This window comes from Mugil cephalus, chromosome 14 (assembly GCF_022458985.1).
Source record: "Mugil cephalus isolate CIBA_MC_2020 chromosome 14, CIBA_Mcephalus_1.1, whole genome shotgun sequence".
Lineage (NCBI taxonomy): Eukaryota > Metazoa > Chordata > Actinopteri > Mugiliformes > Mugilidae > Mugil > Mugil cephalus.
This window is the reverse complement of record NC_061783.1, coordinates 21887814-22175374: the sequence shown is the minus strand read 5'-3', so window position 1 is coordinate 22175374 and position 287561 is coordinate 21887814. Positions and strand designations below refer to the sequence as shown.

The following is a 287561-nucleotide window of genomic DNA, read 5'->3' as shown; positions in this document are numbered from 1 at the left end:
TTGTTTTTCTGTCCGTCTCTTGTCTCTCGAACACTGGAGAAGCACATGGACCCGGCACGCGCCGACTGTTGCCTAGCGGCGACTCTGCCGCGCCGTGATTGGCTGAATCTAGGTCACCCGCCACCGCTCTCGGACTCCGATTCGCTAAATCGAGGTCAGAGTCTCCGCCCACATGTTTCCCTCATTGGCTAAAAATAGGTCAGAGTCTCCGCCCACAGGCTTCCCCATGCCACAGCCGCGTGACAGGCCGGTTGTGGAGGGAGCCGTTAAAGATCATGTTTACCTCACAGTAAATTAAATAAATTAAATTAATATTAAAAGCTAAGAAAATATATTTAAATCTTCCATATTTCTTAATGGTGTTATATTAAAATCTGAAAAAAAAATAAAAGTAAATATTTTGTATAGTTTTAAAACGCCAAAATATTTAGTTGTTTTTGTGATTTGTTTTTTTAATTAATAAATAAAAAAAGAAGTAATCCAAACAAAATAACGTTTGAACCCCTTATTAATATTTTTGTTTAATTTTATTATATTTTAATATAATAAAATGTTAGTATTAAAGTAATAAACTAATATTATAATTAATAATATTATATTTATTTTATTATATTATATTTATTTTATTTTTGATACATATGTGTTTTTTATTTTTAAATTTTTTTATTTTATTTTATTTTTTTTTTACCTTTTTTTTTTACCTACCTGTACAATTACACTTAACATAGCACATATTTTAGTTACTAGCTTAGTTTCTCTGCACTGTATGTGTGCAGACTCGTGTTAATGTTGTATTTTGTCCCTTAAAAATACTCTAAAATGGTCTAAAATGTTGAGTTTCACGTTTTTAACGCAGGCCCACTTCACTAAGAGCCTAAAACTGAACTGTAACGCATGTGTTGACTCCAGATTCAGCTGCAGCAGCTGCAGCCGCGGTTCCTAGAAGGAACCTATCTGGTGACATTGTGCTGTCACACATACACGACAGGAATGTGCGAGTAGTACGAGGCCCCCGTGATCTGCAGCCGAGTGCAAACCCTGGGGCGTGCATGGGGAGAAAAAGTGTGCAGCAACAGCTTGAACTCTGCCAGTGTGTGTGATTTGCGTTTTTTAATCTATTTTCCCTCTGATGCTTTTCGCCTCGAGTGACTGTTAAAGGACGTTTTAGGCGTCCGGATCTGAGCCAGAGGAGACAGATGGTTTGAGAGAGTTGTAAAGGAAGCCGTGCATGTCAGATTGGAAAAAAAAAACCTTCTCTAAACAGAGGACTGAGATATAATCTGCCATCGGTTTATGATACAGTCTTATCTCCACGAAGTTTCAACTTCATTCACACCTTGAGACTGGAGCCTATGACTTTGTTAAAGCATTAATTAGGGGCATCAAACTTCACTTACAACACTTACAATTAAAGAAGTTACTCGGATGAAACGTCTTCTAAAAAAATCTTTTTGGATAAACATAAACACTGAGAACCTTCACCGATGTTTAAATGGCTCCATCTAGTGGCTGTTTGTTGGTAGCGCATCATCAAATAATTATTTTTATTTATTTGGGCTGCAGATAATTTCCCCATGAACCCCCAACTTTTTTTTTAAATTCCCGAGCACGTGAGGCGTGAACAGCTCACCTGGCTTTCAGGTAAATAACAGGAGCTCAGAGAGCGATGCATTTGCTGAAAGCAGGAGAGGATTCGACTGGAAAAATGTGTGGGGGTGGAGGAGAGAGGCCACTTGAGGCTGCATGTAGGATGAAAGTGTGGATAAAAATATCTGCAGTGGATGAAGTGTCTGAATCAAGTGTTTTTAAGGGACTGAGCTGCAGGTTTTTTTTTTTTTTTTTTTGCATCAGTCAGATTAAATGTGATTAAAATCAGTGTTTTGTTGCAGGATGTTCAACTGGTCCTGAACACAAACATCTATTTATTTATCACATGTGAGCAGCTCAGTGTGTTTGATTGTATTTAACCTTCCTATTACCTGAAAAACACCTTTTATCATTGGTGTAAACTAGACTTGAGCAATTTATTATATTTTTATATAATAAAATTGAAGTATTTATTTATTATTATTTTAATATATATAATCTTTACTATTTTTTTGTATATATATATTTTTTTTAAAAAAATGATTTAATTTATTAAATTATTAAATATTATTAAATTTTTAATATGATGAAATGTATAAATGCTTTTTTATTTATTTATTTATTTATTTATTTATTTATTTTAAATAATGTCTAATAATTGTTTCTCTGCACCCGTTGACCTTAAACTAGAAAGACATATGTTTAAGTGTCTTTATATTAATATTCTAAGTTCATATTCTTGGTATCTAAGACAAACTATTATCAAGAATAATAACATATATTATTCTGGGGCCAGTGTCCTGATTAAATTAGGAAAAGTCATTAAATATGGACAAAATATATAGATTTAGAGATGTTAAACATAAACAATAGGAGGGTTAAAGGACTTTAATGTGGGACCTCATCTACTGGGATTGATAAGTGTCTGTGGAGGTTCAGTTGTTTCTTTATTTCTGCTGCAGAATGAGTTGTTGTGTTGTGTTGAAGCCACAATTTACCTGAGTGTAGCTGCCGACGCGTCCGTCCTCTTTACGTCCTCTTTACGTCCTCTTTACGTCCTCTTTACATCCTCCACATCTCAGTCCGGTCTCGTCTGTGGGACGACTCGGATCCTCACTGTGGACGTCACGTCAACACAAACCAAAGTCTCTAAGAAGAAGAGTTAAAGCAGCTCTGAGGACATGAAGGCGTTAGCTTAGCTTAGCGTTCCTAATAAACTGGCCAGTCACTGCTCAGTGGAAACGTCTCATGTTAAAACTAAAACATAACAGATATATTATTAAATAAGAAACATTTAATGTCCTTTTTTTTATTTTTGTTTTTAAAGGAAACTAATATTATGTTAATGAGATTAAATTGAGGACAGTGTTTAATTTATTTTGTCACAATTAAAATATCACTTTACTCGAGGAGGAACTTTTAACATGAAACTCGACCTCGGGGGTCATTTATATTTCAGATGAGAAGCTCAGAGTCACCACACAGGACGCGACGCCTGCAGGTTTCCACCAACTCTGATGGGAAATAAAGAGAATTAAAGACATAAAACTGAACTCCTCTTTACTAACTCGATGCATTTAGTGGATATTTATAAATTTATTTAAAACAAACAGTTAAATAGTTAAAATAGTTGCACAAAAATACTTTTGTGTGTATATTTACCAGCTAATAGGCACTGAAAAAATATATAAAATATATAATAGTAATTCATTAATTAAGGAATATTTCCTAATTTAACAGGATGCTGTACAACAGTTAGTATAAATATAATAAAAATGTAAAACAGAATCATTTTTATAATATTTTCGGCACTTCTGTAGATTTATTTCAGCTAATAAACCGTTCAGATGGATAAAATAAAATAAAATGTTAACTATGGAATATTTACTGTTTAATCAAGAGGTTTTTATTCATGTAAATCAAATGTTTGTGCAGCACTGATCATACATACGTCAATTAGATGCCTAAAAATAAAAGTTTTTGATTAACTTTTCAACTAATTAACTCTGTGGATAGATAAATTAGTATATAATCAATTAAGTAATTAATTCATCAAAATTTTGCCCAGTAATTAATAGAAAAAAAAATGTACAACTCTTCAAGGACTTTTAAAATTTAATTTTACATTAAAATAAAAGTTCAAGCCAAACTTTGATACATTTAGTTTAATTAGATTTGAGTTTATTGCTATAACTATTACTATAACCTTTAATTATTTATAAAATTATTATTTTTGCAGGATTTTTCTAAATAAATATTCACCCTGCAAACAAGAATTAATATAAAATAGTGATTAATGAATATTATACTGATATTTTTGTATATATTCCTTTACAAAAATTAAAAATGTTGGTAGAAAATCACTTTAAAAGTTTTTAAGTGAACACATTTTTCCTGTTTTTACGCTTCACTTTGAATAAAAACCGACGCCAACAGTGTCAACGTAACATTTCAATTTTGTTTTTTTATTTGAGGGTTTTCAACAACTCACTTTTAGGCAAAGAGAAAGGATAGTAATTTAGTAATAATATTACATGTTTTAGTTACAGGAACAAAAAAAAAAAAAAAAACGTCTGGACAGGACCTAAGTAATGAACTATGTGTACACAAAAATAAAATAAAATAAAATAAAATAATAGGGGCGTAATTTCTGTGGCGATGAAGGTGGGAAAGGTTAAAGGAGGAGAAATGAAATCACATCGATACATATACTCAACCCACCGTTTTACAAAGATAATCCCCCGACTCGTTCCCTCCCTCCCGTACAAGACCAACAGTGATAAATGATTTTATTTTTTTTAAAAAAGAAAACAGCGAATAATCAATATATAATAAAATATAATACTAATTGTACAGTACACTTATGTCAGTCGTTCCTTTTTCGAATCCTGAACATGTTTAACAGCTCGAGTCATGATTTTCTTTCTTTCTCTCTGTCGCTTTTTTAAAAAAAACAAAAAATAAAAAAAAAAGTAGTGTACATTTAAAAAAACAAGCCACTTCCTTTTTCCTTTTTTTTTAAAAAATCCTTTTCGAGTTTTAAGAGACAAAGTTATATTGAGGGCAAATTCATGTTGAGTTGAGGTGAATAAACACAGTTAAGAGACGAGGACGATAGTGTTTTTCTGGATGAGCTGCGAAATAAAAACGAGGAGATGATGGTGCGGCTAAAAAAAATTTAAAAAACTTAAAAAAAAATAAAAAATTTGGGGAAAGACGAGAGATTTTTGGGCCTTTTTGAAATTAATTTATCGACCACCTCTTTCGTTCTGGTTTGTTCAGGGAGAACAAACCTCTCTCCCCCAACTCTCTTCTTCTTCTTCTTCTTTTATTTATTTTTTTTGTCTTTTTTTTAAAATTTTTTTATTTTTTTTTTGTTAAAAACTCGCCGGCTCACTTGCACATTTTCTCGGATTATTTTAAAAAAAATAAACATCAAAAAAGAATCTAATCATCTAGAAAAAACTGTTTGTGTGTTTTTGTTTCTTTTGTGTTTTTTCACTGACTGTACTCAGTCAGAACCGTTGATCTCTCGGGCTGAACCAGCGCCGGCACCTCCAGCATCCGGACCGGGGAGTGGTGGTGGTCGCTGTCCGACTGAGACGACGACGACGACGGCGGCGGCGGCGTATGCGACGGTCTCGTCTTGGTCGGACCCCAGCTCCCGGCCCTGATGCCGCCGCCGCCGGCGCCGGAGGAGGCGGAGGAGGAGGTCGCCCCCCGACAGGAGAACTTGTGCCGGGCCAGGAGTCGCTGGTTCCAGAAACTGTGTCGACACCGGTGGCACTGGAATGCAGCTTGTCTGAGATGCCGGCCGCGGTGCTTCAGCGCCTTGTGCAGCGAGCCGGTTCGCCGCCCGCACACCTGGCAGCGGAGGCGGGCGCGGCGGCCGGCGTTCCCGGGCGGGTGCCGGACGGCGTGGTGCACCAGCAGCGAGCCGTGCTTGGCGTAGGTGGCGCTCGGGCAGATGGGGCACGGGAAGCGCTTGAGGGGGACGTCCATGGACGTGAGGCCCGTGACCCTGACGGCGCCGCCGCACCACGACTTCACCCTCGTGTCTCCGCCGCCGCCGCAGCCGCCGCCGCCGCCCTTGATCCTCAGCTGCGCCAGGAGCTTCTTCCTGTTGAGCTGCGCCTGCATCCGGCCCCTCTTCTTGCGCAGGACCATCAGCTTCCGGCGAGTGTCCTTACTCAGCGGGACGCCCACCAGCTTCCCGTCCCTCATGATGCTGTGAATCACCACGCGCCTTTTTTTCTTTCGGTGCTTTCTTGTCTGCCCATGACGCTTTTGGAAGTTTTTTGCGCGGTAGTGAAAAGGGTGCTGGAGCTGCTGTGGTTGCTGTTGGGCGGCGGCGGCGGCGGCGGTGGCGGCGGCGGTTGCGGTTGCTGCTGTTGTTGTTGTTGTTGTTGCTGCTGCTGCTGCCCACCTGTAGCCCCGCCCTGCTGCTGCTGCTGCTGCTGCATGTGGGACGACCCGGCGTAGTTGGTACCCGAAGCGGAATCGTAGAAGACCGGCGAGTAAACCGAGGGCTGAGTCTGGTCGGCGCGCTGGCCGCCGCCGCGGTCGATGCCGTGCTGAGACAGCTTGTGCCGGACCAAACTGTTGGAGTAGGCGAAGGCCTTGCTGCACACCTCGCAGCGGAAGGACTTCTCCAGCCCGACGCCGCCGCCGTGGATCGTCTGCTGATGCGCCGTCAGGTGGAAGTAGTGGCGGAAGGACTTCCAGCACACGGTGCAGGTGTACAGCCTCTGCGACGGCGTGCCGGACGTCGGAGACTTTTCCCCCTGGGAGCAGGAGGAGAAGTAGTCGGCGTTTCCGGAGGTGGCGACTTGGCTGATGGCGGCGGCGGCGGCGGCGGCGGCGGCGGCGGCTCCTTTGATCCTCCGCCCCTGGTTGTCGATCTCGCCCTTCCTGTGCAGCTTCCCGTGCCTCACCAGACTCTGGGCGTAGGCGAACATCTTCCCGCACAGGTTGCACTTGTAGTTCTTCTGGCCCGAGTGCACGGTCAGGTGCTTGGTGAGGTGGAACGGCTCGCGGAACATTTTGCCGCAGACGTCGCAGGCGTGCGGCTTCTCCCCCGTGTGGACGCGGTTGTGGCGCCGCAGCGTCTCCGCCCGCCTGAAGCGCTTGCCGCAGATGTGGCACCCGTACGGCCGCTCGGAGCCGTCGCCGGGCGGCGCCGGGCTCCTCCGCCGCCTCACGATGGTGTTCGGGTCCCTCTTCTCCCGGGGCTTCCTCGGCCGCCGGGGTTTGGCGTGGGGCTGGTGGCTGGGGTGGGTCAGGGGGATGGTGGAGCCGTTGAGGGCGGACGTGGACGAGGGGCCGCCCAGGTTACCAAACCCCAACCCCCCGAGGAGGCCGCCGATGATGTCCCGCCGCTCCCCTTCACGGTTCTCGGTGTTTATGTCGCAGGAAGCGGCGGCGGCGGCGGCGATGGCCGACATGGCGCTGCTCGTGACCTCGTCCTCCGAATCATCCAACAGGGAGGAGAGAGGAAGATGAGGTTGCTGTTGTTGTTGGTGGTGGTGGTGGTGCTGACTCTGTGGGTGGGGGTGGAGAGTTGGGGCTAACGGGGCTTTACGCAGAGTTTGGCTGGACATTTCGCCGGCTAACGCGCTCTCCGAGGAGTACAACGACGAAGGCTGCGGCCGCCTGTAGTCGTCGACGCCGCTGCTGTACGGCGACTGGCTCTGGTAGCGGCTCCTGGAATAATCCGTCGCGTACTTTTCCGTGGCTATTGGCGCCGCGTTATTTGAAATCCCTACGCCGTCTCTGCCGCTTCCCATTTTGCCGCCGCTCGGGTTTGACGACGACGTCGAGGACGACGCGCTCCCTCCTCCGCCTCCTCCGCCGCCGCCGCCTCGGTTTTTCGAGCTTCGCGGAGGTTTCCCGCAAGCGCCCGAAGCGGCGTGGTTGAGCAGGGAGGTGCTCTCGCGGAAACAGCGGCCGCACGCCGGGCACCGGAACGGCTTCTCGTCGTGGATCTTCTCGTGCCTCGTGAGCGACTCGCGGCGGTTGAAGGACTTTTGGCAGATGCTGCAGACGAACGGCCGGTTCTCCGAGTGCGTGACGCTGTGCTGGATGAGGTGGCCCCTCTTTTTAAACCTCTTCCCGCACTCGCCGCAGCAGAATATCCTCTCCGGGCTGGGAGAGTTGCAGTCCGACTTCCTGCTCTGGCTCTCCGGCGTCAGCCCGTGGCTGCGGAGGTGCCGCCGGAGGCTGGAGAGGTGGGTGAAGGTTTTGCCGCATTCGCCGCAGTGGTAGAGCGACTCCGGTTCCGGCTGCCCCGAACCCGAGCTGCTGCCGTTGTTGCTGTGACTCTCTTGGGACTTGGACAGCTGCTGGTTGCCGTTGGCTACGAGCACGGAGGTGGAGTTTGAGGAAGGAGGCGCAGACGAGGAGGAGGAGGAGGAGACGGCGGAGGACGACTGCTGCTGCTGCTGCGAGGACGACGAGAGGAGGGAGGAATGCTGTGGCTCGCCGCCGATGCCACTCAGCCCGACGGCGCCGGACCCGCCTCCTCCTCCCACCAGGCCCGACGAGGAGCTCGGACCGTGTCCGCTCGAGCTGCTGTTGTGGCAGTTGCTAACGCCGCCGCCGCCGCCGTGGCTGCTACTTTCGGCTTTCCTCTGAGGCAGGTAGCCCGCCATCGCCTTCTTCCTCCTGCTGCCGCCGCCGCTCGACACCGACGACGAGCTGTCGCCCGACTTGGCCGCGTCGTCTTTGGAGAGCGACAGGTGCAAGGGCAAAGGGAGGGGGAGCCCCGCCTCCTGCTGCATCAGCGACGCGATCTGGTTGGAGGAAAGGACCGGGATGCCCTGGAAGTCGAACCCGCCGAGCGGGGCCGGCTGGGGCGCCGGGTGCAGCGGGTGAGGGTGGTGGGCGTGGCTGTGCGGGTGGGATAAGGCGTGAGGGGTGAGTTGCTGCTGCTGCTGCTGAGGCTGCGGGGCTGTGTGGCTGTGGCCGTGGGAGGAGTGGAGGGCGGGGGGCGGGGCCAGGGCCGAGTTCGAGTCCGCGGCGCCCTGGCCGAGGCCCAGGCCCAAGTGGTTGTGAGTGCCCTGCTGGACGAGGAACTGCTCCAGGCTGCTGTTGGTGGGGACGCCGGACAGGAAGTACTGGTTGGCGGCGAGCATGCAGCTGAACTGCTGGTGGAGGCTGCGCGGGTCCGACTGGCCGACGAGGGGGACCGTAGTGCTGCTGGAGGGGTTGTTGGAGGCCGACGTTGACGTGGAGGGGGAGGGCGAGGAGGAGGAGGGCCCGGGGGAAGGTTGGGGGACGGAGAGACCGGGGTGCAGGGGAGGAGGCGGCGCGGGCGTGACCACCCCGCCGCCGCTCCCGCCGAAGTCAAACCGGCCCATCCCCGAGTGGAGCTGCTCCTGAGCCAGCGCCGCCTCCGCCGGGTGGAACGGCCGCAGGAACTGGGGGTACCCCGACGACGACGACGACGAGCTCCCGCCGCCGCCGCCACCGCCGCCGCCGCCGCTGATCTTACTCGACTTCCTGGAGCTGTGGGACGAGGAGGACGACGAGGACTGGCTCTGGTGGGAGATGGACGGCGGCGGCGGCGGCGGCGGGGCGCCCATCTTGGCGAACAGCGACGAGGAGTCGGCGAACGCGTTGGTCCGGGAGCTCTGCAGGGAGCCGAGGCCGAGGCCGGACAGGAGGCCGCCCGAGCTCTCGGCCGACGGCTGGTGCTGCTGCTGGAGCTGCTGCTGATGCTGCAGCTGCACCTGCTGCTGGTGGCTCAGCTGCCTCTCCAGGCCCAGGCCTTTGAACTGGTGGGCCTGGTGTCCGCTCAGCATCTCCAGGATGTCCATCGGGTACTTGCTGAACTGAAACATCTCCCGGTTTCAGCTGTGGCTCAAGCGTTAAAAGGGGGGTCACAACTACCCCCTCCCCGTGTGTGTGTGTGTCGGATGCTGGAAGCAGCGTCGAGCTCTTTATCGAGCTGTTAAGGTCCTGGTTTTGTTTTTGTTTTTTTTTCGGAGACGGGGTCCGACGAAGCCGCCGTAATCCACCGAGAGTCGAGGCGGGATTTACCTCACATCGACGTTTCGCTAATACTCTCCATTCAAGAGAGACGCCTTCAAGTGCTTCAGGGGGGCGGGCGTTAGAAAAACGGGGTCATAAATAGGCAAAATACTAAATTATATTAAAAAAAAAATAATAATAATAAAAGAAAAGTCTGTAGTGTTTCCTTAAAGTGTCCCATTACATGAGGTGGAGTGTGTCCGTTATTTTAGTGGGGTGTCGACCATCGCTTCTGTCCCGTCATGGAGTTCGTCTTCGAGCCTGAGGACAAAGAAAAGACACAATAATAAATAAATTAGTAATTCTGTGACTCGACAATGAGCAAATAAACCTAATAAGTTATAGATAAATTGATTTTTTTTTTTTTTAAATGATCAGATCGGATCTGGCTCCAGTCAAGGCAGATTTATTTTTTCTTTTCGTTATTCATTTTAGGTCTAAAAACAAAGCAGTTAGTACAGGAATTAAAAGATATTATTATATACGTATGATCATCCAGTTTAATTACGACGAAGAGACGAGATTAATTGAAACAAGACGACTTGAGGGGAGATGAGATAAAAATATTTAAACTGAGACAAGATGAGAGAAGACGACAAATTGAGACGAGACAAAACAAGACGAGGTCTGAGAGACGACATGAGACGACTTCAGAAATGAGACAATTTGAAACGACTCAAGATGCAATGAAACAAGACGAGATAAGATGAAGAAACTTGAGATTAGAAAGAGACAAAACTACTTGAACTGAGACAAGATGATGAGATAAGACAATTTCATAAGAGACGAGATTAAATCGAAACGAGACGAACTGAGATGAGTCAACAGGAACTGAGAGGAGACAAAACAAGTTGACATTAAGAGAGATAACGTGATTTTAGATTATAAGAGATGAGACAAAACGGTTTAAACTGAGACAAGATGAGAGATGAGATGATTTGAGATGAAATGAGATTCAATGAAACAAGATGAGACGAGATAAAACAACGTGACATCAGAAGAGACGAGAAAAAAACGAGAGACAAGGTGAAACAACTTGAGATGAGATGAGAAAAACTGAGATGAGACAAGGTGACATGAGATGAGGCCGAGATGAGAATTGAAATGAGACGAGACAATTTCGCATGAACATTCACAGAAACAAGACAACTTGAGACAAGACGAACTGAGACGAGACGAGATGAGACAACAGGAATCGCGATTGAGACGAGACAAAACAACTTGACATTAGGAGCGATGACGTGATTTGAGATTGGAAGAGACAAAATGAGACAATTTGAGTTTATACGAGATGAAACAAAACAACTTAAATTGAGAAAAGACGAGACAATCTAAGATTAATTGAAACGAGACGAGACGGTTTAAGAGAGACGATTTGAACTGAGACAAGACGAGATGAGACAGAACAACTTGAGATGAGATGAACTGAGATGAGAAGATAATGTCACATCATGAAAATGTTATAATTTAATATGGAGGAGGATTTAAATCTAACCCCATAACATGAGAAATGTATTGTAATATTTAGTTTAACAGCTTTATCTCTAGCTTTGCCTCATAAAGTGAGTGTATTTTCATGATTTTAAAACGTTTTTAGGCTCCAGGTCCTAGTTCCAGTTTTAAGAATTTATTTATTTTTAAGCTTAAAAGCTTTTAAATGTTCTTGTTGCAAGTGACACACTGACACTAATTCAACTCAAAAAAAAAGAAGAAATATTTAGCATCTCACCGGCTGATCCACAGTCTGGATCCCCGGCTCTGGATGGAGGATGGAGGGAGGAGGAGGAGGAGGACGGTCCGCTTTCTACGCCGAGAACCGGCGCCTTCAGGCGGGCAACCTGCAGCACAAGACCCCGGTGAGATAACGGATCAGACGGATGGAAACATCAGGCACTAACACCCCGTTTATAACACCTCAAACCTGCCAAAACTCACATTTTACGAGTGCATTTAAACATCTAAACGCATTAAAATCGGCTCAAATATGTGTAATAATTATAATATTAATATTATTAATAATAATAATAACTAATCCAACACGGTCCTAAATGATGTCTACGCTAACGTTAGCATTGCTAGCTGAGCGACTAGCTTAGCAATGCTAGCTAATTAGCAAAACACTCCCCTTTTGTTTTTGTGTTTTGGTTTTTTTGTTTGTTTTTTGTTTAGTTTTTTGAGTTTCTTACCCGACGTCTGGGCTCGGAGGGAGGGAGCGGCTCAGGATGGCGGCGGTGACCGGGTGGAGGCACCGTGGAGAGCGGGGACCCTACGGCCTGGCACCGGGGCCTTTTTCTTCATCCACGGAAAAACACTGTGGAAGGCCTGGCTCTCCATCGGCTTTTTTCTACTCCCTAACAAAAAAAAAAAAACTATTTCCGCTATTCCCCGGCCCCGTTTAGTCTCCGTTCAGCCTCCGTTTGGTCTCCGGTGTCTGCGGCTCAGCGCCCGGCTTCTTCTTCTTCGGCCGCGCCGCTGCGCCTTTGTTTTGTTTCCGTCGTGTTTTCCCGTGTTTTCTCGTGGGCTCGCTGCTGCCTTCCGCTCCGCGTCCCCCTCCGCAGACCACGGCTCCTCCGATGCTGCTGCTAGCGGTGAAATGGTAGGTTCCTGTCTGCATAATGGTTCCGGGTAGAGCCCCCAGGAGCAGGTCGAGTCCCACCTCCACCGCCACCGCCTCCCCACGGTTTACGACGCCGCGGTGCCCGTGGACAAATAAACCCGAGTGTGTTTGCATCGTGACACTGTTTGTCATTATAGTGTGTGTGAACGTGTGCGCGTCCACACTCAGCGGTGTGACAAGTTAATTAGTCAATTAAAGAGTTTATGGAGCATCCTCGAAGAGATGAGATGCTTTTTTTTATTAATATATATAAAGATGTGAGACAGATGTTTATATGTAAAATATGCAAGGATATAAAAATATAAGACAAGATGAGAAAAAGATGAATTCAGACAAGAGAAGAGACAAGATCATATGAGACAATTTGAGAGTCTAAGAGATGAGATAAGATGCACTGAAACAAGATGAGATGATTTATTCTCATTTTGTCTCATCTTTGAATTCAGACGAGAGGAGACGAATTGAGATGAGACAAGAAAATGTCAGGAGACAAGACAAGACCCGAGATGAGACAATTTAAGATTATAAAAGATGAGATGAAACGAGATGATTTAATCTCATCTTGTCTCATCTTTGAATTCAGACGAGACGAGATGAGGCTTGAGATACCCTGTCCCATATATATATGAATTAAGGCGCGAGGACCTGATGAGAAGAGATGAGACAAGACGATTTGAATTGTGATAAGACGAGATGAGACAATGAGAACTGAAACGAGATGAAATGCAATGAGACAAGGCGACTTGAGATGAGAAAGAAATCTGTGAATTGAGACAAAAGATGTTTTGAGAAGAGAAGAGGTGAGATGATATGATATTCAGACGAGATGAGACACTTTGAGATTATAAGAGATGAGATGAGATGAGGTTAGAAGAGATGAGACGAGATGCACTGAAACAAGAGGAGATGATTTAATCTCATCTTGTCTCATCTTTGAATTCAGACGAGAGGACAAGAGGCTTGAGATACCCTGTCCCATATATATGAATTAAGACGCAAGGACCTGAGACAAGATGAGAAGAGATGAGACAAGACGAACACGTGTAGACAAAAGATGTTTTGAGAAGAGAAGAAGATAACTTGAGAAGGGATGAGACAATTTGAGATGAGAAGAAGCGAGATGATATGAATTCAGACGAGAGGAGACGAATTGAGATGACACAAGAACACATCAGGAGACAAGATAAGACCTGAGATGAGACAATTTAAGATTATAAGAGATGAGATGAGACGAGATGATTTAATCTCATTTTGTCTCATCTTTGAATTCAGACGAGACGAGAAGAGGCTTGAGATACCCTGTCCCATATATAGGAATTAAGGCGCGAGGACCTGAGACAAGATGAGAAGAGATGAGACAAGACGATTTGAATTGTGATAAGACGAGATGAGACAATGAGAACTGAAACGAGATGAGATGCGATGAGACAAGGCGACTTGAGATGAGAAAGAAATCTGTGAATTGAGACAAAAGATGTTTTGAGAAGAGAAGAAGTTAACTTGAGAAGGGATGAGACAATTTGAGATGAGAAGAGGCGAGATGAGATGATATTCAGACGAGATGAGACGAATTGAGATGAGACAAGAAAATGTCAGGAGACAAGACAAGACCCGAGATGAGACAATTTAAGATTATAAGAGATGAGATGAGATGAGATGAGATGAGATGAGATGAGATGAGATGAGATGAGATGAGATGAGGTAAATTCAGGAGAGAAGAGATGGGATGACAATACAACCTGAGACAAGATGAGACAATTTGAGATTCTAAGAGATGAGACAAGATGCACTGAAACAAGACGAGATGATTTAACCTCATCTTGTCTCATCTTTGAATTCAGACGAGACGAGACGAGATGAGGCTTGAGATACCCTGTCCCATATATATATGAATTAAGGCGCGAGGACCTGAGACAAGATGAGAAGAGATGAGACAAGACGATTTGAATTGTGATAAGATGAGATGAGACAATGAGAACTGAAACGAGATGAGATGCGATGAGACACAGCGACTTGAGATGAGAAAGAAATCTGTGAATTGAGACAAAAGATGTTTTGAGAAGAGAAGAAGTTAGTGAGATGATATGAATTCAAATGAGATGAGACGAATTGAGATGAGACAAGAACACATCAGGAGACAAGACAACCCGAGATGAGACAATTTAAGATTATAACAGATGAGATGAGATGAGGTAAATTCAGGAGAGAAGAGATGGGATGACAATACAACCTGAGACAAGATGGGACAATTTGAGATTAGAAGAGATGAGATGATATGAACTGAGACAAGATGAGACTTGGGCGACTTGAGACAAAATGACTTGGGATAAGACAATCTGAGATGAACTGAGAAGAGATGAGATTGATAGAAACGAGGCGACTTGAGACGACAACAAAACAAGACGAGATGAGAAGAACTGAGATGATACAAGACGACTTAAGATGAGAAGAGACTATTTGAACCGAGACGAAACAAGGCGACTTGAGACGAGATGATGATGTAGAATCACAACATTTTATAATAAAGACGTGTTAGTCTGTGGTTATTCTCATTCATTCTAATTTAATCTCATAAATGACACATATTTGTCCTAATAAAGATCTAAAGGGAGACATCGATTCGTTCCACTCACCACAGCAAACGCTGACGTATTGATTATTTGATGGGTTGTGTTCGTATTCGTCTGGTCTCGCGTGTCCCACTGGATCAGCCCGGATTTAATTGGTGCCATTTCTCTTCTGTTCCCCCATTAATCACCAGTCACTCAATCATTTACAATCAATAAAACAATATAAAATAATCTATAACGTGTCTGTCTGTGAAAACATGGAATGACTTAAGACTCAGATTACTTGCTATAGATGTGTAGAAATACATGGAGGCGGATTTGAGAAACACTTTAGTTAACAATTAAAGCAAGATACCAAACACCATTAATATACAGGTGATATATCGGGTCCTGTCCTAAAAAAATAGCTAATTTAATCTGCATTTTTATACAAAAAAATGCAATGAATCACTGTTATTTTCTGTTTTAATCTAATTTCACATTTTAAAGTTTGGCCTCTTAGACAAGATGCTCCACCTCTTTGACCATTTTTGTATTAGTTAGGCGGAGTCAAGGATTTCCAAGATGGCGTACGCCGGAGACACCACGCTGAGCTTCAAAACCACGTAGGAGTCATCAAGGAGGGTTTCGTTTTTAGTTTTTTGTTTTTTTTTGTGTGTATTTTTTAGGACCCAAACAATATGAATTCCAAAAACTATATAAATAACTTCAACCAGAAACCCTTTTTTTCCTCTTCAAGGCCATAAATTAACATAGCAAGGTAATATTTAAGCTAGTTATCCTATCATCAACGTAACTTTAGCCATTACTGGCTCAGTTCAAGTGATTAGCAAGGTCATTTCTAAGCTAGTTATCCTAGCATTAACGTAACTTTAGCGATTACTGACTCGGTTTAAGTGATTAGCAGGATAATTTTTAAGCTAGTTATCCTAGCATTAACGTAACTTTAGCCATTACTGACTCAGTTTAAGTGATTAGCAGGATAATGTTTAAGCTAGTTATCCTAGCATTAACCTAGCTTTAGCCGTTAATGACTCAGTTAAAGTGATTAGCAGGATAATGTTTAAGCTAGTTATCCTAGCATTAACCTAGCTTTAGCTGTTAATGACTCAGTTAAAGTGATTAGTAAGGTAATTTTTAAGCTAGTTATCTTAGCGTTAACCTAACTTTGGCCATTACTGACTCGATAAAAATGGTCAGCAAGGTAATTTTTAAGATTTATGCTACCTTTAGCTTGCTAACATATCAGTCAAGCGTGACACATGCAACGTCATGGGAAACTTGTTGAGTTATTTATTTCACAGACTCGTTATAAACTGACTAATGAGGCAAATCATGTTATGTGTGATAAAGTTGGACTGTCGGCTCTTCAGTAGAACGGAATTAAATTATTATTTCGAAGAGGAAGAAGCAGCAAATCTTCACATTCAGCTTCAAACACGAGCACACAGACAAGGTGTAGTGGGATTTTTTTATTTATTTTATTTATTGTTATTATCAATTAAACAGTATGATTTCTACAAACGCAAGAATTGATCACCAATAACAAAAGGGTTGCACATCTGTGAGACCTCCGTTGGGATATTCTTGGAAATAGACAAGTAAGGGGATGTTATAAATAAATGTATCATACAATTTGAGGTATGCAGAGTAGCCTTGAATACAAATATATGCCCATGCCCCCCCTCCCTCCCTCCCTTTGAAGTGGTTAACGCACAAACAGTCGCACACACACAGGCACACAGTTTTTAAATCGGGGGAGCGGTTAAACTAAACATGGTTTACAACATCTGTGTCGGAGAAATGAGCGAGACGGTAAAAATACAACCCAACAAAGTTTTTTTTTTCTTCACATTTCATTTTTACATTTCACCCCCATATCTTTTTTTTTTTTTTTTTTTTTTGCCTCGTTCTGTTTTAAAAGTGAATGAGATGTAAAAAACCACAAAGCCTTTCCATGTCACTATACATTCTCCTCCAACGTGAGAAACACTTTGAATCGTCGCGTGCCCTTTAAAACGCCGTCGAGTGGAGCACAAACAAGAACGTCGCTTTAATAAAAAAAAAATAAATAAATAAAAATCACGTTTTGCAGATACACATTAACGGCTGCGACACAATCTCACCAACGGCGTGATAACTTTATCGTGCTAACTTCAGCTTAGGAAAAAAAAAAAACCCAAAAACACGAAGTGTCTCCGCTATTTTACATCTTCAAAAAGTTCTTGCTTTGGTGAATGTAGCTGGGCGAGAAAACCTGCGACTGATCAATGTCCCTTTTTTTTAAAATTTAAAAATAAATTAAAAAAGCTCGTTACAGGCTGATATGAACGCGTAACGACCGCTTTTTTTCAAAAATCGCCCCCGAAGACACGACCGAAAGTTTGGTCAAAGGTGAGGTTTGGCATTCCCAAGAAGAAGAAGAAGAAGAAGAAGACGACACAGGAAGAGTTACACGCACGGCCACACAAATTAAAACATGTACATTAACACGTGTACACGCCGTGACATCATCAGTCAGCATTATGACATCACCGACGCTGGCTTCTGACATCATCATGCGTTTTTCGGCTTTTTCTCTTTGATTGCATCGGCTCCTTTTGAGAATACAAAGTTGTTTGTTGTTTTTTTTTTTATTATTATTATTATTCCACTAGAAAGTTTTTAATATCAGACAAATAAATAAATGAGAAAAGAAATAAAAATCCAGGATTATATGTTAAAATTGCACAGAGACTTAAAAAAATAAATACATGTTTAAGTAAACGAAAAAAAAAAAGTGATAAGAGCTGTTGTAGTCTCATCAAAGTGGGGGGATTTGAAACATTTGGAATAAAAAATAAAATTAAAAAATAAATGGCTGGCAGGAAGTTTCACTCAATAACCCGATCATGATCATTTCTGTCTTTATAATACAGCGCACAAAACCTTCAACCCCAAGAAGCGTGAATCCAGCTCGAAGGTCCATCTCACGGCCAGAGAAACAAACCAAAATTAAAATAATATAATACAAAAATATGACATCGTTATGGTCACCTCTCCTCCCGAGAAGTTCCTTTTGCTTTGCAGTTTTTCAAGGAAGAAAAAAAATCAAACGGTGAAAATATGATGCACGAGCATGCTTCCCGATACACAGAAGAAAATGAGGGTGAGAAGCAGACACTGTACAAAGCACAGACGCACACAACAAAGATATTTTGTTTTCTTTTAGCCCTTGGTGTGAAGTTGTCCATTGTCCCCCCCTTTTCCCCTTTCTTCGAAACGAGGTGAGCAGCTGAACTTGCAGGTAGCGTGAGGCGTCGTCGACGTACGCGGGTTCGTTTTAATGCAAAATCGGTGGCAGAAAGAAACTCGACTCTCTCTCGATGAAAAGGTAGAAAACAGTTGTTCGCTTGGGTGTTTGGTCGGTCGTTCATGTTTAAAGTGTCCGTGCACCCTTTTGGACCAAGATTTCTTCATGAGGGGGGTCTGATTTCAAAAGTTTCTTTGCTAATTATTAAGCAAAAAAGGGTCACAGCACAATGTTTCATAGATGATAAAACACCCACTAGAGTTCACTGTACAAAGGCTTCAAGTTAGCTAGATTCATGCTGCAAAGAGGGTTTGAATTAATGATTAAAAGGCCCGGTCACGCCAGAAAAACACGACAAAATGCTTCCACATTTAGCCTTAGCCATAAGCTAGCACACTGGCTAGCCGGGACACGGTAGCCAAACTAGCTTCAAGCTTAATTCTTAATATTTCTCTGCATGTTATACAATTTCATTTGATATTGAGTCACTTGAAGAGAGTGGAAAAAGTTGTCTTGGAGTCATGTTAGCATGCTAGTCGCTAATGGGGCATCAACGTCACAAACATTTCTATCGTTAACTTGTTTCTCTTGTTGGCTCCAATCCTCCAAAACCTTTTCACGGTTAATAAACTATGACAATTTTCTCAATGTCACATAAGAAAAAAACAGGAACAAACTTCCACATTTAGCCTTAGCTAACTGCTAACACATCAGGTTAGCCTGGACATTGTAGTCACATCAGCTCCAAACTTATTTGAATTCCATCATTCTCTAAAGCTGATGAACTTCCAAGTTTATAACATTTCGTTTGATACAAAGTTAGCGAGGAGAGTGGAGAAAGTTGTCTCGGTGTCATGTTAGCATGCTAGTCGCTAATGGGGCATCAACGTCATAAACATTTCTATTGTTAACTTTTTTCTCTTGTTGTCCCCAATCCATATTTAGAGATAATTATACTTTGTTCACAGCTAGTTTAGGATTCTCAATATGCAGAAACAACAAAAATAGGAAAAAACGTCCACACTTCGCTTTAGCTAACTGCTAACACACCAGTTAGCTAGTCAAATAGTTCCAAACTCATTTCAGTTCCATCTTTCTCTGTTTTGTCACTAGTTTGGTAGCTTATACTTAACATTTACATTGTTTTATAGTTAGCGAACAGAGTGGAAAAGGTTGTTTTGGTGTTAGGTTAGCATGCTAGTCACTAAAAATCACAAACATTTATATTTTAGGTCCTATCTCATAGCTCACAGATAAACTATGAGAGCTTCCTCAAGGTCACACAAGAAAAACACAACAAAAAAACTTCTCTATAGCCAACTTCTAGCACACCAGCTAGCCAGGATATGCTAATCACAATAGCTTCAAACACATTTCCTTCAAGTCTTTCTATGTTTTCTTACTAATTTAGCAGTTTAACGTTGTGTAATGTGATTTAGAGTTAGCAAAGAGACTGAGAAGGTTGTCTTGGTGTCAAGCTAGCATGCTAATAGAGCAATTACATTGCTAAGTTTGTTAAATATTTCTATTTTAAAATTCCGTCTCGTAGCTTCCTCAGCAAACAACAACATGCTCTGGCTAACTGCTAACACACCAGTTTTTCTCTTCAACCATTTACCCACTTATTGGGCAGTTTGTAGTAGTTAACATGTCGATCATTTCATTTAACACAGAGTTAGCAAAGAGAGTGGGAATAGTTTGTCTTGGCGTCATGTTAGCATGTTAGTTGCTAATGGGGCAACAACACCACAAAGTTTCTTAAACATTTCTTCTCCTTTCTTGTAGCTGTAGACTGGATTATTTCATTTCATGGTGAAAGGGGGGAAGAAAAAAAATCTAATGGGGCACGAAGGCCCCATCATTAGCCGTCTGCTAACAATTTTCTCTTTAGCTACAATGGCTTCCTCCAAATTTGCCAAGTTCATGAAAGTCCAGCGATAACAGCAACCAGATTATTTGATTTCGTGGTGAAACGCTGGTGTGACCAGGCCTTTTACAGCAGCAGTTTTTGAGTTGATTTTATTTTTGCATTCTTACTGGCTTCATTTTCACCCGGAGTGAATCAAGCCACAAAGCAAACAAATGACCGAACAAGGCTGGATTATTGATTATCTAATCACAGCTAGAGAAAGAAATGATCGCCAGCCTCTCAGGTAAAAAACCAGGCCGGCTAAAAGGTTAAATATCATTTGTTTTCGACTTAGTATACACAAAATCCTACAGGGCTCAGTATTGTTATTGTTATAATTATAATAATCATCATGTTAATTTCATATAAAAGCGACTTGTTAGGTTTTTAAATACTTTTATATAAATACAAAGACAAGCGAAGCCGTCTGCCTCTGCGCTCGGCGCTCGGATTCAAAGATGGATGAACGTCGAGGACAGTGCAATAAAACTCAAGGACAATTCAACAAAATTTTGACTCGGTGGACGGACATCCTTCGATAAAAGTCACAGCGAATAACCCGGCAGCCTTTAAACTGCTCCTTTACTTATTTATTTACTTTTTTGCTCTTTTTAAATGGTCTTCCCTTTTCAAAGAATGGCTGAATATTCTCTTACACAAAGTGACGCGGGAGAGAATCGATTGGCTTTAGCTTCGCGATGAGATTTGATGCTGTCGTGCAGCGCTGTGACCAAAGGGGGCGCTGTTTTCCGCCGCCTCCTTCTCAGGGCAGAGTGCGAGGCAGCCAGCCGAGATCAAAATCTCTCCACTTTTATCTCGTCCGCCCTCCTCCCTTCAGCTACTTTACATCTTCCATCGTGTGGTTTATCTTCCCCTCACACTGTCACCTCGTTCTTACTCGCAGTCCGGAGTCCCTGCCCTCCTCCGCCCCCACCTCCTCCACCTCCTCCACCTCCGGGGATGAAGTGCAGCTGCTCGATGGTGTTCTGCCTCTTGTTGGCGAAGGCCATCCTCCGGGCGTTGGGGTGTCCGTGCAGCCCCATGCCGGTCATGGCGGCGGCGGCGGCGGAGGCGGCGCCGCGTGGCGGGTCGTGGTCGTGGCCGGGCGTCGGGTGGGAGTTCATCTTGATCATGTGGTGTCGGTCCATGGACGGCGTGGCGCAGATGTTCTGCTGCGACTGGGCCTTCTGGTGGTGGCTGAGCCGGCCCATGGTGGGAACCATGCCGCCGCCCACTCCTCTTTCGGCTCCTCCCACCACCATGCCCAGGGTCATCAGCCGGTCCTCCAGTCGGTCGGGGGAAACCAGGAGACGCTCGTGCGACCTGCAACCACAAAACCAAAAAATAAAAATCGTATACAACTTCTTATCTTCACTAGCATCGCTGTGGTATCCAAGCTTCACAAATTCTGTTTTTAAAATTCATCATCAACATATTTGTTTTATTTTTCTCGTAACGCTTTTAGAATTTAGACCCTTTATGAGGCAAGGGACCATATTTGGTAACTTCACAAATTCTGTTTTTGAATTCATCATCAACATATTTTGTTTTATTTTTCTCGTAAAGCTTTTCAGATTTTAGACCCTTTATGGGGCAAGGGACCATATTTGGTAACTTCACAAATTCTGTTTTAAAATTCATCATCAACATATTTGTTTTATTTTTCTCGTAACGCTTTTAGAATTTAGACCCTTTATGAGGCAAGGGACCATATTTGGTAACTTCACAAATTCTGTTTTTGAATTCATCATCAACATATTTGTTTTATTTTTCTCGTAACGCTTTTAGAATTTAGACCCTTTATGAGGCAAGGGACCATATTTGGTAACTTCACAAATTCTGTTTTTGAATTCATCATCAACATATTTTGTTTTATTTTTCTCGTAACGCTTTTAGAATTTAGACCCTTTATGAGGCAAGGGACCATATTTGGTAACTTCACAAATTCTGTTTTTGAATTCATCATCAACATATTTTGTTTTATTTTTCTCGTAACGCTTTTCAGATTTTAGACCCTTTATGGGGCAAGGGACCATATTTGGTAACTTCACAAATTCTGTTTTTGAATTCATCATCAACATATTTTGTTTTATTTTTCTCGTAAAGCTTTTCAGATTTTAGACCCTTTATGGGGCAAGGGACCATATTTGGTAACTTCATCACTTTTTAAATTGCATCCCTGTTCCTCTCAGTGAGGTTTAGACGCGTTGACTGTCTATAAACTGTGGACAAACCCACTGTGACGTCACCCGTTGGACTCTGAAAAAAAATTAAGCTCGAAGTGGGCGGAGCCTGCGGTCGCCGTGTCCAAATATGGACATTTGGGTTGTGTTAGGGCGGAGTTAAAGCAGCCGCCCACCCAACTTATGCAGAATTTTGAACCAATTAGGTAGAAAGAATTTCAACCCTGAACCAAGAGACTTAACAAAATTAAACAGTTTTAGTAAAAACGTGATTTCTACTCGTGTCTTGTCTTTATCTGCGGTATCTCTCTTACCGGCGGAGGGTCTGTGACGTGGAGCTCCTGCTGGTGCTCATCATGGCTTTGTAGTACTGGTGTTGCTGGTTCTTGGACAGGCGGGACAGCGTGTTGCCCTCCCCGAGTGCGAGCAGCTGGTCCTGGGACCGGACGCGGCGCGGCGGCCTGTCGAAGCTGGAGCTGGTGTAGTGGGTCTGGGCGGGCAGCGGGTACGGGTTCGGGGTGGAGGCCGGGATGTGGAGGTGGGGCCGGGAGCCGTGGAGGGGCAGCGTGCCCCTGGATCCCAGCGTGTACTCGCCCCCCCAGGGCAGGTGGTGCTGGGAGGAGTGGAAGGAGGGCGGAGCGTTGTTGGAGCGGCGCTTGGAGGTGTAGTAGCTGGAGTACTCGTCCAGTTCTTTCTCTGATTCAGCAAAATAAAATAAAGAGTGGCAGAAATTAACGTCAATGGATGAATCAGATGCATCGACTTTTCAGCACAGTAGGTCAGAACTGGTTTTGGTTTCTTCCTAGTAGAGCTCCCCCTGGTGTCTGGCTGCAGTATAGACCCCTTCACATTTTGTAAACAGTGTGATGTTTTTTGAGGGGCGGGGCTTAACTGGAGGCAAAACATCTTAAATACTATAGCATGCAAACACGGTTAGCATATTTCAATCGATGTTTTGGAGAGAATGGACGAGGAAAACTTATATTTTAGAGAATATACTAACACACTCGCTCCCTGAGACCGTGAGAGTTATTTTAAATGGACGATTTGACCTAAAGAGGACACAGAGGAGACAAAGTCTGGTCTGTCTTTATCAAGTCAAGCCTCTAAAACAAAGATATTACAAGAAGTAAGTGGAAACACGTAGTAAATACAACTTCTGCTTGGACACCCCTGAAGCACACAACTAATGTTGCGTTAGCTTGCAGTTAGCATTAGCATGTAACAAGAATCCCCCTGGTATGTGATAAAACTTAAAGTTAGTGTTTTTGCTTTAACCCCCAATGATACAACACGATGACAATGTCCTTGCTAGCAGTTAGCATTAGCATGTAACAAGAATCCCTTAAAACACTAAAATACATGTCAAATACATATATACATCTAAATATATATATATATATATATGCATTGTCCATGTTTATATACAGTCTATGGTTTCTTCCATCAGCTACTAGAGGTTTAATGAAAACTCACTTTTTGTTTCTTCTACAGCTTCAGTATCATTTCATTTATTTTCAGACGTCTGTGCACATTTTACTTTTCTGTTTTCTATACACTGCCCTCGTTCAGAGGATTGAATATAAAAGTAGAAAAGTTAACAAAGGGATCGAAAATAAAAGGTAAAGTGGAGGTGACAATAATGAAAGAATGGGTTATACAGAGAGGAAGAGAAATGCTGCACGTTTCCTGAGGAGGAATAAAGGGATGAAGAGGAAAAAACACACATTTAGCGTGTTTCATTAATAGTGAGCTTTCTGCTCCGCGGCCTGAAAACACTTTAATCTTCAAAGCTTTTCCACGGAGGCAGCTCCACATGAGCCAATTTAAACCTGACCTTTAACCATCCACCTCTCCTTCGCTCTGCTTCTGTTTCTACCTTTTGTCTCTTTGTTTTCAATTTCCAGCTTCCGCCTGGTCTTTAGGTCAATCTCTCTCTTTCTCCTCCTCCTCTGTTTGTCTCATGTCCTCAGCCTCTCCTCCTTCCTCCGTTGTCTTTCTCTTGTATTTACTCCCGTCCTGTAAGGCCAAATTATCTGGAGGTTTCCTCTAGACAAAGAGGCCTTTATCAGCGACCCCCTTTTTTTTTTTTTTTTCTTCTGCAGGGAACTACACATCAAAAGCTCCAGGTTCGGTCTAATGGCTGGCGAGAAGCCACATTCTCTCTTTGTGTCAAAATCACTACATTTTATTCTCCTTTTGAAGCGAGACTTCCACCAAAACTGACGTTCAGTGGGGTTTTCTTGGGAAAAAAATAGCAGAAAGTAAAAGTATGACTCAGATTCGGGCTCTAGTTAAGTCTTTCTTTAAAAAGGCAGTTGAAATTTTTAGACAGGAAACCTCTTCACTTTCATTATTGTAATGTCCGAAAAGAGTATAATATTCTTGGTTTGGGCAGCTACCAACTCTTTATGGACGCCTGCCTCATTTTCAAAGATTTAAATGGGAAAAGTTGGGTTTGTTTTGACATTGTCTATCTGTGTCTGGTTCTGTAATTGTCTGTTGTGTGATTGTTGTTTTAAAGTCTGTGTTGTGTACCTGTGTTGGGACTACAGTTAAAAATTAGCATTTGGCGCATTCACGCTGATGATTAACGCATCAATGTTGATTAATGTGCATTGTCCCAATTCAATAAACTAATAATAATAATAATAACAATAAAGGAGGCTTTTATATGTTAGGTAGGAAAGGAAAAACTCAAATTGCGTAAATTTACTGTTGGAAGTGACTGTAACCGTAAATTATCAAGTTGATTCTGGTTGTCTGATTTGTTTTATGATGTATTATTTAATACATTCTTTAAAAGACATGAAAATGTCAGTGCTCTTATCTGTTATCTTGCACTAATATCCTGATTGCACATTAATTAAGTTGTGCACCGACACTTGAGTCAATTGAGGAGATAAATAATAAATGAACATGTGCTTCCAGCGACAGATTTTACAGCTGCATCACCACATGATGGCGCTTCTTATTTGCATCCAAAGAAACTGAGATCAGATCTTAAGCGTTGGCCGGGGACGCATGTGGAGACTGGTTTAAGACAGATATATGTGAATAAAAAACTTAAGAGGTGGTATAAATATGGAGATACTCCTCTAAAGTGAAGCCAAAGCAAGTAGAGCTCCCCCTGTTGGCTGGAGGCTGCCATATACGCTCCGCCTCCTCCATGTTAGTGGGCGGGACTTGAGCCAAACTAAAACACTAAAATGATGAAAATGATGCACGTTCACGTGTCGATTCTTTGGATAAGTCTAGTTTTAGTTGACACTATGGTGAATAATTCAACATTTCCTTGTAACTAGTGGAAGGAAGAGCAGAGCGTCGTAGTAATTAAATGAAAATGAGAGTGAGTCTGGAGGAAGTGTGGGCGGAGCATCGATATCACGTCAGTTTTAACAGTGAGAGTAAGTGGAGACACGTTATATACATATTTATATACAGTCTGTGTTTTATTTCCAGTGCAGATTCTTAACCATGAAGGAAGAGATAACGTGTGATTGTGCTAAAGAAACATGGTGGTCTATAAATTTATTTGTCATTTTAAGAAGTGAAACTGAAATCTGCTCCTAATCTGGGACATAAAACACATAAAAAATGTCGTTAACGCAACCGAGAGGAACGAGAGGACGAGGGGAAGCGGAGGTGAAGGTCACTGATGTTTAATGAGCCTCTAACTGAAACGATAATAATAATAATAATAAAGAGTCTCATCTGGATGCTGCTTACACCTTATTATTGCCTCCACCTATAGCCTAACATGCACAGACGACCCCCCCCCCCTCCTCCACCCTCCATCCACCACATGTATGAAGCATCCATCACTGCAGAGCCGCCTCCCCTCCCCCTGCAGCCTTATCACAGAGAGAGAGACGTAAAGACAGAGAGACAGAGACAGAGACAGAGACAGAGAGACAGAGACAGACTGCCTCTCAAACATCGAAGGAAGCCAGACCCCTGCGGACCAGCCAGCCAACGCCCCTTCCCCCCATCTCCACAGCCCCCCCCCTTTCACTGCATCCCCTCCATCCATCCTTCTTTCCTCTTTCTGCTCAGTCGATCTCTATCTTTTTTTTATTTTCCTTCACGCTCATTTGCTCAGTCAGCTCTTTCTCCCTTTCCTTTCCTTCCTTCCTTTCCTTCCTTCCTTCCTTCCCCCCGTCGCCCGGTCAACACATGTCTTTTCCCTTCTCCTCTCTCATCTTAAACCTGTTAAACTGCTTTTTGTTTTGCATCAGTTTCTTTGAGATGATGATTATTATTTTTCTATTCTGGGTTCACCGGGGACCGAAGCCATGTCCACGCACACAAAAGCCTCGGCGTCCATCTCTGCTGGTCTCTAGTGGACGTTCCAGGCTCCGGTTGCCTAGGTAACCGTCTCGTATATTTTCCGAACCCAAGTGTTTTTTTGAGTCTATTTGAAAAGGGAAAAACCAGCCCTGCTCCATCTGGGTTCACCCGACACAACGAGTGGTTTTAACCTTCCAATGTGGCTCCCGACTGGTCCTCAAGCTTTTCTCTTTTTGTGCCTTTTGTAGATAAATATGGACGAAACGTCTCCACTTCCTCCCATCGGTCCCACTGACGGTGGTATGAGTGGTTGTCAAGGGCAACTGTCTATCAGCATGATGTCACATCCTGTTTCTATAGAGTCAAATGACTAAAACTTGAACAAAATATCAGTATTATATTAACCACCTAAAATGACACACAAAAAAATCATCCTTTAGTGTTGACTGTTTAAATACTATGGACAAAGACAGTGGATTCTGAAGCTTGAAAATAAAGTGGGCAGAGCCTGTGGCCGCCATGTTGGATGAGCTTTACTCCGCCCACACTTTGATCCTCCAAATATGGACAAGGTCCATGAAAGCTTAATTATTATTAACAAGAGAACTGGACAATAGATGGGGATGCAGTGGGATGAGTTCTTTGTGGTAGGTGGACATATATATGACGATACACCCATATTTATTTATTTTTATTGATATATTTATTTATTTATTTTTATTGATATATTGGTTACTTTTGATTATTGTTGGTTTGGTCGATTTGGTTGTGTTTTTCTTTTCAGTATCGAATATATTGCTTTTTTCTGATTTATATACATATAAAAGGTTAATTTGAATAATAAATAAGACAATGTAATGTAAATGTAAACATGTTTTGTGATGAAATAACCCTTTTAGATGTAAAAGGGGATGAGTAAAATAATAATAAGTTACAAAAATGGACATGGGAGTTGTGTTGGGGTGGAGCTAAACCAGCCTGGACTGGGCGGGGCTTCTATGACCTGTACTGCAGCCAGCAGCCACCAGGGGGAGCTACACATTTTGAAGAGCTGCTCATTGCATCCTACACTCTCGCAAGGAGGCGGGGCTTATATGGCTCAAAAGGGTGAGGTAGCAATGCATTGTGGGCTTAGAGGGCAATTGGAAAGCCTGTTTTGACTGTGCAACGCTGCACTTGTGTTTTGTTGTTGTCCTCTTAGCGTGTTAGCCTTAATATTAGCGAACAAACAGCTGCGTTCAACCATATTTCACTTTTTAAAAGTTTTAGACTCCAACCGACACAGATAACGCTCTCACATTAAATTTTTAATCCTTAAAGTGACGGATTTGTGAACGGAGTACGAATGTAAACACACAATCTTTGACCCTTAAAAATGGTGTTTGTAACCCACAATGCATTGCATGATCACATGGCCTTTTTGAGCCTTATATCGCTGTAAAGCTGGGCTTTTTTAACATGGGGGTCTTGGTGGATTTGCTGCCTCTAGTGGCCACTCGATGTACTGCAGCTTTTTGCACTTGTGCATGGGCTTCATCGCTCAGACCCAGAGGTTGGTCCCATCCATTAACATGTAGGGGGCGGGGCTTGTACGACCTAAACTGCAGCCAGAAGCCACCAGACTTTGAGGAGCTGTCATGGGGTCCACTTTTCCTACACTCCCGAGACTCACCCAGCCTCTTCAGGGAGCTGTAGCGGTTGATCTCGGGCTTCACGGCCGACTCGTAGGACGGCGGCAGCTGGGCCAGGTTGTGGAAGGAGTGGGAGAAGGACGTGTGGCTGCTGTTGTGCCTCATGCCTCCTCCTACGATGATGCCGCCGCCGCCGCCGCCACCGATGCCGACTCCCCCGGGACCTTTCCCGCCGCCGGACATCAGGGCAGCGCCGGAGGAGAGCTGGGGGGTGTTGTTCATTCGGGGTCCACGCTCTAGAGAGAAGCAGGATGAAGTAGATGAGGAGTAAATATTGGACAAAAAAAGGAAAACAAAGATACAAGCTGGTAAACCATCAGTGAATGCAGGAAGTGTCTCTGAGCTCCATGGCGACCATCTATAAATACAACCGTGTTCATCTGAGGCTCCGGCACAAACATATCAGCCACATGTAAATACACAGAAAGACACCGATAGCTTCAGGAGGAATCCATACAAATACACGCACATTCACATTTACGCAGAAAAGCAGCACAATCGATCATCGATACACACAAAAAATGATTTATCTTACGCAACATTGGCTGCATATGGGGGAGTAGCAGAGGGGTGAGGGGTGAGGAGGGGGGAGGAGGAGGAGGAAGAGGCTGTTTTGCAACATGTATATCAGTTATATCATTAGATATACGAGCACATTCATATGTCACAAACAGCAAACACGTAGGTGCACTCAGCAGTGACCTAGCGTCTGACAAAACTCATGCTGCAGGATGGAGCAGAAACTTCACTTTCAGCAGGAAATATTAAAAAAGTAAATAAAAATAAAGCAGCGTTCAAATGGTGGCCGACGTTTTGCTTCCCGTCTTAGAGCCAGGAGTAATAATCAATCAGGTGCCGAGTCGATTCAGGGTGCTAATGGCTGCCATCTTGCCCAGATAGCTGCTGTACATATATGTCCAACACCGACCACTGACAGTAATGGGCAATAACGGCCTTAATTATGTCTCTGTTAAGTGCCACTCAGGGAACACACACACATCAGGTTGGTGGAAAAAGCAATGCTAGCCTTGGAGTTAGAAAGCACAGCATAATTTTAATACCTACGATGGCCCAACGCGAAGAGATACCGATATTTTCTGGAGCCCTGTAAAGGGTTAAAATGATCGAATCTGTACTGAACTGCAGCCTTTTGTCGTAGCTGTTTATTTTAGGACGGCAATAAACCAAAAGCACGTTCATGTGGCATCAAAGCTGCCATAAAAAAAAGGCTGAAGAAGAAGAAGTGTGTGGAAGTGGAACGTCTGGTAAGTTGGTGGTAGGAGACCATCACTCAATACTTCCACCTTGATTCAACAGCTCCAATAAACAAAGCACAGAAATAACAACAACAACAAACAGTGAACGCTGGGTTTAAAAGAAGAGAAAAGTTTTGTGGAGACAGCATCAATGAGAAAAATATTCCAGAGAGGGTTAGTGATATTAGTGATATTTATACGTGGACTGTTTACATTTAGCTACCACTACTCAAATAAATTAGAGCTACTGTTGCCTGGGAGGCTAGAAAGCTAAGAAGAGCCGCTGTTAGTAGCTGTGAGGCTAGGAAAGCTAAGAAGAGCTAGCATTAGCTTGGGATATAAAAGTGCAACTATTAGCTGTGAGGTTAGGGAGCTACGAACAGCCACTATTAGCTGTGAGGCTAAGAAGCTAAGAAGATCCACTGTTACTTATGTGACTAGGGAGCAAAAAGGAGCTACTATTAGCTGTGAGGTTAGGGAGCTAAGAACGGCTACTATTAGCTGAAAGGCTAGGAAGCTAAGCAGAGCTAGTATTTGCTGTGAGGCTAGAAAGCTATGAAGAGCTAGCATTAGCTTGGGAAATAAAACTGCAACTCTTAGCTGTGTGGTTAGGGAGCTACGAACAGGTACTATTAGCCGTGAGGCTAGGAAGTTAAGAAGAGCTACTATTAGCTGGAAGGATAGAAAGCTAAGAGGAGCAACTATTAGCTGTGAGCTTAGGGAGCTACGATGTGCTACTATTCATAGCTGGGAAGCTAGGGAGCTAAGAAGAGTTAGTATTAGCCTGGGAGATAAAAGTGATTCTATTAGCTGTGCGGTTTGGAGGCTAAGAAGAGCTGCGATTAGCTGTGAGGCTAGGTAGTTCAGAGGAGCAACTACTAATTCGGAAGCTAATAATAGCTACCATTAGCTTGGGAGCTAAGAAGAGCTCTAAGTTCAACTGGTTTAACAGTAAGAAAAACAAGCTGCACTTATCCTGTATTTGTCAGATAACTGTAATAGTTATATATGCAATAAAAAATTAATTTGTACATTTAAGTTTTAGCTTCTCCAACATCTTTTCTTCTGTTTCTGTGTCTTCTTGTGTAATTCTCTCCACGAGGGACAACATGTAGGTGTGCAACGGCTCGGAATAACTGGCACAACTGAAACAGAGCTCAAAGTTCACTGGAAATCATGCTGCTCTCCTTCATCATCATCATCATCATCATCACGTTTCCACGGCAACCGCATCCAGCATCCCTTCATGTCAGAGGCATTTTCATTTATCTAAAGGGAATACGAAGCTTGCTAGCATTGCTTTTTTTTTTTTTTTAATTTTTTTTTAAATTATGATTGTTGTTTCTTTTCTGTATCACGTTGTGGGAAAACAGGACCAAAGTCAGAGCAGTGACCTCGAGGCTCAAAGCCAAGACCTGAAAGCACATCATGGCACATCACTGCTACACAGGAGGAGGAGGAGGAGGAGGAGGAGGAGGAGGAGGAGGTGGAGGAGGAGGAAGAGGAGGCAGGCTTGTGGCAGTGGTGGTGGTGGTGGTGGGTGAAGAAGAGGGGGGGGGCGCACAGGTTTGCGTTGCATTAAGCAGCGAGGAGAACAGGCCAGACAACTTTCAGCTCACGCTCTTATGAAAGATGTGTCAATCTCAACACAATCTCACAAGAAACAGTAATAATAAATAAATAAAAAGACGTTGCTGTTGTTGTTGTTGCTGTTGTTGTGTTGACAGAGGCACAGCTTGTGCTAAGAGCTCGGTAGGACAGGCCGCCAAGGACAATGATGCGTAATTTATACTACTGCGCTAAAGTGACGCGAGTGCACGCGCACGGACCTCGTTGTGTAGTTGAATCCAGGTCTCAGGGTGAGAAAGACAAATAAGTTTTTTTTTTGTCCGTTCACCCCTCGACCCTGTAGCCCGACGTCTCATAACAACAACATCATCAGTGGGGGACGACAGGCTTGTGACTGGGGACGGGTACCATGATGGCATTAGCTTAGCCCCCTTAGCTCTATTCTGAGCCGACGCTACGTCAGCTTTTCACCTGCATGGATGGAAGTGAACCTTCAAAATGTCTAACACCAAATGTTTGTCAAAAGTTTGTCTGGACTTCACCTCTAAAGATGCAGACTGGTCAACCTGCAACAAGAGAGCTAACACCTGGAATTAGATTTAACATGTGACCAATGTAGCGTCTTTGATGGCCCGACAAACCCCAAGCCACTCGTTTATTATTCAATGCATATTGGGTCATTTAGTCTTATTTATGTTATGGAAATTATTTAATCAAGAATGACAGAGTCACTAGAGCCTCGTTTCAAAGTTGTACTTGCAGCAAAGAGCCGATACATGAACTACAGCAAGAGCTGAATGGACCGACAATAGTGAGGTTGGTTTGACTTTTATACATTAGATCCTGTCCTAGAATAGAGACAACCTTGTTAAAGAGACAGGCTGTCAGACATATTGGAATTTAACTAGTCATAACAAAGGAGCTGTAGGATCTGTGGGACCTTCCTCCTACTGTTGAGTGGTGTATTTTTCCAACAATTTATATTATTTAAATTAATATTCTGATCAACTTGCACGTCACAAAATGCATTAAAAATAAAACCTGAAACATAAGTGGTGGCACTTTACGTACGAGATTACAAAGCTGTACTATTATCCATCTTGTTGTTGTTGGAAACTGCAACCTGCAACAAGGAAGGTAACACCTGGAATGTGATTCAACGTCTGACCACACTAGGAAAGAACTACTATTGGCTGGGAAGCTAGGAGGAGCTACTGTTAGCTGGGAGGCTAGAAAGAGCTACTGTTAGCTGAGAGGCTAGGAAGAGCTACTCTTAGCTGGGAGGCTAGGACAAGCTACTTTTAGCTGGGAGACTAGGAAGAGCTAATCATGGCTGAGAGGCTAGGAGGAGCTACTGTTAGCTGGGAGGCTAGGATAAGCTACTGTTAGCTGGGAGGCTAGGAAGAGCTACTATTAGCTGGAGGCTAGGAAGCGAGGGAAGACCTACTATTAACTGGGAGATTAGGGAGAGCAACTGTTAGCTGGGAGGCTAGGACAAGCTACTGTTAGCTGGGAGGCTAGGAAGAGCTATTTTTAGCTGGGAGGCTAGGACAAGCTACTGTTAGCTGGGAGATTAGGAAGAGCTAATCATAGCTGAGAGGCTAGGAAGAGCTACTGTTAGCTGGGAGGCTAGGATAAGCTACTGTTAGCTGGGAGACTAGGAAGAGCTAATCATAGCTGGGAGGCTAGGAAGAGCTACTATAAGCTGGGAGGCTAGGAAGAGCTACTATAAGCTGGGAGGCTAGGAAGGGCAACTATTACCTGGGCGACTAGGAAGCTAAAAAGAGCAACTATAAGCTGGGAGACTAGGAAGAGCTGTTATTAACAGGGAGGTTAGAATGCTAGGGAAGTGCTACTATTAGCTGGGACGCTCGGAGGAGCTACTATTAGATGTAAGGTTAGGAAGTGCTACTATTAGCAGGGAGGCTAGGAAGCGCTACTATTAGCAGGGAGGCTAGGAAGAGCTACTATTAGATGTAAGGTTAGGAAGTGCTACTATTAGCAGGGAGGCTAGGAAGCGCTACTATTAGCAGGGAGGCTAGGAAGCGCTACTATTAGCAGGGAGGCTAGGAAGAGCTACTATTAGATGTAAGGTTAGGAAGTGCTACTATTAGCTGGGAGGGTAGGAAGAGCTGCTATTGGCTGGGGGGCTAGGAAGAGCTGTTTAATAACAGGGAGGCTAGAATGCTAGGGAAGTGCTACTATTAGCAGGAAGGCTAGGAAGAGCTACTATTAGATGTAAGGTTAGGAAGTGCTACTATTAGCTGGAAGGCTAGGAAGAGCTACAAACCATAATATCGACCAGGCCTCTCCTGATTCAAATTGCAACAACTAGACCAACAGATCAGGATGGCGACGCATAGTAATTTGCATGTCATAAAATTGCTTAAAAATAAAAAGGCGGGCAAAAAAGACACAGCGCCGCCTAGTGTTTGGGTGGAGTTGTTACAGAACGACGAGGTACGAGTAGAAATGGTTCACAGCGCTTTAAAGTCTATGTGCAGTAGTGTAAATTACGCATAACACCAAGACAGACAGACAGTGAGGCCGTGAGGCCGTGAGTCCGACGCCGCCGCCATCGCCACCGCCATCAGTGGGCGGGGCCGCGCTGACCACGAGTCTTACCGATGGTAGCAGAGTGTTTGGGGCTGGGAGCTGAGCCCTGCTGGTTAAAATGGTGGTGCAAGTTCCCAGCTGCAAAGAGAGCAGAGCCGACAAACTGATGGACAACCACTCGAGACACACGAGAGGTGTCGAGTCAGCAAAGTGTCAGTGTGAGGACAGAGAGAGAGGACAGGGAGGAGGAGAAGAAAAGGGACAGTCCCTCCAGGAGTTTGGTTATTTTTGTCCGTCCAACAGTCACAAGTTTTCCAGAAATGCTAATCAGCACTTCCTGTTGGAACTTTCTGTACCAACGTTTATGCTAATGTCATTTTGTTTTATGGTATTTACAAATTAGTTGCATTTTATTCTCTTGTTGTCGTGTCAGATTAATCAAACCTGTGACAGGATGATAGTTGTGCATGGTATGTTACAAATTATTACGTTTGATTCAATGCATGAATACTGAAAAAACATGAATAACTACAGCTCGGATGAAAATCATCCATCGTTAGAGTTCTAAAGTTAAGGAAACAACAAATTACTTAAAGAAATCTTCAGATTTATTACAGTAAAATGAATTTTAAGTGCATCTTGACATGTTTACAAATGTAAATAATCCAGTTTTATAGTCACTTTCAGTTTAAGAGACATTTTTTGAGCCCTGTTCAAAAACTAAACCTGATAAATAACAATATAAAGTGCTTAAAATACAAAGAAAATCCAGCACCAATTTTGTCCTTGACCAGAATTTGACTTTAGATTTAAAACCGCTATCATTGGCAGAGTTGAAGAGCAACTCAAATCCTGGAGGGACTGAAAGAAATAAAGAAAGAAAGAAAGAAGACAGCGACAGAGAGAGACAGAGCAGAAAACAAGAGATGTGTGTGTTGTATTTGTGTGTGAGAACAAAAACAAACATTGACCTCCACAAATCAGAATAAAAATTACGTTTTAATCCGACAGAAACAACACAAAAGCTGCTGCGTGTGTGAGGGAAGGACTTTAAGGAAATAAATGTCGGATTTTTTTAAGTTAGTTACAGCAAATGAGAACTGTGTATTACTGTGGTATTAAATAAAACTAAATGTAAAAGTCTGGACCAGAAGCAGTGACCGTTGTGGGACACCGGACTTACTGCGGTTGTCTTTGCTCTGCAGGATGGGGGTGTAGAGGTTTTTGGACATGCGTCCGTCTGAGGTGGTGGTCAAGACCGCGTTGTTCCTCTCGCCCGGCTGCACGGGACTCGACTGGTGGCGCAGGATGTCCACCAGTGATCTGAGGGAGGATGGAGGGACGAGAAAAGGAGGAAAAATAAAAACAAAACATCAGAAAAATAAGAGACGGGAAAAGACGAGAGGTGAGCTCAGGCTAGGAAGAGCTACTATTAGCTGGGAGGCTACAAAGCTGGGACGAGCTACTCTTAGCCTTGAGGCTGGAACATTAGGGAAGTGCTACTATTAGCTGGGAGGCTAGGAAGAGCTAATGTTAGCTGGGAGGCTACAAAGCTGCGAGGAGCTTCTCTTAGCTTTGAGGCTAGAACATTAGTGAAGTGCTACTATTAGCTGGGAGGTTAGGATGAGGTACTGTTAGCTGGGAGGCTAGGAAGGGCTAACGTTAGCTGGGATGCTGAGAAGAGCTACTATTAGCTGAGAGGCTACAAAGCTCGGAGGAGCTACTCTTAGCTTTGAGGCTAGAACATTAGGGAAGTGCTACTATTAGCTGGGAGGCCAGGAAGAGGCTAGGAAGCGCTATTAGTAGCTCTGACACTGGGAAGAGCATCTATTAGCTGGGAGGCTAGGAAGAGCTAACCTTATCTAGGAGGCTAAGGAGAGCTACTATAAGCTGGAAGGCTGGGTAGAGTTACAGTTAGTTGAGAGGCTAGGGAGTGCCACTTTTAGCTGAGAGACTGGGCAGAGCTACAATTAGCTGGGAGGAGCTACTCTTAGCTTTGAGGCTAGAACATTAGGGAAGTGCTACTATTAGCTGGGAGGCCAGGAAGAGGCTATGAAGCGCTATTAGTAGCTCTGAGACTATGAAGAGCATCTATTAGCTGGGTGGCTAGGAGGAGCTAACCTTAGCTAGGAGGCTAAGAAGAGCTACTATAAGCTGGAAGGCTAGGACGAGTTACAGTTAGCTGAGAGGCTAGGGAGTGCCACTATTAGCCTGGAGACTGGGCAGAGCTACTATTAGCTGGGAGGAGCTACTCTTAGCTTTGAGGCTAGAACATTAAGGAAGTGCTACTATTAGCTGGGAGGCCAGGAAGAGGCTAGGAAGCGCTATTAGTAGCTCTGAGACTACGAAGAGCATGTAGTAGCTGGGAGGCTAGGAAGAGCTAACCTTAGCTAGGAGGCTAAGAAGAGCTACTATAAGCTGGAAGACTAGGAAGAGTTACAGTTAGCTGAGAGGCTAGGGAGTGCCACTATTAGCTGCGAGACTGGGCAGAGCTACTAATAGCTGGGAGGAGCTACTCTTAGCTTTGAGGCTAGAACATTAGGGAAGTGCTACTATTAGCTGGGAGGCCAGGAAGAGGCTAGGAAGCGCAATTAGTAGCTCTGAGACTGGGAAGAGTATCTATTAGCTGGGAGGCTAGGAAGAGCTAACCTTAGCTAGGAGGCTAAGAAGAACTACTATTATTTGTAAGGCTAGGAAGAGTGACTATAAGCTGGGAAGCTATGAAGAGCTACTATTAGCTCAGAGGCTAAGAGGTTAGGAGGAGCATCTATTAGCTGGGAGGCTAGGAAGAGGCTAGGAAGCACTATTAGTAGCTCTGAGACTGGGAAGAGTATCTATTAGCTGGGAGGCTAGGAAGAGCTAACCTTAGCTAGAAGGCTAAGAAGAGCTACTATAAACTGGGAGGCTATGAAGCTGGGAGAAGCTGCTATTAGCTAGGGAGCTAGAAGGTAAGAAGAACTACTATTATTTGTAAGGCTAGGAAGAGTGAGGCTAAGAGGTTAGGAAGAGCATCTATTAGCTGGGAGGCTAGGAAGTGCTACAAACCACCCTAACGACCTGGCCTCTCCTGAACCATCCCGATCAGCTGTTCTAGTCTTTATTCGCATTAGTCGACCCTCACATTCGGTTTGTTGCCGTCTCACCTGGGCATGTTGATGTCTCTGTTGCGGGGTCGACGGGCCACCTTGCTGAAAGCGATCCTCACGCCCACGGCCACCACCAGCGTGAACGAGATCACGCCTCCGATCACGTAGGCCGTGCTGGTTTCAGAAGAAGAAGAAGAAGAGCTTCAGAACACATTCTAATAATAATAATAATAATAATAATAATAATAATAATAATAAAAGGCAGACGGGTCCCGGTCCAGACCCTGACCTGCTGTTCTGCTGCTGCAGCGTCTCAAAGTCCGGGTCGGGCTTGTTGCCGGCGGGAACGGTGACGGCGCCCTGGGTCTCGGCCCAGACGGGGGTGTTGTAGTTGTTGCAGGAGTCCTGGTCCAGGCGGTTCCGCTGGTGCTCGCAGCAGAAGCGGTAGTGGCAGGTGCCGCAGCAGTAGATGTAGCTGCCCTGGGAGCAGTTGAAGGTGCTGTCAAAGTGCCCCATCACGTCAAAGTAGCCCCTGGTTGGACAAAGACAGTCAGGACAGAAGAGACTGAGCCTCCGGATCGGTTTCCAGGAGGGACAGAAACATGGACCAAGACGGAATAAATGTGGACAGTAACGATGGAGACGTGGAGACATCTTGGCTCGTCTTCTTCTACTCCATCAATTCAGGACTGGAGATAAAAGTTCAAACTGTTTTTCCTCCTTCTTATTCTACTCATCTTTTTACATTATTTCTATGTCTCCTTCCTTTCCTCACATGTCTCCTCCTCCTCTTATCTCTTCTATCTTAGATGAATGAAGCCTAAAAAACATGGCCTCCATCTTGGTTCGTCTTCTTCTACTCTATCAATTCAGGACCAGACTATTTTTCCTCCTCTTCCTTCTTCTACTCATCTCGTTCCTCTCCTCCTTCTCATTTTAATATTTCTCCTTTTCCTCCTCATCTTCTCAATTTCCCACCTCCTCCTTATTCTACATCTCTTTCCTTCTTCTAATTCTTTCCCTTCTTTTTCTCTTCTAGATAAAAACGTAGCCTCCATCTTGGTTTGTCTTCTTCTACTCTATCAATTCAGGACCAGATAGAAAGTTCAAACTATTTTTCCTCCTCCTCCTTGTCTCTCTTCTCTATTTTTTTTTACATTATTTCTCATTCCACCTTCCTTTCTCTACATCTCTTTCTCTCCTCTCTCTTTCCTTCTTTCTATTTAGATAAAAACGTAGCCTCCATCTTGGTTCATCTTCTTCTACTCTATCAATTCAGGCCCTACCTTCCTTATTCCTCCTCCTCCTCCTTCTCTTTATGTTTTCTTCTCTTTATTATACTTCTCCTCTTTCTTGTTCTCCATTCTTCTACTTTTTCCTCCTCCTCCTCTTATCTCTCCTGTCTTAGACGAACGAATCCTAAAATGTTTCTTCTTCTTCTTCTGTTCTATTTCCATCAGACTTGATGTTTTGATGCAAACATTTTATTCAGCGTCCATGGAAACGTGGTCATTGTTCTGGTTTCTGCCAACATGTGGGTTTTTTATTTTATTTTTTGTTTTTAAATTAATTTATTTAACTCCGGGACCAGGAGAGGATTCGTTTTAAACACAGCTGTTGCCGGTGTGGGAGTAGACGAGGCCCACGGTATAAAATAACCATGTCATCCCCGCTAATGCTTCAGAAACAGAAATGAAATAGTTTACATTTCAGAAAGTGCGTCTCTTGTTATTCCGGCGTCGCTGCTGTTTGTGTTTGTGTTGGCGAAGCGCGACACCAACACGCAGCTCGTGTAGAGCTGATTACACGTTGCCTGGCAACAGCGAGACGCCTCTCAGTGCAAAATAAATAAAACAAATGAATAAATAAATAAATAACGGGAGCTTCGTGGAGATGGAAGCCAGAGCTGCAGAGAGCCGAGAATCACGATGCCTCACAGCCACAAGGGCCTGGGTTCAAGTCCCCCAGGAGACAACCCCCCAACCCCAGGGACCAGCTCAGAGACAGGTATCAGGGACACCCTCATCATACCTGTCCAGGTGAGACGGGGCCTCGTTTACCTCGTTTAAGCTGCTCACAGTCTTCGTTCCTACTGAAGAGTGTTAGGATCAGCCGTCAGAAAGAAACATGAGGAGGAACATGGTTCCTTTTCATCATGCTCTTCAGAAAAAAGTCGAAATATAATAAATTCAAACTAAAATGTCAAGAAAAAAGTTGAAATGTAATAAATTCAAACCAAAAAAAAAGTCAAAATGTCAAGAATGAAGTCAAAATATAAATTTGAGAATAAAGAGCAAATGTTAAGAAAAAAGTCGAAATGTTGAGAAAAAAGTCGAAATATAATAAATTCAAACTAAAATGTCAAGAAAAAAGTTGAAATGTAATAAATTCAAACCAAAAAAAAGTCAAAATGTCAAGAATGAAGTCGAAATATAACAAAGTCAAAATAAAAAAAATGAGAATAAAGTGCAAATGCTAAGAAAAAAGTCGAAATGTGGAGGAAAAAATGTAATAAAATGATGTGGATAATAAAAGTGGAACCTTTTCAGACTATAACAACTGTTTCTGAAGTGGTGAAACCAGACTTGAGACTCTTAATAAATCTTTTCTGGTTTAACTCACAAACACAATGTAGTTCTCAGCATCAGGACTTTGAAGAGACAAACTTGGAAGAAGTGGCCTCATTTATGTAGCTGAACTACATTCAAATGTGCTGGTTGTTAAAGTCTCAAAAGGTCGACTTTATTCTCAAAGTGCATGATGAAAAAATAAGAAATCTACCTCATTTATTTTCTCATGTGTGGCCCTAAACCTCTCCTTTAGTCCCTGGACCAGACTCTAAACATCTTCATCTATTTCTGCTGTAAAGTGATTTATTAGAGTCTGTTCTGTCGTACAGATAAATAACTTCCCGTTCAAAGATGATGCTTAGTTTTTATAGTTATTAGATCCAACTAACACCTTGTATAAATAAATAAAAAAAAAAAATGCATCTAGGTCTGAGGAGGTTCAGGTATAATCTGGTCCCGTGCATCAAACAGTAACATCCCCTTTTTAAATAAAGTTTACCTGCACACGTCCACGTCTACGAGCTGCCTGGGAGGCGGAGCCACCTGGGCGGCGCCGAGCGGCGGCTTCAGGGCGTCGGCCGTCATGTTCCTTGGCAACATGGTCTGTGGGAGGGGCTTAGGGGGGAGCTCCGCCACGTCCTCCACCTCGGCTGTTTTCAACGCCGCTTTGGCTCCTCCCCCTCCTCCTCCCCCTCCTCCTCCTCCTCGGGGGGACGGCGGCGGTTTGAAGCCGGTCAGGAGGAGCAAGGTGTTGCTGGGCTTGCCACCACCTCCACCTCCACCTTTACCTCCACCTCCACCTCCATCACCGGTCAGAGTCCTGGCGTCGCCGTCGGCAGCCCGGCGCTCCATGGCGACGGTTGCCGAGGAAACAGCGAGGCAGGAGAAAAGCAGGACGGCGAGGGATGAGCAAACCTTTAGAGATCCCATCGTTTCAAGTTCTCAAGCCACTAAGTAAAAAAATGTTAGTGTCCTTCTTCTTCTTCTTCTTCTTCTTGTTGAAAAAAAAAAACCTTCAGGAGGAAGAACTAATAATTCCCTTCTTGTTTCACACAGGTGCAAAACGTGTCCCACGGACGTGAATTTGGCATTTCCACGGGTTCACCTGTAAACATGGCCCTCTCCTGTGAGCAGCTTCTGTAAACATGGAGGTCTTTCAGAGTTTTTTAGGCCTCGTATGAACTCGCCTGCACCGACGGCCGCAGATCTCAACGCAAATCATAAAACACTATTAAGTTTGGTCTGTCGGTGATTTCAAACAGGCAGTAGGTTATATATATATATTTATATTTATATATATATGTGTTCTTCTGTAAACAAAACGAGCGAGCCGACTGTAAACTCTAAATGTAATAAAAGAAAAAGAAGTCTTATATCTGCGGGAAAGACTGAACGGACGCGGAGGCTGTAAACATTTAGCGCCGTATGTAAACCCGCGACTCGCGATGAGCTTTAACAGACGCTGGATGTGTCCGTCCTCTCCGAGTTTGGCACTTCTGTTGTCCTGCGTGGATGAATGATGTGTGAAATCATGCGTGGAGAAAAACAAACAAACAAACAAACAGAAAAATAAATAAAAGTAGAAATGTGTGTGAGTGTGTGTCTGTAAACAACAGCGCTGGCAGCTTTAGAGAGGAAGTCTGTCAATTTGGCACAAGCTGTGACGTCTTTTACATCTTGTTTTGCAATTTTTTCTCCCCCCCAAAAAAAAAAAAATAAACCAAATGAAAGGAAGAGAGTCAGTAAAGGTTAAAAATGCTGGAGTTGTTTTTTTTTTTTTAAAAGGGGAGTGATGGGTAGAGGCTTATGTGCGCTCGATGCCCTCGATGCCCGAGTGTCTCTGCTCCGAGTTGAGCTTGGCCCAGCAGAAGAGGACAAATGAGGGCTTGGGCCCGGTTCTAGCAGGGCAGCGCGGTTCTGCCCACAGAACAGACATGAAAATATCCGGATTCATCCGTCAACGCGGCAAAGGAGACGATCCGGAAAGACGCAGAAAGACGAGGGACGAGGAGGAGGAGGAGGAGCGGGAGGCGTCTTCTTCATGAAGGTTTATGGCTTCAGGTTATGTTGAGACCTCCGTCCGCGGATAAACGGGAACAGTGAGAGGGTTTAAATTGCATGTTTGTTCGGTGGAATAAAAGGAGATAATAGAGGTGGAAGAAACAGAGGAGCGACTGGAAGAAGGAGATCGGTAAAGTGTCGGCAGTGTTTCCCAGACTGAGACGTATCTCCGAGAAGCAGCAGATTTTAATAGTCGCCGTTAAAGAGCAGCGGCGGCGCCTGTCAATCAAACCGCCCCGGAGACGACGCGAAGCGTTTTTTTTTTTTTTTATCGCCGCTCGCCAAACACGAATCGATCGGCCCCGGACGATCTGATTATAAAGCACTTTGAAGCGTTAATGCACTGAGCTTCTTCGTCCCGGTGAGAAAGAAAAGACACAGTTTGAGCGTAAAGAGCAGCAAACACCGAGCGAAGACGACGGATATAAACTCTTTAAAGGAGACGTACGACGCCGTGATGGAATCTAATAGAGGCGAAGGGAAGTAAATAAAGCTGCTTTAAAGCCACTAAATGAAATGTTATGTAAGATGATTATTATTATTTTTATTTGTTTTTTTGCTTCTTCTCTTGACACAGTCAGTTTTGGCACCTGGTTTTGGTCTCGCTTGGAACAAAAAGCAAAAAAAAGTACGTTGGTTGATCCCAAAAACAGGAGTGGGAACAGTTCAGTGTTTGAGCCTGATGAAGCAGCAGAGAAGTTTCCTCTTCTGTTTCCTCCAGAGTCACATCCGCTGTTCAGGTTTCACACTAGAACAGAAGAACACAACATGTGGAGATATTTTAGGGACGTGTACAGAAACAGCTCTAAAAAACTCTGAGACCAACGTCGTGAAGACATGAAAACACAAAATGAAACATTAACATGAAGTCGTCTGGAGAATAAGTTTCACTATTTACATTCAGAGGAAATATTACAAGGCGCAGATTCACTTCTTGACTTTTAAGGCATCGTTTGTTAGTTCAAACGCTGGAAAATTTATTTTAAAAACAAAAACTAAATTTGACTCGTGTCCAGATACTACACTGATGTCAAAGAACTACTGGCAAGCTAAGAACAGCTACTATTAGCTGGGAGGCTAGGAAGAACAATAGCTCTTCTCTAGCTAATAGAAATGTTTCCGTGCCTTCCAACTAAAAGTCCCTCCTCCTAGTCTCCCAGCTAACAGTAGCTCTTCCTAGCCTCCCAGCTAATAGTAGCTCTTCCTAGCCTCCCAGCTAACGGTAGCTCTTCCTAGCCTCCCAGCTAACAGTTGCTCTTCCTAGTCTCCCAGCTAACGGTAGCTCTTCCTAGCCTCCCAGCTAACAGTAGCTCCTCCTAGCCTCCCAGCTAACAGTAGCTCTTCCTAGTCTCCCAGCTAACAGTAGCTCTTTCTAGCCTCCCAGCTAACAGTAGCTCTTTCTAGCCTCCCAGCTAACAGTAGCTCTTCCTAGCCTCCCAGCTAACAGTAGCTCTTCCTAGTCTCCCAGCTAACAGTAGCTCTTCCTAGTCTCCCAGCTAATAGTAGCTCTTCCTAGTCTCCCAGCTAATAGTAGCTCTTCCTAGCCTCCCAGCTAATAGTAGCTCTTCCTAGCCTCCCAGCTAACGGTAGCTCTTCCTAGCCTCCCAGCTAACAGTTGCTCTTCCTAGTCTCCCAGCTAACGGTAGCTCTTCCTAGCCTCCCAGCTAACAGTAGCTCTTCCTAGCCTCCCAGCTAACAGTAGCTCTTCCTAGTCTCCCAGCTAACGGTAGCTCTTCCTAGCCTCCCAGCTAACAGTAGCTCCTCCTAGCCTCCCAGCTAACAGTAGCTCTCCCTAGCCTCCCAGCTAACAGTAGCTCTTCCTAGTCTCCCAGCTAACAGTAGCTCCTCCTAGTCTCCCAGCTAACAGTAGCTCTTCCTAGCCTCCCAGCTAACAGTAGCTCTTCCTGGCCTCCCAGCTAACAGTAGTTCTTCCTAGCCTCCCAGCTAATAGTAGCTCTTTCTAGCCTCCCAACTAATAATAGCTCCTCCTAGCCTCCCAGCTAATAGTTGCTCTTCCTAGCCTCCCAGCTAACAGTAGCTCTTCCTGGCCTCCCAGCTAACAGTAGTTCTTCCTAGCCTCCCAGCTAACAGTAGCTCTTCCTAGTCTCCCAGCTAACAGTAGCTCCTCCTAGTCTCCCAGCTAACAGTAGCTCTTCCTAGCCTCCCAGCTAACAGTAGCTCTTCTTGGCCTCCCAGCTAACAGTAGTTCTTCCTAGCCTCCCAGCTAATAGTAGCTCTTTCTAGCCTCCCAACTAATAATAGCTCCTCCTAGCCTCCCAGCTAATAGTAGCTCTTCCTAGCCTCCCAGCTAACAGTAGCTCTTCCTGGCCTCCCAGCTAACAGTAGCTCTTCCTAGTCTCCCAGCTAACAGTAGCTCCTCCTAGTCTCCCAGCTAACAGTAGCTCTTCCTGGCCTCCCAGCTAACAGTAGTTCTTCCTAGCCTCCCAGCTAATAGTAGCTCTTTCTAGCCTCCCAACTAATAATAGCTCCTCCTAGCCTCCCAGCTAACAGTAGCTCTTCCTGGCCTCCCAGCTAACAGTAGTTCTTCCTAGCCTCCCAGCTAACAGTAGCTCTTCCTAGTCTCCCAGCTAACAGTAGCTCCTCCTAGTCTCCCAGCTAACAGTAGCTCTTCCTAGCCTCCCAGCTAACAGTAGCTCTTCCTGGCCTCCCAGCTAACAGTAGTTCTTCCTAGCCTCCCAGCTAATAGTAGCTCTTTCTAGCCTCCCAACTAATAATAGCTCCTCCTAGCCTCCCAGCTAATAGTAGCTCTTCCTAGCCTCCCAGCTAACAGTAGCTCTTCCTGGCCTCCCAGCTAACAGTAGTTCTTCCTAGCCTCCCAGCTAATAGTAGCTCTTTCTAGCCTCCCAACTAATAATAGCTCCTCCTAGCCTCCCAGTTAACAGTAGCTCCTCCTAGCCTCCCAGCTAATAGTAGCTCTTCCTGGCCTCCCAGCTAATAGCAGTTCTTCCTAGCCTCCCAGCTAATAGTAGCTCCTCCTAGCCTCCCAGCTAATAGCAGTTCTTCCTAGCCTCCCAGCTAATAGTAGCTCCTCCTAGCCTCCCAGCTAATAGTAGCTCCTCGTAGCCTCCCAGCTAGCTCCCAAAATGTTTTCCTCTGTTCGCATGTATTGTCTCTGAATCTCCTCCTCACTACTTCTTCTTCTCCTCCTGTTCTCCTTTCATTCCTGTCTTCCCGTTGTTTTCATGTTCTCCTCCCGTCTTCTTCCTCTTATCCCATCTTTCTTTCCTCCATTGTGTGTTTTTCTGTTCGTGCTGCTCACACATGTGTGGATTAGTCTCTGTGTCTCGCTGTGAATATTCTGTCTGAATATTAGTCGAACATGGACTGAAGCAGACGTCATGTTTAATTCATATAAACTATTCCATCTTTGTTTGTGTACAGACGATACAATCTTATCCTTTAACCAACATCTGGATAAATTTAGCCTCTGTTCACATCTGGAGCTTCATTTAAACATCACATTAAATTTATTATGTCTCATGTCTTATGCTGTTCCCCAGCATGAGCCACGTTCTGAAAGCTTGGGTTTCCTGTGTAGTTCGCGTCTGTCTGGGATGTTTTAGAAGACTCTATAAATAATATGTTTTATCATCATTAGTAATTTATACAAACTGCAGTCATCCCAAAGACAACCAACTTTTAAACCTCAGTTATTTTAAGCGCCGCATGTTACAAAACCGAAATGTGTGAGTAATGTTAGCGTGAGCGATTCAAACACTCGGCACCACATCTCTGAGCTTCACGTGGAAGGAACCCAACGACAACATGGTGCAATTAACCCAGTTAGAAGAAGAAGTTAACTCATCGGCCCTCAACAAACTAGTCCAGCTGCTTTTTACTTCAAAGTCTTTATGGACTTTCATTCTGTCATGGAGGTACAAAAACAGAATGAAAAACTTCCACTGCACTATTATCAATTTATGCAATTTTTTTTTACCAAATTTACAGAAATCCCCTCCATGTTTTTCTGAGATATCGTCCACAAGAATTGGCCAACTTGAGGAAAACAAAACAAAAACATGATGCTATGATGGAAGCATAAAGACAGAATGAATAACAGTAGTAACTTCTACCATTATATTATCAATTCATCCACAGTTGTGCCGCTTTCTGCCTAATTTAAAGAAATTCCCTCCATTATTTCGTGAGATAGTAAAACCTCAAGAACTTGACGAACAAAGCGAAAACATAAGTGACCAGAGAGGCAGGTAGAAACAACCCCAAAACATTATGCCACTGTGAAGGAATAAAAACAGAAACCTTTACTGTTGTAATACCAATTTATCCACAGTTGTGCTACTTTTTGACAAATTTAAAAAAGTTCCCTCCATGCTTTCTTGAGATATTCCTGAAATATAACCATGGCAAGAATTCACTACTTTGATGAACAACCTAAAACATGATGCTATCATTGAGGGATTAAAAACTTCTATAACATTATAATTTTTCCCATGTTACACCAATTTCAGCCAAATTTGAAGAAATTCTCACCATGATTCCCTAAAATATCACCTGTCACCTGGAAGGACGACTTAAACAAATTGAAGGTTTGACCAGATTATTAATTTTTCTATAGTTTGAACAATTTCTAACAAATTTAAAGAAATTCCCGCCATAATTTCCTGAGATATAAGTGTCACCAGAATTCACTACGTTGACGAACAACCCAAAAACACAATGCTACCACCAAGCTATAAAAACAGAAAGAAAAACTGCAGTAACTTCTACTATGATATTACCAATCCATCCCAAGTTATGCCAATTTCTACTAAATTTAAAGAAATTTCCTTCATAATTTCCTCATATATAACAAGCGCAAAAATCCACTACGTTGATGCACAACCAAAAAAACACGATGCTGCCTCCAAGGCATAAAAACAGATGGCGATTTCTGCCAAATTGCCATGGTTTCCTAAGATATCAAGTTCATACGAATGGGCCAGCTGGACAGACAACTCAAAACAAGGAGAAAGTTTTACCATATTATCAACTTATCCACAGTTGTGCCACTTTTTGCCAAATTTGAATAAATTTTAACCATAATTTCCTGAGATATTTCCTTCACAATAACCATGACAGTATGGAAGTATAACAACCCAAAAACATGACGCCCTCACAGAAACATAAACAGAAATAAAAACTTCTACTAATATTTTACCAATTTATCTCAAGTTATGTCAGTTTTTTCCAAAGAACATCCTGAACTAAATCCTCCTTTGTGAATATGTTGCTGATACAACTGGACGATCATTTTGTTGGATGCAGTTTGTGTTGCTGTTAAACTGTATTTAATTAAACAATAACTTAGCCGAGCCCAATTACTAATGTGCCACAACGACAGGTACAACCCGATATAATTCAACAGCCTCCGAAATGAAAACACAGCAGGACTAACATCTCTCTCAGTCCATAACCTTCATGCTAATAAGACTTAATGACGGATTAACGAACATATGTTCCTCGAAACGACTGAAATTAGATTCCAACTTAGATGTTTATTAAGGCTTTAAAATGAACTCGTAAAATAAAATTATTCAGCTTTGATCGCATTGGTCAGGATATTACTTTTTTCTTTTTTTTTTTTTGGGACCAAACTCATCACCTCGTGTGGAATAAATCGTTACAGCATTATGCAGTGTGGGAGTGATGAGAGTTAATGGAAGCGCCGGGCCTCCTGTAAAACTCCTCGCTCCGTGTTATCAGCTGAAAACTAGGCTGCATTAATGGATTTTTATTTTTAAAACCAGTTTTCATCCCTGTCAGGACCAAGGGCAGTGCACTGACCTTTATGGACAGAGTTCAGCCCCCGAGTCCACATTACAATACTCTAACATACTGTCACCACTGATGCTGCTGCTGCTGCTGCCCTTATGGCGCTGGCACATTTCCCAGCATGCTTCAGACAAGGCAGGAAAATGGGGGTGAATAGTGATGAGGTGAAAGACATAAAGACCATATGTGTTGACAAAACAAAAGATGCAAATAATACTAATATCTGATTTATTGTTTTTAGCTTTTAGCTTTTAGCCCCCACCCATCCCAGTTTAATCCTGAGGGACGCTTCATCCCACGCACTGGGAGGGAGGGAGTCAATGGATGGATGGAGGGATGTATTGTGGGGGGTTGGGGTGGGTCTTTGAAGCCCATGTGTTCCTGCAAGAGAAAGGCAGACAACATGGAGGCCCAAAGATAATATGGTCTACATGGAATGACACATGCATATTTATATAATAATATATCATAGTAATGTTCAAGTTCTTCCTACTTTTACACTTATAGTGCAGCCTATTTTTTTCTATTTTAAGGAAGAAAAATAATGATTTTTGATCCTGAAACATGGGAAACGCATAAATAATGATGATACTGGATTAAAAATCAACATAATAAAGAAAAGGAGTAAAGTACCACATCCATTAAGCTATATTTAAATTGCCTTTTTCCATACTTAATGTAAACACTGTCTTTATACTTTTATATTATGATGATTATTGTTTGACTGAACTGAGCGTCTGTGCTTAATTTCATTCTGCATCATGTACAAGTGTTTGTTGTTGGAATAACAATAAAGTTTTTTTTGAATCCTCTGAATATCCTCTTCAGTTCTAACGTGAATATTCAGGGATTTTTTTTTAATTAAATGATCAGCTTCAGACGTCTTCTTCTTCTTCTGTTTTAGTTGCGGACGGCTGACGTTAAAGCTGCCAAAAATTAGCAAAGAAATGGCAAAATCACGTCTGCTGTGTGGATGTTTTGTGAGGTGGTGGTGCTGGTAGATTATCATTCAATATTACCAAAAACAAAAACAACTCAGGCTCAAGGCTGCAGCCAGACAACAACAAACACTGAAACGCTGCGTTTAAAAGAAAAAGGAGAACAACAAGTTGTTGAAACAAGTTTTGGTAAAGAAGAATGAAGCCGTTGGAGACATGGAGACGTCTTGGTTCGTCTTCTTCTTCTCTATCAAAACATTGGTGGATACAGCTGATGGTTTACAGAACAAAACCAGTTCCAAACCGTCCAAAATATTCCATCGATATTTAGTTTAGTAGTTCAGTCGCCCAGATTCTAGTGTCATCTGGCATCATCCAACATCAAACTGCAGCTGTTAGCTGACGTCATGTAGTCCACACATGGACAAACTGAGCTTCTCTACACACAAAGAGGCAAAAGCTGAGTGAACTCAAACAAAGCGTCTTAAAAAGAGTAAATACACAGTGGTTTTCTTTCAAACAAGCTTTAAAAAAAAAGGCCCCAAACCAACCAACTCCATTTTTACCTGCAAAATAAAATTCAGAAAACGCCTGATCTGACAACACCAGCGACAAACTGCCTCCTTCTTTCTTCTTCTTCTATGATATTCTATGATAATTAATCCAGTATGGAGGTAGAGACCAAAACCCAAAAACTAAAGGACTGGAGAAAATAATAATGTTTAGTTTAACAAAGATGTACGAGGGAGGAATATAAATGTGCTGCAGCATGAGGCAGCGTAATCCAAAAAAAAAACAACACCAACGAAGAAGATTACAAAATAAAACCAGGATACGCAAATAAAACCTCAACAGAGTCACATAAAATATTCGAAACTCAATCTCATGAGCAGAGAAAAGTCCTAAAGTTAATACCATGACAAACATATCGTCTGTGTTTCTCTCTAATAAAACACAGCACAGTTTTAAAGCGTGCACATACACAACTACAGATATGACACATCATATAGATTAAAAAAGTGTGTTTTTAAATGGAAAAGGTTTGAGAACCACTTAGAAATGTGAGCCTAGATTATTAGCAGCATTATTATTAAGTGGAAACATCTTGATCTTCTTCTCCTGTTCTGTTTCCTGCAGATTTAACCCAAATCCAGATATAAACACGTCTCTGAGCAGATTATTCGTCCTGTATAGAAACTGTTAAAGCCAGAATCTCTGAAGAAGCACAATGCTCTGATTTCTCTGTTCCCTGTTAAAAACCCATGCATGAACTTTAAAGGTCTGAAGCTCCACTTGTTTGTCTCATGTCTAGCGACAGTTTGTTGAATTTAATTCATTTCCGAGTTTCTGCACAAGGACACAGCAGCGTCGGACTCGCTCCCCGCTCCACCTGGCCTACTTTCACATCGTAACATCCTGCCCTACTTCCCGGGGAGTCGCACTAAACACTGAAAGGCCATTTTCCCGACATCAAGGGACCAGACGAAACTTTTATTTTAGGCTGGTGTGAGCGGCAGAATGAGGAGACTGACTTCTCTGGCCCATTAAAACATGAAACCCTGCAAAAGATGTTGGGTTTTTATTCATCGTCATTTTCTGAGATAACTTTTTTTTCTGGTCCCTGATCTGATAGAATCTTTTAATATTCAGTATCCGAGTCTCAACACAATCTAAATTAAATTCCTTAGTCCGATAAATCTTTCTCTCAGTCAGAGTTAATGTAGTGTGGAGATGGGAGCTCATACCTTGTGTTCTCTACTCCAGAAATGTTCTGGTTCTTCAACGCTGCCATAAACTCCCTTGACGCTAGTCAACGAATTAGACGACAATGTTTTGACTCTGCAGGGACGTGGTTTTTGGTTTATGACGACAAAAGGTTGCACTAGCCTGAAGCCTGAATCTGAGCCAATCATTTAAAAAATAAAAATAAAAAATAAAAAGATGCTGATAAAGACATCCCCAGTCTCCACATTGTTCAATAAATCTCTGCAGCAATCCGCAAAACCCCGCCCCCAAACGACCATTGTCCAATCATACATCCTAGCAACCGTTGCTATGTAAACAAGGTCCTAAAGCTACAAGCTAAATGGCGACATCGTGACATTGACATCGAGCTAGCAAGACGCTCATATATACAAAACTGTTTATTAAAGTTATCGTTACTTTCGGGGAATATTAGTAATATTAGTGCCGAAATAAACTAACGCTGATAAACTTAATGTTAGCTAGCTAGTTAGCCAGGTCACATTAGCCAGCTAACTTTAGCTGTTGCATTGGGTCTCAGTGCTGGGAGCTCTCTCTAATGTTACGTTTCATCAGTTTACATCAAACTTGACCATAGCGTCCCAACAAGTAATTTAAATTTATTTTATTTTCGTTTTTCATGCAGCATTTTGTGAATGGACAAACTACTCCTGAGGCTGCTTGTTGTATTTGAGGTAGAAGTCACGGGTTTTCTAATATTTTGCCATTTACCGGTATCCTTTCACCTCTATAATCGTATTGACTCCTTCCTTGCATAATTTAATGTTTTCAATCTGAAAGATATCGCGCAGGATTTGCTTAAAAAGAAGAATCACCGACACTCACCGCTATACTTCTCCCCGCCATGACACCGTGTTGAAGAAACGTGACAGGCCAGCAACGGTAACTAAGGGGGGCGGGGCTAGCAACGGTAACTAAGGGGGGCGGGGCTAGCAACAGTAACTAAGGGGGCTTGTGTGAAAAGTCAATTTTCCAGTCAATTTATTTGCAAATGAAGCGAGAGTGAAGAATAAGTTGATGTAACAGGGGAAAGAAAAGTGGAAAACGTGGACGTTAAAGCAAATTAAAAAGCAGCAACATGAGCAACAACTGATTAATCAACACGGAGAGGTTACTATGTGACATGTAAATGTTATCATTGACTGCATCTGTCAGTCTATAACAGTGTGACGGCCCCCGTGATTTATTTGCTCCGTTAGTCGCGCTGCAGCCGACCCGCGAAAAACCACTTTGAATATTTCTTTTCAGAACATTATCAACTGCATAATTAGTCAAAGCGATAATTATTATTCCCTATGCGGTGGGAAGAAAAAAAAAACAAAAAAAACAAGAGGTGCAAATTTTCTCTGGGGAAGCCGCGGATGAAACATAATGTTTTGCCGACATGTATGTGCAGAGACGGGACGTTTGCCACCGAGGCCCATCTGCTGGAGGTGGTGGAGCTGCACCTCCCTCGCAGCCAAGAGGAAGGTGTCGGTCCAGCGAAGGGGCACTTTTCAGCTCGAGTCGTACACAACTCGAGGCCGGAGTGTGCGATGACTAACCTCCTGGTAAATCACTGCAGTTTCAACAGTGGCACTTTGCTCAGACGCTGGCAGGCGACAAGAAAAAAAAAGTCAACAAACAATTCGACAACAACAACTGCTGACAAGAGCGTCTCCAAGACAAGACACTAAAGTCTAACCTCCTTTCTGTCCTTTAAAGAGGACATGAAACAACAGAGCAGACCGACGTAGTACATATGTAAAACATAATACTGATTTAATCAGATGTGTTAGTTGGTTTGGTCACTATTGAAGAAGACGCAGTTTAGGCGAAAATATGTATAAGGACGAGGCAGAAATGGAGATTCTTCTATCAACTAACCCAATGGACTATGAGTTACAGCCATTGACAAAGAGGAGGAGGATGAAGGAAGGAAAACCACCTCAAAACAGAAATTAAAGTGTCAAAAAAGGACTTGTAGCTCCACTATTCTTTAACCTTCTGTTTTCTGCTCTAAATGTTTGGTCTCTTGCTCCAGTTTCTTCTTTTTTCTTTACATTTTGAAGTTCTACTTAGAACCTTCTTAACCCTCTGCGTCCAAATCACATGACCTATTTAAGGCAACATAGCGGCAAGACGCAGCGTCACTGAATCTCTGTTTTAACTTTTGTAAAAAAAGTGTTAACTTCAACCTATAAACCAGTTTTTAAATTGTGTTGAAAGGCCAAGAAAAACTAGACTTATTATAAATGATTGACGCCACTTTCCTGAATACTGATGTTATGGTCTGATGCACGGGAGAAACAGTGAAAAGCAAAACGCTAAATTTGTCCACAGGCTTTTGGAATTTAGATTTGCCTTCTAAATCACAAAAATGGTTTGTTGAACACGTTTGTGGTTTTCACAGTGAAAAATGGAACTTTTTTCCTATTCGGGTTTTATGGTTTTAGTCTGGTTTTAGGTCCAATGCGTTAATACAGTTGGTCAAAATGAAGAAAATTTAAAATGACGTTGTGGTGAAAAGAATGAAACCAAACAAGGCAACAATATAAGCCATTTTTTAAGATTAAATATCATCTCATATTAAGTCAAAAACGGCCAATTACAGTCTGGACTCCAGAGGGCAAAGATCCAACAGTGCAAAATGCAAATTCCAATTCCAGATGCTTCATTTTAAATGCATCCAGCCAACGTCAGAGGTATCAGTGGCAAATTAACAGGTTTCTCCTCACACTCGTTTACATTTGTCTTAATCCGACTTTAACTGGACAACTTAAGTCTATGTAAACACTTTACTCCAACTAATATCCGAGTTCTCCTGATCTGACTAAGATAATGCATCTGGAAACAGTTGTTTATTATATGATGTAATAGCTCAACCTGTATTAAAAGACACATATCGCCACCTAGTGTGGAGGAGGACGACATGTTCCCGTCAGTTGTTTGATTTTCTCTGTTGCATGTAAACTGGGACAAGAATTCAGAAAGTTGAGTCTTTAACTTCATAAAACTCATGTTAACATCCAGGAGCAATGCAGAACACACCAACTTTAATTAATTAATTAATCTGCTCCTCTGTCCCTGTCATTTTCTATGTATAAGTAGTTGCGCCTTCAGCGTTAAAACTACATTTAGTGTTTAATAGATTAATGTACCGGCTGTTAAACGACACACAATTCACCAGGAAAAGTTTTTTGTTTTTTTTATGTATAAGTAACAACTAGGATCATAAATAAATTCAGCAACAAAGGCAAAAACAAGAGCAGCTTCATGTCATCACGAAACATCGCGGAGGCTGTTTATCGTGCAGAAAAATATAGGACGAGCCAATTACTGTCAAAGAGAAACAGAAAATCTGGAGGACATCATAATAAATGATTTATTATTGTGACCAGTTGGAAAAAAAAGTTGAGCGTATGAGCTGCGGGCAAAACGCTGGTTGGATTAGCATCGGTTTTCAGTTTAATTACATGAATTTATTTGACCTATATTTCTGTTCACACAGAAACGAAATTCAGGATGGAGAAACTAAATAAATATAATATTATAATATATGGTTTTGGTTGTAATTAGTGTAAAAAAGCAGAGTTTTTAAAGCATTGGGTCATGGAAAGGTTTAGTGAACTCGAGGTCAGAGAAAAGGAGTTTGGGACCTAAAGCGTCTGATTGAAGTGGCTAAATCCAGCCCAACAAACTCTGTGTATGTGTAGATACATATAAAACTAATTTACATTTCATTGGGTTACTCTCATTAATTATTGTATGACCTGTTACTCAATAGATTAATTAGCTTTTAACACTGCCTGGAACCTTTTTGCACAATTTTATGCCGTTGTATGTTTTAATTAACTTTTCCATTTAGTACCATTTCATTTACGTTTATTGTTAAATCAGCTGCAAATCTCTGAGTGAGTAATCATGAATAAGATCCAGATTCACTTTATTGATCCCGGGGGAAATTACTTTTCGTTTCAGCAGCAGCTACTCAAAATGCACCAGTGTTTAGAAGAAAGAGCAATGCAGGCAATAAGAATAAGTAAGAGTAAGTTTACAATTATAGTAAAAACACGTGCATTAATGTAAAATATATATATATAGGAAATATATGTGGTATTGCACAGCGGGAAATTATTCCACAGAAATGATTGCACATAGTGAGTTCAGAGTCCAATAATATATAAGGAAATAAAGTGAACATGAGTTATTGAATAGTAGCAATAATAATGTTATGTAGGTCAGCGAACGCTCTGAAGCTAAACCTCGACCTTTTACCCTTCTGCTTCTCATATTTCTTTAATTCTGAAGCACTTGAAGGTGCAATGTTGTATGAAATGTGTCATACAAATAAAGTTTATTATTATTGTTATGTTGAACTGCATTGTTGTGGAGAAATATTCTCCACAGAAAAACATGCAGTTCCTCAAATGGCCACTAGAGGCTGGATACAAAATCGGGTCCATCACCATTGACCTCCACGTTAAAATGTTTATTTCTTAATTCATGCCTATTGTTGTCCACTTATTATAAGCAACTTTGGGCTTGTTTTTCTGTAATGTTGCGTGTATATTGGTGTTTTTTTTTTTTTTAAAGGAAGATGAGTGCGTAAAAGCGATGATATAGAATTTGTGAATTCAGGATATTAATTTGTGTGTGCAAATTTTAATGATCAGAAGTTTACTGTGTCTATTTATTTATTTTTCTTTACCCGGAACCTATTTCATCTGTTTAATATATTAAATAATGAGGTGAAGTTAGACAAGATGGCGTCCACCGGAGGCGCCGCACTGAGCTTCAAAACCCATTTTTCAGGAAACAAAGGGCTGGATTTAAAAGTACACAAACAGAAAAATCCAGATTTAAACTCCTGAACTTTAAATGAAATCATATCTGATATCAAAGAATACGACAATATTTCTAAAATCTCTAAAATAAACTGGGAACCTGGGAACTGGGTGAGGTCACAGAGGGTTCATCCATTTTTACACAAAGTCAATGGAGCTACATTTGATCAAAAAAAAAAAAAATGCTTATTTTGTTTTTGTTATTGTTCATTCATTATTAAGTAAATAAAATACCTCTATTACTGCATAATTGTACATGATGTTGCATATATTTTATATTTTATTTAGTTCTTGTTTGAATAACTACACATTCAATAAGTTTATTCATTTAACTGTATCATATTAATATAAATACATGAATATTTTCCACTATAGCACCACATCCTGTGGCCTAATGTTCACTGGTTTCAATCCCCAGACGATGAAATGAATAAGTAGTGAATCTGAGCAAGAAATCTGAGCGAGAAATGTGAAATATCTGGACAGAAAAGCTGTTTCTCTGTTTACTATTTTTAAAAATAGTTCCTCTTATTCATAAAAACTTGAGCCACGAGCTCAAGGACACTGTGCCAGACGCTCTGAAAGCGGTTTTCATTCAGAAATCCTGTCGTTTAACAACGTGAAAATGCCACCAAGAGAACCATAAGCTTCTAGTATCCACGTCGACTGATGTGGGAAAGGCCGGCCCACCGAGGGCAGCCTCATGTCGCCCATTCAAACTCTTAATAAAAAGGCAGCAAGTGGGTCGTGTCTAAAATTAAACATTTAATTTAATAATTAGGGAAATAAGTGACGCTGCTGCTGCTGCTCCCATGTTGAGCTGTGGGAAGGAAACGCGTTGGTTTCTGTTCCCTGTTAACGAGGAGACTGAGATTATTGAAATGGAAAGACCCAAAAAAACAAAAAGATCAGATAGGAAACCAGGAGTCTACTAGAAAATGTTGTAATGTTTGTCATCCTTTCTTAATGTTTGTTGAATATATGGAGGCAGATAGTATAGCACTGTAAACCCCCTCAGTCATTTCTTCCTGTTATTTATAAGTTAACACACACACGTTTACATGCACGTGAAAAAAAACAAATTATTGTCTTAATCCGACTTTAACTGGACAACTTAAGGAGACACGTTACTCCAACTAAAATCTGATTAGCTTAGCCACCAGACGCTAAGTCAGCTTTCACCTGCATGGATGGAAGTGAACCTTCAAAACATCTACGGCCAAAGTTTGTCTGGACTTTTACCTCTAAAGACGCAGACTGGTCAACCTGCAACAAGGGAGGTAACACCTGGAATTAGATTCAACATCTGACCACGCATAGCATTTTATTAAAAGACCAGAAATGTAGCGTCTTTGATAGCCAGACAGACCCCACACCATTGTTTTTATATTTTATTTTATATTGGTTCATTTAGTTGTATTTATATAATTTAAATTAATATTCTGTTCGACTGGCACGTCTCAAAATGCATCAGAAACAAAAAAGGCACCATTTCAAAAGTACCCGATAATCAGATAAAACCTTAAAGATACTCATCGCTAACCATAAGCAGCGCGCACGTTACGTACGAGATTAAAAAGCTGATCTATTATCCATCCTGTTGCTGTTTAAATGCCACATTAGATGGTTGTTTATTATATGACGTAATAGGGTTAGAATGAAACATATCGCCACCTAGTGTGGAGGAGGAGCCCATGCTCCTGTCAGTTATTCCATTTTCTCCGTTGCATGTAAACTAAGACAAGAACCGCATTCAGAAAGTTTGTTTTTGCTTTGCTGGACCTATGTTAAATAGTAAAAACAAAAGAAAAAGAACTTGCTGCAGAGCGATAACAGCTTCCAGCGTGAGTGCAGTGAATCTGTTGACCATTGTCTTTTTAGAAACACACCTACAGCATCAGGATCAGGTGGAGGAGTCTGTGAACGGTGCAGTGGTTTGTTCCTGAAGGTTTTTTTTGTGTTTTTTGTTTTTTTTTTTTGCTTTGGCTACCCACATCTCTGCCGATGAACACCTGAGACTCTCAAGCTGCCGCCGGTAAACGATCCCACGAACATCCGGCGGTGCAGCCAAGGCCGCATCCATCCCCGTTCTCCTGGTGACCACCACCACCACCACCGATCAGATTAATCACCGCTGACTCATAAAAACAGCCGTGACGGATGGCGAGGCTGCAGACGATACACCTCCTCTGCACACACACACACAGCGAGCCTCCACCGAGACATCCATAATCAAGATGAAGTCACCCATCATGCCACAAAAGAGGACTGCAATTAAAATCATTGACTGACGAGGGCCTTTTGAAACCAAAGCAAACCCAGAATGCACCGGGTTCCACTTTCCCCGCGAAACAAAGTGCCGCCTTTAATTCTCTCCGGTCCATTTTAAACCTTTGTATCGTTTTAAATGTGCTACAGAAATAAAGTTACTTGTGTTACGTCATCTCCACTATGATGCTTTGGTCATTTCCATACCATTCAACTTCAGCGTTTCCCAGAATGCCTTTCAACAGCCAGCCCCCAGAGAGTGGGCGGGAACTTTGTTGACTTCACTCAAATGTACAGTAGGCGTTTACAGGGAATAAATAAAAAATAAATAAATAAAAACAGCTTGAAAGTGTGATCGTTCAGCTTGAGATTTTCCTCAAACACACAACTGCAGGCTGCTGTGGGTGTTTTAACTCCAGTTAAATGTGTAAAATGTTCTCAAAACAAGTCTTTGATCTTACGTTTAGAGCTGAAGATGAAGTTTGTGGCTTTTCTTTAATTTCTCTCACTGAAAATGTGAGTTTTGGCCTGTTAGTAATGTTATAACACTTATTGTGACTATATGATGTCATTTTTAAAAATGTTGGTCAACCAAAACAAGCATCCTAGAAGATGCTTTTTGCCATTTCCTACCAAAATATCCTCTTTCTATCTTCTTGAATGTAAAGATGTCACAGTTCACAGTTCAAGAAACTTTTAATGGCCATATTTCAGATTTTATTTCAACTTATAACCAGAACTCTTCCAAAATCTACCTGCAGCTTAAATCATGGTAAAATGTTGGCCAACCAAAACAAGCATCCTTGGGGCATTTTTTGTTTTGTTTTGTTTTTTTTTTTTTTTTTACCATTTTCTGACCAAAAGAATGCTTCTTTGTGGATGTTGGACGTTGTGTAAAGGTGTAATTTCGTCCACTGGGCAAAAATGCAACAAATATTCTGGTTCCAGCCGATAAAATATGAAGAATTATCGTCAGCTTTTATTTCACAATTTACAGCTGTAGAAACTTTAAATTGTCATATTTAAGATGTTGTAGCAACTTAGAAGCAGAATAATCAAGGTTCTAAAAGAACAGTGAAATAAGATTCACCTGCAGCTTTAATCATTTTAAAATGTTGGCAAGCGTCTTTACTGTTTTCTGACATTTCTCGACTGATTTTTAGATGATGATTAAATTATTGGTTGCAGTTCTGTTGTTACAAAAACAAAACACTGACATCCGTCTGCAAATATCTGGATGTCGTGCAAAGTCTGCAGAATAAATTCAGATTCCAGCTTCTTAAACGTTTTTGGAAACTGAGTTTTCAAACAAATGATGCAATGAAACTGGAAATATCTGCAGATGTTCATTAATAATAATAATAGTAACGCTGTGATCACGGCTTACAAAGGCAAATGTTAAATTTTAACTTTCAATTAGTCACTTTGCTGCAGGTGTTAAGCGTCACGCCGCCGTTCTTCGTGTGGCCGGATGCAAGTGTGTGTGCACATTATGGAGGACAACGAGGGGGAAGCGCTCGCTCCTCTAACGCTTCAGTTGCCCAGTGAGGCAGGTGTAGGTGCAGCTGTGGCTAAAAACACATCCTCATTACACGGCAAATGGCCCCACAGCCACAGCAAAGTGATATCATCCACAAACATGCACCTACACACACCTACGGGCAACACATGCACACCCACAAATTCACAAGTTAGGTAAGGCTAGCCTGCAGCAGCAGCAGCAGCAGCAGCAGCTGTGCAGCCAGTTTGCAGTGTCCCTGCATTAGCATTCATGAGACAATTATGCTGGAGCTAGTCAGTGCACTCGTGTCTCTTTTTCCCCCCATCTTCATGGACACACAACCATCCCTCTTTTTTTTTTTTTTTTCCTGCAAAAGCAGCTGGGTGACTTCATGCTGCTGCTGCATTCACAGCGAGACACAAGATGGGAGGGTTTTTTTTTTGTTGCATTATGCCGAGGCGTTACAGTATTGTATGCATGATAATAATAAAAATGACTAAATAAATAAATAAATAAAAACCTGTTCACCCCATGCCTACCACACTGCAGCACAATGCAAAATGAAGGCTGCAGAAAAAAAACAAACAAAAAAATGTTTTTCCTTTTTTACGCTCCACAGAAGGGATTCTGGCTACATGGCTGCATTATTTACCCCTGAGATAAATATGTAAAAATGCGTAACAGTAAATAAATCAGGCTCGGCAATAAAGCGCAAACGTTGCAGTGCCACACATGCGCCCTAGCAGGAGGAGATGATACAAAAAAAAAAGGAAATATGCCATCTCTGACGCCTTTAAGTTCATTTTAAACCACAATTCAATTAAATAAAAAGCCTTAAATGAAAGAGACAGAGGATGATATGCGTGCAAACCGCTCGTTAACTAATCTGCACCAGATTTGAAGTTACGCATGATGTGCCACCTCAGTTCATAACCTTAATGAAGCGGATTTATTTATTTTATTATTATCATCATTACCTGATTCCTTGTATTCGCAGCGGCTCCTACTGTGGTTCCCGGGTGATGAGAGAAAACGTGTCACCTACATTTTTCATTGTAATTCCCCACGTCTGGAAAAACAAAAAAACAAAAATAATAATAATAATAAAAAAGGAAATTGATCAGCCGCAGTGGAGCCTCGTTGACTCGTTGTTCCTCCTCCGGTACAAAATAATAATAATAATAATAATATTAATTAAAGAATAACGAGAGAGGAAAAAAGACGTATAAAATCACCGCGCAGCTTTATAAAATGTTTTTTTGTTTGTCTCTTTTTTTTTGGACGTGTTTTCCGTGGCTCCGCTCTCCCTCCCTCTGCCTCCGCTCCGTGGGTAAAGAACTCATCGATTGGACTCAATATGGCACTTCCCCACGTTCACGTCCTTTAAAGAGCTGGAAGCCACCGACCAATCAGAGCGCAGCACGGTCCGCCATAGTCGCCCCTGATTGGCCGACAGGCGTTCGAAAACGTTGGCGAGCTCCCGGTACACGCGCACCTGTGACTGCTTAGCTGACAGTAAAAAAATAATGCGTGTTTACTGTTAGCTTAGCGGCTACCTAGCTTAGCAGAAATATGAAATAGTGTATTTTTTTTGCATTTAAAACGTCTGGTTTCCCGAGTAAAACTGAAATAGGTTCATAAATAAATAAATATTAATGAGTTGACCATTAATGAAGCAACATATGACCAGAAAGGATCAGTCATCCACATTGAGGGGCTGTATAGCTTAGCAAAAACATGAAATCATATATTTTTGCATTTAAAACTATATCTTAAACTGTTAATATATATCAGAAATCATCATGAAATTCCTGTTAGCTTAGCGTGTATAGCTTAGCAGAAATATGAAATGAAGTGTGTTTGTGTTTACAATGTCTGGTTTACAAGCAAAACTGGATTAAGTGCGATGACTGTTAATGAAACCACATATGACCAGAAGCGCAGTTAGCTTAGCGTATATAGCTTAGCAGAAACATGAAATCACATATTTTCGCATCGAAAATGTCTGGTTTAAAAGCAAAACTCAATTAAGATATTTTCCGTATAAAGTTGCGTTCAAAACGTCTTTTTCCAGGCATGTGCAATTTCTTAAATGAAATATTAATGTGCTGACCATTAACGCTAATATACATGTAACAGGAAATTATCATGAGATTCCTGTTAGCTTAGCATATATAGCTAAGCAGAAATATGAATTCAAATGTGTTTAAAATGTCTGGAATTAAGTATAGAAATAAATAAGTAAATATCAATGTGGTGACCCTTAATGAAGCATGACCAGAAAGGATCAGTCACCATGTTAGCTTAAGGGCTATAGCTTAGCAGAAATATGAAATCCTGTATACTATATATATTTGCATTTAAAAAGTCTGGTTAGTATAAACAGTCAGTGGTTTCCCAGCACATGCGATTTCTTAAGTTAAACATTAATGCGTGGACCATAAATGTACCGGTAATAATCAACTGTTAGCTTAAGGGCTGTATAGCTTAGCAGAAAAGTAAATCCTATTTTGTATGAAGTCATGTTCAAAATCTCTGGTAAAATAATAATACATTATCTTAAATTGAAAATATTTACGCGCTGAGAAAAACTCATCCATTATTCCTGTTAGCTTTGTGCTGTACTTAGCAGAAATACGAAGTTAGACATTTTTGCGAATAAAGTCATATTCAAAATGTTTACTTTAGGTAAACGTTTGGGACCAGTAACTGCAAAATTGGTCAGTGAAGCTGAAATGTAACTATTAATAATTAACTAGCCAGCTAAAACAGAAGTCCATCATAGACAATGTCCCTAGTTAGCATTTACAAAGTCCAAATCCATAACAATGCTAGCATAAAAAAACAACAATTTCATTCCAGAGTCAAGCGTAGAATTAACCGAACGCAGATACGACTGAGTCTAGCAAGTAGCTATGGGACACCACTGCACAGCTTTCAAGATGGCGGCGCTTTTATATTGTCTGCAATCAAGCTGCCTTGTCATCCATTTTTTATACAGTCTATGCTCAAAGCTGATATTAGTTAAACTTGGTTCCCACCCACTAAGGTTACAACACTGTGTGCTAACAACCAGGTAACTTAATGTCGTAAATGCAAAAGCATAATGAAAAAACAAGGCTGTTGGGAATATTAATGAAATATGAAGGAAGAGTCAAAAATATTAGAAACAGGAGCAAAAAATAAACACATTTTTGGGGTTTGGATGAAGTGTGGAAAATAAAAGACACATTTTATTCAGTAATTCCTGCTTTACCTGGAAACCACACGTCCCACGGTTACACATAATCATCTATTATAAATAATTGGTTTCACAAGATTAATACCAGACTAAAAATAATAATAATAAAAAAAAATAAAAAAAAGATGCACAGCCTGGCTTCTGTGAATAAATAGGAGCTTAATAGGAGTTTAGGTGGGGTTGCCCTCCTCCTCCCTCCCTCCTCGAGGAAGCTCAATGGCTGCATGATGAATGGGAGGAAGGAGGAGGGGAGGACGGAGGCTGCAGAAGCTCCAAGTGATAATGCGGTGTCATCAGTTACCTTGACAACTGCAGCCTCTACAGTCAACGTGTTAATTATGAGTTTTATTATTTATTTAATTTTTGCAGGAGGTTTTTTGGTGGGGGGGTGGGGGGGGATTAGCAGCAGAGGCTTGTTCCCTGTTTCTTGGCCCCCGGCTTCTGCAGCTCCTCCATCACTCACCAAAAAACAAGCGAGGAAAATATAATATGCAAATCTCTACAGCAGTGTTGCCCCCGAGCCCTGGCTCATATTAATCAGCATAAGGTAGTCGACGAACCCAAAGACAGGAAGGAGAACTGTGACTTTTTTTATTCTTAAAAACAACCCAAATATGAGACATGTTTGATTGGACCTGAAACAATCTACAACATAAATAATATAAAGTACATTTTCCGCTAATTTAACAAACCCCTTTGACAGGATGCGTCAGTCACCATTAACCCTCCGTCCTCACTCGGCATGACTAAGGTTGCTCTCTCTCGGGCTAACACTTTGAGAATATTTATTTATTCATGTTTGTGCAAATGAATGCTTTATTTAAGGCCTTAATGTGCCTCGGAGTTTCACTTACGCTTGAATAACTGCAGTCAGGGTTACGTGAGTAATTCAGCACAAAAAAATAAATAAGTAAAAGACGGTTTCTGTTAGACGTTAGACCGGGAGTCGTCAACGTTTTTCAGGCCAAGGACCCCCCAAAATAATGAAATTAAACTAACTTCACCTATAAATTACATATATATCTACAAATATATATTATTATTATCACTTTGCATTCAATATTAAGCTATTCGAATGATACACAGGTACAAATATCCAAATATTCAGACAAAATTGTGCAGAAATTTAAAAAACAAAAGTCTAATCACTCTAAAGATTTTTGCAGGTTGTATTTTAATGACATTTAAAGTCGTATTTGGGTGTAATATACAAAAGACATGTACCTATTAATTAGCCAATATTCACCTTCAGGATGTTTTGCACAGGCTAAATGTTGTTACATATTAATTTCTAACGGTTCAAATACTGGAAAAATCTCCTCTTGTGAAAAATGAGTTTGAGGGAATTAGTTTCCCTCATGCGCCCGAACCAAAACGTTGCACTTGAACGCACCACAAAGACAAACTAGCCTGACTTAATTCTTATTAATTCTTAAACAGGAAAAGCTGCTGTTACCTGGGAGGCTACGGAGCTGAACTATGCTAATCTAATAAAGTTTGAAATACTTTAACGTATTAAACATCGTCACTACAGCTGCTGCTGTTCGATGTTCACGATTCAGAAAACCACACAAAGTTGATTTTTTGTAAAGTCTAGTTGACATCATCTGATCTAAATCTCTCCAGATGAATTTTCATACTTTTCATGCAGATGAATATTTTATTTCCAAGTCTGTAGGTTCCAGCGTGGAACCGCAGATGTGGAAGCTACACGTTGCAGGAATAGCCAGAGGAGATGGGCCACATGGAGGCAGCTGTTCCTCCACCGGAGACGATAATCTTCTAATTTATAGCTACATATATATACATCAACTCACGGCGTCATACACATGTGCACTAGATAAAGATGTTATTAGTGTCACTGCTTCCCCCGTGTGAGGGTGACAGTGATTCAGCTTCAGCTCGGCTGCAGTGGATCCTCACGACAAGAGGCTCAAAGTGTCAATAGATCAATACGTTCACTCAACTCTCAGTCGATGCTCTGCAGCTCCCTGAATTAAATTCTTTTGTGTGCTCGGCCCACGTCTCGGCCATCAAACGCTCCCGAGGAGGTTTCGACTTCAAATTTTAGGCGTTGTTAATCTTTAATAGCGATCGTGAATAATTAACGGTTTTCCCATCGCTCTCAGTCTGGACAGAAAAAAAAAAATCTATGTTCACTGGTTGATCGTGTCGAAACGTTAAAACGATTTATTTTTTGGTCCAGAGGGAACCAAACAACTAATGTGTTGCAGGGATATTAATAATTAAAAGAAGATCAATCATTTATCTATTTGTTCAGATGAGCCTCAGATCAGTCAGAAGTTGGAGATTTGAATTCAGCGTTTGACTCGTGTTGATCTGATCATTTTTTTTAATTTTATCTTGCAAATTAAAGTCACTTTTTATTCCTTAAATATTGATACTTGATTTAGTGGATAAATTGATAAAAAATAAAGTATTAAAAATGCTAAATCAAGTAGAGCTCCCCCTGGTGACTGGCTGCAGTATAGGTCATAAGCTCCGCCCCCTCTATATTAGTGGGTGGGACTTGGGCCAAACTAAAACACTAAAATATGACTCAAATAATTGTTATTCAGGGATCGCTTCTGTCATTTTAGTTAAAAAATAAATAGTCTAGTAAAATAAAAACACTATAGACGTAGAAAATTAATAGAATAATCCTTCCTATATATATATATATATTCACTTCTGCCTCTAGTTCTTGTACATTTGCTCATATGCTAATTTTATAATTATTTTATTTTACTACATTATTTTACTGTTTTATTTTTACTTGTGGTTCTCGAAAGTGATGTTTTTTTTGTGCAACTGAGCTACTGTGACCAAGCAATTTCCCTTGTGGATGAATAAAGTCATCGTACAAAAATACACAAAGACTTTCTGCAATAATGGAGCCTGGCCTGTCGACAAAAAGCCACAATTCCCAACAAAAAAAGGAGGAGAGACAATAAAAGCACACAGGACTTTACGGAGAGTTTGCAGGCTTGTAGATTTTCTTCTGAAAGTTCCCCTATGTAAGGTCTTAAAAACATAAAACATAAAACAGTGCATCTCAACACTGTGTATTTACGTGAACGCAGGAAATTATGCGTATGAAAAGAGACAAGTTTAACCTTCCCTCAGCTCCAAAAACAAAAGTGCACATACGTACACACACAGTTGTAGATGCAAATATGGAGATTTACTTACAACAAGTAGGATCAAGATCAGAAGAAGCCTGAAGAAACAAATCACAGCAGGAAGACGGAGACAGAATCCAAAGTAGAAGGCGAAGTGCAAACAGCGAGAAAAGAGACAGATCCAAAACAGATTGAAGGAGAATTAAGATATAAAGAGATAAACTGGCAAATAAGTAGCAGTTAAAAAAAGAAAAAGATTAAATTAAAGAAAAAGCATCTTCTGTTTGTCCCAGAGCTGGTGCAACATATGACAGCAGCCAGATTTTAGGTTTTCATCAGCAAACATACAGAAAATAAAAAAGATAAAATGTTTGTCTGAGCTCAGGAAGCTGGAAAATAGAGAGATTTTTTTTTTTTTTTTGCTTTCAAGAGCAAAATTAGAGCATGTGGAGGAGGACGATGTGGCCGAGCAGATATGATTCAGAGGGGCCAGCGTGATGTGATGTGAGGTGCTTCTGGAAGAAATGAACCTTTAATGATCCCCCTGGGGACGAGGACGAGGACGAGGACGGGGACGAGGACGAGGACGGACTCGTCTGCTCCGATTAACGAGGTCAAACGTTCGTGTCTCACGCCGCCGACACCTGATTTGTTTTTCTCTCTGGCCTTTCTCCTCCTCCACCACCTCCTCTTCCTCCTCCTCCCCCCCTGGCCTCGCCTCTCTCCCCTGGACAGGAAATCAGCAGCACCCCCCCTCCCTCCCTCCTCCCCCGTTACCTCACCCCCCTCCCCCCCGAGGGCTCCTGCATTCAACATGGCCGCCGCTGCTGAAGAGTGTGGGAGATAGTCTGTCATCTGTCAGACGCAGGGACGTGATGGAGGCGTCTCTGACACAAAACTACATCAGTGTTAAAGGAATTATGCATCAGGCTTTTAAAATTTAACAGTTTGACATATTTACTTTCTTGTTAAGAATGAGACGAGTGACACCAGCCCTAAATAAAATATATATATATAAAGGCAGGCAGCTCTGTGTTTAGCTTAGCTTAGTGTAAAAATAAAATGTGAGGCGTGGATTAGTTGATCTTAGCTTATTTTAGCATAAAGACTGGATGTAAATGGAAATACAATAATGAGAGTTTTGAAAAATTAACATTTTTAAGAGTGAAAAGTCAGGCACGTCTTTGTTCGGCTTAGTTAGCATAGCTTGGCTTAGCTTAGCATAAAGACTAGAGGTAAATGGAAACAAAATAATAAGAGTTTGACATTTTTGCTAAATAAACACATTTTTAAGTTTCGAGACTGAGAATATTCATACCACTTAAATAAAAATCAAAGCAGCCATTGGTTTAGCTTAGCTTAGCATTAAGACTGGAAGTAAATGGAAACATGATAATAAGAGTTTGACACATTCAGAACACTAACACTTTTAAGAGTGGAGAACGATAAGATATCGGCCTTAAATAAAGATCTAAAGTGAGGTACAGATTTGTTTTAGCTTAGCTTAGCATAAAGACTGGAAGCAAATGGAAACACAATAATAAGAGTTTGACATTTTACAAACAAATTTTAGCTTGTTAGCTAGTCTAGCATGAGAAGACTTGATGTATAACACCAATAAAGATTGAAGCATTTTGGATGATCTTTTTTAGAGTAGACTAGAATAAACATTAATAAAATGCAAACATGTTAGCTTGCTTGCTTGAAGATGGAAAAATTGGAAAACTATAAGGTCTGACAGTTATAAACAACTTCCTTTTAATCTTTGCTATCCCATAAAATCTTAGCGGGTGATTATTGCATAGCTTGCAAACATTGGAAGTAAGGAACACTATTACCTGCTTGGTAGCAAATTACAGAAATACTTGCTAACTTGAGGTTATTCTGAAAGATCTCAATAATTTGTGATTCATTCCACCCCAATTATGAACGAGTATAAATTTCCCAAATTTTGATATTCAGATCTCACATCGTTTCAATCTAGCGACTTGCAATCGCAAACAAACTGCGGATGGGAAGTCAGAAAAGAAAAGAAGCTGCTCATCTCCGCAGGCTTTAGGCAACAGTAGTTGCTCTTAACATAGCAACTGTGTGGGACGTCGCAGGAGTGACTCCATTTCATTCCTTTTATTATAAACTCATTTTATTCCCGTCTTCCAGTAAACTTTGACTTGACAAGTCGATGAAGACAATTACCAGGATTAATTATTTGTTGGGATAAATGTTTGAAACTACACGTTGCTGGAGTTTAGAGTCGTGTGTTCATAACCCAGTCGGCAGTAACTGGATGTTTCCTCAGTGTGGAAAACAATAAATCCATTATCGCTTTAAACGTAACAACACAAACAAAACAGCGTTGTCAGGCGAAGGTCAGCAGATGAATCATGATTTACCGAAGGTTTTCCGTGACGTTGTTTACCTCGGAGCTTGTTTTTTATGACAGGAACTAACTGGATGTAGAGTTTACCTCAAACTAAGCCAAACGCATTTAAAGTTGCTTTTACATTTCCTGACATTTAATCATATAAGTTCGTTAAAGTGGACAAACCAGCGGCCGCTCTGTGAGCGTGAAACCTAATCTCACCTGGATCCACGTATTATTTGTCATCAAATCAACACGAAAATCCAGTCAGTTTCTGTCAATTTCCCACAATCCTTAGCGGTTGTACTGTATGCTGCAGTGGGAGGAGCCTATAACTTCCCTAGAGTTGGGAACTTGTTGTGAAGAATTTCTCTCATCTCGCTGAGGATGTAACAAGCTTAAATATTAGCTCAGTCTTCTGTCGGGTTAAGATCATTATATCCAAAGACAAACTAAATAAATAAATAAATAATAAAATGGCAACTGGAGTTTTGTTTTCCTTTTGGAGATGTTTTGCCAAATATCGTACTACTTTTACTAGCTTTATTTAGCTTAGCTTTATGTGGTTTGATGCTCTCTTTATCTGTATTTTGTCAATAAAACATGACAGTAAAAGTTGAATCTAATCCAAGTGGCTTCTTTCTCTTCTAAACACTTTTTGGAGAATCTTCACAAGATTGGTTTGCGTCTTGTCTGTTGGACCGTGATGGCCACATCTCAACTTTGTTGCCCTTCAGACAAATGTAAAAAATATTCTCAAAGGTCTTTTTATGAAGACCGGTCTTTAACTTCCTGGTTGATGTAGCTTCAGTACATCTGTTCTCTGGGGTGAACCAGTCCATCCTGCTGCAAACAGTTATTCTGATAATCGACTATTCACAGACTATTTTTGCGTTTGAGTCGACCAATGGGACCAAACGAAGCTGCATAGTTGATGGTACATTCAACTTTTAATGGACTGTGCAGCTTGGACCAACATTTCTGACATATTTAAATATGAGAGTGTAAATTAAAATTAAGCCACAGCTCTGGCCTTTAACCCTTTTAACTGTAAATGTCAAGTTTGAAAAATAAAATTCCCAAACATTCTCATATTCAAGCATGACATCACCGTTACATCACGTTAATAACCAGGCGAGCGAAGACTAATGAAACTGTCATTGTTAGCCTTAAGCTAATGTTGACGTTAATGTTAGCAGCTAACTAGCCAAATACCCAATCACCAGTATTGAGCATGTGCATCTAGGACAGAAAGGCAGCACAAGGTACAAACAGATCGATTGATAGTCGACGTAATCGTGACTAGTCGACTGATCTCGGCAGCTCTAAAAACAACCACACGACATGATGCTGCCACCACCGTGCTTCACAGCTGGGATGCTGATCTTCTCCACCCTCTTTCTCTGGACATTATTTCCAGAAATAAGAGTCTTGTTTGCTTCCACCTGAGAACCAGAACTAGAATTAGAAAACCTTTGTCCCATTATGGGGAAATTGCCATGTGCAGTAGCACACAAAGAGGAGGACGAATCACCAGAGGAAAGACGTGTTGGACGTGGGACAACTTGTTGCTTGTCTCCGATGTGACGCTCTGGGACTGAGTCACGCTTTAGTTTTCTCCCTGCAGGTTTGTTTTCACCGTCACCGTCCAATCACAGGCTGATCTCACACTCGTCTCTCATCTCTAAAGAAGATCCACTCGCCGTGAAATCTTTCCCGGGGATTTCTGATTTCTTTTTATTTTTTATTCTTTTTTATTTTTTTTTTGCAGAGAGCAGCTGTTTGGGAGCCGGCGGCGGTCCAGAGTTCGATAGCTGAGCCGGGGAAACTTTCTTTCTCGGGGCATTTTTCCAAGCGTCTGCTCCAGCCAGCACTCCTCCCACCTCCGCCGCTCATCTCTATAGTAACATGTATGAATGGATAAGCATCAAGACTGTTGAATCTAGGTCAAAGCAAAACTGGCGTCCGCCTCAATGCTGCAAGGTATGAACGCTCAGGAGGAGAAGGAGCTTTCTGAACTTTTCTTTCTTCTTTCCTTTTTTTTTTCTTTTTTTTAATCCACAGATATTTTTAGATTTCTGCTTTTAAATCAGTTGCATCCAGAGTTTTCTCGTCACGGATGGAGAGCGTTGATAATTCCCCGATGCTTTTAACCCTTTTTTATTGCCATGAATAACAATGACAGTGAAACTGCAGCACAGACTTACCTAATACTTTTCTTTTCTTTTTTTTTAAAGAACAGACAGATACTAGAACTAGATAAAGGAAGCATTAACTACGGAAGCCCTAAGCGGTCAAGCATTCACTCATATTATTTTCAAGTTAATTTCCTCCATTTTCTCGGGATCTCGATATATTTAATTCACGAGAGTTATGCTGACTGATGGATGCCCTTAACACTAATGTAAGTAATAACGTAGTAATAACAATAATAGTAATAATAACACTTTGACGTAACAGGTCTATTGAAAGGTGAGACGTTTGTTTTGTGGTTTAATGTTTGCTTGATAACAATTAAGCTTCTGGAGATCTCGAGATAAATAAAGCTTGTTTTCCCAAGATGATGAGATAAATAACTCGAGATCTTAAGAAAACAGAGGAAATGAACTCGTCACGAAAATGGAGGTTTTCACAGGGTGAGAGGGAGGATGAAGCACTTCGACGACCACCAGGTGTTGGTGCATGTATTTAAATTGATTTAGTAATTTGTGAATTGAAATCAAGTGATGATTGTTAATTACTGAGAAATGACAAGAGGAAGGATTAACCTGCTGGGACCTGAGCTTTAGTTTGGTTTGCATTTTTAATTTCTCCAAGGGATTAGTAAGAAGTACAGGAACAGGAAGTAGTTTTTGGAGAACAATTATGTCCTCAAACGTGGACACGGGGATTATTTCACTGTATATTATAATAAGGTCACCAAAATGTGACACAATATAAAACTGAAAATAATAAGTTACAGCTACTATTGATAGAATTTGTTACGTTGGCGTCTCATATTAAACTAGAAAAGTTAATGAACATGAATAAACAAGTTTCAACTTGAATGTCCTCATATGAGGACGTGTGGTCTCAGGAGATTAAATATGCTTCTTTCTAACATAGGTTTTGTCGTTTTGACTATTCTGATTTGTTGTTTTTATTTTTATGTTATCATATTCAAAGTAAAGCTTTCATTCATTCATTCATTCATTCCAGCATAGGTATTAGACAACCCTACTATATGTGTGCTATATTAAACTCAGCCTAGTGTTATTTATAAATACACATTATTTTAAAATATTTCAAATATTTGGGTTTTTTTGTGGGGAAAAATTAAAAGAAATTCGCTATAGTGGATATTATACTGAAATAACTGGACCAATGATTGTGCAGACGAGGACAAAAGCAAAACATATGACTGTGAATCTGAACAACATTTGTCGCGTAACCTCCATGAAGATGTGCGAAAAGTGAACCCTGTGTGTGTCCTCGTGTTTTTCCAGCGTGTCGTCGTCCTCCTCCAGGGTCAGTGTGTGTTTCTCAGTGGTGGACCTGCCAGACCTCAGTACAGTCAACAGACAGGGATGAGTCAAAGTGTCCTCTGGCCACAAAAGAGTGCGTCACTCATGCACATGAGCAAACACACAAACAGATACTAACACAAACCAACACGCAAAGGTAGCAGCGCCGGCCCAAAATGTCAGCCCGTCACGGACCAACGAGGAGCTTTTTTTCCCGTCGAGTCCGACCTGAAGGTTTCTCCAGAGATGATCCGGGCTAACGTGTGCACGCTAACGGCTTTTAGCATCTGCAAGACTTTTTAAAAATGCTCTTTAGAGAAGCTGTGACGCTAATTTCTGTGGACAAACAGCAAACAAAATAAAGAGGTTGAGCCTGACCTTTGACCTGAAGGTCTTGGCCAGTGAATGAGACGTGCTGCGCATTAGTTAGCCCTTTGACGTTAGCTGTCAAACATTTAGATTCACAAACAAATAACTGTACGACACTATGAGGATCTATAATAAAATAAAAATGTAGAAGAACTGATCAGAATGAGTCTTCCCTAGCTACCTAGCCTCTTAGCTAACCAATAGTAGTTCTTCCCTAGCTTCCTAGCAAATAGTAGCTCTTCGTAGCTCAATAAGCCTATTAGCTAATAGTAGCTCTTTCTGGCCACCCAGCTAACAACAGCTCTTCCCTCCATCCTAGCCACTTAGCTAATATCAGGCCTTCCTAGCTCCTTAGGCTCCCAGATAACAGCTGTCTTCCCGCTAATAGTAGCTCTTCGTAGCTCCCTGGCCTCCCCGCTAATAGCAGCTTTTTCTAGCACCCTAGCCTATTAGCAAATAGCAGTTCTTCTTAGTTCACAATAATAGCTTTTTCTAGCCTCCCAGTAGCTATTCATGGCTCCATAGCAGTTAATACTAGCCCTGCCTAGTCCCTAGCCTCCCAGCTAATTGTAGCTCTTCTTAGCTCCACAGCAAATAGCAGCTATTCGTAGCTTCCTAGCCTTTTGGCTAATAGTAGTTCTTCCTAACCCCCAGCTGATAGTAGCTCTTCTTAACTCCCGGGCTAACAGTAGCTCCTCCTTGCTTCATAGCGTCCTAGCTAACAGTAGCTTTTTCCTAGCATCCTAGGGTCTCAGTTAAAGGTAGCTCTTTCCTTGCTTCATAGCCTCCCAGCTAATGTTTCCCCATTTGGAGGACCAACACAGAATGCTGCCACCTGCTGGTGTGGAGAATTAATCTTTATGTTTATGATGTTGGCTTCGTATGTAATCTGAATACCTCGTAAAATTACAGAAATCACTAAAGATACAGTCAAGCATTTAATTAAATTAGTGTTCCATATAGGATAAGCTATAGGATAAGTTATAGGATCCCTCCCTCCCTTTACTAACGCCTCATAAAAACATCCAAACTCATAATGAGGGCGTCTGCAGGCGGTGACCTGGGTTCAGTCACGTTAAGTCAGACTGAGTCTCTGCAGCCGTCACGCTAGAAACAAACTGCAAAACACGACCATATGGCGACACGTCTCCATATGTTGCGCCGCGGTTTACACGAGGAGAAACCGTGTGAGGAGTAAACAAACATCACTCCGGCACACGCACATGAAAGCAGCGAGAGGGTAAATAACCCAGAGGTGGTAGGACTGAGGGGGGGTAGGACTGAGGGGGGGCAGGACTGAGGGGGGGTAGTAGTCTACCGTAGAAAAGCTTGATGTTCCAGTGAAGTACAGATGCGTGATACCACTATTTTTCCTTTTGAGCCGATACCAAATAATACCAAGGCTAATATCCCGATACTGATATTGATACTTTTAGATGTAAATGAACATTTGTGAATGTAAATGAAAAATTAGTTTTATACCTCATGTAAGAATTAAACACGCTGATGAATACCAGATACTCTTCCGAGTTCCTAGCCTCCCAGCTAATAGTAGCTCTTCCCTAGCCTCCAAGCTAATCGTAGCACTTTCCTAGATCCTTAGAATCCCAGCTAATAGTAACTCTTCCTGGCATCCAAACTAACTGTAGCGCTTTCGAAGATCCTTAGCCTCCCAGCTAATGATAGCCCTTCATAGCTTCCCAACTATGTGTAGTACTTCCCTAGCCTCCAAGCTAATTGTAGTACTTTACTAGATCCTTAGCTTCCCATCTAATGACAGCCCTCCCTAGCCTCCAAGCTAATTGTAGCATATCCCTAGCCTCCAAGCTAATTGTAGCACTTTACTAGATCCTTAGCCTCCCAGTTAATAGGAGCCCTCCCTAGCCTCCAAGCTAATTGTAGCACTTCCCTAGCCTCCAAGCTAACTGTAGCACTTTCCTTGATCCTTAGCCTCCCAGCTAATAGGAGCCCTCCCTAGCCTCCAAGCTAATTGTAGAACTTCCCTAGCCTCCAAGCTAACTGTAGCACTTTCCTTGATCCTTAGCCTCCCAGCTAATAGGAGCCCTCCCTAGCCTCCAAGCTAATTGTAGAACTTTACTAGATCCTTAGCCTCCCAGTCTAGCTCCCTGTAGCATCCTTGTCTCCTAGCAACTACTGTCCCTTCCTAGTTCCTTAGCGCCTCTCGAGCTAACAGTAGCTGTTTCTAGAATCCTAGCCCCTCAGCTAATACTAGCCCTTCCTACTTTGTTAGGCTCTGAGCTAATTGTAGCTAAGAACTGTAATGTGTTATATATATTTACATTTTTCCCAACTTAATTTGTAGAACATTTTGAACAACAACATAAGGTATAAAAATATAGAATTAATGTTGATTGTCCCACCACAAGACCAATCACTCAAAACCAAGAGAGAAGTCAACTAAAAATAAATAAATACAGCAATTAAAGAACAAAACAAATATAATTAACACTAAACTAATAAAAAATAGAAAGTCAGTAAACAATTACACACATCAATCCAGCATATTTACATTTTAAACTGACTCACATAATCATTAATGTGCAAACAAGTCTTTTAAAGAGCTGCATTATTGATGCAGGACACAGCGTTAATTATACTCCTTCATGTGGTGTAAATATAGATACAGAGAACAGAATTCATCCTCCACAGACGTAGAAACGTGAACGTCAGTAAAAATTTGACCCGAGTCATTTCCTGTTCGACCCAGGTGACGAGTCAATGAGCAACGAGGACGGAGGCCGTATAAATAAAAGAAATTCAGCCTTGAACTAAGCCGCCGCTAATGGCTTCGCCTCCTCCCACCTCCTCCTCCCAGAGAATGAGCGCTAATCGAAGCGGTCGCCTCTCCCACTAAAGCTTCATGAAAGCTTTATTGTTCCATACGTCCCCACATGCGCTTCGTCCTGTAACGTTGCTGCTGTTCGCCGGTGAAACCTGACAGGTGCTAATGGGCCGGGAGTGTTTCCCAGAAGTGCAGCGCTGCCGGTTTGTTCTGGATTTATTTTCACCGTTTGAACTTCTGTGCTTGTCTTTACATTCCTTTCTTACTAGTTTTACATCTGTAATCTCTTGGTTTGCAGCTATTTTGCATCTTTTTTTCCTGCAGCTTCCCTGTGTTGTTTCCCTATCATTGGTTCATATATATATAATCAAACAGGTAGGAGGCTCTTTTAGTGCACGGGTGATTATTTTATTTTATTTAAGCCCAACTGATGCAATGAGTAGCATCTCATTTCTTCAACAACCATTGGCTGCATGAAGCAGAGAAAACATCTGAGGAGACTGAAGCAGAATCTACTAAAACTGGGTTAAGAACTTTATTAAAAACTGATCGATCAAACTTAAACGTTTGGTGAAATCAAATGGAAGAAAAACAGCAGTAGAACTCAGGGCTGTGTTTAATAGTAATAGTTCACATATTTAATGTGAAGGGAACTCAAGGGCTGAGTAGCTTTAAGAAAACCACTAATCAGTGAGGCTAACCAGGAAAAATGGCTTCAGTCTGCTCAGGAGCATTTAAACATTGGATAGACTGACAGATTGACTCAGGTGTAGGAGTTTTTACCAAACAGTAGTGAGATGTGGATCGATACTGAAATATCGATACCTCTGTTACCAGATCTTTATTGTCTAAAATCGATTCTCAAATTAGAATATTGATACTTTTGAAACCTGAGTCATTTGAGCTAATTTATATCATTTATAGGAACACGGTGAAAAGTAACTGAACTATTGATTTGCGGCAACACAGCAAACCTCGTGAAACACCTCAGGTTAAACCACAACACAGAATACGAGGCATTTATGATGAGGAGGACAGAAGAGAAGATCTATCTATCTATGGTCTATAATCAGGGGTCAGCAACCCTCAACACTCAAAGAGCCATTTGGATCCGTTTCCCACAGAAAAGAAAACACTAGGAGCCACAAAACCCCTTTGACATCTAAAATGAAGATAACACTGCATATATCGTTTTTACCTCTATGCTATGCCTATAGTGTGTTGCATTTATGAAATGAAACAACTGCTACAGAGAAAACGAAACTGCATTATGCAAACATAACGGGGATTTATCCGTGGTTGTCTTACCTGGGGTCGAAGAATTCAATAAATAGCTGGACCTGTCGGCGTGTGTCGCACGTCGGCAGTTGTGACGTATATTTTGAGCGACAAAAAAATAAATACGTTTTATTTTAATGCTACAAGATCATCATCAATTCAAATTTAGAATTATATTTAAAAAAACAAACAAAAAAAAAACTAACACTAAAATAAAAATACATTTGAATTAAATACTCGACAGCAACTAGTAAATGTGCTGCAATGCACTGTGGGAGTTACGTGTTTTTTGGTTGATGTTACAACCGTGAGTGTGGTGTGGCATTCAGTGTCATTCAGTTGTTGTGTAACTCTCGCTCGTTCACTGATGAGTGACTAGTTGCCGCTATTCTGAGGCAGTTAGTCCGGAGCCGCGGGTTGCCAACCCCTGGTATCGATGATATATATCTACGGTATCCATGGTATCGATGATATCTATCTACGGTATCTATGATATCTATCTACGGTATCCATGGTATCGATGATATCTATCGATGGTATCTATCTATAGTATCGATGATATCTGTCTATGGTATCTATCTACGCTATCCATGGTATCTGTGGTATCTATCTACGGTATCTATGAATGGTATCCATGGTATCTATCTATGGTATCTGTGGTATCTATCTACGGTATCGATGATATCTATCTATCTACGGTATCTATAGTATCGATGATATATATCGATGGCATCTATCTATGGTATCGATGATATCTGTCTATGGTATCTATCTACGCTATCCATGGTATCTGTGGTATCTATGAATGGTATCTGTGATATCTATAGAATCTATCTATGGTATCAATCTATCTTGATGTGAAAGCCAGGACACGGCGACACGTCTTTCTGAAAAGTAATTCTTTTATTAATATTTTACAATCCTTTATTCACGGTTATGTCATTATTTACTTTTTCAGCGTCACTTTGCAAGTGTCATTATTTCATGCTGTCTGACGACAACAACAAACAAAAAGACATGAGAAGAATAACAACAACGACAACAAAAGAAGGAGAGGTTTGGAGGACGAGAGTCTGTACAACGAGACCGAGACGGAGGGTGTGGTGGTGGTGGTGGGGGGGACACTGGAGGGGGACACGGGGGTCGACCTCTCGTCTCTCTTTCCACTCGTCCAAAAAGTAAACAAAAAGATTAAAAAGCAGGACTGTCAGTCTGGTGATCGCGTGTCGAGTTGTGTTTGGTTATAAAAAAAACACTCCTGCTGAGAAGTTACTGAACTCCAAATAAAGAAGAGGACGGGGACGAGGACGAGGACAAGGGGGAGTGGGGGAGTCCTCTGGTTCTCCTCTGGCTTTTCTAATGGTTTCAACAGATCTAGAGACGGCCTCTCTTCACTGGTTTTTTAAAAAAAGAAGGAGAAAAATGACTGGGTTCATTGAGACGAAGAAGCTGCTGGTGGATAAATTTCCTCTTAAAATGATCTATCAAATACTTCCTGAGAAATAAAGGAAATATCTACCTGGCATGAGGGGGAGGGGGGGGAGTGAATGAAGTCGGTCGAAGCATTTCAGTGTAAACGTGGAGAAGGAAGAAGAGGAGGGAGGAAGAGGGAGGAAAGGAAGGAGGAAGGGAGGAAAAGAAGGAGGAAGGGGAAGAAGGAGGAGGTAGGAAAAGGAGATGGGAGGCTAATGGGAAACTAACAAACTGTCCGTCGCTCTCACACGGTTCGACATTTTGGAAACAATTTGAGGCTAGTGCTAGCAGCTGGTTAGCTTAGCTTAGCTTAGCACCAAGACCAGAAACTTTTGTTTTGTTCAATTTGTACAAAAACTAAAGTGTAAAAAAAAAAGAAAAAAAAAAGAAAAATGTTCATGTGGTTTTATGGGGCGTTAGTTACTGTCACAGATGTGCTGGTAATCAGGCTAGCTGGTTCCACTCTTTATGCTAAGCTAAGTAGCTCCGTCTACATATGAAGAGTTATCGATCCAATCGTCTCTTGCTCAGTCTCGTCGGTTATAGTTGGAGCTGCTCACTCTCACATAGTTTAAGATTTAGGAAACAACCTGATGCTAATGCTAGCAGCTAGTTAGCTTAGCATCAAGATGGTAAGCAAAGAAACTTTTTTTGTTCAATTAGTACAAAAACTGTGTTAGTTATTGTCATAGGTGTGCCAGTAATCAGGCTAGCTGTTACATTTTTGAAAACTGTCTGGGGGACAATGCTAGCAGCTGGTTAGCTTAGCATAGCATCAAGACTAAACAGGAAAACATTTGTTTTGTTTAATACAAAATAAAGTTTAAAAAACTTGTTTGGTTTAATTTGGCATAGCTTTTGTCACACAGTGCTAGAAATAAGTCTAGCTGCTTTCACGCTTTATGCTAAGCTAAGCTAAGCAGCTCTAGCTATTCTAGCCTATGACAATAAACACACTAGTGGGAGACTTAGGAGCTGCTCAGGTCGTTGACTTTTGCCTTGGGCAATTTAGGAGACAATCTGAGTGTAATGCTAGCAGCTGGTTAGCTTAGCTTAGCACCAAGATGGGAAACACACATTTTTTAAATTGATATAAAAGAAGGAATAATCCAACACACACACACACACACACAAAAACACAACTCAACAATCAAACAAGCTAAAGAGATGCTGGTAATTCAGTCTAGCTGTTTCCACTCTTAATGCTAAGCTAAGCTAAGCTAACTAGCTCCAGCTAGCATGTCCCTTATTGGAAAGAGAGTAAAAACACCTTCCAAACTTATTAGAATTAAGTGTGAGCTCCAGGTGTTTCCTGCATTAAATATTCTGCCTGAACAGATGTGAGCAGCTTCTAGTTTTTATTATTTATTTATTTTTGTGTGAATTTGTTTCCTTTTTGGAGCCGCGCCGCCTGTTCCACCTTGGGAAGATGGGAGCGGACAGGATATTTTTAGATGCAAAACATCAGAAACATGTCAAAGCTTCGCCAAAAACGACCTCGTAAAAATAAAGTTAAGTGCGTGAGAAAGCGAAAGACCTGTAACGTTTAGCCACGTAGCTGCTGGTTGATGTCGGACGCTAAAATTGAATCAGGACGAAGAACAAGAAGCAGATCTCCTCCTTCGTCCTGATTCCATTTAATTATTTAACGACGTCTCACCTGTTTTTTTTTTTTTTTTTTAAAAAAGTGAAACCAGCTGATTCCTGCACATCTGGTTCGGCTAACCCATCGTCTTTGGTCCTTAACGGGCTGATATAGAAGTCTTTAAAGCCAACGTAACACACAAAAAATATTAATAATAATAATAAAAAAAAAAACTCATGATCGTCTCATTGTGTGTGTGTGTGTGTGTCCAGGTTTGTCCAGGTTGGGAATAATAATAATTATAATAATAATAATAATAATAATTAAAAAAAAGCCTAAAGATGGAGGGAGAAGAGAGGAGTTGTTTTCCCCGTCCCTTCGGTTTTCATGTCTCCATTTTCTGACGTGACTTGAGGACAAATCCAGGAATGTCAGCAGTTGGATCACCCCCTTCTTCTTCTTCTTCTTCTTCATTGGTTTAATTCGCTCTCCGTCCGTCCGTCCATCCGTCCGTCCGTCTCTCTGCCTCGTTCTCAGCTGTTCAGGTCACTGGAGGTCTCGGTCTTCGAGGTACCGGTACTCGAACGTGAATCCCTCCTTCTTCCGCTGGCCCCATTTCTCATAGTCAAAGTAAATATATGTTCCCTGAAATAAAATAAATAAAACATTAAAAGTGACTTTTCAGATCCTGGATGATCGTCCGGCTGGTTGGTCCCTTCTCTTTAAATTAACGTTCTGACAGAGCAGCGCTGTAATTTCTCCTACTTTTAAAATCAACAGGATAAATTTTCAAACAAATATTTAAAGAAAAGACCTGGTTTTTAAACTTGTAGCAGAATTCATGCAACAAAGAAGAAGTTTTAATCTAATTTTTATCAGATTTTAAAACAAAAAAGGTTGATGTTAAATTTACATTTCTGCATAAGTTTTAAGCATAAGTTTTTCTTTTTTGGATGTAGTTTTGGTTTAGACAGACATTTGTTTCATTAACAACTAAAGAGGATAAAAATCTGACTTTAAACAATAGCAGCTCCTCCAAGCTTCCTAGCCTCCCAGCTAACACTAGCTTCCTAGCCTCCCAGGTAACGGTAGTTCCTCCTAGGTTCCTAGCCTCCTAGCTAAAAGTAGCTCCCCCTAGCTTCCTAGCCTCCCAGCTAATAGTAGCTCCTTCTAGCTTCCTAGCCTCCTAGCTAAAAGTAGCTCCCCCTAGCTTCCTAGCCTCCCAGCTAATAGTAGGTCCTTCTAGCTTCCTAGCCTCCCAGCGAACACTAGCGCCCTGGCCTTGCAGGCAATAGTAGTTCCTCCTAGCTTACGAGCCTCCCAGCTAATAGTAGCTCCTTCTAGATTCATACCCTCCCGGCTAACACTAGCTTCCTAGCCTCCGAGTTAACAGCATTTTCCTAGCCTTCCAGCTCACAGCAGTTTCCTAGCTTCCCAGCTAATAGTAGCTCCCCCTAGCTTCCTAGTATTCAAGCTAAGAGTAGCTCCTCTCAGCTTCTTAGTCTCCCAGGTAAAAGTAGTTCCCTAGCCTCCCAACTAATAGTAGCTCGTCCAAGCTTCCTAGCCTCTCAGCTAACAGTAGTATCCTAGTCTTCCAGCTAACAGTAGCTTGATTTGAAGCCTAGTTTGAAAAAAAAAACACAAATTGTTTGGTGCAGTATTAGCGAAACGGAAAGGAAACCGTGTCCGAAGTTTGTCTGTATTAAATAATTCTGCTCTCCCGGGGACAGTAACATGTCCCGTAGCATCAAATCTGTACAAAACCAGTAATAAAATCCTCCCAGGTCTTTTTATATAAAAGTGTGATAAATGTTAACTGTGATGTATTATTTAAATCTGTTGACGATGCTAATTCTAAACCCGTTAGCTCTGAGGCCGCAGACTCGGTGAAACTGACCTGCTCAAACTCATCAGTGATGGTCTTGGGCTCTTCGTGCCTCTGAAACCACATCATGTATTTTGTGTGGAACCTCCACGACTGCTTCTTCAGGGCTTTGGCTGCCAGATACTGGGCCTTAGTGCCCTGCAGAGCGAAGAGAGAGAGAAGACAACGATGAAACTCTGCATCTAAACGGATATTATAACAGCAAGCTGGTCCGCATTTAACAGGACGTACCTCCAGGTAGTAGAAGATGAAGAAGAGGGTTTCTGTGGAAAGCCTCTGGTAGAACTCCACGGTGTCGGAGTGAGGCGGTGGCACCTGGTGGTGGAAAGGCAGGGTGGGGCAGGGGTTCCTCATCAGGTACTGCCTGTAATGAAGAGTTAAGAGTTAGGGATTCAAAGGAGATTCAAGAACTTTATGCACAAACAACTCCAGGAGTCAGTCTAAAAAACACACAACAATAGATTTAAAAATATGTCTAGATTTTGTTTCAATATGTATGTAGATGTCATTGAAGTGTGTTCTTCCTTCACGATTAGAAATCTGTTATGGAAATTAAATAAAGCTTGAGGAGATACGGACGACGCCATCTTGTGAGTTTGGAGCTAGTCCAAGGGGCGGGGCCTCAATATCGACGCCCCGCCCACACTTCCTTCAGGCTCACTTGTCAGTTTATACTTCTGCGTTAACTTGACAGTTTTAAAAATCGATTGTTTTGGATTAATAAAGACTGTGGAAGGTAAACTGAGAAGAATCGGAGAAACAAACGTTACAGTCGCCATCGTTGAAAGTGAAACAGGAAGTGGAAACAAAAATTAATTGGTAGAAAAAGACACGTGTTTGAACATTCGTCAACATTATATTAACTACCTAAAATAACACAAACCATCCTTGAAGGTTGTTATTTGTCATATATTTTAGTGTTTCAGTTTGGTCCAAGCCCCGCCCACTAACATGGAGGGGGTGGAGCTTATGACCTATACTGCAGCCAGCCACCAGGGGGAGCTCTACTTGCTTACATTACTTTTAAAGGAGCAATTCTGTCGTCTGTATTTATACAGTAGTCTGAAGCAAATGGGTTTTCAGATATTTTCATCTCTAGTTTCTCATCTTTCATGTGTCTTTGCTTTTGTCCAACTCTTGTTCGTCTAATTTCAAGACTTGTGTGAGAAGTTTTGAGTCGTGTGATGATCCCTTTTGTGGAAAAAAAAAACAAAAACAACAACTCCAAGGTGGATTTATAGGAGCGTGACACACTCTTTCTCTCTCTCGCTCTTTTATTTTTTTGAGTATTTTTAGCTCGGTGACAAACCCGCCGTGTCCTTTCTGTTTTCCATTAGTCGGCACCGAAAAATACCAACACAAAGCGTCTGACTAATGTGAGACAAATCAAACATGGCAGAAATTCGCTGAATTTGTTTGTGAATCGCGGGAAAGAGAAATCACGGAGCGAGTGACGGAGGTTGAATTATAGTGATTAAGAAACGGGAGGAAGGAACACGTGTCATGTTTATGACACGATCTTGATTTATTTATTTATTTATTTAAAGCTGGAAAACACACAACAGGTGATAATGTGGAACGAGAGGGTTTAAGTGTTTGGATTTTAAATGTCAATGGCGTCTGTGTGGGCTGCAGCGTAGAAGCAGGAGATGTTACATTACTGAACACAGAACATCTCCTCCACTCGCTGGGCTTTTTATGACAGATTTCATTACGAGCTTCAGAGAAAACTCAACGTTTGTCATGTTTTCACCAAAGAACCGAAACTTGTTACTTACACTTATATTAACAACTTTTTGAATTAAAACTTGGCAGGAAATTAGACTTTTAATTAAAAAGATATTTTATGAATAAAACTTTTAAACTGAGCTCAGACTACGGGGTCAGTTTAACATTTTGGAACCAGGCTTCATTGCACGTTCAAGGAGAATCTTAACAGATCCTATAATTTTGTAGTTGAGTAATTATTTATTCTAGATAAGACAGAATTATTACAGTTCACATGATCTCTGAGTAAATAAAAATTTTAAAAAAAGGACAAAAGAGACAAAGATGCTACGGCTCCAGGCCAGCAGGGGGCGATAATGCAATCAAAACAATAATAAATCAAAATAACTAATAAATATAACAGGCAGTGAACGCACCGACTGACTAAAAACAGACAGACAACATTAAATATAATAATATGTACCTGATCCTCTCGGAGTCGGACGGGTGCGGCATGTGCGTCCACGCCGCCTCCTCCATGGCCTGTTGGTAGAGCTGGTCTTTGGACAGAGGGACCGGTCCCAGCGGACACACCCCCAACGACGGGGGGATGCTGACCTCTGACAACGAAGGCTGGGGTGCAGAGGGGGGGCCCGATGGAGTAGTAGTGCTGGTGGGGAAGATGTCTGAGAAGAGACAATGACTCTGTTAGAACAGGACTCGTTTCACCTGGTAATTAAAGTAAAAATGACCTGAACTCTAGAATAGATTAGACTCTAGACCAGGTTAGATTAGATAAGTACATGTAGCATAAATGGTGTGATATGGAGCATTGGATAATAAAAATAAAACAGCTCCACCTTTACCGAATGTTTTGGTCACTGGATTTTCTGTTCATTTAATAAAAACAAAAAATTAGCAGTTATTTGATTTTAAAATTCAAAAATTTAAAATCAAGTCATTTTTCTTCATCGTTTCGGAAAATGGGATGAACAAAGCTTTAAAAACTGGACAATTTCGATATAAAAAACAAAAAAAAGTGCCCTTTTTTTTCCCCACACTCAACTGGAAGTTGGCGTTTTCAAAATAAGAGCACGTATGAGGACGGGGCTTTACAACAGAAGTTGATGGACATGGATCAGTACATTGTTTTAGAAACAATAAAAGGAGTTTCAGGGAAGACGACAAGACTGGAGAAAAAATAAGCCGCATATTTAAAAAATACACAGAGTATCGTTCTCATACGTGCTCTTACTTTGAAAGTGGCAATTTAAGGTTGCAAAATATTTTTTTTTAAAAAAATCTAACATTTTTTAAATTTTTGATTTAAAAAAATACCTTGAATTTAAATAAAAAAATTTCATTATGAAAATCAAATACCTGCTAATTTTTTTAATTTTCTTATTTATTTATTTTTTAATATCCTGTTCACACACACAAACCCCAGATGAACACATTAATGGTTGAGTTCATGATTTTATGATTTCATTCCTGGTCTAAATGGGTGAATGTGTCAGAGACGTCTCAGCGTTGCTCCCTAACATCTGTCCAGACTTTGATTTATTAAACATCCGTCGTGATTCTTTAGAGACAAGAGGCAGAAAAAAGAGGCTGAAATTTAAACAAAAGTCCTGTAAAAATTAAAACTCAAACCCTAAATCACGGATATATTTAAATCCCTCTGGATTAGTTTTATCTGTGTGTTACCAGAATTAATTTACTTTATAAATCACAGACAAGGATTCAAAGATCAATGGAATTGCTCCTCTGTTTCCTGCTAAGTGTCCATGTGTCCATGCGTCCAGGTGTCTCACCTTGGCTGAGGTGCAGGGAGGACATGTCCCCCTCTATCCCTGAGCTGAGGGCCGCTCTCTCGGCCATGGACTTGAGGCTGCTCAGAGGCTCTTGGGGCTGAAGGGGACGAAGAAGGAGACTCATGGGTCAAACTGATTCGACTCCAGAGGAAATAAGAATGAAAATGAAAATAAAGGCCGCGTCCTCACCTTGATGCTGTCGGAGGACTGAGAGTAGGACATCGGTCCGTTGAGGAGGCCGCCGCCGCCGCCGCCGCCGCTCACCGCCTTGGCCTCGCTGTAGGAGGCCGGAGACGGGGAACTGGACGACAAACTCAGAGAGCCGAGTAAACTGGAACCAGTGTCTTTACTGGGAGGACAGAGAGAGGACGGAGTCAATTAAATATATATAAAAACCCCTTAACGGGAATATTTAGGACAAACTCAAAGTAAACTGAAGGCTTTTCATGAACATGTTGGACATTCAGGGTCTCAGTCTATTTTTAAAGACAAGACTGTGAAGTGGTTTTGATTGTTGGATCGATATGAGGCTTTTCTGCTGAGTTTCTATTGTTTTGATCAAAATGTGTCGGTTGAATCCTGTAACGGTTCATATTAATGAAACCAGGAGAACAGGAGCTTTCCAACGACGTGCTGCTCGTGCACAGAGCTCGTATTCGCTCATACTCACGGCTGATTGGCTGTGGAGGTCAAAGACGAGGGTTGGCTGCTTTGTGATTGGCTGGCACTGTTGAGGGCGGAGTCTGTCGTGCTGTCTGCTACTACAGCGCTGTAACCTGGAGACGGGAAACAGGAAGTCAGACCACGAGTTACATATTAATCAGATGGGCTTTTATTCACTGTAATAAACTTTTATTTACTATAATAAACTTTTATTTACTTCCTCATGAGTTTTTTTTAGAGAATTTGTTCTAATTTGCAGCTTTTTCCCCATTAGAGTCATAATTGTGTGTTAATTCTGGATTTAACTCACTAGTGCTACCGTTCTGCTTCTGTCTGCTCGGCGGTCGGACCGACAGCGCCGAGTTCCCGCCCACCACTCCGCTCCCCGCTGATCCTGAGCTGCCTCCGTTGCTCCCGATGACTCCCACGCCGCCGCCGCCGCCGCCCGGCGCTAAACTCCCCACGGGGCTCGACGAGACCAGAGAGGATCCCTGCAGCCCGGACTGACCGGAGCCCAGGCCGAGGATCCCGGAGCCGATGCTGCCCACGCCGCCGCCGCCGCCCGGCGCCGTCCCGAGCAGCCCCCCCGTGGAGGACGTCGGGCCGCCGACCGCGATGCTCCCGCCGCCGATGGAGCCCACGAAGCTGCTGCTGCTGGTGGAGGAGGAGGAGGTGCTGACGCCCCCCAGGGAGCCCGGCAACCCCGAGCCCACGGCGCCGGAGGCGGCCGCCTGCGCGTACGGCGCTGGGGTGGAGCCCGACAGGAGGCTCGCCATGGCGCCCAGGGACGCCGGCATCCCCGACAGGCCCAGGCTCCCGGATATGGGGCTGGTGGCGATGGAGCCGGACACGCCCCCTTTCCCCCCCAGGGACAGACCCAGGCTGAGGCCCAGGCTGTTGGAGGAGGACGCGGGACCCGACGGCGGCGGCGGCGTCGGCGGCGGCGGCTGGGAGCTGGACGTGAACAGCCCCTGCGCGCTGACGTTGGGCGGCGAGGAGGCCGAGGACGAGGAGAAGGGGTGGCTGTTGGTGGAGGAGCTGGGGATGGAGATGGGGGCGGAGGAGGCGGAGGAGGAGGAGGAGGAGGAGGAGGAAGAGGAGGAGCTCGCTGAGTTTTTGGCCTGCTGCTGCTGCTGCTGCTGCTGGGGGTGGAGCTGCTGCTGGGTGGCGTTGCTGTAGCTGCCGGCGGAAGTGTTGGAGAGGAGGAGGTTCCCAGAGTTGCCGTGATGCCCGTTGCCCCCGGAGCCGCCGCCGGCCCCGCTCCCACCGCCGCCGCCGCCGCTTCCTCCTCCCCCCACAGAGATGGTCGCCATAGAGACCAGTGAGGATGAGGTCAGTCCCGAGACGGAGGAAGAAGAGGAGGAGGACGATGAGGAGGAGGAGGACGAGGAGGAGGAGGAAGAGGAGGATAACGAGGAGGAGGGGTTTCCATTCTTAACAGGTGACTGGAAGGAAAACCACAAGGTTTCAGTTTAATTTACAACAAGATGAGAGTTTCTTCTTTGTGTCTTTAGCTGTTTTTTGAATTTTTCCCTCATAAAATTATCAAACAACATTAAAAAAATAGAACAAAACACCTTGAATCAGTGTAAATGCTGATGCTACGTGGTGCAACAACTCATCAAACTCGACTATTTGGTCATTTCTCAACCAAATAGATTCAATTAATGCGTAATAACACAAAAGCCGTCGTTATTCATCAAACGTGACAAAACAAAATTACAAATTAATTAGACTGAATTAATGAATTAATCCCAGATGATCTCTGAGTCGTTTCTATATTACCTGGCTAACTTCACTATCTGTTGAACGTCCCCTCTTCTTGTCGTCCTCTGAGTTCTCCTGAAAACAAACAAACAAACAGAGGAGACATTAAGACACAGAAACACATCAGCTTCCTGTTTGTAAAACCTAAAACAAGTTAAAGGCTGATTCTTTAACCAGGAGAGATCAGAAGTCACACTCTGAGAATTAGCATCTGGGAGCTAACAGGGTGGTCACTAGCATTTCTGCTTTTCCACATTAACGCCCATATCTAAGTTTCTCTAAGAGGGAAGTTACAGCTGAAATTATCAAGAAAAGTCAAAGAAAAGTCAAAGAAAAGCCGGATGAAGGAGAAGAGAGGAAGTCAGACTCGTCTGAGTTCATCCAGACGTAAATGAACCGTCTTTGTTGAAAGGAGACGAAGGTGGAGACGATCAGCAACGGATCATCATTCATGTTTTAATGGACTTATTAAAAAGTTTAATCTGATATTTAGATATTATTTATGTTGATATTGTTATATAATATGTTTTGAAGGATTTGAGTAGATTTGGTTTTGGTTCTTTGTGTTTTCCAGTAAAATTATACATGATTTTACAATGTAAAACCAAAAAAAAACTAAGTTTTTCTGCTGCTCTACTATAGTAAAGCCAGAAATGTCCTCTTCAGTATCACTTACACAAACCAAACTTTCCACATTTATTCCTAACGACATTCTGCAGATATTTACTGAGGGGATTAATCATATAACATTCAGAGCCTGATTTATAGAACATTTTACTCCTAAAAACATGGCGGAAATTGATTTTTTTAAGGACCTTTCACAGTATTTTGTGATTTATACAGTGATAAAAAGAGAAATCCACAATTCACACTGTAAATACCTGGAAATCTAATGTGAAACAAGAATTTTGAACATTTCTTTAGCCATTATTCAGATTTCTGTTCTGGAAACAAATTAGCGCATATTTAAGTCTCATTTGCATATTTAAATATAAACTTCACAGAAAACTTGTATTTAAATAAGTAGTTAACTGGAGAAGTTTGGTGGTGATATGTATTAGTTTTATTTTTTGACCCTATTCACCTGTAATGTTTCGCCTTTAGACTCTGTAGAAACCCCGTAACCTAGCAACCGTAGCACAGGAAGTCAGATCCCTTTGATTTCAGCGAAACCGATGGAGCAATTAGCTAAAAGTTAATGTGCAGAACTTCCCCGTGCACATCTCCACCCTTTTATCACACGAACAATACCTGTAATGATTAACGCCTCCACATGACGCTGAGAGTGGGCGGAGACGTGAGGGTGGAACAATGAGAGCGCGAAGGAAAATTATCTGAAGACACTGACCCGGTGAAACTCTATTACATCACGTCAGGGATAAATTCAAAGGTCAATGAGGAGATAATAAGCTCCCTGGAAAGTAAAAGGAAAGAAAAGAGGAGGTGTCTCACTGTAGTGCAAGTGGCGGGTGACGGGGGAATGGGTGAGGACGAGGTGGTGGAGGTGGGGGTGCTGCTGGACGGCTGGAAGATCTCGTCCTCCAGGTGCGAGTGTCCCGGTGGAGACGGGGCCACGAGCGACTGAGCTGCAGAAGGAAAGAGTTCAAGTGTTCAGAGTTAATTTAAACATACGGCCTCAATTTATCCACTGGTTTGTTCAGGAACGAGCACAAGTTACATTTATTTTACTTAAGAAAGTACATTTTATATATCACGTTTTTATTTTAGCTATTGTCATTCAACACTGTATATTTTTTTTTTATTTATAAAGCAATATTCATTAAAAATCTCTACAGAGTTCAATACACGATAAAAACACTAGGAAATAAAAACAGCTTCTAAAAAAATAAAAATAAACCACATTATATTTCTATTTTCCTCCATATATTTTTGTTTTAAATGTTATTTTTTGTATATTTTTGTTACTGTTTGTATTTCTTGTCTAATTTCACACTAAGTTGTTTTGGGGAAATTTAAATAGAATAAATAATTATAGAATTATATATATATTATATATATAACTGAAGAAAAATGGGAAATTCTGGCAGAAAAATGCACTAATGTGGGTTGAAGAAGTAAAAAGCCGTTAAATTAATGATTTTTCCATTTCCCTCCAGTTTCCAGTTGGCAGCCATTTTTATTCTTTGAAGGATATTTTATTAAATGAATCTACTTCTCCTTCTTTGCACTAAAACAAATGAGTGCGGTTATTCTAACTAAGATGAGTTTGACCCCCTGGTTTAAAGTTTGACGTGATTTATTTGAGACGAGATGAACTCACGAATGTCTTCCAGGTCCAGGTCGTCGTAGAGGAACTCGTTCTCCTCAAAGTCCGGATCCTGAGACGAGTCCAGGTAATACTCCACGTCGTCCTGGGTCAAAGACAAGATCAGAGCAGCGTTTAAATTCTTCTTCTTCACATTTAAAAGAGGACGTGGGGACGTAAAAAGAAAAAAGAGGAGGAGGAGCAGACCTTGATCTTCCTGACCGAGTCCACCTGCACCGAGTCGTTGTCCAGCATCCGGAGGATGGTCTCCAGCATCCGGATGTGGTACCGATGCTTCTCGATGAACTTCTTCAGCTCCTCAATCCGGTCCTGCTTCTTTTTAATGTGAAGGACACGGGGGAGGAGGAGGAGGGGGAGACGGGGGACGAGTGTGGTCAGTAACCAAATAACGGCCGGTTCATTTTAATAGAAATAATGAATAAATATATATATATATGTATAGTCTGATAGTAGTCTGTTAGGAGGAGGAGGAGGAGGAGGAGTGAGTGGGTGAGTAGGTGAGTGGGTGAGTAGGTGAGTGAGGGACCAGGACACACTGACCTCCTTGTCTCCTTTCTTTTTCCTGGTCTGAACCGACAGAGACTCCACTTCACTCTCAAACTGGTCGACCTGCATGTTCAACGTGTCGATCGTGTTCTGGAAGAAGAACAGACAAGAAAAAACATATTATATTATATTATATTATATTATATTATATTAACACAGGTAACAACCGACAAAGGTAAAACTTTCTTTATGTCAGATGAGATTTAAACTCATAAAATGTGATAACGTCAAACTATAGTTTACAAAAACATAACATAATGCAACACAAGATTAAACTCAATTAAAACTGTTTGATATTTACTCTATAAAATGTCAGAAAACAGTGTAAACATCACAAAATTTGAATTAAAAATAACTTAGTTTTCGCGTAATTGCCACCAAATCTGTTCATTAAAAAAAGAAAAGCAACTTAAAATCTATTTTTTTATTTAAAATCTAGCTTTATGTTGAGTCCGTGACTAAAAAAATGTTCAATCTAAAAAGAGAAAAGCAGTTTAACTCAAACTAAGTCTATGTTCACTCTAATAAATGTCAGAAAACTGTGTAAAAATCACACCTGAACTAAAAAATAACCGTATTTTTGATCATTTAACATCATATATGATCAGTTTGTTATGAGGTTTTATTTCTGATAAAAGCTGAGTCAAGGTTCAGTCTTAAGGTTTCAGTTCCTCCTCGTCTCACTTTCAGTTCCAGGTTTTAATAAAAATGTTTCAGGCAGAAAAACTTCAGATTTTAATCTTTTAAAAACCTATTTCTTGGGTTTTGAAATGATGGAAAACAAACCCAGTTCACATGACTTCAGAAGCCTTTTAAGAAGAGTTTTATTTTATTATTTTGCCGCTCACCGTGAGCCACGTGCCGACCTCCTCCTTCTCCTTCTGGGCCGGATCCACCTTCTGGGCCAGACCCAGCCCTTCTTTAGAGTACGCCTTCGTCTTCGTTTCTCTTTCCACGATCTTGAACCGCTCCATTTGCTGCAAGCAGACGAACACGTAGAAAGAAACATAAATAAATAAATAAAAGTAGTGGAAAGAAGAAGGTCATAACGCACCAAAACAAATCTGCTCTAGGTCCTTGTTTAGACACATGACAGCTGTACCTAATAAAGTGGCCACTGAGTTTAGTGCTTCAGGATTTTCTACATTTCTGCTAAAAAAAAAATGCTCAAAACTTCAATGGATTGGAAGAAGAAGAATAAAGAGGAGAAAGAAGGAAAAAGAAAAAGAAGGAGGGGGCTGTATAAAGACTGTATAAAAAGAAGACGCCATGACAGCTCCTGAAAAGTGAAGCCAAAGCTAGTAGAGCTCCCCCTGGTGGCTGGAGGCTGCAGTGTATCCATATTAGTGGGCGGGACTAAAACACTAAAATACACTTCAAATAAATATTTTTTTAAGGACAGTTTCTGTCATTTTAGGTTTTAAGTGTCAATTTTTTTTATATAAGTTTAGTTTTAGTTCGTTATTTGACGCTACAGAAACAGGATGTGACATAATGTCGACCACCAGTTGCCATGCCAACCCCTCGGCAACACAATTTTTTAAAAATGAGCCCAGTGTATAATAATCCAACATTTCTTTGTAGTATTAATTAAACAAAAACGTAAGCGTGTGTGTGTGTGGAAGTGTGGGCGGGGCATCGATATCGTGGCTCCGCCCTCAAACCGATCAGACTCTGGCTCCGAAGTTGTAAGATGTGGCGGCCGCGTCGCCAGGAAAATAGCATCAGTTTGACCGATTCCCGAAGGAAACTAACTCTACTAGCTTAACTTAATAAGAGCTAGCTAACAAAGTTAAGCTAATAGTCAACTGTTTCCTATAAATTTGATTTATTATTTAATTCTATGTATATTTGTACATATAATACCAAGTCTCAACAGCTTTACATTTAGTATTAATGAACATGAACTTCACAGGCTGCTGCTGTTTGTCGCTAAATTAAAAATCACAGTTATTATGGTAATTTCAACAAAAACACAGATACACAGATACTGAAAAAACTTTTTTTTGCCACTCACAGATATGCGATATCTCTTAACGTCTGTATTATTTCTGTTTAACTGAGTTCTCTATGTCAGCTTTCGGGATTTGAGTGATAATTCACAGATGTTTTGAGTCATTTTTATGCATAAATGTGCAAAATTTAGCATAAAATCCAGAAAATACCCTAAAGAACTGATGTGCAAACTAAAAATAAACCTTAAACTTTGCTCAGATGAGCGTTAACAGGATATATAACCTTAAAGACCTCGACTAAAAGCTGCTCCTAACGAAGCCTGTCCGCTTCCTGCAGACATGTAATTTCAGGTCAACCAACCAAACCTCAGGAAAACCAGAGCAGACGCTAAACAACGCTTCCAATCAAACAAATTATAGAGAAATATTTTGTATGTGGTGTTGTTATCCAGGAAAATGAGCCAAATTACACATGTGTGAGGAGAAAACTCCTCCAAACTGCTGTAGACGACAGAAACGTTATAGTAGGAGGTCAAAGAAAGGATTCACCCACTTCATCAACTCACAGATATTTAATACGGCCTTATTTTAACGTTTAACTTCTGTTTAATTGAGAATTTTTGTCTCATATTAAACTAGAAAAGTTAATAAACAAGGTTTCAACTGTAAAATTTGCTATTTTTTTGCACATTTTTGCACTTTTATCACGTGATCGGCTGCAGAAACATGTTTTTACACCGACTAGTTATTAGGATAAATGTTTAAATGAAGCAGAAGAAGAAACAAACTTAAGGCTTATTGTCCCCATATGAGGACGTACGGTCTCAGGAGGTTAAAGCGTAATTTATTTATATTTATTTATATGTGTGTGTGTCGTCTGGGTTCCTACTCACCGTCTCTATGAGTTTGCGGTTCTCTACTAGCTGCCGTTTGTCTTTGATCTCGTTGGATGCCACCCACGTCTTGATCTGGTCTCGAAGACGCTGGAGGAGGAAGAGGAGGAGGAGGAGGAGGAGGAGGAGGAGGAGGAGGAGGAGGAGGAGGAGAAAGATACAGGTGAGTGATACATGCAGAGACTCGTCGGCTTGGTGTTTGGTCCTCGTGACGACGCTGATACAGGATGATATTTAACACCTGAACACGCACAAACCTCAGCAAAAAACCACTAAAGATCCTAAAGGTCTAGATTTACTAGGAGGAGGAGGAGGAGGAGGAGGAGGAGAATACTTGTGACTTGTAAAAGGAGGAGGTCTGTGCTGTGAACATCTCACCTGGAGCTTTTTAATCTCTTTCTTGAGGTCTGCTTCATATTTCTCCTTCTGGTTGGCGTTGGCTGCGTTATGAAGCTACAGAGAGAAGAGGGAGGTTAAGACCAGGTCTGACTCTTCAGTCATAAATAATAATAATAATAATAATAATAATAATAAATAAAACCATGAAATAATCATCCTGCATCCTCCTCAAATCATGAGTTTGTGTCAAAATGTAAAAAAAGGTAAATTGGTTATAAAACTTGTGTTAAAACTTTCTGCAAAGGTTTGACAAAGAAAAACAATAAATAAGGGATGTAATGCAGAGAAAACAAAAAATAAACTGGAGTATGGTAGCATTTCTGTGCCATCAGAGTTAGATAAATAAATACAAGTCTGATTTGGGGATAAATCTGACTTTTATTTCCTGGTAAATCCAATAATCATGTCTGTCCCATCTGTTTCAGTATGAATTTCTAAATTAATTCAGTTTGTAAAAAAAGAAAAACACAATGTCAAAAAATTGACCACCTCAAAATAAAAAAATAAATAAATAAAAACATAATAAATTCAACATCTCAAAAAAAACATCATAAAATTTACCACCTCAAAAAAATAAAAAAAATAAAAAAAATAAATCATCTCAGAAAAGTTCAACCTCAAAAAAAAAGCTGGACTCAACATTTGAATTGCTTGGAGGTTTTTTTTTGGTTTTTTTTAATGTTGCTGATTTGTTTTTTTGAGATGTTGAATTTTATTATGTTTTTATTTATTTATTTTTTTATTTTGAGGTGGTCAATTTTTTGACATTGTATTTTTCTTTTTTCACAAACTGAATTTATTTAGAAATTCACACTCAGACTAATGGGACAGATACTTTCTTACTGGAGGGGTCATGATTTTATTGTATTTACCCGTAAATAAAAGTCAGATTTATCCCCAAATCAGACTTTTATTTATTTATTTATTTATTTAAAGCTCCTGTGGGACCTCTTTTCTTTTCTCTTTTCTTTTCTTTTCTTTTCTTTTTTAAATCATTACACAGTGAAAACACGAACGACTTTTCATTATTTTCTTACCTTTTGCCAAATGTCTTCAAACTGTTCTACTCCCTCCGCTACTTTTTTCAGACATCGATCTATTTCTCCTGCAGGAGAAGAAGAAGAAGAAGATTAATTACGACGACATGGAAACAAAACACGTCCATCAGCTGTAGAAGTTTTATTAGTAAAACGGTTCAACTGCTACTGAGCAACAAATCTACTGGAAATAGAAGAGAAGAAGAAGAAAAAGTAGTGGTAGTAGTTTTTCTTCTTCTGCTCTTTTCATTCAGAGGCAGATTTAAACCAGTGATAAACACTGAATTAATAAAGCTGCTGTGACAGAGGCAGATAAATCAACTTTAACAGGTTTGTGATGATGATGATGATGATGATGATGATGTTTGAGGGAAAACAGGAAGAAGAAGAGTGTGAATGAGGATCTGGTCGGACGGAAAGATGAAACTAAATCTGTTTTCTGGCCTCCAGATAAATCAGAGCTTCTTTCTTTTATGGATCTGACGCTGTTGAAGAAACGAGCTGCAGGTTTTAAACGAAGCGCGGCCTTAAAAACCCTCGATATTCAGAAAAGGCTGCGGGTTGTGTTATTTTTAGATGAAAGTCAAACTCCTCCTCTGTAATAAAACATCACGGTTTGACAGAGTCGAGGAGCGACGCTCTTCTTCAGGAAGTTCCTTTTTAGAACCGGAGCTCAGGTGGATCATAATTATCGGCTCAGTTTCCTTCAAACATTTATCGATACGACACCAATTTCAGTTCCAGAACGATACTTTTTTTTATTCCAGATGTTTTAAAACCAATTTCAACAACATTTTACTGGTGATTCAAATGAAAAAACAAAATTAACACAACATAATCTTTTCTCGACTTCCTTCCTTTTCTTTTTGGGTATTTTAGAAAGTGACAGCGAGGCCTGACTTTATATGTTCTTAATATTTGTGTTAAATAAACGCAACATCTGGAAATCTCTTCGCTTTGTCTCCTGCCTTGCAACTTTATTAAAGTTGGGGCTACGCTACTAGCATCCACGCATGGCTAGATTATTGGTTAGCAACGGCTAAGATTTACTTTACAGGATAACGGAACTTGGCACCGAAAGATAATTTACTTTTTGATATTTCATAGGATCGGAGTGTTTCTGTCGGTACCAGAACTGTATCGGAGTTCAGTTTCCATCTCTACACATGATGTTAACATAAAATAAAATAAAAGTAAAGCTGCTGAGAACAGAAGAAGAAGAAGAAGAAGAAGAAGAAGAAGAAGAAGAAGAAGCCAGGAAAACAAAGAGAGAGGAAACAAACACAAAAACTGGTTTGCTGAAAGCAAGTTGTTAGCATTGTTAGCAGCAACCTAAGTAATTTTTTGACTTACTGTTACAATATCGATAAAAAATTTTGTTAATTCTCATTTTCCGAAAACGTTCAAATATGACTTGGACAATTATGCTAACAGGCTAACGAAACAGTCCTCAAAAGACACATGGACACAATGAACGCTGTGATCCAACATCCGAAAATAACACGAAAAGTTGTCGTCCGTCGCCCACGATGCTCAGCGTGCGTGATGTTTGCTGCAGTGGGAGGAGCCTAAGACGACCTTGTGACGTTTACAAAGAGCTTTAACGAACTTTATTCTTGTTCTCGCAGACGTGGAAACGAGAACAAACATCTCACTTCTCGTAAAAATGTAACAAGCTAAAGATATTTGGTCTTAAGAAACGAAGATTTTTAAAACTTGCTGTGTTTCCATTCCCCCTAGAAATACGCAAAACCTAAGTTTCAAAAAACCTCTAATATTTACAACGTAATGATATTAAAGTTTAACGCCGTTATGTCTGCAGGTAACAAAAGGAAAGTCTTGCAAATCGAAGCAACCATGAAGCACGGAGGCGGCAGCATCATGTTCAGAGTCTCTGCAGGTTTCAACAAGTCAAATTTAAGACTTTTTTAAGACCATAATGAACACGATTTAAGACCCATTTCACATCCATTCTGGCAAAAAGGAGGAATTACTTGCAAAATATATGAATTTATTTACAGTTCTTTCACACTGGAAAACAACACGATTAACTGAAAAAACAAAAGCAGCCTCTGTATCGTGAACTAATATTTGCTCAGAACTCAGCGTTAACTGATTAGCCGCTCCTCAGTCACGGCGCTGCTAGCAAACACAGCTTTAAATGAATGACTAGCATCACTGTATGACAACAGCTTATAATGTTGACCACAGTCTGAGCCGTTAGCCTGTTAGCTCGTTAGTAAGTGTTGTATTAGCACAACTTGGCCATAGAAAACTTAAGTGATGCTGTGCTATGCTCTGCTCTAACACACCGCGGCGCGCGTACGGCATGCTAGCTACTAGCTACTAGCTAGCTGGTTGTGCTTGAGAAATTCTGACTACACAGGTACTTTAGTTCTGTTTTTGTTATGTTACGTTATAACGTCCTCAAAATCAAAACATTTAAACGCGACACTGAAATTTATACATTTGTTTCAAATAAAAGTAACGTCAATACATTTTTAAGACCTTTCAAACTTGTATTTTAAGACATTTTATCGGATTTTAAGAGAATTTTAGACATTTTAAGGCCTTAAATTCAAATGATTGGATTTTAGACTTTTTAAGACCCCTGATGTTTCGCTAAAGAAGGTCTCAAAGAAGTCTTCCAAAACGACAATGATGCAAAGAACAGTTTCAAAGTTGTGGCAAAACGGCTGAAGGACGACAAAGTCAAGATATTTGAATCGTCTGAGCTCAAATTATTAGAAAAACTGTGGGCAGAACTAAAAAAGAAGAAGTGAATAAACTGTTGGTAAGAAGCTTCTGGAAGAATATTTGACCAAAGACAAATCTATTCATTCATTCATTCATAAAATAAAGTTAAAACCCCACTGACTAAAGTTTAAATGTATTTAGTAATGTAAACATCTGATTGATTCCAGTTTGTCGTCTTATTAAAGCAGAAAGAGCTGCAGGAAAAACAAAACAAAAACAAAAACTCCTTTCTTCGTTTTATCTGAATCTAAATCTTTGTTTTATCTGAAGCAACAGGAAGTAAAACCAGATTTATTTCGAGAGCCAAACAAGATACACGTGACATGTCTTCACATCTGTAGGTGTGACGCTGTGGTGAGTTGCCTCCCTTCCTATTTACTTGTGGTTAACCTCAAACACATACAGACAGTAAAAACATGCTAATTCTTGTTTACGTCGCCTCGCGGTTCAAAAGAAGAAGAAGAAGAATCCTCACCTTGAAGTTTCCTTTTATCGGCCATGACTGACGACTAGGATGATGTCTTCATGCCTTCTTTCACTGCAGGAGACAAAGGTTAAAACAAAAATTTGATTATTTATTTAAACGGGGACATTAATAAAAACTGATGTGAACAGATCTTTGATAGTGTATAGAAAAGGATTAGGATGAATCAGGAGGCAGAAAGAAACCAAAGACCATGAGGAACGTAGGGGGAAGAGGAAAAGGGAGGGATGAGGAGGAGAAGAAGGAGAAGAAGAAGAAGGAGAAGAAGAAGAAAGGGAGGAGGACAATTCACTTTTGCAAATTCAATGAATCGTTCCAGTTTTCTACCAGTCGGATTAATTTTTATTTCTACTTCCTGCTTCACTTTCAACGACGACGACTGAAACTTTCGCCCAAATTCGTTTATAAATTTCATACAAATGTCTGAATCTCCGAACCTCCTCAGCTACCAGTTTATTTAATAATCTAAGAGTTGGAGAAGCAGCCGGAAACAGGGACGGACATCTATTAGATTTTACTGCTCATCGATCCGATTCTTTATCAATTCCTCCCGAGAAATTTATGTTCTAGAAAAAGTAGTTTTGTGTGAACGACAGCAGAGTTTCTAAACAAGATGTTGCCTAAGAGCTGATGTAAGAAAACAAATAGGAAACTGGTTGATAGATGCAACTGTTGACCGGAGATTATTGTTGTCGTCAACAAATGCTTCATCACGTTGCTCAAATTAACGGTGTTGGCATCGTCTTCGTCGTCACGTGATGTGAACGACGCGCTTCAACGCGAAGCTTCTTCTCCTCCTTTGGTTTTCTGACGGTTGCCAAACTACTTTTAGGTGCATTATCGCCACCAACTGGACCGGGACGGAAACATCGTGCAAGAAAAGTGTCGATGAAACATGAAGGCTGATGATACCGATGAACTGGATGATCATCACCAGGCGGAAAAACTAAAGACCAATCAACTGGCTTCTTTAAACAGGGAATGTGCACATTAATGAAATAAACACTGTGAATATTCACCAGTAAAACACACAAACCTCCACCTTCAGAAGAAAGAGGAGAAAGAAGAAAGAAAAGACTGAGGAGGTTTGGAGATGCAGACGTTTGTATGAAATTTTTGGGACAAATTTGGGCGAAAGTTTCAGTCGCCGTCGTTGAAAGTGAAGCAGGAAGTAGAAAGAAGAATTAACCTGTGATTCTCAGCAGCACGAGGAGCTGAAGTTTCATTTAAACCTCTGTTTATGGCGCTGGAAGTTAATCCGAGAAGAACCGAGGACGAGTTCAGGAGCAGGTTTATCTCCTTCTAATCTTTGTTAAGAACTTATTGGAAAAACAACCAGAATCCTCTGGGTGTGTTAGTTAATAATAATAATAATAAAAAAGATCATCAGGAGAAAGTCCCACTAATTTAACGGTGAATTCTGAACGTAGCCGAGGTAAATAAATAAATACCAACACATGTGAGAAGGGATGTAGTTTGTTATTTTACTGAAACGTTCACCTGAGAGAAAGTTAAACATCATCAGACGTAAAAACGCTTCCAATACATTGTCATAAAAATTATTATTCAAAATTATTCAACAGTGACCATTTGTTTAACTTGACTGTAGCTGCTGGTTGGTTGAATGAAATCATGTGAATTTTATGAGCTGTAGTATCAAAGGGTTATTGTTACATTTATTTCTGTTTTTATTTTATGAGCGGACCCGGGAAGATAAGTGTCTGATGTGCAGCAGCAAACAGGACAAACACAATAAACTAAATTCATCCTGGTGCAAGAAATAAAACCAAACAACACACGAGGCATGAACGAGCACAAGCTCCTAAATGTAAATGTAATTTTAAGAAAATTATATTGCTTTCATTTCCATGGGCCAAAGAAATTTACATCTCCTGCTTCTCTGACGACAAAATGATTTTAATGCGTTTCACAAAGCGGCCGAAACCGTTTCTGAGTCGGTCTCAATCATTTAGCTGATTTGACGCCGTCTCAGGATAAAAAACGAGACTTAAAACAGAAACAAAAAGAGGATTTAGAGGATGTGCTGCGTTTACACGCATTTACTTTCACTCGTGCATCTAATTAACTGGTGATTCAGTGAAGCCCAGAACTCAGACCTGCAGGAGTCATGTGCATTAATACACTATTTGTGCACATTAAATATTAATAAATTAATATTTAATGTGCACTCACTGGCCAGTTCATTAGGTACAACAGAGAATCTATTCCAATACAACAAACCTGCACTAAACTTATCTTCAATAAAGCTTTCAATAAACAACAGAGAGCTGTTGATTAAAGTGTTTGTTTTTGTGCTATTTATTGTATTTTATATAAAGTTGTGCGAGTACGACTAAGTAACTTCAATCCAGTTTGACAGCACCACAAACTCCATCCTCCAAAATGATCATCCAGCTGAATTATCACAGTTTCAACATCAGCTAAATACTAGAGCCGCCGTGAAAGAGGCTGGAGTGATGTATCAGACTGCATTTGTTTTTACTAGTGTAGTACTAGTGTAGTGTACCTAATGAAGTGGCACGTGAGCGAGTGAGTGAGTACTCAGATCTGCTGGAATCCTGAGCATTAACACGCTAAGTTCACACCAGTAAATATAAACTAATACAAGAAACTAGGGGTGGGAAAGAAATATCGATTATATCGTAATACTTTTTCTTACGATACAACATCGATTTCAAATGTCTTAATATCGATTTAAATGTTCTGGGACGATCGTGAACGTCTTGCAAACCTCCACCACCACTTTTTTCTGTAAAAGAGCAACAAATTGGAAACGAATCACTTGGATTAATATTGTTTTTGACTCAATTATCACTATGTACATATATGCAACATATATTTTGAGCTGAATTTAAGATATGTAGAATATATTGCAATATCATAATATTGTAATAAGTATCTTACTGTCACCCAAGTATCGTGATACTTGTACGTGCCAATAACAAACCCTGCACTCAATCTTATCTTCATGAAGAGATTTAGCTTTAAAACAACCCAGAGAACTTTTCATTTTGGAGGCTGTGGTTGTATTTTTATATAAAGTTGTGTAAGTGCAGCTAAATAACTTCAATGCTGTGCAACAGAACCACAAACTACATCCTCCAAAACAACCATGCAGCTGATTTAACTCGGTTTCAGAGCAGACATGAAGGTTCAGGACGGTTTCATTAGGATGCATTTGTTTTTATTTGTGTACCTAATGAAGTGGCGAGCTTGTCCGTATCCAGACCTGCAGTGAATCCTGCACAGTGTTAGCATTAAACATCAGCTAGTTGCATCTTCTGCTGCGTCTTCTCGCACTAAAACAAAACAAGTTCCGGCTGCTGTACCTAATAATTTGTCCACAAGTGTGCGCGTTAAAGTTCAGCAGGAGCGCGTGTGCTAGTTTTGAAGCTGCATGCTAACCCGACTTCAGCAAACACTGAAAGATAAACTACATTTATACACAAAAATGAAAAGAAAAAGCAGGTGCACACAACATCTGGAGACAGGACGAATAAATAATAATAATAATAAAAAAATAAGAGAGAGAAACTGGGGGAATGTGAACACGGTCTGACCTCGAGGTTTCTGTTACAGCAAACATCTGCAAAACTTTAAAAATAAGTTCCTTACGTGGAGGGAGAGGAATGTGATGGTCCGGGATGTTTATCAACAAGGAGAGGAGAGAAGAGGAGAGGAAAGGAAAGGAGGAGAGGAGAGGAGGTGGGCACCAACATCCGAGCAGACCCCCACCACTTCCAAAACAAGTTAACACGCCGCGGGTCGTGTGGAAAGAAGCTTTGTCCGCGGTTAAAAAAGCCGACACGCACACAAGTTACTGTCAGTGTCGAGAGTCGAGAGCCGCAGCTTCTCGCCGGCTGCGATGTTTTGATGTTGGAGGCACAATTTGGAGAAGGAAGAGAGCCACAGAGAGATAGAAAGAGAGACAGAAAGAGAGAAAAGGGGGGGAAAAGGCACAGAAATTCATCACCTTCACGTCTGCTAGCAATTTACCTGGATCTTTCCGAGCTACGATCGCTTTCCTCGGTCGCCTCCGCTCCGTTAATTCTTCAGCGATTCAGTATAAATGCTTATTTTCTATTTAAAAAATGTCAATTCTTCTCGCTAAACAATCACTCCGCACATCCAAGATGGCTACCAGGAACACCTCCTCCTCCGATGCCCTGTTGGACCAGAGTCCCGCCTACCTTCTCTGTGATTGGCCCGTTGAGGCAGCTCCCGCATTTTTATTGGCTAAAGGCGGCTGTCCGTCGCAGCGAGTTGGTGTAACTACTTCCGGTGTAACTCCCGCTCTGATTGGTCAGCTCTGAAAGGTTAAAGGTTGTACAGAGTTTTCCCCGCCCACTATTGACCCGTCTTTCCTCCTTTTTCCTGGGAAATGAAGTTCACCTCCTTTTTAAAACACAACGGATTTTTTTAATACATATTATTTATATATTAGAGGATGTTATCGTTTCTTTTACCATTATTTTACACGTATAACAATAAGAATACACGTGAAAAAAATAAAAAAATAAGAATAAAAGAGTAAAACAAAGAAATGTTTTATAAAAATAGAGATAAGAAAATAGAGAGAAAATTAATACCCAGCAATAGAAATGACAGTATTATTCACAAGAGACAACTGTATTATTATTATTATTATAACCATAATAACCATAATAATAATACTAATAATAATAATAATAATGATAATAATAATAATAATAATCTAAAACACACAAAAATTATTATAATTATATTATCAATTAAACTACAGTTTAAAATTAATTAAGAAAAGATATTACAATGCAGGAAACAAAAAAACTGATGTTTTTGGTCAGGTTGTGTTCAGTTCCAATCGTCCGAACAAACAAACAAATCTTTATTTATTTCATTTAATGCTGCATTTCTAACATAATAGGTGCAGACAAATAAAATAATAAATGTTGTCTTATTGATTGTGTCAGTTAGTAGTTAAACCCAGGCACGTTCAACAGTCTAATTGTTCCAGTAGCACAAACTACATTTATTGGCCAGTTTATGTTGGAACAGCATCAGAAAAGTGGAGGGAAATCATTATAAACCAGTTTAGGTGGAGCCGCTTTCCTAATAACTGATGTCTTAATAAACAGGTTTTACTTGATCCTTTCTTGGCAACTCACTGGATCAGAGCAGGTTATTATTCTATAGTAATTCCACTGGAGGGTGCTGCAGGTTACAGTAAAATGCATGGCACTAAAGTCACTGCATTTATACTTTGATTTAGACCCATTTAAAATCCTGATGTTAAGAGACAGAACAAATAACGATGATGCGTTCAAGGTCTTTTACTTTCTTTCACAAACCCAACATTTTACATCTTCTGTTTTCAGTCAGAACCAACAGGTGACAAACTTAAATAAATACAAATAATATAACAGCTGCACATGTAAACATACACATTTCAACCGTGTAAATGACGCCAATGCAAATAAGTATAAATCTCTGCCATCGAATATAAAGAAAAATATCAATCTGTGAATAATCTTCAACAAATTCAATTTAGTCAAACTTTACAGTAAATAACATTTTTTAAGCAAAATATGACATTTTAATTCACAATGTGTATCTAATTAATGTGGAACTTCCTGATTTAAATCTAAAAAAAAAAAACAACTGAAATCTGCTGCTCAAATGAAAAGTAGAAAAGGAAAAATCTCTCCCTCTTGATTCATATATATGAATATTTAGCAGCTTTTCTTCAGGATAAAGGCTGAAAAAATAAAATAAAATGTGTTCTCTCAGTTCCTGAACCTGTAGGAGATGGGCAGCAGCTTGTGCGTCTTCTTCATGGTCTGGACTTTGGCGTGCGTCGGGTCGTCCATGGTCTTGTAGCAGCGCCGGGCGTAATCCAGGAGCTTCTCCTTGGACGCCTCGAACTCCCCGACCTCCGACACCTGCAGGAACATCACAGCCGAACTTTAGTGTGGAAACTTCAGGACAAACAGTCTGAAAAACATTAACCTACACAACCACCGCAACAACCTGGCACCTTGTAGTCCTGACCAACGGAGCAATATGCAACACAACCAGAACAATGCAACACAACAAGCACTTTATAAGTTTCCATCTGGTCCCTTTAACTCCTGGTCAGTCTATGATGATCCATGGTCCGTCTGTATGTAGCTCCTCTGTTTGTTTTCATTGTTTTGATTGTTGCTTTTCTCTTTTGTTGTTATATGTATTGTTGTGTCGTTATATGTATTGTTGTGTTGTTAAAGTATTACACCGGCATGTTTACATTCCTGTTTGCTGTTTATTGCATTCTCCCTTTTAAATAAATAAATAAACGAAACAAACTAACTAACCTCTTGTTAAGTCCGTCTACACATGCAGGATAGAGTCAAGATCAAACAAACTAGAAATCAGAACTAGAACTAGAATCTAGAACCTAGAACTAGAACTAGAACTAGAAACCAGAAACCAGAGACCATAACTAGAAACTAGGAACTAGAACTACGAGCTAGACCCACAAGTAGAACCGGAAGACAGAATTATTAACTAGAACCAGAACCAGAACTAGAAACTAGATCCAGAACCACAACAACAACTAGAAACCATGACCTAGAATCAGAATCAGAAACTAAAAATGAGATCCAGAACAAGAATGAGAACAAGAACAAGAAATTAGAACTAGACCTAGAACCAGAACTGGAAACTAGAACCAGAACTAAAAGGAGAACCAGAACTAGAAACCAGAAACTAGGGACTAAAACCAGAACCACAACAACAATTAGAAACAATAAGCAGAACCAGATACTAGAACCAAAACTAGAACTCAGATGTAGAACTAGAACCAGAACTAGAAGGAGAACAAGATCTGGAACTACAACTAGAAATCAGAAACCATAACTAAAACCTAGAAACTAAGAACTAGAACTAGGAGCTAGACCCAGAAGTAGAACCGGAAACCAGAATACAAACCAGAAACTAGAAACTCGAACCAGAACTGGAAAATAGAATGAGAAACCAGAACTAGAAATCAGAAGTAGAACCAGAGTCAGAACCAAAATCAGAAACAGAACCAGAACTCAAACCCAAACTAGAACTATACACCTGGAACTATAAATTAGAACTAGAACAGAACTGAAAATCAAAACCAGAATCCAGAACTTGAAACTACAAACACAACTAGAAATTAGAAGTAGAACTAGAACTAGAAACCAGAACCCAGAACCAGAACGTAGAACTTATCTTGCTGAGATAAATATAAATCAAGTAATAATAAAATAATAATAGTTTTATGGAACGTGCTGATGAACAGGAGACGTTCTGGTTCCCACCTTCTCCGGCGCCACCAGCAGCAGCTCAGCGATGGGGGAGGTGGAGGCCATGGTGTTCCGGTCCACCCCGTGGATCTGGAAGGCCCTGGACATGCTCCTCACCCTCTGGTAGGTGGACAGGATCTTCTTGTACCGGATCAGAACCCCGTCCGGGTCTTTCACTGCCCAGGGGGGAGGAACACGAGTCAGGGACACGTGGTTTCATTTTCTCTTAGAACCTCCATCCTCCACCCTCACCTCGCTGCCTCTCCCGTCCGTGGGTGATCCTGAAGATCCTCCTCATCTTCATCCTCGGTTCTCCGCCCGCCCGCCCTCTGCCCTTCTTCTTCGCCCCCTTCTCCAGAGACGAGTCCTCGTCTTCCTCCTCCCCCTCCTCCTCCTCCTCCTCCTCCACGTACTCGTCCTCGGTGTAGTAACTGTCCTCCTCCAGGTGGAACTCCTGCTTCACTACGGACACAAACACAAATAAAGACATGAAGTCAAACTTCACACGTTAACGTCACATCAACGTCTCATCAGAGTCCTCCTCCCCGGGGGAACCAGAACTAGGAACTAGGAACTAGACACAAGGAACTAGGAACTAGAAACTAGGAACTAGGAAATAGAACAAGACCAGATCCAGAACTACAATGAGAACAAGAAACTTGACCAAGAACTTGAACTGATGAATAGAACCAGACTAGATGGAGAACAAGAACTAGAATTAGAAACCAAAAACCATAACTAGAAACTAGGGACTAGAACTCAGAGCTAGAACCAGAAGTAGAAATTAGTACTGGATCTACAACTAAAATTAGTACTAAAACCAGAAACCATAACTAGAACTAGAAACTAGAACCAGAACTAGAAACTAAAACAAGAAACTAGGCACTAGGAACTAGACCTAAAATCAGAATCAGAACCTGAACCAGAAACTAAAAACCAGATCCAGAACAAGAAAGAGAACAAGAACAAGAAACTAGAACTAGACCTAGAACCAGAACTAGAAACTAGAACTAGAAACTAGGCACTAGGAACTAGACCTAAAATCAGAATCAGAACCTGAACCAGAAACTAAAAACCAGATCCAGAACAAGAAAGAGAACAAGAACAAGAAACTAGAACTAGAACTAGACCTAGAACTAGAACTGGAAACTAGAACCAGAACTAAAAGGAGAACTAGAACTAGAAACCAGAAACTAGGGACTAGAACCAGAAGTAGAAACCAGTACTGGAACTACAACTAAAACTAGAACCAGGAACCACAACTAGAACTATAAACTAGAACGAGAACAGGAAAGCAGAACCAGAAACAAGGTACTTGGAACTAGAACCAGAACTAGAAATAGAAACTAAAAACCAGATCCATAATTAGAAACTAGAACAAGAAATCAGAACTAGACCTAGAACTAGAACTAGACCCAGAACTGGACCCAGAACCGGACCCAGAACCGGAACCAGAAACGTGAGCAGAACAAGAACTACAACTAGAAACAGAACTAGAACTAGAATTAGAAACTAGAAGCTAGAACCAGAAGTAGAAACTAGTACTAGAACTATATGTAGAACTAGAACTAGGACCAGAAACCACAACTAGAACTATAAACTAGAACCAGAACTAGAACCAGAACTAAAAAGTAAAAACTAGAAACAAGAACACGACTCCGAGACAAAGAAATGCTTTGATGTTGAAAAGGATGTTTCTTTTCACAAACATTTCTTTGTCTCCTCTCCGGTAAGAGAACCAGAACCAGAACCAGAACTGGAAACTAAATCTAGAACCAGAGTCCTCCTCACCGGGGATGGCGGCGCCGCGTCGGGTCCGAGGTCCTGAACCCTGCAGGCGTTTGAGGGTCATCCCAGACCTGGTGGTCATGGGGGAGGGAGGGGAAGGAGAACTGGCCGGTTGAACCTTCACCCCACGCTGAGGGTCTCCACACCACTCGGTCACTGAGCAGAACATAAGAAGAACAATCAGATTCACCCCAGAGACGTTTAATCTGCGCCTCCTGCTCCTCCTCCTCCTCACCTTCGGGGCTCCTCAGGCTGACGATGAAACGGTCCAGCTGACAGCGCAGGAAGTTCCGCTCCTCCTCCAGCTCCTCGATGCGTTTCTGCAGCCAGGTGTTCTTCTCCAGGGAGACGTACAGGTGAGCACGAAGGTTTGAGACCAGGATGAACGGACTGTACTGGGAGTGAGGAGGCTCCTGGACCACTGGCTCTGCAGGAGGAGGAGGAGGAGGAGGAGGAAGAGGAGGAGAACATGAGGAGGAGACATACACTGAGGAGCTTCTAGCTGGAAAAAACAGCTAGCTAAAAAAAAGGTTAGCTAAAACACAACTAAAGAAAGATTAGATAAAAAACAGCTAAAATGGTTAGCTAGAAACAGTTAGCTAACAAAAAGCTAAAAAATCAGTTAGCCAAAAAACAGCTAGAAACGGTTAGCTAGAAAACAGTTAGCTAAAACACAGTTAGCTAAAACCCATTTTCTAAAATGCAATTAGCTAAAAAATTGAGCAGCTAAATAAACAGCTAACAGTGGCTAGCTTAAAAACAGCTAAAAATATTAGATAAGAAAACAATAAAAAAAAATGGTAAGTTAAAAACTGTTAGCTAGAAAACAGTTAGCTAAAACACAGTTAGCTAAAACCCATTTTCTAAAAAACAATTAGCTAAAAAATTAAGCAGCTAAATTAACAGATAACAATGGCTAGCTCAAAAACAGCTAAAACGTTTAGATAAGAAAACAATTGAAAAATGGTTAGCTTAAAACTGCTAGCTAGAAAACAGTTGGCTAAAACACAGTTAGCTAAAACCTGTTATCTAAAAAAACAATTACCTAAGTAATGAGTAGTTATATAAACAGCTAAAACATGGTTAGCTAAAACACAGCTAAAATCTGTTAGCTAAACGACAGCTGGTTAGATAAAAATGGCTAAAAATGGTTAGCTAAAATAAAAACAGCCCCAGTTCATAGCACTGCCCCCACAGGCTGGTACCGTAGGTACTAGACATGATGGAGGCATCACTTTATCTGCCTCTCTTCTTACCCTGATGCCCCATCACTCTGGAACAGGGTCAAGTCTTTGTGCTCCCTAGTAAACTGAAACCACGTTTGTTCCTCTAAGACGACGGTTCCCCACTAAATCCTTACAGTTTTTAATAAAGTTCTTGTTTTTTTAATCTAATTATTATAATAATGATGCAGTACAGGAACGTAATCGATGTGTCGTTACCGTCCATCATGTGTTGGCCGTGGCCCAGGTGATAAGAGGGGGGTCTCTCCATGTTCCCCTCCAGAGGGAACGAGACCTCGTAGGCGTCCAGATACAAACCTCCACCCGACGACGACGACGACGACGGAGCCGACGACTGCGGCATGTAGTGGTCTGGTGAAACAAAATGATGAATAAAAACATCGATTGAGATCGAGCAAACCAGGCGGCACAGATCAGAAACAGAACCAGAACCAGAACTAGGCACGAGGCACTAGACACAAGGAACTAGGAACTAGGAACTAGAACTAGAACTAGGAACTAGAACAAGACCAGATCCAGAACTAGAATGAGAACAAGAAACTTGACCAAGAACTTGAACTTTAAACTAGAACCAGACTAGATGGAGAACAAGAACTAGAACTAGAAACCAAAAACCATAACTAGAAACTAGGAACTAGAACTCGAAGCTAGAACCAGGAGTAGAAATTAGTACTGGATCTACAACAAAAACTAGTTCTAGAACCAGATCCAGAACAAGAAACTAGAACTAGAACTAGAAACTAGGGACTAGAATCAGAAACCATAACTAGAACTAAAAACTAGAACCAGAACCAGAACCAGAACTAGAAACTAGAATTACAACTAGGCCTAGACCTAGAATCAGAATCAGAATCAGAACCAGAACCAGAAACTAAAAACCAGATCCAGAACAAGAATGAGAACAAGAAACTAGAACTAGAACTAGAACTAAAACTAGAACTAGAAACAGAAGTAGAACTAAAACTAGAACTGGAACTAGAAACTAGAACCTCAGCTACAAACCAGAAATAGAACCAGAACTAGGGAAAAGAACTACAGCTAGAAACTAGAACTGCAAACCAGACTTAGAAACTACAACTAGAAACTACAACTAGAACCAGAACCAGAACTAGAAACTACAAAGTAGTACAAGTAGTAGTAGTTTTTTCATCTCAGTTTAGAAACAATAGATTAGAACATGAAACACATGGGAAAAAAATCAGCAGAAAGACACTAAAACATAAATATTAAGGCATAAAAACAGACAAACTGATCAATTATCGCTCAATTAACAGTTTAAAAGCAGAACGTGATTCTGTTTTTCCTACAAATCAAGTCTTAAAGCTTCAGTGAAGGACATTTTCATCTTAACTTTGATAAAATAAAAACAGAGTAAATTGGAAAATGTATCGTTTTAGAGACAATATCAAAGGTGTTGCAGTTTAAGTTCTCAGTTAATAAACTTGTCAAGCCCGAGTGCTTTGCATAAATTAGCCTTAAACACAAAAAACAATTATCATTCATTTAACAGTTTAAAAACAGAGTGTGATTCTGTTTTTATCCGTTTTGTCCCACTGACAATTAAACATGGTCTCAGCTCAGTTAATCAACGTGTTCAGGCCCAATGCTTTGCATAAATTAGACTAGAACACAAAATACATGGAAATAAACCAGAAAACAGACCCTACAATAGAGATATTCAGGCATAAAATGTGATTCATTTAGTGACATTTTGAATCTTAAGTGAAAACTTTTAGATATTAAACTTACAAATTAAGTGAATTCAAATAAGCTTGAAGCTTTTTTTGTGTGTGTGTTGCAGATTAAGTACTTGTTTTAGCTCAGTTAATAAACTTATTAAGGCCAAAACGGACTAAAACTCAAACTACAAGCAAGAAAACAGACAGAAAATAGAGATGTTAAGACATAAAAACGTGTCCTGGTTGGATTTATCTCTCAATAATCATTAATTTAACAGTTTAGAAGCAGAAAGTTGATTCTGTTTTCCTGCCAATCAAGTCCAGGAAGAAGCTTTTTTTATCCAAACATTTGTAATTTAAATGAGTTCAGTCCATCAGCTTCGCTGCCGCCTGCACACGGTGTTTACCTGGCGGGTTAGTATCGTCTCTGGATGTCGGAGGGTTCATGACCGTGAACTCTCTCTCAGGTGAGGCTACAGGTGAGTAATAAGCCGAGTGTTTGGATCGAGTCGTTATTATTTGTCTCCGGTCGCTCTGTGCGTAGTTATACTTCAGTAATACGGCCTGACACGACCCACGGGTGAAGCTCCACAGCTGAGACCCCACGACTCCCTGCAGCGGCAATTACCTGATTATAAGTGGCGTCAACAGGTGCACCCAGGTTTACTCACTTCACACATGCGCAGAAACGTCTCTCAAACAAAACTTGATTTCCGCTATAGGCAAAATGAAAATATTCTAGACACTGATATCCCTTTATACTCGTTTGTAGCCCCGTGTTAAGTTCCTTTTTGCATATTTTTTTTCCCATATATAATTATTATTTTTCTATAATAACTATTTTTTGGATTAAAAAATACGTGTCTTAGTGTGGTTGGCATCGTTTCGGTGCAGCTGTACTATTCTGAATATGTGAGAATGTCATTATATGTGTTTTAAAGTTCTTTAAAAAATTAATTCTTGACTGGAAAAGGGGATTTGCCTGCTTGAAATATGATAAGTGATACAGTTATCTAAGGTTTTACTTCTATATATAACGATTGAAAAAAAAATATATAGATGGAAATTGCTCTTTCTATGAACCCTCAAGATACTTTTCATTTATTTTGGTGGTTTGATGATATTTGCAACTTGGTTTCTACTTGTATTGAACCACATTTTCATTTTTACTTTATCGTTTGGCTTCATTGACTAATGCACCTGCAAAAAAAAGCCAACTCTATGTCATTAAAATTATTGTACACATAGTACATTTAATATCAAAAAACACTCCTCTCCATCTGTGGGAAATAGATCAACTATGAGACGTTCCACTAATAAGGAAGCCACTAAGACTTGTGCTCATTTCAGTGTATTTGTGTAATAAGATATTCTTAAATATTGTCTCTGTTTGCATTGTTCAATGTTTGCAGCCCCCTGGTGGTTTTCATTGGACTCGATTGTGTTTCTTAATAAAGTTTTAAAACAAACAAACAAACAAAAAAATCCGCTAGTCTGAAACGTGCAAACAAAAAAATATTAAAATATGTATTTTTAAAAGGAAAGGACAGGGACGATTGGCAAAATAAATAAATAAATAATAAATACATATATAAAATGATTAAATAAATAAATAAACACACATTTGAATAAGAGTGTTTCCAAAAATTACGACACAAAAATAATATTTTAAGTGTTCTATTTTTTTTTTAAAAAAAGAGAAAACAATAAATAAATTAATTAAAAGTCGAACAACTAACTTCTAATTTATTTTTTCTTCTCATTTAATTTACGACATAATTATATTAAATTCTACATTTCAACAAAAAACAAGTTAATAATAATTTGGAGATCACATTAATAAATAATATTAAACATAAATGCTAAATTATTATTATTATTATTTTTTAAATACTACACTTTAACGATCCCGGGGAAAGAAGAAGAAGAAGAAGAAGAAGAAGAAGAAGAAGAAGAAGAAGAAGGATACGGATACGGATACGGATACGGAAGTGCGTCATCAAAAGGGCGTGGCTCAGGTAGAAAGGGAAGGGCTGCAACAACGCAGGTAATGCGGAAGTGAAGAAAAAAACACGTTACAAACTTCAAGAAAACGTCCAATGAAGATTTTTACACAGCCGAACGGACAATAACAACGAGTAAGTTAAAGCGAACCTGTTTATGACGCGAATATAACTAATGGGACGAAGTTAACTTCGTAATCAGTCAAAAATAGTCCGTTTTAGCAACGGGCTCTGCAGAGATTGCAGCTCGTCTCCGTTACAGAACTTTTTAGGTAGTAAAAAGCTTATTGTAAACAAACAAACATAAAGTAACTGACACATAAACTTGGGAAAACTTTTTAATTGTAATTGCTTGAGTCAAATTGACCCTATTAATAAACACAGTAAATTCGAATGTAATGAGAAAGTAAAATTAAGAATTCTTCGTGTTGTTAAAATAAATAAATCCCTCACCCCACATAAACATCCAGAATACCTGTTACACGGTTATGGAGAAATATGCAGATAAAAATCTCACAGATGAGGTCAAATTGACCATCACTCTTTAAGTCAAGTCAAAGTTTATTCCTAAAAAAAACAACCTCAGTTGAACCAAAGTTCTGTACAAGCAGAACAAAATGAATAGATCACCAATCTCCTTTATATATAAAACTAATAAATATGAGCTAAAATAGGGAATAAAACATTAAATGAACTGTGTTTGCATAATAAAATTCAAGATACTCCACTTGGACTGAATGCCAGAGAGAAGAAATTATGATATTCTGGTATTCTACTGGAGTTACTTTACAAGTTAGTGTCCAAAATATCTGTGCCACTCATAAAATGTGATATTTTGCCAAATAAAGTTAAATATTTGTCGGCAAAAATCAGAAAACGACGAGTGAATTTTTGCGTTTAATGCAGTTTTAATCATTTAGATTAGTTCACTGACGTTCACATTGTGTTTCCTCTCTTCTTCTTCTTCTTCTTCTTCTTCTTCCTCCTCCCAGTCTCACCATGGACCTGTGTGACAGACTGTCTCACTGTAAAATAGCTCTGGCCTTCGCCGTGTTGATGGACCTGCTGGGAGGAACCGCTCTGCTGGTCGGAGTCTTCGCCGACCTGCGCATCAAAGGAAATGACTTTGGAGATTTACTGGTCTACACTGGTACGTGGGTTTGTCTCTCAACTTGACCTGGTTTCATTCAAGTCCAAGGATCTGATCAGATACATCACAGCTTTATTAGAAGAAGAAGAAAATGGAACAAGGGGAGAACTTACTCCAATATTGAAATAATAAGTAAATAAAGAATAATAAAGTAGAAGAAGTTGACTAACCGGGGGAAGAAAAAGGAAGACATGTCAGGAGGAGAACAAGAAAGAGGCGCAGAAGGAAGTAGAAGAACAGATAGTAACTACTATTAAGATTAAAACTTATAAAACATCGAATGAGTCAACAATAAGTTAAGAAGCAATACGGAAAAATATATATATATATTTCTCAGAATTATGACTGTAAGTGCAGTCTTATGTTTTTTTCACTCAACATTCTGAATTTAATTTTAGGATTCTAACTTTTCTCAGAATTTGGACTCTAATCTCAGAATTATGACTTTTCTCTCAGAATTATGACTTTTTCCTCAGAATTTGGACTCAAATCTCAGAATTATGACTTTTTACTCAGCATTCGGACTCTAATCTCAGAATTATGACTTTTCTCTCAGAATTATGACCTTTTACTCAGAATTCTGACTCTAGTCTCAGAATTATGACTTTTCTCTCAGAATTCGGACTCTAATCTCAGAATTGTGATTTTTTTCCCTCAGAATTCGGACTCTAATCTCAGAATTATGACTTTTTACTCAGAATTCGGACTCTAGTCTCAGAATTATGACTTTGTTCTCAGAATTTGGACTCTAATCTCAGAATTGTGACTTTTTACTCAGAATTCGGACTCTAATCTCAGAATTATGACTTTTCTCTCAGAATTATGACTTTTCTCTCAGAATTATGACCTTTTACTCAGAATTCTGACTCTAGTCTCAGAATTATGACTTTTCTCTCAGAATTCGGACTCTAATCTCAGAATTGTGATTTTTTTCCCTCAGAATTCGGACTCTAATCTCAGAATTATGACTTTTTACTCAGAATTCGGACTCTAGTCTCAGAATTATGACTTTTCTCTCAGAATTATGTCTTTGTTCTCAGAATTTGGACTCTAATCTCAGAATTGTGACTTTTTACTCAGAATTCGGACTCTAATCTCAGAATTATGACTTTTCTCTCAGAATTATGACCTTTTACTCAGAATTCTGACTCTAGTCTCAGAATTATGACTTTTCTCTCAGAATTTGGACTCTAATCTCAGAATTGTGATTTTTTTCCCTCAGAATTCGGACTCTAATCTCAGAATTATGACTTTTTACTCAGAATTCGGACTCTAGTCTCAGAATTATGACTTTTCTCTCAGAATTATGTCTTTGTTCTCAGAATTTGGACTCTAATCTCAGAATTGTGACCTTTTCCTCAGAATTATGAATTTTCTCTCAGAATTATGACTTTTTCCTCACATTTTGGACTCTAATCTCAGAATTATGTCTTTTTCCTCAGAATTCGGACTCTAATCTCAGAATGATGACTTTTTCCTCAGAATTCGGACTCTAATCTCAGAATTATGACTTTTTCCTCAGAATTCGGACTCTAATCTCAGAATTATGACTTTTTCCTCAGAATTCGGACTCTAATCTCAGAATTATGACTGTAATCACAGCATTCTGACTTTAATCTCAGATGTACTGGGGCCTCTAGTGTTTGAAGGTGATGACTAATGTTCGTGTCTTGTGTCCAGGAGCTCTGTTCGTGGTCGCGTCTCTGGCTGGATGGGTGCTGTGGTACAGCGGGAACATCGAAGACATGTCCTCCAAGAGGGAGCTTGGACACATCAGCAGCGCCGTCGACCGACTCGCCCGCACCCTCAGCCGCAAGATCCGAACCCACAGGAACCACCCCTGAGCCGCCCGGGTCCAGGACGCCAGCGGTCCTTTTCATTTCAAATTAGTCAGTGTTAATAGTTTACAAGCTCGTCCAACATTTTAGCTCCAACATTTCAGTATTTCTATTTTTATTTTAAGTGTTTCTGACTGTTACATAGCAAAGCATGACACTCTGGTTGCATTTCAATAAAAACCTTTTTAGAAACGTCTGATTTTTTTACATTTTGATGTCATTTAAAATAGAGCCTGATCATCTACTGTCTTCTACTGGATTTATCTGTCTTATGGTTGCATGTTCAAAAAACAAAAAAAAAAAACAAAGACAAGAACCAACGCAAAACAAAGATGTGACGACATCTTTGTTTTTACACAGGTGTAAATTTATGAAACAACTTAGAAACAGAAATGAAATTATATAATGCACTTGAGTTTATTTGTTTTGATATATTCAAAAGAAAAGGATCAAAAATAGAAGAAAGAAACAAGCAGTAAATTTGAAGAGGATTGGGATCAGTTATTTCATGTAAATTATTTCATATTTTACCAAAGGAAAACAGTTTCTACTCTAGTGCTTTAACAAAACAATATCAACAACCAACAAGGTCAGGCAGTGACTCTTAATTTAATGCTATACTTCCTGTTTCATCCATATATCAATGCTGATTATTATATTTTTATACATTTTTTTATGCTAACCCGTATGCTTACAGATGAATGCTAACACATATGCTACCATGGATGATAACAGATAAATGCTAACAGAGGGATGCTAACACAAATGCTAACAGATGAATGCTAACATGGATGCTAACGGACAGATGCTAACCGATGAATGCTAACAGACGAATGCTAACAGACGGATGCTAACAAAGATGCTAACAGATGAATGCTAACATGGATACTAACGGACAGATGCTAGCAGACGGACGCTGGCGAAGCAGGCGAATGACTGCTAACCGATGAATACTAACAGATGGATGCTAAAACAGGTGCTAACATGGATGCTAACGGACAGATGCTAACCGATGAATGTTAACAGACGGATGCTAACTCAAATGCTAACAGATGAATGCTAACATGGATGCTAACGGACAGATGCTAACACACGGACGCTAACATGATGCTAACCGATGAATGCTAACACGGATGCTAACCGATGAATGCTAGCATGGATGCTAACATGGTTGCTAACAAATGAATGAATGCTAACACGGATGCTAACAGATGAATGCTAACAAGGATGCTAACATGAATGCTAACACAGATGGTAACACGGATGCTAACAGATGAATGCAGGGTCCAGTGCCTTGTATTTTTTCCTCAGAATTATGACTTTTCTCTCAGAATCCTAACTTTTCTCAGAATTATGCCTCATTTTTTCCTCAAAATTTTGAAAAAAGTCATAATTCTGAGATTAAAATCAGAACTCAAAAATACAAACATGAATTTCTACATTTTATTTTTTCAGTGGTCCTAAACGTCTTTCATCCAGAAGAACATAGAGGTTGGAATCATCCTTTCCTCTTTGTGGTGTTTGTTATTTTGAGTGAGGAACTCCACCTGAGGAGCCTCCTTTAAAAAGCCCAGAGCTTCTTGTGGGCGATGAGATGAGGAGGAGATCATCCGGAGGCAGATTCTCCCTCCACTAGAAAAGGAAACATCCTGATCTGCTTCACCTCTCAGCTTAGTAGTAGATTACTCTCTCAGATCATGTGGAGTTACTCTGACAGCCCAAAAACAAGCGATTAAATGCGATACGACGTCTAAATCATCATTTGCACACAATTATATTCACATACAAACGGCTACTTGGACATATTTAAATCTCTGCTAAAGATTCACTTTGGCCTTTGGGCCTTTTTCCTTGGCCCTTCTTCGCCTGAGGTGACCCGACGTGTTAAGCTCCCATCCTGGGGGTTGAATTCAGCACGAGGAGGGGAATTCCCCCGCAGACAGTGACTACACAACAACGCTAATGGGATTATGAGGTTGGCTAAGTTGTTGTCACCACCCAGAGTGACTTCTGATTACTGGTTACATAATTTTATAGAGATAAAGTGGGAAAAGTTCTACTAAAAATTTGTTCTGGGCAGCTAATAATGGTAAAAAACTTAAAACTTAAAAGGCCCTAAAGTAGATACATTTGAACAAATCAGTGAACTGCAACAAAGTTACAAAAAAATCATGCAGTTCCTTAAATGGCCACTAGATGCTAGATTCGTAAAGTGAGTCAGTCATCATAGACTTCCATGTTAAAATGGGTCATAGCAGAAGTCACTTTATACCATAGAGTATAAAATAAATAAATAAATAAATAAAAAAGTGGACGCCATGACAGTTCTTCAAAGTTGAAGCCTTAGCATGTGGAGCTCCCCCTGGTGGTCGGCTGCAGTACAGGTCATGATAAAATCTAAATTTATATAAATTATTATAACTTACCATACATATTACGGCCATAATATCTTCTAAATACATGATTTTCCTGGATGGTTTCTGTTATTTTATGTTGTTCCTTTTAGTTTCCAGACAACTCCGCTTCTCTACTTGGACGGTGGTAGCCTGAGGAGAGATCATACCTTATTAGGTAAACGTTTTTCGCTTTCCAACTACACCCAGACGTCATTCGAACAACAAAACATCCTGCACTAGTTCCTCCCTGTTACGTCATGCTGTCGTGCTTTGGCTGGCTGTCGTTGTTGGCCTCCCTTCACCCCCCTCCCTCCCCATTGGAGGCCTTGATGCTGCATCAGAGCCTCCAGATTAACCTTTTCTCTTTCCTCAAGCTTAGGCCAAAGAGCTACGCCCCCAACACCTCTCAGCTTCACTCCGCTAGCAGATGATTTTCCACTCCCTTTATCATCTTTCTGTCTGCGCCCCAACGCTGCCAAATCCTCCTTACGCCGCCCGGCTGCTCGTGTCTGTCTCCGTCCCCGTCTCAGTCGGCCCAGGGAAAGGTTCTTCCCCCCCGGAGCCAAGAGCCGGTGACGTCTAATCCAATAAATCCAGACTCTTTAGTCAACCAGAAGGGAAAATCCTGGTTCTAAAAGGGGAACGATAATGGGGCAAAGAACAAGGATGAAGACGGAGAGACACAGACACAGACTGACACAGCTTCACCAGAGCTGAATATGACGAAATAAACACCTTTCACCTTAATACCATGACCTGGATGACTGAGAACCTTCACAGACGTGAAGAAATAAAATATCTGGAAGCAACTGGGTCGACTGGTCTCAGCAATAAGCTTTCTTTATTTCTTCTTTCTTTCTTGTGATTCGATGACGTTATTCCACACATGGCTGATTATGAGTTTACAACATAAAATATGATAAAAAGATCCAAAGTTTCCCTAAAAGTTGTGACCAGTGTTGTCAAAATTAGTTTCAGTGGAAACCGACTGCAGTGTTTGCTAAATAAATTAGCAGTAAAGCTAATGGAAAAATTTGAAATAAATCATCTAATAACTTAACCTCTGTTGAGGCATTCTCGGAGTTTAAGATACTGAAGTTTGGTAATTGGACCCCTTTATAGACCCCTTCATGGCCCATGTCACTGTGACGTCACAACGTTAGCTGGAGGCGAACACACGTCACTTTCAACCATAAAAAATGTCGTCTTGTTGTATTTTTTGGGGCCAAAACAGAAAAGACAAAAACACAAACTTGAAGTTTTACCACATACCAGCCACTACCTGTTGTAGACAACATGGTTTGGCTTTGATGATTAAAAGAAAGAAATGGAGTGAGACAAACAACTATGTACACTCTTCATATCAGGTCAGATTAATATGTAATGTATCGTCAATTTCAGCCTGGATAACATTATGGGTTAGAATAAACTGTGACTGAAATTACGTTAAGTTAATCATTATTTAGGGGATTCTTGTTACATGCTAATGCTAATGCTAACGGTTAGCTAACACAACATTCGTTGTGTGTTTCAGGGGTGTCCAAGTAGAAGTTACATTTACTACGTTACCCTCCACAGTGGTTCCATTTACTTTTGTAATATCTTTGTTGGAGAGGCTTCACTTGATAAAAACAGACCAGATTTCGTCCCCTCTGTGTCCTTTGGTCAAATTGTCCATCCAGTGAGTGTAGGGTCGGTGAATATAGTCCCTTAAGTCAGAGTCAACTTTTTAAAATAAGACTCATGATCTCAGGGAGTGAGTGTATTAGTATATTCTCTGAAATATTCTTGCCAAAACAGTCTGCTGAAATAAGCTAACCGGCGTTTACAATCTATAGTGTTTGAGATGTTTTGCCTCCAGTTAAGCTCCGCCCCTCAAAAAACATCACACCGTCACACGAGTTCTAAAGGGGTCTGTTCAAATCTGGGTTACTTTTTATTCTAGCTTCAGGGTAGAAGAGTCTAGAAGAAAAACAGAAAAATCTATTTTAGTTTAGTTTTATTTTTTACTTAATTTATTGATTAAAACAAAATATAAACACAAATGTTCCCAAATCTGAATGAATGGGAGCAGAAAGAAGTATAATCTTACATAATCTGCCCCTTTACTTAAGAATCAGTTTACAAAGAACTTAAATTTCAAAAACAACAACATAATAAGTAGCAAAATAATGATAATAATAAAATAAAAGGAAATAAAATAGCTCTTGGCCAACACTGACTGTCGTGTTCTATTTTAGTTCCAATTCCATCATACAAACAAAACAAAAAAAATGAAATGTTTAATAATAGAGTCAAAACGAATGTCTCAGTGTTTATTTCTAGTTGTAATTTAGTGATAAAAGTAGTAAACTGTTGTTGTGTAGCGTCTTAAAACTGCAGCCGAGGGTGTGAGACTGTGGGAGATGATCTTAAAATCGTAGTGCATATTTTTATTTACTGTTTCCTTTCTTTTGTATGAGAACTCCTATTTCTCCGGTCTCTCTGGAGGGAAAAATGAGCCGCCATCATGTTTTAAATTTAGTGAAGCAAACGTGCAAAGGAAGAGAATTAAACTAAAATCTGACACCAAAAACAACCTGTCGAAGCTAAAGATGCAATTTCATTTGAAATAACTTTAATTTTATTCATTATAAGAGCTTCTTCTTTCAGTCTTTTCTGTTTCTGTCCTCGTCTCATTGAGCTGATCACAGTCAGTGATGATGCTACACAGCGCCTCTGTCTTCATGATGATAAACTGTTGAATACGTGGATTCACACAAGCAGCTCCACCTCAGTCCAATCCCGTTAATTGACTTATCTCAGCAGGTGGAGGCTGATTTCATCGTCCGCCTGCAGCAGTGCAGCATCACTGTTTGTCCTGGACTCCTCGTCAGATCCCACAGGTAGGAATCAAACAGAGCTACAAAAGAGGCATTAAAATGACAGGGAAATACTTTAAAATGAAGGAAACGTTTGATTCTGCATTTTGTTTTTGTTGATGAGTTTGTAAATGTCATCTGTGTGTATTAATGTGTTCTTGATTCACACAAATCGGGAACTTTTGTTTTTTATAAATTCAATGATATCTTGTTGGAGAAAACACTGGAGGAACTGAATAATCTTTAATTTACCAATAATCTTATTAGAATTTATACTTCTTCTTTCATTCCTTACACTATCCAGCTGTATAGCAGCTCATCTTTTTGTAAAAAAATAAGCTACTATGACCAATTCATTTCCTTCGTGGATCATTAAAGTCTCTCAAAGTCAAAATATAAATAAACTTACACTTTAATGATCCACGAGGGAAATTAATTTGTCACAGTAGCTTTGTCGCACTTAATAATTATCTAGTAAGATAAAATAATCAGTGTAATCAAAAAATATATGAACAAATATTGCTGCATCTGTCAATCGACGAAAAATATTTAATATTATATTAATCGCACTAATCCGGCGATTAATCGTGATTATTTTTCATCCAATTAATCTGCCTTTTTCAATTTTATTTATTCAAAACATGAAAAATATCTATTTAAAGTACTCATCAACATTTCAGTTCACTTATATGCTTGGGTTTAACCTCCTGAGACCTGAGCTTTTGCTTGCTTTGCATTTTTAATTTCTCCATTTCTCTTTATTTGTGATTAGTAGGAGCTAAGAACTACAAAAACTAAGCATTGTCTTTGATGTGTAATGTGTGGACATGGGGAATATTTCATATACTTATATTAGTATAAATATCGTAAATATAAAACTGTTGATGATAAAAAAATTTAAATGAAGCAGAATAAGAAGCTGCCACAAACCTGAAACTTAACGTCCCCATATGAGGACACAGGGTCTGACAAATTACAACCAGAATATTCTCTATTCTCTTTCTAACAGGTGATACATTAAGAGGTTATGATGTAGCTGTAGCTTGGCCGAGTACATTTACTTCACATTAAATAGTTTAGTTGACTCTTTAGGAGGCATTTGTTCAATGGGCTATGTTACGTTACAATACACTATCATGCATTATCCTGGTTTTTGTAGCTACTCCTACTACATAGTGGAATGGAGGTTCTATCGAAACCTCTTATCGAGGTATCTGGCTCTCCTTAGTGGATATACGAAGCAATGGTTTGTGGGTTAGTTGGACCTCACTGGTCTACCTCCTAAAAAATCAACAACTTCAAAATTTGAATGTGGCTTCAGCTCAGCGCTTTCAAAAACAAAAAAAGAAAATGAGAATAGAATGAAACAACTCACCTATTTGTGCTTTGTTGGTGTATTTTAAAGCAGGTTTAAGAAAAAAAAAATGGTTCCTTTATTTTTTTTCCACTTAAAAACAAGTAAAAATGCATCAAACAAGTTTTTTTTGATGACATTGTAATCATCCTCACTCCCTGTACAAGATGCATGTATTAGAACCTGGCTTACTGCTCTTTTTAAAGTAATATAATTATGCAATATTCGTTCTTGAAATTCAAGCCACGAGTCCACAGCAAAAAGTGAGAGAGGTCATTCTTGGTGAAAGATGAATTTGGAGACTTGAATGAGAAAACCTTGGTGACCCCTTGGTTGGACTTTGCAAATTAAAGCAGAAAACTTGGCCGTGATGCATATTTTTAAGGCCCAACGAAGAAATTTACAGTATTTTTTTCACATTTTTGTCTAAAATGTGTCTACCTGGTTTACTACATATTTTTAAATCATGCTGCAGCCCTGCACTATAAATAGCAATAGACAAGATTTCACCTTTGTCCTGGGCTGAACCTCTCGTTGGTGTTAACGATGGCTGATTGGCTTAACAAGCTTACCAAGCTGCTTCTGCTCTTTCGCAGGCCAGGACCAAGATCAACACTGAAGTCTTCTGTTCACCACTCTGACAAAGTCGACGAGTTTGAGGCTGTAATTTTGTGATAACAGTCCCAAAAATAAGAACCAAGGGACGCAAGTTCACCCTCTAATAGAGCTCTAAGTCACCTCCATCTCCCCAACAAGCAGCCATGGGTAACAGCAAGAGTGGCGCCGTGTCCAAGGAGATCCTGGAGGACCTGAAGCTCAACACCAAGTTCACAGAGACTGAGATCGTCCAGTGGTATGAAAACTTCAAGAAGCAGTGTCCAACGGGGCGCATCTCAAAAGAGGAGTTTCAGGGCATCTACAGCAAGTTCTTCCCAGAGAGTGAAGCAGAAACGTACGCCCAGCATGTCTTCAGGTCCTTTGACACAAACGATGATGGTACGCTGGATTTCAAGGAGTACATCATTGCCCTGCACATGACGTCGACTGGGAAGACCACCAGGAAACTGGAATGGGCCTTCTCACTGTTCGACGTGGACAAAAATGGATACATCACCAAGACAGAGGTCAAGGAAATCTGCACGGTGAGTTCTGGAAAGTCTTACTTAGCTAAACTAAAGTATATACACACATCTGTCTTTTATTTTTGGCTTTCCAGTATGGCGGAAATTAGAATTTTTGAATATTTAATTTATTTGTTTATTTTTGGGGGGCAGTTTTGGGAAAAGTATAATACTATGATGACATGGCAACAACTTGTTGTGGACAGCTGTGGACATAAAAACAACGTAATTATGAATATCTGCATAAACTGCAGCAAAACCAATGAAATAATATATTATCATCTGCATATGAGTTGATATTTTAGTCTCTTTTAAAAGCTACCAGATAGGATCAGCCTCTGCTTATGGGTAAAATGGTTAGAAATTGTTTTTTGGGACCCCAACAACACACAAAAAGGTAGAATGGACTATTAAACTAAGGTCTTGATGGATTCATTAATGGAAAACATGAAATAAAGGAAGATTAATACTGCCAATTTGCTGATAGTTACATTGATTTTTTTTATATTCATCACCTGTGATCACTAGTCCTGATACCAAAGTAAAACATATTGTACGTGTCTTGGCTCTAGTTTTGTTAGGTAACCTTTCCTAAACACAGGATTAGTCTTTAATCGACTCTGATCAACAGTTTAGGGTAAATTTAGGCCTAAGCTTGCAGGGAGCTTGGAGAATATATTTACAGAAATAAGGCAGACTTAGAATATTAGGCACTGGATTGGTGAAGTGTAGAGAGCTGTATCATCTGCATACATGATGATTTTGGAAATTTGGGGAAATATTTTAGGAGCCTCTGCAAAAATACAAAAATAGGGTTTTAGGATAAGTTAAATGTTTATTTTTTAATCTATAGTAGTTATAAATGAAACAATTGAAAAGAGCAGCCCGTTAAATGTTATTAGTTAGTTTCTCCATGGAAGTAAAATGCTGTTTGCTGGATATGAAGGTTAACACCACTGGAGAATTAAATTAAAAATAACTTATAAATCTCTACTTCACCTGCAGCAGGGCTTATTTATAGCAAGCACATTTTAATTTACAAGATTAAAATTGATTAATCCGTGGCGCTGTTGCAGTTTGATCCTGAATTGGAGTTTTGAGTGTGATAGTTTCCAGTTTATTGTAGTAGTGTAGTGTTCATGAATCATATATTAGTTTCTGCTGTAGTAGCAAAATTGTCTCTAGTTCAGGGGCCTTCAACATTTTTCAGGCCAAGGACTCCCTACCTACTATATGTGTTTTATATTAAACTGATAAATATACAAACAGTTTTTATTGTTGGTTTGAGTTTTTTTTTTTTTTTTTTTTTTTGCTTCAGGCCATTTTCAAGCTGATTCCCAAAGATGAACTGGCTAATCTGCCCGCAGATGAAAACACAGCAGAGAAGAGGGCGGAAAAACTCTGGAAGTACTTTGATAAAGGAGATGATGGTGAGATGAATACACAACGAATAACAACATGATTAGACTTGGAACTGAGCTTTATTTTTCTTTTATCTGCCTCTGTTTTATAACTATTGACAGATGAAAGAATCTGATCCGTGACGTTGATAATTTGATATTAGAATAAAACCTTGAGTTGACATTAACAGCAGACCAAGAAAATCCTTACAACCACTGGTTTGTTTAGGATTATAAAGGTTCAGACACATTTTGTCCCAACAAAATCACCACCAAACACTCAAGAGTAAAACTACTGGATGGCAAATGTCCATCAGGACCAATAACTAAACATTTATGACAGTAAATATAAATTTTTAAAATCCTTGAGCTGATTAGGTACTCAAACCTTAATAAGCTATTAGCACTAGCCCTTAGTTGTTGTTAGCCTAGCCACCGCAGTCGGGTCAGGACCAACTTATAAAGATAGGTCACGATAACAAAATACTAGCGATGTGCGGATTGATACTGAAATATGGGAAATACTTCCGATACCAGGTCATTGTGCTCTAAATCGACTCTCAAATAAAAATATTGATACTTTCGATACTTCAGTCATTGGAGGTAATGTAGGAACACAGTGGAAAGTTACTAAACCATTGAGTCGGGCAATACAACAAACCTGGTGAAACACCTCAGGTTAAACCGCAACACAGAATACGAGACATTTATGATGATGAGGACAGAGTTTTCATTTAATATTAAACAATAATTTATTTGAATGGTCTTATTTTGTATGATTGTGTTTCTGTTAAATGAGGCCACTGCCTCAATATACTTCCAAGTTCAATATAAATAAATGAATTACACTTTTTTAGATTCGCACAAAGAATTGGTCCGAATTTTACTCATTATCGGATTGGAAAGGAACATCACTACGAAATATCCAGGAGTCAAAGTCAATCATATATTTACCACCATGGTATCGAACTGTTATTTGGCTCAAAATATGTCCAGTGAATGAAAAATAAAATTGATATCATCATTGTGTTTTGATGTGTTTCAAAGTTTGAAATTGCGAAAAGACTGCATCTAAGAAGCAGGAAGTGACACAAGTGCTAACAAAAACTAGGGCTAGTGCTAATAAATCAGACAATGAAGACATTCAGACTGTGAACTAACATATAAACAGTTAAATATGGCACCAGTTTGCCAATTTTTGATTTTGGCGCAACTACAGGAAAATGCATTTGTAAATTTGAAGCATAATATTTTACACTTTAATGTTGTTAAAATGGAAGAGCATCTGATCCATTTGACTCATCATCAGATGCTGGTTGACTTGAAAACATTAACTTTCTTTTTTTTCCTGTGTCCAGAACGAGTTGCAGAAGGGGAGTTCATCCAGGGAGTGTTGGATAATGACGACGCCCTTCGTTTGATTCAGTACACGCCGTCAAAGTAACCACGAAAAACAGAGTCTTTAAAACTTTCTCCAGTCCCGTGTTTCCTCCTCAATGAAGCTGCAGTAGATGAAGTGAATTCTGACACTTTGGTCACTAGTTTAATCAGGTTTGCAGATTTTATCATTGGCTGTTCAATTTTTAATTAATTTTTTAAATCTGTGACAAGCATGTAGCTCAGTGCTCATTGTTGTCTAATTTTGTGTCTTTCTTGGTCTTCGATGTTTGAATAGTGATGATGGAGGTTTATTCATGTATAATATCACATAAAACTGTGTGCACTCCTACTGGATTTTCCCTTCACAATAAATTCAATAAAACAATACGATTACATTTTAATAAATAAAAAAGTCCTAAAGTCTTTTTTTTTATGTTGAGTACTGAGTATAAACTAAAAACCATTATGAGTTTAAACAAAGCTAATAATAGTGTGAAAGAGGTACGCAGGTCAGTAGGATTTATATCCGAAGTAGCAAAATAATTTTTTCTACTTATAAAATTCTGTAAATTCAATAGAAACAATGAAATTTGAATAATAAAGGTATTTTTTTAAGTTGATGTTTTTATAAATTAAAAACCATGATAATGTTTTTATGTCAACAAAAAAAAAAAAAAAAAAAAAACTGAGCTACACACACAAGGCTAATAAATATTTTAGCCAGAAATGTGTTTTAGTAGCTTTTCTAGCTACCAAAAATTACTGACAATTCCCAAAATATCATAAAATTCAATAAATTAAAATAATGAAATTCCTTTTTTTGGGAGTTTCTAACTGCACTGTTAGCTAGATGCACTACAGTAGCATTTCTAGCTAGCAAAATTTATCAAAAATTCCAACGTCTATTCATAAAATTCAATAAATTCAATAGAAACAACGTAATAATAAAGGTTCTCAAAAAGTCTTTAAGTTGATGTCGAATTCATAAATTAAAAAAAAAAAATTCTTGTTGATTTTATTCTGAAATAAAAAACAATAAATGTCATTTGTAGTTAGTCTAACAAACCATGCAGTTAGCTAGGAATGCACATCAGTGGCATTACTAACAGCACAATTTACAGTTCAAAAGTCCGGTGAAGATGAAAAACATACCGAAAGGGGTAACAGTACCGAGGAAATATAACAGACAGCTTGACAGCAAACAAAGGGAAGGGAAGGGAGTTATATATACACATGGGCTAATGAGACACAGCTGAAACTAACGAGGGTGGAGCACATGAGGAGAAACCAATCAACCAATCACAGTGAGGGCAACACAGGAAGTAAAACAAGACAAGAAACATCAAGAAGAACAAAATAAAATCAGGAAACATGAGGAATAAACAGTGTCACAGAAAATACTTAAAATTCAAAATCATGACAGAACCAGGCGAAGGGTCATGTAAGTTATGTAAGTATGTTCAATTCCAAGGTCTATTTATTATTAATATAGCATGTTAGCATGATAACTTTTTCTAATTAGCGATCATTGGATAGTTGGATTTCTTGATTTTTGGTCACAAGTTATTCAAATTAATTGTGCATTAAATCTTTTAAAAACATGAGTTTTCCATGAAATTACCCTTTTAGCTGGAGCAACAATTCGAAAAATATCCCAAACAACAAGTTGAATTAAAGGCTTTTTGGGATTACTTAAAGATATTTCATCCAGGTAGCTTCTTGATTTTTAAAAGACTGGTGAGGAGTTGGGGTTTAATTGGGAACAGAAAACACGTGATGTTTATCATAAAAACTCCACCAGTCTTTTAGAACTGAAGCTACTTGGAATCAAATAAGTAATCCCAGCAGTCTGGTTGCCTTGGTTTCATCTAGTTTTTTGGACATACCATGACTTGGATGACTTGAGAACCTTCAAAGACAATCTGAAAAGTTGGCAAATTTTGGTTTGCAGCTTTCAAAGTTGTTGACATTACATCCACAAAAAAATATGACTGATGCTTTAGTGTCGCACCACACTTTGAGAGTTTGCACTTTATTACATGACTATAATTTAAATGTGTTTGGATAATCTTAATAAAACTAGAAAAATTTAATATGGTCCTAGCTCTGGATGTCATTGTCATTTTTTTTATGTTCACACAAACACTGAAGAACAGAGAATGAAATCATTGTCGAAACACTTTGTGGCATCTTGTTTATCTGGTAGTACCAGTACCTAGAGGATAATGATCCACCATAGAAGAAGAGTGAAAAGGTTAATCCTCCCTTCCACCATGAATGAGCAGCTTTAGTCGAACTGAAGAACTAGACAACCATCCAATTTCTCCTGGGTAAATGTGCTATGTAATGTAATAGTTTTATAATGATGGCGCCCTCATTAATAATTCATATTTTCTTCATTTTTTGCCACATGTATGTGCTTAACTTCAATTTTTATTTATTTATTTTTAAAATTAGGGTACAAAACTACTCACAGGTTAATCTATTTGTCTTCGGCTGTAGTTCCATCAGTGCCGAAAAAAACAGAGAAATTACATTTGAAAAACTTATCTGGGGGATAATCCTCATGTCCCACCGAGAACAGTTTTGATTAGGAACAAGTTCCCTCTGTTCACTGTGAGGTCTGTGGATAATCCAGAGAAACCAGGACAATGTTTCTGGAAAGAAATGTTACACCCTAAATTTATTGTTACTAGGATTTTTTTATTGTTGTTGATGTTTGTTGTTGGGTTAAAGCTTGAACCAGGAATATTATTTTACTAATCTTTGAAACAGTTAGCATTCATCTTAAAAACAGCCTTATTTTGTACTTCATGTTTATCTTTCTAAATCCCTGGGGTTTATGTTCCTAGAAATTAAAATTAAAGCATTCTTTCTCCCCCCCTAAGTCTCCAGATGTTGTGTTCAACAACTGCCTGAAGTTATGCAAGACAAACCCAGATAAGGGACGACTCTATGCAAAAGATTAATATTGTTTCGTAACAATAATAATAAAAAAGACCCAGTTCCACGTCTTGTTCCACTTTCTTTGAGACATCTGTCTTGTTTGTTACCGTACACACAAGCCGCTTATTTATTATGATTTCAAATGATTTAATTTACAAAAAAAAAACAAAAAACAAAACTGAACCATTACTATGTAAGACATTCATCCAGACAACAATATCACAGAGGCTCTTATAAACAAAGTTTGCTGAACTATATTTAGCAAATATATAAAATTAGTACATCAATTAATACAAACTGTGAATAAGACGCAAATTTTGCAAAACCGGAGCGTCTAAAATCCCCACAATATTTAAAATAAACTGGAATACAAGAAAACAGTAGCACTTTCTCTCTTTACATAGACAGTTGTGTAAGTATTGTATAATTCAGCCTCGTAATTTATATTTTTAATTACTCTCCGCATCTTGTTCAGTGGCCTGGGAGTCTGCTTTATCTCTGCCTCGCTGCATGTGTTATGTCAATCTCTCCTCTCTCTCTCCTCCTCTCTCTCTGCTTTTCGCCTGACTGGGGAGATTACTGACATAATCTCCTGTCCAGCATTTGAAAGCATCTGTCTCAACATCCAAATCTCTGTGTAGCTGTAATCTTTGATCCTCATGGTTTCTTTCGTTCCTAGATGTGATGTATCTGTATCTCCGTGATTCAGTCCATGCCGGCTAAACATAAAGCACAACCGAGGCCAACCAGAATTTAGTTCATTCTGAAAGCATTGGACAAATTCTGATTGGAGCAAGGAGGAAAATTAACTGATTATAAAAGTTAGTAGATTACAAGTATCTTGTTTTTATCAAATGACATCAATGCAGCCAGACGATTTTGAGACATTTCGCTAAATATTACCAGTTTTAGCTTTCGCGGTGAAGCAAGAGGAAAAGGTCAAGGATCACCAAAGTCAGTCAGGTTTATCGTCTGGGAACAATGAATGGCTGTACCAAAGTTCATCCCGTTATATCGAACGGTCTTAGAAATATCTCAGTTTATGTCAGCGATGGAGCCCTCAACTTCCTTCACGCAACTAAAATGGACAAAAGCAGAAGCAAAAAAGAAATGAGCACAATTTAAGCTGCAAGTATAAAACATTTTTAGATTTCATGATTTTACCATCATCATCTCTCAACAAATAAGAACTCACCATTAATAGAGTTTAACTATAAAAGGGGTGATTGCAGGCACTCTGTATCAATAAGACATTCAACAAACGTTTATTTACCAAGTCACAGGAACACAAACTTAAAAACAAAAAAAAGAATGCAAATAATATTTCGACACATTTTCAACATCTTTTAAATTACCTTTTAGGTACAGTCACATCCTTTCAAAGACCTTGTGAGTCCCACATTTACACGCAGTCCCTGAAGAAGTCACTATGACACTGGATTTACACAATCAAACATTGTTTCTTGATTCATATGAAGATAATCGACATTGCATAGCATCACAAAACAATGTGGTGCCACCTGAAAATGTCTTGATACAAGTATGAATGGGATTTCAGTGGATTATGAAAGGGGTATTAGGAGAGGAGGAAATATTTCCTTCTGAGTATTTCAGACACCATTTGCTCTTGGTTTGATCTACCTGTAATTTCCAGATTTCCAGCTGCTGCAGTAACATTTCCAGGAGCGTCATTAACACAGATTTGTCCTGACCAGATACAGAGGTGTGAAAAAGTGTTGGCCACCTTCCTGATTTCTATTTATTTATTTATTTTTTTACATGTTTCTCACACTTAAATGTGTCACCTTCACAGAGTATTTTCCTCAAAAGTCTTGGGGATCATCGTGATGTTTTCAGGCCAAACTGAGACAATCCTTTATGTTCTTTTAGCTCATCAGTGGTTTTGGTCTTGAACTCTGCCATGAGGCCATTTTAATCCAGACTCTTTCTTACGGTGGAGTCATGAACTCTGACCTTAACTGAGCCAAGTGAGGCCTGCAGTTCTTTGGAAGTTGTTGTGGGGTCTTTTCTGACCTTGTGGATGAGTCGTCTTTGAGCTCTTGGGGTAATTTTGTTCACTCCTGGGAAGGTTTTTGTGAATAATGACTCTCAGTGTTGTTCACTGGAGTTCCAAATCTTTAGAAATAACTTTATAACATTTTCCAGACTGAAAGATCTCAATTACTTTCATTTGTTTCTGAATAGTTTTGTATCTCGGCATAATGTGTAGCTTTTGAGAATCTGCTTCATTTCTTCTTCTACACGTTTTATTGGCAGTTGGCAACCAACAAAATGGGGCATTACCACCACCCTCTGGACTGGAGTGTAAAAAGCAGATGTTGCAGGAAAAAAATAAAAATAAGTTGGTGTTAGGCTCTATGCTCTGCCTCTCCAATACTCAACAATTTGCTTAATTAATCCAGTTTCTCTTATGAGTGATATGATGATTCATTGAGGATAATCTACACATTGAAACTGACCTTTGCTTCATCTACTGCCTTTCTGAGTTTCTTCCTCTGTTCCACATCTACCTCTAGGTTTGTATTTTTTTCCCCCCTTAATAACAAAAACCTTCATTTAAAAACAGAATTTTGTGTTTACTTGTGTTATCTTTGACTAATATTTAAATTTGTTTGACGATCTGAAACATTTAGGTGTGACAAACCTGCAAAAAAAAAAAAAAAGAAAAAAGAAAGAAATCAGGAAGGGGGACAACACATTTTCACACAACTGTATGAAGACAGTGAGAATCAAAACCCAACTGCAACGTTTTAATATATTTGAGTTCACAACTCTAGAGTCTCTCCAACTACGAATAAAAACATGATCTATTGGACTTACACTCATCAGGTGTTTGGAAACACAATGTTGCGGTCCAAGTCCAGTCCCACACCGGCCTGGTGTTTCATCTCAGCGATGGTCTCCACCGAGAATCTCTCTGAGCTTATTGTATTAGTTGACTCTGCTTTAAAGAGACTATGGAGTCGTAGCCATTGGTGAAGTCGGTTTGGTTCCCATGCTGCTGTAGAGTCACTGGCCAGAAACACTAGGTTGTTGTCTTAGCTTATTATGCATATTACTTTGTTAAAAAACAAAATAATACAGAGTTTGGAGTCCTTCTGGCCCCAAGTGGTGGAAAATTGAATTACTCGTTTCCAAACTAGTCCAGACGTAAGTTGACCTAAAGTGAACCAAGGTTTTTGACGGTGTGTGTCTAAGTCTTTTTGACCGTAGTAACATGAATGAGTGCTGGGGGAGTTTTGTCCTGAGATTCTCAGCAGAGTGAGTCCTCTCGCTCCTCCTGCAGAGCGTAATCCATCTCGTCCATCTCCCGCTCACAGTCTTCACATCCTTCGGCGTTGCACCCCTCCAACACCACCACGCCATGAGGGTCCACCAGCCGTCCCCCACCCACTCCGACTCCGCCCACTGCTCCGACTCCCATCCCTCCCATGCCTCCCATGCCTCCCACCCCCATGTCGACCCCAACAGTCCCGATGTCTCCAACCCCGATCCCTGCGCCTCCAACGAGGAGAGCTCCACCGGCGCTGCACGCCAGAGGCCCCACAGCCGGTCCCACTCCTCTGGGCCACAGCGGGTCGATCAGCGCCCCCTGCTGGCCGAGCTGAATCAGCTGGCTGACGGAGTAAACCCCTCCTCCTATTAGTCCTACTCCTCCTGCTCCTCCTCCTAATCCGACGTTGCCTCGGACGACCTCCTCGTAGGAGGGAGCGCTGGTGGCCGCCCTGGCCTCCTCCAGCCGGACCCTGGCCCGGTGCTTCATCTCGATGATGGTCTTGGTGTAGGAGTTCAGCGTTGCCACGGCGGCGGCCATGCAGCAGCTGAACGACAGCCACGCCATGCTGGGTGGAGGAGGAGGGGAAGAAAGAGATGAATCCATCCATCCATCAATCATCCATCCATTCATCACTTCATCCATCTATATCATCCATCCATCCATCCATCCATCCATCCATCCATAACTTCATCCATCCATCCATCCATCCATCCATTACTTCATCCATCTATATCATCCATCCATCCATCCATCCATCCATCCATCCATCCATCCATCCATCACTTCATCCATCTATCCATCGATCCATCCATTATACCTCATCATCAATCTGCCCATCTGTCCATCAATTCATCCATCCATCTGTCCATCAACCCACGTCATCCATTCATCCATCACCCCATATCATCTATCCTTCCATCCATTCATCGTCCATCATACCTAATCATCCATCCATCCATCCATCCATCCATCCATCCATCCATCCATCCATCCATCCATTTATCATCCATCATACCTAATCATCCATTCATCCATCCATCCATCAATTCATCCACCCATCTGTCCAACAACCCACGTCATAATCATCCATTCATTCATCCATCCATGCATCCAATGGATGCAATACATCCATTCATTCATCATCCATTCATCATCCAACCATCCATCCATCATACCTTATCATCCATTCATCCATTGCCCCATATCATCCATCCCTTCATTCAACATCCATCCATTCATCCATCCATCCATCCATCCATCCATCCATCCATCCATCCATCCATCCATCCATCCATCCAAGGGGTTAAGTATACATTTAAAGCTAATATGCTACAAGCTAACTTTACATGAGCATCACATTTCACCAGAGCTTCTTTTCTTCTACCTGCTCCGTTCATATAACCTGATTTTATTGTGAAATGTTACTGATTCTGTCTCTCCAGGATGCAGGAAACTATCTAACTAACTTGGATTGACTGAGACAGACGTACGCGAAGGACCAGCCGTAGTCCCAGGTCTGAGGCCTCCAGTCTTTGGGGCCGATGCTCACGGTCATCTGAAACACTGTGGTGTACATCATGTGAGCTACCATCCCCATCATGCCTGTCCAGAGGAGACACAGAGAGAGAGACACAGAGGGTCAGTCTGGCGTCTCAGCCACAAGTTACGGGACCAGCGTTGGAATGTCCTTCGACCTGAGAGGACGGTGCACATGGCGGCGTAGGCGTTGATCTTGAGGGCGTTCATCTCCCTCTTGGCGCACAGACACAGGACCTCCACACACATGAGCAGGAAGCCCATGGCCAGGAGGCCGATGTACATGAACTCGCTGATGACGGACAGCCACAGCACGCCTGGAAAGCAACCAGGAGCAGCTCTTTATTCAGAGGTTCACAGGGACTCCTGGTTGACTTGGTTTAACAGGAACCGGTGTTTCACCAACCTTGAGTCTCTCCGGGCGTCAACTCGATGAAGCTGCGACACTTTTCCTCCTGATCGTTACCTGAGAACCAGACAACACAGAGGGAACACATGTAGGATAGAGTAGAGTACAACACAATACAATACAATACAATACAATACAAGCAATGAATATCTATATACCATATCATCATCATCATATCACCATCCACCCACCATCATTCATCATCCATCCATCCATCATCCATCCATCCATCCATCCATCCATCCATCCATCCATCATTCTATCATCCATCCACCCATCCATCATCAATCTATTATCCATCCATCCATCCATCCATCCATTATACCTCAACATCCATCCATCCATCTGTCCATCATCCCATATCATCCATTCATCCACCACTCCATCCATCCATCCATCCATCCATCCATCCATCCATCCATCCATCCACCATTATTCTATCATCCATCCATCCATCCATCCATCCATCCATCCATCCATCCACCATTATTCTATCATCCATCCATCCATCCATCCATCCATCCATCCATCCATCCATCCATCCATTATCCATCCATCCATCCATCCATCTATTATCCATCCATCCATCCACAACATTTATACAAATTAGTGTAAAAATGCGGTATTTACAGAGAATTGGAAACATAATATATAAATAAATGTCTGTTACACATACAGTACTTTATTTTGGTTGGGTGGGGTCGTTCAGGGTGGTGGCTGTTTTTTTGTTTTTTTTTTTTGGGGGGGGGGGTAGTAATGTATAAGCTGGTGCAAACAAGATTTGATTCTCTGCGTAAACCCTGGACACATAAGAGACAGAGCTGCTTTAAGCCCACGAGCCCAAAAACTCATCTTCCTATGGAACGATGAGTTTTTGGATCAAACTAAAAATCTGATTTTAAAACCCTCTCACTGTCTTTTTTTTGTTCTCTAAACGAAACATGATTACATTTCGGTTGCAGCTGAACACAGGAATCCACTCTGTGCTGGATTTCTATCGCTACTACCACTCAGCTGCCACTTAACAAGTAAAGTAAATATATATTTACTCCACAAGCGCTGATAGAAAAGCAATAAAAAATTAAATCAAATTAAAGATGTATATTGATATTTTTTGGTTTATTGCGTGCAGCAGATTATTAGATTAACATGTGTTATCACCAACAAACCATCTGAACCAGTAGCAGAGGATTTTATATTTTTATTATTATGCACAATTTAAACTATGTATACGAGCCAGGTTTTGAAACATACACCAATCAGCCACAACATTATGACCACTGACGGGAGAAGTAAATAATATTTGAAACATCTTGTGACAACAACTTTCTGCACCATTTAACTGGTAAGAAATATAAAATCTGACGTGCTCTACAACAGCTCTGTTTGCTCTATTTGATTGCTCTACCTTTGAGACTAACTTTGGTCTTCATGATGAATTAGATTTGATGGTTTGCTTCTAGAGAATGTTCCTATAAATAATCTAATACTGAATTGTTGCTTAAAATTTGTAACTTGTTTGAAACTTTAGATGTGAAAGATTGTTGGCTTTATTGATGACATGCACATTTATCTTTTCCCTATGATAAGTTGCTGGTGAGAATATTTGTATTTATATTTAATCTTTTTGTCTGTTTCTTCTAGATTGTTTTTCTTTTTTCCTCGTTATTGCGAATGTGAATATAATGTTGTTTGATAAATTGATTGAAATGGTGGTCATAATGTTATGCCTGACTGATGTATTTACTTTTCCATATATAATTTTTCTCTTATTTTATTCTATTTTTAATCTTATTTGTCTTATTTGTACTGCCTCTCTCAGATTTCATCTTAAGGGGCCAATAAATTCTTACCTCGACACTTTTTGCATGTATGTTTGTGTACATTTAGGTTTTGTGATGATCCAAGTGAAGAGGATGAAACATTATTTAAACAGAAAGCCAGTCAGAGACAATTACTACTATTTCATGACTTCTTATGCCAGTAAAAACTGGAGAGTTTTTTTTAAATAAATTTTCCCAGCACAGACCTTCGTTGTGTTTCTCACAGGAGAGCCAGAAGCCGGTGTGGAAGTATCTCAGCATGTATTTGTCCTCTCCCGTCTCCCAGATGTACTGCACGGCGTTGGCCAGCTGCCTCCTCCGGATCCGGGCCAGCTCCTCCTTCTGCAGCGGGGACAGCGTCATGTTGGGGGTCGGGTTCCTGGGGTCCGGCGTCGGGGCCTCTGGAGAAAGAACGAGTGATGAATGAATGAGTGGGGGTCTCTCTCTCTGTCTCTGTTATGACCCTACTGGGCTACCGTAGTACTACATGGAACTCTCGTCTCATTCTGAGCCTACAATAAGGCAACAATTCTTATTTATAAACCTCAAAAAACACAAATGTGATAATATAATGTTCAATTTCAGATAATACATCCTCTTATATCCCAGAAAGTTGAGGGTTTCGATAGTAGAGCTGCAGGAATACACACAGTAAATACTGAAATCAGTCTCAACGGTATCTGAGAGTGGACGATAAGACGGTTCAGAGAGCAGAGAGCTGCACTCAGCACTGCAAAGTGTTGAGATAAGAAACAAAAGCTGGATTTTGAGAATCTAACCTAGTCCAAAAAATAACAAAATAAAATATAAGTATAAATACAGTGGAGGAAATAGAAGGAGAGTTTCCAGCATCTCATCACAATGAAACATTTGTTATTAGTGGTGTTTATCTTCCATTTTAAATCAAAGTTTTGCCTCTTTCTTAGGTTCTATTGTTAAAATATTGCAAAATAGCCATTATGCCGTGAATCTCTTCTTCATGACTCTTTTATTCAACAATAGTTTCAAATAACAGAGAAAAGTTAATTCAGCATCAACTAAACATAATGACTCTTCTATAAGAATAGATTCATTACTGTAACTAATGTTCTGGCAAGTGAGTGCGACTACGCATGGAGGACTTTAACGTTATCTTGCAGCTACACAAAGACTTTAGACCTGAAATAGAGGTTTCATGTGTCGCAGCAGAAGTTGCCACTTCATTAGGTACACTAATCAGTGTATTCAGATGTAACAGTCAATTAATAACATTGTCCTCATGAAGGTTAAAGTATTCAGAATTAACTGGGAGATATCTGAGAGATACCGCTTCCTCTCATTGGCTCCATGGGACAACTTTATGGTGTGGTTGGCATGGCAACTGGTGGTCCATTATGTCACATCCTGTTTCTATAGCGTCAAATAATGAATAAAAACGTATCCAAAAAAATAAATAAATAAATACATAAATAAATAAAACTGACACTTGAACATTCACTAGTATTACGGTACACGAGTTGTGTGTCAGAGAACAAAACAACTTTACAGAAAACATTTCAGAAAACACAACATTTCACAAAACACGACTTTACAGAAAACACAATGACATTTCAGAAAAAACAAAACATTTCAGAAAACACAACAATGACATTAAAGAAAACACAACGATATTTCAGAAAACACAACGATATTTCAGAAAACACAACGATATTTCAGAAAACACAACAACATTTCAATAAACACAACGACATGACAGAAAACACAACATTTCAGAAAACACAACGACATTTCAATAAACACAACAACATGACAGAAAACCAAGACCATGAATGAGCTCCAAAATGTTCACAAACAGCATTCAGTTTACTTTGGCTACGTCCTTTCATAAAAAACTTAATTGTGCGTCTCCTCACCCGTTGTGTACGGCTGGCTGTTGTTCTGGCCACAGTTCTTCATCTTGACCGGAGAAAGGCAGAGCGGCTTCACCACCTTGTGCGTCCCCTCGCACCAGTAGGACGTACAGAAGGCGGAGACGGAGAGGGTGAGGGCCAGAGACGTGAGGGACAGGGACAGCAGCGAGCGGTTACGTCTGGACATGTTCTCCAACATGGCGCCGTCTCTTCTACGTTTAAACCCAGAGGACGATTAAGGAAGAACGAGCTTTAATTTACACTGGAGAAACTTTGGTTCTCTCACATATATTTATATATATTTATTTATGTATATGCTCTAGAGGAGGATTAAGCTTCTCTGTATGTGCTATAGTCTCCTCTCCCCTTTTGTTTATTTATTTATTTGCTATTTTTAATTTTATCTTCGTTGTTTGAGGGTTTGTCTTTGGCTCTGAACAGATTTGTTGCTGTATAAATGTAAAAATTTACAATTATTTTAATAACTGTTTGCTAAAGTGGGGGAAAGAAACTACATATTGTCCACTCTTTTTTTTTTAATTTATTTACAATTATGTTTTTTTTTACCTATTAATTAATTTTTACTTTAGCCCTCTCCCTTTTTTATTTATTTGCTATTATTATTTTTTTTACTTATTAATATTGTTTTATTTAGGTTTTACCTGAGCCCCCCTCGTCCTTTTTATTTATTTACCATTATTTTTTATTTATTAATATTTATTTATTTTTACTTTAACCCCCCCATCCTTTTTTATTTATTTACTACAATTATTTTAGTTATTAATATTGTTTCATGTTATTTTATTACTTATTTTATGTATTTAATTTGCTGCCGTTTCTTGTCTGTACGGGAAAAAACAAAATCCTGTTCAATAAATAAAGTTTCTCTGTATGTGATATATTCTCATTTAGCCCCGCCTCCTTTTGTATTTATTTACTTTTTTTTTTTAGTTCTTCATTGTCAATAAAAAAAAAAATGGCCGCCGGGTTCTGGGGGACCGATCAGGACGTGGATCAGAGGAGCCGCTTGATTCGCGGAGGAAAAACAAAAGGAGATTACAGAAGAATCGGGGCGAGAGGTCAGAGGGGAAGATGAAACGAGCTGGAAGGAGGGTGGATGAGCTCGGAGGTCAGAGGAGGAAGATGAAGGGATTTAATCAGAGAGAAAGACAGAAGAAGAGACAGATGTGCGGGCCAGAGGTTGAAGGAGAGACTCTCCGTCCAGATCCTGACGCTCAGAGGGAACCACGAAGACGTTGGTTCGTCTCGTCACATTTAACCCATGTTTCCATCACGGCCTCCGACACTCGAGCTTCCAGATAAAAGTCTGAATCCGGTGGATTTAATGGGTCTAACGTCTTCCACCTGTTCCTCTCTACAGGGACGGAGCTCAGGACGGATTCTCTGGGCCCCGTAATCTGTGTTAATCTCAGGGTGGATCAGGTTTTAATGAGCACTGACTCCTGCTGTTTGTGTCTGGACCAGCACCTGAGAGGAAGACAGAGGCAAACATCTGGATTAAAACAGGAGCGGTTGAGTAGTTTATGTTTGTCTCTGTCGCTGTTTTACTCCAGAGGCCGACGTCACGGCAACGACATGTTAATCTGCTCTGTCATTTGCTTTGTTTAAGGTTTTCAAAGGAAGAAGAAGAAACTCAAAGGAGGTTTTGTGACTTTCAATCAAACACTTCATGTATTGTTTCGAGGTTGTCTTTAACTTTCCCAGATCTCGACTTTTGTTCGATTTAAATACTTGAATGAAATTTGAAGTAGTCGATGGAACGTCTGAGTTTTACCTGATGAACTAAAATGCATCATTTATGTCATGAGATACTAAAAGAATTTGACTTAACAGCTTCAGTTTTTTCTTATCATGTTACAGTAAATCCTAAATTTACCACTGGGGTCAATAAAGTCTCATCTCATCTAATTTCATCTCATCTCACCTCAAATCTTCTCATAGCTCATCTCATTTAATCTAATTTAATCTCATCATGTCTTATCATCTCAAGTCATCTCATCTCATCTCATCTCATCTCATCTCAGACATTTAAAATTTTTAAAACTCAGAATCTTCCATATCCTCACTAGGGTCGTGGGGTCACTGGAGTCTATCCAAGCTGTCATCAGGTGAGAGGTGGGTCCATCCAGTCTATCACAGGACTAACACTGAGACATTCAACCATTCACACTCACACCTGGGGTCAGTTTAGAGTCACCAATCAGCCTAACGAGCATGTTTCTGGAGGTGGGAGGAAACCAGAGAACCCGGAAAACCACCCAGAAACTCCACCCAGAAAGGCCCGAGCTGGACTCGAATATGCCTGAATAAAATAACGCTTTTAAACTAAAACTCAAAATTAAGCAAAGTCAAAGTGATAAACGCGATAAACAGAACTTTGTTTATCAACAAATCACAAAATGCATAAAATACAAGACAAACAATGTCTCCATGTTTAACACCAACACATGTAAAAACTAAACTAAACATGTCAATGGCAACAGAACATATTTAACTTTCTTTAAATGTTAAAATGACACATTTAACTCAAACCTTCTCTCTTCTGAATCGACTTATTTTTGCCTCATTTGACCTAAAATTCAGCCTTTTTTAAAAAAATAAATAAATAAATAAATAAAAAATTCCCTCTGAGCCAAACGCAGCATTTAATCAAATCACTGCAGATTTCGACCTGAGGTTTAACTCCGTCCATCGCATCAACCACCGTCTAATCCATAAAACACACAACAGAGTGATCGGTGCTCAACACAATTCCTCCTCACACCTTTTTCCACGCGAGGGATTAAATTAACAAACCGCTGCTGCAGCCACACTTTTATTAAACTATTAAATATATCCTGCACATTAAAGCACCTGGTTCACAGGAGATAAAAGTTGGAGATTTTCTTTATTAATTTATTTATTTCTCATTACGTTGCGCCTCAAATCTTTCCCCTCGTGTGTGATTGGAAAATCCACCGCTCAGCTTTTAATCAAGACTTAAAAAAAGAAACGTTTAAAGTAACTCACCGCGCGTTGGCTTCAGGAGACGCTTCCTCCCTCTGAGCTCGGTCGCCTTCACCTGTTTTCCCTTGTGCGCCGCCTCCTCCTCCTGCGTCTTGGCTGAGTTTCCATCAGGAACCCACCCAGATTTCCCTCTAATCCTCCTCTAAGTCCAGCTGTTACTTTCCCTCCCCTCTGCTCCGCACACGGGCTCAGTTCATCCGTCCATCTCCATTTTCTTCCTTCATCCATCTCACACATAACCCTCCCGACCTGCCCCGCACAGATTAATCTGACAGTGTGAAACAGGACAGCTTGGTTCGTGGCACATCCCACCAGCTCCTTAAACTCTGACCCGTCTTAACGCAGACCAGGCTCATTTAGCACAATTTATACGTTTGTTTCATTTAGTTTTGTTGCTTTCCTTTCTTTTTCGTGTCCTTAAAACACAGAGAAAAGTCAAAAAATTATAGTTTTCTGGATTAATCTTGAGGTTTCAAGGATTTTCATTCTAAAGCCCAGTAGATAAATAAAATAATAAAAACAAAATGGGCTTAATAAGCAAGAGAATATATAATAAATCCAACAATGGAGAGATGTAGAAAACAAGTAAATTGTTATTAATTATTATAGTTTTTGCCTCAGTGTGTGTCTACAAAGGACTTAAATAATGAAATAGTTTAATTTTTTTATTAAACATTTCTTATATAATTAAATATTTAATATATAACATATTTCCTGTATTAAATATTTCTTACACAACTATTAAATATGTAATTAAATATTTCTTATATACATCAAAGAACTAATTTTGCTTTTGAAATTCAAATTATAGAGACTTTAAAGAGTTTGTGGACCTTTTGTTTTCCTTTCTTCTTCTGTTTGAGACATTTCTTTCTTTCTTCCTCCCGCTCGTGATTAAAGTCAAACTCTGTGTGTTTGTCGCCATCTACTGGTGACAGCGAGTAAGTTCTCACTGCAGCCAAAAACACCAATGAATAAAAAAAAATGAATAAAAAGAAAAGTTCTGTGAACAGTGAGACAGTAAACACGTTGCGTATCGTACCGTTTTATTTCTCAAATAAATTACACCGTCGACAACTTTACAACACAGCTTTTAATTTAGATACACGGCAAAATGAACCATTTTCATACAAAATTAAATAATCGGATGGACTCAAGTCTGTTTTAATATTTAACCAAGAAAGTGAAAACACAAGGAGAGAATTCGTCGGCCTCGTCTGCTTCCGGGTGTGGATTTGATTTTATTAACTCAAACTAGAACCGGTGAAATCTGCAGCTTTTAAATTCAAATTCTTCTTCCGTGTATTTCACATTTGTTGTTTGTGCTGAAATATGAGGAGATGCAGATACAAACGATGATTCTTTAGTCAAACATCCCATAATAATACATCTTCTGTTCCTGGTCTGATCCTGGAGGAGACTCGATGAGTACAAACATAAACCACTGAAGTGAGTCTGAACATGATTCTGTCCGATAACGAGGCCGCAGTGAAACCTGAATGATTCCTTATTTAAATCGGTCAATAAATAGATGAATAAATAGTCGCTCGTGGCTGTAACACTCTCTGATAAACAGCTTAGCTCAAGGTCCACTATTTACATCAACACAATATATACTGCAGGTCACACTGGTCACTCATCGTATGTCATACAACACTCAAATACACACAGACACTCACTGCTCTCAGCGTTTCAGACTAGTGCATAAAAAAATCTGCTTCAAATCAAATGATTCTCATGTGTTTCTTTTTTAAATATATTTCATTTGTGAATGATTTTTTTCTAAACAGACGTCAGTGACAAATTGTTCTGCAAGTCTTTGTCCTTAAACTTATTTATTTATTAAATCATTTTATTATTTATGTTTGATACCTTCCACTGATTAAAGTCCATCATGTCATATATTCAGACTTATTTACACTGTTGTTCCTCTGCTAATCAGAATAAAACCAGCTCAGGTAATATTTCTCTCTGGTTGTTGGAATAAATCCGTTAATATGTCAGGTTGAGGAGTTTCCAGGAGGGACAGAAAAACAAAAGACAGAGACGATGGAGACATATTGGTTCGTTTTCTAATCCAGGGGGGTCACAAAATCTTTGGTTGATTAGACATTTTTATATATTTTTTTAATTTTCACCCACAAATTTAAATGTCTTTAAATACACCTTAACATGAATCCAACATATGTTAGGAAAGGGATAGGGAAAGCTGAATATTTAATTATAATAATGTATATTTATAAATGACACTAGGCCTTATTCTCTCCATCAATTTGGGTCCTTGGCCTAAAAACCATTGAAAACCTCTGCTCTAGGTGTCAACAAACACCACCACAGGGTCTAATCTGGTCCACAGGATGTGAAAAAAGTGTGAAAATGACAAAGAAGCCTGCAAATTTTCAATGAAAATAGCTAATAATACTAATTTTTTCCACTGTTTCAGAAAAAGAAGTGGACACCGAGACCCAGAACTAAACAGCAAAGATCAATGAGCCCAAATTTCACTGTCATCTCTTAAGAAAGTTCACTTTTTTACAGGATAGTTTATTAAATTAAACATCCCTCTAATGTTCTTGCTCTTCTCTGCACCAAAACTAATGGAAAAGGCCCATTTGAGATCAAACTGGACTGAACGTATGTGGCCTCCGATCTAAAAATGAGTTTGACCCCCCTGATCTGGACCATCCGGCTCAGGGACAAAGATGAGGGATGAACATTTCGCCTCCTTTGTTGTTCTCAGATCCTTTCTTCTGTTCCTCTTACTTCACAAAACCCAAATCCATGTGGACGTCAACATCGGAAACTTTGGAGACATCTTGGTTCAGCTTCTTCTTCTTTCCTTTCCCTATTCTCCTTTTTTCCTCCTCTTCTTCTACTGAATCAAAAACAGGCTTGTGTCTTCTTCTCCCATTTCATTTCCTGTAGGTTTGATGCATCAGTTTACCAATAAACCGTTCACGTAAACACACACATCCATCAAGTAACTGGACCCAATGTTGGACTTTAGTTTCCAAAACTCTCCTTTCTTGTTTCAGTCAGAGTCCAAGTAAATAAACAGGTGCATAACTAAGAGATAAATAGAACTAAGGTAGAAATTGTGCTGGTTTTAATGACATGATGGACAGAAACTAGGACTAAAACGTGCAGAACAAATTCGCCCCAAAAATCCCAAACCTTTATCTATTTGATCTTCTATGAAATCTGACGTTGTCAGAAGAGGAAGGGGTTGTTGTTGTTGTTTGTGTTGAGCGTTTCATCCAACAACCCGTTGCCAAACAGGCCTCCACCTCCGGCCTGTGGAGTGGAACCTCCCCCTGCAGGGAGATTCCCTCCAAAGGAACCGGACTGCACCATTCCCACTCCTCCACGGGGGGAGCTCAAGCCAAGTCGCGTTTGAGGATCCCCTCCGATAGAAACGGGCTGTACCTGAAGCTCACCGAAGTGAAGCTGAAGCAGGGGAGTTTCCATGGAAGGAGGAGGAGGGGCACCATGTGGGGGCGCTAGAGTGGAACCAAAGGGATTGTAGTACGGGGCCGATGTTTCACCAAAAACCCCTGATCTTACCACAGGGCCCCTCGGTTTGAGAGCGCCTGGGAAACGAGGAAGAGTGACAGGGGGGGGGTTTTCAGGGATGAGGAGGAGGAGGATATATAGTTCGAAATATTCCAGCAAAGAGCAGAGAGAGGGGTGGAAACAGTTATATATTTATATATATTTATATATATCTGCTGGTTAATATACACTAGTCTCTGTACAGTTTCCGATAGGTCACTAATGCTCACGCACACACATACACGACGACGATCTAAACACTACAGCGAGATCACAGGGGAGGGACACATGATCACAATAACATCTCCATACAAACCTACTCAGAAATATTTATTCCACAACGCCTCCACCTCGCCCTCTTTTTTCCCCGGATAGAAGTAGTTTGAAACATCAACGGCGAGCGATTAAAGTCTGATTTGTCTCGGGAAGGTCGGTCATGCATCCGGTTTGAGTCAATCACACCGCAAACAATTCCCCGTGAAGCCTTTGTTAAAAATGTCATTTCTCACCCGGAGTGAAGCGTTTTTTTTTTTTTTCTGTCCTTACCGGCGGCGGCGGCGGTTTGCGTTTGGGCGGCGGGTGCGTCGATGAGGGAGCGCTGTCTGGGTTTGGGGTTGGGGGAAAACAGATCATCCAAGTCGACCAGCGACGCCCCCGCCGAGCCCAAGAAAGAAGCAGTCTTTCTGTACAACTCCTCTTCCCGCGTGGTTCGCTTTCCTGCAATAAAATTAGAGGTCCAATTCTGCTCTAAAAGGTGTTTTCTATTCGGGGGGGGACAGGTCAAGGGAGGAAGAGAGAAGCAAAGCGGAAGAGAAGGTTAATTGGTTAATACTGTGAGTTGGCTCGCTGGCTAATGGGAAGATGGAGGTGAAATGGAGAAAATGGGGGAAAATTGTGACATATAAAAAAAGACAAATGCAGTATGTCTGTGAAGGTTCTCGGTCATCCAGGTCATGGTCGATTTAAAAAAGAAACTTGTAGAGTTTTGAGAAGACGTTTCATCCAAGTAGCTTCTTCAGTTCTAAGGAACTAGTGGGAAGTTGGGGTTAAAATAGGCTTGTTTCTGTTTTTTTAAAGGCCTTTCGGAAGAAAAATGCAGGGGCGTGGTTTTGATTTTAGACTCCCACACACTACCCAGAACCAAGAATTAGTTGATTAAATTAAAGCAGAGGTTTTTATTACAAAGTAGACATGGGTTTGCTTGGAAAAAAAATGGACGTATGACAAAAACAATGTGATTTACCTGTGCCATCGCCACTTGTGTTGCTTGGTGCACCCCAGGGATCATTGGTTTTAGACCCTCCATCTCCAAAGGGGTCACCAGATGGGGAAGAGGCTGAGGGGGGAGCAGGCGAACCCCATGCATCATCTGTGCTGACTGGAGCTGAAGCTGGGTGGGTAGAAAAACCGTCTCAAACGGGTACGACAAAGAGTTTGGTCGTATGTCTTTGCTATTTCAGTGATAATATACTCTTGTTGATGTTCACTGTCCGCCATTTCATTTGTTTGTTTCTTACCTGGAGCTCCCCACGGGTCATTGTCTGGTTTGGAGGAATCCCCAAATGGATCCGAATTGTCAGCGGGCGAGGAGGCTCCGGCCCCCCAGGGATCGGACCCAGTGGGAGGTGGAGAACTGGCCGGGGCTCCCCATGCATCTGCAGCACCTTGGGGTGAGCTCACTGGAGGGGCACTGAAGGGATCATCCTTTGGTGGACTAGACGGTACTGTGAATGCGTCCTCTTTAGGGGGTGATGTTGGTGCACCAAAGGGGTCGTCTTGAGGGGGTTTGGATGCAGAGAAGGGGTCTTCTTTAGGTGGTGTTGTTGGTGCACCAAAGGGGTCGCCTTTAGGGGGTGTTACTGGTGCACCAAAGGGGTCGCCTTTAGGGGGTGTTACTGGTGCACCAAAGGGGTCGTCTTTAGGGGATGTTACTGGGGCACCAAAGGGGTCGTCTTTAGGGGGTGTTACTGGTGCACCAAAGGGGTCGTCTTTAGGGGGTGATGTTGGTGCACCAAAGGGGTCGTCTTGGGGGGGTTTGGATGCAGAGAAGGGGTCTTCTTTAGGTGGTGTTGTTGGTGCACCAAAGGGGTCGCCTTTAGATGACACTGGTTGACCAAATGGGTCTTCTTTAGGGGGCGTTGATGCCGGAGCAGTAAAAGGGTCATCTTTAGGGGTACTGAAAGGGTCGTCTTTTGGAGTACCAAAAGGATCATCCTTTGGAGCACTGAACGGATCATCTTTTGGAGTAATAAATGGATCATCCTTTGGAGCATTGAATGGATCATCCTTTGGAGCATTAAATGGATCATCTTTTGGAGCATTAAATGGATCAACCTTTGGAGCATTGAACGGATCATCCTTTGGTGCATTGAATGGATCATCCTTTGGTGCATTGAACGGATCATCCTTTGGTGCATTGAACGGATCATCCTTTGGTGCATTGAACGGATCATCCTTTGGTGCATTGAACGGATCGCCATTAGAAGAACTAAAGGGATCTGGTTTAGTTTTTGGAGCCGCAAATGGATCTTCGGTGGTTGCGGGCGCGTTGAAGGGATCGTCTTTCGGTGCACTGAAAGGATCTGGTTCGTCTTTTGGCGCCGTGAAAGGATCTTCTCCATTCTTTGGTGCCGCAAATGGATCTTCTTCCGTTTTTGTCGGAGCCCCCCAAGGATCTGTGGCTTTTTTCGGTTCTTTAGGAGCACCCCAAGGGTCTGCTTTCACTTCCTCCTCCTCCTCCTCCTCAACCGCCTCCTCTTCTTTCTCTTCCCCTCCCCAAGCGTCAGCTTTAGCGTTGGCTTTGCCGGCATCCTCCCATTTCAGCTCCTCTTCACTCAACTTTGCCTAGGATATTAAAATTGTTATTTGGTTAGCATGAAAACTTTCTTTGGTGGTGTTACTAACTCCAACTAATTAGTCCAGATCAAGTTGTTTTAGGCAGATACTTATCATTCAATTCTCCTAGATGTGAATGGATGCAGTCCAGTAAGTAGGGCTGTCAAAGGCTCATACCTTGTGTTCTCTACTCCAGAAATGTTCTGAATATTTAACGCTGCCATAACCTCCCTTGTTGCAACCTGCAACACCTGTAATTTGATTCAACACCTGACCATGCATAGAATTTTTTTTTAAAAGACAGATATTGGTTAATATATTTCTCAGTCTCAGTTGTATTTATATTATTTAAATAAAATTTCTGTTCAACTTGCAATGTCACAAAAAGCCTTAAAAAGAAAAAGGCACCGTTTTTGGATAAAGTTTGTATGTTTTCATTCTTTAAGCACTGGCACAGTTTCTAAAGTACCGGTTTGACACCAGTATCAGATAAAACCTGAACCAGGTCCATCCCTAGTTCGGTGTTGGTGCTACTGTGTCTTCTTGCTATAACTATGCACTTATGCACTCACCCGTCTCTCCGCTTCCTTCTTCTCTAACTCCTGTTTAAGTCGCTCTTCTTTGCGGGCTGTGAAGGACGCGGTCAAATCAGCCACTGAGGGTATGTTGTCCAAGGACGGAAGTCCCGAGGCCCCAGGGACATAACATGGCTTGTAACTGGGATCCTTGACGGCGTCCGCAGATGAGGCTGGTAAGAGACACACAGTCAAATTAAGAAGAGGAACAACAAGTGTTTAGCATTTGATACTTTAGGAGAGAGAGAGACTCACCAGCAGAACTTTTTGACGTCTTTTCTCTGGTCTTGACGGCAAAGTCTCTCTCTTCCTTCAGTTTGTCATCGTCCTCCATAAGAACAAGGACAACCTTGGCCTTCTCTCTCACATTCACACCCTGGGATGACAAGACAAAAATTTTATTTCGGCCATTTGGGCAAAATCCTATCTTATCACTACATGAGGCCCAGATTTACATAAACTCTTACTTAAACAGCTTTAAAACGAACCATTACTCACGTTTGTTTAAGACAGTGAACCTAGACCGACTGTTTCCATTCTTATTTCAAACCAACAACATGAATAATATAGAGCAAATAATGGATAACCTTAATGCAGGGCATGCAAACCTTTAATGGAAGCTAAAAGGCTGCTTGATGCATCGTGAAGCACACGTCACCTGATCTTTGCCGTCCTTTTCCACAAAGCGATACTCAGTCAGGGCTTTGACAATGTAGATGTTGTCTTTCATTTTCAGAAGCACGCGATCGTCGCCGGTCTTCAGCAGGTACTCCAGCAGCGTCAGGGACTGTGAGGGGAAAAGATATAATTTATACAAAACAAATGCGTATAGAACATAAAACCAATTAAATGCATCAACCACGTAGCACATTTCATTATGAAACTATGTTTTCCGTTTCTAACCGGAGAAAACTGCTTTGTTAGATCAAATTAAACTAAATCTAACTGTAGTGTTTATACGAGGAGGGAAGGATGAATTATTAGCAAATGGCTGAAGAGCAATTAAGGTCTTTAAAGCACCAGGTACATAAATAATGTCATGTAATGGAATGGAGAGTGTGCTCTCATGGAGGAGCTACTATTTACATCTTTAACAACACTCAAATATTAAGAATTAAGAAATCTTAATTTTGTAAAAAAACATTTAGTCCAAATAATTTCATTGGCTGCACATGATATAAACCTGCAGAGACAAAGCAAGCGGATACTGGGACTGTATCACATACTGGACCCTGGTCATTTGAGATCCTCCACCTTTAGATATGATCCTCTTCACAGCAGCCGAGAAAATTAATTTTTTATTTCTCTGTTTTTCATGATCATGTTACGGCTCAACTAGACGTTCGACTGATTTAGTCATTCGCCTACAAATCGTGCTTCCTTCAAACACCACAATAAATAAGACCTGTAAATTCATGCAGGACCAAATTGTGATGCGTGAAAAAGAAAAGAAAACGGTTCAACTTGTGACAGGATCACGGGCTCATAGATTTTTATAAGGTGCTCATGATTTTCTTTGTTCCATCACCTTGTGGATGTGCCTCCAATTCCTGTCGTCTTTCAGCCTCTTCCAGAGCATCGTCATGATCTCGTTGCAGGCCACCGCGTTGTAGGTCAGGTCAGAAATGTCGGCCATCTGAGTGCTGGACGGGCCCCATGGGTCATTGGACGTCGCCTCTCTCACCTGCGAATGAAGCAAATTGAGCGGAGTCAGCGTTTTTTAAAGAGCAAAGAGAAGTTTACGGCGGTGGAAGCACAAAAGTTGGAGACCGAAAAAAGCTGACAGCAGGATTTCGTGGGACTCCCAGAAGTGCTACTGATATTGGCAAGTAATCAGATATTATTGATCATCAGATCAGATTTCCCTTGCCTCAAAAAACACACAGTTTGGAACTTATAATGTCTCTTCATCTATAAATTACCTATGTATCTCCTTGCAGTCTTGAACCATCAACAGGGAGTGTATAGAGGTGATCCAGGCGTATAAGTATCTATCTATCTATTTTTCCTCCTCATTAAGGAGAAGAAAGATCAGATCAGTACTAAAGGCCTCCCAGTGAGGAACCAGCTTCACTGTGTGTGTATATATATATTCATATACAGAAGATATACAGATAAACCGACATCTTTCATGTTTATTTCTATGTGGTGAAGCTACTGGACACCGAACCCCGTGGATGAATGAAGCATCCATCTATCTTTCTATCTATTAAACAGAAATCTAGTGAACATTGGGGTTTCATCCACGTCCTCTTACCTTGACCTCGGCCTCAGAGTAGTTCTGGACCAGGTTCTTCAGCTGTCGGCGGAGCATAGAGGACGTCATGGTGTCTTAGGGGGGACGGCGACGGTGGGGAATCAAACCACTGTGATCTGACTCAGAGGAAACACAAAGCAGCATGATTCTACAAATAAACACTCCTCATATGCTTTACAGGCGGTAATCAAATAACACATACCTTTCCTAGTACCTCTGTTTTGTGTGATTGTTTGTCGCCTGCGGATCAGTGAGCATTCATGCTGCTGGTTTCTCTTCCTCCTGACTGCATTGGTTTGTCTCAGGGTGTCAGAAACCAGATCCTGCAGCTGCACGGAGGAATAAAAAAAAAATAAAAAAGAGCTGAGGCGACGTTTGGCACCGAGTGACAACACCTAGCAGATAATTATAAATACGTGAGTCCAAGGCTAAACTATGCCTGCCTCTAAATGGCAGCTTGTATCTGTCACAATCACAGGGACGAACGGCAGATCCTCACCTAAGCTAAAGGCTAGTCCACGGTCAAGATCCAGGGGGCTGGTGTTACAAATGCTAAGCTAAAAATATGATTTAGTGCAACAGTATGATCACATATGAACCCTAGTAAGGGTAAGACGTCGTCTTTTCGGAGTCGCACTGTTGGTGTTTTCAGGACCTCGGAGAGCGTCAGTGTGGCTAACAGCCAGCTAGCGCTGCTGTCAAGCCCGCAAGAATCAGCTTCAACAGCGCAGTTTACACACCAAAGCAGGGGGTTACACTGAGAGAAACTTCCACCGAGTCTAGGTCTAAGTACCACCCATCGATTGCGTGCTATTGCGTTAGGGAAAATGTGCATTTATAGAAAAAAAATAAGGCACTAACCTGCAGTAGGTATTCAAGAATCTTCCAGGAGATGACACGTCGCTGATTCCGCTTCCGGTTTCAGCACCTGCCAGGCCACGCCCCACCTAAAAATATATTTTTTATTATTTATTTTAATCAAATGTTTCCTTTTCACGTATTTTATTTCAAAATAGATGACCAGAAAATGTATGTATGTATTTATTTATTTATATATATAAAAAAATGTTTTTATGTTTTTCAATCGTTTATGTCGAACATACATGACCAGAATAATAATAAATTATTTTTATTTATTTTTTCATTATATTACAAAAAAGTTGTATAGTTTGTGGTACCTAACGTTAAACTGCCGTAAAACACACACACATACTAGCCCTCTCATAAAAAAAAATATATATTTTTTATCAGATTTATTTTATGCAAGTTTTTCTTTTATATATATATATTTTCTCTATATATAAAAAAATAGCTAACCAGAAATGTTATTTATTTATTATTTTTATTTTTCATTAAATTAACAGTTTGTAAGTTTTTGGTAACGTAAACGTACGTAACGTAAAGCTGGCGTAAAAAACACACACACACACGCACACAAGGACACACTAGCCCCCCCATACCAGAAGAGAACTGAATAAATGAGTCACAACCACAACTCCCACATCAATAACACTTGGATCAAGATGGCGGCCGAGGGAGAGTACGAGTCAATCCTGTGCGTTAAACCCGATGTCAACGTCTATCGCATCCCGCCGCGAGCCTCAAACCGGGCGTACAGGTAAAAGGGAACACGCGGGTGCGTTCACGGAGCTGGGAAATCATTGTTTTTAGCGGTGTGTTGCTCGGGCTTGAGGTGTGTTTCATCACGGGGACACAGTGCTGGCTTTATGTTGAACTGCGGGGTGATGGAAGATGAGGGGGACGGTGGTGGAGGCGGTTCGGACCTCGCTCGGTGTTTTTTGTGCGTGCGTGGAGCTTTTATCGATCTGTCAAAGACCAGGGTCGTGTTTGTCATCACGTCCGGTCGATACGGGCGAATTGCCAGGACTTTCTATCCCACTCTGCGCTGTGACAGCTGGGACATCCTTTCAGATGAAAAGCTTCATTCTGCATGGACGGAGTCACCTCCCATAAGGACCATGGGCAAAATAAGGGCCCCCTGTGCCCCCCACATGCCTGCAAAATGCCCCTAATTCACAGATATTAGCTTATTTATTTAGTTATATATTTTTAATAGCATGCACATACAAATAATTCAGCACACAGAAAACTATTTAATGAGAAAGAATAAGAGATAAAAAGAAAAACAAAACAATAACAATGTTTTAAACAGAAAGCTAAGAAAATTTTGTACATTTGTCCCAAGAAAAACTTAAACTGAGGTTTTACGTGCTGTTTTTTTTACACATTCAAGGCAGGAAACTGTTTGAGTTGTTTGGCTAACAAACTACGACGTGGAAATTTGCTAATATTTCAATTAAACAGATGTTGAAAAAGTATTCACATTCTGTACTTAAGTAAACATATGTAAAAAAAAAAAAAAAATATTCTGGTAAAAGTAAATTTGCTGATTCTTTTACTCAAGTAAAAGTAAGAAAGCACAGCCTGTGAAATGTACTTGGGTAAAAATATATATTTTTGTTATGAAAACATTATGAAATGCATCAAAATGAAAAAGCTTTCCACAGTTAACTGTCCCTTTTATGCTTCTTCTTCTGACTTTCCGTCTTCTTCCTTCTAGTCGGATGCTCTAATCGTGTCCGATCACGACAAAGAACAGATATTTTTTTGCAAATGCAGGGAGTCACAAAGTATTTGTAAGTTCATTATTCCCCACCTCTGCAATCAAAGCAGGAGATTTCCCTAAAAGGCCCCCTCCTCCTAACACAACTCTGCAGCTGTGAGGGCTAATAAACTTTAAACTACAGCAGGAGCAATGTGCTGAGATTTCAATTGTCGTAGTAGATTCCCTAAGGGGCCTTCACCTGACGTGGTGCTGCAGTAGTGAGCCCTCAAATCCTCTAGACTCTAGACTCTGCAGCAATGTGCCAAAGTTTTCACTGACAATAAGAAACAGCAATAAAGGTTCTTCCATTATGTTTATGTCTTTGTCTTTTTCTGAGTGAGGAAATAATAATTACGTCTCTGCAGGGCGGCCGACTGGAAGCTGGACGCTCCAGACTGGACCGGTAGGATGAGGATCACAGCCAAGGGCAAAGTGGCCTTCATCAAACTGGAGGACAAAATCTCAGGTATGTATTCAGGGGGTATTTTTATAGAAATGCTGACTCAAAATGTTTTTGTACCAGGAGTGAGGGGAGAAAACATCGATATGGTAATATATCGTGATAACATGTTGATCCGAAAGGAAACTGCTCGGGGAACATCCGGCGCTTCTAGATGACATCAGCTTTATGTTCGGTCTGTATGTTTGAGGTTGGTTTGTGGTTAGACGGCACGAGTTTCATTTATTTTTCACAATATGTTTGGAAGAGATGGTTTGATTATTTATTCATAATTTTCCACAAAACAATACGATGACAGCACATTATTCATAAAAAAATAAAATAATAAAATGACGAAATAATTTGAGAGCGAAAAGATTTAAGAAGTTTTATCGTGGAAAAGATGAAATAATAATAAATAAAGCTTTTGTGAGTTTATCCAAAGAATAAAAGGACAAAACAAAACCACTAAGTTGCTCTGGTTTGATAACAACCACTAACCGCTAAAACTGCCAACCTCTCTTAACCTTCTTCCTGTTGTCCAACCAATTATAAAACGTGATGTCATCATCTCTAACGGCTACGTGATATCACCTGGAAGCGCCGGATACTCCCTGAGTAGATCTGGTATCTACACCAGTACTTTGCCAGTACTGCACCGTATAGTGACTCAAGTATCGTGATACGTCCCGTGCTTCAAGTATCATGATACGCATCGCATCGTGACCAGTATTGTGATATTTATCGCATCGTGATTGAAGTATTGTGATACATATCGCGTTGTGACTCAAGTATCGTGATATGTATTGCTTTGTGACTCAAGTATCGTATCATGACTCAAGTATCGCGATATGTATCATATCGTGACATGTATTGCATTGTGATACGTATCATATCATGACTCAAATATTGTGATATGTATTGTATCATGACTCAAGTATCATATCATGACTCAAGTATCACGATATGTATCATATCGTGACTCAAGGGTCGTGATATGTATCGCATCGTTACTCACATATCGTGATATGTAATGTATCGTGACTCAAGTATCATATCATGACTCAAGTATCGCGATATGTATCATATCGTGATCAAGTGTCGTGATATGTATCGCATCGTGACTCACGTATCGTGATATGTGACGTATCGTGACTCAAGTATCACGATATGTATCGTAATGTGATATGTATTGCATTGTGATTCGTATCATATCATGACTCAAATATTGTGATAGTATCGTGATATGTGTCGTATCGTGATTCCAGTATTGTGATACATATAGTATCGTGACTCAAGTATCGTGATACCTGGCGTATCGTGACTCAAGTATCGTGATACCTGTCGTATCGTGAAATCCTTGTGCCCACCACTAGTTTCTACTGAGAATTAACACCCATCTGTGCTGCTGATACTGATTCTTTTGGTTGTGCAGGCTCACATCAGCACCGTGCTCAGTATTAAAGCAGTTAAACGTGATTAGGCTTCAGGTCCCTGCAGCCAAAACCTTAAATAAAAGCCTGAAGCGCTGCTCAGATTTGTCCACGGTCTTTGTACATGCTTCAGTAGTTTCTCGTCCCCTGTGTTCCTGCAGGGGAGCTGTTTGCCCAGGCACCGGTGAAGGAGTATCCAGGTGTTGCAGTGGAAACCGTCAGCGACTCCAGCCGCTACTTTGTTCTGAGGATACAGGATGATAACGGTGAGGGCTTTAAAAAAAAAAAAAAAAAAAAAACTACAAAGATGAACGCTTGATCCGTTTCTTGGTGCTCATGTGGTGGCTGTTGTCTGCAGGTCGCAGCGCTTTCATCGGAGTCGGCTTTGGGGACCGAGGGGACGCCTTTGACTTTAATGTGGCTTTACAGGATCATTTTAAGTAAGAAAAGTGGTTTTATTTTAACAGTCAGACCCGAGTTCACTGACAGGAGGGCGAAGCTGCTCGGTTTAGAGGCCTTAACTTTACATCCTGAATCTTATTTACCATCTGCAGCCATTTCACGTGGTCCTTACCACAGCGAGAAATCTGCTCGCTGTAGTTTTCCTGAAAAAAAAAAAAAAAAAAGAAACAAAACAAACAAACTGCTGAGCTGCATTTGTTTATTTCTGTATCAGCGCTGATGCTGTGCGTTTGTGTAACCTGGCTTCCTGCAGATGGGTGAAACAGGAGCTTGAGCTCAGTAAAAACGCCCACCTGGGGGATTCAGGACCGAAGCTGGACCTGGGCTTCAAGGAGGGACAGACCATCACGCTCAACATAGGGGTGAGGTCCAGGACAGCAAATGTGAAAGATGATGCTTTTATACTTTTAATTAGCTGATGTTAAATCATCTGCAGATCCAAAGTAATGAAGTTCATTTGTTGTCATTTCTGGAGCTCAAATGTGCCCTAAAATCAAATTTCATCACGTTTCTAAGCATTTGGATACTTATAAATTGAAGTAGAAATGTATAAATATATTTTTTGGTAATACAAAGTCCACATTTACCTACAAAATAGTACAATCCATATTAGTTCTAAAGGTTAAAATTGTAAATGTAACATTTAACCATTAATTTCTGCTTAAAAAGAATCTATAAACAGTAAAGCTAGAAGTAAATATATAAAACATAAATGTGCCCTAGAAATCTGCTCATCGTCTCTTTTCTCCACCTGCAGCAAGGTAAAAGGAGGGATAAGCCCCGCCCACAAGGCTCAGGTGGATTCGGGCTCCTCCCGCCGCCACCTGGAGGCAAGATAGCCCCGCCTCCTTCGACGGGCTTATCCAATCACAACATAGTCCCTCAGACAGGAGGCACGGCCACAGGTAGACGTTATATACATTTTATTTCATGTACTAGTGTGATATAAATGTCCTGTGTGTTCATTTTTGCACAGTCATCATGACAGTTGAGTGGAAGCGATCGTATTCTGAGTCACCGTGTTAATTAGTGGCTGTTAAACGACTCTGTGAGCTTCAGGCGGCAGGAAATGAGTGAGATGTGTGTTTTAATGAGGTTTTTATTTTTCCGACAGGCTGCCTGCTGGAGCTGGACAATAGTAACTCTAACACGGTGGTTCAGTCCAACCCTAGTTCAGATCTTTGGGGAGACTTCTCTGCTCCTGCAAGGTACGACACGAGTCATTTATCCCAGCAATTCATCACAGATGGATTATTATTATGGATTATCAGAAGTTTAACATGCCTCCAGGAATTATACCGTGGCTTTAGAAGCCTCTGATTGGCTGATGGGCAGCATTAGAGGGGATTACAAGAAAATATCTACAGTAAAACGACTCGTATGTTGTCATAGCTGCAGAAATTGTGCAGGAATGAAACTTCAAAATGGCCATTAAAAAAAAGGCTTGATTACAGTTTTCTGCTGCACATTAAGACAAAGATCTGGTCTGAATATTCAGATTTCCTGAATAAAATTGACTTTAATGACTCAAAACTTAAGCAGAAGTCATGAAAGTAGATAAAGAGAATGAATTTAAATGAAAGTGAAACAGAAATATTATGATTCTTTATTGGTTTATTCAGAAAAATGAGCCAACATTACATATGGGTGGGATGCAAATGTACTTTAAAGGCCTTGGTCATGCTGCAAGACGACAAGAAGAACTGTTAAAGAAGAACAAGATGAATGTTTAGGAACGAGTCAAAGTCCTGACTTTAACCCATTTTTGTCCCTTTGGGCAAAATTTTCCTTATTTGGCTGTTACAACTTTTTGTAACAAAGTCTATGTCTCTCTACACACACACAAAATAAAATAAAATAAAATAATGACCACCCTCTTGTGATCTCAGCGGACAAAAAACCCAAATCAAATAATGTCCAAAAACTGCTATAAAAACTCAACAGAGGCCAGTTTGAGTCCTAAGCTCAATAATGAATGTAATAACAAACATTTTGTTCATAGGCCCTATCACGGAGAAATTTCTGATTTTAGTGTTGAACACTAAAAGTGACAAACTTGACCATTCTTCTCATAAATTAAATCCTAATATTGCAGAATGAATGGCTTTATTGTGTCATGGCTGAGAGATTAGAAAATAGAGTTATAATGGAAGTCAATGGGACATTTTTATCCACTAAGGTTAATACTGCGTAGTACATTTTAAATCTGATGCTACACAAAAACTAATAATACAATCAAGTGACTATTTTAGATAATCTTGGTCATATCCAAGATCGTGAAAAATCTGGGAGAAAAAAATACCTCAACATTAGTTTTATGGAAAATAGCTCATTTTTCATGTTTTTTCATAAAAACAACAGTGACTTCAAGTCATCAAACTGGAATTTAAAGGGTTAAAATCCTCAACATGACTGAATATTTCGTAGTTTTGTAAAGTGCTGAAGTGGTTTAAGAGATTTATGTCAAAAAAAAAACAACATAAACAAATATTAATCCGTTACGTTTTTATAGCAGTTTTTGGACGTTTAACCAATAGAAATGGTAAAGTCACTTACTTTAGAAACTCACAGATATGAACAAATGATTCATTTTAAAATATAATATTTCAGTTGTTTGATTGGGTTCTGAAATGTACAACTTTAACCTGACTGTATATGTTGTGTCTTATGTGTTATTTAATACATTATTTAGTTGAAAATCCAGTTAAATAACACAACACTTTTCTTTAAGCTATTTTCACCAAGTTTTGCCAATAGTTTCTAAGTTCTAGTCGCCATTACTGACATTTAATTGTTTAGTAGTGAAGTCAATGTGTTTCAACGTCCTTTATTTCCAGATTTGTATCAGAATTGGAAAACTCGTAACACGGCTTCTTGTTTCCAGCTCTGTTCCAGCTGCGCCGCGACCACAGAACGCCACGAACTGGATCCAGTTCTGAGCCCCCGGCCGCCGTCCGGCCGCCGTCCGGCCGCCATCTTTCTTCATCTCGTCCGTGTGCGTCGCTTCCTGTGCATCGCTGAGAGTTAACTCCCACACACACTGAACCCAAAGCAGAGACGTTAAAACACCACAACAGCTGTAGAATCACCTCACACCCACAAAACAAAAAACAAAAAACAAACAAATAAAAAGAATCACATTTAGTTCAGAAGAATCCTGACAGGAAATGAGTTAAAGCCATTAAGTGATATGAGCCATTTCCCATTTAATATTTAAGGGCTATGTGTCTGCGTCTCCTTCCCACTAGGTGGCGCTCTCCCTCTTCGGTCTAAAGGTGAAAACCCCTTAAATTCAGCCTGCTGTGTAGTGAATCATGTGCAAAGTTAAAAGTTTAGGCTTGAATTAAAGAAATAAAATTAAATCAGATTTAAAATTAGTTTAAATTGTAGAAAAACAAGAAGAGTTAATGAAGTTTTACCTCATTGGGAGGAGTTTTTCCTACACTGTGATATGTGGAGTAGTACAACCTTTGCCTGCTTCTTGCTTTATTTCTATATTTATTTATAGAAAGGAGGCCAAACGTGCCAAACTGATGATTTAAGCTGATTCATAAATGAGAAAATATAAATTCTCAACACTCAAAGTGTTAAACATCTAAAACTACTGCTTAAAAAACGCCTTTAACGCCACAGGAATCAATGAGATTAAGGTTGAAAAGGGAACGTTTGCTCAACCTATAAGTTTCTGTTTACACTGTGAGATCACATCTCTGTTTACCACTTCTTCTTCTTCTTCTTCTTTTATTATTATTATTATTATTGTTTAATTTATTGGCAGACGTTTTGTTTTGTTGCTGGAATCTGAGGTCAAATCCAGACGTGTGCTCTTTATTTATGCGTCACGTGATTTGACTCGACTGCGGTTTAAAAGGAGGTGATTAAACGGCCCATTTAGTGATAAATGACATAAATCTGAGCGTAAACGTAGGACGTAAAGGCTCGTTAACAGGGTGAGGTTTTAGTTTCCTGATTTCCCGACTTGCATGAAGTCTGAAGGGAACGTTTGCGGCGAAGAGGAGATTTTTATATTGCTGCTTTTTTCCTTTTTTACGTTTATGGGAATTATAAGTGAAATGTTTACGCGCAGAGATGCAGTGACTCGCGAGGGTCACGTCTAATTATGACGAACGGAAACCAGATTAAATCTGAATGTGCAGGAATCTTTAAGAGTCGGAAGAGTTTGACAATCTGAGGAAAATGTTTTTTTGTTTTTTCTGGTCCAGAGACAAAAATCTGTGATTGTGTTTCTCAAATTATGTCAAACTCTTTGTCTAGAGAGAAAGAGACGAGGGAATTGAACTTAAATGACGAGAAGTCTGTTTCCTTTTAGATCAGATCAGGGGGAAAGAAATGATTGTGTCACTTCATCTGAATGTATGTGTGTCTTTGACCTCCTGAGACCCAACGTTTAGTATAAAGTATAAAAACTAATGTGCATCAAATGTATAAAACCACTTTAACACCTCAACATTACTGAGTAAAAACAGGATTTCAAACAATAAAGTCCCAACGTCCTCAAATGGGCTTTTTACTGTTGACAAAATGAGTTAAATTTGCATCAAACTATAAAAGTTAAAGATCATAAACAAGTTTCAACCTTAAAACATGATGAGGTTTTGTGATTAGCTGCAGAATGAATGACCGCATTGACCCTTTGCTGCCACTAGATGGCAGACTGAAGCGTCCACTTATGAGGACGACGGCTCTAAACGAAGCGGAATCAGAAACTTGCCGTCCCCGTACGAGGACGCAGGGTCTCAGGAGGTTGAGGTTTAGCTGTGACCGGGTCTCATGAATCGTAGTGAACCCGCTTTGACACACAGCGCTGATTTAATATGACAATATGTTGACATGTGTGTATGTGTTGTGTTTACATCGCTCGCATCGCTGGCTAACGTATAAAAATAATAATAATAAAAAAAAAAAAATGTCTCCCATTTCTCAGTCGCTCCACTCTGACTTTTAAAGGTTTGATTTATGACCCGTTTAACGAGAAAGAGGCAATAAATCCTGTCAACGGGAGGCTCCTGTTTTTATTTTATCTTATTTCATGTGCTTGTGTAATTATGTGAATTATTCCTCCATATGTTCACGCGGTACAAGGAAGGATTTAGGATTTGACCCCAACCAGGAAATCAGTGGTGACGGACATTAAATGACCTCGTTAGTTTGTAGTTCGATGATTTCAACCTGTTTCAATAATGTTTGGTTTTGACTCATATATAAATTAAATGTTATATTTATAGCGTCAGTAACAATCAAACTTTATTTAAAGATCAGTTTTCATACAAAAGATGGAGCCCAGACACACACAATAAGAAAAAACACGTATGTACAGACGCACACACAAGGATTTAATTTTTTTTTGATTTAATTTGATTTAATTTAATTTAATTTAATTTAATAATAACCTGAAGGATAAAAGAAAAAAAATCAATTAAAAGCCACTAAAAAGGAAAAAAATAATAAAATAAGTTAAAATTAATTAAAAGCCAGATTAAGATAAAAAAAAGCTACAATTATTTAAAAAAAAATAAAAATAATAAAAATAAGTTAATTTCAGTTGAAAGTCAAACATGATATATATTTAAAATAAATACAATTCAATAAATAATCAGCACCTTTCACAGACAAATAATAAATAATCTGTACTTTATATCTCATCCTGGTACTTTAATGATTCATGGTTTTATTTTGCTGCTGAATTTCCTTTAGGATCAATATAATATCTGTTCATCCATAAATAAAACTTTCAACCACTGAGCTCAGCTAAAAACGTTGATTTCATCCTCACAGTCAGAGACTGAACTTAACTTAAAGCCCTTAAAGTTTCCAATCAGTTACAGATTTTAAATAAATTAGCAAAGACTTGTTATTTCCTGATAATTTAATAATAAGAGCAGTCAAGAAGGAACAAAATTGTTAATTTAGATGAACTTCTAAGTCCAGTAATCATCAATAAAGAGGAATAAATCGATCTGCACCAGCTTCATAACATCTGAAACTGCTTCATGTTACTTTGCACTTGACTCTGTGTTTGATGCAACGTAAGAAGTGAGAAACGATATAAAATATACAGAGAATATGTAAAAGACTGAGCACAGCTGAGCCAGTTAGAGCACAGATGTTCACAGATGCAGCCTCCAGGTAAATCCAGGTAATCTGCCTTTTATTGCCTGTGTCTCTGCTCCGTAGGAAACGAGTCTGGGTGGAAGTGATAGACGCTGCGTGAGGTCAGAGCTGTAGCTTTTAGCTCTGCTGACCGACAGAAAATAAGAGAGCGACAAACAGCTGCAGCCTCCTGAAGCCGTGACGGCTCAGATCTGAAGCGTGTGCACATTTTCACCGCTCAGTGAATCTTCCCGAGGAAGTTTTTTTTTTCCTCTCATCTCCGTGTTGAGGTTTAGAGTCTAAACGTGGGTGGTGACCCACACCATCTCTCTCTCTCTCTGCTTCATGTCACTTTGATGGATTCATCTCGGTCCGTGTCGAGGCTCAATGACGTGAACAGCGGAGGAATCGAGGGCTTTTAATACACCTGATACGCCCGCGTGCTCTCCCAGGCTTTTCCAGAGAACTTACTCATCCATCACCGCGGCCGTGATGAAGGGATCGGGTTTAAGATGCTGGACGTCCAGCTGAGACGCAGACAGTCTGCTTCTTTAGGTTAGCCAGATCACCCATAACATTATGACCACTGTCCTGAAGAGGTGCATGAAAATAAAATATCCTTTAGGAAAGCTCATATGTACGGAAGCCCTAAGCGGCCACGCGTTCCCTTTTGTTTTCTCCAGATCTAGACATGTTTAATTGGAGAATTCAGGTCATAGGTGGCCTCTCATGCTGACTGATGGATAAAATAATACTCTAATGTAATAGATCTACTGTAAGGTGAGCTTTTTTTTAAATAACTATTAGGTTTCTGGTTTCTCGAGAAAATAAAGCTGTTTTCACACAATCTTGAGAAAATGGAGCGAGTTTTACCAAGATGACGAGGTCATTGACTGGAGATCTCGAGAAAATAGCAGAATTTAAAGCAGAGAAAATAATGTGCATGAATTCATGGCCGCTTAGGGCTTCCGTATAAATGACATTTACAGAAATAGGATTATTTTACTCAAATGTGACTGAGAAACATGGGAAACAATTGTTTTACAAGAGTAATTTACTGTATTTTATTAAGAGATCTCCCGACTGCATCGTTCAAAGTTCAAAGTTCAATGTTTTTGCATGATGTTCTCAATAAATTAACACGATCTGAATCACTTGAAATGAAAGTAATAAGTTTAATGAGCTTGTTTGGGGGTGGGGGTGGAGTGGGGGTCCTCAGGGTAGAACAAAACGTCCTGCTTTGACTTTAAGGACAAGATGTTCACTTCCACGCTGATTTATCCCGCCTCCCTTTAGGAACCATAAACCCAGCTGTTCATCGCTCAGTAGTCATAATGTTATGGCTAATCTCAGTTGGTCCCTAATTGGATAAAGTCCCTGGTCACCAAAGATACATGGCCGCTCAGTAGTGTTTGTTTTTATCATATTTTCTGATGATATCTGGGTTTAAATGAAGCTGTTATCAGTGTGTGTGGCCCCGGTTGGACATCGGGTCTAATCTTAGCCCAGTGATGCAGATCAGTCCTTCATAAAATAAACAGACAAGTAAATTCATCTGTTGGCTCAGGAAGAATGAAGACGGTCAGAAGACGACCTGTACCCGTTACACGAGATCTGTTTCAGGCCTTCACGTCCAAACCAGCTCCTTCAAAGGCAACTGTGAAACGAAAGGACTTTTATATATAATATTATATGATATAATATCCAAAAATACTGCATGAACTCTGGTGCAGATATTTGAGGATAGTAATAATAATAAACTTTATTTATGTAGCACAAGTCATGCATAAAGTGCAACGCAAAGTTCTGAAAGAACTGAAAAGTCAATCAAGACATTTGTTAGAAATAAAAAACATAAAATCAAGATAAAAGCATGAATAATAAAAATCATGATATTAAAACAAGCAGAATAAAAGCATGAATAAAAATAAGAAACCTAATAAAAAGAAAGAAAATAAAAGCATGAATAATAATAAAAACAAGCAAAATAAAAGCATGAATATTAATAAAAAACATAATGAAAAATAAAAAAATAAAAGCATGAATAAAAAAACAAGCAAAATAAAAACATGAATAATAATTAAAAAAAATAATAATAAAAAATAGAAAAATAAAAGTATGAATAAAAATATAGGACCTAATGAAAAGAAAGAAAATAAACACATGAGTAAAAATAAAAACAAGCAAAATAAAAGCAAGAATAATAATGGAAAAGCTAATAAAAAATAAAAGCATGAATAAAAATAAAAACCTAATAAAAAAAGAAAGAAAATAAAAGCATGAATAAAAATAAAAACCAAATAAAAAAAAGAAAGAAAATAAAAGCATGAATAATAAAAAGCCTGATCAAAAACAAGCAAAATAAAAGCATGAATAATAAAAAGCCTGATCAAAAACAAGCAAAATAAAAGCATGAATAAAAATAAAACACCTGATAAAAGCACAGTTCAGGGGAAAGAAAAGGTAAAAACGTGCATCTTAAGATTTAGTTTGAAGGTTTCAACAGATTTCGAGCTCCTCAGACTCTCAGGTCGACTGGTCCGAGTCTTTTGGTTGAAACCTTTGTGACATTCAGGAGATTTGAGCCTGAGGATCTTGGGGATCTTGAAGGCACATATATGAAAAACTGCAGCTAAATAAAAAATCTTTTAGTTTTCCTTTAAACGTGGCCCTTTTTTCTTTACTGCTTCCATAAAATTATATGATGTATTTATACCGTGCACTCTATACAGCTTGTTACACACACACACACACAAACATAACGTAACTCCGGCCACATGGCGTTAAAGCAGCGTATCGGGTGAAATGTCAGGAGAGGAACACGGACCCCCCTCCAGCTTCAGGAGCGATGCGACAATCAAACTGTCTCCCTTCAACGAGCTCAGTAATTCATGGGCTTTGGCTCGGGTTTTGGTTCTGGAGGTTAACCTGAAGGTGTTCCTCCGTCCTCACACATGATCTCTTTATGTCTTTATCACACCAAGAAGGAGGAGGAGAAACCCTCCATGACGCTGGGAGGGTTATGATGATTTAGGAGCTGGAATGAGGACGAGTGGGGAGGGGAGGGGGGGAGTTAAAAAGGTTAAATGTTAGAGACACTTTTTACTTTGAGGTTCTCGGCGAAACCTGAAGCTGCTCTTTGACAGGAGCATTTAAGTGGAAGTGTATGGACTGAGGGTCAGAGTGTAGGAATACAGCACCGGTGTCTCCTCGGCTAATAAAACCGAGCAAAAATACTTGTTTAATGTTTCAGGAACTAGAAGAGAAACCGAAGCCAGATGACGTTACGGCGCTAAGAGATAACGAGGCATTTACAAGGTGTCTGTGCGCAGCGTAAACATGATATATATACTTTACGTAATGTAGAGACGCCTCAGTAGGAGCCTCTGCAGCGCTGGATTTAAACTGCAATTCTTCAGCTTTTTATGTCCAAAATACGCAAAATTAGTTTGTTTTCTTGTTTAAGATTTATACACTAGCCTGCCTGCCCTACTATTAGTACAGACACTATTAAGTTAAGCACCTTCTTACAGTATAAGGTTGGACGAAACCCTCCATAACGTCAACTATAAGTTTCCCAAACACAAAGTCTGACTCCTGGCTAATTTAAAAATGGTCTAAAAACAATTGAGACCAAAGTCAGGCAGTAAACATCTATATTTCCCCTTCACAGTTTGTAAACAGTGTGATGTTTTTTCAGGGGCGGGGCTTAGCTGGAGGCAACACAACTCAGACACTATAGCTTGTAAACAGTGGTTAGCATATTTAAAAGGATTGTTGTGACAAGAATGGACGAGGGAAACGTATTTTTAATTAAGTTAGTGTTATTTTAAAAAGACTACGTTCACTGACCCCTAAACTGTCAATCACTGGATGGACGATTTGACCAAAGGACACAGAGGGGACAAAGTCTGGTCTGTCTTTATCAAGTGAAGCCATGGTGGTTTAGGCTTTATTGGACTAAGAACAATTAGATTAACAGTAACTTAAAATATTTAACTGATGACGTAAACTATCATCAGTTAAAAGCAAATTTCTTCTGCTGCTTGAGGTTGTTTGGTGGGGGAAATATGGTGCCTGCTCCCTGCCCTCCAGCCACAAGGGGGCAACAAGGAGCCTATTGTGTTATGGTGCACCACAATGTGCCAAAGACCTGCAACAAAATATATATATTCACAAGCTGAGGCTGTTCCGCAGCCTGTTGGAGGCTCTAATCTTGAATTTCTGCACGAGACTTGGTCACACTGCTCTGCTAGCTTAGCTAACTAATGCTAACCATCAAAGAAGGACAGAGGAAGTTAGTTAAGTCTACGTAATAATACGTACGGCAAGACTAGCAGCATTCATTTAGCTATTTAGTTTTGTTATTGATTGTCATTATCTGCTTCAGTTACCATTGTTTTTGTTTCTACTTGTGTCAGGTCTCGAATTTAATACATTTTAATACGTTTCCACTGCTGTAGTTTAAAGTTTGTCAGCGCCCCCTACTGGCCCGGAGCCCCGAGCAGCTGCCTGTTGACAAGTTAATCACGATTTCTACGTTAATAAAAACTGTTTTACAAGAGACAGGAGGTGATGACTAAGTGGTAGATTTGCTTAATTTGTATGAGCTTTTCTTTTCTTTCTAACCATCTGGGACTTTCCTAAACTGGGGCAGGAATAAACTTCATACAGAACATGAGGTTTACTTTCTGGTGTCACGTTCTTATTTAATAAAATAAGCACGTGCTGGATTAATGTTGTAATGTGTTTATGATTCTGTGATGGATGTCTATTTTTAATGTGGTCTCAGTTTTCCACCAGTATTTATCTCCTTACATAGACTGAGCAGATCAACCCTGCAGCACTTTATTCTTTTTTTTTTTTCCTTTTTGATGTTTTTGTTTTCACCTCCGTCTGTTATTTACTCCTCCTGCAGTTTTTATTAGACTGGGCGGCGGTTCAAGATTTTTGCGGTCTACTCCTGACTTCGCCCTCCCGTCCCTCCGGAAATGCTGCTGACTTTCCCCTTTTGTGCCAAGTGCCAAAGATTAAATGTTTTCTGGCAAACACAATTGTACAGTAGCGGATCCTTCCACATCCCGGCCTCGGAAGCTGAGAGCAGAAGTTTAAGCGAACAAAGCATCGACTTTCAAACATGAGACAGAAATGAATCTTTGCATGGACGTTCTTGGAGCCTTTTGCAGAGCCGTGTTTGTTGGTCCGTGTCCGCTGTCGATCCACATTTGGTGTCAGTATCTGTCAGATTGTACTTGGATAAGAAAGTGAGTTCGGTGTGTGACTTGGCCGGACTGTGGAGTCGAGGGTTCAGAGCCGAACACAGCGCTGAAAGGTTGTAGTGTCAGATTTATGGCCGAGGGGCTATTTTTGAAAAACACCCGGGACCCTCTCCAGATAGTCCTCACTGTGTGTGTGTGTGTGTGTGTGTGTGTGCGTTCATCTGTGTATGATCCATATGAACTGGTGTGTTATCGTACAAGGACGTGCTCTTATTGTGAAAATCATGAACCACTTTTAAGAAAAATATCTTTTATTGCAATAACAGTTTATAAACTGCTAGTATTGGTACAACAGGTACAGTACATGAGAAGTATTACGCTAAGGGCCAGATCTGCTAAGCGTGTACAAAAAATGTGTGCAAACTGATTTACTAACAGCATGCGCTAAAGGTCTTTCAAATGTGCAAAACACCCACTAAACATCAGTCATCTGACGCACGTGCAGATCATGTCTATATTGCGACCAATTCTGGACGTCTACAGGACGTGCAAACTAGGTCCGCTCTTTGGACGCCGGACTACGACCCTATTTGGACGTCAATATGCAGGTCAAAATTTGAACGAAGTTGGTAAAATAGTTGTTACCAACATGAATAATTATAACATGAGGACGTCGGCATCCAGTTAGCGCGTTTAGCTCAGTGAATATGGAATATGGGGCGTTTACAAGCAACTTTGAGCGGAGAAAATGCAAATATATGAATTTTGCACACGCAAAGATTTAAAGCAATTTTGCTCATGCATCTATATTTAACACGTCTCTAAAGGACGTGCAGACGGTTTGTCCTATGCGTAATTGAGCAGGCTGCTGTTATTGCAGAGGATTAATTCACTTATCTTCATTTTGCAGCTAAACGTTACCCCATGAAACACATTCTTTTCGAGCTTACCGTGGTTTACAATGTCTATTACGTTTCATCGGCCTCTTTTATTTGTCACTGCGCCGTGTCTTATAATGATATTCAGATGTTTTTTGTTTTTTGTTGCTCTAACTCTAACACAGTGTGTTTATTTGCCTCTTCAGCTGACACCTTCCATGTCACCAAATGTTTTGCGCTTGCAGTCTCAATAGCGCAGGAAAAACACTCATTTACATGCATCTGTTTGCGCCCGGCCGTCATTTACGCAATCAGTCTGAGTAAATCACTCGCAAACCGCAGTTTCCAGCCCACACGCAAAATTTTACATTGCACACGCAAATTAGTACACGCAATTTGGGATCTTACCAGGTTCGGCCCTAAGCGTAAATATGATTTTGTACAAAATGCTACATAGTTTAAGTGAGAATGAACAAACCTTTCAAACGTGAGATATGAGAATAGATGATTGTAGTTCTGCACAGAAATGCTACAACAGTTACAATCTATTAAAATAAAAACTTTACTAGCTAAAAGTTGGAAAAGTGACACTGAGACCAACATTTTTTTTTTTTACTTCCAGAAAGGCTCAAATGCATTTTTTGTTGTACGCTTTAAGTCAAAAAAACAAAACAAAACAAAACAAAAAACCCTGTCTAACCTGGCACTCAGACATGTTTATGGCTGCTCCTCTCTGGTCTATATACAGCTCATGACTTACTACAAAGTATTACACAATCGCCAAGGGAGCTATCTTTACACAGGCACAGCTAATTCAAATAATCCCCACAGCAGCAGCTGTGACACTATTCTTCAAATCATCTCAAATCTGAAATATAATCCGCTCTCAGAGTTGTAGGAAATGTTTTCAGTTGTTCAAATTGCCAGTAACAGCTGTTTGTTTCTGCCAGTTCCTCCGTTTCCCGTAAACCAGATTGCTTTACTTTAACAAGGGGATTTTTTTTTAGTTTTTTCCAAAGTTTCTTTCCTAAAGTTTGAAGAGGTTAATTGTGTGGTGAGGTTTTCATAGGTCTGGCTTACAGTAAAATGTAATTTATGAGCTGCTACAGAGGCTGTTATCACCAGGAATCGTCCAGTTTACACCGAATGACTGAGATGTTAATTATTGATTTAATTTCCTAGTATTTTACATTTCAGTAGAGCCAGTCAAAGCAAGTATTTGGGCTGGTTTTAGTAGTAGTTAAAAGGTTAAAAGTCAAATATTTAATATTGACATAGCTGAAGCCTGAAGAATTTTAGCTTAATAAAGGAATAAATAAATACTACAATGACTTTTTGAAATGCTACACTAATATTTTACAGGATTAACTTGATCCAGTTCATCTCTCTCCTCTTCCCTCCATCTCTTTCATGTTTCTGATCGCTCCTTTCCCTCCACTCTTCCTCCTCTCCTCCTCCAGCCTCAGCCTCTCCTTCTCCATCATCCAGTCTCCTCCGAGGTAACTGAGCGCGTCCTCCGGTCGCCCCCGGAGACGTGGCCTCGGGTCGAGGAGCGACTGGAAGAAGGAGCAGGCCAACGGGGTGAAACACGCGAACTGAGGAGCTGTGGGAGGACGCTCCTTGGCGCCCAGTCCTGCTCCGGTTAAACCGGACGTCTCCCGCTCTGCCTCCGTCTGCGGCTCGGCCCAGACGTCCAGTTCGTCGTCTGGACCCCTAGTTCTGTCAAACCACTCGAGATACTTCAGGTATGAGCGGCAGTCGTTGGCTGTTTCCGCCCAGGGGTGACTCCCCGTGAGCATGGCGTACGTCAGGATACCCAGCGCCCAGCTGTCAGCGCTGGGCTCCACAGACACCCAAACCCTCTTCTTCTTCTTCATCTTCTTCTCATCCTCATCCTCCTTTGAGGCCTCATTCCCGTCACTCACGCTGCTCCAGCTGTCCTCATTATCTCGAGCGATCTCGGCTTCAGGGGGGCAGTAAGGGGAGCTGTACCAGACCTCCGGGACCTTGGTTCCTCTGGCTTTAACCTGGGGTAAATGTTCATTTATTGGACACTTTCACGCAACAATTGATTGCAAACGATCAAGAATTGCATAAATTATGGGGGGTATGCAATGACATCACTTCCTCATGAGGCCACGCCCCCTGAGTGGCAAAAACATGGTGAAATGTATCAGTAAATACAGTGAGATCAGGAAAAATGTGGATTATCAGATGAAATTAAGGATCATTGGACTCGACAATGATCAATACCAAATAACAAATAGTCCACGACACTGACATGTGGCCAGAAATCAATTCTCCTGATATTTATATGGACCTCTTTTTACTCAAGCCTCGTTCCTCGACATCTTTGTTTTTTTTATACAACACAGCTCCAACGGCTTCGTCAGTTCTCTCAAGTCTCACACAAACTAATGCTTCTAATCTCCACACTCATCTGTCACTTTTTTCCACTCACTGGCCGTAACCATGGAGACTTCCTCTGGCTGTGATGTCACGCGCATACCCTCTGCAGAGCAGCTGAATAGTCTTCATACTGACCATGCCGAAGTCTCCAAGTTTGACCCAGCGGCAGGCCGAGTCGCACAGGAAGACGTTCTCTGGTTTGAGATCTCTGTGGACGAAACCGAGGGAGTGCAGGTGGGACAGGGCGCCGCACAGCTGAGACACCACCCTCTGACAACAGTCCTCCTCCATTCCCACCTGGGGAAAAAAAATAATAAAAAATCAGACAAAGCTAGGCTCTTTCCACAAAACATGACCATCGATCTGCTGGATGTCTGAATACCTCGGGCAGGATGACGTCGTAGAGATCGCCGAAGAGGCTGACTTGCTGAGCGAAGACGTAGTGCGACGGCGTGGAGTAGGCGATGCCCAGAGCTCTGGTCAGAGACGGGTGGGTGCAGAACGACAGCGAAAGGTTGTACTCCCTCAGGAAGGAGAAAAGAGAGGTGGACTCGCGAGGGAAGAACTTCAGAGCCATCGGAGTACCTGCACGGCCCAGGACAAAGAGAGACGGTGATGCAGGGGTATTTTTGTTTTGAGGCTGTAATGAAAAGGGGAGTTTCCTTCATCACCTCTCTTCCTGTGAACGGCCAGCATGACTTTTCCATACGAGCCTTCCCCCAGCAGCTTTAGGACCTGGAAGTGCTCGGATGTGTCCATGGCTGTGAGGGACTGAGCCGTCAGGTGGCACATCTCATCCAGGAGCTTCGTGGCAGCCTGGACATTTAGCATTTATGTAATTTAATCAACATTTGATTGGAGCTTGAGCTACTCTTTCTGTGATTGTTCTTGGCCATAGACTGTATAAAAAGAGGACGCCATGACAGCTCTTCTTAAACAAAGCCAAAGAAAGTAGAGCTCCCCCTGGTGGCTGGCTACAGTATAGGTCATAAGCTCCACCCCTTGCATATTAGTAGGCGGGACTTGGGCCAAACTAAAACACAACAGTTCTCTCCTCTAGGGCTGCGAGAACAAGAATAAGCCAGGTTATTTTATACTTCAAGAGGAGTCCTCATAGGCCCCTCCCACTACAGCAAACGTCATGTGTGCTAAGCATTGTGGGAGATGCAGGAGATAGATGACGAGAGGCACTTTTCTTGTTATTTTCAGATGTCGTTTTGACGCCTCGTTTGTGTGTTTCATGTCGATCTCAACCCCTGAGCGATTGGTGGTCACACTGTGGATATTAGCCGCTAGCATTTGCGATTTCCCGTAGTTAGCCACGCCCCCTTCCAATTTCTGACTGATCACAGAATAGTCGCTGAACATGACATGGGAAAAAGGTTCGACAAATTTGGAGAAAACCTCATTTCAAGTGGCTTCCTCTCTCCTATTGTTTCTGCAGCTCCTTTCAACAATTTTGGAAATTCTTTAAATGTTACGTAGTGAAAGAGCGGTGAAATACGATATTGCACTGTTGTCCAAAGGGCCAGTACTGAAGCCAAGCAGAGTTGGTGTCCCTTGGTTGAAAAAAATAAATAAATAAACTGAATGAAATAACAGACTAGCAAGTTCGTTTTGACATTTAGCTAGCAAAATTAGCAAGCACAGTGATGGCGGATGGAATTTTGGAGGATTTAGTAAAAAATTACTACTCTACAACTACCTGTAGATCAACAACTTAAGATCAAATCAGACGGCAGGCCGACGCCTAAACTAGAACTCCATACAAGGAGGAAGAAGTGTTTTCTAACTTTTAATGTGTACAATTCCATGCGCTCTGAGTGGTTGCTGCTAGCGCTAAACTTCAGTTTTGTTCTCCACTCCCTAAAAACTGTATAGATTCGAGTTTTTGTTTCATTTGACTTCCTCAAAAAAATCTCCATACTAAGAACAGACTCATCAAGCCTCTCAGTCATGATGGACAAACCCATCGTGACATCACCCATTGGATTCTGACCCTCGAAAATGAAGAAAATAAACCTCTAGTCTCTAGTGGCCACTAGATGAACTGCAGTTTTTTTTGCACTTCAGTACGGGCTTCATCGCTCAGACCTGGAGGTTACCGCTTGATTTTATGGAGTTAATATAAAGCTGACATATGTTCGGGAATCAAGTTGTCTTGACGCTGTAGTAACAAGATGTGACGTCATGATCAGTCAGTCTTCTTTTATGGATTTCATTTGCAACGCAGGAAAATCGTACAGTCATTACACTCGTAGTGTTTATTTATTTTAATATATATATCTTGCAGCTCCCTCCAACGTGACACAACCTTCATGACTGTCGCCATGGTGACGCTTACAACACTGATCCACGGGTATAAACATATCTGTTAATAGCCTCTTGAAATCCTCTCTCTGTTTTGTCTGGTTTTGGGGGGGAGGAGGAGGTGTGTGTGTCGGGGGGGCGTTATGATGTTTCCATCACAGCTGACACCCCCCCCACCCCCCATGGGCTCAAGCTGGGATTTGGTGTCACACGTCCAACCTCTGGTCAACTCATTACAACTCATTAGTGGAAAAGTCAAGAATGTGCTGCGACGTTTGAGAGTGACACGAACATTTTGGACTATTATTCAAATTATTCTCAACTTGACTTGATTCAAGTTCCAGGGAATTATCAGGATTCATGTTAAACATCTTTTGGCCCTGGATGCGGTTTCATTTTTTGGAGCTCCACTGAGGCATCGTATGGCCCAGGCTCTAATCCTCCTCCACTATGTGTGAATTCATTTTTAGAGTAAGAGGTAACTGAGCCTCCTGGGGGCTTGTATTTTAATGACCGAGGTTTTCAGGACTGTATTAGACAAATGTCTTAACAGCCATGATCAAAACATCTTGACGTTAGTCCGATATCTCTTGGCTTTAGGTTTAGTTTTTAGGAATAAGATGGTGGATACGTAGAGAATAAACTGGAATCCCAGGGTGTGGAGGACCAGGGGATCAGGGGCTGGGGGAGTTATTCAGTGAGCTGCATAGCTGACGCTCCTGGACTCGGTCGGATTCAGATGGAGTAAGACGACCAGAGGAGAGCAGCTCGGGGCCCAGTGGGACGCTGCATTACATAAGACAGACACACAAGGTTGGACCTATAACGACGGCTCTATACGTATATATGTGTCAGAGGTACATGTCCCGATGACGTCCTCTACATGGAAACGGATCCCTGCAGACCGCAGACACCGGTGTGTTGAATGACATGATGGTCGGTGTACGAGTTTTATTTGGACACGGACGTGTCTGTCAGCGCGTGTCCAAAAGTAAACTCAAATTTTAACATATTTTTCTTAACATGATAAATAAAAAATTAAATATCTGATAATGATTTGAAGATATTGCATGAAAAATAATCAATGCATGTTACCGATTATGCATTTTAACCTTTTAGCTGGCTTTGTAACCACACGGTTGATGTTTTTTGTAGTAGTAGTAGAAGTAGTAGTAGTAGTAGTAGTAGTGCTAACAGACAATAAAATACTTAATTTCTCATTTTGCACCCATTTTCTGACCATTGTTAGTCATTCAATTTGTAAGATAGACAAATTTACATAAGATCACTTTTTGAGCTGTACTGCTTGTGAACAGATGAAAAAATATAAAAAAATCCTACAGCTTAAGTATTTATATTGTATGAATCTGTACAATTGTGTGAACACTTTAATAATGAAATGTCAAAAATGAATGATTGTAATTGTATGTTTTTGTGTGGAAGTCAAAGGGTCAGTGAATTTCTATTAGATGCAGTAGACGAATAGAAGCAGGTAAATAATCTTTAGCAGCTCATCAGTATTCACACGAGGAATTATTTGTAATTATTAAATTAATTAATGAATTATTAAATGTACATTTGGAGTAAATGTCTGTGCAGGTTCTGGTATATCCAAAATTTGATGTTTTCTAGGGTCTAAATGTTTTTACTTGCAGCTTATCAATGAGGAAACGTGTGCAAATTAAATTTTTTTATACTTTACGCAGACGATGCATTAGTGTGATGTGATAATAGTGACTGTATTATTAATGACATTTCAGGTATCTGACTCGACTCTGTGAGACATTTCAGAGTTTTCTGACTTTCTATTTCCAGATTTTATTTTATTTTATGTTAATCTTGATATGCTAAAAGGATCACAAATGAAATTATCTAATATATCAGAGCCAAATAAAATAAACTAGAAGATAAAATGTGTGTAACATATATAACATTGCAGGATTTACACTGAGGGAACTCTGACTTACTGTCATCTTTCTGCCGGGTGTTTCAGTTGCGTTGATCCTAAGTTAGAAGTCGATTCGATGTAGATTTACTTCATTGAGCAGGTGCACCTGTCAGGAAATCCTCCAGAACAACTCGTTCCGTTCAGAGAGGAAAATCTCCTGACCCTTCTGTGGACGCTTTCATGTCTGCTGCTGCAACTTTTATCCTAAAGTGATTTGTCCTCACGTCCTCACCTCCCCTCCTCCCCCATGTCCTCCCTCATGTCCTCCCTCCCTCCCTGCTGCTGCAGCACTGCAGTGTGGATCCTGAAGAGCGTCATTCATGGTTGTCATGGTTGTGTGTAAAAGAGAGGGTGTGTTACCTCCCACCTCTTTGGTGCATTAACAATGACACTGAGTTCATCAACCCTCATGCCTGATTTTAAAATTGTTACAATTAAGGGACAAAAAAGTCAAAGACGCCCTAAAATTAGCATATGTTAATATTTTTTTTAACATACGTCTTTTAAAGTACTAATTACAAATACCAAAAGTTTAATTATTTTCTGACTTTCAAACCTTTATATGCCAGTGTTTGTGATCAGTGGCATCACAAATTTTTCAAAGAAAAATAAATAAATAAAATTTGGAATATTTTTAATAATCTAAATGCAAAGTGGATTTTTCTTGGGGTGATTATTAGAGCCTTGGACATGCATGTCAATGATTAGTAGCAACATTGATTTTGATGAATTTTTTTAATTTATTTTTTGTGGCGCCTGATTCAAAATAATCACTCCCATTAAAACCCCTTAGAGATCCATTGAAACTGATGCTGCAGTTTGGCTTTTTTCACATTCAGACTCATTCTCTCTGTCTTTCAAGTAACAGGATAAAATATATAGTTGGAAAACTCTCAATAACACACATGCACACATACACACACACACTCACGCAAACGTACAGGTCAATGCAGAGATCACTATGAACCCACTCGTCACATCATCATCTCTTTGTCATAACAAACTTGGGAGCAGCAAATCAAAGCAGGGCAACAGTAACATTTTATTTTTAGTTAACAACATTTCAAAGTCTCTGTATTTGAGTTTGAAATATCAAAATTTTCTTAAAAAAAATACACACCTTTTCCAATGATAATTGCAAAAAGCACAACCACTAAGTTTTCAAAATTATCAGGGTTAAGGAGAAGGAACATGGACGTATAAGGTAATGGTTTGGAGACGACTTCCTGAAGTCTAGACACGGCTGGTGGTGGAGGACTGGATGAAGAAGACCTCTGACGAAGAGTTCTGGGACGACCATGAAGAGGTGGAGATGTTGAGGGGGAGGACTGGGCAGCAGGTTCATTTCTACATTTGTCTTTTCTCCCCCCACCTGTGCTGCTAAGCTCCTCCCCTCATTAATTTCACCTGTCCTTACACTAATGAACGGTGAACAGCGTCCTCTGGCAGCAGGAAGAAGAACTGCTTCTACTGGATTTAAAATGTATTTTAAACAATAAAACTAAAAATATATACAGCTGTGGAAACATCTGTCAACAAATCACAACTCCTTCCTCTCTCTAAACATTTCATCATATCTCCTCTAGTACAGATACCAGAGTCCACACATGACAACTGCAGCCTGACCTCTGAGTATGACATCATCCGTCTGTGGACACATGCACATGGCAACACACTGAGTTGCATCATGTCAGTCCTGCAGCATGTTCTCCTCATTTGTCCCCGTTCAGCCTTTATCAGTGTTTGCATTTCAGCTACAGAGGTTTTTAGTCCTTCTTAAGTAAATACCTAAATATATTTGCCATAAATAATTAAATAAATAAATACGTTAATATATATGTCATAAATAATTAAATAAATAAATATGTAAATGCATATGTCATAAATGATCAATTAAATAAATACAAAAAATATATATGTCATAAATAATGAAATAAATAAATACGTTAATATATGTCATAAATAATGAAATAAATAAATACGTTAATATATGTCATAAATAATGAAATAAATAAATACGTAAATATATATGACATAAATAATGAAATAAAAAAGGTAAATATATATGACATAAATAACTGAATAAACACAGCTTAATACATATGCCATTAATAAAATAAACAAACAAACACTATCTCAAAGGAACGGCTTCATACTGAAGTAGAGTAGATTTATAATTAATAAACAGTCACATACAAACTGGTGAATGTCAGAAGAGGTTGCATAAAACCTTGTGTGTCTCCAGAGGGAGCTGTGTGAAATCTGTTTTGAAAATGAAATCATGACTGTGAGTGATTGAGTGCATTGTGGGTAATGTAGTATCCAGCACATATGACATATTTGCTTCGGCTGCATTCATTTCTCTCTCTCTTTTTTTTATCTACTCCTCATATGTGCAAACGCATGTGACAATAAGACGTTGGATGTTTCAGTCGTTATCTATAAACAACGATAAACAATTCCTCTGTTTCATCACTCACAGATTTCCTGCGTATTTCCTGTATCTCGGCAGTTCCCCATTCACAACTGATCCAAGAAGTGAATGAGTGTTGAGGCACGTACGTCCAGTGAATCTAAAGATGGACCAACACTATAACAACAGGGTTTCCTGAAGAACAGTTTTGAAGCTCAGTTCAGGAACAAACTCCAGGTTCATTAAATATGTGGAGCATAAAGGAGGCAGCCATGCAACTTTATTATTATTTAACTTTAAGCCTTAATATAATTAGTTCTATAGAAAAATCTTTCTGTACAAATATAGAGAAATTAGCTCTAGAGACCAAAACTGTTTTAATTCCAGGCTGTAAAAAATGTTTGTTTCTTCTTTATTTCTTCTTCTAGTCTTTTCTCTGCCACCTGCTAATGACTCTCTTAACCTCCTCGAGTCTGCCTTTCTAAATTTCATTCCTTTCCCTTTTTCATATCTCTCTCACTTGAGGCAAACTGGGAGGTCAAAGTGCAAAACATAATATTAATTGAGTTTAATCGAGTGCATTTAGTTTCAATCCAGTTGTAAACAGGCTTTGGCCTTGAAAACATCAGTTATATCTGAACACAAACATTTGTTGTTGTGTAGCGTTTTAAACATGGAGGTCAATGGGGAGTGAGCATAGTCTGTATATAAATATGGACTCCACTTCCTGTCATTGGCCAAATGGATGCTATTTTCTCTGGGTTAAAGGGCGGCGCAATCTTGCGACATTGGAGCTTGAGTCTGATTTATTTTCAAACTCTGAAGTATATTGAGGTATCTGTATTTTTGAATGACTGAAGTATCCAAAGTATCGATGTTTTGATTTGAGAATGAATTTTACAGCATAAAGGCCTGCTATCGTAGATATAAATATTTCAGTATCAATCCGCTCATCACTACATAAGGGGAAACATGTGTTAGCTTCATTTTTCGCTAAATTGCGACATAAGTAGCTACTTCACGCACATGGTTTTAATAAGAACACACCAAGGAATTTGCTTGTATTTGTACTTGGTCAGATGTCATTAAAAAAAAGAAAAAAAGCACTGAAATAATCTAAAAACCCAGTGTTTGGTGTAAAAATTTTTATTAATAACTTCAAACATAAACAAAACGTACAAAATGTATAAATAGCACAGTAAAAAGTCATATTACAGCACTTCAATATTATTATTATTATTAATGTTATTATTAATATTATTAAATATTACATGATACAAATAGAAAATAAAAAAAAACAGATGCCTGCATCTCAAAATAAACAAGTGCATATAAATATAAAAAACCTCATAAATAGAAAACTAAATACAAAATAAAATAACGATAATTACAAATAAAATTTAACAAAAAACTGAATCGTTCCACAATGTTTTTCTCGTCTTTTACCTCGTAGATCAACACACCTTAGGAGGCACAAACATACATTCTGGTTTTTAACTTTTAATTTAATAAATACGTGTTAATGTGAAATATTGTGTAAACAGAGCACTCCTGCTGAAAAATATGTGCTATATATCAGGCTGAACTTGGGAGTAAAGTTGATATTCACAACTGAACCCTGGAAGAAAACGTTCCATGATGGAAATGTTTCACAGAATAAAATCTGTAACATTCTTTGTTTTATGTTTTGTTTTTGTTTTTTTGTGGTCTAGACCAACCAAGTATCTCTAGAAATGGCAAGAAGATCTTACTTTGAAATCTAAAAAAAACAAACAAATCAAGTGGTTTCGTAGGAACTCGTTAGCAGCTGGTTGTGGTCCTGGAGGTTTTAATGTCTTGGGCAGCGCGACTGTCTCTGGAAGCTCTTTAACAACCTCTTGGACCAGTTTCCGAAGACTCGTAGGCGTTCAGAGAGTTCCACGGAGATTCTGAGAACGTCGAAGGCCGTGGGGACGACGGGGAGCGAAGGAGCCACCAACTCAGGGACCTCGGCACTGACCTGAGGACGGGGACAGAACCAAGAGGACCACTTAGAAACACATGATACAATATTAACAGATTAATTATATAAAAAAGAATATTGTACTATTGTTGTCATAAATAGAAAAACATGGAAGTCAATGGGAGTTGACTCACTGTTGGAGCCAGCATCTAGTGGCAATAAGAGGAACTACAGCTTTTGTCACTTTTTCAGGTTGCAGCTTTTCAGGTTGCAGCAAACACATTTATTTTTGTTTGTTTTTACCTCTTATGACTATTGCATTTACAGGAGTGAACAACACGTTGTATGATTCAAATTTAAAATTTAAAACTTATTTTTCCAGAAACCTTGCAAGTCTAACTGGCCTTGTGTCAGTTTTTTAAATTTATTTATTTATTTTAATTTATTTATATTTTTGTATTTTATTTGTATTTATGATGAAAAGCTGAATTATAAGAATAAAATAAATTAAATGATCTGTTCTAACACATGCTTTAGTTTGTTTTATCTTGGTCCTTGTTTTATATATACAGTGAATATACTGTTTGTATATATTCTATCTTTTTTTATATATTGTTTTATGCAACAGGCACCAAGGCAAATTAGTGGCATGTACAAATATACTTGATAATAATAAAATATTGAATAATAATATTATTGTTACTACAGCTTTTCCTTTCAATTTTCTCCAATTTTTTTACTATTGCTTTTTTATTATTTAAAGATAATTTAAAACATGTCTTTTTATGACCTCTCGATGCTCCGATAACATTTCGTAGAAGAAGTAAAAGGTCTCTGGTTCACCTTTTAATTTTAAAATGCGACTTCTTTAGCCTGATTTGTGAATATTTAAATGTAAATAAAAATATTTCTTATCTCTCACCTGCTTCAGAGAAGTTTTGATGAGGTTGGAGATGTGCAGGAGGTGGGTGCTGGTGCCCTCTGCTGACTGGGAGGGCAAACTGTGGTTGTGCTTTGCTGTTTTCAACCAGTCGACGTGGTGCTTGAAGGACTGAGTGTCCACATAGAGCTGAGACAGAGACTCGTTGACCTGCAGGGACATTACACATCCGTCACCCACTATAAATAAAACATCATTTAATAAAGTATTAATGACTATTTGATCACAGGGTTATTTACCTTCATTGACCCGAAATGACTGGCGGTGTGTTCAATCTGAGGAAGGGTGTCCAGTCTGTGTTCCATAGTACTAAGGACTGCGACCTCTTCTTCTGACTGTTGGAGACACAAAGTGGACAAAGAGGACAAAGGTCAAAACACAAATATAATGACATTTAAATTTGAAGTCAAACATAAAACATTTTTTTTTCAGGCCTTTTGCAATTAATCATTAGTTTCATTATCAACTGTCCATGCATTGTTTAGTAATTAGGTAAAAAAATAAATATGTGAAGTGCGAGTTGAAGCCTCACCACGTCGTGGAGTTTCTTGGACGAGTTCAACAGCTTTTCCAGGTGAGGTATCACAGAGGCAAACACGCTGCAGAGGGATGTGTTGACGGGCCGGGACGAGGACCGGACGAAGAGCCCAGCCAATAGCAGGAGGTGGAGGAAAAAGGAGGCGGAGTCATGGAATACTGCAAAGAAAAAAAAAAAGGAAGCAACAGTTTAGGTGTTTGCCTTTGCAGTTAAAGCGAATTAGCTCCGGTGCGTGACATGAGGCGCCTCGAACTGCACACAGCTACACAAACAGGTGGCTACTGTTGTTGAAGTGGACACAACTTTGGTTTATTCTCCCTCCCTCTCTGACCTCGAGCTGCTGTGAGTGAATCAGAAAGAAAAACCACAAAGCTGCTTGGAAACTGGCTTTCATCTCCAACTCAAAAACTGCACGAGCCACGAGCTTTAATCCCGACAACGTCGAACCACTTATCTGGCCTAATTGTCGGATAATAGCCGGCGCCCGTCATAGGAGCGTTCAATCATTCATTAAAAACATCTCACACAGGAAGAAGATAACGCTGCCGTACACACGTTTTTCAGCATCTTCACTCGGGCCGACTCTGATAAGTTACATCCTGCAATCCAGACATAAACAGTCATTCAGTGAATCAGATGCAAGATCAGGAGGCCTGCGACACAAAATAGGTCGTTGAAGAGGGTTTAAACAAGCGTGGGCGTGGAAGAGGAGGAAATGCACAGCCGCGTTTTTCAGGGTCGCTGCTTGTGATTCTGGGAAACGTAAACATTTGGTTGACAGGTCAGCTCGGTTACCACAAAGCAGCCCAACACACCAAGTAGTCTCATATGATCCAAACACCAGGTTTGACTGAACTTACTCAACGAGATTAACTGTGGTTTTATAGACTGTGCAGAAGTCTCAGGTATAAAGAAGACAACTCCAGATAAGGATCTGCTCCACTTTCAGTTTTACACCCAAGTGATGAGATTGAGATTTCTTTTGCGATTGAATTTAAATGTGAGGAGAAGCATTTTAATATGCATATACAGACAGATTTAAAGTGGTAAAATGTGTCTGTTGTGCTTAAAACCAAGCAGCAACCTACAAAACTTGCAGTTCCTCCAACGTCCACTAGATGCTGGCTCCGAACATGAGTCACTCCCCATTGACGTCCGTGTTAAAATGTTTAACTTTATACCAGAATCTGATTCAAAAACACCTTTAATCTCCATAGAGATGAAACAGCTTAGCTTAAATGCTAACATTGCTAACTATAGAATTGTTTGAAAAGATGTTTCTACTGCCAGTTTTTTATCCATCCTGCAATTCAAAGCCGTGATTAGTTGAACTAAAGCGTCCCAAAAAAAGGGGTCCACTGAAGGGTCATATATTAATTAGTTGGAGCCAAGATGGCGGCGGCCGGAGTTTCTACACTGAGCTTCAAAACTGTCACAGATACTGACGAGCTGGAGAGAAGACGAGACGCATTGTTGATTGTATTTGTCTGAACCTGATGAAAAAGACGCTCTGAAGTTGAACTATTAGAACTAACCTCTGGTCCAGTTTACTCTTCTAACTCTAGTTTTGGTCTCTACCAGTTCCTGAGCTACATGTGTGGCCACTTAGAGCTACAAAACCGCCGCCTGCTGCTGTAACGAGGTTAATAAACCAGACGTCGTGGGCTGTGAAATCCAAACAATGAGATGCTGGCGCTGTAAAGCTGGGGGGGAACTTGTAGAGTTCAGCGACCGCAAACATTCTTCCAAGTTCAGCTTTCATCACTTTACTGTTTACTGGTATGTGAAGCACGTTTAAATCAGCAGGGAGAAGAATCATCAGCTCTCGTTTCCCTCAAATCTTCTCTACCTTGTTTTGTCTTAAGCTTCCTTACAGAATGATGAGTCTATTCAAGGAAACTCTAACACTTAAATAAAGATTAGTTCATGTCCGTAAATCTAGCTGCTGGTTTATGCAACCTGAAAAAATCCCAAATCCCCGAGCAACAAAGAAGTGGCCTGTCCGTTAGCGTTAGATCAGGGCTGAGGAATGAAAGGTATGCTGCTGTGGGTTTTTATTTTTTTCCCAGCCTACTCCGGGCCTCCTGTTGTAGGAGGAAAGGGGAGCGTGACTCAGATTAATCTCTTTGTGGTGACATCAGCGGCGTGGCAGACGCCTCAGGCTACGCTCTTCAGAGGCAAAAACATGCACTTTGTCATGCCTGCCGGGGCACTTTAAGCACTTTTACTGCCTTTCACACACTAATGGCGGTGCACTTTGAAGGTTTTAATGGAGGTCAGGGGTCAGGAATGAGAAAAGGCAGAGCTCAGAGTTTACACTAGAGACACTATTTCTGGAAAAACTCCCATTAACTCACATTCATTTTAAGTCTGAAACCAGTTTATACACATTTATAATAAAGTTCCCTCTTTAGACTGATATTTACAGTCATTCTGCCTTTAAATTATGTTTATTATTTGACTACTACATGTGACTTTTAATCAATAATTTGTTGCTGTAAGTGAAGATTCAGCCTTGACTTAGTTTGCCACTGAGATTTCTAAGTGTCAGGTTTCTGATATCGGAACCAGCTGCTGTGTTTCCAGACTGGAATAAGGAAAGCTTCATCAGACGATACAGGAATGTCATTACTTTTAGTTTTATGCGTGAAGAAGTTATGATAATTACTTCTATGTTTCATTTCACGTGACAAATAAAGCTGAATCTGAATCTGACGTTTTAGCGTCTAAACGTTCTATATTAAACTCGGCCTGGTGCCATTTCTAAATATATATTACAGGGGTCCAAATATGCATGTTTTTATTTAATACATGTGCAAAACTATGTGCAACATGCTGGAACATTGTGGAGGAAATAATTTAAAAAAAGATGCTTCCTCCAAACGCGAGTCGATCTCTATTGCTAATTCTTCCATTTGTGTGAATTTACTGTAAATATTTTATCTGTTTCCATCACATCAAGGCTAAAGGTTGTGCATAATATCTGCCACTTTCCAAGATGGAGGCGACCAGAGACGCTGCGCTGACCTTCAAAACTGGTCACAATGGGTTTACGCACCTTTAATAATATCTAATATCTTTTCCTCATGTATGGGAACTTGTCATTTCAATGGCTGGTGTCACTTCCCCCTGGTCTCACAATGGACTTTCAAGTGTTTCTGGGCGGTTCATTGTTTCTAATCAGCCCCAAAACTGAGGAGGTTTTATCTTGCCACCCTTGTGAAAACAGTGTCATGGAAATTTAATGAAGTCATTCACGACAATGAGCATCACTTGTAGGTGTGAAGTTTGTTGTTCTTCCCCCTCGCTCTCATGTTTCCTTTGTGTCCAGAAAGTTTTTCTAGTGCTTCATCTCCTGTTTTGTGGGATCACTGACGTCCCCAGCCACCGGAGGCCCACTAACGCTCCCGAGTGACGTCAGACAGACTCTCCCTCTTTAGGGCTTTCCCCTCTCAATCTTTATTTTCTTTGCTTGTTTGTTCCTGTTCAGCTTCATGTGGCAGCTGCAGCCTTTCCCAGCAGCATTCAACAGACAAGGAAACAGAAACAGCTGCAAAACGATCATTCCTCCTTCCCTCCCCCTCCTCTCTAAAGTCACGTCTGGATCTCCTTACAGGACCCAGAATAAAAATAAAAAATAACCCCCCTCATAGAGATGAGCATAAAACTATTCAGCATATATTTCTCAGAGTGAGTCAGACTCCGGCTTCCAGACTTAAAGGATCAGGACCGTCTGGTCTGTTTGACAGCGTTTCCGGGACAGACAGTTTTGATGAGCGCAGCTGAGGTGAAGGGTCGATATCGCCGATTTATTTTCCGATCCGATAGTGAGTAAAATTCAGGCTGGTATCGCCGATACCGATCCGATACTTTGTGTAGATACACCCTAATGTATCTGATACACCTAAAAAAAAAGTAGTGTATTTCAAATTAGCGTTATTTATTTGTTTATTTTAACTATTAACTAACTATTAAGAAAATTTAAAACATCTTAGTTGTGACCCTGTTCTCTACACTTCTGTCCTCCTCATCATAAATCATCATATCCTGTGTTGTGGTTTAACCTGAGGTGTTTCACAAGTTGTGTTGCCACAGCTCAACAGTTCAGTTACTTTCCACTGTGTTTCTACATTACCTCCAATGATGGAAGTATTGAAAGTATCAATATTTTGATCTGAGAATCAATTTTAGAGCATAACGATCCGGTATCGGAGTATCGTATCGATGGTTCATAACGATACTCAAAGTGAAACTTGTGTCTGATAATAAATAAACTGCACAGAATTATTTCTATTGAAGCTTCTAAAACCAGCCAGTGATAAATCCTTTACATAAAATAACAGGCTGTGATTGTTTTCAACTCAGGACACAAACTGGAAATCTGGATTAGTTCCATTTTCTTTCTACTGGAAAATTACCCAAGAGGGAATCAGCAAAAAAAAAAAAAACTCAAGACAACATCCAGCGGCTGCAGCAGCGTGGCTCATGTACACTCATGTATCTGGCAGAGTAAACAGCTGTGACAGCACTTACAGCGCAGAACAAAGTTGCTTAAGAAGCAGCGCGAGCGCGTGGACGGCCTTTGATCGCCTCCGGTTTCGTCAGCGCTCATTCACTCGCGCACGAAAGCATCAACACATAATCACGCACTTTCATGGTTTCCGTTTGAGTTCGTGGCCCCTTTTTTCTTTCGCTGAGTCAGACAAACAAACACCAGAGTTTCCTGTGTTTTCGTTCCTCCTCCTAACACAGTGAGCGCCTTATTTCCCACTCTCGAGAACTCGCAGTGAACTTCTGCGCAGGTGCTCTGTTAACTTTCAAACGTTCGAACGCAAACTTTTACAAACGCCTTGTTTCTTCTTTAATTTTAACGTTATATTAACTCAGGATGCTCCTCTACATATGTCTTTCTGTAGAACTTTGTGTCTCTGTTCTTTTTCTGGAGTTTTTTTGGGATTCTCCTCAAACCCCCATTTACTATTTGAAGCTATATTACTATTTGTTCACTACTTTTTGAATACTGCATTCTATTAACCTCCTGAGACCCTGCGTCCTCACACGGGGACATTACGTTTTAGCTTTGTTGCAGCTTATTCTGCTTCCTTTAGACCTGTTGTTGGCAGCGAAGGGTCAATACACTTGTTTATTCTTGGTAATTAACTTTTCTAGTTTGATATGACATGAAAATTTAACAAATTCACAGGTACACGTTTGAGGACGCTGGGATTTCATCGTTTCATTTACATTTTGGTTACATTTTGATGACTTAAATTGTAATATAAAGTGAAATAATTTATGTGTCCACATAATTTTTGGCCTAAAGCTCAACATTAAACTGCACAAATTCAACTGCGCAGACATATTTTTTTGCTATCTAACAATTTTCACTGTAAAATTTCAGTCATTTAAAGGCAAGAAGCAATACTTTTATGTTAAAATGCATCAGACTACTGTGTAAAATGTTAAATTTTGCTCCCAGACACGAACCCACTCAAAGTGACACCTCCTTCAACTTTTACCAACATTTTAACATCTCTTCGTGTAACAGTTTTGCAGCAGAAGGAACCTGTTAACAGCAATAAACCGACTATACACATGCTGCTCAACCACAAAACAGCTGATACACTCTGTGGATCATGAAGCGTTTAACGGAGAAACAGATGTTTCCTCTTATTAGGTGGTGGAGACCAAAAATAGAGCTAAAAGCGAGTAAATATTGGCATGTTTGAAGGTGCTGCTATTGTGTTTGCTTTGCATTTAGATTATATTACAGTCATACAGCTAGCCTAGCGTAGTCAAACTCATTTCCTATAAAAATATGAGTCCGGTAACACAAGGATGCAAACTTTTACTTTGAAATTCCTTGTTTCTCTCATTATTTATTTATTTATTTATTTCTTCTTAAGGCAGTAAAGATGAACTTAAATCTGCAGGAACTATGTTTTATATTTAAATGCATCAAGTTATTGTGTTAAATTTGGGTTTGGAATAAAGTTATGGTTTGTTTGTAGTTCCTTTAACTCTCAACAAAAGTCTTTAAGAGTCACCAAACGATTCGGCCCCGCAGATCTTTGCTGTTTAAGTATCTTAGGTTGGTGTGCATGCATTTCCTCTGAGCTGATGTTAACTTCAGCCTCTAACCACAGCCTCTAATCGTTTAGTTTCTGAAGTTGTCAGACTGCTCAACTTTGAAAGGAATAAATTAACAAAGATCAAATATTTTTCACTTGGATTAAAAACTTCCAAGTCTGAACAAGTTTCAGGAGGATCTTCCTGAAACCTCTGGTTCCTTGGAAGAAAAAAGAAGAAAATCTGAAAATATAATATCACATCTGACTGTTTATTGAGGTCAGGCTTTATAAACTGTGGGTAAACTGTCTCCAGTGTGACATGCTGCTGCAGTGTCTTGTTTCCTAATGTTGCGTCACCCTCAGAGGAGACGGTGTGATATATAACTCCAGGAAGGAGCGCTCTGGAATTAACCACTTAGTTGCTGCTGCATCTAGCACATGTTCGCTGAAAAACATTTCAAAACTTTTACCTGCCGCCTTAAAAATTAGACTAAACTCAAGTCAAAAACTTATGACTGATTATAATTTGTTGTTTCAACTTGATGAGTGAAAACGACTCATTCATTAATTGATCTCATCTTGTCTAATGAACCCACAGTTCCTCGCTAGGTGAACTTGATGACTAATGGAAAATTTTAAAGTTCATGTGAAAATCTTAGATTCAACTCACATTTTAGCAGAGATTTAACGTTTAGTTCATTTATGCCACATAGAGAGGAGGGGGAAATAAAAAATTTGATCCATCAAAAACGGCCACTTTGAAATTTGGGATCATTCCTGGTAGAGAAACGACTTTTTTAAAAATCCACCCAACTATTATGCTTCTGGTTTAATCGTCTTTTGTAGAGCCTTGTTTCGAAGGTATCGCCATTTCATAGTAATAGTTCTAATTAAAAAAATTAGAAAATGGAAGCAACCTCTAGATTTCCCACTATTCAAATCACAACACCCTTCCTCCACCTCGTCCTCCTCAAAACTCAAAATGTAAAAACACGAGTTAAATGAACATTGATCTCAAAGACAAACCTCAACAAGAAGTCAATACAACAGATTAACTTAGGTTTTAAGCCTAAAAAAACTTACAAATATTAAACCTTAGATGGAGCATAGTCATTTCAAACTGAGACATATTTGAGTTGCAGTACCACATTTGACCACCAGGGCCCCCAGACTAGTGTTGACTCACCGCTGCCCCATTGGCTCATTGCTGATCTGGCCTCAAACAGTGAGTGTGCAGATTACATTACAATAAGCGTTCACAGTGATGTGCAATGATGACATCATCGTCTGTCTGTTCGCCTCACTGCTATCAGACAAAAACACTTGTTGACATATTCCCTGCTTCTGTTAAGAGTTACTGTGTCTTTCTACATTATTTCATCATAAATGATGACTTGATAAGAAGACACTGAGAAAATGAATCAAACTGCTCTGACTGAGTTGCATTAAGTGCCAGTAAAATAAATTCCAGGTGTCCTAGATGTCATTAAACACACCTTAAAAAAAAGAGCAGGATTTCAGATTTTAGGACTCTGTTCGCTGTAGCTGCACAGGTTCACTTTCACTATTAAATCTCAGAGTGTGGCACACGGTTTTATCGTTGGCGGTTGGAACAAGGAAGTCGAGGTGTAGTTTACTACAAGAATTTACGACTGGCCTGCTTTTAACGAGATAAAGGGACAAAGAAATAACCTGATACTGGACCGACGGGAAGAAGGAAAATGCTCTGATTAAAAGTCTGTAAATACCGTTAATTAAATAAATAAGAAGACATTTAGGTTTTACTTTAACGATACAGTTATGAGTGGATACATTAAAGTGCTACTTCAAGGGACTTTTAATTTTCTCTGTTGTGGCCCTTTAGAGAAACATGCTCCTTATGTTTAAAACACTCTGAAACTGGTTTAAATACATATATATTTAAAAAAATAAAAGAAAAAATGCTGCTAAAGTGACTTTTTTCTTTCCTACAAAATAAGTTTCCACTCTCAGCAAATCTACTACAATTTTAAAATGCAGCCCTTTAAAGTTTTTAGGTACGACTCAGTGTCTATTAAAATACGCTACTACCATCCATGGACCACATGGGGAAACCCCTAATGCACCACACACACACACATATAAAAAAAAACACACACACACACACACACAGAAAGACACGCACACGTTATGCCAACCAATCAGAGCCCAACCTGAAACCAAACAGCAGGTCATTCATGAAATTCAAACCGGTGAAAACACATTTAAACTGCATCCTGCTCTCTGTTCCAGCCACATTCACACATTCATTCGTGTATTCATTCATTCTCACTCTCAAACTTTCTCTTTTTACCAAAAAAGTAAAACTAAAAACCCACGTGTATTAAAAGCCCCCCTCCCCTCCTCTCCTCCTTCTTCCCCATCTTCCTCCCCTCCTCTACACACAAATACACAAACTCAAGTGTAAAAAGAAGCAGAAACTCACGACTTACGTTTCATTTTTCTTCTTCCTTCTTCTGTAGTAAACAAACCCTCTGAGTCCAGAGTGTGTGTACTGTACGTGTGTGTGATTGTGTTTGTGTGGCCAAAATGTAAAAGTTCCCTTTTAAAGCACTGGAGTATGACACATCACCTGAGTCATCAGCAGCAGCAGCCATCGTCGCCATTGAAGCATCAACGCCCACGCGGGGCCAGCCCCCCCCCTCCACCCCACCCCTCCACCCCTCCACCCCTCCACCCCTCCACCCCATCCAGCCATCCATCCAACTCTCTTCTCAAACTGCTGCCTTCTTTGTTTGTTGAGGTGGCTGAATGAAAGTTAATTATAAATAAATTTAAATAATAATAAAACTTTTCCTCTGTCCCTATCTCCCTTCCTTCCTTCCTTTCAAGAATCAGCCTTTACCTCATGCTCTTCTTCTTTTTTTTGTATTTAAAATTAAATTAAATCAAGAAGACTTTTATTCAAAACCAAAACTAAGACAATGTGGCAGAAATTTAAACAATGGGAAAACTCAACTATTTACAAAGTGGAAAGAAGAAGAAAACTGTTGATGTTTAGATCAAACACAAATTCCTCTTCTTCTTCTTCTTGGTTTAATTTCTCTAATATTAGCTCTCTCTAGCCTCCCAGCTAACAGCAGCTATTCTTAGCACCGCTGCTAATAGCAGCTCTTCCTAGCTTCCTAGTCTCCCAGCCAACAATATCCCTTCCTAGCCTAGCCTCCCAGGTAATGCTAGTTCTTTCTGTCCTCCCAACTAATGATAGCTCTTCCTAACCCCCCAACTAACAGACGCTCTTCCTAGCCTCCCAGTCAATGGTAGCTTTTCCTAAGCTCCTACCTAACAGTAGCTCTTCCTAGCTTTCTAGTCTCCCAGCCAACAGTAGCTCTTCTCAGCCAGCCAGGTAACAGAAGGTCTTCCTAGCCCTGAGCTAACTATAGCTCTTCCTAGCCTCCCAACTAATGTTAGCGCTTCCTAGCCTCCCAGGTAATAGTTGCCCTTCGTAGTCCCGAGTTAACAGTAGCTCTTCCTAGCCTCCCAGCTAAGAGAAGCTCTTCCTAGCTTCGTAACCTCCCAAGTAATGGTACCTCTTCGTAGCCTCCCAGCTAATAGTAGCTCTTCCTTACCTCCCAGCTAATGGTAGCTCTTCCTAGCTTCCCAGGTAGTGGTAGCTCTTCTTAGCCTCCCAGCTAGTCCTGAGCTGACAGGAGCTCTTTCTAACCTTCCAGCTAACAGAAGCTTTTCCTAGCTTCCCAGCTAACGGTAGAAACCAACTGTAATTCGACGATGACCTACGAAGACATTGATGGAGAAACACCTAATAGCAGCTTCTCCTAGCTTCCTAGTCCCCTAGCTAATGGTAGCTCTTTTTAGACTCCCAGCTAATAGTAGCACTTCCTAGCCTCCCAGCTAATGGTAGCTCTTCCTAGTCCCGAGCTGACAGTAGCTCTTTCTAACCTTCTAGCTAACAGAAGCTTTTCCTAGCTTCCCAGCTAACGGTAGAAACTAACTGTAATTCGACGATGACCTACGAAGACATTGATGGAAATACAAGCAATGTTCACTCTTATATATATATATATCTATATCTCTCTATATATATATATATATCAAGAAGACATTTATTCAAAAAACAAAACTACGAAATCATTTAGAAAGTGGAAAGAAGATGAAACCCAAATACTACTTCTTCTCTGCTTAGTTTGTGGTTGAGCATCACATATAAAATCTTTCATTAATAATTCTACAGGAAACTGAATGATAAAACAGTTTCACTTCTGTTTCTGACACATTTCTAAACATTTGCTTCTGTGGAATTTCTAGGATTTTGAAGATCTGTGACTTTTTCTTTTGCCGTTATTTAATAAGTTCCTGTCTGCGGTGTTTCCGTTCCACTGAAAGACAGAAAATCAAACACATTTATTTCTCAGGAAATTGATGCCATACCCATTGTTTTGGCCGGTAAACAACGTGAGGAACGAGTTTAGTCTCCTCTGTGAATTTTCTCTATTAGCTGTGCGCTGATGTAGCATTTAAAAGTCTAAAGAGACAGACATGTGTCTCAGTCTGAGCTAAACGTTCTAAACACCTCAACTCTAGATGAAAGATGATCTGTATTAAACAGGCAACAACGCACCAAGCTGATGGTTAGCATCAGTAGCTCTTCTCAGCCTCTCAGCTAATAGCAGCGAATCCTAGCTTCCTAGCTTCCCAGCTAAAGCTCGTCCTAGCTTTCCACCTAATATTAGCTCTCCCTAGCCTCCCAGCTAACAGTAGCTCTTCCTAGCCTCCCAGCTAACGGCACCTCTTCCTAGCCTCCCAGCTAATGGTACCTCTTCCTAGCCTCCCAACTAATAGTAGCTCTTCCTAGCCCCAAGCTAACAGTAGCTTTTCCTGGCCTCTCAGCCAACGGTAGCTCTTCCTAGCCTCTCAGCTAACAGAAGCTCTTCCTTGTTTCCTAATCTTCCAGATAATAGCAGCTCTTCTTAGCTTGCTAGCCTCCCAGTTAACTGTAACTCTTCCTGGCCTCCCAGCTAACTGTAGCTCTTCTTGGCTTCCTAGCCTCCCAGATAACAGTAGCCCTTCCGAGCCCCAAGATGACTGTAGCTCTTCCTAGTCTCCCAGCCAATGGTAGCTCTTCGTAACATCCCAGCTAACAGTAACTCTTCCTAGCCTTGCAGCTAATCGTAGCTCTTCCTAGCCCCAAGATAACTGTAGTTCCTCCTAGCCGCCCAAATAACAGAAGCTCTTCCTAACTACCTAGTCTCCCAGCTAATAGCAGGTCTTCCTAGCTTCATAGCCTTCCAGCTAACGGTAGCTTTTAGTAGCTCCAAGATAACTGCAGCTCTCCCTAGCCTCCCAGCTAACGGTAACTCTTCCTAGCCTTCCAGTTAATAGAAGCTCTCCCTATCCTCCCAGCTAATGGCAACTCTTCCTAGCCTCCCAGTGTTCATTGATAAATACAGGTACTTTTGCTTTTGTTAAGTTTTTTATTTAATCTTTACATCCCTGCTTCCCTGTCCAAGTCCTTGTTCCTTTACTCGGGGTCTTTACTGTGTTGGTGCACAACGTTTCACAACATCCACATACGGAATCCACCACATCCAACTGTGGTGAAAGATTCCTCAATGTTTCTGCCAGAAACACTTTCACTTCCTTCCCACTGGAGTAATGACGTACACGAGCCTTTACGTTTTCTTTTTTGACACTGAATTCCATTCATAGGTGGTCTGTGGGGTTTAGGTTGCGCCTCTTTTATAATTACGTTAACTGTCTTCCCGATGCGTAGCAGGAATGCTCAAAATATTTCTTCCACGTTTTGAAGATTCCATCACTTTGATGGCTCCACTTTCCTGTTTCACCACACCCGCACTGCAGCCTGGCGGTCTCACCCAAATCTGTACAGGTGATCTCATTTTAAATGATCTGTGAAGCTTTTTATCTGGTAAATCTCAATTTTACTCACGATCATACGTGAGTGCAGCTTCTTGTTTTCAGTCACTGTTTTTTTTTTGTTTTTTTTCCACTTTTTGACTACTTTTCTTTTATTCTGCAAGTAAACAACACACTCAAACGTCAAATCGTGCTCAACAGCAGATGATGCCCGGAGTTAATACTCAGCAGACTATGATGCGGTTTAATATAAACAGTTTAAACATTAATCAAGGTGGCGTGCCTTTCCTCTGACATTCATCTTCCTCTGCAAACCGGTCAGCAGGTTGGACCTCTGTTCAATGCATTAGGACTTACTCACGCAGAGTAAGTCACAAATCGTCAGCAAATAAAAGTGCCCGTTTTATGAATTGAAGCGTTATTATCTCATCGAACCGAGTCAGAACTGCAGCGTCAGGGTGGACTATTAAAACACAGGAATGACGTTGCAGAGTTTCCCAGAAGGCACACGTTTCCTGCTTCTTATGAAATGTTTTTGATAATGAGGACTACACCCACAAGGACGTAGAATGACAAATGACTTGTTTCCGTTTTTTTTTTTTCTTTCTTTTAAATAAATGTTAGTGTAATTAAATGGCGTTGGGTCACAGATGGTGTTTTTTTTTTTTTTCCTGAACTGCTGAACTCGGTGCCAGTGAAAGTGATGCAAACAGAGGAAGGCACGTCATGACGGTTGCAGGCTGACTCGTAGCTTTTTGTCATCAGGGATAATCCATATGTGGTAATGGAGAGGCTACGTTGTGTGTTTGTTCAAGGCTGGGGGGGGGGGGGGGGAGGGAGGGCAGCTCGTTCTCAATAGTGGTTTCCACAGTGTCATTTCCCCAGCCACCCACGTTCCTCCAATGAGGAATGTCAGGAATGCAGCGCTGAATGGGCGAGTGGGGGAGGCAGCATGCAAATCACTGACGAACGCAGGTTTTTCCAAAAAAATAAAAAAAAACGATCTGAAGACCGTGCGTGCACAAAGAGTCCAAACATGAAGTGATGCAAGCCGACACCTGCACCGAAACACATGAATGGACGTGTTTTGGCTATTTTTAAGACATCAAATAAACCTCAATACAGACTGCCACCAATTCAGACCGCATTAGGCATAAATTCAGCATGGCAGCCACATATCCGCATAGACGCTAAGTGAAGTATGTCATCAAAGTAACCAGCGTGCTGGGGCTTCCTGTGGAATTTCTTGCCGATGTGGGAATTTGGAGTTCTGTCTGCAAACACGACTCTGATCTCATCCTGGAGTCTACATCGGAGCGGTTTAGATCATCACATATGGATTTTGTACAGTCGTGTTTGCAGACAGTCGTTACAGTTCCCATGTGAGACACAAGTATGTCAAGCGCCCCTCCGTCCGCCCACCCGGTCGCCCGTGTTTCACTGCACAGAAATTTGAAAAATTGGGCTCATCTTTCGTCTCTTTCCTCGTGTTGTTGGAGCCGCTGATAGAGGCCAAAAATAGCTAGAAGATTCCTGGCCCTAATGCAACATTCCTCTAAAACACACCAGATGTTAAGTCCAACTTGTCATTTACTGGTTGCTACTGATGTAAAAACCCACTAACGGTGAACGCACCCAGAAATTTCCTCCCTGTTGGCTCCGGCCTTCACCTTCTTGGCAGTGCTTGATTCTGACTTGTTCCTGGCTAATCAAAAAAAAAAAAAAAAGTCATCTAGTCATCCAAAAACAAGAAAGAAAACTTGACTTCCAGAGTTTCTTAAAGATGTTTTATCCAAGCAGCTTCTTCAGTTCTAAAGGCCTGGTTTAAATAGGAACATCTGTCCTGGGACTGAATCAATCGCTCTCAACGAGTGAGTTCCTGGTGGGTAACACCCACAGGTGTTCCCATTTAAACCCCAACTTAGAACTAGGTCTGGGTCCGGTTTCTGGTACTTTTGAAACGCTGCTGGTGCTTAAAGAATGAAAACATTTTTATTTTTAAAGGCATTTTGTGACGTGTAAGCTGAACAGAAGATTAATTTAAATAATATACATACAACTACTACTAAGAAATAAATGAACCAACATAAAATAAAATTCACAACAAACTGTCAAAATGAAAGCAGTGGCGTAGGCTCTGTCAGAGACGCTACATTGCTTGTCTTTTAATAAAAATGCGTGGTCGGATGTTGAATTCCAGCTGTTACCTCCCTTGTTGCAGGTTGACCAGTCTGTCAAAAGTTTGGCTGGACTTCACTTCAAAAGATCTGAAGGTTCACTTCCATCCATGCCTGTGAACAAATAAATGCCTGTTATATTCAAATCCTTACCTAAGGAGTTCGCAAAAATGATTCTGGTCAGGAGGTGCATGAGAAGTTGGTGAGGCTGCAGATAAAAAAAGAAACGAGGTGCCTGTCGACTGTAGACCTACATTATACACACATCATACCTACATGGCACGCTTGTGTAATTACTCTCGCTGCCAGAGGGAGGAGACAAAAGTTCCGCGCAGATAATCTGAAAAAACGCTGCATATTCCATGTAGGTCAAAAACTTGCATCACAGTGTTCTGATTTGACAGTTTGCGCTGACTTGATAATACTCATTCTGAGCACCAGTAAATCCCCTTGAAAACTATGCCACCACACCAAATTAGATGCACGTTTCCGCTGGTGGGGGGTGGTGGTGGTGGTAGAGGGGGGTGGGGGGGGCTTTTATGTCTTAATGAGGCCAAAGTGACGTCACCGTTTTATGCATGACCGGATTCTTGTACGTGAGCCAGAGAGAAAAGAATGGAAACTTCTTCGTTTTTTTTTTTTTTTTTTTTTCACTTGCACGATTGTTTAGAGATGAGTTCTTGATTCAGACCCAAAGTCCTAATTTTAACCACCGGAAGTTTATTAAAAGCTTCAAACGTTAACTGATGCATAACCGGCAGTGTGCTCAACGACAAAAGCGAAGACATCTAAGCAAATAATCGCATGAGGAGGTTTCAAAAAGCCACTGAAACAAACGTGAGTTACAGATATTTTTAGTTTTAGACTGAAAAAAAAAAAAAAAACGCACGGATGTTCATGTAAAATATGCTATAAACTGCTTTAAAACTGAAAACGTCTGGATTTTTAATGATGCCCAGTTGGATTTAAATCTTGTTATTGTAATAATACGTATGAAGTTACTGAACAGACTTTCAATTAAATTACATGCATCTTACTCCGTTATTCCTTTAAAACCCTCTTACTAGCCCCCCCCTCACACATTCCTCTGCAGCCCCCCCTTTTTTTTCTTTCTTCAGACATGTTAGGACTTGCTGCGACATGTCTGAACACTGATATGCATCAAATTAGCGTTTTCCTTTCCGCTTCCTCTCAGCTTTGGCCCCGATCTGATATTTCTATCATAATTAATGAGGAGGAAAAATACTGAGGTAGAACTCCTCATTGTTTCCTCTTATCTCATTCACATATATTATCACTACCACCCACTGATTTATATCAGTGGGTGGTGGTGAATAATAACCTTTCCATTAAGTTGGAAATGAGAGCAGGTGGGGAATTTGTTCTGGCATCTGTAGTTTTTTATGTGTGTTTAAAAAAAAAAAATGTGTTTGCAACTCAGGTCATCAGACAACCGGTTGTTTCAGCTCAATCTGCAAAAAAATGGAATTAATTTAAGACTTTCTGAAAAGAAGATGAATGCCACTCAGCGTTGCCACCCTCTGTACGATCAATAATTCCAAAAATCCCAATAACATACGATAATTTGAGCAATTAGCAAACACAAACGCTGCTGTTAGTTTATTTAAAGGTAAAACTGCATAGTAAGCTATTCCATACGCAGTCTGTGGTAATGTTTCCCGTCAAATCGGGTATGTACGATATTTTTCCTCAAAATACGATGATTTTAAGTTTCTGGTACGATACTTTGTCTCATCTGGCAACATAGATGCCACCATCACCCTGAAACACATTCGAATTACTTTACATACAGAGCTGTGCTATATATTACTGCGTTTAGGTATTTATTTGTTAGCCTGTAAACACTTCCTTTAAAAATTGTTCATCTTATTATTCTTGCCGCTTGTATTCAGTGTACGTGAGCTACATGTGTGCATGTTTGTGCTGGACGTGCATTTTCTTTCTTCTTGGCAGATGAAGCTAAATTTCGTCACATGCAGTTATTGTGCAGTCACAATAAAAAGAAAAATAATTCAGATATATTCCTTTATCTAGAAGTGACAAAGAGATAAAGTTTAAAACAACTCTACAAGGTGATATTTAACATGTTCAAAATTTAATTATTTCTAGATGTGAGAGCAATATTAGACGAATTTCACTACTGCATGTCATGTCGAAAGTGTTGCCTCACTCTGTGTGAAAAGTGGAAGTAAACTTGGTTTTATGTCATGTGATACAGAGGCTTAAACAACTATGATATATTCACACTAAGGCCTAATTCTACTGAGCAACACCAGTCTGTGCAGAGTGACCTTTTACCTTTATTTCGTAACGTAGTTGAATTAATTGAGCTTGTAACTTGGTTTATTTTAGTGCTGTAAAATGATTAAAATATAGATTAAAAAAAAAAAAAGATTAATCACAGGGTTGCTGTGATTTAGATTTAGATTTAGATTAATCGCTTTATTATCGCTTTATTAATATCTTTAATTTTTAATCTATATTAATCGACATAAGATGGAAATGCTTTGGTGAAAAGAAAAACTCCTTCCTGCAGAGTATGATGATACTTCATGTGGCTCCAAAAGTCATGAATAAACTCAGACTATGTTCCGGCAAAGCAAAGCAGCAGTGCTGCTCATTTAAAAATTCTTTTAATCACTTTTCCAATTCTAAGGAATACGGCGAGTGACTAAATTTCACATAAGGGTGGCGCATCCCTTTGAAGTTCATGAAACATAATGTAACTAAATTAGTTACCATGTTTTGAACCACCCTCCCTCCCCTTTTTGTGCCAAGTGCCAAGATATGTTATTGTTATTTGTTGTATTTAATAAAAATTTACCAAAAACCTGAATTGCAAAAAACATTTTAGGCCTTTTAATACAGCAGCCCAGTGCAAAGCAAACCGTTAGAGTCTTGAGGTTGCAGATGGCATTAAAATCGCCTGTCGTGTCAAAAATACCAAAGAAAAAGAAGAAACCAACGACAAATGAGCAGAACAGGAAATAGAAATTAGTCTTTTGAAAGATGATATCAACTTCACCGCCACCAGATGCTTCTCTATCTGCATCTATTCGCTCATCTGTGTTTATTGTCCGCGTAAACGGATCAACCACACAGCTGAGGGCAGGGAGCGAGATGTCGATAAGACCAACAAGAACACCAAGTGAACTACACAAATCATGCAATTAATCGCGATTAAGCATTTTAACCTATTTACAGCCCACAAGAGAAAATAAATTCAACCGCCTCCGACTTCCTTATCATGTTTCCTCCCTGTGGGTCTTTTGTCTTTCTTAGAAAAGTCTTTCTTATACTCTGGAAAACTGTTTATCTCGGCATGTACAGCATGAACCAACTGGTTTCTACTGGTCTAGAACCGTTGAAAATAGATGAAGGGTTAAGAGAGAGAAAGGAAATCGAAGCGTTACTCATCCAGACTTCCTGCCATCCTTCTTAGTCGGAGACGTAAGAGGACGTAGGGAGGACGAGACAGTGACGTGTCAAGGCTGTAAGAGCGTCTTATCATACTGGCTGTATTAGTGATGCACGCACTAAGCAACAAGGTCTCTGGACTGCACTCGGACAGACTTGGAACGAGGCAGAAAACAAACAGAGGCTTGGCCGAGCAGTGAGATGTGAAAAATCGGAAAGATTCCAAGAGGATTTCAAGAACTGAGCCTCTAATAATTAACTACAAAGATTATGAGGTCTTCCCGGAATAAAGCATAACCTCCTGAAACCTGAGTTTTAGTTTGGTATGCATTCTGAATTCCTCCATTTCTGTTTATTTGGGATTAGCAGGACCTTTTTGAATTTGCTTGTAATATTAAACTAGAAAAGTTTAAGGGATGTGCCGCCCCCATGTGAAATTTAGTCACTCCTGTATTCCCACAACTATTAGCTTTAGCTTAGCATGGGCACTGTAATGTAGTGCTGCCAAATAGCCAGATGTTCTCAAGAATGTACGTTTACATTGAATACAAATGTCAATTTGTCATAGTGGTGGCGTATCCACTCAATAGGCATAAATAAATTACTTTAAACTATAAATTTGATGAGGTTTTGCACATTTTTGCACTTTTGTTACGTGATCGGCTGCAGCATGAGTCCTCTGAAATGGCCACCATCATGTTTTTACACTAGGCTAGTATCTGGTTATGAGGATATAAGTTTAAATGGAGCAGGGGAAGCTGCCACAAACCTAAAACGTAGGAGGTGAATGTAGGCCAGGAGGGGAGATGCATTTATGAAATACTGGTTTACAACCACAGCAGCAGTCAGGACGTAGCGGATACTCCATGTTTGATGTAAGAAATTACCACATCTTTCCTGACTTTGAAAGTTTTCCTGTCGGTTTCTTCCAGATTGTGACATCCGATGAGAAAGCTTTCACCTTTGATGCACTCAGTTATTTTGCAATCAAGTACTTTTCTCCTCATATTCACTTTCCCCTTAACTCGCCTTGTTTACTTAAGTCTCCTTCACTCCATGGAATAATTTCCTTGTCGTTCTTTTTCTTTTTTTCCCCAGAAAACATGAACAGGCAACAGAGTAAATTCCTCCTGTGCCTCAGCCACGATTATTCAGAGGCAACTCGCGTCACAGTTGGTTTATTTAGTCTTCTTGTGTATAAAGATGAGTCTCTTGAGTTTGTTGAACTCTGGTAGAATTTGTAATTTATTTTAGTTAAATGTGTCACGACACTTGTTGCTCTAAACATTTATGTTTCATTGATGTAAAAGGTGCTTTATAAATAATTGATCTGTCTAATTTCTGACCTCACTTTTGCTCCCTTCACCCCATGTTTACTGCATTTATTTCACTTTGTTTTAAGGATTTACGCAGTTCTCACTTCACTTCCCCACTCCTCACTGCACTGGTTACAGCTTTGTTTTTCCTTTAGGCTCATTTTACTTTGTAGCTTCAGCCCAATGCTTCATTTTACTTCACCAGATTTACTTAAAGTCACAGATTTAAGACGGTTCATTTTCTTTCTCTCTACGTCGCCTCATCAAGTTTATTCATTTCACTTTGCTCGACCCTCTTTCCTGATCCACTTCGTTTCACCTCACCACTTCCCTTTACTTCACATGAACCGAATTCATTTTATTTTGCAAGGGAGACACCAGCTAACTAGCCTAGCCAACAGAAGTAGGTATGAAGTGATGGGATATGCAACTACAAATGTTACGAGAGAGAGAAAGAAATTGAAAAAAAACGGCCAGCAGGCTAGCCATCAGCTACAAACTAGCAACCAACAAGAACACACCAGCTAACTAGCCTAGCAAACACCTCAAGAAGGCTTAACAGTGAGTACCAGTGTCCTGCTACTACTAAAACTACTCAGCTAGCCTTAAATTTAGCATGCTCCCCAGCTAGCGTGTTTCCTCCTCAGCCACAGCCACTCACATGCTCGCTCTGCTGCCAGGGCCATGTTGTTTACTGCCACCCTCTGTTCTCTAATGCCCAGCTCACACAGGAGAGCAATGGTGGTTTTTCCCACGAACCCACAGCAACCCACCTCCACCGCAGGCCGTCAACCCTCGCTGCTCAGCTTCCGCTGCCATCTCTGCATTCCTAGCTCCCTTGCGCTCATTAGCCTCCTCAACTCTGTCTTCCCATGGGACAGTAAGCTCAATAAAATACACTACCTTCTCTACTTCTGACCACAACAGCAGGTCTGGTCTCAATCGGGCGCACTTCCCAGGCTCCGCCTACCTTTAGCTGCCCTGCGCTATGCCTGATCCTCACCTATTCTCCTTTCTAGTAGATCAGGCTAAAAAGAATAACTTAGCTTTATCTTGTTTGTCTTGTTTATCAACATTTGTAAGAGTCCTCATTGTAAATCATTGCACTTCACTTTATATATTAGTGTTGTTTCGACTTTCTTCACCTCCATTCCTTTTACTTTTTTACTTTGCAGCTTTCCTCAACTTAATTCTAACCTTTTTATTCATATTTCCTCACATATGTTTCATTTAGTTTTACAGCTTTGCTTTGGTTTGGTTTCTCTTTCATCAGTTTAGTGTTTAACTTTACCTCATTTTCCTTTGTTCTGACAGTTTTTCTTCTTCTTGTACCATTACTTGACGTCATCATGTCTCCATTATTAAACATCTTATACAAACCCAGTCTCTAAAACCACACCGCTGCTGTCTGCTGTGTCATTAACTGTGTGTGTTTTGTCTGTCTCAGATACAGTGGCGTCGTACATCACCCGATGTTGAGTCATCAGTCATTGAATACGTTTTTGTTTTTTGTTTTTATATATACTTCACAGTACGTGAGTAAGTTCACGCGACTGTTAATCATAAGTCATAACCGGGAGCAGAGTTCATGGACGAGGACGAGCTGAGTCATGCCGGATCTTTGGAGACTAGATTTAGACTTATTTCTGACCAGTAGGGTCATTTTGATATCGATCCGACACCAAGCAACTACAGGGCCCAGTATTGCTGATAGTGGCACCGATACCTTTTTATTCGAAATATCATGATCATCGAATAACTTTGCCTTTAGATAGTTGATTATTAACACAGGACAAATGTTTTAGTCAAATAAACCTATTTCCATTAACTAATTACAATATAAAACAATTTAACAGTATAAAAATTCCGCTTGTACTACACACGTGTCATGAATCCGAGATGCAAGAAGAAAGCAAAAATATGAAATGGGAAAAATAGCAACGATAAGTGGATAAGTAACTTTAACCTCCTTGTTTGGAATGCATCTTAATTTCTATAAAATAAGATTAAGATCTTTAGGTGTTTCAGATTAGTAGGACCAAAAAATAACAAAAAATAATCATCATCTTTGAACTGGAAGTAGTTTTTGAAAAATAAAATATCTGGATACAGGGATTATTTCACTGTATATTAGAATTTAAGTCCCCAATGTGTAAGCAAAATATAAAACTGTTTATTGTAATGCTAAAGCAGAATCGTAAACGATGTTTATGAGTTTGTTAAATTTTTATGTCATATCAGACTACAAAAGTTAATAAACATAAATAAACAAGTGTATTTACTGTTCGCTACCAGTACATCTCAGACATGAGTGTCTCCTTATGAGGACAACAGGTCTACATAAAGTAGAATGAGTTGCAACAAACCTAAAACATAATGTCCCCATATGAGGACACAGGATCTCAAGAGGTGAATCTGATTACTTGTTTGGAAAAAGTAACGTGTTAGATTACTTGTAACTGGAAAAGCTATCACTGGGCGAGAGGCCAATTTAGAATCACCAATTAACCTAACGAGCACGGGTGGATTTGAAGGCATCAGTACTACGTTACTAAATCATTCATAACAGAAGCAGAGGAACCTTTAGTTTTATGCCACTAATTCTTCTCCCAGATCATTGAGAAACTCTGTAGTTTTCGGACTTAACTGAGTCAGTTTCAGCTTCTCACAGCTCCACCTAGAGACCAAACCTTTTCTTTTATTCTTTTTTTTTTTTTATCATTATTTCTACTAAAGAACATTGAGAATATTGTGAATAGTGTTTTCTGTTGTTTTTATTGCTTTTAATTGTTTGTTTTATGTCTTATGCTCTTATTTTACCCATGTGCAGCACTTTGTTTTGGCTGTAACTTTTTGTTTTTAAGTGCTGTATTAAAGCTGAGTTGAGTCATATATATGTGTGTGTATGTGTATAATAGTTTAATGGTTCATTACTTTCCATCAACGCCAAGTTAAGACGGGCTCAGCCCTTCAAACGCTGACTTGTTCAATAAATTCCTCGGTGTGTGTCAGAGGGAGTCGAGTTGAAACAGGTCGACTGTCGCCTTCTAAACTCTTGATGTGTTGTGTCTGACACGTCCGTCATGAACGAGCAATAAATCATTACCCCGAGGAGGAAGGAGGACAAAGAACAGGAGGAAGTGAGAAACGGTGTCAGTGGATTAATGAATGAATGAATGAATGAATGAATGAATGAAAGGAGATGAACCCTGAGGACTGAAGGCGGCTCGGTGCTGCCCTCTTCTGACAGGAGGGAGGAGACATAGCAGACGCCCGTCATCTATGTATCCAAGTTCTGCTTTAAACAGAAATAGAAATAAAGAGTTTAAACTGTGAGCCAGTAAAACAGAATGCACACCGATCAGCCACAACATTATGACCACTGTCAGGAGAAGTGAATATTTACGTTTTTAAATGATCTTGTGACAATTTAATGTTCTGCTGGGAAACTTTTACACCTTTCATTCATTCATGTGGATGTTACTTAGACATGTAGCACCCATCTAGACCAGACCAGGCACCCCACACCCCATAGCAATGACACACCATGACAGACAAACACACAAAACGTTTTAGGAACAACTGAAAAAACAAACAAACAAAAAAACAACAAAAACAAAACATGCACAGAGGACCCTCCCTCTCAGAAGGCCCATGTCCATTCTCTGGGAGACCTACACAATATTAGGAAGGTGGTCATAATGTTATGGCCTGATCAGTCTATGCATCCCACCAAGGGAGTCAAAGTCACTCCCAGACCAGACGGTGTTCCTCCGCAGATGAAAATAGTCCCCGACAAAACCTTTTTCCTTAAAAACATGTTTGTTTGTTTTTCCCTCCTCCTCTAGTAGGAACCCGGTGTTGACACTAAATCTTGAACCAGCCTCATTTGTCAGTGGATGAATGAATGAATGAATGAGTGAGTGAGCGGGTGATTCACCTCCTGCAGCATTTCTGTCTGCCCCTGTCTGGAGTCGTGCCGAGGCCCCCGGGGGCCCCAGGTCGGAGCCGGACCCCTGACTCACAGACAGAGGGTCTGTCAGCGGAAGGAACATGATTAATTATGGAGAAGACGACCAGTTGATTAAGTCTGTGCTTTAAAGGGCTAATACACGACGCAAGTCAGGAAGTGCCGGAATAAAAACATAGACGCGCGTCCTCTGTACAGAGCCTTTCGTCATATGTGGCCGGAAAAAAAAAAAAAGGAGGGGGCGCCCCAAAGGATAGATTAATAATGAAAGGAGAATTTACCGGGGGGAAACCAGAGGATGCATGTTTGAGCAAGTTTGGATGATTTCTCAATGCGTCCGAGACATTAAGGGAACAGAACCAGTGACACGGTTCAGGGGGTTCAATGGGCCTAGAACCAAACCACGACCAGGACGAGGATCCAGCATCAACACAGGAAGACTGAAGATTAAAAAAAAATAAAAAATGTGAAGCTACTGAGTAAGATGCAAGGGACTGAGCATGAAGTGAACACGCAGATAAAATAAAACAGTGTAAAACACTCGGGAGACGATACATCTTTAATGAGAGCAGCAGAGATATTTGTTAAAATATCTCTTATATACAGTCTATCTTTTTATTCATGTTTGCTTTTTTTAAAAAAAAAAAAATTTAAATTGTCTTTATCTCATCATCATCATGATTCATTCTTTAATTGTCATTCTTGTGTAGTTCATAAGAACAAAATACTGTTTCGTAAAAACACTTAATTAACATTACAAAAATTTTCAGTTAAAATTAAATAATAAAAAAATCAATAAATAACCCATTTAAAGTTAAATCCAAAATATAAAGTGCATGATGAGAAACAGACCAGTCAGAAGAAATAAAGACAATGAAGCTGACTTTGACTTTAAAAGGAACTGGATACTTTTTTAATCTCAATCTGAAAATGAACTAATCACATCTATTAAATGAATACGGAGAGTATAAAAGTACTAAACCTAAATAAATACTCAGGTAAAACACGAGTTACTTTATATGTCTCACCTCTGATGTACCACAGGTTTATATAACAGAGTTAACGATTTAATTATGAGAAAAAGAAACATTTAACATCACCTTTAGGACACTAGAGGGCAGCAAACACAGGAGCACACATTAGGAGGCCGTAATAAGACGTTTATTTATCCTAAGTGTGGGAAGTGAGTAGCACAGAATTACAAATACAGAATTAAATATATACGAAAAACAACATGAAATTTGAAAGATTGTACAAAATATGCAAGAATATAACAACACTCTGATAGTCAGTAAATACAGAACAGGCTGGGAATTAAAGAAATGCTAAAAACTGGAATATAATGTAATTGCCAAGATATTAAATGTGGAGGTAATTAGTGCAAGAAAAGCAGGTTATTGTGCAAAAATAAGACAAATCTCAGGTGTGAGACTTGATTTCACAGAAATGAAACCACCATAATCCCTTTTACAAAAAACACACACACCTATTTAGGACGAACCCAAAGTAAAGTGAAAGCTGTTCATGAACATGTTGGAGCTCGTTCATGGTCTCGGTCTCTTTTAAAAGACAAAACTCTGACGTTTCTATCGCAAAAGTCAGAATCACTCTAAGTGGTTTTTTGTTCTTGAGGAATTAAAATTGGAACACGGTTAAAAATAAATAAGGAGGTGAATCCTATAACGACTTTTATAAATGAAACCAGAATAAAATGACATACTGCATCATGCAACTCGTTGTACTGAGCTCTGATTGGTTCAAAAAAGCTGCCGCGGGCCCATAGATACCACCCAGAGCTTTGCACGCACACATCGGTATACGTCTAATTATATCTGCACTATGAAACCAAAACACTAGCGGCTTTGAAATGCTATAAAATTAAAGTTAAACTGTGTTTCTAAACAAATTTTAACGAGAGAGAAAACTGCAGAACTGTCTTTTCATCTGCTTTCGAGAGAATTTCATTCTTGTCTTGACCTTTTGTCACATGAAACCGACACATTGGTCAAAAAGGAAGTGACATTGCACATTGCAGCTCAGTTTAGTTTCATCTTTGTAAAAACTTCTAAACCTTCATAATAACCTGTTTTTTTTTTTACTGATCTGCTTCTTTAGAAACTCCTCTTTGCACATTTGAGGCCTTGTTTTCTTTTCCTCAAAGAACACGTTAATGATTAAAACCTAAAGATTCTTCTAGTTTGAATTAGTTTTTACCAAAGTTTCGATTCAGGCCTGTGCTGCTAATTTGAATATTTGCAAATAAATTCACAAATTCATTCACACATTACTTTTGGTTCACCTCAGCTCGATTACATGGTTCATTTTTATTATCATATGAGAGAAGGATGTTGCATCAGCCGTTCCGCTTTCCCACAAGCAGTTCACCGCATGTAAAATGAGGACAGGGGCATTGAGTAAATAAAAATAGATGTGTATCGGCTGGTTGTGTTTTTTTGTTGTTTTTTGGCCAACATGCACGACTTGGCTTAATAACGCACAGGCTCCGATGTGACTGACCGAAGAGGCAGATGGAAAGAGAAAGTGATAACTCCGATTAATGCATTGGTCATCCGCTCTGTGTGTGTGTGTGTTTGTGTTTGTGTTTATGCATGTGTGCATATGTGTGTGTGTGTGCATATGTATAAGTGTGTGTGGGTACAGAGCGACAGAGTGAGTGTGAGAAAAAAAAAGAGAAGCAGCTGTGCAGAAAGGAAGATGAAGTCAGACACATGACATGGGAGGGGAAGTTTGTGTGTGTGTGTGTGTGTGTGTGTGTGAATGAGTGTGCATGTATAAGTTCTTGTTTTTATTAAGATGTGGGGGGACATTGTGTGTATTTTATTTTCTGGACCACACGACTTTTTTGAAGGTTAGAACCTGTTGAGACTTTTAAAGATAAAGGTTGGTTTGTGGAGCTTTTAAAGATGGAAATGTGTGCATGTTTACATATGTGTGTGCACATGTGTGTGTGTGTGTGTGCGTGTTAGTGGCAGAGGGCACAAATACACACACACCAGAAGATGCATCTTCACTTCTGCCTCCGACAACTGAGACTGAAGCAGTCGACCTCAGAGCAGAGACACCAGAGAAACACAGACAAGTAAGAACTCTGATCCTTTTATAATCTTCTAATGTTCCTGCAGCTGTAATAAGTTTTAAACAAACACAAAGTAACCTTGATGTCCTAAAAAAAATCCTGAAGGGTTTATTTTCTGCAGCAGGTTTGCAGGAGTTTAACGCTGTGTAAATTGTGACATTTCCTTTTACTGATATGTTTAGCTTTTGTTCAGTCGTGGTCTGTAGGAGACTTGGCAGCGTTTCCACCGTTGTGGTACCAGAGAGAACCACAGTAAGACAGACAGACGGCACGATGCTTGATGGAGATAAAGATGGAGCTGAAAGTAAGACAAGGTTGCACGTTGGGAGGTAGTTTATTCACACTTAGCCTCCTGAGACCCTGCGTCCTCATATGGGGACGTTACCTTTTAGGTTTTATTGAAACTTGTTCTGCTTCATTTAGACCTGTTGTCCTCATTAGTGGACACTTAAGTCTGTCATCTTATTCATTTATGCTCTTTAAAGTTGATTGTTTGATAATTAGCAAGTACTCGTTTGAGGAAGTTGGGACTTCATTATTCATAGTTTTGGTTTTGCTCAGTGCTCATGTTCAGGTATTAAAATAAAGAGTTTTAGATTTTGTCACACATTGGGCGACTTCTTTATAAAATAAATAATGAAATAATCCCGAGTGTCCACATATGAGGACATTGTTTCTCTTTCTAAAACTACTACTTCCTGCTTAAAAATGATGCTTAGCTTTTAGTTGTCTTAGGTCCTACTGATCCCAAATACCTTGGAGAAATTAAAAATGCATAGCAAATAAAAGCTCCGGTGGCAAAATTCAAAACACAAAATGAAAAGTTGATTAAATGCACAAACAACCTGGCGGCAAATCGGATTATTTAACCTGATACTTGTTAATTCTTTTTAAACATTTTCCTCTTTGACCATCTTCTAATCTGGTTACCTCATGAGCGGATGGATGGATTAATCCATTTAAAACATTTAATTTGGAAAACGTCAAACAAAGTTCAAAGATCATGTGTTCAGAAACAGCTTGTTCCTGTTTTCCTAAAGTGTGACGTGAATCTATGGTTTGTGGCTTCAGTGTTAAAAAAATCTTTTTTTTTTTTCCGATTCATGATTCTTTGAAATGATTGTAGTGGTTTGGTCTTGTCGGCTACTTTATTCTGGTTAGTGTCGTGACAAACTTCTTTGTCATGTTTAGGAGCAGACCAGCTTCACTCTAGTGGCTGGACGCGTGCGTTTCACATTTTACACTTCACACGCCGAGTTGTTTGAAGTGGAGTCAGCTGAAACCGAGTCTGTGGTGACCCGCTGGGGTTTTAGACAATGCCTCTTTGCTGATGCTAACAGTGTGACTTGGCGTTCAGGGTCTGGGACTTCCTGGTAATTCACACTAGTGATGTCAAACGATTAAAATGTTTTATCAGATAAATATCAGCGTTCTGTAGAATAATTCCGGTTAATCGCGATTAAATTTTTTTTTTTTTAGCATTTTTAATCTATGCTAATCGCGTTTCATTTTGTTTAAACCAACGTTTGTCCCTGTCCCTCCTCTTTCAGCAGCTACTAAAACAACTAACTTGTTGACATTGTCCAATAAAGGGAGACCGTGTTTTATAATGTACCTTAGGGTGACATGGTTTGAGCTTCAGAGGGCGGGGCCACAGAGAAACGCAAATTCGATGTTTGAGGCTCTAGTTCAACGAAATCCCACACAAGTTTGAAATTGTTTCAAAGTTTGAGTTTTGACACATTGTTTGGTCTCAAAAAGAGGACGTTCGTTCACCTTAATGTTGGTGCAACTGAAAAACTCTCACATGGGACGGTGGTTGCAGGAGTGGACACCAGCATTGTCAGCTTGTCTTTGTCTTGGCTTGTCTCCAGCTGTTAGCTACATTAGCTCAAGTGCTAGCAGAATCCCTGACATATGCTTGGTGTTAATGTGGTATTTGAAACTGGAAGTGCTAATGCTTTATGTGGCTCCACTGTTCTTTTATTTTATTTTTTGTCCTCAAATGTCCCATGGACAGGACCAATGTGCTGTTTAGCATCTTCCACCTTTATGGGTTGGTTCAACTGCACATTTGTTCATGGTGACGGTAACTCTGGACAAACTGAGAGTCATTCAGAGTCATTCTGCTGCAGGTGGTTTCAATGAGTTAAAATTTATAATCAGATTAATCATGATGGCGGATTAATCCACATTCATACAGTTTTAATTTTTAATTGGCCCAAACAACCCCCATTCTTCTCAGAGTTTTGTTGGGGCTCAATGGTTTGAGTTGGGCCAGTTCCCAGAGATTCTCAGTAACTTGAGCTTTTATTCAATGCTAAAGCTAAATGTGGTCAGAAATGTGGCTGCAAATTAAATCTGTAATTTCCTTTCATCCTTATCTGTAAAGTTTTAAGTGTTTTATAGGCTTTATTGTATTTAACCCTTTCATGCATGGTGGTGCAAGCAACCAACACAGTAGACATTTGTGCATCACTCCAAACACTGCCACCAACTGGCCAGTTGGTGGAAGCGCAATTTTTTAAATTTGATTTATTTTTTACTCTAAATCAAGATGGCCGACAGACAGACAGAAAGTACCTCAGGAATTTTGTGTAAATACTTCCATAGTATGGCACCACTGAAGATAAAAAAAAAAAAAAATAAGTAAATAAAAAATATGCTGGCATCAAGTAACATCTAAGAATTAATATAATTATTAAAGTTTCTGGGTATTTATTTCATAAATTTTTAATTAATCACAAGAGTGGACAATTCTGTAACATCATAAAATATAGGTTCCTGAAAAAAATCATAATTTTTTTTATATGGCTAAAGAGGAATAAAAACACACAAGAAAAAACAGGTTACATACATAATTCATGCATGAAAGGGTTAAGCAGGTGGATAGATTTAGATGTGGAGTATCTCATCCTCAATTTCTCTATTTGACACAAGGGAAATCTTTTAAATCTTTGAACGGTGATGAAAATCGACTTTCTCGAATTGATGTGAATGTGTTTTGCACAATTTGAGACTTGTTTCTTGCCTCGTCGTTCATCCTAGAACAGTTTAATGGTTGAAAGCTAGAGATTCTTAATAAATGACATCATTGATTGTTTCCACTCATTAATTCTTGGTAAAAGACATCATCTGCATCATTTTAACACATTAGACCAAAGTAGAGAAGCAAACAGGAAGAGGGAGAGGACTGTGTGTTCACTGATGTGCATCCCAGAGGTCCATGACTGAAGAGGGAATGTTGTGGTTAACAGACTCTCAGAAAATTCTTGTTTATCTGAGTCCCAATTCTAAGGAAACTCAGACGAGAGGAGTTCGATGGAAAATGGCTCACGAATTGTGTTGTGCAGATAGTTAATAGGGTGAAAAGTGATCAAAGGCGATGCTGGATGTCGGATGCGGAAATGTGTCCAAATGACTCAATCAGATGTGAAACAGAGAAAAGAAGAGCTGTGAGATTCGTCCTAAGGACTTCATTTGTCTCCATTTCACTCAGTTTATGTTCCCAAAAAAGAAAACGGTTGAGGGAAAATTAACCAAACCTTTCATCCTCACGTGATTAAGGGGCGTCCACATACTTTTGCATGTGAAAAAAACAAATTATTGTCCTAATCTGACTTTAACTGGACCACTTAAGTCCATGTAAACACATTAGTCCGACTAATAACAGAGTTCTCCTTATCAGATTAAGACGCCCAGATAATGAGACTGGAAACTGATTTTCTCCGGCATGTATACGCCTTAATCAGACTTTAACTGGACAACACGTGTGTACACATGCACCACAGCTGCTGCGCTGGCGTATAACCCAGTAACAAAAACATCCAAGAAAGCAAAGAAGAAGGTGAACAGAGCCAGTAGAAGAAGTACCTGAGGGATAGCGCCATTTTATCTGCACCAAAAGTAGAGCGCACATTACGTACGAGATTAAAAAAGTTGTACCATTATGCATGAGCGACTCCAGTTTTTTATTATATGACGTAATAGGTCAACCTGAAAGGAGGCCGTATTAACCCACTGAAAAGTCACACCTAGTGTGGAGGAGGAGGACGTGTTCCCGTCAGTTATTCCATTTTCTCCGTTGCATGTAAACTGGGACAAAGAACACATTCAGAGAGTTGAATTTTGATACATAGCTCCGTTAAGCTGTGCATGTAAACACACTGACAGACAGATAAAGATCCTTCCCTCAGTAATAACTTGGTTACATCTCGTCGCTTCAGTTAAGTTTATTGAGATTGATATGAGAACTTCTCCTGGTTGTTTACACCACAGCAGCTGTGAAGAAGCTACATCTGCGCCTGCACTTCCTGAGAGTTGTAAAGAAATCCTCTGCATCCTCTCAAGACGAAAAAACAAAAAACAAAACAAAAAACACATTGTCCGTGACTCTCCTCACCTCAGCCAACATCTGTTTGACCACCCGACCTCTATGACCTAATACAGATCCATGAAGGCCCTTGATAAACACACTCTGTGGCTAGTATTTCCTAATGCAGGATGAATAAATGCATGTCTTATCTTAGTATTTTAAACGCTTTATTATGGCTGTGAGTGCGGTTGTTTGTGAGTGCATGTTGCAGAGTATTTCATGTGTGCTTCTATTTTGCAATTTTGTTGTATCCTGCACAAACCCACAATAAACACTTCTCTATTTCTATTTCTAATACTTGCAGTGTTGCATAAATTTCACTGGTATCTTTAAAGGAGCTCTGTACCAACATTATTCAAAACTCCTCTTAATATGATTGTACGTTGGGACGTTGTATTGTAGACGGGTATGTCATACAGTGAGATTAACCTTGTTAAAACAAGAAACTCACCTAGGAAAGTTCAAAATGTTTCCTCTCACTCACTGTAGCTGGGCACCACAGTCACATACATCAAATCCAGCAGAAGCATCAAATTTCGACCCAATAAAATGTCAAAAATCTACATCATTAATGTAAATTTAATTCGTATTACTCATAAGAACCTAAGAATAGGGATGGGCACTGATCCTTGGTATCATAACAGCCCCAGTGCTGACTCTAAGTAGTAACCAAACTGAAAAACAACTGATGATTTCTGCGCTTCATTTTGGCGCCACTGAACTTTAAATTAGCTTAGCTTAGCTTAGCTCTATCGCTAACGCTACACGTCAGTTTATCACCTGCATGGATGGAAGCGAACTTTCAAAATGTCTAAGACCAAATGTTTGTCAAAAGTTTGTCTGGACTTCACCTCTGCAGATGCAAACTGGTCAACCTGCAACAAAGAAGCTAACACCTGGAATTAGATTCAATCTGACCTGCATAGCATTTTATTAAAAGACCAGAAATGTAGCGCCTTTGCCTGACAGACCCCTGCCACTGGTTTAATTAGGAGAAATATTGATGTGAATTTTATTTTACATTGGTTAATATGTTCCTTCATCTTCATTGTATTTATCTTATTTAAATTGATATTCTGTTCAACCTCCACATCAAAAAATGCCTCAAAATTAAAAAGGCACCATTTTTGGACAAAGTTTGTATGTTTTCGCCTCCTTCTGCCATCGTGGGTTCAACAAATACCTGAGAATACCAACTTGAGGAATGAAAATATGGAAGCTTGCCACCAGACATCACACATTTAACAAGTAAAATTGCTTTTAAAAAGAGTTTGAAGTGATACCTAATGTCACAGAACGACCCTTAATCCGAATTTAGTTGGTTCATCACTATTTACCATCACTACTGAGCTGTAATGAATGATAACATTCATTTCAGCTTTTTAGGTATATTGTAAATACCTTTTATTATGGGCATTATTTGTAGTTTAATTGTTGTTCATTTTTTATTATTGTTTTAGTACAGTTATTATTTTTGTTTTTGTCTTGGTGATGTAATGTTGACTTGTGTGAACCAGAGGAAGAGTAGTTGTTACCTTAGATACTGACTAATGGATCCAAATAAATAAATGAAATGTGATTGGTTAACACTTTATCGTTCCTGTGGGTGGTTTAAGAGACAGCAGCAGCAGATTTTTTTTTTAACCAATCAGAGCTCGGCACACGAGTTGTGTTTGAGTAAATGCTGCATGATGCAACATGTGATTTTTTTTCTGATTTCATATATAAAATTCAGGGGAACCCAGCAACAACTTTTTTTTTTTTTTTTAACTGTGTTCCAACTTTGATTCCTCCAGCACAAAACCACTTAGAGTGATTCTGACTTTTGTGATAGAAACTTCAGTGTCTTCGCTTTAAAAGGAGACCAGGACCATGAATGAACTCCAAAATGTTCATCTACAGCATTCAGTTTGCTTTGGCTAAGTGTTTTGCATAAAGGCTGGGATGATAGGAGGTACAGCATCTGGGCAGATTTCTTTGATAAGATTAAGTGTCCATATCTGGGAGCTGCCAACACTTAAAATGGCACTTGTCATTGCAAAAGTACCTTAAGTGGTAACAGTATGATCACATCTTCCTCTTTACGGTTCAAGAAGGCAACGCTGGTGTGACTAAAAATGTGCTGCTAAAATAACATTCAGCCATTGTTAGAGTGAAGTCTGAACCAAATGTCGTTACAGAGATAGAAAGAGATACAGAGATAAAAACGTCTCGACTCATTGTCCTGGCCTGAAGCAAAAAGAAACTTTAAAGTGATGAGCAGAAGTTTCGCAAGAACGGTGTCCAGAACCGTGGAAAGAGGATTTGAAAGAGGCCCCCGAGGTGTCAGGGATGGGAAACACCTGTGACTTATCAACGCTGTAAGAAAACAGACGTCGGTAGCTTCGTGCCTTCATAAGTCTGTGGTTTGGCGTTGACATTCCTCCTGGTTAACCACCGCCGTGCATGTGTGTGAAAATAAAAATAAAGTCATCCAGAAGTAATTATTAGGATTATTATTCTAATTTAATGTCACGTTTTTTTTGTGTAAACACAGGATTTAGTTTCTTTTCTGGTTGAATAAGTTATGATAAAAAAAAATAAAAATTTAAAAGATCTAAAGTTAAAATGATCGGATTTACTGTACATCCGCTCCACAGACTTGTTTTTTATAATTGACGTGTCACCGTTTCTGTTTTTGTGCTGAGCTTCTGCAGTTTTTTGATCAGATTAGCACGAGACTTTGACGAGACCTTGCCCCCCACCAGGAAACAGTTCTCAGAAAAGTGGCGCAGCGAACGTCTTTATCTTGATTTTCTATGAGTAATATTCTTCGTCATGCTTTAATGTAAGATGCGGCAGGACGCACCTCAAAGTTGTTTCCAAACCGCCATAAAACAAAAGAAGAAGAAGAGTTTTTACATCTGAGTGATGAAGCCCATGCAAATTTAGACGGGATGGGAGGGACTCTTCCAAATACGCATCGTAAAATGTTTGGTAGTTGTCTAAATTTTATATTTTTTATTTTTCTGAGCACCTGAAGGGCTCACATTGGTCAAAAACGTCAAAGCACATCTCTGACCTCAAAGTCCACCAACAATGTGAAACACGTTCATTCAAATTTAAAGACGATAAAACCCACTCAGAACAAACTTCTCTGCAGCTGCTATAAATTGTACATCAGATCTCTGCTTTCATACAGGATGATCCCATTTCCTGCACATCCATTTTTGTATTTTTAAGACGGTCCCTTGGCGTATCCTCAGACAGTGACTCATTCTGCACACCGCCGCACACGGTTCATTCAGAAACCCGTGCTCATTCATCCAGTCTCCAGTCTATTTTTCACGGCGTCATATGAACGTTAAAGCTCGTGATCAGGAAAAAAAACAACAACGTACGTGTCTGAAGGAGCAAATTGTGGAAAAGGTGCAGAAATAGCCTCAAGATACTGATCCAAAACAACAACAACAAAAAAAAAAAAGGGAAGACAAAGCCAAAATAATAATTTGTTTAATTAAAATTAAAAGATTTCTGAGATAAACCAGACATTTGTGTCTCGCAATTGAATAAAAACTAATTTTAACGCATGCATTTTGTTTGTGTCGAGCATAAAAACTTGATGATTGGACCAGAAGTAACTGAACTTCTCTCTTTTCCAGCATCACCATGTCTATCAACGTCTCTCTGTCCACACATGTGCTCAAGACCACCAAGGACGACCAGGGGACTAAGGTGGACATCGAAGCCGTCGTGGACAACATCAGCACCATCCTCTACACGCTGACTGTGGTGCTCGGCATCACGGGGAACTCTTTGGTCATTTGGGTGGCCGGATTCAAGCTCAAGGTGGTTACATGGGTTTTAAAACGAGTCAGGTGGACAGCATTGTTGTGCAGCTTTTGAAACTCTGCAGGCAGTTTCAGTCACCAGTCATGTTGTGGTCAGAGCTAAGAATAGCAACGCAACAAATTTATTCCACCACCTGAAGTACAAACACAAGCTGAAGTACGACGAGAACCGGCAAATGAGTCAGGAGAAAGAAAGCAGCCACGACCTCCGGTAAATTAGGGTGACCAGACGTTACATTTACTTCTCTTTTATTTGGCAGATATCTGTAAAAAGTATAAAACATAACTATCTCTGACTGATTTTCAAATCTGTTGGTTCAATCGCACATTTTATTAATTAATTTTACAATTTAGACGCTATTAAGGCCTGAGTCAAACTAATGCTGCTAATCTCCATGTTTAACTGTCACTTTTTGCCACTAAGTTACCGTAACCATGGAGACTTCGGCTAACTGTGGCGTCAATTACGGACCCTCTATATGTCAAAATAAATTAAACCGTAATAGTCCCTGTTTCTTCATTTTTATCTTGACAACATTTAATTCTTTTTTTTTTATCTTCCACTGTAAATGATGATGATGGAAATATATTTTTACCTGGTGGAAGGCCGTTTTCTCCACAACTCTAACCTGTAGCTAAGCCTATTTAATTATAAATGGTTAAATATCATCTCAGAGCTCTCAAGACATAATATAGAATGTATACATGGAGTCAAAAACATTGATTGAAATTAGAATATTTTCATTGTATTTTTTATCATCAGACTGGTAAGATTTATTTTAGCCCGTATTGCCCATCCCTACAGGCCGCTGTGAAAAAGTAATGACTAACTGAGGTACTAGTATCCCCGGGGATCCGTTAAAGCATGTGGTTTTTGAATTACAATAACTCACATTAGTTTGCGCTATTGACAAAATTCAAAATGTGGCTGAACACTGGGAAGTTGCGCTTCGTGACACCTTAACTTTGTTTTTACCACCAAATTCCTCCAAACTGCTCTCTCGTCCTGGGTCTCCCCAGTCTTTCGTCGATCCCTAACCTTCAGCCAACAGCAGTGGTGCGTCGTAATTACCGTAATGGCAGCTTTTTTTTCCAAAAAGTGCAACTTCCCAGTAGGTCAGCAGTCAGCTGCCAACTAGCAACCAACAAGAAGGCTAACTAGCCCAGCCAGCAGCTGTAGGTCAGGCTAACCAGAGTTAAGGACTCTACTTATTTCTTTTCCCCATTTTCTTCTTCCTCCTCCTCCTCAGCCGAAGGTCACCAACGTGTGGCTGGTGAATCTGGCCATAGCCGACCTGATCTTCAGCTTCACGCGAGTCTTCTCCCTCATAAAGAAGCTCTTCTACAACTACTGGCCATTCGGCGTCTTCCTCTGCAAGTTCAACGGCTTCTTCAAATACGGCAACATGTTCTGCTCCGTCTTCCTGCTGGCCGTGATCAGCCTGGACCGGGCGCTCTGCGTCTGGCAGCCCGTCTTCGCCAAACGCCGCCGCACCCTGTGCGCGGCCAGGGTGGTGGCGTTCTGCGTCTGGGCCTCGGCGATCATCCTCAGCTCCCCTTACTTCGTCTACCGCCAGGTCTACCTGAAGAACAACCTGAGCAAATGTTCTCTGGAAGTGAAGGAGGCGACGGCGGAGGACAACAAAGTCAAAGTCGCCCTCTACTTCATCCGCTTCCTGTGCGGCTTCATGCTGCCCTTCACCGTCATCCTCATCTGCTACGTCCTGGCCGGCCTTGGCATCCGGCGCACTCGCCTCTCGGGGAAGCATCGCCCTCTGCGTATATTGGCGTCGCTGGTCATAGCGTTCTTCCTGTGCTGGGCGCCGTACCACTGCCTCCTGCTGGTGAAGATGGTGGACAGTAAGAACATTTTGGTGAAGGTCTGGCACCCCGTGGCGAAGGGCGTGGCGTACTTTAACAGCTGCGTGAACCCGCTGCTGTACTTCTGCATGGGGCTGGACGTGAGGGGCCGGTTCAGGCAGAGTCTGATGGGCATCTACAAGAGGGCTCTGGCGGACGAGGTGGACGGACAGACGACCCAGTCCAACGAGCGCTCCCTGGACGACAGCACCGGGACGAGGGGCAGCAGCGTCCCGGCGGCAGGACGGAACCTGACGGCAGTCGATGTAGCTAAAGTTTAACTCTTCTCCAGATGAGTTAAACTGATCAAGCTTTAACTTTTGTTACAGATTCAGACCCAGAGTGAATCTATGTCACAGAGCTCCATTTAATGTACAGTCGACAGTGGGTTCGTTTTTCTTTTCCGACACACTCAGTAACAAAGCTCAGAGAAAATGTGCTCAGCTGATAAACATTTGAGTAAACTCACCTGTGTTAGCTTCACCTAGCACCGAACATAATGCAGGTTTGTTAATATACAAATTACCAGGTATAAAAGTTTCTGCCCAAGTTCGGTTCTAATTCAGTACACATCTGACCAAGTAAAGTCCAAATACCTGGATCAGTTCTCGCCTCACCTGTTTGGTAGAGGTTGTATTGGGAGGTAACATGTGTGGACTTGGTATAGCTAGGTATCCCAGAATGCATTTCAAGTACACTGCTGTTCCAATTCCATACTGCACCGTTTCCCACCGTCCTCCAGAGTAAGGCTGGGCGATACTGGGAATTTTGGTAATGATCCGATACCAAGTAAATACAGGGCTAGTATCACCGATACCAATACCGATACCGGCTACTTTTTCTTGAAATGTCATAATAATTTAAGAACCAAGCACCAAACAGAAACATATTGAATAAATAATAGTTTAAGTAAAGCCTGAGAGCCGGCGCTGCATTGATGGATGGATTATAAGATCTAAATTAGCCCTCTACAACATTCTGTGGTTGGAAATAGTTAGTATTTTTATCTGACTTTCTGAAATTAAATTAATTATGATACCAGTCAAGCTAACGTGGGGCTTTCCAAGTCCCACATACACCATAACAAAATGACAAAACAGTCCATGGAGGTGTTCTGTGGTATCTGCAGGTAGCGGGGCCTCAACTATTTCAACAGTCTGATGCTGGATCCGACCACTCAGACCTCTTTTAATAGATACCGAAACTCCAGACTGTGAAAAGCCACCAAGAGCTTCAGTTCGCTCTAAATCCTTCTACTTGTCCATTTATTTCTGCTTTTAACATCAAATTTAACCTCCTGAGACCCAAGAATTTGGTTGGAATGCATCTTAATTTCTTTAAGATAAGATAAAGATCTTTAGGTATTTGGGAGAAGGACCTAAGAAGGATAAAAAAATACATGGACACATGGATTATTTATATTTACAATTAAGTCACCATGTGTAACCAAATTTCATCTCATTCGAATCTTGGCAGCTGACGAATCCGGACCTTCTTGCTGGGAGGCATCAGCGCTAACCAGAACCGAAATACAAAACTGTTTATTTTAGTGCAAAAGCAGAATTGGAAACGATGAAATCCCAACGTCCTCAAACACGTGCTTATAAATTTATTAAATTTTCGTGTCATGTCAAACTAGAACAGTTAATAAGCATAAATAAACAAGTGTATTGTCCCTTCGCTACCAGTACATGGCAGATAAAAGTGTCTCCTTATGAGGACAACAGGTCTAAATGAAGCAGAATAAGCTGCGCAAACCTAAAATATAGCGTCCCCATATGAGGACGCCGGGTCTCTGGGGGTTAAGGAGAAAATGTTCACCTTCACCATAATAACAGATAATTAATGTTATTTTCTTCACATATCAGTGGTCACAAGGCAAGAGAACAGAGAGAGACACTAGCTGCGTTAAATGAAAGCGATATTTCTCAAATTTCGACAAAGTTTAATTGCGCTTTGCTTCCATTGAAAGAGGTTGTGGGAATTAGCTGTAACTGTCACTCTTTACGTGTTATCCTCTAATTCTCTTAAATTCTCACCAGTTTGAGGAAGATGGGTTTTTAAATGGACTGATGACATCGGTGTCGCTGGTAAACGGGGAAATGAGAAAAAAAATGTTTCCTTTGTACTTTGGTGACCAACTTTAATATTAATACTTCTAAAAAAAAAAAACACCTCGTGAAAGAGTAAAAATGCTTTAGCGTTAGATTTTTGAGAAGTTTTTAGAAATGTAGGCTTTTTTTTTTTTAAATTGCGATATTTAGGTTTTTGCGTATTTCTAGGGGGAATGGAAACAAAACAACTGACTTGGATTTGACTTGTATTTGGCGTATATAAAAAGATTTTACAGTATAGCGATACAATAAATACATCAATTGCATAGGTGTCAGCGCAGTAGACAGGAAAAGTTTTTTTCTTCACACATCTATTTACGAGCTCCATTATACATCTCCATCTTTCACAAGTATGAGCTCAGTGTTTGTTATAGACTATGATCGAGCTGCAGACAGTTTCCGCCGGTCACAGTCTGCATCAGCATCAACAGCCAAAGGTTTTATGGAAATATCTATTTGTGTGTTTTTCTTTACATTTCCAAACCGCTGAAGTTACAGGGCAACGAGGTGACTGGATAAAACCTCTGAGATTAGACACGTCCTGAACTGTAAGAAGCTGGTGATTAAGGTCAAAGAGGAAAAAGTGGAACTGTGAGTCTGGAGCTACAGAAAGACGGCAGAGGGAAGTGAAACCATTAAAAGCAACACAGGGTTTAACTTTAACCATGACTCTGTCATGTGTGCAGGGGTCAGAATGAGGGTTAGATAAATCAAAGCTGAACATTTAAGCCTTTTGAATGACCCTCTTCTGGTTTTTAAGACGTTTCTGTTGAGCTTCACATTCGGTTGTAAATATCTGTAAAGTATCCAAAAATAAGTGTAAATACTGAAACATGACTGATAAGAGAAGAATAAAGTGGAAATAAATGGTTTAAAACAGTTTCATTTTTCTATGAAAGACTCAAACGCTGCAACATTCATTGACTGGTGCTCCAAGATGTTAAAAAAAGAAGAGATGCATGAAAAGAATAAATGCTCACATGCTAATTTAGGTCCATGGAAAGATTTAGTACAAACACAGGAACCAGTCAGACAGACAGACAGACAGGGAGGATGTAGACGCTTCCTCTCCATCTTCTTTATAAATAGTTGACATACTAAATGAGAACTGAGAAATTTCAGAGGTTTCTTTGATAGAAAAGTGTTCAGCGACAGCGAGAAGTAAAGAGAAAGAAATGTTCTGGATTATAGCTTTTAAAGCAAGAGTGAGATCTGAGGGTCCTTCAGGTTAATGGGTTTGCTCTAAAACAACAAAGGACGTCAAGCTCGACCATCCAACATTTCATCTGAAAAAGTGAGAACAAAAGTTAAAAAAATAAAGGATGTGATCTAGTTCCAAAAAGTTAAATCCTCAGCTTGGTTTCAGTTCCTGACGGCATCTCATCAACCTGAACCTCGTTGGTCCGTAACGAGGCAGAGGTTAGATGACAAGGAGAAACCAATCGATTAATCAGAGGATGGAAAATGCAGAGAGGTAGTAAAATAGAAACTGAAACACAGAGGAAGAAGTTTATGAAATAAAAAAAAAGTGGATTAGAGAAAATACTCAAAACTCAACAGAAAACTAATAGAAAACAAGTTCAGACTGATCCAGTCTGTCAGTGTCATTCTGATTATTATACATATACTAAAACACCTCAAGTCACTAAAGCTTAGAAAGTTCACCTGCTTAAAAATGTAAAAGTAAAATCAACCTGAAGAAAACCTCTGGTTCAACTCATTTCTTATTTCAACTTAATGCTATGAGTTTATATAAGTTTATATAAACACTTCAGATAGATTCAACTCACATCTTACCCGGAATTTAACTTTTACCTCATTTAGGCCTCATAGAAAGGAGGAGGAATTAATTCCTGGTAGAGAAATGGCTTCTAAAATCCACCCATTTCAAAGGTATCGTCATTTTTTTTAGCAATAGTTCTAATTAAAAACTGAGAAAATGACACTGTATTCAAATCATATCACCCTTCCTCCTCCTCCATCACTTTCATTAACTCAAAACTTAAAGACACGAGTTAAATGAACATTGACCTCACAGACAAACCTCACAGGAAGTCAAAACAATAAATTAATGATACCTAGAACACACCATTATCCATGAGGTCATAACTGGTAAAACTCATGGATGTTGCTGAACTGAAAAACATGATTAATTACCACCTACCACTCAAAAATGTTTCAGAAATCAAGATGACTGTTATAACTTGAGAGGACATTTTAATTTTATAATTCACAGGTCACACACAAGAATGAAAAACGTTTGTGTTTCACAGTGTGGTGTTCAATTACAGATGGATCTGAAGCAATGCTCAGAGGAAACTAAAAAAAAAGTGTATATATAAAAATATAATACTCAGTAGATATATGGGTGAAACAGGAAGTTTCACCCAAAAAAAAAGAGAAAAACAAAGGTTCACTTCTCCAGTGAGTCAAGAAATGAACTGCTTCTCTGGTTCTCCTTATAGAGAAGCACGGTAGTAGCAGCATCATGCTGTGTTGCCATTTAGCTGCAGAGACACAATGAAACCATGTCCAGAGTGCAGACACTTCAGTAAAATACAGAATAATAGTGTAATAAAGCCCGAGATTATCACCTTGTTGGTTGTTGTTGTTATTGTTGTTTTGAAATATGTCGTAGAAACTGTTTTTCTTTTGTAAAATATGTAAGAATTGAAGTTTAATGAGTGATGGAGAAGGGGTGAGGCTAGATAAGTTTTACTTCCTCCCACTCCTTTTCGAATATATTGCATGCTTCTTTCTTCTTCTTCTTCTTCTTCTTTTTTGTTATTATTTATCTTTACCCGGCGTCCTCTTTTTGAATATATTTGAAATAAATAAAGCTCAGCTCAACTGAGTTCAGTATCAAAAACTTGTCACGACTGTTGAAGTAAAAGAGAAGAAACACGAAACTTCACGGGGCTGTGATGTTTTAGTGTGTTGGGGTTACTCACTCTCATACTCTCATTATTTGAAGGATTGTGCATGCACACACTGCCATCTATGTGTGAAGAGGTAGATTACAGCTTCCATTGCTTTAACACAGACAACACAAGGAATCTGACTGTAATTCAGTGACACACCACAGGGTGGCGGTAGTGACTCATTCTTCTCTACTCTGCACTGCAAGGAAACTGGTGCTCTAACGCTCTAACGTTCTTGTTGTAAATGAAGTCATATAGATATTTTTTTTTCTAGGAAAGATTAAAAGAAGAGAAAATAGGCCCAACACTCACAGATTGCAACACATCTTTTAAAGACAAGTTCTTGTCCCTGTTTCTTGTTTTTACTTGTTCCACTCACACATGCAAGGCCACTCATGCCAGTTTATTAGGTACATTATGAAATAACGAATGTGTTGTGTAAAAGTCCTGCACTAAATGTTATCCACGTTGTGAAATATAAGAAATATATAAATGTTATTGTGTAATGTAAAAGGGAATGTTAAAAAATATATTATGCCTGCATGTGTAACTCATGTTGATTTGATGTTACCTTTTAATTAGAAAGTCAGGCGTGGTTTTCTTTTATTATAATAAGTCATATACTTAAGCCCTTTTTTTTGTTTTGTTTTTTGAACCAGAACACTCTTGTCATTTGAGTCATAAAGTTCTTTGTGTGTACGGATCTTTAGTGGCTTTAGGGTTAGTGTTAGTGCTTAGTGTTCAGCATGAGTCTAAAATAGGTGGAGGCCGTAGTATGAAGTCGTGTTGAATTGTTTTGTGTTGTACTGACACGTGTTCCTGTTTTGAAAACCTCCGAATTAAAGAGCATTAATATATATATTTTTTTAATTCATGTCTTTCATTTATTTACTCTGTTTCTGTTTTTTAAAGTGCTTTAGAAATAAAGTTGGAATGAATACTTTGCATCAGAAATTGGAAGCTACATTACCCATGGAGTATCAAACAGAGAACATGTGAATTATATTATTGTATTATTATCATTACAATAGACCATTAGTTAAAAGCTGCTGATATCGTGACAAGAAATGGGCAGAACACATTTGGATGTCGTCCAGAGTTTTGCCTCCTAGATCCTGGTTTAGCATCGCTGACCACGAGCGCCACCGTTCATCTGATAACTTTTGAAAATTCCAAATAGTTTTTGCAGAAACCTACTAGCTAGTTACTCACATGGTGTGTGATTCAATGGGAAGGCACCACCATCTTTTTAACCTTTGTCCTACTTCCTGCTGCTGTGCCCTGATGAGGGCCAACATGTCCAGATCACGCAGGCTCCTTTTAACCAGCTTCACCATGCTTCAATAAATAAAGGCTTTTCATACTTTTTTTCTACCACCTTCACCTTGAAAAACAATTTAAAGTTAATAGTTCATCTTAAAAAAGAGACGATTATTATCAATTATGTTTCCATCTGTAGTGGAAAAGAAGATTTATCAAGTGTTTTATTTATCTATGAGGAAGTCATTTTTTTTTTTTGCTAAATTATCTGATAGTTTTCAGCAGAATTAACCTTTCCACTGAATGCGAAAGCAAAACCAAGTCATCGTTCTCGGTAAAAAAAAGTTGATCTAAAATTGCTAAACTGGTTTTCAGATTTTTCTGGAAGTCACATAATCTTTCTGTAAAGACGTGTGTTACAGCTTTTATTGCAAAAGAAAGATTCACTTTTGTGGTGACTCAAGAAATTAATAATTTGGGCTAAATCCCGAGCTCTGACTCGCTCACGGCCTCCTTATAGCGAAGCACGGTGGTGACAGCATCATGCTATGTTTCTTTTTTGGAGACTTTCTCTCCAGTATAATAAAGCCTGAGATTATCTTGAGGTGGTTTTCCCACTGTCAGATATAATTGCTGGCGTCTAAATAAAAACTTTCTTACAAGTAAGTTGTGTTTTTGGAATATTTCAGTTTTTAAAAAATAACTAAAAACATACAACATAAGGTTGTCATTGTCGGTTATTCATTTAAACTCCAATTTATTGCACTAAAAAATGTAAAACAAGGAGGGTTGGGTTTATGGTCTTAGAGAACTGTAATACTGACTCCTCTATTATTATTCCATGTCCAAACTTAATTTAATGATATAGAATATATATACTTTGTACATACACTGAGTAAAATGTTTTTTTTTTTTTTTTTTTTTTTGTCAAATAAAAAAAGTGTTTTGTTTTTTTTTGTTTGTTTTATTTTTCACATGACAAATTATTTCATAAATATCATTTATCATAAATTCATCATCCACCACGCATCCAAACAAAACTCCCATTATTGCATACAGGGTAAAAATAAATCTCGCAGCACAGAAACATAATTTGTCTATAAAGAAATATTATTCAAAAAACAATTTTACAAACAAGAAATAATAAATAACGAGGATGATTGTGTTTCATTTGGAGATGCTGATTACTGTGCCTCCTCTAATACACAAGGCTCAATCACAGGAGGCTTCAATGAAGCCGCCAGGCCTTCAGGAGGTGTAATTGCAGGATCCGGACACTCAGCTAAAAGGACCACTGAAAACATTATTGACAAACGCACAAAAAAACTACTTCTCATTTTACAAGATTTCTCAGCAATCAGCAATTTGTGATTTAAGTACGGTACAAATATAATAAATACAGACTTATAGACAAGAAAGCCACAATAAGACTAATTAACAATCATTAAACAGTTTGAATTAACTTCATTTGACCCTGAATAGTTAGAAGCATCTACCTCACAGTAAACTTCAATAATAAATAAAGGACCCTCTTTCATTTACTCCTACACTTCTGACTGATTGATTGCTCCAAACCAGTTTCTTACAAACCAGTTCGCTTAAAGTGCAATAAAATGTAAACAAACAAACACACAGTTCTGTAAAATCACACACATGTGGAACATCTTTGGTTTATGCTGAAATTGAACCGTCGAGGCTGAATTCGTCAAACATTTCCGAGCCGTACTGGGAGCCGTAGGTTGAGTCCACTATGGAGCTGGTGTCGTCCTGAGAAGCAGACAGCATGAATATTAGCTCATATGGACATCACAAAACCTTCTTATTGCATAAAATGTTTTAAAGGAACAATCCAAACCATTTGCATGTATTACTGAGGGACCTGTACGACCATTGTAGCATATTCTTTTGTAGCATTTGAAGGCCTAAATGATCAGCTCTACAGAGTGTTGTTAGATGGTCTAGCAGGATATCTATGAAGCTAAATGTCCCTTCTCCAAAGAGAAACCTTTTGGATTACCAAGCTCAAGGCAACTTCTCTACTTGACCTTAATGAGGAATGTGATATTTCCCCTTTTCTTTGAAGCATGGACATTTAACTGAGCTCCACCTTCCCCTTTTCTTTCTCTTTAGTAATATGTCCTTTTGTCAATGTGCTTTTAATTAATTGGGATTTGGTAACCTACTAGCTGTTAGTCACATGGTGTGTGACATAATAGGAAGGCTCCACCCACTAAGCACCTGCTGATGATCTTTTTAACCTTTGTCCTCCTTCCTGTTGCTATGTCCTGGTGAAGGCCAATATAGCCACATCACGTAGGCCCCTGTGCTTTTAACCTGTTTCGCCATGCTTCAATAAATAAAACATCACTCAAACAAACTGTCTGTCCGTTCCTTCTCTATGGCTATATGTTTACTGTTTATTTGTTTCTGCGCTGAATGATTTGGATTGTGGTTCTAATTTTACACAGTGGGTGGTTTGGACAAATTTAACAAGGTTTGGATGCCTTTTCTGACTTATTTTGTCAGACGGTATGTTGCTGATCAGGGATGAAGCCTAAAGCGTCATGGCCCAGCAGTAAAGTTTACAAACTGACTAGTCTACTTGTCCGTACAACCCCTGGTAGTCTAGTAATAGTGGTAGACACATAAGAAGCTGGTGAATGATATTAATGAATACCTTTAGTTTCGACTTCTCATTGGGTTTCTGCTCTTTGGGCTCAGTGTCCAAAAAGGCAACGTAATGGATGAGCGTGTAGATTCTGGAGGAGCATAAAACACTAGCATTAGATTTTTTTTTCTTCCGTCAAACATCACAAACATCCATACAGAAAATGACATTAGGGATTACCTGTGGTAGAACATGGCAATGAACTGGAGCAGAACCGATAGTCCGAATCCCAGAATGAACATGAAGCCGATGGGTTCGATTGGGATGGACTCGTTGGTTACTGTCAGATTGAGGCTAACCTTCGGGATGTCAATGGAGAAGACCTTGAAGGCCTGCAGGGTGAACGTTGCCACCAGCCACATGGCGTTCAACGTGAAGAAGGCAAAGTTGATCTGTGTAGTGTGAGGAAGAGATTATTAATGTAGGATTTAGGATTAACAAAGATTTTTTCTGTTGGGGATGGAACCCAGTTTACCTTGTTCCTCAGCTGTTTCAGGTCACTTTTGATCTTCTTCTGCCTCTCTTTGTCATCAGGTAGAGGCAGCAGGTATTTTTCCTGCAGCTCTTTCCAGAAAACCTCCTCGTTCTGCAGGGAAACAGTATTTTATATTTAAGGCTGCTGTATTAGGAAAGTCACCGTATCAGTTTGAGTTCAGCCAGAGATAAAGCCACTGGGGCAAGGAGCATGGTTAGTATCTGGTGAGTAAGCACTAAATCTGCTGCAAATGATCTAAACGTCAGAAATACTGATGATTCAGAAAGAGGCATACACACCTCGTCGAGAGACTCCTCCTCCAGTTGCATGTCAGTGGACAAATCCTGTAGTTGTACAACCCAATCTGGAGAAAAGAGCAAGGCAGGGAAATATTAGCTATCTAGCATCGCATTGAGGAAAAAACAAGGAAATCTTGGCCAAAGACTTACCTTGATTGGACTCGGAAGCAGGTGGCATGAGCCTGAAAGACAATGAGAAAATTCAATCTATGCTCTTTGACTCACACTTTGCATTTCAAATTGACTGTAAGTGTTAGAAATGTACCCTTGTTCTGGATTGGGGGAGTCATCCACAATAGTGTTTAGAGGTTGAGGATCAGAGTCGGTGGACCCTAGGATCCTGTTCTCCTGGCTGTTAGCTGGCTCTTCGGTTTGTGATTTACGGTCGGACTTTTTGCAACATTTGAACCATGAGAAGAAGCTTTGGAAGAAGCTTTTGGCTGCGTGGTTAAAAAAATAGCTTCAGTTAAATTCAGAACAAAGAATAACACTGTTCAGGTACATCCAAATAAAGAAAGAACAAGCAAAAAAGAAGAAAGACAGTCAACTGGAGTTCTTTGAAGATGTTTAAGTCAGGTAGGTTTTTGGGTTTTTGGGAAAATCTGTGTGTGTTGCTCATCATGCACATTAAATGCACATTATTAACATTAGTGATACCACAGAATTCCTTTCTGATCTGATAGTGACTTGGTATCAGAAGTACTGATATGTCAGTAAACCTGATATTTACCAATTACAGGGAGAAAATCTCTTCTTTATTCAATTAATGGTACTCTCATGTTCAGAAAAGGGTTTCCAGTTTGACCTAGATGGCTCCCTGTTCTCCTTCTTTATGTGATCTACCTTCTCAGGCTAAAATATAGATTTTGTTGTCCACAATGGAGTGTCCTGCTTAGCCCTTTTGCTAAGTATCTCCTCATTTTAGATGGGCAACAGCCACAGGTGCTCTTGTTTTAAAGTCACTAGTCTTTTAGGAAATTCATGGCAATGAAAAAGTCTGGTATCTACCTTTTTCTGATGTTTTCTGCGGTGGAGTAGCTGCAGCTGCAGCAGCAGACCCGGGAGCAGGTTTTGTCTCCCTGGTGCCCCAAGAGACATTGTCCATGTTGACCATGGAGTAGATGGTGAGCAGGAGATAGGCGCTGGGGATGCAGATGATGTACAGAAAGCCGTAGAACACGAGGTTACTTTCCTGAGGATGCATTATTGCGGTGATGATGTAGATCATGGCCATGGCGATCACAAAAAGGCTGCTGGGTGTCAGGATGGTTCTGCTCTCCACCATTGAGCCTAAGGGAGGAGAAGAGGGGGCAAACAGGTTTAAGCATCTCAACATAAACGTCTGCAAAAAGTTTTACCTGTAAAGATGACCATGACTTACCGATGAGGGTCATTGACACGACCAACATGAGGAAAGCATAAAAGACGCTCATCATAGCTGCTATTGTGATCTGAGTGTCGGACTTGAGCTTGAAGCAAAGAGCCAGGTAGATGGCGGGAGGTATTGTAGCAATGACCAGGGTCGCACTAGAGCTGATGTCGAGGAGGAAGGACAAACTACCTGCAGGTTGCAATACACAGAGAAGTTAATGTGTTGAATTTAATTTGAATGAAGTGAACCTTGGAACATGAAAAGTAACAAACTACTAACCTGCAACCAGGAGGCAGATAGTGGCAGGTGCCAGAATGGCCGAGAAGATGGCAAACATCTGATAGAACATGAACGGTTTGGACATGGACGGGTTCCTTTTGGAGATGATGTTGGAGGAACCCAGAAGATCCACCACGTTGGCCATGGTGGACGGTCCCCATCGTCGGCGCTGGAGAAGATTATCACATTAGCATCTTCTGAGTACACAAAGCAACATTTATCAATTGATGTTGCTGGCTAGCTAATGTTCTCACCTGGTTGTAGAGTTCTTTGAAGTCCTCTGGGGCATTGGTGTAGGCGTCAGATGCCGCATTGTACTCCACTCTCCAGCCCTGCTTCAACAGAAGTGTGCACAGCCAACGGTCTTCACCTGCAAGTAAGAGAACATGTATTTATTGATATGTGTTCTTATTAAAGATAGAAGAAGTATTCTTAAAAAGCATATTCAAACAACTTTCGTCACCTTGGTCGTACTGAATGTAGTGGCCGGCCTCCATGGACTTTGTGGAGTATTTCCTCATCACGTTGTCGTCCATTAGCGCCTCTGCTCTGAACAGACTGAAGCAGCCCGGGCTGCAGAGTACACATCCGAACACATGCTCCGCAGTCTTCTGCAGCCAGTGGCTCACGGCATACTCGAACTTCTGGAACCACACGGCAGGACCTGCATAGATGGAAATGCACCAGTTATCTCATAATCTTGTCTTTCATAACATCCTTTTCCTGTTTCTGTTTGACTCGTTTCTTAAACCCCACCCTCCACATTCCAACCTATTCTTCTCTTCCTCCTCCACCTTTTGTTACAGGAACCAGGAACCTAGGAATTACGGGAATTCTTGGGTTCCTCTGCCACTGTCAGTTATTTAACTCCTTTCCACTTCTGTTCATCCCATCCCCTCTACAATTTTCACCTATTTTCATCCCATCCCTTCAAGTCTTTTCATTCCTTCCCCTTTCATCATTTTCATCCCACTCCCAAGGGTCAAGAGGATGGGATGCAGGTTGAGGGCCCTATGGCTGATCCTGTGTAACAACCAGAGACCCAACAGGCTCTCATCAAGTCCCTTTCTGCAATAAAACCATAAAATAATGCATCCAGTCTATTTGTTTGTAATCTGCCGCTGCATTTAAGACTTCAGTTTCAAACTCACTATATTATCAATATTCCTTTTCGTCTTTGACATCTGAACTAACCTGATCCAGTTGGGTGAATCCTTCCGCATGCTGCCCCAACACGAGGGTACATTTTCAGGCGGTCGATGAGCAGCATCACGGCAGCAGGCTGGAAGTCTGTGTCCCCGTCCAACGCCAGCAGGTAGGTGTTGTGCTTCTCTTTCTGGAGAAAACAGGCAAAGTTTTCTTTGTTTTTAAAAATTCATCACAGTCTTCTATGCTCAGAGGGTGATGCCTCTCTCATCTCACCTGGATCTCCTCTTTCAGTTTCTTCTCGTCTTCACTGTTCTGCCAGCGAGCGTAATACTTGGTCATGAGTTTCCAGCCAAAAAGGTAGTAAAGGTACATGACCTGCAAAAAAATAAATGACAATAAGCAAAACCCAATATCTATTAAATTAATGGAACAACACCAAGCCCCATTACATTATTTAAACCTAATCCCGTTATCTATCTACCAATAAACTTCTTTGCATCAATTAAGGCGTGGTATCTGTTAGCGAATATGGTCTACGCTTCCTAATTTTCCTACCTGGGACCACCTCTTCTTGTGTCGGATGAGCTCTTTGTCCTTGTAGTGAACCACGATGTTGTTTCCGTGAGGCATGGTGATGATTAGACGCCCTCCGTACGGCGTCCTTATGATCTTCTGATCGGGGAGTTGCTGCTGGTTTCTGAAGAACTTTGCGTCAATGTTCTTGAAGATGCTGATGGCAGAGAATGGTAGTAAATTGCATAGCCAGAACAAAAAAAAACGATTTATTTCTCCACCTACTACAAACATTGATCCTTACCCGTAAACCTCTGTGATGATCTTAACAAGATTCTCAGCATATTCGTTGAGGTGACGCTCCCGACAGCCTTCAACTTGCATGAAAGCATCGTCAAAGTAGATGTGGGCTTCAAAGGTGAAATCATTGAACTTTGCCTCATTCTTCGGTCTGTACCTGTCCAGTCTGCAGACATCCAAAAAAACACAATGAGGAAATCAACTTTGAGAAAGTAAATTTTGGGAATAGTTAGAAGTGTTCTAGATTCACTGGGTCAAGAGCAATTCAAGAAACTGAATGATGTGGAAGTTCAGACCACAAAATAAAAGCCATATTTCTGAAAGTTTCTATTGAAAGGTGTTTTAATTCTCAATTTGAAGAAGATGGACTTCAAATGAACTGGTCACATGACCCCCTGTGTCATCCCCAGTGACGTTGGTGATGGAGAATGCACTTATAAATCTTTATATCAATGTGTCTGAAAAACCACCTCATGAGAGCGTAAAAGCGCTTTAGCTTTAGATATTTGAGAGGTTTTCCGAATGGAGGCGTTCCCATTACCAGTTTTTTATTTCCATATTTTTATATTTGGTGCATTTCTAGTGGTAATTGAAATGCTGCAAATGTAACTCACCTAAAGATTGAGATGAGAATGTTCATCATCTCGTCGTAGGTCTCGTGCCACATGGTCGCACACAGGTACAGCATCACCTTTTCAGATTCCTTGAAACTTGAAAGTTGGAAATTTGAGACATTAGATTATGTATTTGCACACCTCCAAAGATGACCAGTTCTGACCATGCACCACTTACTTCTTCTTCCTCCGGCCCTTGGTCTGGATGTCGTAGCGGGTGTTGAGGAGCAGGGACTGCTCGATGAAGGTTCCCTCGTACAAACGCCTGATGAACAGATCCTGGGTCCTCTGGATACGATTCACATTTAGATTCCAGAGATGGAGTGTGGCCAACACAAGACCAATCCACCAGGATGTGGCTGAAGCTGAGGGAAGATTAAGGTAAAACATTTTGAGCCTGAGAACACTGCACTGTTATGAATCATATCATATCAAACGATATGAATCATACCACAGAGTGCTGTGGCTGTGGCTGGACTCTGACACGTGAATGACAAATAATTAACTTTACTAATGTGCATCAGATTTATAATTTGTGCGTTATTACCTGTCAGTAAGCTGATGTCAGTTACGGTGTAAAATCCCAGAGAGCACAGAGTATCTGTAACATCCAGAACCAGGTCTCGAAACACTCCATTCTCTATTTCCCTTGTTCCATTCACGACTACATTACAGTAGTCTGAGAGGTTGATGCTTGAGGTCCCGTTCATGCTTATTCTGTAGTCCTGATAGGAGACGAAGACTGGGGTGATGAACAGAACCATGACAGCCAGAGTGGCCAGGTACAACGGCAGGATGAAGCAGCGTCGCAGGGCGTGCATCTTACAGGCTGCCAAAGCAAACCAGTGGCAGAGTGCAGACGAGATAAGCTGGACTCCAATGATTATCTCTAAAATCCTCGTCTCACGGCGTGGGATTTCGGTAACGATGTTCCAGTCCAGGCCGTCCAGAGGGACAAAGGCCCCGAGCACGATGGCAGTCACCACGATCCTGAGCAGGCTGGAGAGGATGTGCAGCAGGTTCTGGCATTTTGTCACGTCTTCGATCAGGTCCCTGAGGAATTTGGAGCTTCTGCTCTTGCTGATCAGCCTCAAGTAGTTTTCCCACCAGTTAAAAGACACCAGGATGGACCCACCAACAGCCAGACCCACCCAAGTGCTCATCTTGACGTCTGTAGGGTCTTTCAATGTGTACAAGGTGATGAACAGGACGTAGCCGAGAAAAATGAGGACGATGGCGATGATGGAGGGCAGTATGAAGCAGTTCTTTTGCTTGGAGGTGCACTGAGTCACCACCTGTAGGAGTGCAGAGAGGACTGCTACGCTGTTCAGTATCGTCACATTTGTGACAATGTCCAAGTGAGGCATCGCCACGATGGTGAGAATCGCTGCACCCGTCGACACCAGGAACTCAAAGAACAGAACCTGAGGAATACGATAGGAAATAGTAAAGATGAAAACCCTGAGGCTACCTGATACTTGTCATAGGCAACACTAAAAGAAGAATAGAAGGTTGGGGAATGTTGACTCGTGTCTTACGAGGGCAGCGGTTGATTTCCTCGGCAACTTGGATGTTTTGTAGCATGCTTTCCAGAAGCTTTTGAGCAACAGGAGGACGCTGGAGGCAATGAGAGCGCAGCCGATACATAGCAGAGCGGCGGGTTTCTCCTTGGCCGGGAGCGTCTTTGTATCTCTGTTGGCCAAGGTGACGAGGAGGAGGAATGCCGTCTAAAAAAGAGAAGGCATAATGCACTGAGGAAAATCTGCAGTAGCCCTCTAAACAATTACAACAATAAATTACTTAAAATAGGGACCAAAATGTGATGCAGGAATCTAATCCCAAATCATCACAACAGATGCTGCAGCTTCTATTGAAACATTATTACTTTAAAGAGCAAACCTTGCTGCATAGCGCCGATCCAAACACAATCACAGCCACCACTAACAAAGTGATGAACTTCAGCAGTTTGATCAATTTCCACGGTGTCTGTTCATCTTCAATGATTGGGACCTCTCGGCAGGTATCCCACGGCCGCCTGAGTGAACAAGTGTCAAAGGAAAATAAGAAAAAAAAATTAAAAAATAAATAAAAGCTAAAAAAATGCTTATAGTGTTTTTTTGCCAGCACATACTAAAAATTATTTGAAAATACTGTAAAAATTAAAAGAAAATAAATAAAAAATGTAATAATAATAAAAAATAATATTTTATTCTTTTATAATATAATGATCCTAATAATAATAATAAATCATAATAAACATGATAATAAAACAAGTCATTCTGTAAGGCTTGTACTTACTTTGGCATATCTCTGTCTCCCTCCATGGTGCTCAGGGAAAATGGTCAATCTCCTTAATTGGACAGAGTATTATACGCGGCCTGTATGAGTCATAGGAGCTCGAGGCCACTCCCATCGTCTGAGCAGCTGCAGGTGAGTTGGCATGTTAACGGCGATAACACTGACGTTCAGATGCCAAGGTGTTTGAAAACCATTAAGGAAGAAGGGACTGCTTCGTGACTGTCCCTGGCCTAAACTTAAAACACATTTCTGATGTAAAGAATCACAAATACTATTTCCTTAAAATCAAAGTGAGAAAAAGTCTTCTCAGTAAAGTTCATTTTGAAAGTGTGGTTTTGAATGTTTTTTTTTTTTGCTTTTTTTTTTTTTGCCTTTCTTTGTGTGTTTTTGTTTTTTTTTTATACCAAAAGTTACTAGGTTTAATCTTTGAGATTGTATGAGCATGCATCAAAGTGCATTTTGTGTCTGAACAAAAGAGTTCAATATAAAGAACAAATGTCCTCGTGCCGGGAGAGTTTTCTAGATGTGTTACCCACCTCTACACCTCTGTTTTTGGCGTGTGCTTAATCACGTTAACCAGCCACGCCTGAGCAGATTGTGAATTAAGGGCGTTGTTGAAGAGGCCTGCAACGACCTTTTCATCGGCAGGGACTCACCATGTCTCACCTGTTGACTTTCTGTATTATTATTAATAATGAAATAGAAATACCTCATGTATTTGTACATTAAGCAACCCCAACCCACAACCCTTAACCCTAACCCTAGTTCTACCTCCCACACATCATGCGTCACGTTCTCTTGTTTTTATCATGTAAACTAAATGCACGCTTCATCCAGATTAATTCATCTCCGTCCTTCTGCACCTCTCTTCTTGTCCTTTTCTTTTTTCACAGTCTTTACCTGTTGGGATGGATCCCCCACATATGAGCTGATGCAAGTTTTTCTTGCATTTGGTCTGAAAGTTTCAGAGCTTCTGGAAAGCATTGGTAGAAATCAAGCCAAATGCAACGATTCAAGTGTCTTTAGCTGATTTGGATTGTTATTGATGCTGTTTATGCAAAATTTAAGTGAGCGTTTCTGAGCTTTTCTGAGTTTATGCAACTTTTTCCTTGTCTCTGTTTCCCGGTCACATTCTATGAAACTCTTGAGAACCTGCATATCTCTGCCCTGGCCTTTATGAAAGGTTTTAGCTATTTGTTTGGAATGAGAAGGAAGTTGCAATCTGCAATCAATCTGCTCTGAAAGTATACACCCAAAAGCTGGCTGGCATAAATACAAGGAAGGAGGCGTAAAACTAAATCGAAACATGACTAACCCTGAGTAATCGCCCTTTGATGCAGGTATTTCTGACATGAATACAAGATAAGCTTACATCTCGAGGGGGTTATGTAAGATACCGCAGTTTTATTATGTTTCCTTCAGCAGAAAATTATTGAGTATTTCTCGTAGAAAGTGGCAAAGTGCCAGTTATTTTGTGCTCCCTTTTGCATTTTACAGAAGACTGCTGATGGCTGCACAAATGCCCATGTAGTCCATTTTCTCTGACAGGCCTTGCGTGCAAATTTTGAGTGAGTCAAGGAGTTGGGGTTAAGGCCAAGAAAAAGTTCCACCTCATACAAGCGTAGAAGGTCTGGGAAGAAATCTGGCTGACTCAGAATCTTGCAAGGTTGCTGCTCAAACAATGCAATGTTTTAGACATTATAGGTTGTAGGCTATGCTTTGCAAATGTATAACAAAGCTACTAACAGCTACTTTTAGCAGGAGGCTAGGAAGCTAGTAGGCGTTACTATTAGCTGAATGCTACAAAGATAGAAAGAGCTACCTTTAATTGGAGGCTAGGAAACTAAGAATAGAATAGAATAGAATAGAATAGAATAGAATAGAATAGAATAGAATAGAATAGAATAGAATAGAAAAGAATAGAATAGAAGTCTAGAAGTCTAGAATAGAAAAATACTTTATTCATCCCCGGGTGGAAATTCAAGTGTCCAGTAGCTTGTCCACAAACATACACAGACATCAACATAACACACCAACAAAATCACCAGAATCTACAGTGCAAGAAAATACGTAGATATGTGTGGAAGTATATATATATATATGTATGGGCTGTACTAGCATGTTAATATGAATTACTGTGTGAAAACTATGTACAGTTGAACAATTTACAAATTAGGAATAACTACTATTAGCAGGGACATTAGGAAGCTAGTGGGATATACTTTTAGTTGGAGGCTAGGAAGTTGTGAAGAGCTACTATTAGATTGAGGTTAGGAAGTGAGGAAGAGTTACTGTTAGCTGGAGGCAAGGAGGCTAGTAAAAAAAAATACCATGAGCTGGAGGCTAGAAATTTGTGAATATCTACGACCATCTGGAGGCTAGTAGGAACTACTATCGATTGGAGACTAGGAGGCTAGGATGAATACAATCATCTAGAGGCTAGTAGGCTAGAAAGAACTACTCCGCTGGAGTCTAGGCTAGTAAAAATTACTATCATCTGGAGGCTAGTACGAATTGCTATCTTCAGGAGGCTAGGGGGCTAGTAAGAACTGCTGTCTTCTGGAGGTTAGGAGGCTAGTAAGAACTGCTGTCTTCTGGAGGTTAGGAGGCTAGTAAGAACTGCTGTCTTCTGGAGGCTAGTGAGAACTGTTATCATTTGGAAGCTAGGAGGCTAGTGATAGGTGGCTACCCTTTCTGACCTTTGTCAGAACCAGACCGTAACTGAAGCTCCAGGCTCTTGCATCTGTAGGTTTTTGATTTGACTACACTTAAAAGACATTTCCAAGTGGATAATTGCAGGGATTAGAATTTAAACATTTCCCAGATTTACATAGTTTACTGTCTGTTTTCAATTCTGGTTCTGTTGGTTTTGACTGATTACCTGAATCTCTAAGGAAATTTCTTGAAGTGATTCTGTTCCACTATGTGATGACAGGTGAGCGTAAGAATGAAGGAATGTGAAGGAATCCATCGCCTGCTTTCTTCTTGCTGCTAACTGATGCTACACATTCAGACCTGTTAATTCTCTTCCTCATTGCAGCAAAACAAAACAAAGAAAACAACAAAAAAAATCTCTTGAATGTCAAGAATGTGATCATGAGGATATGTGTAATTAATATCACTCAGATGTGACACATTACACATTAATCTAGGAGGAATTAAAAGTCATGAAGGGGGAAATCCAGCAGTTAGTTCGTTATGATTAGTTAACTCAAAATGAATTTGAGAGAAGCATGGCTTAAAGCAAAAAGATGTAACTGCCGTTCTCTGGAAGGTGACGAGTGTCAACCAGCTGAGTTTCACTCACTCATCCAGCTGCACCTTAAAAACTCTAATGAGCAATGAGAGGTGCTTTGTCTCAGCAGTTAGACTACTGTTAAAATGTATTTGTTTTATTTTTATACACACATACATATACACATGCACTCACTGGCCACTTTATTAGGTACACCTTGCTAGTAAAAGGTTGGACTCTTTTACCTTCAGAACTGCCTTAATTCTTTGTGTCAGACTTTCAACAAGGTGTTGGAAACATTGATCAGAGATTTTGGTCCATATTGACACAGTCGCTCCACATCTATGATGACAATCTACCGTTTGACCACATCCTAAAGGTTCCTCTATCTATTGGATTGAGATCTGGTGACTGTGGAGGTCACTGGAGCACAATGAACTCATTGTCATGTTCCAGAAACCAGTTTGAGATGATATGAGCTTTGTGACATGGTGCATTATCCTGCTGGAAGTAGCCGTCAGAAGATGGTCCACTGTGGTCATAAAGGGATGGACATGGTCAGCAACAATACTCAGGTAGACTGTGGCATTTAAACCATGACCCCTTACATCGTACATTTTACAGTCCACAGATGTTACGGACACGCAAAGGAAGGAAACATTACTTGGCTATGTTGCATTACCATTATGTTACAAACATTACTTGGCAATCTTGCATTGACGTCACTAGATGCATTTAGCAAACAGGTCCACACGCCCTGGGAGCTATGACAGTGGAGGGTATTTAATTATACAGAGCAATTATTTTCAGTGGAAACGTTGCTATAGACAGCTAGTAAGTAACCTTGTAACCTTTGAGCAATGCACATACTTAACAAACCCACAAATGGAAAGAGGGATAAGAAGAGGATCAAATACAAGAGTTTATGCCAAATTCTGACCCTAACATCCAAATGACGGGACCCATCAGACCAGGAAACATTTTTCCAGTCTTCTATTGTCCAGTGTTAATGAGCCTGTGTGAACTGTAGTCTCAGTTTCCTGGTCTTAGCTGACAGGAGTGGCCCCCGGTGTGGTCTTCTGCTGCTGTAGCCCATCTTCTTCAAGGTTGGACGTGTTGTGCGTTCAGAGATGGTATTCTGCATTCCTTGGTTGTAACCAGTGGTTTTTTGAGTTCCTGTTGCCTTTCTATCATCTCCAACCAGTCTGCCCATTCTCCTCTGACCTCTCACATCAACAACTGCTGCTCACTGGATATTTTCTCTTTTTCAGACCATTCTCTTTTAAACCCTAGAGATGGTTGTGTGTGAAAATCCCAGTAGATCAGCAGGTTCTGAAATACTCAGACCAACAACCAGACCACGTCTCAAGTCTCTTAAATCCCCTTTCTCCTCTGTTCTGATGCTCGGTTTGAACGTCAGCAACTTGTCTTGATCACCTCTACATGAACAAATGCATTGAACTGCAGCCATGTGATTGTCTGATTGGCTATTTGAGTTAACATGCAATTGAACAAGTGTACCTAATAAAGTGGCAAGTGAGTGTATATATATACACACACACAAATATATGTTCAACATAATAATATGAGTTCACTGTTTTCTGTCTTTTTCTAAATTACTTCCTGCTTCTGTTTACTTCTACCGTTAATGTGACGCTCAAAATAAGTTTTTAGAGTGTGTTCTGCTCGGTCATGCAGCACATTTGTTTTTACAAGATTTGACTTGACATACTCTGTGATAACAGGTCAGTGTAAGAATGAAGAACGCCCACGTGACCCAAATATTCCATTGCTGTTTTTCCTCTTGCTGAGGCTCTGCTGCTTTTAACTTGCCAAATATCTTCCTCCTTGCAGCACCACGGTACCAGCATCCTGGAGGACTTCAAAGTTACAAAGGGCCCAATTTAGGATCATGGGTGAACCTGACGAGCAGGACTTACAATACATAATGCAATCAGATAAAGCACGGCTTAAAGAGAAAAGATGTAACTGACTTTCTCCGAAAGGTGATGAGTGTCAACCAGCTGAGTTTCTCTTATCTCATTTCTCACTCATCCAGCTCCACCTTAAAAACTCTAATGAGCAATAAGAGGTGCTTTGTCTCAGCAGTTAGACTGCTGTTAAAATGTTTTTGTTGTATTTTTATACACACACATACATATACACATACATACCTACACTCACTGGCCACTTTATTAGGTACACCTTGCTAGTAAAAGATTGGACTCTTTTTCCTTCAGAACTGCCTTAATTCTTGATGTCAGACTTTCAACAAGGTGTTGGAAACATTCTATCACCGATTTTGGTTCATATTGACATGATAACATCACACAGTCGCTGCGGATTTGTTGGCTCCACATCTATGATAAGAATCTACCGTTCCACCCCATCCCAAAGGTTCCTCTATCTATTGGACTGAGATCTGGTGACTGCAGAGGCCATTGGAGCACAATGAACTCATTGTCATGTTCCAGAAACCGGTTTGAGATGATATGAGCTTTGTGACATGGTGCATTATCCTGCTGGAAGTAGCCGTCAGAAGATGGTCCACTGTGGTCATAAAGGGATGGACATGGTCAGCAACAATACTCAGGTAGACTGTGGCATTTAAACCATGACCCCTTACATCGTACATTTTACAGTCCACAGATGTTACGGACACGCAAAGGAAGGAAACATTACTTGGCTATGTTGCATTACCATTACGTTACAAACATTACTTGGCAACCTTGCAATAACATCACTAGATGCATTTAGCAAACAGGTCCACACGCCCTGGGAGCTATGACAGTGGAGGGTATTTAATTATACAGAGCAATTATTTTCAGTGGAAACGTTGCTATAGACAGCTAGTAAGTAACCTTGTAACCTTTGAGCAATGCACATACTTAACAAACCCACAAATGGAAAGAGGGATAGGAAGAGGATCAAATACTAGAGTTTATGCCAAATTCTGACCCTGACATCTAAATGAAAATGAGTTTTTCCAATCTTCTATTGTCCAGTGTTAATGAGCCTGTGTGAACTGTAGTCTCAGTTTCCTGTTCTTAGCTGACAGGAGTGGCCCCCGGTGTGGTCTTCTGCTGCTGTAGCCCATCTTCTTCAAGGTTGGACGTGTTGTGCGTTCAGAGATGGTATTCTGCATTCCTTGGTTGTAACCAGTGGTTTTTTGAGTTACTTTTGCCTTTCTATCATCTCCAACCAGTCTGCCCATTCTCCTCTGACCTCTCACATCAACAACTGCTGCTCACTGGATATTTTCTCTTTTTCAGACCATTCTCTGTAAAACCCTAGAGATGGTTGTGTGTGAAAATCCCAGTAGATCAGTAGTTTCTGAAACACTCAGACCAACATCCACACCACGTCTCAAGTCTCTTAAATCCCCTTTCTCCTGATGCTCGGTTTGAACGTCAGCAACTTGTCTTGATCACCTCTACATGAACAAATGCATTGAACTGCAGCCATGTGATTGTCTGATTGGCTATTTGAGTTAACAAGCAATTGAACAAGTGTACCTAATAAAGTGGCAAGTGAGTATATATATATATACACACACACAAATATATGTTCAACATAATAATATGAGTTCACTGTTTTCTGTGTTTTTCTAATTTACTTCCTGCTTCTGTTTACTTCTACCGTTAATGTGACGCTCAAAATAAGTTTTTAGAGTGTGTTCTGCTCAGTCATGCAGCACATTTGTTTTTACAAGATTTGACTTGACATACTCTGTGATAACAGGTCAGTGTAAGAATGAAGAACGCCCACGTGACCCAAATATTCCATTGCTGTTTTTCCTCTTGCTGAGGCTCTGCTGCTTTTAACTTGCCAAATATCTTCCTCCTTGCAGCACCACGGTACCAGCATCCTGGAGGACTTCAAAGTTACAAAGGGCCCGATTTAGGATCACGGGTGAACCTGACGAGCAGGACTTTGGATGGTGGAAAGAAGCTGGAGCACCCAGAGAGAACTCTCTCACTCAACACTTAAAATATAAAGCACGGCTTAATTATTACTCATAAAATTCCTCCTCAAAAAGTTTTTTAGGATGTTAGGAATCACTACTATCAACTGTAGGCTAGGAGGCTAGCAAGAGCTACTACCATCTGGAGGCTATGAGGCTAGCAAGAGCTACTACCATCTGGAGGCTAGGAGGCTAGTGAGAACTACTATCAGCTAAAAGCTAGGAAGCTAGTGAGAACTACTACCATTTGGAGGCTAGGAAGCTAGTGAGAACTACTACCATTTGGAGGCTAGGAAGCTAGTGAGAACTACTACCATTTGGAGGCTAGGAGGCTAGCAAGCACTACTCTCATCTGGAGGCTAGTTAGAATTACTTGTAGCTGGATGCTAGGATAGGAGGCTAGGATAGGAAGCTAGGATAGGAGACCTTTGACATGAACCGTAACTGAAGCTCCAGGCTCTTGCATCTGTAGGTTTTTGATTTGACAACACTTAAAAGACATTTCTGAGTCGACTGGACAATTGCAGGGATTAGAATTTAAACATTTCCCAGATTTACATAGTTTACTGTCTGTTTTCAGTTCTGGTTCTGTTGGTTTTGACTTATTAGCTGAATCTCAAAGGAAATTTCTTGAAGTGATTCTGTTCCACTATGTGATGACAGGCGAGCGTAAGAATGAAGGAATGTGAAGGAATCCATCGCCTGCTTTCCTCGTGATGCTACTCATTCAGGCCTGTTAATTCTCTTCATCTTTGTGGCAAAACAAATAAAGTCTCCTGAATGTGAAGCATGTGTGTGCATGACATGTGATGCATGCATATTTGATACAACTCACACTTCACCAGAATCTAGGAGTAATTAAAAGCCACAAAGGGGAAATCCAGCAGTTAATCCAGTCTGTCATCGGATGAGGAAGTAGCCAGAGAGAACTCTGTCACTTTAACACTTCTCTGTCTATTAATTATATAAAACACGGCTTCAAGAGAAAAAGGGTCTAAATATCAACATGATCCTTCTCATTTTCCCCAAAATAAAATAACCTTTTACTAAATTCATTATATCCATTGCCTCAGTGACTCATTCCTTCTCTGGTGGAGTTTGTGACCAGATCCATTTTTTTTTTTTGTGATCACGCAAAAGGAGAGGAAGAACTTTTTTATCCTTAGTTGAAACTTGATTAAAATTATGTAAATCTGCTAATATCCACGTGTCTGGAGTTAGAAGAACAGTTAATATGATTCATAGCCTGAAACCAGATTTATTTTTATTTTATGGCAATTTGAGGTTTCAGAGCTTCTGTAAAAACATCAACTCCTGAACTGTTATTAAAGCTGTAAATATAAAATGTAACCGAGCTTGGTGGTATATAATATTCAGCGTAGTTCACTGACGGATTTTAAATGAAGCTTAAAATACAATTTGTATTTATGTACATAGTACGACAGCGACAAATAATTGACAAATCAATTCATTCATTTCCAATTTATTACATAAACACGGTTGGTTTTCTACAGAAGGTGACGAGCGTCAGCCTGCTCAGTTTCTCTTATTACTCATCTAATTCCCCCTCAGAAACATTCTTCCTCTGAACAATGAGAGCTGCTTTGTCTCAGAAGTTAAACAGTAAAACATACACACAAAACATTTCTGAGCTGACAGTAAACTGGATGTTACACAGTTAAACGCATTTAAATCTTTGCACCACGACTTCAAGCTGCAGGCGTTTTAACCATTTATCCGTAGCCAGTTTTTATGTCTCATCATTATTTATTTCATTTACTATTTACTTATTATTGTTATATTTCCCGTTCCTACCTCAGTGAACGAGGCAACAGCGTTAGACACGATCCACAGCACAGTTACATGTTTATGTTATTTTAGCTCGTTATTCTGACAATGAAAACATGTTTGAATCAACAGTCACAACCTGCAACATGTTTTCACTGTTATTTATTTATTTACACTGTTAAGACGAACATGAATAAACATGTAAATATAAGCGTGAAACATTAAACGTTTGTGGCATATATATATGTGTTTTAGCCTTTTTTGATTTATTAGTTCTTTTAGTTTTACTTTTTTAAGTGTCTCGTTGTTGCACCTCGTGCCGCTCATTTGCGCCTGATGTGCAACACATCATAAAATGTCATAACACCGGATGGTTTCGATTTCTTTGGGGATTTACTTTAAGGTGAAGTCTCTTCTTTGAACCTCGAAGCCTCTAAGCTCCTTTTTACATCACCTTCTTTTTCAATTGTTATTAAGAGTAACCAGAATTAGCTTCTTTCAACACCAGTGTCACACGTCCACTCACGCATAGTGTTAATTGTTAACTACAGCAGGTGTGTACTCCATATTTACACTGTATGTAAATAATGTTTTCAGTTACATAACGCACACTGAATGGACCCAGATGCATTAAAGGGGCTTAAAAGATTTATTAAAAAAAAATAAATAAAAAAAACGTGGATCAACACACCAGGAAACGAGACAGAACGAGTCCTTTTATCAGAAGCAGAAGGTGTTTGTGTTGAACCGCCTCCAACCTTCGAGGCCTCGGGGCCACGAAAGAAACGCATAATGACATAGACAGAAAAAAATGTGGAACCAAAAGAGAAATATGGTCTGAGGGCCAATGAAAGGCTTTGTCACTGCACGTCATCAGTGCGTCATGACTGCGGAACGTTTGTGGCATATATATATATATATATATATATATATATATATATATATATATATATATATATATATATATATATATATATATAAAGTGTTTTAGCCTTTTTTGATTTATTAGTTCTTTTAGTTTTACTTTTTTAAGTGTCTCGTTGTTGCACCTCGTGCCGCTCACTTGCGCTTGATGTGCAACACATCATAAAATGTCATAACACCGGATGGTTTCGATTTCTTTGGGGATTTACTTTAAGGTGAAGTCTCTTCTTTGAACCTCGAAGCCTCTAAGCTCCTTTATACATCACCTTTTTTTTCAATTGTTATTAAGAGTAACCAGAATTAGCTTCTTTCAACCCCAGTGCGCAGTGTCACACGTCCACTCACGCATAGTGTTAATTGTTAACTACAGCAGGTGTGTACTCCATATTTACACTGTATGTAAATAATGTTTTCAGTTACATGACGCACACTGAATGGACCCAGATGAATTAAAGGGGCTTAAAAGATTTATTAAAAAAAAATAAATAAAAAAAACGTGGATCAACACACCAGGAAACGAGACAGAACGAGTCCTTTTATCAGAAGCAGAAGGTGTTTGTGTTGAACCGCCTCCAACCTTCGAGGCCCCGGGGCCACGAAAGAAACGCATAATAACATAGACAGAAAAAAATGTGGAACCAAAAGAGAAATATGGTCTGAGGGCCAATGAAAGGCTTTGTCACTGCGCGTCATCAGTGCGTCGTGACTGCGGAAGTTCTCACGTTGGAGGCACTCGGTAAACAAAGAGCACGGGCTCAAGTAGATCTGGAAAACACACAAAACAAACAAAAAAAAAATAATTATTGTCGTGGTTCTGGCTGCATCAACCGGGAAACTGTGAAGAACCTGGAAATTTTACAGACGGTCTGAATATGTTGCAAATCAGAGAGAATAAGGTCAAAATCAGGAAACACTGTTGCTAAGCAACTGACTAAACAACAGGATCACCTTGGACACTTAGATAAAAAAATAATTACTTTAATGTAAATTTATTTTATTTATATTTATTTATTTTTTTTTTATTTGTGATTTTTAAGACAAATTTGAGATTCTCATCTCAGCCTCATTTTAGTTTCTATTTCGTCTAAAATGTTTCTCCTAAAATTCTCTAGGAGCAAGAGACTTAAAGGAGAAACCTTTCTACAATAAAGTCACCACGATTAAAAACAACCAAAACATTGGTCTAAGTGAGAAATCAGTGAGTGTTTGTGGAGAACTTTTCACTTGTTCTGTCTGAGCTTAGAATGAGATGGAATAGATTGCGTTTATAGAGAGAAACAGGTCTCTGATGTCTCTGCATGAGATCACACACAGAGACACGAAAGATGAGAAACTTTTATAGATTATATATATATAATTATATTAGACTAAATTGAGATTCAGTGCAAGACCGAGAGTTTATTCATTGTTATTATTTCAGTCAGTTTTTAAACACTTTGCAACGAGAAACACAAGTTCCAACAGAAACAATTAATAACTGATCAACGTGGAGGTTTGCTCACATATGTGACTAAAATGTTATTAAATTATTACTTAATGATATTTATCTAAACCACAAATGACTCCATGAAATTCCTTTAGACTCATCTTTCCAGTAGAGTAGAGGAATAATAATAATAATAATAATAATAATAATAAGTAGTAGTAGTATTAGTAGCAGTAGCATTGTTATAATTATTATCCACTGGTGATAATGAATGAATGAGCTCAGTTCCTGTTTCATGGTGTGAATCCAATGAATAAGGTTCATAAATAGAGCTGATAGATAGATAGATAGATAGATAGATAGATAGATAGATAGATAGATAGATAGATAGATAGATAGATAGATAGATAGATAGATAGATGGATGATGCAGGGCCTTCATCACGCATTCCACACTAACCAGTGAGCTGATAGCAGCAGCTTTATTTTAGAGCTGGATGCATCTTTTAACATTAATCACATGAGACTTCGTGCTGTTTGCTGCGTTCTGGAGATGATTGGGTGTTAGTGCCAGCTGTGATGAATAGTTACTTTCTTACGTCCATCCTTATCGGCTGTGTGTGCTTCACACCCAGTCTGCAGGTACAGCGCGTTAGGAAGGTCGCAGGGAAAACGTGGACTGGATCAGGTCCAGACTGGATAAGGACTGAGCTCCACCTACCTGACACTAACCGGACACATTCATGGTCATATTTATTTACATTTATTTATATAATTATTTAAATAAAGTTTAAATGAGGCGCATGTGGCCATCGAAGCTAAACCAGGATCTAGGAGGGAAAAGGGTCCGTGTGTGTTGGAGACTTTGCGTTCAGAAAAAAAAACAAACAAAAAAAAAACAAAACAAACAAAAAACGAGTGGTTGTTTGATTTTGCATTTTTCTTTATCAGGGTCGAGAACGGACAAAAAAAAAAAAAAAAAAAAAAACTTTAAAAACGGTCTATTTTCATCTTCTCACATGTCATTTATGCTCTCGTGGTGCATTTTGCATCACATTGGAAATTTATTCTCTCTTTTTTTTGGCTTTTTTCGTAAAAAAATATTTAAAACTTTGCATTTTCAGACTGGAATTTAAAGTTTGAAAATCCTGCAAATGATTGAAATGTTGGTAGTTTTGAGCAGGTTTGAAGTTGTTTAAGTGGTTTATGCACAAAAAAAAAAAAAAAAGATGCAATCAAATGAATTTTATTGCTAATCTTTGACATAACCAAGACTCCAGTTACCACCAAAGCTCCATCGTCCTACATTTTATTTTATGGAAATTAATTAAGTGTTTGTCTTTTTTTTAATGTAAAAAATAATGAAATAATTTGAATCACTAGACTGACATTTAAATTGTTAAAATCCTGAAAATGATTGAAATGTTGGTAGTTTTCAGCAGGTCTGAAATTGTTTAAGTGATTTATATATATATATATTCTTTTTGCCATAAAACCATACATATAACACATCAAATATAAAGTTATAAGGTCATAAATCTGTCAAAAATATAACAACAACTTAAAAAAAAAAACTAAAAATGTGTCAAACTTGTACCTGAATAATGTTTTATATATAAAGACGTCACAGAATAATAATGAGCTCGGTTACATTGACTTATGTAGAAAGAAAATTGGGTTAAATGCGTTTTATTGTGTCTAAACATCCGTTTACCTTGGCAACAACTCACCTTTACACACACACAAAACAAAACACCACAAAACAACTCACACATATTGTTATCAATTAACACTTATCACTTCATATTCACTGTGTACAGCTTGAAAAAAAAAAAATAGAAACGTTTCAAACTTCTACCTGAAGAGTGTTTTATATATAAAGACATCACAGAATATTAATGATGTTGACTTTTGTTATAAGAAAACTGGGTCAAGTGCATCTAACTACGCATCAGCTACGTCTAAATACCCGTTCACCATGGCAACAACACGCACCGACCACAAATCAGCCCTCTTTGTATTGTTAATTGTTAACTATTACTAGGTGTGCGTTCCAAATGGTGTGATTACTGTTTTCAGTTATAAAGCACGTAAAATAAATAGACCGTGTTGATCTTAAAATGAGTGGAACAACACTTGGGGAAATGAGAGAGATCTCCAACGCTGGGGCTTCCCCCAGGAAGTACCACTATTATCTACAGGCACGAGGAAGGAGAAACTCTCAGACCCAACGGGCAAGAAGCATAAACTCCTTCAGTTTGTGTTTTTATTGTATTTTGCACGTCATTTAAAATATAACTTCATTTCATAATTCACAGCAGGATGTGATTTTAGGAATAAACGTGGCTCCAGAAACATCAAGACACAGCAACACAGTGAATTATGAAAAACAGTTTCTGCCTAAATTCTGACTTAACCCTAAAACAACCTGATGTGATTCCAGTAGAAGATTTAAACACGGGTGCATGAGCCAGAATAAGCAAACTTGGATTAATTTTATTTTTTTTTTTGCTTTAATTTCTTTTTAAAAATAGACTTTGGTGCAAACTCTCAACCTCATTCCAAGTCTGTGGACATTTAACAGTCACATTAAGACCTGTGCATTTCGTGAAAGTCTTAGCCAGAGAGGTCATATGGTTTGAGGGAGGAGTAAAGGAGGAGAGCTTCTCTTAACAGAGACGTCATTAACTTAATTTTAATTAATTTTATGACCTTCATTTCTGTCGCCAAGAGGTTTCAGCCTCAGTCACACCTTCAGGCTAGAGCCTGCGACTGATAATGACTTCCTTGGAAGGACATCCAGCTGTTAACCTGAAATTAGTGTCAGCACTTTTTGTTTCTTACTCAAACAAGTCAAGCAAGTTTGTGATGGGTAGGTCCTCGTAGCCAGGCCAGAAATTACTCCCCCTCTCCCTCCCAACCCCCCCATGAGGAAAAAAAACGTGGAGCTAAGACCTAAGAAACAACAGAGGAAAACATGGATAATACTAACAGGAATAGAAACTGTGAGAATTATTCTGAATGTGTAAACATCTGTGTGTTAGTCAGTGTTTCTGGTCTCTACAGTCAGGATAGAAAGATCAGAGGAGATCAAACCTCTCTCCCTTTGATTCTTCTGCCTCCCAGTGAGAAGGTTCAGCTAAAAACAGTTAAAAACAGTAAAATAGTAGAAATATCTAAAAGCAGCTGAGGTCCGTAATAACAAAACAGAGCATCTTCAAGAAGCTCTACAAGTCCAGTCGCCTCTTTTTAAAAACCTCTTGAACAGCATGACTGGTTCCTCATCAGTGGGTATTTCTCAGCGTGACTTAGCATCGGCTCAGGAATCACATCCAGGTTCACAGCTCATCCTAGAAATAAAGAGAGTTAACTCTCATGTACCGTTAACTTCTTAACTTCCACTCTACAGCAGCAAAGCCAGTGTGATGGAGAATGGTGCTATTTGTTAAATTTGAACCTTTCTGAACCGGGGAAATGACCAGCACTGAAAAAAAAAAAAAACTTCTTATTTAGTGTCATTTTTGAGCTTTAAAGAAATGTGGTTATAATGGGAGTCAATGAAAACAGCCATGAGGGAGTTTTGATGAAAATCTGATGCTGCACAAAAAGTAAATATGTGTAAAAGTCAATTATGCTACTAATGTTGGACGTATAAAAAAAAAAGAAAAAAAACAGGTAAAAAAAATCTTGTTTCAGATAATTTTTTATATTGAACATAGTTCATTTTATGTGTATTTTTAATGCAGTTTTAATACGATTTGATCAGTTTTTTTGAATGGTACACAAATTTAATTCACAAACACCCAGTTACTGTAAAACACACTCACACACACACACACACACACACACACACACACACACACACACACACACACACACACACACACACACACACCACACACACACACTTACTTATTCTTGCAAAAATTTTGCAATTTTAACCAGAATTTTAACTTCTCAGTTTTTTTTTTTTTTTTGCATTTACTTTGTATTGTTCCATTTTTGTTGTTTTGTACGTCAAGTGTGTCTTGTCGTATAGAAGAGTTTATCTTCTATACGTCCAGTGAATCAGTCTGCAGGAGCTTCTCCACCTCCACCTGTAGTAAAAGGTGGATGTGGACGGAGTTTGATAGCATCACAGCAGCATCGCACAGCTGGAACTGATGCCATTACTGAAATGTGTCGGTTCTCGAAGGAGAAGACAATGACCCGGGACGCAGAAGGGTCACGTCTGTGGTGGAAAATAAGCCAACATTTCCTTCACTTAGTCATTTTTATGTTTATTATTACATTGTCACCTTTGTTTCCATATTTTGCTCAACTGACTTTGTTTTCCATTGTTGTTGTTGTTGTTATATTTATATTTTTGTCACATTGTTCCTTTTTCTTATTTTGCACTTATGACTTTTTTCTAAAAGTGCAGTAAAAGTTGAATTAGTTAAGAAAAAACTGTTTATCCTGTATTTTATCGTAATTGTAATTAACTAACTGAAAGAACAATGATCATTATGATTCAGATGCAGTACGACATTTCAAGAACTAGTGTCAGTATCGGCGATACTATATACTACTGTATAGATACGATACCAAAATTCACAGAATCAATCAGACGCAGTGAAGCGAAGCCTCAACAATGAATGAAGTGAACAGGAAACTCACTCACAATGACCAGCGTTTATTATTTGATTGACAGACTGTCCCCACAAAACAGGTTGGAAACGAGAAGGAGGGAAAACACATGGAACAAACCCTCATGACGTGGGATTGAGAAGATATCAGACTTTTTCAGTGGGAAAGGACTCAGCCATCCACCTCCATCTTTTATAGAGAGTAGCGTGAAAGTCTTAGCCAGAGAGGTCATATGGTTTGAGGGAGGAGTAAAGGAGGAGAGCTTCTCTTAACAGAGACGTCATTAACTTATTTTATGACCTTCATTTCTGTCGCCAAGAGGTTTCAGCCTCAGTCACACCTTCAGGCTAGAGCCTGCGACTGATAATGACTTCCTTGGAAGAACATCCAGCTGTTAACCTGTAATTAGTGTCAGCACTTTTTGTTTCTTACTCAAACAAGTCAAGCAAGTTTGTGATGGGTAGGTCCTCGTAGCCAGGCCAGAAATTACTCCCCCTCCCAACCCCCCCATGAGGAAAAACCGTGGAGCTAAGACCTAAGAAACAACAGAGGAAAACATGGATAATACTAAAAGGGATAAAAACTGTGAGAATTATTCTGAATGTGTAAACATTTGTGTGTTAGTCAGTGTTTCTGGTCTCTACAGTCAGGATAGAAAGATCAGAGGAGATCAAACCTCTCTCCCTTTGATTCTTCTGCCTCCCAGTGAGAAGGTTCAGCTAAAAACAGTTAAAAACAGTAAAATAGTAGAAATATCTAAAAGCAGCTGAGGTCCGTAATAATAAAACAGAGCATCTTCAAGAAGCTCTACAAGTCCAGTCGCCTCTTTTTAAAAACCTCTTGAACAACATGACTGGTTCCTCATCAGTGGGTATTTCTCAGTGTGACTTAGCATCGGCTCAGGAATCACATCCAGGTTCACAGCTCATCCTAGAAATAAAGAGAGTTAACTGTCATGTACCGTTAACTTCTTAACTTCCACTCTACAGCAGCAAAGCCAGTGTGATGGAGAAATGGTGCTATTTGTTAAATTTGAACCTTTCTGAACCGGGGAAATGACCAGCACTGAAAAAAAAAAAAAACTTCTTATTTAGTGTCATTTTTGAGCTTTAAAGAAATGTGGTTATAATGGGAGTCAATGGGGCGAAAACAGCCACGAGGGAGTTTTGATGAAAATCTGATGCTGCACAAAAAGTAAATATGTGTAAAAGTCAATTATGCTACTAATCTTGGACGTATAAAAAAAAAAGAAAAAAAACAGGTAAAAAAAATCTTGTTTCAGATCATTTTTTATATTGAACATAGTTCATTTTATGTGTATTTTTAATGCAGTTTTAATACGATTTGATCAGTTTTTTTGAATGGTACACAAATTTAATTCACAAACACCCAGTTACTGTAAAACACACTCACACACACACACACACACACACACACACACTTACTTATTCTTGCAAAAATTTTGCAGTTTTAACCAGAATTTTAACTTCTCAGTTTTTTTTTTTTTGCATTTACTTTGTATTGTTCCATTTTTGTTGTTTTGTACGTCAAGTGTGTCTTGTCGTATAGAAGAGTTTATCTTCTATACGTCCAGTGAATCAGTCTGCAGGAGCTTCTCCACCTCCACCTGTAGTAAAAGGTGGATGTGGACGGAGTTTGATAGCATCACAGCAGCATCGCACAGCTGGAACTGATGCCATTACTGAAATGTGTCGCTGCTCGAAGGAGAAGACAATGACCCGGGACGCAGAAGGGTCACGTCTGTGGTGGAAAATAAGCCAACATTTCCTTCACTTAGTCATTTTTATGTTTATTATTACATTGTCACCTTTGTTTCCATATTTTGCTCAACTGACTTTGTTTTCCATTGTTGTTGTTGTTGTTATATTTATATTTTTGTCACATTGTTCCTTTTTCTTATTTTGCACTTATGACTTTTTTCTAAAAGTGCAGTAAAAGTTGAATTAGTTAAGAAAAAACTGTTTATCCTGTATTTTATCGTAATTGTAATTAACTAACTGAAAGAACAATGATCATTATGATTCAGATGCAGTACGACATTTCAAGAACTAGTATCTAGTATCGGCGATACTAGATACTATAAATACGATACCAAAATTCACAGAATCAATCAGACGCAGTGAAGCGAAGCCTCAACAATGAATGAAGTGAACAGGAAACTCACTCACAATGACCAGCGTTTATTATTTGATTGACAGACTGTCCCCACAAAACAGGTTGGAAACGAGAAGGAGGGAAAACACATGGAACAAACCCTCATGACGTGGGATTGAGAAGACATCAGACTTTTTCAGTGGGGAAAGGACTCAGCCATCCACCTCCATCTTTTATAGAGAGTAGCGTGAAAGTCTTAGCCAGAGAGGTCATATGGTTTGAGGGAGGAGTAAAGGAGGAGAGCTTCTCTTAACAGAGACGTCATTAACTTATTTTATGACCTTCATTTCTGTCGCCAAGAGGTTTCAGCCTCAGTCACACCTTCAGGCTAGAGCCTGCGACTGATAATGACTTCCTTGGAAGAACATCCAGCTGTTAACCTGTAATTAGTGTCAGCACTTTTTGTTTCTTACTCAAACAAGTCAAGCAAGTTTGTGATGGGTAGGTCCTCGTAGCCAGGCCAGAAATTACTCCCCCTCCCAACCCCCCCATGAGGAAAAGAAACGTGGAGCTAAGACCTAAGAAACAACAGAGGAAAACATGGATAATACTAACAGGGATAAAAACTGTGAGAATTATTCTGAATGTGTAAACATCTGTGTGTTAGTCAGTGTTTCTGGTCTCTACAGTCAGGATAGAAAGATCAGAGGAGATCAAACCTCTCTCCCTTTGATTCTTCTGCATCAACAACATCTTCAAGAAGCTCGACAAGTCCAGTCGCCTCTTTTTAAAAACCTCTTGAACAGCATGACTGGTTCCTCATCAGTGGGTATTTCTCAGCGTGACTTAGCATCGGCTCAGGAATCACATCCAGGTTCACAGCTCATCCTAGAAATAAAGAGAGTTAACTCTCATGTACCGTTAACTTCTTAACTTCCACTCTACAGCAGCAAAGCCAGTGTGATGGAGAAATGGTGCTATTTGTTAAATTTGAACCTTTCTGAACCGGGGAAATGACCAGCACTGAAAAAAAAAACTTCTTATTTAGTGTCATTTTTGAGCTTTAAAGAAATGTGGTTATAATGGGAGTCAATGGGGAGGGAGTTTTGATGAAAATCTGATGCTGCACAAAAAGTAAATATGTGTAAAAGTCAATTATGCTACTAATCTTGGACGTATAAAAAAAAAGAAAAAAAACAGGTAAAAAAAATCTTGTTTCAGATAATTTTTTATATTGAACATAGTTCATTTTATGTGTATTTTTAATGCAGTTTTAATACGATTTGATCAGTTTTTTTGAATGGTACACAAATTTAATTCACAAACACCCAGTTACTGTAAAACACACTCACACACACACACACACACACACACACACACACACACACACACACACACACACACACTTACTTATTCTTGCAAAAATTTTGCAATTTTAACCAGAATTTTAACTTCTCAGTTTTTTTTTTTTTTTTTTTTTTTTTTTTTGCATTTACTTTGTATTGTTCCATTTTTGTTGTTTTGTACGTCAAGTGCGTCTTGTTTTTGCAAGTTTCTCACAATGTGAGACAACTGTCCGACAGAAACAAACAAAAATATTGGAATCCGGATCCACTTAAGTTGCTTTTACTTATTTCCTGCTATGATTTTTAAGTGACAGCTCTAAACTTACCAGGAGGATGTTTTTATGCCATAACACCAGATGGTTTCTACCTCTTTGGAAATTTCCTGCTGTGATTTTTAAGTGACAGCTCTAAACTTACCAGGAGGATGTTTTTATGCCATAACACCAGATGGTTTCAATCTCTTTGGGAATTTACTTATACAATCATTCTTTGAACCCAGAGGCCTCTAAACTTCTTTCCAGGTCAACTATTTTAAGATCTAATCTGCACATCTCATCTCTGACACCAATCTCCCTCTGTGTTTTTTTCAACGTTATTTTTAGACTCTTCAGTGAGTTGAACCTGAACGTGAGGTCTGTGAATTCACATGTTGCTGATTGGGATCTGTAGCGTGTCAGCAGCCTGGGTGTGATCTGATGATACGCCTCGATATATCTGCATCCTCTGTGAAACCTGAGTCAGGCGTGTTTCCAGTAAACTGCACAGATTATTGTAAACTAAGAGTAAAGCCCCCGCCACCTGCTCCTCACTCCCTCTAGTGGTCAGGAGTGTGAACAGCAGCGGATTAAATGAATTAAACGAAACGCCTCCTTTCGTTTTTCAGCCGTTCATCTTTAATTACAGAAATACGCAGAGAAGAAATATTTGAAAATAACAATTTCAGCTTTAATTCATCGTTCCTCCATCTCCATCGCTTTGCGGGAATGTTCACGCAACAACAACAACAACAACAACCGATCAGGTGTCCACTGGCTCGGTGCCGCTTTGAAGCCACGACGTTTACTGCTGTGGAATGTAAAAATATAGACATTCAGGACGTTAAATGCGTAAAAGTGAGCGACACGGCTCAGGTCTGAGGACGAACTGCTGGTCAAATCACAGGAATATTTTTTTATATTTTATCTTAAGCCACAGGGGAACTCGCTATCAGCTGGATGGTCCGTGTAGTGAAGCTGGAGTCGAGGTCCTCCAGTTTTTTTTTATTTTTTTTTATTAAATCTGCTCAAAAAAAATAAAAAATAATTATCACAAATCAGGGATGTGCCCATGAACTGCTAAAAAAACAACAACAAAAAAAAAACAACAGCAACAAACAAAAAAATCATCCATTCTCCATCTACTGACAAAATAATAATAATAAAAAAAACATAATCCACCTCATGATCCATCTCTACCTAAAACCGTCAGTTTTGACCTTTTCCCCTCTCGGTCTCTGTTTACTTTCTTTCTTTCTCTCGTTCTCTCTCGTGGGAAGAAGCTTTTCCCTCCACGTCTCACTCGTACTCTGCGATCAGCACCATCATGCCGACGCCGAACAGCAGCGCCAGGATCTCCATCAGCGACTGGCCGAAGCTGGAGCGTCCGGCCAGCAGCTCGGGCAGCACCGTCACCGTGGCGATGTAGACGAAGCCGCCGGCCGTGAAGGGGAGGATCCAGGCGGTGGCGGCGGCGCCGACGCCCTCGGCCGCCAGGGAGCAGGACGTCCCGGCCAGAGCCCCCAGGGCTGTGAGCAGCTGAAGACACATGGCCTGGAGGAGGACGAGGAGGAGGACGATCACAACACGTAATGTCATCTATTTAATTTCATTTAATTTAATTATATGCAGATAAGTGTAATTTATGTTCATTTAAACTATTTCTAGCACCATTACGCAGTTTTTCCGGTTCATGAAAAGACGGTTCGATATAAACGTGTGCAGCGAGGAGCTTTATAAATAAATTAACCTCCTGATACCCGGCGTCCTCATACGGGGACATTATATTCTAGGTTTGTTGCAGCTTATTCTGCTTCATTTAGACCTGTTGTCCTCATATGGGGACACTTATTGGTAGTGAAGGCTCAATACATTTTATTTATTTATGCTAATTAACTTTTTCAGTTGATAATGTAACAAATTCACACGTACACGTTTGAGGACGTTGGGATTTCATCGTTTCCAATTCTGGAAATTGGTGACTTAGATTGTAATATACAGTGAACTAATCCCTGAGTCCTCATAATTTATTTCAGAAACTAGTTCAAGTTCAAAGATGGTTCTTATTTCCCAAACACCTAAAGATTTTAGTCTTATAAACCTATAAATAGTGAAAAGAAGTACACGTCCATTGGCTATTTTAACACTTAATTAGTTATTATTTTTTTAAAAAATCTTTAAAACTTTAGGAAAAATACTGTCTGGTTACGTTACTTTCTTATTAAACCTCAGGAAAGTGTTAATCACAACGTCGCCATATCGTCAGGAAAACTCGCTTCAGCTTTACAGCTGTGAGGAACTAACTAATTAACCTGGTGACGACAGAACAGTCGAGGACAAGCAAAGGGAAAGTTGTTTTATAGGATTAACAAAGATCCTGCGAGACGGAGAAAACCGAGCGGTGAGATCCCTCAAGAAACAGGTTCAACCACTTTCTACCAGGGACAGAATCCAGCGCTTTCCAAGCGTAACTAGTTTACTTAGCAGGTTTTAACACGACGTTGTTTTCATAAAGGCTGATGTTTAGAACGTGGATTACAGAGCGATGTTACTCATTCAGCACTAAAACGAGTCACAATGAAAAAGAAATCCAGGATTTAAACAGTCACTTGTTATTATGATCATGTTAAAAATAAAAGAATTATTTAGTGTATGTTGTGATGCATTTAAAAATTCATTTAAAATGTGTTATAAAAGGCTGAAATATAACAGAGACCTGTTGAGTTTTTGACTTATATTGGTCATTTTGTATCTCTTTAAAGTGCAGTAAAATATGGCGGCGCCAACAGAAAAAGTCATGTGACGTCCAGAGCTCTATAAGTATATTAGATATAGTTAATATCTGCTAATTAGTAATTATAACACCTTGCAAATTCATCCCATGGGCCAGACTGGACCTTGTGTTGGGCTGGTTTTAGGATGTGAGCTGCATATTTGACGCATCATTAGCGTCTGGAGCTAATTAACACCTTCTAATTAAGACACAGTAATAATTTAATCTGGACGTAGACGTAGACGCGAAGGTCGTCCTACCTTCTTCTTGGTGCAGCCGGACTGGACGAGGATGGCGAAGTCTCCGATCTCGTGCGGGACCTCGTGCAGCAGGATGGTGACGGTGGTGACGGCGCCCACCGCTGGACTGACCAGGAACGACGCCCCGATGGCCAGGCCGTCCGTGAAATTGTGCGTGAAGTCGGCGGCCAGGTTGAGGTACCCCGACACCTTGATATCTGGGACGGAGGAGGAGGAGGAGGAGGAGGAGGAGGGGACGAGAACATCTAAACCACCGTCTCTGTTTATTCAATCATTTATTCACATTGCACAAAGTTATTTTTTCTCTTAATGTCCGGAACAAAGCCTCCTCCGCTCTTTACATTCTTTTCGCTCATTCGCTCATAAAGTATCTGCACGGGTGTGTGAAATCTGAGCCATGAGTCTTTCCAGTGAACTGTGGAGACTATTTCAAAGAAACTAAAAGTAACAGAACCGTAGAGAAGTGGCAATAACGAGAATAAAGCTGGATTAAAAGTTAAAATATGCCACAGGATCAGGAAAACACGGAGGAAACGGAGAAAGTTATGGAGCAGAAGATTAAAAGCTGGTTTCTCTCTATTATGTGATGAGGTAAATGTCAACGTCTCTCTTTGACGTTTGTTAAGATTTTATATAAGCAAAATAAAGTCACACCATCATTAATGTGAACGTTGATCTCAAAAATATAAATGAATGAAGTTTGAAGTTAGCCTTATGCTAGCCTTATGCTAGTCTTATGCTAGTTATCTAAAGGCTTAGAAAAATAGCAGCTAGCGTCAAATATACTGTGAAACCCATGTGTTCATGTAATTTATGTTCATAGACACATTTAATTAACACGTAACTTTACCTCAGTTACTACTAAGTTATTATGGCTAGCATGCTAATGCTACAATGATAATACTAAATAACAGATTAGTTTACTTTTCACTATTTCTGAGTATTTATAATTTTTCTGAGTAATTTGAACCTTTTAACGGTGATGGATGAACACGGAGATTGAGGAGAAGGTAAACACAGCTCCATGACTGATGAGGTGATTGGGCTACAAAGCATTTTACAGCTCATTTAAGATATTTAAAGGAAGTAGACGCTGGGATATTTAAGTGAGGACCTTTTACATATTAATAACATTTATAGGCCTGGTAATGGTGGAAATAAGACATTTATTTCTACATAGGGTTACACTGTACAATCTAACCTCTGATGTAGCAAACATGGCGCCCGTGGTTTGAGTTGGACCGACTCTCTCTAATACACGGCTCTGAAAATAAAAGCCTCCTGCTCCCTCTAGTGGTCAGGTCTGTTAACAGCTTTGATAAAAAGGTTTGTTCACCTGTGCTCTTTTTCTCCTCTTTCTTCGGCTCCTTCTTATCTTTGCTTTCTTTCTTCTTCTTTTTCTCTTCCTCTCCATCACTGTCCTTGTCCTTATTAGCAGCTGAAAATAATAATAATAATGATAATAATAATAATTAGATCCTCTACAGACATTTAGATTTCTTTTAAAAACCCTAAAAGTACCGTGGGAGTGTCCGTGGGAGTGTCCGTGTCCGTGTCCGTGTCCTCCCTTCAGCAGACGCACAAACTTTTCCACGACCAGGAAGGCGATGATCCCGGCGAGAACCCACAGGCCCACGGACATCATGTGGCCGTGGGCGGCTCCTGTGCAGGTAGAGGATACGCAGCGGTCAGCAGAAGAGGCATGACGCATGCTGTGTGGAGGGTCAGGTGGGGGGAGGGGGGGGAATCACTGCGTACCGTGGGAGTGGCCGTGGTCCTGGGACTCTTCAGCGTGGGAGTGTCCGTGGTCTCCGTCTTCGTGGTGGGAGTGGGGCTCTGTGCAGAACAAAGAGGCTGATAAACTTTGCTGCTGCAGGAGAGTCACACACATTCAGCCCAATTCATCCAGTAAGTTTAAGAACAATATGCACAAACATGAATCAGCGTCAAAGACACGACTATTATCTACTGGTATATAGTTAGAAAGTGTCACTGTTTTGTATTTTGCAGCTGTAACGTCCTCATTTCCCCACAGGCTTCACACACACTTCAAATTTCAAAATTCAAATTCAAATTCATGGCATTTGAGTAAAACTTTGTGCATCATGTAATTAACATACATGCTGTGATGTCACTAAAACATTTCCAGAGGATTAAAGTGTGAGAATAATGCAGCTGATATAAATAAGTTCAGATCTTTTATTTTATATTAGCTGCACTTGAATCATCTACGATCATCTTTATCATAATGTTTGTCGTGTTTTTTAAGTTTTAGATTATTGAACTTGGAAACATGAATCTTTTTCATTTTCATTTTTCCAGGGTTCATACTTTTGTGGGTAAATAAAGTTTTATGTCTTAGCGAGAGATAAAACACTTATTTCTATTTCTAACAGGACTGATGAGTTGGAAACTTCAACAACTACACAAGTGAGAAAACTCTGAACAACCAGCTCGTTCAGCCCGTTCAGGTTTGTGCTTCCTGCGCCGTGCTCCTGTATTTTGTTGGTCTTGTGAGTATTTGAAGCGCACGTGTTTTCTTTTCTGTTTTTTCCCACCGTATGTTTCGACTCAGGTTCGAAGGTCAAATGTAGCAGAGCAGAAAAAAAAGAGCAGGAGCAGACGACTGCAGATCAAATGTCCCTCAACAAAACCAACAAACTGATGCATGAGTCTCCATAGCAGTAAAAATGAACCGAAGCAGAGGCTGCATCTATGTGTGGTGAACTAGCTGCAGAAGGAGATTAAAAAAAAAGCAGAAAGCAGCAAATAAATGAATAAATAAATGAATGAATGATGCAGATTGTTGCGTAGGAACACACAAACTAATTTCTACCATCTTGTATCAGGATTATAATAAATCAAAATCTTATTCTGCAGATTTAAAACCACTAATTTATGTTCATCCACTATTTATTCATAATTTACATCATTTATTAGATTAGATTCAACTTACTGTGTAAATGGGGTAAACTATTAGTGTGTATATATGTGAAGATGGGACCTTTTGTGTTATTTATTGACGTCTGGGGCCAGTTGTTCAAAGTTAATCTGATCAGATTTTGGATCATATTTTGAAAATGTGTTGTTCAAAATATGTTAGATCACGTGTTCAAATCCTAGTGTTGATCTGGATCAAACTTTTCAGTTGGATTTAGAAAATTTTGATCCAAAAAAACAATAAGAAAAAAACAGGGTTGTCCTGATTCCAGCAGGGGGCAGGATTTCAAGGAGGATTTCAGGAAAAACAACGTAGTAAAACTTAAGAATTGGCTAAATATTACAACCTTTCTATCATTTACTGTCTATACTTAGATTCATATTTATTGTTATTTTTTATTATTTTGTGTTACCCTTGGTAACGTATGTATGTATAAATATATGTATACACAATATAAAGATTATTATTATTGTTATTATAGTGACAGGAAGTGAATAATAATACATATATCATTGACCTATGAAGAAGTTTGTTAGTTTGTTTACTTCATCGTTTATTTATTTTCTCATTTATTGTTATTGTCATGTTTCTTCTGTCCATCCCTAATATTATTTTGTTTTGTTTTTTTACATGTTCCAAATAAACTAAACTATTTTGCACTTGACTTGTTTTAACCGTTACAGTGATCGGCTACTAATTAAGCCTTTCAGTTTAGTAACGTAAAAATAAAATAAAATAAAAATGATCTCTTCCAAATGAAACAATCCACCCAAACAGACTTCAACAACAAATAAAAATAACATATTATACATCTCGAAAATGTCCTCAGGTTAAGAAAAACCCTGAAACATCCTTTAGTTTGAAAACTTAACCTTTAAGACATTTTCAAAACATGCAGGATGTATTTGTTTATGTATATTTGTTCATTTGTTGTGGCTCAGACGAGGGGAAATAAAATGTTTATTTTTGTGTTTTGTAAACTTTTTTTTTGTTAAAACTAAGACCTGATCCTGAACAGTAGAAACGTGTGATTTCCTTTTGGCCGGTGGTGAGATGAAACCTACCCAGAGCGTGTGGGATGAGGTGCAGGAAGGCGTCGCCCAGGAGTCCACCGGAGGCGAAGCTGAGCAGCACCTTGAGCAGGTTCTGGTGCTGGTCGCTGTTGGACTGGACCGGGATGAGGAAGAGGATGAGGAAGGGAGCGGCGCTGATCAGGAGCGTGGCTCCGATAGCCTGCAGACAATGACGGAGGGAAGTTTACTTTGAGCGCGTCAGTGCGGTTCCTGTCGGAGAAAACGTCATCGGACTGGAGGTTAATCAAAGAGGAATAAGCTGCTGTTATAAGGGTTAGAAATAAAAACCTGACCAGTGTCGTCTTAAAACATTCTAATTATCACTTATTTTATTTTCTACGCTCCTTTTTCAATCGCTTATTATTATTTTTATTTAGTTTTTCTCCTCAATTCTACATGAGGTTCAGCTGTTATCTCCTACTCATGTCTTATTTGTCTTTAATTACTGGTTCTTCCTGTTTGTATTGTCATGTTTCTCTTTAGTCTACTTTGCACATACAGGATATTTTATATATTCTCAACGTTTGCACATTTTTGTGTTTAGCTGCTGCATCGTAGCCTCTGAGGAAGGTCATTTAAATCCTGACTCCTTTGTATGTCCTGTTAAATGTTGGCAAATAAAAAATAATAATAATAAGAAGAAGAAACAACAACATCCATTCATAATTAAAAAATGCTGAAGGTTCCTCAACTTTTAAACTTTTCATTTGTACTAAATAAATAGTAGGTAAAGTGTTAGTATCTGAGGCTGCCCTCATGATTTATTCCTTACAAACAACAACTAAAAGTGGAGAAACCCACTGTTTTCAGTGGAATCTGCGGTTCTGTAATCTGAGTTATTTAGGGAAAGTGAAAACACAAGGCCTGCCAACAAGTCACATGACCCCACTAAAAAGCTGCTGATGTCAGTTCCAGCTCCTGTGAAAAACCTCCTCCCTGCTGATTTATTTATTTTTTAACCATCGGAGCCATAAAAGGCAGATGTAGTGCTTCCTTTTCTTCTTATTCTGGAAGTTTTCATAAATCCTCCAGAACCCTGCCAGCTTTACTAGCGTCCACATTCATCTCTCTGGTAAATATAAAGAAGAAGAAAGAAAGCGTGCAGCCAATATTCACATATTCCATGTAAAGCGCCTGAAGAATTAAGTCTTTCAGGGAAACGCTCTTATTTAGTTTGTTGCATAAATTCAGGTGTTAAGGTGAAAATCTGGTCATTATACAGAAATCTGGAGCCACGGACTGTTAGCTTAGCTTAGCATGAAAGGAAAAACGCCCCTGACTTTATCTCTTGTTAATTAAAAAGTTATTTTTTAATCTACTTAATGCACAAAAACTGCAGGTTGTAGCAGGCTCTTTCTTGACTGGAGGCTGTGACTTGGTGAAAGAACTCATAAACTCGTTAAGAGAAGCTTCACACCTATATTTACACAGGCAGACTCAGCTTGTGCAGTGAAAATGGGAGGTAACACGTTCGTGAATTCACACCACTGACGCTGCAGCTGCATACAAATATCACACAACCATCGCACCTGTGTCCAGAGCTCCACTGTGTCCCTCTTCTCTCCCCCGCCTCCCGCTTCGTCCTCTCGCCTCCGTGCCCGACCTCCTCCTTGTGTACGCGAACAATATCCTCATTATGTCCGTGATCGTGGGAGTGAGCGTGTCCGTGATCGTGGGAGTGAGCGTGTCCATGATCGTGTCCGTGTCCATGTCCATGTCCGTGATCGTGTCCATGTCCATGATCGTGTCCGTGTCCGTGTCCGTGTCCGTGATGCTCGTCCTCGTCCACGGGGAGGTTGGCCTCCGCGCTCCACTTGCTCGCCCCGTGGAACATCTTCACCTCGGGGCCGTGGGAGTGTTCGTGGTGATCGTCATCTCCGTGGGAGTGCCCGTGGTGATGGTGCCCGTGGCCGTGGCCGTGGCCGTGGTCGTGGCCGTGGTCGCCGTGGGAATGGCTGTGAGCTCTGGCCGAATGGGAGGCGAACAGCAGCGCTGCAGATGTGGCCAGTGTCAGCGCCAGCAGACGTACACAGCCCATGTTATCCCCTGATGCCGAAAAGAAAGACAAGAGGGCAATAAAGTTACATTTACGTGGGCGAAACTAGCGTTGAAAAGGTAAAACATCCATTCAGAAAAACACTGAAGTTTCCTCAACTTGTAAAAACTTATTAACACAAGTAAATAAACTAGTTATTGCAGAGGACAGAATTTATTCATCCACAAGGAGACTGTTTAGTCACATCTTCAGATTTTGCAGTTTGCATGACGCCAACATAACAGGCTGCAGCTTTTCTTTAATTCAAACATCATTGAAACTGCAGGAAATGACTGTGCAGCACTTAGCAACCTGCAAGCTGCATTGAGGGAAGTTCATGCTAAGCTGTGCTATACTAAACATTCACTTTCTGGTTTCGTGGGGTATAACACTGCAGCAAACAGCAGCATTATACGCATTAGTAGGAGTAAAGAGTATCTGATGTGATCTGATGCAGTGGTTACTTTCTAATGACACATCCCCTGCTAGCTCATCCATTCAAGTTAAGCTAACTTTCTGCTTTTGTCTATTAGCCAATTAGCTTCGCATTACCCCATATCATAGAGCTGATAATCCCCTTTAAAACTCGTTTAAAACGTTAATCTCTCATTAAACAGTAAAAGCAAACAAACAACAACAACCCCTGTGCTCCTAGAAAGCTGCTAGCAAGTTGCTAGCTGACTATTAACCAACCTGCTAGCATGTTGCTAACCCAGAAGCATCGTAAATAAAGACGTTATTCAAGGAAAAATAAACTGTTCGTTCTTACCGGATGGTGCCAAATGTCGGTGCCTGTCGGACCTCTGGATAACTCTCCGTCCTGTGAGCTGAGCTGCTAATATTTCTGTCTACGTTGATGCTACTGGTAGCTCTGAATAAGACGTGGCATTTACTCAACTGGACTCACCAAAACAAATCTCGCGAGAACAAACTTCCATTCAAAGTGTACCAGCTTCTCTTTTCTCTCCTGATGTCTCTATCTGTTTTTTTTTCTTTCCTACATTAGCATCTTAATACAATCTAAACCATTAAACACACAAAAAGTAAATTAAATCCCAAAAGTAGAAATATTATTTCTAATCATTTTAAAGGAAACGAGAGGTGAGTTTTACCTAAAGTCTCGCGAGATATTCGGAGTGTTTAGATTTACGAGGCAGCAGCATCATCCTGGAGACGAGCAGGATGCTGGAGCTGATAAACAAATAGTTCACAATATGAATAGCTCAACAATGCATAAAATATTATTATATACATAAAGACGTTTCAAATGATTCAACATCCAATAACAGATGTCAACATCTTTAAAACATGCATAAAAATATTATGAATTATTTGATCAACATTTCGTTATAAATTATACTATGATGGAGCCTGCTCACATTTTCTTAAAACCCTGTTTTATTCAACTCAGTATCTGCCACTTTGCTAAGACAACCGTTATCATTAGACCATGTGACTCCAGTGGCATTTAGTCTGCACTGCACACAGTGCACTGCATTACAGGAAATGCAGAGCGGCTGATCACATGTTGGGCTATACTTAAATATGAAAGCAGCATGAACAAATTCTTTTTTTCTCCCCTCTTCTCTCCCTTTGCATCTTCAGGTAACATTGTTTTAAATGTTTCTTTGTTGCACGTGTGTGTCCTTCCTGGAGTTATTGTTTGAATTGAATTGATGGAACATGAATTACGGTGCACATGATGGCTGCGTTTGCATGTTGTTACACTTCCTATTATCGAGTCGACTCGCAGTTTGCATATCAGTGATAGAAGAAGAATAAACCTAGTGGTAATAATAATAGTTATTATCATCATTTCTGCTTCTTTTTTTTCATGGTATTATAAAACAATTAAAAACCTGTAGTTAAATTGTGTTTGTCCAACAGTGAAACGCTTTTTTTTTGTCACTGCATCTTCTGGGAAACAAACTTCCCAGAGTTTGTGGGAGCAGCAGTAGTTGAAATCAGTCCAAGCAGCTGGTGACTCGGTCTAAAGTCTTTACAGAAACAGAAAACGATGAAAACTTTGCTTCTGTTGCTTCTCTTCTGTCGTGTTTCATCAACAAGTAAGATCTCATTCACATTCTTCATCATCTTTTCTTTTCTAGCTTTCTTTTAACAGAAATCTACCATATTAGTGACGATGAGTCTATAGAGGTTATCCACGTGACGTCACAGTAAACTGGTCTCCGTGGTTACGGCCACCGAGTGGCAAAAAAGTGACATGAACATGGAGATTAGCAGCATTAGTTTGAACCATAGGCTAAATTATAACATTAATAATAATGAAAAAAGATTTGAACAGATTTGAAAAGCAGTCAGAGATATATTTTTACAGACATCTGCCAAAGAAAAGAGAAGAAACAGCTGGAATCCAGGAACAGAAACCTGGTGTTGTGGTTCACATTTAGTGTCAGGTTATATTAGTTCATGCAGTATTTTTTGATGAAGTCAAACCTTAAGTTACTTCTTAAGTTACGTTCTGGAGGGCTGTCAGATAAGTTTGTGGATGTTGTTGTTTTGTCGAAGTTACGGTCGACAGTAACTATTTCAGTATATTTGTGATCACAATATTTGTGTAAAGCTCTTAGAGTTAGAGCATGTTTTATTATTTAGCTACATTTATCATAACTGAAACTGAGGTTAACCCACTTCCTCTAGTGATCCTCCAGCACAAAGCCGTTGTATAAAGTGCTGTGTTGTATTAAGAACTAAATACTACAGTATATTGTGCATTTTCCCGGTGTTGGTCTCTGTTGTGTTGATATCTGATATATATATGATATATAATAACTGATTTCTGGCCACATGTCAATGTTGGTGAACCATTTGTTATTTGGCACGTATGGATCATTGTGGAGTCCAATTGTCCTTAATTTGATCTAATAATAAACCACATTTTCCACGGTCTCGCTGTATTTACTGATATTTTCAACATGTTTTTACCCAGGGGGCGTGGCCTCAGGTGGAAGTGATGTCACTGCATATTTCAGGTCCATGCATAACAATAAAACAATAAACAGAATATCTGTGATCACTCCCCGTCATCCTTTTAACGCAACAGTATTGTATGATGTTCCTTCTCAGTATAGCTCTTAGCATTAGCATCTTTTATTTAGCTACATTTATCATAACTGAAATGAACTAAAACTAACTTCAACTAACCTAAACTGAGGCTAATCCACTTTTCCAAATCCACATTAGTTTGTATGGATCATTGTTGAGTCCAATTGTCCTTAATTTGATCTGGTAATCCACATTTTTCCCATTCTTTCTGTATTTACTGATACGTTTCACCATGTTTGTTTTGCCACTCGGGGGGCGTTGCCTCCATTTATGTTTCACTCACATTATAAATGTTGTTTGTTTTGCAGTGAAACACACACTGAGATATTTCTCCACTGGATCCTCTGGAGTCTCAAACTTGCCAGAACTTGTGACTGTTGAAGTGCTTGATGACATCCAGACTTATGTCTGTGACGGCATCAAGAAGGAATTAGACGTAAAACTGGACTGGCAGAAAAAAATCTTTGATAATGATCCTGATCAATATAAATTCTACACCGACGATTGTTATAGAGTGTATCCTCACCTCTTCAAGACCACGATGTCCAGTCTGAAGCAGATCTTCAACCAGAGTGAAGGTACAGTATGTTGTATGTTGTATGTTGTATGTGGTACCTGACCTCAGATCATTATAGATCATAGAACAGAAACTATTTATTTATTTATTTGCACATGATTATTCATAATGTTCATTATAATGCTGTTGTCTATATTTTACAGGTGTCCACATCTTACAGCTTATGGAAGGCTGTGAATGGGATGACGAGACTGGAGAGGTTACTAACTTCTTACAGTATGGTTACAATGGAGAAGACTTCATTGCTCTGGACCTGAACACATCAACATGGATCACTCCTAAAGCTCAAGCCGTCTCCATCAAACTGAGATGGGATTCAGACATAGCTAGAATAAACTTCAACAAATACTTCTACACTCAGATTTGTCCTAATTGGTTGAAGATGTATTTACACCATGGGAAGAGCACTCTGTTGAGAACGGGTACGTATGACCTGTAACACAGTGAACACAGTGATGATTATTATCATATGTTTTATGGTGTTATCTAGATTTTAATTTTAGACAGAGAGATGTTTTTGAATCCATAGAGGATTAGTGTTGGGGTTATGGTTACCCTAGCCCACCTTCACAGAAAATAACTGCTGACTTACACCAGAGGATTTTACATGGAGCTGTAGCAGTGAAAGCTTTTACTTCTGTTATTAATCTGATGGTGTTCAGTGGTTGTCCTTCTCATGGACAAAAAGAGACTGTGTTTCAATGTTTTCATGTCTGCAACAGACTCTGGAACATTTTAACTGAGAGAATATTTTCATCTATTTTAGTGACATGGTCAAAAAAGACCTTCATGAGGAGCTGGATATAAAAGAACTGATCCTCTACATTCTCTTTCTCCCCAGACATCCCCTCAGTGTCTCTCCTCCAGAAGACTCCCTCCTCTCCAGTCAGCTGCCACGCTACAGGTTTCTACCCTGACAGAGCCATGATGTTCTGGAGGAAAGACGGAGAGGAGATTCATGAAGGAGTGGAACATGGAGAGATCCTCCCCAACCATGATGAATCCTTCCAGATGAATGTTGACCTGAACATTTCATCAGTCTCACCTGAAGACTGGAGGAGGTACGACTGTGTGTTTCATCTCTCTGGTGTGGAGGACGACATCATCACCAAACTGGATGAAACACAGATCAGAACCAACTGGGGTAAGAGGACATGAATGTGGTTAGTTGGATATTTAAGGCCTTGTCCTGCAAGTTAGTTGGTAATTTATCTAAACAGACTGGGATGTTATAAAGAAGAGATTCATTTCATACAGACGCAAAGTACATGAGGGGGAATGTATCTCTGTTCTAAACTTTATCTGAACTGTTCTTAATTGTTTTTTTTTATTAACAGTGAAGTCCAGTAACAAGACCACCTCCACCATCATCTCTGCAGTGGTTGTTGTCGTCGTCGTTGCAGCAGCTGCTGGATTCATGGTTCATAGAAAGAAACAAGGTGAGCTACTTTGATTTAGTCTTTGAGTTGAATCCTACAGTTTGAAGCATCCAGCAGTAAAAGCTGAGTAAGTCTCAGAGTCAGGAGAAGTCAGAAGAACATGACTATACTATGATGATGAGGGAGAGAAGTGATGAAGAAGAAACAAAGTGAGAACTAAACAGAAGAGCAGAGTGGATTTATTCTTCAGGTTGAGTGAGTAGAAGAGGATCATATTCACTGGAGATAAGATGATGAAAGATATTCTGACAATAACAACTGGAAGTGAAATGACCTGTCTTTACTTGTCATTTCAGACCAAAAGGCTCCACCTGGTAAGTAAAACTTGTTTTATTCTGTTTCATCTGATCTAACAAACTGTTGATGATTTCTCCAGACTATGAGTTGACCTTTAACTCTGTTTGTTTCAGACCTTACAGATAGTGAACACGGCTCTGAGCTCTCTGAGAGACTGGATCCAGAAACCTGACTGACAGTATCTGTATTTTTCTTATATTTTAATGTTCACAGTAACTTACATGAATTACGGGTGAACAAGGTTAAACCATGTTCTTTTCTTTTGTGGGGGCAGATTCATCATAATTGTGATGTTTACAGTTACAGACCAAATCAAAGTCTAGTGGAACCAGGTAGTGATAGTGGTTTAATCACTGAGCAGGAAATCACATTCATATTAAGTTGCCTTCTAAGCCAGTTGGGCTGGTCAAAGGTGAAATAAAACGCACACCTATTGATATTGGTAATACCATGTATTATATCCAAAATCAGAGTCAGAATCAGCTTTATTGGCCAGGTATGTGAACACATACAAGGAATTTGACTCTGGTCACTTTGCTCAGTGGTACAAACAACAACAACACTTGAATAAGTATAAAATAAAAACATATGAAAAAATAGAAAAACTAACATAAATAGACTTTCAGAATAAAAAATAGTATATACATCTATACACGCAGTGAATATGAAGATGAACATGAATAGGAACAGTACTATGTACAAAATGTAGTGAAACAGTTTTTGTGCCGGGTGGTTTTGGCGTACAGTGCTCTGTAGCGCCGGCCTGAGGGGAGGAGTCTGAATAGATAGTGTCCGGGGTGTGAGGGGTCAGTGGAGATTTCACCGGCCCACTTCCTGACCCTGGACTGGTCCAGGTCCTGGATGGAGGGAAGGTCGGTGCCAATAATCCTCTCTGCTGACCTGACTGTCCCTGTCCTGTCTGGTGGCTGATCCAAACCAGACCATGATGGATGCAGTCAGGACAGACTGGATTATTACAGAGTAGAAGAAGATCAGCAGCTCCTGAGGCAGGTTGAACTTCCTGAGCTGACGTAGGAAGTAAAACCTCTGCTGGGCCTTCTTCCTAACACAGTCAATGTGGGAGGTCCACTTCAGGTCCCGTGAGACTGTGGACCCTGAATGAGTCCACAGCAGGGACGGTGCTGTTTAGAAAAGTACGGAGATCTGTGGATGGGGTTGAGCGAGTCTTGAGCGAGTTTAGTTCTTGAGAGAACCAGCTGATCCACTTACTCTCTAAATGCAGACTTGTCCTCGTCCTGGATGAGTCCAATGACGGTGGTGTCATCTGCAAACTTGAGGAGATTCACAGAAGGTGCAGGCATTAGTGTAAAGGGAGAAGAGCAGTGGGAAGAGAACACATCCCTGGGGGACGCCAGCGCTGAGAGTCCAGGTGCTGGATGTGAAACTTCCCAGTCTCACCTGCTGCCTCCTCACCACAGGGTTGGAGGATGGTCTCCTGTAGGTGGTGATGGTCTGCAGGCCTTTCCAAACTGTTGTAGAGTCGTTGGCAGAAAGGTTTTCTGCAGCTGTTCAGTGTAGTTTTTGTTTTCTGTAGGCCTCTTCCTTGTCCTGGCGTAGTTGTCTCAGTCTTGCAGTGAACCATGGTTTGTTGTTGTTGAAAGTGCAGAAGGTTTTGGTCTGCACACACGTGGCCTCACAAAAACTGATGTACGATGTCACAGTGTCAGTCAAAATAATACATTTGCTAAAATCAAAGATTTAAATAGTTTTTTTATCATTTCCATTTGGCTTGTCTGGTAGGGAGTCGCCATGTGTCACTTTGTTTCTAAGTTATTACAATTATACCTGAAGATAAGAAAATGTCCTGACAGTGAGTTTTACCTCAGTGACCAGTTTGCGGTTGTTGTCGCCCTCTAGTGGAAGGACACTGAAACACAGCTTTCACTGAGAGTCGAAACAAAAGCAGCTCAGCACCCTGGTCTTAATGAGGCCCTGACATTTCCTGTAAATCATGTGTTTTCTCTGTTTACCTTACAAACTGTGATGCTATGTTTGCTGGTGCTTTTTCCTTCATTTGTAAGGTTGTTGTTTTTTTTTTGTTGTAGTTGATTTTTTTATTATTAGATTTTCATGGAGTCACTTCCTGATGAAATGTGTTGAGTGTTTGCTTTTAAACATGTCTTGCCCATAATCTATTAAATCCATTTTTACCTTTTTTCTAAGACAAGTGCCCTTGTTATCTTTTGTTGGTTGTGTTGCACTGTTTTTGCCCTGAACCAGAGAGAATCATCTCCACTAAGTTCTTAGTTCCAGGCAGCCCTCCTACTCAGAACATCCTTGTTGTAAGTAGACTTAAAAATAAATAAATGAAAATAAATAATAAATATATATATATATATATATATATACATATCAGCCTATAGCTGCCATATTATGGCATGCCAGGAAATTAATCTTTGAATATATTGATTGAAACTTTCAATATATTGAATGAACCCTGAATATATTGATTGAAACTTTGAATATATTGAATGAAACTCTTTATATATTGAATGAATCCTGAATATATTGAATGAAACTCTGAATATATTGATTGAAACTTTAAATATATTGAATGAACCTTGGATATATTGAATGAAACTCTGTATATATTGAATGAATCCTGAATATATTGAATGAAACTCTGAATATATTGATTGAAACTTTCAACATATTGAATGAAACTGAATATATTGAATGAACCCTGGATATATCGAATTAAACTCTGTATATATTGAATGAATCCTGAATATATTGAATGAAACTCGAACTCGAGCTTTTCTTAGGACCTGTCACTGTGGTAGTGGGGGCAGAATACAAAGTTTTATAACGTATGACCGGACGTTTAAGGATGACGCGAAGTGGTCGGGAATATTCCCTTTTATTTGTCGGAACAGAACTGGTTACTGTCGGCCAAACTTATCTGACTGCCTTCACGTCTCCCTCTTCCCTCTCAATCCCCTCGCACTGACCCCCGCCCACTCGCTTTCTCATCCAATTCAATCCAACAATTGACACTAGATAACTGAAACCATGTTCTTCTCTTTTGTGGGGCAGAATCATCATTATTGTACAGTTTGAGACCAGATCAAAGTCTAGTGGAAAAAGTTAGTGATGATGGTTTTATTACTGAGCCAAAAATCACATTCACGTTAAGTTGCCTTCTAAGCCAGCTGGGCTGGTCAAAGGTGAAATGAAACACACACATATTGCTCCTTGTACTATGGACTATATCCAAAATAACACTTCTCATCTTCCATAACACTTAATCCTCACTAGGGTCGTGGTGCTGGAGCCTGATCCTTCCATCCTTAGGGCCATAGGTCAAAGAGAGAGATTTTAGTCTTTTTGGATTTTCTAAGGGAAACTCAGCACCCTGGTGTTAATTAAGAACTTTGTCATTGCCTGTAAACCATGTGTTTTCTCTGCGTACATTATAAACTATGATGCTATGTTGGTTGTTATTTATTTATTTTTTTTTTATCAGATCTTCCTTGGAGTCACTTCTTGATGAAACGTGTTTTAACCACGTCTTGCCTATAATCTATTAAATCCGTTTTACCTTTCTCTAAGACAAGCGTCATCTCCAGTGACTAAGTTCTTAGTTCCATGTTTTAACTAGTCAAGTGAATCTTGTCCATCCTGGCGCCTTATGACGAGACTTCGTCTGAGTCCTTAGACTCTGCTTCGTTCTTAGAGGACATGGTATCAGAGTTCAGGAGATCCTTAAATCGTTCCTTCCACAGCGCTCTGGGCTAACTCCTCCCTTTCCTTCCTGAGCCACCATACGATTACCAGTTCCTCTTAGAGGCCAACCAGAAGCCCCTATCCACAGCTTCTTCTACCTCCTCCCACACTTGGGGTTTTTGCTTCAGCTTTTGAGACAAAGAAGCTTCTGGTGCCAGCATACCTGCCTGCTGCTTCCCCTGGAGACCTCTTGGGTCAAACAGGACCTTCTTGAGCTCGATGGCCTCCCTCACCACTGGTGTCCACCAGCGAGTTCAAATGTTGTCACCACGTCACGCACCGACAACCTTCTGGCCAAAGCTCCCACCAGCCACTTCTGTAATGGAGGATTTGGACTTCCAACCTCCCCCAGTGCATGAGAGGCTTTTCCAGAGGTGGTGGGAGTTGAAGGTTTTTGTGAACAGGGGGCCTCCACCAGTTATTCCAAGTTATTTCCAACCAAACCATTACACGTTTGGGTTTACCCAGTCTTCCCCACCACCTGATCCTACTCACCACCAAACCTCTCTTCACCCGAGTGACGTGAGACATCATTGACCTTTGGCCTAAGGTTCTCTGGTACCAAGTACACTTAGGAGCCACCTTAGTTTCAAACATGTTATCAACAGTCTGTGACCAGCACAAAAGCCCAACAACAGAAAACTTGGCTTTAAATCAGGCAGCCCGTTCCTCATAACCACTCGACTCCAAGTTACTACATTGCTGCCAACATGGGTGTTGAAGTTTCCCAGAAGAATTATTAGAGTTCAGCTTAAACATTATTGTGTGTTTGTCAAAGCTTTGGTGGCGCTGGAGAAAGATTAGGAGCTCAAATCATCAATTTTCACCATTAATGAACTTTAATAAAAATACATAGTAGAGGCATGGGTATCTATTTAACACACACAACAAAATAAACCACAAAATGTATTTCTAATCATTTTAAAGGAAGCGAGAGGTGAGTTGGATCCAGAGTCTTCAGATATTTGTAGTGTTTAAACAAGGCAGCAGTGTCCTGGAGAAGAGTTGCTAAAGAAACAATTCAAATACATCATCATGTAGTTTATTGTTATTATTATTATTATTATTATTATTATTATTATAAACATACAGTCCATGTGTCTTGAGTGACGTTGGTGTTATTAGACACGCCCTGTTCTCGACAACAGGTTTTATTATTATTAATATTATTATTATCATCATTATTATTATTATTATTATTGTCTTTTGTCACTTTGCATCGCCATTTAAAATAATTTTATTTATTTTTTTATTTTTTTAAATGTTAACAGTTCTTATACCTGTACATAGTTGCTGGATGATGACGCTACTGGTGCACCTCGTATCAGGAAATACGAGGAATTACAAAATAAAAAACGATTCCCTGTATAATTTCTGATAGAACTAAAATCAAAAGTCTCCACAAACTAATTTCTCTCCAGACTGTACACTCACCGTTTACTTATTGACGGAGTGAATGAATGATTGCGAAATTACTGCCATCGCTTTTATTTTGAAAAGCCGTTCGTGCATGCGCTCTAAACAGATTCATACTACAAAACCACGTAAGAACTGGCTTTACCTCCAGTAGTGGATCTACTTTAGGATTCAGAAACACAGCTCTTTACCAGCTGATGACCCAGTGTCTTCATCAGAAAAAAATCAGGATGAAAACGTCGTTGTTGCTGCTTCTCTTGTGTCATGTTTCATCATCAGGTAAGATCACATTCACATTCTTTATCATCTTTTCTTTTCTTTTCTTTTCTTTTCTTTAAATTCTTTTCACTCGACCTTACATGTTGCTCAGTGTCATGGCTTTAACTGTTCTCACATAGTTGATGTTTAACCAGACTCCTTTTATCAAATGAAGCCTAAGTCCATATTTAATTTAGTATTAGTTATATAATTCTTATTATTTACTTTAATAGAGACATTATATTCGTTCTTTGTTCCACAGTGAAACACTCCCTGAACTTTTACATCACTGCGGACTCTGGAGCCCCAAACCTCCCAGGGTTCATGGCTGCTTTATTCATCGATGACGTCCAGGTGACTTACTGTGACAGCAGCAACAAGACATTAGAACCAAGACAGGACTGGGTGAAAAAAGTGTTTGACGAAAATCCTGAACTCTGGAAATGGTACACGGAGCAGTGTTTTGAGATTCTTCCTCCCCTCTTCAAAAGCAGACTGGACAGTTTGATCCAGGTCTTCCACGACGATGAAGATCCAGGTAGGTCTACATATTCCAGGTTTAAGTAACAAAAACGAAGGCTGCCACTGATCACCCACTTCAATATTTTTTATATTATACAGGTCACTTTAGACAAAAACTATATTTCTACTTTATACTGCAGCCTGATTAAGCAATATTCATACTACTATCGTTTTTCTTGCTACACACAGATTTTCTACTGTTAATAGATAATTATTTGTTCTCAGATTATTTGCAGGGGTTAAATTATGGAGGTAAAAGTTCAGGAAGATACTCTGGTACTGTTTAAAAAAAAAAATCTATTCAATGATTTGACTGTTGAATAACTGCCCATAAATAAAAAAGATGATGATGGCTAAAGCATGCTACTGAAACCATTCAGATTACACTGCAGCGTCTACAAACCAGAGCATCACACAATGGATCATCATTTAAAATCATCTTCAGATATTTATACATCACTGTTCATTGTGATCTCTGTTGTCTCTCTCTCAGGTCTTCACGTTGCACAGACTATTGAGGGCTGTGTATGGAATGAAACGTCTGGAAATATCACTGGTTTTTCATGGCTTGGTTATGATCGAAGAGACTTCATTAAACTGAGTTCGACGCCTTGGAAAACAAAGGCAATAATTTACGATCTGCAGTTGCTCACTGAGACTTACCCCGAGCATCTGAAGTTGTTTTTGAAGTATGGGAACAGCTCTCTGCTGAGAACAGGTAGAGTCACATGACCTGATGTAGTTTGGTGAACACTATACTGTTTATTGTATATTTGTTGTATTATCAGTTCAATGAGTCTGACGCTTCTTCTGAGAAAGATGAAGAGATGTTTGACAAGAAAGAACTAATCACTTCACTTTTTATTCTTCACCATCATTGGTTCAATATATTCTTTAATATTTTTTATGACCATAGATCAGCTCCATCTGTGTTTGTGGTTAATCAGCAAAGATGACCATGTTAGAAATATATAGTATGTACTTGATTCCATGTATCTACCTGGTTAATTTCTCCATAATCTAAATTATTTTTGTTCCTCTTCCTCCTCTATTTCTCTCCCTGCAGACGTCCCCTCAGTGTCTCTCCTCCAGAAGACTCCCTCCTCTCCAGTCAGCTGCCACGCTACAGGTTTCTACCCTGACAGAGCCATGATGTTCTGGAGGAAAGATGGAGAGGAGATTCATGAAGGAGTGGAACATGGAGAGATCCTCCCCAACCATGATGGATCCTTCCAGATGAATGTTGACCTGAACATTTCATCAGTCTCACCTGAAGACTGGAGGAGGTACGACTGTGTGTTTCATCTCTCTGGTGTGGAGGACGACATCATCACCAAACTGGATGAAACACAGATCAGAACCAACTGGGGTAAGAGGACATGAATGTGGTTAGTTGGGTATTTAAGGCCTTGTCCTGCAGGTAAAATAATAATACATCACTTTATTCTTGTTCTTAATACAGCTAAGAAGCCCAGTAATGAGGCCTCAACCATCATCATCGTTGGAGTAGTTTTTGTTCTCATTCTCGCAGCTGCTGGATTCATCCTTTATAAAAAAAAACAACAAGCATCAGGCCTTTGATTTGAAGGCTCCACCTCGTAAGTGAAACGTATTTTGTTCAGTTTTATCCGATCTAACAAACTGTTCAATGCTTAACTTACTGTGACTTTTTACACTATTTGTTTCAGTCATTACAGACCCTGTGTCACACCGTGGTGAGGGCGTCTTGTCTTGGGGTTGTTTTGTCCTGTCATTTCCTGTTTTATTTTGAAAAGTAACGCTCCTCTCGTTTCAGGTCACTTGCCCTTCCTCATGTGTCACAAGTCTGATTGTCTTCCCTGATTCCTGATTGTGTCCACCTGTCCCCTATTTCCCTCCATGTGTTTAAGTAGTCTGTGTTCCCCTTGTCTCGTGCCAGAGTGTTATCGTCGTCATCCTGTTCTCGTGCTTTGCTTCATGTTTTCAACCAAAGTATTTACAAGTAAGCCTGTGAATCCTCTCGGAGAGATAGTTTTGGTTTGTTTAGTTTTTTCTTAGTTATTTCCTCAGTTCTGAGGTTTTCCTCCATTCGGAGTGTTTTGTGTTTATTTTGTGATTTGTTTCTTCGATTTGTATTTCCTCCTTTTGGAGAGTTTTTTTTGTTTTCACTGATTAGATTTACGTCCAGGAATTTTTGTGGCCATTTGTTTGTCCCTCTGTGAGGGATCTCTGAGCATTCCAATTAAAGCCCCTTTGTCATCTCTGCATACTGAGTCCTGAGTTCTGCTTCGAGTCCCGGCCTGACACCCTGAGATGTTCAGCTGTGAGCTCTCTGAGAATCTGGATCCAGAAGCCTGAAACCTGATGAACACACTGGGTCACCTCACAGTTTATGGGAGGAAATCTGTTTCCTTACCTCCCAGATGTTTTCAGATATGTCTTATTATAGGTCAGGATAACTTGAATGAATTAGGGATACATGTTCTTTCTTTTCTCTGCTGAGTTTACACTTAGTTTACACTTAGAGACTAGATCAAGCAAAGTCTAGTTCAGGAGTCTTTACTAGTTTTCAGGCCAAGGACCCTCAAACCTATGGAGAGATCTATATGTGTGCTGTATTTAACTGGTGATAAATATATGTTATTAGTGTTTTTCATTCAATATTAAGCTCTTCAGGGTGAGCTGACAGAATCGGTGCGTAAAATGAGGCCTTGTGATTGGCTTAGCAGTGATAGGGGCGGGGCCTACTATGTACAGGATGCTTAGATTGACAGGTATCAGCTAGTGTGAAAGATAACATCTTCTGCCTCCATTTATCCGTTTACTCAAATATGTTGGATTCATGTTAATGTGTATTTAAAGAAAATTGTGGAGAATTAAATATATATATATATATTTACATAAAGATTTTTTCACATACATTTCTATGTGTAAAACTGTCTTGACTCCCTGTAGTTGGTGGGTCTGTTTAGCCACATTCTGCAGCATTTTCTCCTGCGCTTTAATGTTTTGATGTTATTCTATGACTCAACTTTCATTACTTTGAATGTGACCCACTGGACAAATAACTGAAAGATACTGATTACTCGATTACTTTTTCATATGCTCAAGTTTAGTCGTGTTATTCATTCATTTCATTGTGGTTCCACTCACACGGTGGGTGAAAGAGAGTCACACCTGTTTTATGAGTTTACCGAGGGAATTTGGTTTGGTTTTAGCTGAGTCAAGTTCTTCTTTGGTTACAGTTTAATTCTTCTCTGCTCCATCACTCCAGTGATGAACCGTATGTCAAAAGGTCACATTTTTATGGGTAGATTAAGAATAGGAACTTGAAGGATATGGGGCTTGGTCTAGTTCCTGAACTTAAGTAATAATTTATTGATGATAATTATCAGTTTAAATGTTGCTGTCTAACGTTTCAGAAATGTCCCCAATATATCAATCTAATTATGAGTCACATTTACATTAGTACACATTGTATTTATGACACTAAACTTTGGGCAAATTCTGAGGAAAATAAAATCTAGTTTACTGTGTGTCCATTATATCGATGCAGAATAAGAACCAGCAATAATGATTCATGTGAAAAGACAATAGTGCTGTCACTGATCTTTTTCTGACAACTCTACAATAAATGTTTCTATCCACTGCAGAACAAAAGTACACACCAGACCCTGTTAGTCAGTTATGTGTCTACAGACCAGATCAAACTACCTTCAGCATCACAGACCACTTTCTCTGACCTGTAATGTTTGTGTCTCATCATCTAATTCTCTGTTAAACATTTAGAGCCACCTTCCTCTCAAATAATTACTACATATTGGACGCTTCTTTTCAGAGTCAACATCCCACAAACACATTTTTGTCAAATTAGGTGATTTAGAAACATTTAAGTCAGATTTGACCCAGAGGACAACAGGAAGGTGAAGTAGTGAGTTGTGTAAACAATGTTTTAATTGATTTCACGTCATCAACCCCAGCACCACTACTCTTTGTCATGGATTTACTGCATCTAAAATTAAATGTTTATTGTCAAAAGGCGAGTTTAACTATCTGTGTTTTGTCGACATCTAGTGGACACAGGTGGTAACTACTGGATGTTTCTATGAGGCAGGACACAGTGTATTCGATCATATTTATAAGAATTGGACAAATTAAAATCTGAACCTGATGATAAAACTAAACATTAATTATTAGAGTTCATCTTAAACATGAATGCGTGTTTTTGTGTCAGATTTTAATCCATCAAACATCAAAGCTTTGATGGCGCTGGAGAAAAATCAGGAGATCAAATCATCATTTTCAACTTTAATTAACTTTTATAATAATACATGGTACAGGTATGCATGAATTATTTAACACACACACATAAAAAAGATAAATAAATAAATAAATCACAAAAAAAAAATATATTATTTCTATTCATTTAAAGGAAACGAGAGATGAGTTTTATCCAAAATCTTCAGATATTTGTAGTGTTAAAACTGCCACACAAGGCAGTCTATTGAATTATTTGATCAGCATTTAGTCTTAAATTGTTTTGCATCATGTGATAAGGAGGATATTATTATTATAAACATACAGACCATGTGACTTAAGTGGCATTGCGCTTCATTAGACACGCCCCCTACCATACAAGATAGTTCGGAGCGGCTGATCACGTCTGCTGGGCTTTATTATGTTTTGTAGAAAGCAAGATGAACAGACTATGTGTTTTTTACCTCTTCTGTCACTTTGCATCTCCAGGTAAAATTATTTTAAATGATTCTTTGCGACATGTTTATGCAACAGTTCTTCCTGGATTGCGACGCTACCGGTGTTATTGTTTTACTTTCACTTCAGTTACATGATCTGCAAATGTTCGTTTTTCACAAAAATCAACTCTAAATTGCACTTTGTGTTGATTTTGTTCATTTTGAGTATTTTAATCGACGACATTAATTACGGTGAACATGATGGCTGCATTTCACGTTGTTGCCCGCAGTTTGCATTCATGTCATCGAGTGAGTCGAGTCGACTCACAGTTTACGTGTCAGTGACAGAATCCTAGTAGTTATAATTCTAGTTATTGTTATCATCATTCTCTTACATATTATATATTAGTTATGTGGTAATTAAATGGTTCGTTGTAAAAAATGTCTCGTGAAACCTGCACTTACAACATTTATGTCCAACAGTGAAACACTCCCTGCAGATTTTCGTCAGTGCATCTTCTGGGATAACAACCTTCCCAGAGTTTGTGGGAGTAGCACTAGTGGATAGTGTTCAGGTGGGTTACTGTGACAGCAACATAGGGAGAGCTGAACCCAAACAGGACTGGGTGAAGAAATTATTGAAAGATGACCCACAGCACTTGGAGTGGTACACTCAGAGGTTTTTCGGGAAACAGGATTTCTTTAGAGCCAACATTGATGATTTGAAGCGGCGCTTAAACCAAACTGGAGGTAATGTCACAATTTTCTGCTCAAATACTTTAAACTTATCTATAGTTGTGACCACTGTTTCTATGGTAAATGCTGAATGTTCAGTTTCCAGCAGTCTGTGCTCCTGGCTGTTTCTGTCTGTCCAGATGAATCTTTTGGTTCTGGTCTGTCTCTTTCTCAGATGTTCATGTCCTTCAGAAGATGAATGGCTGTGAATGGGATGATGAGACTGGTGATATCACAGGTTATAATCAGTATGGTTATAATGGAGAAGACTTCATTGCACTGGACTTCCAGACACTGTCATGGACTGCACCAAAACCACAGGCTCTCACCACCAAACTGAGATGGGACACTGATAAAGCTAGACTAGAATCTAATAAAATCTATTACATCAACACGTGCCCTAACTTCCTGCAGAAGTATGTACGCTATGGGAGAAGCTTTCTTCAGAGAACAGGTACCTGATAACTACACTTTCAGTTTCCCATAGTTGACAGGAAACAGTCCAAAGGTTTATCAGATCGTGTCTCTCCCTCCAGACGTCCCCTCAGTGTCTCTCCTCCAGAAGACTCCCTCCTCTCCAGTCAGCTGCCACGCTACAGGTTTCTACCCTGACAGAGCCTTGATGTTCTGGAGGAAAGATGGAGAGGAGATTCATGAAGGAGTGGAACATGGAGAGATCCTCCCCAACCATGATGGATCCTTCCAGATGAATGTTGACCTGGACATTTCATCAGTCTCACCTGAAGACTGGAGGAGGTACGACTGTGTGTTTCATCTCTCTGGTGTGGAGGACGACATCATCACCAAACTGGATGAAACACAGATCAGAACCAACTGGGGTAAGAGGACATGAATGTGGTTAGTTGGACATTTAAGGCCTTGTCCTGCAGGTTAGTTGATAATGTATCTAAACAGACTGTAATGTTATGAAGAAGAGTTTCCTTTCATACAGATGCAAAGTACATGAGGGGGAATGTACCTCTGTTCTAAACTTTATCTGAACTGTTCTTAATTGTTTTTTATTCAACAGTGAAGCCCAGTAACAAGACCTCCACCATCATCATCTCTGCAGTGGTTGTTGTTGTTGTTGTTGTCGTCGTTGCAGCAGCTGCTGGATTCATGGTTCATAGAAAGAAACAAGGTGAGCTACTTTGATTTAGTCTTTGAGTTGAATCCTACAGTTTGAAGCATCCAGCAGTAAAAGCTGAGTAAGTCTCAGAGTCAGGAGAAGTCAGGAGAACATGACTATACTATGATGATGAGGGAGAGAAGTGATGAAGAAAGAAACAAAGTGAGAACTAAACAGAAGAGCAGAGTGGATTTATTCTTCAGGTTGAGTGAGCAGAAGAGGATCATATTCACTAGAGATAAGATGATGAAAGATATTCTGACATTAACAACTGGAAGTGAAATGACCTGTCTTTACTTTTCATTTCAGACCAAAAGGCTCCACTTAGTAAGTAAAACTTATTTTATTCTGTTTTATCTGATCTAACAAACTGTTGATGATTTCTCCAGACTATGAGTTGACCTTTAACTCTGTTTGTTTCTGACCTTACAGATAGTGAAGACAGCTCTGAGCTCTCTGTGAGACTGAATCCAGAAACCTCCTCCCAACCTTCCAGAGATCCAGTAGTTACAGAAAATGAATGAATTATAGTAAGAACAACTGAATGGATGGATGACGCCCTACTTTATGTGCTACACACATACAGCCACCTGGAGAAAGCTGGTGCATCTGTAAGAATTTTACTTTTTGATTTTTCCAATGCATTTAATTCTATCCAGCCACATATTTTAGTTAAGAAATTGCTTGATTGGAATCTAAATAGCTGTACTGCCCAATGGGTTATGGACTACCCACATGTAGACCCCAGTTTGTGGAAGTTGGGTAATGAGTTATCTAAAACTATTTTAACAAACACAGGGGCACCACAAGGTACTGTTTTATCTCCTTTTTTATTCACTTTGTACATATCAGACTGTAGGTCAAGCTTGTTGTCGGACGGCCATCTACAAAACTTTTATAGGCTACATCACTGGAGACAACCATATGGTGTGATGATAACCACCTCATTTTAAACTTAAACAAGACAAAAGAACTTGTCATCAATTTCAGAAGAAAAAAAGGCACCAGTCACTCTGTCTCCCATTATAAGTACCTTGGCATCCTTGTGGATGACAGGCTGGACTGGAAAGAGAACAACACCTGTGCCATTTTTACAAGCTAGGAAGCTACGGTCATTCGATGCTAGCAGGCCACTTTTGAATGTTTTTTTTTCATAGTATTTTAGCTAGTGTGATTTTTTATGCTGTTGTCTGCTGGGGACGGGGGTTAAAGTCTGAGGACAGACACAGGATCAACAAAGATATAAAAAAAGCAGGATCTATCATCGGTTTTGCCTCCTGACTCTTTAGAGGTGGTCATGGAGAAGAGGGTGGGTAGGAAACTCAGGTGTATCCTGCACAATGAGGGCCACCCACTCTATGTTTTTCAATGAACTGAAGAGTTCTTTTAGTAACAGACTGGTGATGCCTAGATGTTCCTCAGAGAGATTCAGGAGGTCTTTTGTACCTGGTGCAGTGAAGTTTTTTAATGAACATTGTTGTTGATTGTTGTTGATTTTTGTTGTGTGCTGTGCTAAGTAATGCATTGCACTTATTGTATTGCCTGGGCTTCAGTAGTGTGTTGTAGTGTGTTGTGTGTTGGATGTCTGGATGTACAGGGTGATGATTAATTTCCCTTTACAGGGATTAATAAAGTCAACCAACCAACCAACCAACAAACCCCAAAATTTGAACACCAGGTTAGTCGAGTTAAGTTCTGTTTTATTAATAATACTAATATTTATTCTCTTGTGTGTTCTTTTTTCCTTTTTTTTTGTATTTAAACATGTGTATGTTACACCAATTCACTTTACAGCTTAAATAAAATAAAATTCAACTACCATGTTGACATTCATGTCTTTCTGCACATTTAAAGTAGATTACATACGCCTGTCATTTGAAACAACTACTGAGCAAGTTAATGCCTCCACATGAGGTTCAGCTTAAAAGGTGACGGGTTAGAAAATGCTGGAGCTCAGCTGTAGTTTTCCTGACAATGATTTATTTTTCATATTCTCTTTGTATAGTACCTCACTGAGCTTTACACTATAACCTTTTCTTCAGTTTCATTGTAAAAACAAAAACCCGTCAGACTAGTTTCAAACATTCACAACAACAATAAAGTACCAAATTTGTCCTTCAGAATAAAAGCTGACTTGTCTCTGAGTTTGATGTAGCTCTGAGGAGTTAAACGTCTTCCACATCTGATGCAGACGTGGTTCAAACACTGACTCCCTTAGATCTTAAATGGATGTCACAGAAGAATGAAAGTCTCTCCGACACATCACATGTCTCCAACATCCCAGAGCCTCCTGGATCATGTCTCTCCATCTGTAGACAGGAGCAGACGTCCCATCTTTACCATGAGAAAGTATTATTGTTGTCCAAGAGGAGGACACAGTGACTCCTGAATGTCACATGTAGAAGGAACAGGCTGATTAATTCAACGTCACAAATAAACTGTATTAATGTTTCCTTTCATTTGACTTTTACTCAGCTCTAAATGTGGACTATGAAATTATTTGTAGAATTCATAATTTTACCTAAATAATTTGCATTTCCTTTAATATCATGGGAAATGAGCAGTTTCTTGTAAAGTTGTTCTGCTAATTTTGTACATTTTTTGCTGATACTATTTCATTTGACTTTTTTTTATTAGGTTTATGCATCTATTTTATTGTATTCTTGTTTTATTTCAATTTTTTAGTGTTTTTATGTGCAATCTTGTGCAATCATTCTGATCATTACAGATATTGTTGTAACAACCTATGACTTAGTTTTATTTATAATGATGTGTTGTTCATTTTTTAATATTCGATGGATACCTGATTTGTTACACGGATGGACAGCCCCACCCCTCCACCATGCTGGTTTACTTATATGTATATATCTGTACAGCTCTATTTTTATTTTCTACTGTTTTTATATTTACACTCCTTTAGCCAGGAGCTAAAGCCCAATATTTCGTTATGTACACACATGATGACAATAAATTACTCTTTAATCTTGAATGGAAGAGGTGGAGATTATGCTCTATACACTAGTCCGCCACCAGGGGGTACGCTATGTTCACTTTTCAGGAGTAGTTCCGCCGTCCATCTTTATATTGTCTACGTCATAAAGATACAGATCATGTGACCATTGTTTGTAAACGCATGTGTATTTAGTCGTCACTGGTCACGTCTTCTACTACACAACAAATTTCAGAGCAGCTGATTATATCTGTTGGGCTTTACAAATGCAAGATGAACAAATTGCTGTTGTTTTCCCTCTTCTGGCACTTCGCATCTCCAGGTAAAATTATTTCAAATGTTTCTTTGTGACATGTTTATAGAATAGTTCCTACACCTCTAGATCCTTCTACGCTACTGGTGTTATAGTTTTACTTTCATCTGAATTCACAAAAAATGCAACTCTAGTTGCTTTGTGTTGATTTTGTTAATTTTGAGGATTTTTAACGACAATGAAACACGATGGTTGCATTTATTTTATTATTGCTTGCAGTTCCCATTCAGTTTCCATTCAACGAGTGAGTTGACCCAAAGTTTGCGTTTGATAGTTCAAGAAGAGGCCTAGTGGCAATAAGAGTTGTTGTTGTAAAACTGATCCTAGTGTGTTAAAAAGTATATTAAAAAGAAAACTAAGTTGTTGATATTATTACAACACATTAAGGAGTGTCTAGAACTCACACACTTCACTTAATATCATTTGATTATTTATTAAAAGGGTATTATACCAACTAGATCAGATATATATTTTAATACTGTAAAAATGTCACTTGAAACCTGCACTTACAACATTTTTGTTCAACAGTGAAACACTCCTTGCAGCTTTTCGTCACTGCATCTTCTGGGATACCAAACTTACCACAGTTTGTGGGAGTAGCAGTAGTTGATGATACTGTGGTGGGTTACTATGACAGCAACATAAGGAGAGTTGAACTCAAGCTGGACTGGACGAAGAAATTTATAAAAGATGACCCCCACCACTTGGAGTACTACACTAACGAGTGTTTAAAGAACTGGCATATCCTGAGAGTGAGCATTGACGGTCTGAAGCAGCGCTTAAACAAAACTGGAGGTAATGTCACAATTTTATTACTTTTAACGAATGAATAAAATTAAAATTATTTATTTTTGTCAGTTTTTCACCTTATTTTTGTAAATTTGTTCATAATCATAATTCTGTATATATTTTTTCCTTTTTATTTTACTAGATAATACTTAGGATGTATGAAATGTTCTATGTTTGTTGAGCGCTGTTGGTTTCCAGGGCAGTGGTGGTCTTTTGAGAAATAATCACCACTGAGTATTGGTGACTGACCAATCAGAAACAAGAGAGCACTGCTCTAAAATAGAATAGAATAGAATAGAATAGAGGCTGGATACCTCCCAGCGAGAAGGTTCGGGTTCGAGTCCAGCTCGGGGTTTTCTCCGGGTACTCCGGTTTCCTCCAAAGACATGCTCGTTAGGTCCAACTAGTGACCAAGGTGTGAGTGTGAATGGTTGTTTGTTGAGTGTGGTGACCTATCCAAGGTGTACCCCGCCTCTTGCCCGATGCCAGCTGGGATAGACTCCCGCTACACTAGCAACCCCTGCAACCCTAGTCAGGATTAAGCGGTATGGAAGATGAGAAGAGAATAGAATCTTTATTGGGGCGGTTGGAATTTGCATGTTCTCCCTGTGTTCTCGTGGGTTCTCTCCAGGTTCTCCGGTTTCCTTCCATCCCCAAGACATGCTCGTTATGTTCATTGGTGATTGTAAATTGACCCTAGGTGTAAGTGTAAGTATGAATGGGTGGAAGGGAGACCTATCCAGGGTGTATCCGGGTGAGGATAACCAGTAGTAGAGATAAAGTGATGAGATGATAGTCTGTATCAATAAAATGATATGAAATAAAATGAATTCACACTTCTGTTTACATGTACAGTCTGTTCTCCAGTAGTCACTGGAGTACGTCCTGGACGTGTTCAATGTGTTGAGGGGTGCGGGAGAAGATCAAAATGTCACCCGGGTAGACTAATACATATTTATTCAACGGATCACACAAAACATCATTAACTAGAGCCTGGAAAACAGCAGGGGCATTAGTGAGACCAAAGGTATTACAAGAAATTCAAAGTGCCCTAGTGGTGTGATGAAGGCCGTCTTCCATTCGTCCCATTACCTGATTCTAACAAGGTGGTAGGCGTTGCGTAGATAATGGCTCTAAAGCTGAGTCCATGAGTGGAATTGGTCAAATGAGCCCACTGTCCAGAGACTTGGCGATGTACTTCTCCATGGCCTTCTTCTCAGGTTTGCTGAGGTTGCATGGTGGGGGGCTTGGCCTCTGAACTGGGGTGTGCTCACCGGAGGCAGTAGGCATGGCAGTAGTGACTCCATCGCCGCATCGTCAACGATTCCCAGTCCACAAGGGGATTGTGGGTCCTCAACCAGGCTAACGCCACCACCACATGGAGAGCAGGAGAAGAGATGACATATAGTTCAATGTGGTCTTGATGATTAATGGATAACAACAGTTTAAGTGGGTCGATCTTGTGTGTGACTACTGTTAGCAGTTGACCTCTTTGGGTGCATCTTATTCTTGCAAAGATAGGCCATGTTTCTGGACAAAAACTGCATCAATTAAGCTCTCGTCACCACCACTGTCCAGCAGTACACGGGCTGGGATGGTGTGTTGGGGCAGGAGCAGGAGAAGGTGCTAAGTCGATTAGGTGGATGCCTAGCTCGATTAGTTCCTGCAGGGAGGTAGAACTGTATCTAAATGCTAGTTCGTCAGCAGCAGCAGTGAGCTGGGTGATGGTCGTCTCCAGTCAAGTTGATTCATTCCTAGGGAGAGTGAGTGTAGACGACTAGTAAGGGTTCAGAGAATGGCATCGTATTGCACCCCCACCACTCCTTATTTCTCCAGTACATTAAGCATGCATCCACTGTCTGTGTAAGTAATGGCGAATGGCGAACAAAAAGCGCTGGAAACTCCAGGAGAAAGAACACAATATTGGCTGCTTGGTCAGGAGACCAGGTCGACACGGAGGCAATAAAAAGAGGAAAAAATAGAGATATAACTGCTAACCTCTCTTCGCTTCTTCCTGTTGTCCAACCAATTGTAAAACGCAATGTCAATGTCCCCTAAATCGTGACATCATCTGGAAGCGCCAGATGCTCACCTGAGCAGATCTGGTACGTACACTGAAGGAGACAAACTATGAATCATGGGTAACATGCAGGATACAGGAAAATATAGATATCAACATCCCCTGATGCAAAAACTATTTCTGTTGTCTAATGTGAGCATTGTTTCTATGGTACATACTGAGTGTTCTGTTTCCAGCAGTGTCTGTCCTCCTGGCTGTGTCTATGTGTCTAGGTGACTATATATGTTCTGGTCTGTCTCTTTCACAGATGTCCATGTCCTTCAGAGGATGAATAGCTGTGAATGGAATGATGAGACTGGAGATATCACAGGTTATAATCAGTTTGGCTATGATGGAGAAGACTTCCTTTCACTGGACCTACAGACACTGACTTGGACTGCACCAAAACCACAGGCTCTCACCACCAAACTGAGTTGGGATACTGATAAAGACAGACTAGAATACAATAAAAACTATTATATCAACACGTGCCCTAACTTCCTGAAGAAGTATGTCTTCTTTGGGAGGATCTTTCTGCAAAGAACAGGTAGTTACCTGTAATTAATACACTCAGCAACTGTGTACGCCTTCAGTTTCTAACCAATGGTTCACAGGAAACAGTCCAAAGGTTTATTTAACCATGTCTCTCCCTCCAGACGTCCCTTCATTGTCTCTCCTCCAGAAGACTCCCTCCTCTCCAGTCAGCTGCCACGCTACAGGTTTCTACCCTGACAGAGCCATGATGTTCTGGAGGAAAGATGGAGAGGAGATTCATGAAGGAGTGGAACATGGAGAGATCCTCCCCAACCATGATGGATCCTTCCAGATGAATGTTGACCTGGACATTTCATCAGTCTCACCTGAAGACTGGAGGAGGTACGACTGTGTGTTTCATCTCTCTAGTGTGGAGGACGACATCATCACCAAACTGGATGAAACACAGATCAGAACCAACTGGGGTAAGAGGACATGTCTACAGTTCGATGATGTCCGTTTTTAGTTTTCTCTTTTATGGTCCTTTTTTTTCTTACACTCTGAATAATTAAGTAATTTAAAAATTATGCTTTGGTTATGTTGACTTTATTTGAAATTTGGAGCAGACTGAGCAGTCAGTCTTCATAATAACAAAATCATATTTACAGATGAATGTACATCTGTTCCAATCGTCTTTATCTGGACTGTTCTTAATTGTTCTTTATTCAGCCGAGAAGCCCAGAGACAAGACCATCACCATCATCATCATCATCATCTCTGCAGTGGTTGTTGTTGTTGTCGTCATCTTTGCAGCAGCTGCTGGATTCATGGTTCATAGAAAGAAACAAGGTGAGCTACTTTGATTTAGTCTTTGAGTTGAATCCTACAGTTTGAAGCATCCAGCAGTAAAAGCTGAGTAAGTCTCAGAGTCAGGAGAAGTCAGGAGAACATGACTATACTATGATGATGAGGGAGAGAAGTGATGAAGAAAGAAACAAAGTGAGAAATAAACAGAAGAGCAGAGTGGATTTATTCTTCAGGTTGAGTGAGTAGAAGAGGATCATATTCACTGGAGATAAGATGATGAAAGATATTCTGACATTAACAACTGGAACTGAAATGACCTGTCTTTACTTTTCATTTCAGACCAAAAGGCTCCACCTGGTAAGTAAAACTTGTTTTATTCTGTTTCATCTGATCTAACAAACTGTTGATGATTTCTCCAGACTATGAGTTGACCTTTAACTCTGTTTGTTTCTGACCTCACAGATACTGAAGACAACTCTGAGCTGAGTTCAGAAACCTGAAAAACAAATACCATGAGTTTCTTTATATGGGATCATCTTTACTAAATTGATGTCAGAGTTGTTGAATAGATTTGTTCTATTTTAGAGTTCACCATAACTTAAACACTAGTTGCTTGATGATGGAATATTCTCTCTGTAATGTCTCTGTGTAACTTTCGGACTTGTGTAGTATTTAATCCTCTTCCTGTCTCTCTTTCTACTTCTGGGTTTGTTAAGTATGTTCATTGCTTGAAGGGAAGAGTTTACTTTATTCTTTTAATTTAATTTGTTTATAGTTGTGTTGAGTTTCTGGAGATTTGAAAACATATTTAAGGAGAGTGTTGGAGGTGAACGAGAGGTGATTCTACAATTGGAACCAGAGGTTCCCTCAGATTCGTCAGAGTTTTTGACACTGTTCTGTCTTGTAATAATTTTTTTTTTGAATGCAAGAGAAGAGTTGCAGCAGTGATCACTTCTTTTCTTCAGCACGTCAATACATGACCACTTTTGGTTGCCAAAGCCACCACAAATTTCAACTGATCTCACAAACCATTTGGTGATTTCTCCAGACTGTTTCCTTCATTTACAAGGAATTAATCTTTTACTCAGACCTTACAGAACTCTCTGAGAGACTGGATCCATTTCTCACATATACTGAAGTTTTTGTCTGGATATCCTAAAAATGTCAATAAGCACATCAGAAGAGCTGCTTTCTTGATGATTGCTTTGTAATATTCTCTCTGTGAGGTCTGAGTGGATGAGGAAGTGAAATTCAAAAGATCCCCTTTTTTATCCTCTGTCACATGTTAACCTGACCTAGTTTTCTCGGTTGGAGTACCACACAGTGCATCTGTAGGTCAGCACGCTCTCTATAGTGCAACAGTAAAAGAGTTTCAGGAGTTTCTGGACCTTTTTAATAATGTGGGTGGTGTTCACTGTCCAGCCCAAGTCCTCTGAGATGTGAAGGTTAAGGACAACGTCGCATCAACGAGTCACAAACTTCAAGTTCCTCGGTCTACACATGAAATCAATGATGATTTCTTTGGTCTTTCTGGTATTGAGGTTGAACCCTTATAGGCTTGGCCCTGGTGCAGGGCCATGTTCAGAGCTGGTGAAGCCCTGAGGAGACATTTCTGTCCAGATATAGTAGCATTAGCTTTAGAATGATGTGAATTATAAATGTCCAGCAGACAGTAGGGTGCTCCAGAATCAAGACAAATCCACTTTGCACCTAATCTAGCAAAGAGTCGGCTACATCTGCTGCTAGTTTTAACTAGATAGATAGATAGTCAGTCAAAAATCGTTCTTCCAATGTTTTCTGCTGAATCAGAGACGTGCAGTCGGTCAGTCAGTCAGTGACAGGCAGCACTCAGAGAGTAACCTATGATAGTGCCGCGGTCCCACCACTGCTCAGAGTGAACAGCACTCTTTGATAGAAAATCAAAGTAAAAATAAATAAATACTAAGAATCTCCAGTCAGCTACTGTTGGTCTGAATTCAGACACATTCACTCCCTGAGACTTGTGTCTCAAATCAGTGTCACAGATGAATGAAAGTCTCTCTGAGATGTGTCAGATTTCACATCACATATATTCAACGTTTCAGAGCTGTCTGGATCATGAGAACCTTCTAAAGAACTCGGAACATGTTTGTTATGTAACATTTAAGGGCATCATACTACAGTACATATATGTGTTTGCTGTTGGGAGTCTGACAGCATCATTTGTTCCTACATGTGAAGTTATTGGCTGATTTAAAACCACTGAAAACCACGAGGGTTCGGTTTCTCTTTCTTTCTTTGTCACTTTAATAGCCTGCTGGTGGAGTTTTGTGAACCATGAACATTGTAGAGAATTATGTGGTTGGAGTTTGAGAAGTAGGTAAAAGCCCATTCTACTGTGACAAGTCAGTCCTGTTTCTTCCTGTTTGCACAATGGTCTTTGTGGATTAACTCAAAGAATAAGAACACACAAGGCTGATCTGGTCATTATGTATTGGATAAAATTTGGAGGTTAACATGTGACCTCTGTCACATGTTAACATGATGACCCAGTTTTCTCCGCTGCAGTCCCACACAGTGCATCTGTAGGTCAGCACGCTCTCTATAGTGCAACATTAAAGGTTTTTCAGGGGTTTCTGGGCCTTTTTAATAATGTGGGTGGTGTTCACTGTCCAACCCAAGTCCTCTGAGATGTGGAGGTTGTTGGTGAGATGTTCATGTCTACTTGTGAGAAACCAAAACTGTTTGACTTGATTCTATTTCCACTTTTGGTTGGCACAGCCAACACAAATCTAGTCATCAGGCTTTAGTAAACCACATTCATATCAGTCCAAGCAGCTGGTGACTTGGTCTAAATCTTGATAGAAACAGAACAAGATGAAAACTTTGCTTTTGTTGCTTCTCTTCTGTTGTGTTTCACCAACCGGTAAGATCTCATTCACATTCTTCACCATCTTTTCTTCCTTTTCTAGTTTCTTTTAACAGAAATCTACCATATTAGTGATGATGAGTCTATTTATGTTTCACTCACATTATAAATGTTGTTTGTTCCACAGTGAAACACTCACTGAAATATTCCATCACTGGATTCTCTGGAGTCTCAGACCTTTCAGAACTTGTGTCAGTTGCATCTGTTGATGACATTCAAATTGGATACTGTGACGGCATCAACAAGAAATTAGAACAAACACTGGACTGGGAGAAAAAAGTCTTTGGAAATGATCGTGAGAAATTAAAGTTGTACACTCACTATTGGTGTATCCTCACCTCTTCAAAGCCACGATTTCCAGTCTGAAACAGGTGTTCAACCAGAGTGAAGGTACAGTATGCGTTGTATGTGGTACCTGACCTCAGATTATTATAGTTTCATTCTTCATCTCAGTGTTTTTATAATCTGCATATCTCTGTGTCAGCTGACTCCTGGTCTGATCCTGGATCAGTATCTGTTCTTGTTTTTCTTAATACGCACTAGTGCAAAGGTTATAGAGAAGTGTAGGACTTTCCCACGGCTATGGTTAGTAGCCTACTATGGGTCGCTCAGAAACCAGACGCTGACACTAATAAACTCTGGTGGGATACTGTGACAGACAAAAATAATGAAAAAGAGATGGGCCTCACCAGGAACTGTACTGAGTGGCTGAAGATGTACTTGAAGTATGGGAAGAGCTC

The 287561-nt window shown here is 40.0% G+C and overlaps 17 protein-coding genes and 2 long non-coding RNA genes across 23 annotated transcripts; 7 read left to right on the top strand and 12 right to left on the bottom strand.

The window, feature by feature from the left end:
* Positions 1–4031: 4031 nt before the first annotated feature.
* On the bottom strand, positions 4032–12278 carry LOC125020149. Its single transcript, XM_047605437.1, has 4 exons — positions 11805–12278; positions 11348–11456; positions 6004–9879; positions 4032–5854 (listed from the first exon to the last, which is right to left on the bottom strand). The coding sequence occupies exons 3-4, from the start codon at positions 9426–9428 to the stop codon at positions 5086–5088; spliced, it is 4194 nt and encodes a 1397-aa protein (XP_047461393.1). The 5' UTR covers positions 9429–9879; positions 11348–11456; positions 11805–12278; the 3' UTR covers positions 4032–5085.
* Positions 12279–18720: 6442 nt separating this feature from the next.
* shisa7b (shisa family member 7) lies at positions 18721–59688 on the bottom strand. Of its 2 annotated transcripts, XM_047605772.1 has the most exons (9): positions 59336–59688; positions 39707–42016; positions 36927–37169; positions 36695–36811; positions 34735–34874; positions 33621–33689; positions 28152–28406; positions 22504–22885; positions 18721–21329 (listed from the first exon to the last, which is right to left on the bottom strand). In XM_047605772.1, exons 2-9 carry the CDS (start codon positions 40135–40137, stop codon positions 20882–20884), a joined length of 2085 nt encoding a protein of 694 aa, XP_047461728.1. In that variant the 5' UTR covers positions 40138–42016; positions 59336–59688; the 3' UTR covers positions 18721–20881. The 2 variants fall into 2 exon arrangements, with proteins under 2 accessions (XP_047461728.1, XP_047461729.1); XM_047605773.1 differs by lacking the exon at positions 33621–33689.
* Positions 59689–75920: 16232 nt separating this feature from the next.
* On the bottom strand, positions 75921–100475 carry cnot3b (CCR4-NOT transcription complex, subunit 3b). Its single transcript, XM_047605822.1, has 19 exons — positions 100306–100475; positions 96280–96342; positions 93048–93115; positions 91990–92064; positions 91612–91701; positions 89612–89740; positions 88758–88853; positions 88404–88532; positions 88212–88302; positions 87383–87516; positions 85949–86005; positions 84474–85608; positions 84171–84276; positions 83690–83849; positions 83501–83597; positions 82171–82372; positions 80211–80343; positions 79992–80117; positions 75921–78739 (listed from the first exon to the last, which is right to left on the bottom strand). Exons 2-19 carry the CDS (start codon positions 96302–96304, stop codon positions 78641–78643), a joined length of 2952 nt encoding a protein of 983 aa, XP_047461778.1. The 5' UTR covers positions 96305–96342; positions 100306–100475; the 3' UTR covers positions 75921–78640.
* A 1447-nt stretch (positions 100476–101922) lies between these two features.
* On the bottom strand, positions 101923–108935 carry LOC125020235 (coiled-coil domain-containing protein 106-like). The gene is made up of 7 exons (XM_047605564.1): positions 108720–108935; positions 106832–106984; positions 105625–105816; positions 105393–105545; positions 103854–104063; positions 103617–103777; positions 101923–102230 (listed from the first exon to the last, which is right to left on the bottom strand). The coding sequence occupies exons 1-7, from the start codon at positions 108757–108759 to the stop codon at positions 102075–102077; spliced, it is 1065 nt and encodes a 354-aa protein (XP_047461520.1). The 5' UTR covers positions 108760–108935; the 3' UTR covers positions 101923–102074.
* A 1370-nt stretch (positions 108936–110305) lies between these two features.
* Positions 110306–113499, top strand: tmem238a (transmembrane protein 238a). Its single transcript, XM_047605495.1, has 3 exons — positions 110306–110450; positions 111308–111465; positions 113146–113499. The coding sequence occupies exons 2-3, from the start codon at positions 111315–111317 to the stop codon at positions 113307–113309; spliced, it is 315 nt and encodes a 104-aa protein (XP_047461451.1). The 5' UTR covers positions 110306–110450; positions 111308–111314; the 3' UTR covers positions 113310–113499.
* A 4932-nt stretch (positions 113500–118431) lies between these two features.
* Positions 118432–124477, top strand: LOC125020489 (recoverin-like). The gene is made up of 4 exons (XM_047605849.1): positions 118432–118584; positions 120511–121056; positions 122354–122465; positions 123794–124477. The coding sequence occupies exons 2-4, from the start codon at positions 120676–120678 to the stop codon at positions 123877–123879; spliced, it is 579 nt and encodes a 192-aa protein (XP_047461805.1). The 5' UTR covers positions 118432–118584; positions 120511–120675; the 3' UTR covers positions 123880–124477.
* Positions 124478–126832: 2355 nt separating this feature from the next.
* LOC125020488 (germ cell-specific gene 1-like protein) lies at positions 126833–136317 on the bottom strand. Its single transcript, XM_047605848.1, has 6 exons — positions 135720–136317; positions 134034–134228; positions 132002–132061; positions 131754–131912; positions 131550–131661; positions 126833–130624 (listed from the first exon to the last, which is right to left on the bottom strand). The coding sequence occupies exons 1-6, from the start codon at positions 135913–135915 to the stop codon at positions 130036–130038; spliced, it is 1311 nt and encodes a 436-aa protein (XP_047461804.1). The 5' UTR covers positions 135916–136317; the 3' UTR covers positions 126833–130035.
* Positions 136318–136846: 529 nt separating this feature from the next.
* Positions 136847–139057, bottom strand: LOC125020315. The gene is made up of 2 exons (XR_007114191.1): positions 138747–139057; positions 136847–137204 (listed from the first exon to the last, which is right to left on the bottom strand). It is a non-coding gene; the product is annotated as an uncharacterized LOC125020315 (long non-coding RNA).
* Positions 139058–139772: 715 nt separating this feature from the next.
* LOC125020471 (epsin-1-like) lies at positions 139773–148895 on the bottom strand. Of its 3 annotated transcripts, none has more exons than XM_047605819.1 (10): positions 148824–148895; positions 148165–148291; positions 147963–148078; positions 147234–147389; positions 146364–146492; positions 145961–146081; positions 145703–145878; positions 143813–145139; positions 143539–143685; positions 139773–143012 (listed from the first exon to the last, which is right to left on the bottom strand). In XM_047605819.1, the coding sequence occupies exons 3-10, from the start codon at positions 148029–148031 to the stop codon at positions 142801–142803; spliced, it is 2337 nt and encodes a 778-aa protein (XP_047461775.1). In that variant the 5' UTR covers positions 148032–148078; positions 148165–148291; positions 148824–148895; the 3' UTR covers positions 139773–142800. The 3 variants fall into 3 exon arrangements, with proteins under 3 accessions (XP_047461775.1, XP_047461776.1, XP_047461777.1); XM_047605820.1 differs by having other exon boundaries at positions 148177–148291; XM_047605821.1 differs by having other exon boundaries at positions 142860–143056.
* A 521-nt stretch (positions 148896–149416) lies between these two features.
* Positions 149417–157944, top strand: necap1 (NECAP endocytosis associated 1). Its single transcript, XM_047605974.1, has 8 exons — positions 149417–149580; positions 150954–151054; positions 152622–152726; positions 152819–152900; positions 153176–153284; positions 153680–153827; positions 154037–154130; positions 155807–157944. The coding sequence occupies exons 1-8, from the start codon at positions 149441–149443 to the stop codon at positions 155859–155861; spliced, it is 834 nt and encodes a 277-aa protein (XP_047461930.1). The 5' UTR covers positions 149417–149440; the 3' UTR covers positions 155862–157944.
* A 6601-nt stretch (positions 157945–164545) lies between these two features.
* si:ch211-171h4.3 (serine/threonine-protein kinase SBK2) lies at positions 164546–172265 on the bottom strand. The gene is made up of 5 exons (XM_047604190.1): positions 171817–172265; positions 168211–168355; positions 167922–168124; positions 167675–167836; positions 164546–167157 (listed from the first exon to the last, which is right to left on the bottom strand). The coding sequence occupies exons 1-5, from the start codon at positions 171820–171822 to the stop codon at positions 166510–166512; spliced, it is 1164 nt and encodes a 387-aa protein (XP_047460146.1). The 5' UTR covers positions 171823–172265; the 3' UTR covers positions 164546–166509.
* Positions 172266–175346: 3081 nt separating this feature from the next.
* Positions 175347–186336, bottom strand: il11b (interleukin 11b). Its single transcript, XM_047604395.1, has 5 exons — positions 186173–186336; positions 177625–177788; positions 177332–177427; positions 177075–177242; positions 175347–176209 (listed from the first exon to the last, which is right to left on the bottom strand). Exons 1-5 carry the CDS (start codon positions 186177–186179, stop codon positions 176039–176041), a joined length of 606 nt encoding a protein of 201 aa, XP_047460351.1. The 5' UTR covers positions 186180–186336; the 3' UTR covers positions 175347–176038.
* A 16914-nt stretch (positions 186337–203250) lies between these two features.
* Positions 203251–214636, top strand: LOC125020157 (formyl peptide receptor 2-like). Its single transcript, XM_047605447.1, has 3 exons — positions 203251–203576; positions 211590–211776; positions 213029–214636. Exons 1-3 carry the CDS (start codon positions 203497–203499, stop codon positions 213917–213919), a joined length of 1158 nt encoding a protein of 385 aa, XP_047461403.1. The 5' UTR covers positions 203251–203496; the 3' UTR covers positions 213920–214636.
* Positions 214637–221604: 6968 nt separating this feature from the next.
* Positions 221605–229926, bottom strand: LOC125020305 (chitin synthase chs-2-like). The gene is given in 22 exon segments (XM_047605656.1): positions 221605–221700; positions 222611–222692; positions 222782–222993; positions 223077–223187; positions 223376–223440; positions 223526–223557; positions 223641–223815; positions 224384–224665; positions 224757–224936; positions 225027–225195; positions 225281–225396; positions 225490–225690; positions 226221–226459; positions 226507–226550; positions 226731–226905; positions 226993–227154; positions 227603–227698; positions 227781–227967; positions 228150–229026; positions 229141–229329; positions 229502–229637; positions 229901–229926. Coding segments are annotated over 22 exon segments (3852 nt in total).
* A 10339-nt stretch (positions 229927–240265) lies between these two features.
* LOC125019547 lies at positions 240266–241834 on the bottom strand. Its single transcript, XR_007114085.1, has 2 exons — positions 241697–241834; positions 240266–240576 (listed from the first exon to the last, which is right to left on the bottom strand). It is a non-coding gene; the product is annotated as an uncharacterized LOC125019547 (long non-coding RNA).
* An 8362-nt stretch (positions 241835–250196) lies between these two features.
* LOC125019685 (zinc transporter Slc39a7-like) lies at positions 250197–259588 on the bottom strand. The gene is given in 9 exon segments (XM_047604638.1): positions 250197–251134; positions 252614–252810; positions 253950–254051; positions 254135–254275; positions 254372–254449; positions 256619–256787; positions 258157–258197; positions 258200–258673; positions 259432–259588. Coding segments are annotated over 8 exon segments (1449 nt in total). The 5' UTR covers positions 258666–258673; positions 259432–259588; the 3' UTR covers positions 250197–250879.
* Positions 259589–260171: 583 nt separating this feature from the next.
* LOC125019709 (major histocompatibility complex class I-related gene protein-like) lies at positions 260172–266224 on the top strand. Of its 2 annotated transcripts, XM_047604672.1 has the most exons (8): positions 260172–260267; positions 260550–260728; positions 262037–262306; positions 262449–262727; positions 263147–263449; positions 263643–263744; positions 264041–264058; positions 264155–266224. In XM_047604672.1, exons 2-8 carry the CDS (start codon positions 260680–260682, stop codon positions 264211–264213), a joined length of 1080 nt encoding a protein of 359 aa, XP_047460628.1. In that variant the 5' UTR covers positions 260172–260267; positions 260550–260679; the 3' UTR covers positions 264214–266224. The 2 variants fall into 2 exon arrangements, with proteins under 2 accessions (XP_047460628.1, XP_047460630.1); XM_047604674.1 differs by lacking the exon at positions 260550–260728 and having other exon boundaries at positions 260176–260267.
* A 2921-nt stretch (positions 266225–269145) lies between these two features.
* On the top strand, positions 269146–278348 carry LOC125020304. The gene is made up of 12 exons (XM_047605654.1): positions 269146–269483; positions 269725–270000; positions 270478–270702; positions 271051–271353; positions 271447–271550; positions 274607–274709; positions 275141–275407; positions 275568–275846; positions 275929–276231; positions 276423–276533; positions 276831–276848; positions 276954–278348. Exons 1-12 carry the CDS (start codon positions 269402–269404, stop codon positions 277043–277045), a joined length of 2163 nt encoding a protein of 720 aa, XP_047461610.1. The 5' UTR covers positions 269146–269401; the 3' UTR covers positions 277046–278348.
* A 1245-nt stretch (positions 278349–279593) lies between these two features.
* LOC125019716 (major histocompatibility complex class I-related gene protein-like) lies at positions 279594–284835 on the top strand. Its single transcript, XM_047604681.1, has 7 exons — positions 279594–279793; positions 280313–280579; positions 282901–283179; positions 283289–283591; positions 283836–283955; positions 284253–284270; positions 284376–284835. Exons 1-7 carry the CDS (start codon positions 279745–279747, stop codon positions 284411–284413), a joined length of 1074 nt encoding a protein of 357 aa, XP_047460637.1. The 5' UTR covers positions 279594–279744; the 3' UTR covers positions 284414–284835.
* The last annotated feature ends 2726 nt before the right edge of the window (positions 284836–287561 follow it).

Coding starts and splice junctions, on each gene's coding strand:
- LOC125020149 (XM_047605437.1), bottom strand. CDS start 9,428: ATGTTTCAGTTCAGCAAGTACCCGATGGACATCCTGGAGATGCTGAGC. Junction 5,855..6,003: donor GGGGCTACAGGTGGGCAGCA/GCAGCAGCAACA, acceptor TGGGCAGACAAG/AAAGCACCGAAAGAAAAAAA.
- shisa7b (XM_047605772.1), bottom strand. CDS start 40,137: ATGGGATCTCTAAAGGTTTGCTCATCCCTCGCCGTCCTGCTTTTCTCC. Junction 36,812..36,926: donor CTGCAGCAGCAGAACAGCAG/GTCAGGGTCTGG, acceptor TTCTGAAACCAG/CACGGCCTACGTGATCGGAG. Junction 21,330..22,503: donor ACGTCACAGACCCTCCGCCG/GTAAGAGAGATA, acceptor TTGTGGTTGCAG/GTCGCACGAGCGTCTCCTGG.
- cnot3b (XM_047605822.1), bottom strand. CDS start 96,304: ATGGCCGATAAAAGGAAACTTCAAG. Junction 91,702..91,989: donor AAGAGATTAAAAAGCTCCAG/GTGAGATGTTCA, acceptor TTCCTCCTCCAG/CGTCTTCGAGACCAGATCAA. Junction 83,850..84,170: donor ACCTCCACAGCCAATCAGCC/GTGAGTATGAGC, acceptor CTGTCCTCCCAG/TAAAGACACTGGTTCCAGTT.
- LOC125020235 (XM_047605564.1), bottom strand. CDS start 108,759: ATGAACCCTCCGACATCCAGAGACGATACTAACCCGCCAG. Junction 106,985..108,719: donor AGACGATACTAACCCGCCAG/GTAAACACCGTG, acceptor TTGTTTCACCAG/ACCACTACATGCCGCAGTCG. Junction 103,778..103,853: donor CGGACGGGAGAGGCAGCGAG/GTGAGGGTGGAG, acceptor CCCCCTGGGCAG/TGAAAGACCCGGACGGGGTT.
- tmem238a (XM_047605495.1), top strand. CDS start 111,315: ATGGACCTGTGTGACAGACTGTCTCACTGTAAAATAGCTCTGGCCTTC. Junction 111,466..113,145: donor AGATTTACTGGTCTACACTG/GTACGTGGGTTT, acceptor TCTTGTGTCCAG/GAGCTCTGTTCGTGGTCGCG.
- LOC125020489 (XM_047605849.1), top strand. CDS start 120,676: ATGGGTAACAGCAAGAGTGGCGCCGTGTCCAAGGAGATCCTGGAGGAC. Junction 121,057..122,353: donor AGGTCAAGGAAATCTGCACG/GTGAGTTCTGGA, acceptor TTTTTGCTTCAG/GCCATTTTCAAGCTGATTCC. Junction 122,466..123,793: donor CTTTGATAAAGGAGATGATG/GTGAGATGAATA, acceptor TCCTGTGTCCAG/AACGAGTTGCAGAAGGGGAG.
- LOC125020488 (XM_047605848.1), bottom strand. CDS start 135,915: ATGTTGGAGAACATGTCCAGACGTAACCGCTCGCTGCTGTCCCTGTCC. Junction 134,229..135,719: donor CAGCCAGCCGTACACAACGG/GTGAGGAGACGC, acceptor TTCTTTCTCCAG/AGGCCCCGACGCCGGACCCC. Junction 130,625..131,549: donor GACTACGGCTGGTCCTTCGC/GTACGTCTGTCT, acceptor TCCTCCACCCAG/CATGGCGTGGCTGTCGTTCA.
- LOC125020471 (XM_047605819.1), bottom strand. CDS start 148,031: ATGACGTCCTCTATGCTCCGCCGACAGCTGAAGAACCTGGTCCAGAAC. Junction 146,082..146,363: donor AAAAGGACGGCAAAGATCAG/GTGACGTGTGCT, acceptor TTGTCATCCCAG/GGTGTGAATGTGAGAGAGAA. Junction 143,686..143,812: donor TGACCCGTGGGGAGCTCCAG/GTAAGAAACAAA, acceptor CTACCCACCCAG/CTTCAGCTCCAGTCAGCACA.
- necap1 (XM_047605974.1), top strand. CDS start 149,441: ATGAGTCACAACCACAACTCCCACATCAATAACACTTGGATCAAGATG. Junction 152,727..152,818: donor GAGGATACAGGATGATAACG/GTGAGGGCTTTA, acceptor TGTTGTCTGCAG/GTCGCAGCGCTTTCATCGGA. Junction 152,901..153,175: donor GCTTTACAGGATCATTTTAA/GTAAGAAAAGTG, acceptor GGCTTCCTGCAG/ATGGGTGAAACAGGAGCTTG.
- si:ch211-171h4.3 (XM_047604190.1), bottom strand. Junction 168,125..168,210: donor GGCCGTTCACAGGAAGAGAG/GTGATGAAGGAA, acceptor TGGGCCGTGCAG/GTACTCCGATGGCTCTGAAG. Junction 167,837..167,921: donor ACGACGTCATCCTGCCCGAG/GTATTCAGACAT, acceptor TTTTTTCCCCAG/GTGGGAATGGAGGAGGACTG.
- il11b (XM_047604395.1), bottom strand. Junction 177,428..177,624: donor CCAAGAAACTCCACGACGTG/GTGAGGCTTCAA, acceptor TGTCTCCAACAG/TCAGAAGAAGAGGTCGCAGT. Junction 176,210..177,074: donor TCAAAACTTCTCTGAAGCAG/GTGAGAGATAAG, acceptor CCCCGTCCTCAG/GTCAGTGCCGAGGTCCCTGA.
- LOC125020157 (XM_047605447.1), top strand. CDS start 203,497: ATGCATCTTCACTTCTGCCTCCGACAACTGAGACTGAAGCAGTCGACC. Junction 203,577..211,589: donor CACCAGAGAAACACAGACAA/GTAAGAACTCTG, acceptor TCTCTTTTCCAG/CATCACCATGTCTATCAACG. Junction 211,777..213,028: donor TGGCCGGATTCAAGCTCAAG/GTGGTTACATGG, acceptor CCTCCTCCTCAG/CCGAAGGTCACCAACGTGTG.
- LOC125019709 (XM_047604672.1), top strand. CDS start 260,680: ATGAAAACTTTGCTTCTGTTGCTTCTCTTCTGTCGTGTTTCATCAACA. Junction 260,729..262,036: donor CTGTCGTGTTTCATCAACAA/GTAAGATCTCAT, acceptor TTTGTTTTGCAG/TGAAACACACACTGAGATAT. Junction 262,728..263,146: donor GAGCACTCTGTTGAGAACGG/GTACGTATGACC, acceptor CTTTCTCCCCAG/ACATCCCCTCAGTGTCTCTC.
- LOC125020304 (XM_047605654.1), top strand. CDS start 269,402: ATGACCCAGTGTCTTCATCAGAAAAAAATCAGGATGAAAACGTCGTTG. Junction 271,551..274,606: donor TTTATAAAAAAAAACAACAA/GCATCAGGCCTT, acceptor CATACAAGATAG/TTCGGAGCGGCTGATCACGT. Junction 276,232..276,422: donor ACAGATCAGAACCAACTGGG/GTAAGAGGACAT, acceptor TTTATTCAACAG/TGAAGCCCAGTAACAAGACC.
- LOC125019716 (XM_047604681.1), top strand. CDS start 279,745: ATGAACAAATTGCTGTTGTTTTCCCTCTTCTGGCACTTCGCATCTCCA. Junction 279,794..280,312: donor CTGGCACTTCGCATCTCCAG/GTAAAATTATTT, acceptor TTTGTTCAACAG/TGAAACACTCCTTGCAGCTT. Junction 283,180..283,288: donor GATCTTTCTGCAAAGAACAG/GTAGTTACCTGT, acceptor CTCTCCCTCCAG/ACGTCCCTTCATTGTCTCTC.